At 42.3% G+C, this 288,358-nt stretch overlaps 6 protein-coding genes, 1 long non-coding RNA gene and 1 pseudogene across 10 annotated transcripts; 2 read left to right on the top strand and 6 right to left on the bottom strand.

Moving 5' to 3' along the window:
• Positions 1-23,445: 23,445 nt before the first annotated feature.
• LOC139419630 (uncharacterized) lies at positions 23,446-24,926 on the bottom strand. Of its 2 annotated transcripts, XR_011635421.1 has the most exons (4): positions 24,635-24,926; positions 24,322-24,411; positions 24,118-24,199; positions 23,446-23,722 (listed from the first exon to the last, which is right to left on the bottom strand). It is a non-coding gene; the product is annotated as an uncharacterized lncRNA (long non-coding RNA). The 2 variants fall into 2 exon arrangements; XR_011635420.1 differs by having other exon boundaries at positions 23,446-24,199.
• A 41,086-nt stretch (positions 24,927-66,012) lies between these two features.
• LOC139418725 (forkhead box protein O1-A-like) lies at positions 66,013-163,616 on the bottom strand. The gene is made up of 4 exons (XM_071168379.1): positions 162,664-163,616; positions 80,568-80,759; positions 71,708-73,128; positions 66,013-71,554 (listed from the first exon to the last, which is right to left on the bottom strand). The coding sequence occupies exons 1-3, from the start codon at positions 163,252-163,254 to the stop codon at positions 71,728-71,730; spliced, it is 2,184 nt and encodes a 727-aa protein (XP_071024480.1). The 5' UTR covers positions 163,255-163,616; the 3' UTR covers positions 66,013-71,554; positions 71,708-71,727.
• A 10,885-nt stretch (positions 163,617-174,501) lies between these two features.
• On the bottom strand, positions 174,502-181,867 carry LOC139418724 (mitochondrial ribosomal protein S31). The gene is made up of 6 exons (XM_071168378.1): positions 181,670-181,867; positions 178,160-179,098; positions 177,851-178,003; positions 177,431-177,580; positions 176,849-177,063; positions 174,502-176,516 (listed from the first exon to the last, which is right to left on the bottom strand). Exons 1-6 carry the CDS (start codon positions 181,786-181,788, stop codon positions 176,281-176,283), a joined length of 1,812 nt encoding a protein of 603 aa, XP_071024479.1. The 5' UTR covers positions 181,789-181,867; the 3' UTR covers positions 174,502-176,280.
• A 3,755-nt stretch (positions 181,868-185,622) lies between these two features.
• LOC139419629 (solute carrier family 25 member 15b) lies at positions 185,623-196,237 on the top strand. 2 transcript variants are annotated; one of them, XM_071169612.1, is made up of 8 exons: positions 185,623-185,704; positions 187,288-187,416; positions 188,856-188,967; positions 191,121-191,267; positions 191,383-191,520; positions 193,676-193,851; positions 194,139-194,297; positions 194,601-196,237. In XM_071169612.1, the coding sequence occupies exons 2-8, from the start codon at positions 187,362-187,364 to the stop codon at positions 194,720-194,722; spliced, it is 909 nt and encodes a 302-aa protein (XP_071025713.1). In that variant the 5' UTR covers positions 185,623-185,704; positions 187,288-187,361; the 3' UTR covers positions 194,723-196,237. The 2 variants fall into 2 exon arrangements, with proteins under 2 accessions (XP_071025713.1, XP_071025712.1); XM_071169611.1 differs by lacking the exon at positions 185,623-185,704 and adding an exon at positions 186,334-186,455.
• A 4,048-nt stretch (positions 196,238-200,285) lies between these two features.
• Positions 200,286-203,160, bottom strand: LOC139418723 (transmembrane 4 L six family member 21a). The gene is made up of 6 exons (XM_071168377.1): positions 203,088-203,160; positions 202,718-202,970; positions 202,016-202,081; positions 201,456-201,589; positions 201,107-201,293; positions 200,286-200,795 (listed from the first exon to the last, which is right to left on the bottom strand). Exons 2-6 carry the CDS (start codon positions 202,892-202,894, stop codon positions 200,787-200,789), a joined length of 573 nt encoding a protein of 190 aa, XP_071024478.1. The 5' UTR covers positions 202,895-202,970; positions 203,088-203,160; the 3' UTR covers positions 200,286-200,786.
• Positions 203,161-224,446: 21,286 nt separating this feature from the next.
• LOC139419776 (mannose-P-dolichol utilization defect 1 protein-like) lies at positions 224,447-227,339 on the top strand (annotated as a pseudogene).
• An 8,504-nt stretch (positions 227,340-235,843) lies between these two features.
• LOC139419628 (transcription factor Sox-19a-like) lies at positions 235,844-244,596 on the bottom strand. Of its 2 annotated transcripts, XM_071169610.1 has the most exons (3): positions 244,510-244,596; positions 237,261-237,843; positions 235,844-236,995 (listed from the first exon to the last, which is right to left on the bottom strand). In XM_071169610.1, exons 2-3 carry the CDS (start codon positions 237,839-237,841, stop codon positions 236,683-236,685), a joined length of 894 nt encoding a protein of 297 aa, XP_071025711.1. In that variant the 5' UTR covers positions 237,842-237,843; positions 244,510-244,596; the 3' UTR covers positions 235,844-236,682. The 2 variants fall into 2 exon arrangements, with proteins under 2 accessions (XP_071025711.1, XP_071025710.1); XM_071169609.1 differs by lacking the exon at positions 244,510-244,596 and having other exon boundaries at positions 237,261-238,133.
• Positions 244,597-252,517: 7,921 nt separating this feature from the next.
• On the bottom strand, positions 252,518-287,908 carry LOC139418722 (eukaryotic initiation factor 4A-I). The gene is made up of 11 exons (XM_071168376.1): positions 287,775-287,908; positions 278,267-278,324; positions 277,878-278,010; positions 277,114-277,253; positions 276,266-276,434; positions 273,280-273,389; positions 264,647-264,790; positions 261,408-261,545; positions 257,768-257,857; positions 257,316-257,395; positions 252,518-253,588 (listed from the first exon to the last, which is right to left on the bottom strand). The coding sequence occupies exons 1-11, from the start codon at positions 287,795-287,797 to the stop codon at positions 253,444-253,446; spliced, it is 1,230 nt and encodes a 409-aa protein (XP_071024477.1). The 5' UTR covers positions 287,798-287,908; the 3' UTR covers positions 252,518-253,443.
• Between the last annotated feature and the right edge of the window lie 450 nt (positions 287,909-288,358).

Here is a 288,358-nt window from a genome sequence, read left to right as displayed (position 1 = left end):
AACCCAGCCTAAAACCCCAAACAGCAAGCAATGCAGGTGTAGAAGCACGGTGGCTAGGAAAAACTCCCTAGAAAGGCCAAAACCTAGGAAGAAACCTAGAGGCTATGTGGCTATGTGGGGTGGCCAGTCCTCTTCTGGCTGTGCCGGGTGGAGATTATAACAGAACATGGCCAAGATGTTCAAATGTTCATAAATGACCAGCATGGTCGAATAATAATAAGGCAGAACAGTTTAAACTGGAGCAGCAGCACGGTCAGGTGGACTGGGGACAGCAAGGAGTCATCATGTCAGGTATTCCTGGGGCATGGTCCTAGGGCTCAGGTCCTCCGAGAGAGAGAAAAAAAGAGAGAATTAGAGAGAGCATATGTGGGATGGCCAGTCCTCTTCTGGCTGTGCCGGGTGGAGATTGTAACAGAACATGGCCAAGATGTTCAAATGTTCATAAATGACCAGCATGGTCGAATAATAATAAGGCAGAACAGTTGAAACTGGAGCAGCAGCATGGCCAGGTGGACTGGGGACAGCAAGGAGTCATCATTTCAGGTAGTCCTGGGGCATGGTCCTAGGGCTCAGGTCCTCCGAGAGAGAGAAAGAGAGAAGGAGAGAATTAGAGAACGCACACTTAGATTCACACAGGACACCGAATAGGACAGGAGAAGTACTCCAGATATAACAAACTGACCCTAGCCCCCCGACACATAAACTACTGCAGCATAAATACTGGAGGCTGAGACAGGAGGGGTCAGGAGACACTGTGGCCCCATCCGAGGACACCCCCGGACAGGGCCAAACAGGAAGGATATAACCCCACCCACTTTGCCAAAGCACAGCCCCCACACCACTAAAGGGATATCTTCAACCACCAACTTACCATCCTGAGACAAGGCTGAGTATAGCCCACAAAGACCTCTGCCATGGCACAACCCAAGTGGGTTGATTCACTGATGTGGTCATCCTGTCTGGGTTGGCACCCCCCCGGTGCCAACCCAGACAGGATGACCACATCAGTGAATCAACCCACTCAGGTGACGCACCCCCTCCAGGGACGGCATGAGAGAGCCCCAGTAAGCCAGTGACTCAGCCCCTGTAATAGGGTTAGAGGCAGAGAATCCCAGTGGAAAGAGGGGAACCGGCCAGGCAGAGACAGCAAGGGCGGTTCGTTGCTCCAGAGCCTTTCCGTTCACTCTCCCACTCCTGGGCCAGACTACACTCAATCATATGACCCACTGAAGAGATGAGTCTTCAGTAGAGACTTAAAGGTTGAGACCGAGTTTGCGTCTCTGACATGGGTAGGCAGACCGTTCCATAAAAATGGAGCTCTATAGGAGAAAGCCCTGCCTCCAGCTGTTTGCTTAGAAATTCTAGGGACAATTAGGAGGCCTGCGTCTTGTGACCGTAGCGTACGTGTAGGTATGTACGGCAGGACCAAATCAGAGAGATAGGTAGGAGCAAGCCCATGTAATGCTTTGTAGGTTAGCAGTAAAACCTTGAAATCAGCCCTTGCTTTGACAGGAAGCCAGTGTAGAGAGGCTAGCACTGGAGTAATATGATCACATTTTTTGGTTCTAGTCAGGATTCTAGCAGCCGTATTTAGTGTAACAGGGTTATATTGGTGATTCCCCTTGCCACTTTATTGTTAAGCCAATGGGTTTTTGGTTTGAGTTTGTTTTGCCTTCACCTACTCAACATGGCATCTTATTGGCTGGTTTGCGCAGCTTGCTTACGAGGGGGGATGTTCCAGTTAGAATCGTCCCAGTGAACAAGCACCAAACCAGCGGTAAGTTGTTGGTTGCAAAGCACTGTACATCAAAAGTGATTTTTATACTCTCAAGTGATGATTTAAATGTACAATTTATATAAAATTGTTTGTAAATGTTATTCGAACATCACACATAAGATGCAGCGGTTTTTGGAGAATATTTGTTGTGCATTTTGTTGTAGAGAATTCCCGCCAGTATTAGCTAGCAACTTACTGTGTCTGGTGGGGGGGTTCATATATTTTGTACAGTGCATGAGTGCAGAGTTGGATGGTGAGACGTGCATTGCATGACGTGCAATTTTGTGTCGTTCTTATCAGGTACATTGTTAAATATATTATATTGTATATTGTAATTGTATTATTTTGGTAACTATCCCAGTGAACAAGCACCAAACCAGCGTGCGTGAGTGCAGAGTTGGATGGTGAGACGTGCATTGCATGACGTGCAATTTTGTGTCGTTCTTATCAGAATAAAGCTACATGACTGGTGCTACATGTTGGAGTTCCGTGTCGATGACTGATTGTACACAACGCAAGACGAGTACTGTTACAGTGGTGCCGTGACCGTTCTTCTGGATCGGATCATCCTTCGCTGGATTTCCATCTCAGAACTTCGCCGTGGTTGCCGTTGAAGAATCAGATAAGTCGTTGCTGGTGCAGTTTATGGCGATATCGCATTTCGCCACAAGAGGGCGCCACTAGAACGTTTTATTATCGAAATTGATGAACTTTTGTGTTACTTGTTTAATTGCAATTCTAATGTATATCTGATATAAGTAGGGTGAGTTTTACCAGTGTACTAGATATAGGTTAGATTTTGACGTGAGGTTTAAAATATATATTTATACATGTTTTGCTATTTACATTTTTATTAGGGTGTTGATTTCCCATTGTTAAAATGGAAGGTGTTGTGAGAGGTAGGGGTTTCCTGTCATTTAATCTGTCACCATCTGTTGGTAGGGGTTCAGCCAAAATTCCAGTTACTTCTACATCTATGCCCAAACTGGAGGGTTTTGATGATAGGTTACCCATGGACACGCCCAAGGATGTGTATGAAAGAGTTTTGCCAAATACAGGGAGTGGGGAGGTCTCCATGGATTTGATAGCAGACATAGTACAGCAGATTGGTCATTCCATTGGGGATAACACTGCCTCCTGTTTGGAGTCAAAGGCAATTGTTGGGCATGTTGGGGACAATGTTATGGGGAGTGTATGCAGCTCGAGGGGTATGGATGTGTCAGGCCTGAACCTGGTATTGAAGTCTGATATCAGGGAACCGGTGTACTTTCGGGGGGATGGCTCTGAAAAGTGCACAGTGCATGAGTGGGAGGATATGGTAATGGTTTACATGCGTAAGAGGGGCGTGTCTGTGATGGACCAAGCAGTTGAGGTTATGGGCAGGCTTATGGGAAGGGCCCGCGATGTTGTTAAAGTTGGCATACGCAGCAATCCCTCCATTGATTTATCTAAAGGCCCGAGTCCCATCGTTGACATACTGGAACAACATTTTAGTGACACTGTTTTTTCAAGCATGCCCCTTGCTGACTTTTATGCCACATTACCTCTGACTGATGAACAACCATTTGAATATTGGCTCAGACTGAACAGGGCTATGGAGGTTGCTGAAGATTGTCTAAAGAGACAAGGAAAAAGTGTTGAAGACCCATCTCGTGAGCTCACAGTCATGTTTATCAGACATTGCCCTAATGCTGAACTGTCGCTTATCTTTAAGTGCAAGCCATTACAGCAGTGGACTGCTGCAGATGTTCATGAGAGGCTGGATGAATACAGGAGGGAGCGGAGGTACTCTCACTTATCTAAGTTGACCCCAGCCATCGCAACAATGAAGCAGGAAGTTGGTGCTGTCATGCCGATCACCATGCCTGCTGTGAGAACCCACATGGAAGTACCCAATACGTTGCCTGACCCAGCCCAGACTATTCAGGGCTCAGCTGAGCCGATGGAACGTATCCTTGCAATGCTGGAGTGTGTGCTGGAGCAGAGGCCACAACAGTCTGACCATAAGTTCCAAAAGGGGAATAGGAGCAAAGTGAAGTCTAATGGGCCATGTAACGTGTGCGGGGATGCTGGACATGATACTTACTTTCACTGCAGGGCCAATCACCTCTGCTTTCTTTGTCATGTAGCTGGCCACGCACGCTCTCAGTGCCCCAAGGCCGCAGCTCTGAGCACAGCTGGTGGAGTCCCTACAGTAATCACTGCTCAGCTTCCGGAAAACTAGTAGGCCTGCATGTAGAAGGGGAGAGTGTTGGGCCTTTTGTAGAGTCCCCATCAGTGAGAGCTGTTGATTTGGAGTCTGTATATAAAAGTGTTTGTGACGAAATGGAGACTGAGAAGAGTATCATAATGCAGAACACACAGAGACTTACCCCGTATGATGATTTATTCTATGCCAAGGTGTTAATAGGAGGAGAAGTAGAAGTGAGAGCTATGCTTGACAGTGGATCCATGGCTTGTACCTTGAGCTCTAGGGTCTTACCTGAACTGTTGCATGCAGGAGTGTTGAAAAGTCCATCATTGAGTCCTACAGAGGTAGTCTTGGTTGGTTGTGGTGGGTTGAAGACGAGGCCTTTGGGAGTATGTGAGCTGGAGATGGAGGTGTACGGATGTAGAGTTGCTGTGCCTACACTGGTGGTGGAAGGCCAGAGTGAAGACCTCATCTTGGGCAGCAATCTCCTAAAGCACTTGATTCGACACCTGAAGACGGATGGAGATCTCTGGAAGAGGGTTTATACTCCTGTGTGTGACGGGGGTGAGGAGAGCAAGCTAATCGATATGATGGCTAATGTGGAGAGATGGAGAGACAGTGAAGTACCTGACAAAGTTGGAACTGTGAGACTAAAAGGGGCTGTGACTCTAGAGCCTATGCAGGAGCACTTAGTCTGGGGCAGACTACGAAACACTCAGAATCTATCTGCTGTCAGTGCTGTTGTCATTGAGCCCAGCAGTTCAAGGTCACCACCAAGGTCAATACTGGTAGGGAGGACAGTAGCTCTATTGCGGAGGGATGGGTGGCTCCCTGTTAGAATGATAAACCCTTCTCAGAAGACAGTGACATTGAGACGAAACGCCACTTTAGCCGATGTCTTTCCTTGCATGGCTCTAGAGGACTTTGACTGTTCGTGTGTGAATGATGATTCATCAGCAGCTTTCCAGCAGCAAGTGCAGAGAACGGCTGATATACTCACTGACTGCCAAGATGACTTGACACTGACTGACGGTTCCAGCCAACTTCACGATACTGACGGACCTGACAGTTCAAGCGATCCTGAGGTCTTACGTGACTTAGGTTTGACTGATATTGATGTCTCCTCCTGTCAAGCGTCTCCTGCTGGTAAGAAGAAACTCATCCAGCTCATAGCTGAGTACCAGTCTATTTTTTCCAGGCACAAGTTGGATTGTGGAAAAGCTTCCGGATGTCTTCACCGCATTCAACTGAGTGATGAGAAACCCTTTCGGATGCCTTACCGACGCCTTTCACCAAATAATTATGAGAAGCTCAAACAAGCATTGAATGAGATGGAAGAACGTGATATCATAAGGAAGTCAAGTAGTGAGTTCGCCTCTCCCCTTGTCCTTGTATGGAAGAAGTCTGGAGACCTGAGACTCTGTACTGATTTTCGTTTGTTCAATGCTTGCACCATCAAAGACGCCCACCCACTCCCTCACCAGGCTGACGCGCTGGCTGCGTTAGGTGGAAATGCCTTTTTCTCGACAATGGACCTTACCTCTGGCTACTACAATGTGGAAGTGCATGAGGATGACCGGAGATTCACAGCTTTTACGTCGCCATTTGGATTGTACGAATACAATCGAATGCCACAGGGGTTATGTAATAGTCCGGCAACCTTTATGAGGATGATGCTAAACATCTTTGGGGATCAGAACTTTCTTAGCCTGCTGTGTTACCTTGACGATGTCTTGGTCTATGCGCCCACTGAAGATCTGGCTATACAGCGCCTGGAAATGGTTTTTGATCGTCTCAAGGCTCACAACCTGAAGTTGGCGCCAAAAAAGTGTAACTTTCTGCAGAGGTCTATGAAGTTTCTGGGGCATATCATTAGTGCGGATGGTGTAGCTACAGACCCTGAGAAGGTGAGGGCCATTACAGGAGTAACAGAAGCTGATCTGATGAAAGATGGCACTGACATTCCATCTCAGAAGAAATTGAGGTCATTCCTTGGGATGGTGGTGTATTATCAACAGTTCATTGAAGGTTGCTCGACCATTGCAAAGCCTCTCTTTGGATTGACTACTGGACACAAGGCTCCACGCTGGAAAAAGAAGCGAAGCTCACCTGTCAGGAAGTTGACGGCTGCCGACTGGACAACAGAATGCAGACAGGCCTTATTCCAGCTAAAGCAAGCCTTACTGGACCAGGTTTTGTTGGCCCACCCCAACTTCGAAAAACCCTTTCTACTCTCGGTGGATGCATCCAGCAATGGCTTAGGTGCTGTGCTATCTCAGGTGCAGGAACCGGGAACGAGACCTATAGCCTATAGCCCTATAGACCTATAGGCTATAGACCTATAGCCTTCGCGAGCAAGTCCCTCAGTTATGCACAGTCGAGTTATCCTGCGCACAGGCTCGAGTTCTTTGCCATGAAATGGGCTATCTGTGACAAGTTCCACCACTGGCTACGGGGACAGCAGTTCACGGTATGGACGGATAATAATCCCTTGACATACATTCTGACCAAAGCAAAGCTTGATGCTTGTGAACAGAGATGGGTCGCCAAGCTGGCACCGTACGAGTTTGACATCAAGTACATCCCTGGAAAAATAAATGTTGTTGCAGATGCTTTGAGCAGAGAGCCCTTCGTACGACCCAGTGCACTCCATCGCCTGACAAGGGTTCCGTACGAGACCTTACTAGCTGAAGCCGACGCTGTGCGCACAGACAGAGTGCAAGATGTGTTTCGCTGGTCCAGCCACCCCTTTGACAAAGCCTTTGACTCCAACGAAGTGGTCATTAGCTGTCAGGCTACTGTTGACCCCACCATCTGGTGCTTCAAGACATGAAGTTGCAGCTGTTCTTCATTCACACAGGTGCTGGGTGGGGGAAGTGGGCTCACATGCACTGCTGTTGCCACAGCTACCACAGGCTGTTATGCCATCAGAGCAGACCGATGTCGATGTTCTGCCACACAACCTACTGATGAGTAAGCAGCGTGATGACAACGTGATCAGCAAAGTCATCTTCTTTGTGGAGAGGGGGAGAAGACCATCCCGGAGAGAGCGTGCCCATGAGAGTGTTGAGGTTTTGTGTCTTCTCAGAAGTTGGGACAAGTTGACCATGAAGATGGGTGTACTGTATCGTGTTTCGAAGAATGTGGTTACAAAGAGGAAAATGTATCTGTATGTGGTTCCAGCCTCCATGAAAGCAATGGTGTTGAAGGGTGTCCATGATGAAGCTGGCCACCAGGGCCAACAGAGAACAGTCTACCTGACAAGACAGAGGTTCTTCTGGCATGGCCTGGAGAGGGAGATAAAAGCTTATGTGAAGTGCTGCAGGAGATGCGTGGTGAGCAAGACTCCTGATCTGGAAGCAAGAGCTCCTCTTGAGAGCATAATAACAACTGAGCCTCTTGAACTAGTGTGCATAGACTTCTGGTCTGCAGAAGATTCTTCAAACAAATCCTTGGATGTGCTCGTTGTTACTGACCACTTTACCAAATTGGCTCATGCCTTCTTGTGTCCGAACCAGTCTGCTAAGTCAGTAGCTCATCAGTTGTGGAACAACTATTTCTGTGTCTACGGGATGCCTCGACGTATACACTCAGACCAGGGAGCCAACTTTGAGAGCGCTTTAATAGCCGAACTGTTGAGTGTTGCAGGCGTTCAGAAGTCTCACACCACGCCGTACCATCCGATGGGGAACGGGTCCTGCGAAAGGATGAATAGGACTTTGGGAAATATGATCCGGGCCCTGCCAACGAGAGCAAAGCACAGATGGCCTCAGGCGCTGAAGTCCCTCACGTTTGCATACAATTGTACAATCCACGAGACCACAGGCTTTGTTTGGGAGGACGCCAAGACTGCCTGTTGACATAGTCTTTGGCTCTGTCATAGAGAACCCAGAAGTTGTCGACTATGACCAGTTTGTTCAGTCTTTGAGGAGAGATCTGAAAGAAGCCATGAATGCAGCACAGGCATCTGCAGCGAAGCAGTTGAAGAGGCATGCTGACCTTTATGACAGAAGAGTCAGAGGAGCACCAGTGGAGATTGGGGATCGAGTATTGCTGGCTAACAAGGGGGAGCGGGGAAAGCGGAAGCTCGCTGACCGTTGGGAGGATACTGTCTACCTTGTCACTGGATTGAATGCTGACAGTCACACTTTTAAGATTCAGAACAGCTCCACTGGACGGGAGAAGACGGTACATCGCAACCTGATAATGCCAGTCAACTTTCTTCCTCTTCCCCATGCTGCTGTTGAGGAGGGAACAGACATGTCTGGATTAACAGAGTCTGAGGACATGAATGACAGCCTTGTGGCCTCAGCTGCCATGGACACTGCAGTGGATGATGGTGCTGAGTACAGAACCAGAGTGTGGGTGTCAGAGTTGTCTTCTGAAGGAACAGGTGACACAAGCCTGGAGGGTGATGTGCGATCCTTGGATGCTCAGGATATTCTACCTTTGGATTCCGTGGATGATATACTGCAGCTGGAAGGTCTGCCTCGATCAGAGAGTCTTCAAGAATCTGACCGAGACTGTAACAGTGTAGTGAGTGAGCTAATTGACCAGTCTGCTTACGATATCCGTACTGACCTACCAAACACGGACCATTCCTTACCTGATCAGTTACGTACTGACTGTGTTGACGGACACACTATTGCAACAGTACACAACACTGTTACCCCTTATGCAGTTGAAGGTAGTCGGGGTCATATTAGGTCAAGGGCAGGAAGGCTATTTAAACCAGTGTCAAGACTGATTGAGATTATGAATCAGCAGAAAGTTAGCTCTTGAAGGTTAAATATGTGAATAGAGGGTCAATGGTATTGACATCTTTTATATGTTTTGCTTTTACATCATTGTGACCATGATTAGAGGTTGCAGGATGGTAATGTGACGGATATGATAAAGTCTCTTATGGTGGTTTATTTTATTACTTGGATGTTTTTAAAGTCACCGAGTGTACTTAACATGTGACAGGCATGTTTACCTATGAGGGCTAAGGGGTTTGATCAACTGCTTTTCACTCTAATTCTCAAGGAGAATAGTCTAATGACTGGAATATTTAGTGACTGATTTAAAGCAGGGTCTGCATCCTTGATATACACAGCTTTACCTTTTAGTTTTCTCTATTAGGTAGTATATATATTTTTTTTCTCTGGATTATTCTGTACATATGTTGAGTGTCTCTCTGTATCTGGTATGTTTGCACAGTGCTGTTTTGTATTTTGTTATTTTTCTTGGCAAGTGGAATTCAGTAGGGGGGAGTGTAACAGGGTTATATTGGTGATTCCCCTTGCCACTTTATTGTTAAGCCAATGGGTTTTTGGTTTGAGTTTGTTTTGCCTTCACCTACTCAACATGGCATCTTATTGGCTGGTTTGCGTAGCTTGCTTACGAGGGGGGATGTTCCAGTTAGAATCGTCCCAGTGAACAAGCACCAAACCAGCGGTAAGTTGTTGGTTGCAAAGCACTGTACATCAAAAGTGATTTTTATACTCTCAAGTGATGATTTAAATGTACAATTTATATAAAATTGTTTGTAAATGTTATTCGAACATCACACATAAGATGCAGCGGTTTTTGGAGAATATTTGTTGTGCATTTTGTTGTAGAGAATTCCCGCCAGTATTAGCTAGCAACTTACTGTGTCTGGTGGGGGGGTTCATATATTTTGTACAGTGCATGAGTGCAGAGTTGGATGGTGAGACGTGCATTGCATGACGTGCAATTTTGTGTCGTTCTTATCAGGTACATTGTTAAATATATTATATTGTATATTGTAATTGTATTATTTTGGTAACTATCCCAGTGAACAAGCACCAAACCAGCGTGCGTGAGTGCAGAGTTGGATGGTGAGACGTGCATTGCATGACGTGCAATTTTGTGTCGTTCTTATCAGAATAAAGCTACATGACTGGTGCTACATGTTGGAGTTCCGTGTCGATGACTGATTGTACACAACGCAAGACGAGTACTGTTACATTAGCACTAACTGAAGTTTATTTAGTGCTTTATCCGGGTAGCCGGAAAGTAGAGCATTGCAGTAGTCTAACCTAGAAGTGACAAAAGCATGGATTAATTTTTCTGCATCATTTTTGGACAGAAAGTTTCTGATTTTTGCAATAATACGTAGATGGAAAAAAGCTGTCCTTGAAATGGTCTTGATATGTTCTTCAAAAGAGAGATCAGGGTCCAGAGTAACGCCGAGGTCCTTCACAGTTTTATTTGAGACGACTGTACAACCATTAAGATTAATTGTCAGATTCAACAGAAGATCTCTTTGTTTCTTGGGACCTAGAACAAGCATCTCTGTTTTGTCCGAGTTTAAAAGTAGAAAGTTTGCAGCCATCCACTTCCTTATGTCTGAAACACATTCTTCAAGCAAGGGCAATTTTGGGGCTTCACCCATGTTTCATTGAAATGTACAGCTGTGTGTCATCCGCATAGCAGTGAAAGTTAACATTATGTTTTCGAATAACATCCCCAAGAGGTAAAATATATAGTGAAAACAATAGTGGTCCTAAAACGGAACCTTGAGGAACACCGAAATTGACAGTTGATTTGTCAGAGGACAAACCATTCACAGAGACAAACTGATATCTTTCCGACAGATAAGATCTAAACCAGGCCAGAACTTGTCCGTGTAGACCAATTTGGGTTTCCAATCTCTCCAAAAGAATGTGGTGATCGATGGTATCAAAAGCAGCACTAAGGTCTAGGAGCACGAGGACAGATGCAGAGCCTCGGTCCGATGCCATTAAAATGTCATTTACCACCTTCACAAGTGCCGTCTCAGTGCTATGATGGGGTCTAAAACCAGACTGAAGCATTTCGTATACATTGTTTGTCTTCGGGAAGGCAGTGAGTTACAGCCTTTTCTAAAAATGTTGAGAGGAATGGAAGATTCGATATAGGTCGATAGTTTTTTAAATATTTTCTGGGTCAAGGTTTGGCTTTTTCAAGAGAGGCTTTATTACTGCCACTTTTAGTGAGTTTGGTACACATCCGGTGGATAGAGAGCCGTTTATTATGTTCAACATAGGAGGGCCAAGCACAGGAAGCAGCTCTTTCAGTAGTTTAGTTGGAATAGGGTCCAGTATGCAGCTTGAAGGTTTAGAGGCCATGATTATTTTCATCATTGTGTCAAGAGATATAGTACTAAAACACTTGAGCGTCTCTCTTGATCCTAGGTCCTGGCAGAGGTGTGCAGACTCAGGACAACTGAGCTTTGAAGGAATACGCAGATTTAAGGAGGAGTCCGTAATTTGCTTTCTAATAATCATAATCTTTTCCTCAAAGAAGTTCATGAATTTATCACTGCTAAAGTGAAAGTCATCCTCTCTTGGGGAATGCTGCTTTTTAGTTAGCTTTGCGACAGTATCAAAAAGGAATTTCGGATTGTTCTTATTTTCCTCAATTAAGTTAGAAAAATAGGATGATCGAGCAGCAGTAAGGGCTCTTCGGTACTGCACAGTACTGTCTTTCCAAGCTAGTCGGAAGACTTCCAGTTTGGTGTGGCGCCATTTCCGTTCCAATTTTCTGGAAGCTTGCTTCAGAGCTCGGGTATTTTTTGTGTACCAGGGAGCTAGTTTCTTATGAGAAATGTTTTTCGTTTTTAGGGGTGCAACTGCATCTAGGGTATTGCGCAAGGTTAAATTGAGTTCCTCAGTTAGGTGTTTAACTGATTTTTGTCCTCTGGCGTCCTTGGGTAGACAGAGGGAATCTGGAAGGACATCAAGGAATCTTTGTGTTGTCTGTGAATTTATAGCACGACTTTTGAATAAATATAAATATGGTTCCCAATTAGAGACAATGATAAACAGCTGCCTCTAATTGAGAACCAATCTAGGCAACCATAGACATACATAAACACCTAGATAGTAAACGACCCCATAAACCTACAAAACCCATAGACAGTACAAAAACACATACATCACCCATGTCACACCCTGACCTAACCAAAACAATAAAGAAAACAAAGAATAAGGTCAGGGCGTGACACTCAGGCCTAGATTATGGTAACTTTTGTGTCAGTGGAGGCTGCTGAGGGGAGGATGGCTCATGATAATGGCTGGAATAGAGTCAATGGAATTGTATCAAACACATTAAAGACGTTGTTTCCATATGGCTGATACCACTCTATTGCCTCCATTCCAGCCATTATTATGAGCCGTCCTCCCCTCAGCAGCCTCCACTGCTTTGTATACGTCTCAGTCAAAAATCTCTCCATCGTCTACAGTTAGTTTAAAATGCTGCATCTCAGCTTTTAAAAGGCACCAGAAAATGTAACCATATCACACCTACAGTTGAAGTCAAAAGTTAACATACACCTTAGCCAAATACATTTAAACTCAGTTTGTCACAATTCCTGACATTTAATCCTAGTAAAAAAATCCCTGTTTTAGGTCAGTTAGGATTGCCACTTTATTTTAAGAATGTGAAATGTCAGAATAATAGTAGAAAGAATGATTTATTTCAGCTTTTAATTATTCCGTCACATTCCCAGTGGGTCAGAAGTTTACATACACTGAATTAGTATTTGGTAGCATTGCCTTTAAATTGTTTAACTTGGGTCAAACATTTGGGTGAATTTTGGCCCATTCCAACTGACAGAGCTGGTGTAACTGAGTCAGGTTTGTAGGCCTCCTTGCTCGCACACGCTTTTTCAGTTCTGGTCACAAATTTTCTACAGGATTGAGGTAAGGGATTTGTGATGGCCACTCCAATACCTTGACTTTGTTGTGCTTAAGCCATTTTGCCACAACTTTGGAAGTATGCTTGGGGTCATTGTCCATTTGGAAGACCCATTTGCGACCAAGCTTTAACTTCCTGACTGATGTCTTGAGATGTTGCTTCAATATATGCACATAATTTTCCTTCCTCATGATGCCATCTATTTTGTGAAGTGCACCAGTCCCTCCTGCAACAAAGCATCTCCGCAACATGATGCTGCCACCCCCGTGCTTCACGGTTGGGATGGTGTTCTTCAGCTTGCAAGCCTAGACCTTTTCCTCCAAACATAACGATGGTCATTATGGCCAAACAGTTATATTTTTGTTTCATCAGACCAGAGGACATTTCTCCAAAAAGTACAATTTTTGTCCCCATGTGCAGTTGCAAACCGTAGTCTAACTTTCTGATGACGGTTTTGGAGCAGTGGCTTCTTCCTTGCTGAACGGCCTTTCAGGTTATGTTGATATAAGACTCGTTATACTGTGAATATAGATACTTTTGTTCCTGTTTCCTCCAGCATCTTCACAAGGTCCTTTGCCGTTGTTCTGGGATTGATTTGCACTTTTCGCACCAAAGTACTCTAATCTCTAGGAGATAGAGCGGTATGATGGCTACGTGGTCCCATGGTGTTTATACTTGCATACTATTGTTTGTACAGATGAACGTGGTACCTTCAGGACTTTGGAAACTGCTCTCAAGGATGAACCAGACTTGTGGAGGTCTACAAAAAAAATTCTGAGGTCTTGGCTGATTTATTTTGAGTTTCCCATGATGTCAAGCAAAGAGGCTCTGAGTTTGAAGGTAGGCCTTGAAATACACCCACAGGTACACCTCCAATTGAAGCTTCTAAAGCAATGACATCATTTTCTGTCATTTTCCAAGCTGTGTAAAGGCACAGTCACTTTAGTGTATGTAAACTTCTGACCCATTGGAATTGTGATACAGTGAATTATAAGTGAAATAAACAGTTGTTGGAAAAATGACTTGTGTCATGAACAAAGTAGATTTCCTAACCGACTTGCCAAAACTATAGTTTGTTAACAAGAAATTTGTGGAGTGGTTGAAAAACGAGTTTTAATGACTAAAACCTAAGTGTATGTAAACTTCCGATTTCAACTGTATTTTTGCTTCTCTACACTGACTACCAGTCACTTTTAGAATAGATTTTAACATTTTATTAGTCACGTTTAAGGCTAGTCTAGCCCCATCCTATATCTCGGATGTTATTTCTCCCTATGAGCCATGACGCAGCCTGAGATCCTCTGGCAGGACACTGTTGACTATTCCAAAGTCTTGGTTGAAAACAAAAGGAAATATAAGATGAAAAATTGTCAGAGGAGATCAGGTTTGCAGATTCTGTGCCTCTTTTTAAATCCCCGCTGAAGACACACTTTTATAAAGATGCTTATAATATACAGTATGATTTCTATGTATGATTTTAATTTGCTATCTCTATTCATTCTCTTTCCTCCTGTCTTTGTTTCTTTGTTAGTAATTCTATTTTACTTTATGCTGTGAAGCACTTTTTTACTTGTATTGAAAAGTGCAATACAAACACAATTATTATTATTACTATTATTATTATTATTATTATAGCATAGTATGCCAGCTTTTTAAGGCAAGAGCAATGAAAAGAAAGTCTGTAAATGTAATATTTCACATAGTCTTCTATGAAAAGAAAATATTCACTTTAGGAGTTACTGTAGGCTAAATTTAATCCTATTTTTAATGTCTTCTTTCTAGATGGGAGATGGAGAGGAGGGGACTGTGATGGGAGACAAACACCACTGTGGCTTTGAGCTGCATGTTGTCCCCTCTTTTAGGAGTTTTGGTCGTTGACCTGTCAGGTACTTGATCAAAGGGCCAGTCAAGAACTTTGAGAGGAGGAGGAGGTTTCGATCACCCCCTTCAATACAACTTCTCACTTTATATGCATTTTATCACATTGAATTAGATTGGTGATGCATGTCACTGCCACGTTATCCTTGTAAGCCTTATGGTGTTTTATGGATGTAAATCACACTTTCTTCATCGTGCCACTGACTGAACCCCCAAGTCTCTGGAAGCAACAAAGACATTGGGTGCTGGCACACCCAAATGTATGATCACATGAAAGAACGCTCACATTGGTCGAAAAGCACTGCCAGAGAAAATGCAAAGAACAAGCTGGTCTTTCTGCCACGGGCTTTGTGTTATTTTTAGATCATGCATAAGAAGACCAACTTCTGATTTGCATTAAAATACACCATAATACTTTTGACAAGACATGAGCAATTAGCCACAGTTCACACCTTGCCTGCCATATATAAGGCTGCATTTACACAGGCAACCTACTGTAAAGATAGCCTGCAGAGTTCTGTCCTACTATCCAGGTCTGTACCCAAACAATTTGAACTTCTACTTTTAAAAATCGACCTCTCTAAAAACAAGTCCCTCACCATTGCCGCCTGCTATAGACCACCTTCTGGCCCCAGCTGTGCTCTGGACACCATATGTTAACTGATTGCCCCCCCATCTATCTTCAGAGCTCGTGCTGCTAGGCGACCTAAACTGGAACATGCTTAACACCCCAGCCATCCTACAATCTTAGCTTGATGCCCTCAATCTCACACAAATTATCAATGAACCTACCAGGTACCACCCCAAAGCCGTAAACATGGGCACCCTCATAGATATCATCCTAACCAACTTGCCCTCCAAATACACCTCTGCTGTCTTCAACCAGGATCTCAGCGATCACTGCCTCATTGCCTGCATCCGTAATGGGTCAGCGGTCAAACGACCTCCACTCATCACTGTCAAACGCTCCCTGAAACACTTCAGCGAGCAGGCCTTTCTAATCGACCTGGCCAGGTATCCTGGAAGGATATTGATCTCATCCCGTCAGTAGAGGATGCCTGGTAAAAAAAATCAAATTAAATGCCTTCCTCACCATGTCACACCCTGACCATAGTTTGCTTTGTATGTTTCTATGTTTTGGTTGGTCAGGGTGTGATCTGAGTGGGCATTCTATGTTGTGTGTCTAGTTTGTCTGTTTCTGTGTTTGGCCTGATATGGTTCTCAATCAAAGGCAGGTGTTAGTCATTGTCTCTGATTGGGAACCATATTTAGGTAGCCGGTTTGGTGTTGGGTTTTGTGGGTGGTTGTTTCCTGTCTTTGTGTTTGTTGCACCAGATAGGGCTGTTTTGGTTTTTCCACCTTTATTGTTTTGTATTATGTATATTATTTCTTATTAAAAAACATGAACTTCAACCACGTTGCATTTTGGTCCGCCTCTCCTTCCCAGGAGGAATCCCGTGACACACCATCTTAAATAAGCATGCCCCATTCAAGAAATGTAGAATCAGGAACAGATATAGCCCTTGGTTCTCTCCAGACCTGACTGCCCTTAACCAACACAAAAACATCCTATGGTGTTCTGCATTAGCATCGAACAGCCCCCGTGATATGCAACTTTTCAGGGAAGCTAGAAACCAATATACACAGGCAGTGAGAAAAGCCAAGGCTAGCTTTTCAAGCAGAAATTTGCTTCCTGCAATACAACCTCAAAAAAGTTCTGGGACACAGTAAAGTCCATGGAGAATAAGAACACCTCCCAGCTGCCCACTGCACTGAAGATAGGAAACACTGTCACCACCGATAAATCCACTATAATTGAGAATTTCAATAAGCATTTTTCTACAGCTGGCCATGCTTTCCACCTGGCTACCCCTACCCCGGTCAACAGCACTGCACCCCCCACAACAACTCGCCCAAGCCTTCCCCATTTCTCCTTTTTCCAAATCCAGTCAGCTTATGTTCTGAAAGAGCTGCAAAATCTGGACCCCTACAAATCAGCCGGGCTAGACAGTCTGGACCCTTTCTTTCTAAAAAGATTTGCAATAATTGTTGCCACTCCTATTAATAGCCTGTTCAACCTCTCTTTCGTGTCATCTGAGATTCCCAAAGATTGGAAAGCAGCTGCGTTCATCCCCCTCTTCAAAGGGGGAGATACTCTTGACCCAAACTGCTACAGACCTATATCTATCCTACCCTGCCTTTCTAAGGTCTTCGAAAGCCAAGTCAACAAACAGATTACCGACCATTTCGAATCCCACCATACCTTCTCCGCTATGCAATCTGGTTTCAGAGCTGGTCATGGGTGCACCTCAGCCACGCTCAAGGTCCTAAACGGTATCTTAACTGCCATCGATAAGAAACAATACTGTGCAGCCAGATTCATTGACCTGGCCAAGGCTTTCGACTCTGTCAATCACCACATCCTCATCGGCAGACTCGATAGCCTTGGTTTCTTGAATGATTGCCTCGCCTGGTTCACCAACTACTTCTCAGACAGAGTTCAGTGTGTCAAATCGGAGGGCCTGTTGCCCGGGCCTCTGGCAGTCTCTATGGGTGTGCCACAGGGTTCAATTCTTGGGCCGATTCTCTTCTCTGTATACATCAATGATGTCGCTCTTGCTGCTGGTGATTCTCTGATCCACCTCTATGCAGACGACACCATTCTGTATACTTCTGGCCCTTCTTTGGACACTGTGTTAACAACCCTCCAGACGAGCTTCAACTCTCCTTCCGTGGCCTCAATTTGCTCTTAAATACAAGTAAAACTAAATGCATGCTCTTCAACCGATCGCTGCCAGCACCTTCCCGCCCGTCCAACATCACTACTCTGGACGGTTCTGACTTAGAATATCTGGACAACTTCAAATACCTAGGGGTCTGGTTAGACTGTAAACTCTCCTTCCAGACTCACATCAAACATCTCCAATCGAAAGTTAAATCTAGAATTGGCTTCCTATTTCGCAACAAAGCATCCTTCATTCATGCTGCCAAACATACCCTTGTAAAACTGACCATCCTACCGATCCTCGACTTCGGCGATGTCATTTACAAAATAGCCTCCAATACCCTACTCAATAAATTGGATGCAGTCTATCACAGTGCCATCCGTTTTGTCACCAAAGCCCCATATACTACCCACCACTGCGACCTGTACGCTCTCGTTGGCTGGCCCTCGCTTCATACTCATTGCCAAACACACTGGCTCCAGGTCATCTACAAGACCCTGCTAGGTAAAGTCCCCCCCTTACCTCAGCTCGCTGGTCACCATAACAGCACCCACCTGTAGAACTTGCTCCAGCAGGTATATCTCTCTGGTCACCCCCAAAACCAATTCTTCCTTTGGCCAACTCTCCTTTAAGTTCACTGCTACCAATGATTGGAACAAACTACAAACATCTCTGAAACTTGAAACACTTATCTCCCTCACTAGCTTTAAGCAGCAGCTGTCAGAGCAGCTCACAGATTACTGCACCTGTATATAGCCCATCTATAATTTAGCCCAAACAACTACCTCTCCCCCTGCTGTATTTATTTATTTATTTTGCTCCTTTGCACCCCATTATTTCTATCTCTACCTTGCACATTCTTCCACTGCAAATCTACCATTCCAGTGTTTTACTTGCTATATTGTATTTACTTCGCCACCATGGCCTTTTTTTTGGCTTTACCTCCCTTATCTCACCTCATTTGCTCATATTATATATAGACTTATTTTTCTACTGTATTATTGACTGTATGTTTGTTTTTACTCCATTTGTAACTGCTTTGCTTTATCTTTGCCAGGTCGCAATTGTAAATGAGAACTTGTTCTCAACTTGCCTACCTGGTTAAATAAAGGGGAAATAAAATGTAAATAAAAACCCAATTCTGATATTTCTTTCACAAATTGGCATTTGCCCAATCAGATCAGCTCTAAAAAATATCTTATGTGAAAAGTCACAACACAAGTAAAATCTTTCTAAAATAGTGTGTAGATTTCACCTGTCTTGTGCTTGTCTCCACACCCCACCAGGTGTCTCCCATTTTCCCCATTATCCCCTGTATATTTATACCTGCGTTTTCTGTCTGTTGCCAGTTTTCTGTCTGTTTCCAGTTCGTCTTGTCTTATCAAGTCATCCCAGTGTGGTTTCCTTCGCTTTAGTTTGTGGTCTACTCCTCCCGGTTCCGACCTGTTTTTTGCCTGCCCTGACCCTGAGCCTGCCTGCCGTTCTACACCTGCCTGACTCTTATTAGGATTACTGATCTCTGCCTGTCCTGGACCTGCCATTTGTCTACCCCATCTCTGAGACTCGAACCATCTGCCTTCTGCATCTACATATATTTCCAAAATGTCAAAATTGTTCTTAGTATTTTAATTATGTTAAATGCTGCTAAACTGAAGAAAAAAAATAATGAGATCTACAATCTATCTAGCAGGAGATTCTGAAAAAGAGGCTCAATTTGCGTCAAGACCTTGATCTTAGATCAAATTTAGCTCCTCCATAATCACATTTGAAGATGTCTCAATCTATTGCTCTAATGGGGCACAGACACAGTGACTGAGAGAAGAGAACACTGTTACGCTGTGTCTCTTAGGCTCATTTTAGAGTTCAAAATCCTAATAGTTGCATCTGAGACAGTTAGGCAGACCTGGTTTAAGTATGGGGATGTACTGTCTATAGTCTATCCAGCTGTCACAGAGTCAAAGACGTAGATGAAAACCAAAAGACACTGCAGAGCAGGCAATAGGATAAATCCATTTGACTATAGATCTCAACGTAGCAGAACAAGAGAGAAATGCAACATGACCTTTGCATTATGAGCAGGCCCTAGGGTGCCTGGACTGCGCTACCGTACCTCCTTGTCCGTCCAAATAAAATATAGAATTATTGATAATTTATGTGACCGAGACGCACGCGGACAGAAAGATGCATCAATCTCGGATAAAGCATCAGAGCGAGCTAAACAGCGCCCCTCTGCCTCCGTATGTATAGACCATGTATCTGATGCTGTCTAGACAAACAGAGTGTGACATGTCATACTTTTTCTGTCCAGAATGTATCAGATACATGGGCTACTAAAGTAAGACAGAGAGGTGTTGTTTTTCTCACTAGTTTCAGCAGAGAGGAAGAGGCAAACTCTCACACAAATCTGTCCTGAATAACCCTTTGCGTTCACTAGCATGCGGTGCGCGGTGAGTCACCGCTTCCCATTCATTTTCAACGGAAGGAAAGCGGTGAGAAGCGGATTGGCTGGGGGACCGTTGGGCGGTGCGAACGTGGCATGGGAGGCCGTGAAAAAGTTCAGCATTTCCCAACTTTATGCAAATCACCAGCGGGGTCCGCTGGGCATTGACCAATCATATCGAGTGGTTCCCATGACGAATTTGAAGCTATGCGACCAAACGCTGAAGACTTTCTTCATCAAAGATGGCAGACGAAAATACTAGGATGGAAGCAAATGTAAGTAATTAAAACATCATAACGAATCATGTAAAAAATGTACAGTTGAGAGGAATATGCAGGCTAGCTAACATTAGCCGACTAGCTAGCTAGCTTTATGCGCGTAATGACATCAGTTTGAAATTGTCATTTGTGTTTAATGTTTTAGGGACTCCTGAGAAAACCAGGCTGTCATCTTGTGGAATTAAATAATCTAGCTTGCTAAAGCATTTACTGCAAATTGAATGTACAATTTTGTAAGCTTGCCTTGCTGATATTTGCCATGCAATGCAGCTGAAGTAACGTAGATAACTAGATAACTATCTTCTTGCTTATTGTTTTGTATGAGGATACAAAATTACTGTATGCTTATGGATGTGTAGCTAGCTATGTAACCAATCTGTGTATGGACCCTAAAACATTTGGTATAAATATTCGTTCAGAACCTAGCTATGAATCTCAGCTATCATAGCCGGTTGTATAGACTTAAAAACCTTCTGAATGGCATCAACGAAGATTGTGGATTGAGTAGAATATAATATAACTTTATTGTGCCAAGGATTCAAGTGGTATATGCATGTAGTTATTACCAAACATGAGATCCCCCCCATTGTAGCCTGTACATTGGATATATTCACAGATCATGTACTCTACCTTGGCAAATAAAGGTGTGGTTCAGGTATGAATCTCTGTGAGGCATTCTTTTTCAGTCATGTCCAATACCAGGAGAATCCAACTCTAGTTTTTGAATGATGCTGTGTCTGCATGTATGTATTACAAGTATACACTTCAACAGTGTTTACCAATCCTGATCCTGGGACATCAATGGTTACACATTGTAACTATGCAAAAGACTAATAACATGATTTAACTAGTTAAAGGCTGATTTGTAATTCATTTATATATAGAAACATAACTTAAAAAACAACACCCTACACTTCCTATGTGTCATGTAAATACTCTAAAACAGGTTCATTTCAACCAGAAGAGAATGTGAAAAGTGTTATTGAAATAAGTTATTTATCCAAGTGTTATAAATACATAATACATGCATAAAAAATATTATAATTGTAATATTATACTATAAATACAAGTTCAGTCTGTACGTGAATGCACAGCATGTGATTAATAAATTACAGTGCTACTAAACTGAATATTCTCTCAGTTCATCACAATTACATAATAGTGTCTTCTATCCAGCCTTGGGCCCCCAGTTGGCCCGAAGGCTTTCTTAAGAGCAGGTGAGGTGGTGATGACGGGACTGGGGGCTGGCATCCTCTCTCACATCAAAACACAGCTAAAGACGAGACATATGGAGAGAGAGAGAGAGCATGATTAAGCCTTGTGTTTTTTTTTTATTCTAGCACTGTCAGTCATCATAATCATCAGTGAAATGCAAAACTGACCTTGGATCATTAACTCTGGGACTACTACATCTCTATCTGTATTTCAAAGTAAAGCATATTTTAAATAATACTTCCTGTTGACCCAACCAAGTGACCTCTCACGTCTGATCATGTTGTGCACTCTATGGAGCCAGTTCAGATGCGGGAGGGGTTCACCGGCATAGCTGATATACAGTGAGGAAATATCACATTTACATAAGTATTCAGACCCTTTATTAAATACTCTGTTGAAGCACCTTTGGCAGCGATTACAGCCTTGAGTCTTGGGTATGACACTACAAGCTTGGCACACCTGTATTTGGGCAGTTTCTCCCATTCTTCTCTGCATTCTCCTCTCATGCTCTGTCAAATTGGATGGGGAGAGTTGTTGCACAGTTTTTTTCAGGTCTCTCCAGAGATGATCAGTCGGGTTCAAGTCCGGGCTCTGGCTGGACCACTCAAGCACATTCAGAGACTTGTCCCGAAGCCAATCCTGCGTTGTCTTGGCTGTGTGCTTAGGGTCGTTGTCCTGTTGGAAGGTGAACCTTTGCCCCAGTCTGAGGTCCTGAGTGCGCTGGAGCAGGTTTTCATCAAGGATCTCTCTGTACTTTGCTCCTTTCATATTTCCCTTGATCCTGTCTAGTCTCCCAGTTCCTGTCGCTGAAAAACATCCCCACAGCATGATGCTGCCACCACCATGCTTCACCATAGAGATGGTGCCAGGTTTGGGATTCAGGCAAAATAGTTTAATTTTGATTTAATTATAACCAGATAATATTGTTTCTCATGATCTGGGAGTCTTTAGATGCCTTTTGGCAAACTGTCACGTGCCTTTTACTGAGGAGTGGCTGGACACTCTACCATAAAGGCCTGATTGGTGGAGTGCTGCAGAGATGGTTGTCCTTCTGGAAGGTTCTCCCATCTCCACAAAGAAGCTTTTTCAGAGTGACCATTGGGTTCTTGGTCACCCCCCTGAGCAAGGCCCTTCTCTCCCGACTGTTCAGTTTGGTCGGGTGGCCAGCTTTAGGAATAGTCTTGGTGGTTCCAAACTTCTTCCATTTATGAATGATGGAGGCCACTGTGTTCTTGGGGACCTTCAATGTTGCAGAAATGTTTTGGTACACTTCCCCAGAGATGTGCCTGGACACAATCCTGTCTGTGTGCTCTATGAACAATTCCATCGACCTCATGGCTTGGTTTTTGCTCTGACATGCACTGTCAAATGTGAGACTTTATATCGACAGGTGTGTGTCTTCCAAATCATGTCCAATCAATTGAATTTATCACAGGTAGACTCCAATCAAATTGTAGAAAGGATGACCAATGGAAACAGGATGTACCTGAGCTCAATTTCGAATCGCATAGCAAAAGGTCTGAATACTTATGTAAATAAAGTATTTGTTTTATATTTTTAATACATTTGCAAAAATGTCAAAAATCCTATTTGCGCTTTGTCAATATGGGTATGTGTAGATTGCTGAGTTTTAAAAAAAGTAATCCATTTTAGATTAAGGCTGTAACGTAACAAAATGTTGAAAAAGTCAAGGGGTTTGAATACTTTCCGAATGCACTGTAACCTATAGGATTGAGGGAAAGGGATGAAGTGAAGGAGAGAGACTTATTTAGAAAATAAAGTAGTTAAGAGTGTTCAAGTGTTCAAGAGTGTTCAACAGGAGTCTGTGTGTGTGTCCTCACCTGGTGTCCACACTAACTGACTGCAGAGTACTTTATTCTGAAAAACATGCAGACACGAGGACAAACAATATAGTGTAGGTAAGTAAATAGAAATAACGAAGTGTCTTACTATTCTCTATGGTTGGTCCTCTTTATTCTTTGGTGGAAGGAGCCACAGTTATACACCGGAGCCTGCTTACTGCACAACACAATCCTTCAATCAGATTGATACACAAGTGTGTAGGTGTGGGTTATAAGTTGTTTAATTGTTCTACATTTTTTCAATATGGGTGACTCTTAAAATAACCTGTTTTGTTTTTGTACAGACATCACTCTTACCTAAACAGCACCCTCACCTGAGAAGTATAAATCAAAGGGAGAGAAACTGGGGATTGAATAACGGCATTTGACATGGCTAAGTAAATGGAAGAATACTTTTATTGCTTTTAATACTTTTATTAAAAGAGCCTTTAGTTGTGCATAGTGTATTCCATGGCAACAAGGGGTTGCCAGGAAACAGCGCCCTCTTCGAAGTAGGAGGTAAAGAAGATCTCCTGCACATGGATTGCCTCCCATCCCGCATTGTTGGCCCCACCATCTGTGCAATATCCTGCAGAGCAGCAGACCTCTCCTCTGGTACACGGTGGAGAGCTGCAGGTTCCCGCCGGGTCTTCGTGTCCATCCTCATGTAGTTATGCAGGGCACAGGTAGCCTTCACACACACACGACTGAAATCCCCCATGAGATAGCCCTGGTCACACTTGCGACAATGCACTCAACCGTGCAGTGTCCTACATGGTAACTGTAGGCAATTGTTTTGTAAGAATCTCCAATTGCAAGGTATGTGTAGGAATATGGAAGATAATGTAATTGTTAGACTTTTACATCACCGGGTAATTGTGGATTACTAATGTATGAGATGTCTTATAACAAATCATGATAGCATTGGAGAGATTGATGCATGTGAACAATTGTAGCATGTGACAACAGCAGGATCGTGTCAAGGATAGCATCACAAATGAATACATAAATACTAGTTGAAGCTTGATGATGAGTTTATCAATTGAATCAGCTGTGTAGTGCTAAGGCAAAACCAAAAATGTGCACCCCTTTGAGACCCAGGACTGAGAACCACTGCTCTTAATTGGGACCTCTTCATCTGCAGACAGGTTCACACTGCTCTCTGTATCTGAAGACAGAAAACATCACAAGAAACAGGCTTCATTATACTCATTAGACAGCACTGAATATTATGTTGCTATTATCTCTGTCCTCAGTTTCTTTATAGGGACTGAAACTACACAAAAGTACCTGCCCTATCCAGAATAGCCTGCTCTCTCCCTTCTTTGACAGATGGAGCTGCTATCCTTTCACCCTCTTCCATGGCTGTTTGCTGGCTACCTACAAATGCATTTGGAGTTTGTTTAATTTACAATGATAAATACATCAAGATAGCTAGCTAATATGAAGTTAGGTATTTAATTGACTTGGCTAGCTATCGATACAGTATGTAAAGTTGGTTAGCTAGCTACGTTAGCAGCTCATTTGAGTTAGCCTGCACTGTAGCTAGCTAGCTAATAATACATATTTTTGTTTTTTACATTTTCGATAAGTATTTACTTACTTGAATATGTTCTCCCAGCCATGTGGACAATTGGAGACAGGGCATCAAAGTTTTTGGTCACCAGAGTGGTTTAGAGCGTATTACTATTTACCTGTGGATACATTCGTTTAATAAACAGACCTTCATACAAACTTGCTATGCTGAATTCTTGACACACAATCGAATGTGCTGTTATATGCTGCTAGCACACCTACAAGCGAGCCACTCTGGGTGGCTGGGGCAGCATGCAGTAATTTACTGCATAATAGTGTACACGAGCCGTAAACCCAATGCGTTTTAATGGGCATAATATGTCGACCTAAGCTTGTCGCCAGCATTCCTGCCATGGGACAATGATTAGCATTGTTAGTGTGGAGACATGAGCATCTCATTATATACAGATCTCTGTTTTCAGCCACTTGCAAATTAAACGGGTGCACAGTGCACGGTTCGGATGCTGGCTTCCCCTAAAGTAAATTGATGTTTCTCCAAAATGTTACAATTACTCTTTTCTAAATAAAATTATTCAAAATACTTTACCAGAGAGCTGTACTTAGCCACAGAGGATCATTGTTTAAAAAAATAAAAACATGTAAAAATCATTATTTAAAAAAAATAGCTGTGGATTGTTTCAAAAAGTGCTTAGGCCTACATTTCTATTTGGGAAGCCAGCAATTTGTGTCACGCTCGTCGTTGGAATGAGGTGAGGACCAAAGCGCAGCGTTGTAAGTGTTTGTCATATATTTATTAAACCGAGACCACTAAACAAAATAACAAAGGCGAACCGAAACAGTTCTGAAAGGTGACATACACATAACAGAAAATAATCACCCACAAAACACAAGTGGGAAAAGGCTACCTAAGTATGTTTCTCAATCAGAGACAACTAACGACACCTGCCTCTGATTGAGAACCATACCATACCAGGCCAAACGCAAAACACAACATAGAAAAAGGAACATAGACAACCCACCCAACTCACGCCCTGACCTGACCATGCTAAAACAAAGACCTAACAAAAGAACTAAGGTCAGAACGTGACAATTTGGGCAACGTGCATAGCTGTAGGCATAACTGATTATTGAGTTAAGGCTGTCAGTGAAAAGCATCTCAAATGTGTGAAGATAATGTGTCTTGAGTATAATTTAAAATGTTGAGACAAGAAGAAGGGGAGTGGTGTGTGGCAAAGATAAGGGCATCTCTCTCCGGAATCCATGCACTCAGCTCTCCAGAATGTGCTCTGCTGTCTCCTGCCAATTCTTGCACATTTATTGTGCGAATTGTTTTCCCTTTGATTGTTTATTTTTGATAAATTCCCCATTGCATATGTAACTAGTACGCCTAGTAAATGCACCATTAATCCCTGTCATTTGGTTATATACAGTTCTCTTAATGCATGTATTACTCATTTACCGTTCTCATTCTTGGAGTGGAAACGTTGTTTGCAGAGTTCACAACCTGCTACACTTATGAGAAATACATTTTGGTTTATTTCATAACCAGTGTTCCCTGAAAGGAATGTCGGCACTGAACAATTGTCAGGTCTGCTGAGTGCAAACTTGAATGTTGTGAAGATTCTGTTCAACTTCTGGCGCATGTTAATTGTGAACACCAAGGCTGTACCTGATTTAAGTTACAGTTATAACAGTGACCAAGTAGGCTGCTGTGGCTATTTGATCATAGTGTAGGCATATCAGAGTGGCCTACATCAAAAACAATGAAGAAAATGCATCCCATAACATTTTAACATGGAAATAGCTGTTCTATCATTCAGCCTACAGTAGCAGCCAATGTGTGGTGTTCAGTGTAGGCTTACATTTCGTGAGACTTGACATTAACCTGTTTATCCAATTGTCCTTCAGGGAAGGTGACTGAAAATGTGTTGTTTGATGCAAAAAAACACTTAACAAAATAAAGTTCATTATTATTCCCATACCATTATTACAGAGAATCAGAGGAATTATGCTTCCCTCTGCTCATTGGCTACTTCGCTTATTCAAGCCTGTTTCAATATACAACACTGCCTCTTTAAGACAGAAAAAAAGCTATTTACCTGACTCACTTTTCAAAAATGGTAAGAAATGCACACATTTTGTGCTCTTTTAGGAAGCAACCACTCCCCCATTGCTAACTAGAAATTAGCTATAACTGGGGGCCTCCCGAGTGGCGTGGTGATCTAAGCCGGCCTCGACCGGGAGACCCATGGGGCGGTGCACAATTGGCCCATCGGATATCCTTGTCCCATCGTGCACTAGCGACTCCTGTGACGGGCTGGGCACGCTGACACAGTTGCCAGGTTTACGGTGTTTCCTGTGACACATTGGTGCGGCTGGCTTCCGGGTTAAGTGGGCATTGTGTCAAAAGCAGTGCGGCTTGGTTGGGTTGTGTTTTGGAGGTTACACGGCTCTCGACCTTTGCCTCTCCTGAGTCCGTACGGGAGTTGCAGCGATGAGACAAGATTGTAACTAAGAAATTAGCTATAACTGGGTTAATAACTAATTTATTAGCAAAGAATGTGAACATGTGCACACGTGGCTACTTGCAGTTCTCACCTTGATCTCAAAACAAGCGCATCTACTCCCAACCACTCATGCTGTAAACACAGTCCATTTCAAAGGAATGGCACAGATCCATACATGGCAACGGTCTATTTGCATATATGGATACTGCAGCTCTGATTGGTTATGCCGCACTGGTCTGTAGAGTACAGGCTGAGCCTGTCAGTGCAATAGAAGCCTGCAAGAAAATCTCTTGCATACTTTGTTTTGCATACTTTGCATACTTGCATAGTTCGTTTTGTTTTGGCATGTTGCATTGAAAGTGGCTAACATTGGCAATTCCTACAGTAGAGGGAAACGTTGATAGTGTTAACTAGAAAGTTACATCTCGGGCTTCTCTGTGACAGTCCAGGGGAGATGAGCACCCGGGCACGCTCGCAGCTTAGAGGGAACATTGTTCATAACCATCATTTAGGCGTTTTGTAAATGTTTTCATTGTCTTTTGTTTGGAGGGCTCCATGTGAGCAATGAGCATGTGTGTAGTTTCTCTGTCCTGATAATGTTGAGGGAGCGCGTGCACCTGAGCACACCAACCTGCTGAGTTGATACAATGTTGCACTTCACTAGCAATAGCTGAAATCGAGACAGATAGAAAGGGAGACAGACAAGCAGAGTAGATAGATTCTTGCGATTGAAAGAACTAGAATTTTCATCAAGATATTTTAGACTGTTTTTATTTGTCGGCTTTAGGTCTATGTATTTAACTTAGTTGATGATATAAGTTATAGGCATACCGCTGCAGTGGCCTATATGGTATTTCTGAGTTCCATGCGCTAATTTCTTTAGCCGCCAATGGTGTATCAGTATGTCCATATGGAAAAGGCTGGTGCTCTTGCATTAGTGGAATTTTTACTTTTATAATTTTAACCAGGTGACAATACTTTTTAGAAACAAAAAAGTTATTATTGAAATTAAACTTTCAGAAACATGTGCATATAAAAATAATCCTAAATGGCACGTAGATAGGTAGAAATTGTAGAATCAATTGTAAGCTTCCCCAAACTTGAAACTCCTGAGCTGCCTATGGTCTTTATTATAACACCCATTAACAGAATTTGTGACAAAAAATGTGTGAAATAAACGGGCCGCCTATAGAAATCAAATGCCCATCCAATTGATTTGTTTTCGTGCCGGCCCTTACCTACAGTGCCTCGTGTGGCTCAGTTGGTAGAGCATGGTGCTTACAATGCCAAGGGTAATTTGATTCCCACTGTGACTTTATGCACGCATGCCTATAAATCGCTATGGATAAAAGTGTCTGCTAAATGGTATATTATTATTGTTATTTCAGCATGACAAGAATCAGAGCACGGCGTCTGCCTGTAGATCATATCACAAAGTGCTATGCTCTTACTCTTAGAGGAAGAAGATGAAGTCATGAAGTGTTGTCACTGGTTTCGTGGTAATTCATTAACACCAGTAACAGTTGGAGAATGACAGGGCCTGTTTTTGAGTTATGCTGTTCTATGTCAGTACGTACTGTGTCTCTATTTTTCCCCTCTGGGTTATTTCCTCATTTTCAACTCCAGTGGTGTTGATTTTCAGAAGATATTTTTGGCAGCCAGATCGTGTCAGTTAATGGTGCCAGAGTGCCACATAATAATCTGATCACCTTCGAAAGCAGATAAACAAAAAAGTGAGCGAAAGTAAGAGGAAAATGTACAGGTATGAATATGGTATGTCTTAAAACTATTTACAGTATCTTTCTCCAATCCTGTTGTGCTGTAATATCAGTTTGATTTACAGGACCAGTCAAAAGTTTGGAACACCTAATCAATCCAGGGTATTTTCATTTTTACTATTTTCTACATTGTAGAATAGTAGTGAAGACATCAAAACTATAAAATAACACATATGGAATCATGTAGTAACCAAAAACATGTTAAACAAATCAAAATATATTTTAGATTTTAGATTCTTCAAAGTAGCAACCGTTTGCCTTGATGACTACTTTGCACACTCTTGGCATTTTCTCAACCAGCTTCATGAGGTAGTCACTTGGAATTAATTTCAATTAACAGGTGTGCCTAGATAAAAATGTATTAGTGGAATTTCTTTCCTTATTAATGAGTTTGAGACAATCAGTTGTTTTGTGACAAGGTAGAGGTATACAGCCCTATTTGGTAAAAGACCAGTCCATATTATGGCAAGAACAGCTCTAATAAGCAAAGAAAAACGACAGTCCATCATTACTTTATGACATGAAGGTCAGTCATTCCAAAAAATATATACAACTTTGAAAGTTTCTTCAAGTGCAATCGCAAAAACCATCAAGCGCTATGATGAAACTGGCTCTCATGAGGACCGCCACAGGAAAGGAAGACAAATCAAATCAAAATCAAATCAAAGTTTATTTGTCACGTGAAATGCTTACTTACAGGCTCTAACCAATAGTGCGGGAAAAAAAGGTATGTGTGTGTGTGTGCGTGTGTGCATGCGTGCGTGTGTGTGTGTGTGTGTGTAGGTAAGTAAAGAAATAAAACAACAGTAAAAAGACATTTAAAAATAAGATTAGCAAGGCTGTATACGGTTAGTCAGGCTTATTGAGGTAGTATGTACATGTAAGTATGGTTAAAGTGACTATGCATATATGATGAACAGAGAGTAGTAGTAGTGTAAAAAGGGGTTGGCGGGTGGTGGGACACAATGCAGATAGCCTGGTTAGCCAATGTGCGGGAGCACTGGGTGGTCGGGCCAATTGAGGTAGTATGTGCATGAACGTATAGTTAAAGTGACTATGCATATAAGATAAACAGAGAGTAGCAGCAGCGTAAAAGAGGGGCTGGGGGGGGGCACACAATGCAAATTGTCCGGGTAACCATTTGGTTACCTGTTCTGGAGTCTTATGGCTTGGGGGTAAAAACTTGAGAAGCCTTTTTGTCCTAAACGTGGCACTCCGGTACCGCTTGCCATGGGGTAGTAGAGAGAACAGCCTATGACTGGGGTGGCTGGGGTCTTTGACAATTTGTAGGGCCTTCCTCTGGCACAGCCTGGTGTAGAGGTCCTGGATGGCAGGCAGCTTTGCCCCAGTGATGTACTGGGCCCTACGCACTACCCTCTGAAGTGCCTTGCAGTCGGAGGAGGTGTGATGATGTAGGGGTGCTTTGCTGGTGACACTGTCAGTGATTAATTTGGTATTCAAGGCACACTTAACCAGCATGGCTACCAAAGCATTCTGCAGCAATACACCATCCCATTTGGTTTGTGCTTACTGATACTATCATTTGTTTTTCAATTGGATAATAACCCAATACACCTCCAGGTTGTGTAAGGGCTATTTGACCAAGAAGGAGAGGGATGGAGAGTTGCATCAGATGACCTGGCCTCCACAATCCCCCGACCTCAACCCAATTGAGATGGTTTGAGATGAGTTGGACCGCAGAGGGAAGGAAAAGCATCCAACAAGTGCTCCGCATATGTGGAAATTCCTTCAAGACTGTTGGAAAAGCATTCCAGGTGAAGCTGGTTGAGAGAATGCCAAGAGTGTGCAAAGCTGGCAAAGGGTGGCTACTTTGAAGACTCGAAAATCGAAAATATATTTTGATTTGTTTAACTCTTTTTTTGGTTGCTACATGATTCCATATGTGTTATTTCAAAGTTGTGATGTCTTCACTATTATTCTACAATGTAGAAAATAGTCAAAATAAAGAAAGACCCTTGAATGAGTTGGTCTGTCCAAACGTTTGACTGGTACTGTATATGTTTGGTTCAATGGAAAACATATAAATAGGTTAATAGTTCATGCATATTTATAACAGGTGTTATAAATCAGTTATCATATTTCATCCTTGTTAAAGCTTAACTGGAACTGATTTGCTCTCATTAATTCCTTCTAGTCTGTGTATATCACATCTATGCACTTTGTTGTTGTGTGTGTGCTGTATTTTGCATGTGATTTGTGGCTAGAAAGGGTACATGGGTGTTTTTTTTGCTCACACAATGAGCCCTCGGAGACAGAGCTGATGGTGGGGAGAGAGAAATTATCTGATAAGTGAGATTTGATAGGGAGAATCATTGGACCCAATGTGATTAGGCGGGTCAGTAATTAAATAAAGACGATTGTGTAAGGATTTGCCCGTGCGTCATGGACTTGGCTCCATGTCCTGGTAAGACCTAGACAGAACCCATCAGCATATCTTGCGAGTACAAGCATAGAGAGTAGCCTGATGAGCATTAGAGTAAAGACTGATTACTACTGTACCTAGAAATGATAACTTCCTCTCTATAAGAATTAGAATATTATTAATATGTACAAGACAGGATACAGAACCATGCATTCTTCACAGCCATCACCGTGAAGATGTCTTCCTAAACAAAGTCATAACATAATAATAATAATATATGTAAATAAGCAGATGCTTGTCATGCGTGCATAATTCTTTTCATGTGAGTGGCGCCGTGAATCGAACCCACAATCCTAACATTGCACGCACCATGCTCTACCAACTGTCTTGAGGTATCAAAAGGAAGATGTCCATAGACAGGCCTTAATAACTTGATGTTGAATTGAAGGAGGCATGGAATTATTATTTTCAAATGGTGAGTTAAATACACAGTTCAAAGAGAACATTTGAATTTCACTTAATTTACTGATGTGTTTTGTTCAAAGCCACTACAAATGCTCCCTTGTCTTCCGACCAAGGCATAGCGTGGTTCACATTAGTGTTTCAAGACACACCCTGAAATATCCAAAGACGTACCATGAAATGTCCTAACACAAAAGCTTTGTAGTCAAATCCGTTTTCCGATTCCAAACCCACCAGTGGTGTGCGTTTCCAAAGAGCTCTATTTTCATGTCTTCTGACCATAGCACAGCCCGGAGTTTGATAAACTTGGATAGGAACTGGTGCTATTGTCAGACGACATAAAAATAGAGCTCTTTGGAAACGCACACCACTGGTGGGTTTGGCATTGAAAAACAGAAGCATACAGTACGCAGAAAAGTACCTCATACCTATGGTCAAATATGGTGGTGAATCTTTGATGTGCTTCCACTGTTCCTGGACCCATTGATAAGGTTCAACAATGTGAACTTCACTAAGTACCAGGACATTTTAGCCAAAAACCTGGTTGCCTCTGCCAGGAGGCTGAAACTTGGCCGCAAGTGGATCTTCCAGCAAGACAATAACCCCAAGCACAAATCAAAATCCACAAAGAAATGGTTAATTGACCACAACATCAACATTTTGCAATAGTCATCTCAGTCTCCCGACTTGAACCCCAATGAAAACCTGTAGTTTGAATTGAGGAGGGCAGTCCATAAGTGTAGACAAAGGATATCAAGGATCTGGAAAGATTATGTACGGAAGAATGGTCTAAGATCCATCCCATTTTCTTATGTAATTCTCAGTGTCATTATCCTCGCAAGGGGAGGGTACTAGAGTATTGAAACATGGGGTGCCAATAATATTGATCCCCATCTTTCTGAGATTTAAAAAAGTACTTGTTAAACAAAATATCTTTCTCTGAGCAATTGTATTAGTATAAAATAATATAATTTCCAGAATTTATTTGGAGCATACATAGCTCAGTTTTTTTATTATTAATTTTATACAGTCTTTTTTGCTCTTCTTTATCAAGGGTGCCAATAACTATTGACCTGACTGTATATGAAAAGACACAATCACATTCTGAGCTTTCAAGAAAACACTTAGGCCTTGGCTACATCCCATATGGCACACATGTATTTCCTACATAGTGCACTACTTTTGACCAGAGCCCTATGGGGTTCTGGTCACCACATAGGGAATAGGGTAACATTTGGGAGACACCCCTACAGTACAGTTCAGTCCGCTTGTCCCCCAAATGGTAGCTCATTGAGACCTATGAGAGCTCTTTTGTTACATAAAATAGCAGTGATTACTCCCTTTCTTCTCCTCCCTGCTCTCAACAATGGCCTCTACATTCCCCCTCCATTTCTCATCCTGGAGCCTTTAATAGCCAGCACCAATTACCAGACACTCCATCAGCTCTCCTGTCACAAGGTCAGGATGGGTCTGATAAGATCTCATGACACAGTCCTGAACATATGTTACAAATCATGTTAACCCTTCTTCTAAGAATGAATAATAAGGCCATTCTAAGAATCTCACACATCACAAACTACACTGAACAAAAATATAAATGCAACATGCAACAATTTCAAAGATTTTACTGATTTACAGTTCATAGACGAAAATCTGTCAATTTAAATAAATCCATCAGGCCCTAATCTATGGATTTCACATGACTGGGCAGGGGGCACAGCCATGGGTGGGCCCAGCCAATCAGAATTAGTTTATCTAGACAAAAGGGATTTATTAAAGGAAATACAGAAATACACCTCAGCACCCCCCCCTAAGACGATCCCACAGGTTGAGAGGCCGGATGAAGTGGCCTTTGGCTGACGTGGTTACACATGGTCTGCGGTTGTGAGGCCGGTTGGATGTACTGCCAAATTTGTACTGCCAAATACTCTAAAACAAAAATAAAAAACATTTTCCATGAAGTAACTTAAACTACATTAACATAGTTTTTTTCAAGTAACAGATAAGGGACTTTTGTTCCCCCTCTCAGAAACAATCAGAAATTATTAAATTACAACCAGAGCGAGACAGGGCTACGCAGAAAGATTCATGGTAGAGAAATTAACATTTAATTATCTTGCAACGGCTCTGTTGGACATTCCTGCAGTCAACATGCCAATTGCACGCTCCCTCAAAACTTGAGACGTCTGTGGCATTGTATTGTGTGACAAAACTGCACATTTTAGAGTAGCCTTTTATTGTCCCCAGCACAGCATGCACCTGTGTGATGATATTGCTGTTTAATGAGCTTCTTGATATGCCACACCTGTCAGGTGGATGGATTATCTTGGCAAAGGAGAAATGCTCACTAACAGGGATGTAAGCAAATTTGTGCCCAAAAAATTGAGAGGAGCTTTTTTTTGCATTTGTCAAATTTCTGAGATCTTTTATTTCAGCTCATGAAAAATGGGAACAACACATTACATGTTGCGATTATAGTTTGTTCATTATACTTTACACTTTATCCATGGATCAGTGATCTCTTCTCATCATACTGTGCATGGTATACAGGGACCTGCCGAACCAGCCTGCCGAACTAGTCTCTCCCCTTCCCTGCCAACCGCAAGCACCCTCATGGGATATATGGGTGTGAGGCTGTCAGCTCCCTGTCCCATGGCCTTAGCAGTAGCAGCACCAAGCCTGCCTGGGCTTGTCTGGATGAGGATGGATCCCCTTAGCAGTGATGAAAGACCTTCCTCTGGGCTTTTCAACCCGCACTTGAACAGCATCTTTAAACACCTTTACTGAAGACTCACAGCTGGTGCCAGAGCCCCAACTCCCCAGTCTGGGTGTGCATCCCAAATGGCACACTATTCCCTTTGTAGTGCACTTCTTAGGACCAGGGCCCATATGGCCCTGGTCAAAAGTAGAGCACTATATAGGGAATAGGGTGCCATTTGGGACTCAACTTGTGTGTGCCTTACATAGTTACTGTACTGTGTCTGTCGGTACTGTAGCCAAGTTCTCCAGTGTCATACTAACTGACTGACTGACCCTCCTCCCAATTATAATTGTTATCAATATTATCATTATGTTGTTATTCTTATTTACTTACCTTTTAAGAACCCCACAGGTGCTCTGACACTCCCGGCCCACTTTGCTAGATACCATGGGAGTCATCACTGATGCTCACAGCTTGCCGATGTATAATTTAACCAAGGTTTTTGTCTGCTCTGTTCTCCTTCCTCTAGCTTTTCTTTACATCAGCAGACAATTAATACATGCTCCATTAGTTTCTCAGTTGTGTAAAAAAAAAAAAAAAAAAATTAAACAGTATTGTCGATTTTCAAAACAGAATCCACAAGATGGTACTTGCCTACAGAGCAACAAGAAAAACTGCCCTTCCCTACCTTCAGGATATGCTCAGACCCTACACCCCAACCTCAGTACTGTGTTCCGCCACCTCTGGTCCGTTGGCCCTCCCACCACTACGAGAGGGCAGCTCCCACTAAGCCCAGTCAAAGCTCTTGTCTCTCCTGGAACCCCAATGGTTGAACCAGCTTTTGCCTGAAGCAAGGACAGCAGAGTCCCTGCCCATCTTCCAAAAACATCTGAAACCCTACCTCTTCAAAGAGTGTCTTAAATAATCCCACAGCACCCCCAAAGAAAATATATTAAGTTAACATGTAACGGTTGTCGTTGGTGGAAGAAGGAGAGGACCAAGGTGCAGGGTGGTGTGCGTTCATGATCTTTTAATTACACTGAACACTAGCACAAAAAGGAACACCTGAAACAGTCCTGTCTGGTGCAGCGACAGAAAACAACTACCCACAAACACAGGTGGGAACAGGCTACCTAAGTACGGTGATCAATCAGAGACAACGATTGACAGCTGCCTCTGATTGGGAACCATACCAGGCCAAACACATAGAAGCACAAAACATAGAACACAACATAGAATGCCCACCCCAACTCACACCCTGACCAAACTAAAGCAGAAACATAAAAAAGGAAGGTCAGGACGTGACATCACACTTGACTTTTTCAGCACCTACTAGCACTGAATTTGCTGATAGCTACTTCATTGAGGAAGAATATACTTACCATGTCTGAGATATGCGCTTGTCCCTCCTAGCTCTCTTAGGATGAATGCACTTACTGTAAGTCGCTCTGGATAAGAGCATCTGCTACGACTAAAATGTAAATGTAAACATTTAAGACAGAACTCTGTGGCCTTTTGCAAAACAGTACATGTGTTTTCAAAATGAATTTGCTTTCACAAAACCAATACTTTCATCAAAACTATACTGTCAAAAGAGCAAATACTTTAATCAAAAGAACACAACTGCCTGCAAAAAAATGAACGCAGTCATATCTCGAGTCCAAGTAGATCAATACATTTTCTTTGAAGTCACTAAATCATGATTATCAAAATGTAAATACTACTATCCAAAGGTGCAGAATTATTAAAAATGACTCTCCTTATATGCATATTGTTGTCGTTCATATATGCAATATCAAATATTATTCCTGATAAAAAATACAATAGAAAAAAATGAATTTTGTGTCGGATTCATACAATGGTATCATCAAAATGTAATTCCATGTATTCAAAAGGCTGGTTTGCTCATAGTTTTGTAGACTTTCCTTTGGTGCAAAAAAACACAATGGAAAATAAGGTGAATACAATGAAGGTGCACAACTGATATGAATGTATAGGCCTCAAACTACACCAAAGCAAAGCTCTATAATGGAAGGTCACAATGTCAAAGATGATGACTTAGAAGCAACCCAACTCATGATAACAATTAGACAGTCCCCACTGCCTAGAATGGATTGCCGGAAACAGAGAACACAATTGATCTTCAGATGAAAACAATGTGTTGATATTCTGTGAACACAGCAGTGAATTGTGTTTACACTGATGCCATTTGCCTTTAACGTTTTGTAGAAGATATGTAAGTCAGGTACTAAGGCAAGAAAATGATCAGAAGTTCTCTAAAATGTATTTGAGCATTTGATCATTGCTGTTCTGCTGTAGATATGTCTAAACACAGATCCAAAAAGTTATTGTACGCAATTGAGAAAAACTGTAATTTATGCTCATTCAGGGCTTAAAAGCAACATAAAATATTATCCATAGTATACATGACAATATTTATATCAGCAAAGTATCGGAAATATTATGTTTCTAATACACACAATACTGTAGGTCTTATGTGGTCGCTACATGGGTATTTCTCTGAGTTTGCACACTATTCAATGTCCTAAAGCAATAACCCACTCAAACTATCCTCTGGTATTTTTTTCAGTAGTCCACTGTTGATACAGTCCCAAAATGTTTTCCAAAATGCATCATGTGACGCAAAGCGCACTTTACATGTTGAGTTTATATTTATGTTCAGTATACATTTTTACATTTTTACTTCTGTTGTTGAGGCCACATCCTCAGGGCTCTGGTGTTCTCTACCAGATGAAGCCCTGGGCGGTGGTCGTCACTAGCTGGCACATCAAATTCATAAACCCTGCCTATTTCTACAATTATCTTCTTAAAATCGGATTTTAAACCTAACCTTAGCCACACTTCTAACCTTATGCCTAAACCCTAACCTTAAATGAAGGTAAAAAAAAAAAAAGCCAAATAAATATTTCATAAATGTTTATGACATACCCAATTTTGACTGTTTATGACGACCATTTCCATGGTTGCACCCCATGATGACCAAGAGTATAACATTTATGTCCCTTTGATGAATTCTTCATGAGCCAATCGGAGACTGGAGTGACAAAATTGAAAGGCAGTATATCTCATTGTATCATATCCACTGGGTACACCACACTATTTCGACATGGATAATTGTATGAGTTTTGGTTGAGACAATGATATTACAACCCATATTTTCCTCTCAAAAAGACAGCCAAAAGTTAGTTGAATTTCCATTGTGGTATTACTATGGTTTTAAACATCTAAAAGCACAACCAAATACCAATGGAAAAACAATGTCAGATTTTTGGTTTATTTATACAACAGAATAAGTTGTTATCGTTGTGCTTCATCGAATATCAGAACCTGGATTGCAGTTGAGATTACATTAAAAGTACATGCTGCAAGTGATGAATACCGTTTAAGATTCTGTGCAGATTATTACAGAAATGGTGAAGATCTCCACAGACCTGTGACGACCTATATGATTACATAGGAATAAATGTATAGTTACAGTAACCGCAAAATATGACCATGGATGCGTTACACATTTACAGTGCCTTGCAAAATGATTCACCACCTTGGCGTTTTTCCATTTTGTTGTATTACAACCTGTAATTCAAATGGATTGTTTATTTGGATTTCATGTAATGGACACACACAAAATAGTTAAAATTGGTGAAGTGAAATGAAAAAAAGTACTTGTTTCAAAAATTATTAAAAATAAAAAACATAAAAGTGGTGCATATGCATATCTATTCACCTGTTTTACTATGAAGCCCCTAAATAAGATCTGGTGCAACCAATTACCTCCAGAAATAATTAGTTAAATAATTAGTTAAATAAAGGCCACCTGTGTGCAATCTAAGTGTCACATGATCTGTCACATGATCTCAGTATTCTTCATGACCTGTTCTGAAATGCCCCAGAATCTGCTGCACCACTAAGCAAGGGGCACCACCAAGCAAGTGACACTGTGAAGAACAAGGAGCTCTCCAAACAGGTCAGGGACAAAGTTGTGGGGAAGTACAAATCAGGGTTGGGTTATAAAAAAATATCCAAAACTTTGAACATCCCACGGAGCACCATTAAACCCATTATTAAAACATTTAAATAATATGGCATCACAACAAACCTGTCAAGAGAGGACCGCCCACCAAAACTCACAGACCAGGCAAGGAGGGCATTAATCAGAGAGGCAAAAGAGAGACCAAAGATAACCCTGAAGGAGCTGCCAAGCTCCGCAGCAGAGATTGGAGTGTCTGTCCATAGGACCACTTTAAGCCATACACTCCACAGAGTTGGGCTTTATAGAAGAGTGGCCAGAACAAACACATTCATTACTATGGGACACAGCATGGTAGCAACACAACATGGCAGCAGCACAACAGCACCTCTCACTCAAACCCTTGTCTTTTTGTTGTCTTATGTTCCACCTACCCCAAATGTTCCAAGAATATTCCTATTATGTTACTGTATGTATCACAAGTATTTTTTAGATTTCATTATCAACAAATGCAACAAAATTACAGTGATTGTAAAATGCACAAAAATCAACAGTGTAATTTTTGGATTCAGGTGAACTGTTGTGTCCTTGCCTTTAGTCTAATAATTTTCCCATAATCTCCAAACTGTTCCTTTTTAATTGGTACCATGGTTATGCATATGCTTTCCATATTTATTCTGTGAGAAAATAACATATCTAAAGATTAGTGATGTTACGGTTCAAATGGGAGCTCCGAGGCATGAGTCGAAATTGCTAAGTAGCTAAGTAGCTAACGATGCGTGTATCACTTTATCAGAAGTACGTAATCAATGATGTACAAAGCTTCATTTGATCACATGCTTTTACAAAACCTCTTCAGGACACCGTACTTACAAATATAGTTTGGAGTTTGTACAAATAGTTTAATCTGATCGGTAGCTTAGCAGGTATAGTACAAGATGGCACCGGAGGGTAGGGCTGCCGTCTTATCGGCTCTTAACCAACCATGCTATTTTGTTTGTTTTTTCCCGTTGTTTGTTTTGTACATAATGTTGCTGCTACCATCTCTTGCTACCGAAAAGAGTTTCTGGACATCAGAACTGGGATATCTCCCCTCAAATTGGACGAGGAGTTCTTCTTCAATGAGTCGGATACGAGGGATATACTACGGACACCCGACCAGGCCCAGATCCCCGTAATTCGTTAGAAAAGGAAGATCAGTATGCCTTGTGAGGATCAGGTGACGAGTGGCTAATCTGCCCTTGCCTTCTGTTCTGCTAGCTAACGTTCAATTACTGGAAAATAAATGGGACGAACTAAAAGCACGTATATCCTACCAACGGGACATAAAAAACTGTAATATCTTATGTTTCACAGAGTCATGGCTGAACGACAACATTAAGAACATACAGCTGGTGGGTTATATACTCTATCGGCAGGACAGAACAGCAGCCTCTGGTAAGACACGGCGCGGGCTCCTATGCATATTTGTAAACAACAGCTGGTGCACGATATCTAAGGAAGTCTCAGGGTTTTGCTCGACTGAGGTAGAGTATCTCATGATAAGTTGTAGACCACACTATCTACCTGGAGAGTTTTCATCTGTATTTTCCGTAGCTGTCTACCACCACAGACCGATGCTGGCACTAAGACTGCACTAAATGTCTTAAGGTCTTAAGGTCTTAAGCAAACAGGAAAACACTCATCCAAAGGCAGGGCTCCTAGTAGCTGGGGACTTTAATGCAGGGGAAACTTAAATCAGTTTTACCTAATTTCTATCAACATGTTAAATGTGCAACCAGAGGGAAAAAAATTCTAGATCACCTTTACTCCACACACAGAGACACATACAAAGCTCTCCCTCGCCCTCCATTTGGCAAATCTGACCATAAATCTATCCTCCTGATTCCTGCTTACAAGCAAAAATTCAAGCAGGAAGCACCAGTGGCTCGGCCTATAAAAAAGTGATCAGATGAAGCAGATGCTAAAATACAGGACTGTTTTGCTAGCACAGACTGGAATATGTTTCGGGATTCTTCTGATGGCATTGAGGAGTACACCACATCAACCATTGTCTTCCAAAAAGGGTTCTTCAGATTAAAACGGTTCTTGGTAAAAACCCTATCCCTCCGCAAAGAACCCTTTTGGAACCCTTTTTCCTAATAGTGTACAGGCCAATTCCCACGAGGGTAAGGGGTTAAATAATCAATTCAAACATTACATGCACTTTAAATAATGTTTGATTTTATTTAGTCTTATTCTTTAATTTACATTTTGGGTTGAAATGGAGACGTAAATCCAACATATCAATTATTAATTTGTAGACAAACTGGATTGAAAACCTACTAGGTCAGTGGTACAAATGGAACTATCCAAGTTGAATTTACATCTTCTTCAAATGCTTATATTTGTTTACTTTGACACTTAAAAATAATTCATAATCATATAAGGGCTCATTTCAGTCTGTATCTGTCATGCTATCCCTGGTGCTCGAATGAGCCAGGCTCCCAAGCATTACGCACTCCTGCCACCATCAGTACGCACACCTGCCTTCCCCCTCCAGGGTTTTATGCCTCAGCCGGCTCATCAGATTCCCACGTTCCAGCAGGATCATCAGGCTGTCACGCCTCAACCGGGTCGCCAGCCTCCCATACAAATGGAACTATCCAAGTTGAAGTTACATCTTCTTCAAATGCTTATATTTGTTTACTATGACACCTAAACATAATTCAGAATCATATAAGGGCTCATTTCAATCTGTATCTGTCATGCCTGCTCTTGCTCCCCCTCCCTGGCACTCAAAGGGTCCAGGCTCCCCAGCATTATGCACTCTTGCCACCATCAGTACGCACACCTGCCCTCCCCCATCACGTGGGTCAGCGACTATTGGACTCACCTGGACTCAATCACCTGTATCATTACCTCCCCTATATCTGTCTGTTCCCAAGCTCTGTTCCCTGCTTCAAGATAAATGTCTGTTTGTCTTTGCATACCCGGTTCTGATGCTGTCGCTGTCCTGTTTGATGTCTGTTCCCTATTAAATGTTCTACTCCCGTATCTGCTCAAACCTCTCCAACACCTGTCTTTACAGTATCACTGAATTTCAAAGTGATTGAAATTTAAAGGCAATGTTCCCGCATTAGCGGAGCCTGCATTCACAGTAAATGCTGCGTATGTCGGCTCAATCGGAAATTACCTTTACATTTCAATTGCACAATCTGCAACGCTTCAGCGATACAGATTGAATCAAGACCTAAATATCATTAAATCAACCAGAGCTTGGAAACCCTACCCACTGGGCACACTACGACATTTCAATGTGGACATTTTTGTAATAGAGACGTTGATCAATGAGATTTCAACCTTTATTCACCCACTCAAAGACAACCAGAAGTTTGTTGAATTCCCAATGTGTTATCACTGTCGTGACTATCATTAATCTGATGACTGTTATTTATCAAATCAAACTAATTATGTTTAATTATTACTCATTTAAATTAATCGTGTAACAATTAACTCATTAGGAATTTGGGGGCACCACGGGAAAAGTTAATCTCAAACCCTAAAGATATACAGATATCTCTTACATCAATAACAGGCAATTATTAATTATTACCTCATCAGTCTCATTCTGAAAGTCGCATAATCCTTGGATCCGCAAGAACCCTGGCCCTTTTGAATATTCAGTACTACACAAATTGATTTAATCATTTATTTACTAACTAAATAATAACACAGAATATCCATACACACTTACATGAGATAAAAGTCCCTAGTGGACTGACACGACATGACGGCTTGTTATACAATGGAAAAAGGGTGGGGAAAATAAATTGAGGGAGAGACAAAGTGAGTAAATTTATCGTACATACATTTGGAAACTACACTCACAGTAACCAGAATACTTAGCACCCTAACCACCGCTCATTTGGATTAGAAAAACAATATATATTTACACATAGATGTCTTTCTCTGTCGTATCTCTGTTGAAACCAATCGATCTGTCTATGGGTAGTGGCTCGATGTAAGGCTCTGGTTGTCCAGAATTCTGTTTTTTGAATTTTTAACAAATTAATACAAACTGAAAAGCTGAAGTCAAGTCAATAAGTATTCAACCCCTTTGTTATTGCAAGCCTAAATAAGTTCAAGAGTAAAACTCTGCATAACAAGTCACATAATAAGTTGCATGGACTCACTTTGTGTGCAATAATAGTGTTTAAAATGATTTTTGAATGACTACCTCATCTCTGTACTCCACACATACAATTATCTGTAAGGTCCATCAGTCAAGCAGTGAATTTCAAACACAGATTCAACCACAAAGACAATGGAGGTTTTCCAATACCTCGCAAATAAGGGCATCTATTGGTAGATGGGTACAAATAAAAAAAATCTGACATTGAATATCCCTTTAAGCATGGTGAAGTTAATAAGTACACTTTGTATGGTGTATCAATACACCCAGTCACTACTAAGATAAAGGTGTCCTTCCTAATTCAGTTGCCAGAGAGGAAGGCCAATTGTGACTTTAAAACTGTTACAGAGTTTAATGGCTGTAATAGGAAAAAAACTGAGGATGGATCAACAACATTATAGTTAATCCACAATACAAACATAAATGACAGAGTGAAAAGAAGGAAATCTGTACAGAATATTCCAAAACATGCAACAAGGCACAAAAGTAATAGTGCAAAAACTGTGGCAAAGCAATTCACTTTTTGTCCTGAATACAAATTGTTTTGTTTGGTGCAAATCGAATACAACACATTACTGAGTACCACTATCCATATTTTCAAGTATAGTGGTGGCTGCATCATGTTATTGGTATGTGTGTAATCATTAAGGACTGGGGAGTTTTTCACAATAAAAAATAAACAGAGTGGAGCTAAGCACAGTCAAAATCCTAGAGGTAAACCTGAATCAGTCTGATTTCCACCAGATACTGGGTGATGAATTCACCTTTCAGCAGAAGAATAACCTAACACACAAGGCCAAATCTACACTGCAGTTGCTTACCAAGAAGGCAGTGAATGCTCTGGAGTGGCCAAGTTGAACTTTTGATGTAAACCAACTTGAAAATCCATGGCAAGACCTGAAAATGGTTGTCTAGCAATGATCAACAATCAGTTTGAGCTTGAAGAATTTTGAAAAGAATAATGGGCAAATGTTGCACAATCTAGGTGTCGAGAACACAAACTACTGAGACAAAAGGGCGCTGTTTCGCTCGCTCGGATGCTTTATCTGAGATTGATGCATCTTTCTGTCCGCACGCGTCTCGGTTAAATAAATTATCAATATTTAGATATTTTATTTGGACAGGTAAGGATGTGCGGTAGGGCACCCCAGGACCCCTAAGGCCCACCCATAATGCCCCTGGGCTACTCTACTGTGATGTCAGACTATTAGACGTTGTGTGTAAAACTTGACTATGAAACAGTACTGTTTGTCTCTCACTGCCAGACCTACACCAGATCTCCAGACCATCACGAATAGAGCTCCTAATTAATGGTTAATTGCTGTGACAGTTTTAGGAGCTGGGAATATTTAATTGTGTAGAGCCCCCAAACTTTGGACTTCGAAGCCAGCTCCACTGCAGTTCCTCATTGTTCTCCTCAAATCAGGGGCTGATTTAGACTTGGGACACCAGTAGGGTAAGATTTGAATACCACTGGTGTTGAGAAACATCAAACTCACAGGCACAACAAATGACAGGTGGACTGCAACTCTTACTGCTAAAGATAGTTGAATGTTGCATATCGACGGAACAGTAAATGGTGCACCAGATGCCCGGAGGGAAGAAGCCACTGCAACTCTTACTGCCAACACACATTTCACTGGGTTTAAATTCCCACACTCAGAGGGAGAGGAGAAGAAAAAAGCCTATTTTATTTTTTGTGATGTGTGGGTGTCTACTGATTAATAATAATAGCTAATCATGCTGACTACGCCAAATGTATTTGTGGGGTAATATTGATATATTATTCTATACTGTAATCCCCAATGTTACATGTTCATGCCTATTGCTGCATGAGTGCTGAAAGTTCCATTTCGACTGAACACAGTCTTTTCTGTTCTCTACAAAAATAAATGAAATGACCATAACAACACCCATGGTACCCCTCATGTTGTTACCAGGAAAGCCGGGTACAACATATCTTGCATTAGTACAGGTCCAGGGTAGGGTTTGGCCGGGGTAGACTGTAAGCTGACTTGCCAAAGTTAAATAAAGGTTCAGTAAATAAATAATAAATAAAAATATTTGATTGACATACAACAATACAACACTGTAACCAGGTTATGTACTCTTTATCCTCACATGAGCAACAATACAGTCACTCAAGTCTTTTAAGTGTGTCATTTCCTTCAAAAGGATCCTGTCTGCTTGACTGATTGAGTTTCCTCAACCCCATCCTTAAATCAACTTCCCTTTGTCAGCGCCGGGTTACCGTGACAATGGAACAGACATTCCTAAAACATGTACAGCGTTCTTTCTGTTGTCATTGAATAATTGGTTGGCTCCCCTTTGGAATGTGAATCCGCAAGACGATTTACTAAGTATATTTTGGCTGATTCACAAGTCAAGTGACGTCTTAAGGTGCGGTGGTGACATAAGCCATCCGCAGTCCAAATGTTTACAACCTGACTCAAACAACCATATCATGACAGTTCATATACAATCCAAACAAAGCAAAGACCATACCTCCCTTGCAGCATTATCATTCTGACTCAATACACTGTAATATAATATTATATATTATTGTACAAAAGACTGTGTCCATTTGTTTTCTTCTTCATACACTTTATATCTATCAATCGTCTGTGTACACGTGCATGTAAATCAACCACCTTATCCTGGTCATCCTAAGAGCATAGCTGAAGCTGGAGGCTGGTGGTGGGTTGAGGATGGGTCTGGGCTGTGGCCATGCCTGTGCACACTGCTCTCCCCATTAAAGTCTAGCTCCAGCAGCCGTGGTCTAATTCCCTGGCCCTGTGCTGGGGCCACACCAGGATATTAGCCGTGGCTCCCATCCTGCTGTGAGACTCCCTCCCCAGCCCCCTGTAGCACGCTGCCAGGCCCCATGCGGCACCTCCTCCTGTGGAGGAGAGAGTTGTCTGTTGACAGTTGTCTGTCCTTATGATCTAAACCTGATGTCTGGAGCCTTATCTCAACAATGTCAACAATCAACACTGGGGTGCATTAAAGCTCAAATCTGGGATTCAAAATACAACAAAACGGCAGCCCGGCATCGCCACTTGACCATTACACAGATGACCAGATCCTAGATTGTAGCTTTAACCAGAGCCCTGGATGGTGACGGTCGGTCAGCTGGCTGGAAATGTAAAGAGAGGGTTTGTTATGACCCCTTTCACTCAATTAGGAGGAGCAGGGTAGAGAGGAGGACAGAGAGGAGACACAGGGGGAGAGGAGGCACAGGAGGGGGTAGGAGGAACAGGGAGAGAAGAGAGGAGGAGATAAGGAGGCACAGGAGGAGATAAGGAGGCACAGGGGGAAGAGGAGGCAGGAAGAGGGTGGTAGGAGCAGGAGGGGGTATAGAAATAACATGGAAGAGAGGAGGAGGTAGGGAGAGAGGAGTACAGCAGGGGGGTCTAGTCTGCCTGTCAATAATATTTAACATATTTAACCTTCGTCAGAGATAATGGCTGAGCAGCAAGCAGCGACGCTCGTCTGATCTGTCTCCTGCTGTGACTGCTTTTGTCGCTGCCTTTCACAAATACAGACTAAGAGAAGAGTTTAGCTAAAATATAGTCAGGACTCCCTCTCTCCACTATGCGGAGGGAAAAGGTCTGTAACCAGAGTGACTGACTGGATGTCCATAAAACGTTAACACTATGGCCAACCGGACTCCCTCACAAGATCATGGTTCGGTAGCATGAATGGTAAATGTGACCACCTCCATCTCCCATCATCACAACAAATTGAAGTGGTGGTGGTGTTGGTGCACAGTGGGGTGGGGAGAGAGGGTGTGCACGTGCATGTGCATCCATGCTTGTGTGCGCATCCATGCTTGCATGGGTGACCAACCTCTACTCCCACTCCACACTCTCCCCTGCCGCAGGTGGCCACCTCTCCCCATCAACCAATCAGAGGTCTGGATCCACTCTGCGGCACACCCGTCTCTTTGAACAACAACCAATTAAGGTGTTTTATTGTCATCCGCCTCCCCGCTGCTAAATGGCTCTCAGTACACTTGACTGACCAATCTCACCGGAATTAATTGAGTGTGAAACGGGCAGCATCTGGTAATCTGACGATTAGAGAGGGAGGGAGAGAAAGACAGTGGGGAAGTGAGAGAGGGAGGTAGAGAGAAAGAGGGAGAGAGAGAAATAGAGATTGAAGGAAGGGGAGGGAAGGGGCTGATGGGGAGATGAGAGATAGAGTGGAGGGAAGGAGGTGATAGAATGGTAAGTAATGGAGAGTAGAGTGTAGCTTTAATACCAAGGCTTTCTCATTTTTACTCTTTTAAAACACAGTAATTATCTATTGTTTGATCATTTATTTTTCTTTCATTGTTGGAGATGGATAGATCAATGTTTCTTGTTATTTGCTCACCTCTTGAGTCCATTAGTGTTTTAAAGTAAATTGCACATAGAGCTTATTAAATTATGTTTGTAATCGGATGGTAAAAGGCATCCTACCTTCAAGATCTTTGTGCTTTTCCAAACTTGGAAGGAAAGGTTTCTCTTTTGTGTGATAGAAACCTTATGTTATCTTTGTTCAGTTTAGCCAAATGAATAGTGTGAGATACAGCGTTTCTCTTTACATAGCACAGTTTGTATATAACTAAAAGCACCCTATTCTGTCCTTTCAATGCTGCGCTTGAAATAAGTAATTATAAGTCATTAAAATAGTTTGAAATAAAGCTACGTTTTTATGGGCAAGATATTTCCCAAATTCTGAAATCCTCCCTGGTCTTTGTGGTTGAATCTGTGTTTGAAAATCACTGCTTGAATGAAGGACCTTACAGATCATTTGTATGTGTGGGGTACGGTAGGTAGTCATTCAAAAATCATGTTAAACACTATTATTGCACACAGAGTGAGTCCATGCAACTTGTTAAGCACATTTTTACTCTTTATTTACTCTTATTTAGGCTTGCCATGACAAAGGGGTTGAATACATATTGACGCAAGACATTAGAGCTTTCAATTTTAAATTAATCAAAATACATAATTCCACTTTGACATTATGGGGTATTGTGTGTAGGCCACTGCCAAACAAATCCACATTGAACCCATTTTAAATTCAGACTGTAACACAACAAAATGTGGAAAAAGTCAAGTGGGTGTGAATACTTTCTGAAGGCTGTACTTTATTTTTCTCATAGAAATAACACAATTCTCCATGCACAATTTCCAAATTTATAAGAGCTACTAATACGAGCTAGGTAAATTAGTAAGCCATTTGGGTAAAGGGATTGTAAATGTAAATTACAACTATTTTACATCTATTTTACCTTACAATCGCTGGAGATACAGTTGAATGATGATGTAAATATATCACTAGCCACTTTAAACAATGCTACCTTATATAATGTTACTTACCCTACATTATTCATCTCATATGCATACGTATATACTGTACTCTATATCATCGACTGCATCCTTATGTAATACATGTATCACTAGCCACTTTAACTATGCCACTTTGTTTACATACTCACCTCATGTATATACTGTACTCGATACCATCTACTGTATCCTGCCTATGCTGCTCTGTACCATCACTCATTCATATATCCTTATGTACATATTCTTTATCCCCTTACACTGTGTATAAGACAGTAGTTTTGGAATTGTTAGTTAGATTACTTGTTGGTTATTACTGCATTGTCGGAACTAGAAGCACAAGCATTTCGCTACACTCGCATTAACATCTGCTAACCATGTGTATGTGACAAATAAAATTTGATTTGATTTGATTTGAAGTCGGAAGTTTAAATAGACCTCAGCCAAATACATTCAAACACAGTTTTTCACAATTCCTGACATTTAAACCAGGTAGAAAATCCCTATCTTAGGTCAGTTAGGATCACCACTTTATTTTAAGTATGTGAAATGTCAGAATAATAGGAGAGAGAATGATTTATTTCAGCTTTAATTTCTTTCGTAACATTCCCAGTGGGCCAGACGTTTACATACACTTAATTAGGATTTGGTAGCATTGCCTTTAAATTGTTTAACCTGGGTCAAACGTTTTGGGTAGCCTTCCACAAGCTTCCCACAATAAGTTGGGTGAATTTTGTCCCATTCCTCCTCCTGACAGAGTTGATGTAACTGAGTCAGATTTGTAGGCACCCTTGCTCGCACATGCTTTTTCAGTTCTGCCCACAAATGTTCTATAGGATTGAGGTCAGGGCTTTGTGATGGCCACTCCAATACCTTGACTTTGTTGTCCTTAAGCCATTTTGCCACAACTTTGGAAGTATGCTTGGGGTCATTGTCCACTTGGAAGACCCATTTGCGACCAAGCTTTAACTTCCTGACTGATTTTCCTGCCTCATGATGCCATCTATTTTGTGAAGTGCACCAGTCCCTCCTGCAGCAAAACACCCCCACAACATGATGCTGCCACCCCCGTGCTTTACGGTTGGGATGGTATTCTTTGGCTTGCAAGCCTCCCCTTTTTCCTCCAAACATAACAGTTCTATTTTTGTTTCATCAGACCAGAGGACAGTTCTCCAAAAAGTACGATCTTTGTCCCCATGTGCAGTTGCAAACCATAGTCTGGCTTTCTGATGGTGGTTTTGGAGCAGTGGCTTCTTCCTTGCTGAGCAGCCTTTCAGGTGATGTCAATATAGGATTCGTTTTACAGTGGATATAGATACTTTTGTACCTGTTTCCTCCAGCATCTTCATACGGTCCTTTGCTGTTGTTCTGGGATTGATTTGCACTTTTTGCACCAAAGTACGTTCATCTCCAGGAGACAGAATGCGTCTCCTTCCTGGGCGGTATGATGCCTGCGTGGTCCCATGGTGTTTATACTTGCGTACTATTGTTTATACAGATGAACGTGGTACCTTCAGGTGTTTGGAAATTGCTCCCAATGATGAACCAGACTTGTGGAGGTCTACAATTTATTTCTGTGGTCTTGGCTGATTTCTTTTGATTTTCCCATGATGTCAAGCAAAGAGGCACTGAGTTTGAAGGTAGGCCTTGAAATACATCCACAGGTACACCTCCAATTGACTCAAATGATGTCAACTAGCCTATCAGAAGCTTCTAAAGCCATGACATCATTTTCTGGAATTGTCCAAGCTGTTTAAAGGCACAGTCAACTTAGTATATGTACACTTCTGACCCACTGGAATTGTGATACAGTGAATTATAAGTGAAATAATCTGTCTGTAAACAATTGTTGGAAAAATGACTTGTGTCATGCACAAAGTAGATGTCCTAACCGACTTGCCAAAACTATAGTTTGTTAACATGACATTTTCTGGAGTGGTTGAAAAACGAGTTTTAATGACTCCAACCTAAGTGTATGTAAACTTCCGACTTCAGCTGTAAATGTCAAATCAGTCATAAGGCAGAAAACTGAAGCATATCAACATATCACCTTTTCCACAGTGAAGTTTATGACATGCTGGCTGTTATAGTGTGGACACTATATAAATAATTACATTGAATATGTATTGTACTTACCTGCAGTATAGTATGATTGCTATTCATGTGTGCATGGTTATTATTGACATTGACCGTGACTTTTCCCCTTGGATGATATCATCACCCCGCGTCGAATCTGTACAATGCAACTCTCTCACATGTTGAGTTGCCTGTATCGTTTGGCTGTATTTGTACCATTTGTACATCACTGTACACTCTTTATTTCTTAGGTTGAAAGTAAAGGAAAGTAATATTAAAATGCGTGTGGGCATTCCTTGTCAAGTTACTACACTGGCCTTATACACTGCCTGGAAAATGTACATGGCCCCCATCCAAATCTTCACATTTATGAGTCTCGCAAACTACTTTTTCCATCGAGTTTTTATGCAGAGTAAAGTCATATCGTATAAACAAATGTAATCACGAACAACTGTGATGGAAACAGGAAGTTTCGATGTAATTTTATAAATGCTGAGAGATCATTTGTTTGTTCGACATGGAGCAAATGCCGTTAATGCGCAGATATTGATATAATAGGCCGCCACAGTGGATGCGTCATAATACCAATACAACTGTACTTACTTGTATGTATGATGGCGCCGACAGAGATGGTCGCCTCGCTTCGCGTTCTTAGGAAACTATGCAGTATTTACATTACGGCCAGGAATACGAATTTCCCGAAGCGGATCCTCTGTTTGGACCACCACCCAGGACAATGGATCGGATCCCAGCAGGCGACCCAAAACAATGGTGCCGAAGAAGGGGCAGACAGAGCTGTCTTCTGGTCAGGCTCCATAGACGGGCACATCGCCCACCGCTCCCGAGTGTACTACTTGCCAATGTCCAGTCTCTTGACAACAAGGTAGATGAAATTCAAGCAAGGGTTGCCTTCCAGAGAGACATCAGAGATTGTAACATTCTCTGTTTCACGGAAACATGGCTCAATCGGGATATGTTATCAGACACCTTTTCTTCATGCATCGAGCCGACAAAACAAACATCTCTCTGGTATGAAGAAGGGCGGGGGTGTATGCCTTATGATTAACAAGTCATGGTGTGATCATAACAACATATAGGAACTCAAGTTGTAATGAGGTCTGTGTGTAGCTGGTGTAGTCAGGAGCAGGACAGCAGATATGAGTAAATAAACGTACTTTACTCAACATATACAAATGCAATACAAAAAAGAGAGCCTGCATAAACGGACCTTACTACATACAAACAATTACTCACAAACAGACATGGGGGAACAGAGGGTTAAATAATGAACAAGTAATTGGGGAATTGAAACCAGGTGTGTAAGACAAAGACAAAACAAATGGAAAATGAAAAGTGGATCGGCGATGGCTGGATGGCCGGTGACGTCGACCGCCGAACGCCGCCCGAACAAGGAGAGGGACCGACGTCGGCGGAAGTCGTGACACAAGTCCTTCTGTTCACCTGACCTAGAATTCCTTACAATGAATGCCGACCGCATTATCTACCAAGAGAATTCTCTTCAATTATAATCACAGCCGTGTATATCCCCCACCAAGCAGACACCTCGACAGCCCTGAAAGAACTTCTTGGACTCTATGTAAACTGGGAACCATATATCCTGAAGCTGCATTTATTGTACTCGCTAAATTTTATCAGCATATCGAATGCGTGACGCGGGCTGGCAGCAATCTGAATCATTGCTGCTCTAACTTCCGCGACGCATACAAAGCCCTCCCTCGCCCTCCTTTCGGCAAATCTGACCACAATTCCATTTTGTTGCTCCCAGCCTATAGACAGAAACTAAAACAGGAAACGGCCATGCTCAGGTCTGTTCAACGCTGGTCCGACCAACTGGATTCCACGCTTCAAGATTGCTTCGATCACGTGGACTGGGATATGTTCCGAATAGCCTCAGACAATAATACTGATGTATACGCTGATTCGGTGAGCGAGTTTATTAGCAAGTGCATTGATGATGTTGTACCCACGGTGACTATTAAAACCTTCCCCAACTAGAAACCGTGGATTGATGGCAGCATTTGCATAAAACTGAAAGCGCGAACCACTGCTTTTAATCATGGCAAGGCGACCGCCACCAAAACCTGCGGGCTCTCCTTCACCGCAGCCAACGTGAGTAAAACATTTAAACGCGTTAACCCTCACAACGCTGCCGGCCCAGACGGCATCCCTAGCTGCGTCCTCAGAGCATGCGCAGACCGCAGGCTGGTGTGTTTGCGGACATATTCAATCAATCCCTATTCCAGTCTGCTGTTCCCAAATGCTTTAAGAGGGCCACCATTGTTCCTGTTCCCAAGAAAGCTAAGGTAACTGAGCTAAATGACTATCGCCCTGTAGCACTCACTTCCGTCATCATTAAGTGGTTTGACACCCTAGACCCACTCCAATTTGCTTACCGCCCCAATAGGTCCACAGACGTTGCAATCGCAATCACACTGCACACTGCTCTAACCCATCTGGACAAGAGGAATACCTATGAAAGAATGTTGTTCATCGATTACAGCTCAGCATTTAACACCATAGTACCCTCCAAACTCGTCATTAAGCTCGAGACCCTGGGTCTCGACCCCGCCTTGTGCAAATGGGTCCTGGATTTTCTGACGGACCACCCACAGATGGTGAGGGTAGGAAACAACTTCTCCACCCCGCTGATCCTCAACACTGGGGCCCCACAAGGGTGCATTCACAGCTCTCTCATGCACTCCCTGTTCACCCATGACTGCGGGGCCACGCACGCCTCCAACTCAATCATCAAGTTTGCAGACGACACTACAGCGGTAGGATTGATTACCAACAACGACGAGACGGCCTACAGGGAGGAGGTGAGGGTCCTCGGAGTGTGGTGTCCGGAAAATAACCTCACACAACGTCAACATAACAAAGGAGATGACCGTGGACTTCAGGAAACAGCAGAGGGAGCACCACCCTATCCACATTGACAGGACAGTAGTGGAGAAGGTGGAAAGTCTGGTACGGCAACTGCTCCGCCCAAAACCGTAAGGCTCTCCAGAGGGTAGTGAAGTCTGCACAACGCACCACCGGGGGCAAACTACCTGCCCTCCAGAGGACACCTACACCACCCAATGTCACAGGAAGGCCAGAAAGATCATCAAGGTCAACAACCACCCACTCCACTGCCTGTTCACCCCGTTATCATCCAGAAGGCGAGGTCAGCACAGATGCATTAAAGCTGGGAACAAGAGACTGAAAAACAGCTTCTATCTCAAGGCCATCAGACTGTTAAACAGCCATCACTAACATTGAGCGGCTGCTGCCAACATACTGACTCAATCTCTAGCCACTTTAATAATTACAAATTGGATGTAATAAATGTATCACTAGTCACTTTAAACAATGGCACTTTATATAATGTTTACATACCCTACATTCCTCATCTCATATGTATATACTGTACTCTATTGCATCTACTGCATCTTACCTATGCCGCACGGCCATCGCTCATCCATATATGTACATTTTCTTATTCATTATTTTACACTTGTGTGTATAAGATAGTTGTTGTGAAATTGTTAGATTACTTGTTAGATATTACTGCACGGTCGGAACTAGGAGCACAAGTATTTGGCCTCACTCGCATTAACATCTGCTAACCATGTGTATGTGACAAATACAATTTGATTTTATTTGACAAAAAACTGTATTGTATGTAAAACATGGAAATGATTCCAATAGCTTTTCCACGATTCATTTTTCTTATCATGAATTTTAAAAACACTTGAAATTAAGTATGTGTTTGGTGTAGGCTTACCTTGACAATACGTTTTGTTAACTGTGTAATTCCCTCTCGAACAATGTGAGTTTTATCAATATAATTGCCTTCGAAATACTAATTAGCAACAGAGAACACCTCAGCAAGACTACAAATTCCTGTAGGATGCTCCTGCACATTATCTCTAGCTAACACTGTCAACTACATTCACCAGCGCGAGCAGACCTGTGCCCCAATCCGTGATGAATCCATGTGTTATATTGAAATTAATTGAATAAGCTGTTGAACGTCTTCCGTCCTCTTTCTCGGTTTTAGCTAGACTCTGACGACACTTTAGCTAGCTAGTTATCGGAGCAGTAGATAAAACAATACTTTTGTATTACTTTGCCTAGATCATTGTTTGTATATTATGTCGACTTTGTTGTCTATTTCAGACCTTACGGAAATGTTCAAGGATAAGCATATGAGCATTACAGGGGGAGAAGACCACTATAAATCCGGCCATGTGGGTAAGTGCAGCTATAATGAGGGATAAAGTTGATCCTGTGTCAGTGAGTGTAGCTATTAAGTCAAGGTTGAGCATCTTAGCAGTACAATGTGTTCTATACAGCTGTCAACATTCTACAAGGAAAAAGCCACTTAATCAATGATATAATCATTAAACAGAATACCCCGGATACCAGACTTCTATGAGTGATATTTCAGTTCTAGAATCTTGTCATTGATGAGAATTAATCAAAAAAATGTATTGACATTCAGAATTGACTTTGTTTAGATATCCAGACTGTATTGTAGTTTCATGACCAGAGACAAATCTTCAAAGACACAGTATTTATTTATTTGGAGGGGTACATGCATTCATACAGTCTTGATTTATGGGTTCCTTCCCACTATATGATTGTTATGTCAAGTGATAAAATCCAAAGTTATCGATTAAAAGTTTATGGAAAATATGTACTTGTCCTCATGTGTAAATTACGGTTTATTAAATATTCTATAGCTGTAATATCATCAATCAAATCAAACTTAATTTACACCACTGGTCAAAAGTTTTAGAACACCTACTCAGGGTTTTTCTTTATTTGTACTACTTTCTACATTGTAAAATAATTGTGAAGACATCAAAACTATGAAATGGAATCATATAGTAACCAAAAAAGTGTTAAACAAATCCAAATATATTTGATATTTGAGATTCTTCAAATAGCCACCCTTTGCCTTGAAGACAGCTTTGCACACTCTTGGCATTCTCTCAACCAGCTTCATGAGGTAGTCACCTGGAATGCATTTCAATTAACAGGTGTGCCTTCATAAAAGTTCAAGTGTGTAATTTCTTTCCTTCTAAATGCGTTTGAGCCAAACATTTGTGTTGTGATAAGGTAGGGGGGTATACAGAAGACAGCCCTATTTGGTAAAATACCAAGTCCATATTATGGCAAAAACCGCTCAAATAAGCAAAGAGAAACAACAGTCCATCATTACTTTAAGACATGAAGGTCAGTCAATAAGGAAAATTTGAAGAACTTTCTTCAAGTTCTGTCAAAAAAACGACCAAGCACTATGATGAAACTAGCTCTCATGAGGACCGCCACAGGAATGGAAGACCTAGAGTTACCTCTGCTGCATAGCATAAGTTCATTAGAGTTACCACCCAGAAATTGCAGCCCAAATAAATGCTTCACAGAGGTCAAGTAACAGACACATCTCAACATCAACTGTTCAGAGCAGACTGTGTGAATCAGGAAAGATTGCAGCAAAGAAACCACTACTATAGGACAACAATAAAAATAAGACATTTGCTTGGGCCAAGAAACACGAGCAATGGACATTAGACCGGTGGAAATGTGTCCTTTGTAGATGTTTGGTTCCAACTGTCGTGTCTTTGTGAGATGCAGAGTAGGTGAACGGTGATCTCAGCATGTGTGGTTCCCACTGTGAAGCATAAGGATGAGGTGTGGGGGTGCTTTGCTGGTGACACTGTCTGTGATTGATTTTGAATTCGAGGCACACTTAACCAGCATGGCTACCACAGCATTCTGCAGCGATATGCCATCCCATCTGGTTTGCACTTAGTGGGACTATCATTTGTTTTTCAACAGGACAATGACCCAACACACTGTGAAAGGGCTATTTGTATTTATTTATTTTTAATTCACCTTTATTTAACCAGGTAGGCTAGCTAAGAACAAGTTCTTATTTACAACTGTGACCTGGCCAAGATAAAGCAAAGCAGTTTGACACATACAACAACACAGAGTTACACATGGAATAAACAAACATACTGTAGATGGTGTTCTGAAAGAGCTGCAAAATCTGGACCCCTACAAATCAGCCGGGCTAGCTAATCTTGACCCTCTCTTTCTAAAATGATCTGCCAGACTGTTCAAACTCTTTTTCGTATCGTCTGAGATTCCCAAAGATTGGAAAGCTGTCGAGGTCATCCCCCTCTTCAAAGGGGGAGACACTCTAGACCCAAACTGCTACAGACCTATATCTATCCTACCCTGCCTTTCTAAGGTTTTCGAAAGCCAAGTTAACAAACAGATTACCAACCATTTCGAATCCCACCGTACCTTCTCCGCTATGCAATTTGGTTTCAGAGCTGTTCATGGGTGCACCTCAGGCACACTCAAGGTCCTAAACGATATCATAACCGCCATTGATAAGAGACATTACTGTGCAGCCGTATTCATCGACCTGGCCAAGGCTTTCGACTCTGTCAATCACCACATTCTTATCGGCAGACTCAACAGCCTTGGTTTCTCAAATGATTGCCTCGCCTGGTTCACCAACTACTTCTCTGATAGAGTTCAGTGTGTCAAATCGGAGAGCCTGTTGTCCGGACCTCTGTCAGTCTCTATGGGGGTGCCACAGGATTCAATTCCCGTGCCGACTCTCTTCTCTGTATACGTCAATGATGTCGCTCTTGCTGCTGGTGATTCTCTGATCCACCTCTACGCAGACGACACCATTCTGTATACTTCTGGCCCTTCATTGGACACTGTGTTAAAAACCTCCAGACGAGCTTCAATGCCATGCAACTCTCCTTCCGTGGCCTCCAACTGCTCTTAAATGCAAGTAAAACTAAATGCATGCTATTCAACCGATCGCTGCCCGCTCCTGTCCACCTGTCCAGCATCACTACTCTGGATGGTTCTGGCATAGAATATGTGGACAACTACAACTACCTAGGTGTCTGGTTAGACTGTAAACTCTCCTTCCAGACTCACATTAAGCATCTCCAATCCAAAATTAAATCTAGAATCGGCTTCATATTTCACAACAAAGCAGGGTACACGGCTAGCACGGAAGCCCGAGAGGCAGCCCCAATAAAAATATTTGGGGGGGCACATGAGGAGATTGGCTGAGTCAGGTAGGAGACCTGATCCAACTCCTCGTGCTTACCATGGGGAGCGTGTAACTGGTCAGGCACCGTGTTATGCAGAGATGCGCATGGTGTCTCCAGTACGCTATTCTAGCCCTGTGCACTCTATTCCAGTTCCTCGCATTTTCCGGGCTAGAATGGGCATCCAGCCAGGACGTATTGAGCCAGCTCTATGTTCTGGATCTCCAATGCGTCTCCACGGTCCAGTGTATCCTGTACCTCCTCCCCACACTCGCCCTGAGGTGCGTGTCACCAGTGCCAACACCAGGCACCAGGCTTCCAGTGCGCCTCCAGGTTCCAGTACGCCCTGTTCCTGCTCCTTGCACTCTCCCTGAGGTGCGTGCCTCCAGCCCGGTACCACCAGTTCCGGCCACAGGCTTCCAGTGCGCCTCCAGGTTCCAGTATGCCCTGTTCCTGCTCCTCGCACTCACCCTGAGGTGCGTGTTGCCAGCCCGGTACCACCAGTGCTGGCACCACACACCAGGCCTATAGTGCACGTCGGCAGTCCAGTACGCCCTTTTCCTGCTCCTCGCACTCGCCCTGAGGTGTGTGTCCCCATCCCGATACCACCAGTGCCGGCACCACGCACCAGGCCAACAGTGCGCCTCGGCAGTTCAGAGCGTCCGGCGACAGTACCCAGTCCAGAGCGTCCAGCGACAGTACCCAGTCCAGAGCGTCCAGCGACAGTACCCAGTCCAGAGTGTCCAGCAACAGTACCCAGTCCAGAGCGTCCGGCGACAGTACCCAGTCCAGAGCGTCTGGCGACAGTACCCAGTCCAGAGCGTCCGGCGACAGTTCACAGACCGGAACCTCCAACGACGGGCCACAGTCCGGAACCTCCAACGATCAATCAGCAAAATGTATTTTTAAAGTCCTTTTTACATCAGCAGATGTAACAAAGTGCTACAGTGGTTGTTTCTTTAAAAGTTGCGTCATACTGCAGCACACCTTGCGGGCTGCTGCAGCATTCTGTAGCACATTATCTAATTACATTTTTTCTGTTAATGCAAGTTAGTGCTAGTTTGACCACCAGAGGGCATCTTTGAGAAGCATTTGATAGTTTTCCATATTGGCATTACCAGAGAATTAAAAAAAAAATTGTAATAACATAGTATATGGGATTGATTTTTAAGAAATTTAACTTCATTAATTTGATTAATATTATGATGTTTCTATTCCAATTTTTTGGAATGGGGAATGGAAAATATGGCACTGTAGGGAGTAGCCTACAGGATTGGAGGATTCTAAATTGTTTGCCTTCTTTAGACAACTTTGTTCCAATATTTCTGTAAATCTGTGATATTTATTCCCATAGTAATTCGTTATGGTTCCATAACTAAATCAACATCTGCATTTTGAAATAATATTTGTATCATTATTTTATTAAGAGAGAAGAGTAGACAAGAGACCGCAACAGAAAATACTGAGACAGCAACAGATGAGGGCAGATGAGACAGCAATAGACGACACAGAGAAAACCATGGGAGAAGCAGAGCAGGGTTGAGCACACAGTAGACTGTATCACCTAAAGCTGCTCTATGGATTCTAATTACTGCACAGTGTATGTGATAGAGAGAGAGAGAGGATGTTTGGGTACTCTGTTTTTTTTTAAATCAGTTTGGCCCATGGACAGATCAGAGTAATTTTTTGAAGTTGTGGTATGTAGGTGGTTTGGAGATTTTGAGTGGTATGGAGGTTTTGCCAATACACTGTAGACGGGCACAACTTTCACTGGGGATGGGTGGGTCATGTCCACCCCACATGGTGAATTTGAATTTTTGTCCCCACAGAGCTGGCTGTGTGAAGGAAAAGCTTCTGAAAGGTTGGCTGGACCAGCACAGGAGAGTTGTGAATAGTTCAGTCTGTATGTGTTTCACTCTTTCACTGAATTGTAAAAACAAGCAGAGCAGAAACTGACTCCTCTTTAGTTTACTGATGTATCTGGCAAGGTAACTGCTGTTTAACTTAACAGAAAAAAAACTAAACTAGTGTTTATTCACAGTCCTGAGCTAGTATTGTAACTGACATGTACAGTAACATTAGCTAATGTGTCATTCCCTCTCCACTGAGGTGAAAGAATTAGCTATGCTAGCTATTACCACAGCAAGGTCAGATCTAGCCTCTAGCTAGCTAACTTTCAGATATAAGGTGACTATTATTACTATCTAACAGCTGTTGTTTATATGGAAATGTGTTGTGTCCTTTGTTCTGTCCAGTTTCAACAGAAGCAAATTAACTTAGTTAGGTTTTGCCAGTTGATGTACCACTTGAGAGAAAGTTGGCCAAAATTTGGCTAAAGTTAGCTATTCTTTTTGCCTCAACCACACTAGACCTGAATCAAAATATGAAACCATTGGACAAAAGATTAAAGACCGATATTCAGATGTTTTTATAAGTCAGTATGGCATGTAACGTTACTGATATGACAGTTTTCCTAGCTAAATCCCACATTTTTACACTGACACGGTAATAAACAGCTCTAATGTTACAGGCTTCACTGTTATGTTGCACAGTAGAGGTCTGCGAGGGACTGATTTCTTCATACCTCTCCTGCCCACACCTGCAGCTTTTCATACCACACCCCGCTTTCTGTCAGACTCCCACCCACTACTTCAAGAACTGGTCCCAAACTAAACCGCAGTGTTATTTTAGGTGTATGTTATTTAGCAAGTATGGCTACTGAGCAGCAATAATTATGACAGTGACACTTGCAACGTTTTGCATAGGCCTATAGGATGTAGCCTAACTTTTAGGAGGATGATTTGTAGGCAGAGACAAATAAAAGGGTAATCAATACTTATTGAAAATGAAAAGGGGCAACACTTGCATACCATAGTAGCCTAGCCAATGTACATAGTTGTGCCTTTTCAATTATGATTATATTTTTAAATTGCACTTCGACTCACGTTGGTTGTGCGCCCTCCTTTTCTTTCTATTATCAATATTTATTTACAGACACTAGTAAACTACAGTCTAATCATATTTAAGTTAATTTCATATTTAAGTTAACTGCCATGTGTTTATCCGCCCATGTAGGCAGCGTACTCTGTTTCAATGAGACCCCACATACTAGGTGCACTTGAACTCTCACGCCCAACTAGACGAGGTAGGCTGCTGAATTTGAAGCAGCGAATTCTGAGTGTGTGAATAATGCGAAAAGGAATATGTGCTTTTAATACAATAGGTAGACTAACGCATACAGAGCAGAAAGAGGACCGTTTCCAAATAATCTGTGGAACAACAAAAATATTTTCATCAATATTTTCAGGTCGTCTGTCTCACCACCCGCTCCTGCCCGCTGAATGAAAATGCAGCAGGGAATGCAACCCTCTAGTGCAGTCAGTACACAACACTATGCTCATCATTTCTTAGCAGGATCAGATGGTGTTAGGGGTCCCAGTGGGGTCAGACCGCCAGGGAAGACCGGTCTACGGAGCTCAGGTGAATTTGACAGTATAATAACAATATCAGTGAATGATACAAGGTTCCATCTTGAATTGATGGGTAGACCTACAGTAGCTACAGGACAGCAGCTTAAGCTTAAAGTTAGAGTCTGGGATCTGGGAATAATGGTTATTTCAATTATTGAACCATTGATTCTACTCTTGGTTAATATCAAGGTAATTCTTTATCATGCCTCCTCTTAGGAGCATCACATGGTGACAAGAGTCTCAGCAGGGTCAAGCAGCCAGGGAAGGCTAGTCTGTGATGGAGTTGAGGTGAATCTTTACAGATACAACACTTTAATCTCTCTGTGTAGCAAACACGGGACAAGCCAGATGCTATTTTAAGGCAGTCTGACATACCTCTAAAGTTGATTTCCCAACTGGATCAAGGCTTTTCCCAATGACACAAAACATGCAAAACAAAAATGTGAGGAAGATCTGGTAGAAGCTATTGATGATGATGAATGGATATAGGTATGTTTGAATGACCAGTCATGTTCATATAATCTCAGACATAAATTACTGCAGTTTAATACCATCCATAGAATGTACTATATGCCAGTGAAACTGAATAACAGTGTACATGCACTCAGAAATGTAATTCTTCTGCAGGAGGTGTAAAACACAAAAGGGGACATATTTGCAGATGTTATGGTCTTGTGAAGGCTGGCTGAAGGCTGGCTGAAAGAGTATGTACTTTTATCTCAGCATGTCTACAGATTATCCCTTCTCCCTGTTTTTGTTTGCTTGAAATGTTGATACTAGAGACAGTTATCTGAAGAAACTGTGTAACCAATCATTCATAGTGGCTAAGAAATGCATTGCCCTTAATTGGAAGGTTGGTTATCCTTCCACAATGTCAAGTTATGTATCACTAGATTTGATTTATTACAAGATTAAGGGTATACTGGGCAACTTTCATAAGGTCTGGATGCCTTGTAGGGAATACAGTACGACTAAAGGTGTCTGTATTGAAAACCTTCCCAAGTCAGGGGAGATAACCTTTTAGGCAATCCCTCGCTGCTGGGTTGCTCTGACCTGGCCCCGGGGGTCTGACGTACTGTGGGTTGTCACTCTGGCCTTGACCTAACACACCTGAAACTATTAATGAATGTTTCACTAAGATCCTAAAGCTGAGTGGGGTGTGTTGGGTTGGGGCACTGCAGGGTGGTGGACCCCTAAGAACAGGATGACCCAGCTATATTGTGTGCAAGTAAAAATAGCTCTACAGTACTCTCAGGCCAATGTGTCACACCCTGATCTGTTTCACCTGTCTTTGTGCTTGTCTCCACCCCCCTCCAGTTGTCACCCATCTTCCTCATTATTCCCAGTGTATTTATACCTGTGTTCTCTGTTTGTCTGTTGCCAGTTTGTCTTGTCTTGTCTTGTCTTACCAGCGTGTTCCCATCTCCCTGCTTGCTCAAGTTCTGTTCCCTAGTTTCCCCTGTTCTGACCATTCTGCCTGCCCTGACCCCGAGCCTGCCTGACATTCTGTACATACCTGACTCTGACCCGTTTACGAACCTCCCCACTGGGCAGCGGGTCACCCCCGTAGTCTCCCAGCCTACCCCAGTGTACTCATCGTCTCTGGGGCAGATGAGAGGTTTTTTTGGACGCTACCCTGGCATCCGAGCTGGGCATCCCCACTCAGCCCCTTTCCATTCCCTTGGACGTTAGAGTCCTGGGCGGGCGCTCTATAGGCCGGGTCACTCACAATACCACTCCCATTGAATACGTCCGTAACACCCCCACCCACCCCCCTGCCACTGGGCTCTCACCTTTCGAGTGTTCCCTGGGGTATCAGCCCCCTCTCTTCCCAGAGCAAGAGGTCGGCATACCCTCGGCCCAGATGTTTGTCCGCCACTGTCGCCGTACCTGGAAGAGAGCCCAGTCGGCTCTTCTCAAGACCACCTCCAGGCATCGATGACAAGTGGACCGCCACCGGACCCCGGTTCCCCGGTATCGTCTCGTGCAGACGGTATGGCTGCCCTTCCGGGTGGAGTCCTGCAAACTTTCCCCCCACTTTATCGGGCCCTTTCTCCATCTCCAAGATCATTAGCCCCTCTGCTGTTCATCTTCTGTTGCCCCGTATTCATCCCACTTTCATGTCTCACAGCCCTTTGTCTCCTGTCTCCTGTTTTTATTTAGACTGTTTTCTACATTGTAGAATAATAGTGAAGACATCAAACTATGAAATAACACATATAGAATCATGTAGTCACCAAAAAAGTGTCAAACATATCAAAATATATTTTATATTTGAGATTCTTCAAAGTAGCCACCCTTTGCTTTGATGACAGCTTTGCACACTATTTGAGCTGTATGACAGGTGGGAACTGGGAAGGAAATTGTGTTGGGAGAGAGTTGAGTTATTGACTAGAATGGTGGGGGTCGGGTGTGCAGGCAGCTTGGGCTGGCTGGTCGGTCTGGCTAAAATTTGATATAGAGGATGTCTTAATAAAGATAATCAAAAGACTGTGTATTTTTTCAAGTTGTTCAAGTTGTTAGACTATTGGTTAAAGCTGCAACACATTTATTATTGAATTACCTTTGTTCTAGTTCAGTCTTGTTAATCACTTAAACATATTTAATATTGATCTCTTACCTAACTTGATGACCCTCACAGGCATTTTTGCTTACATTGTGTTCTAAATAGAGACGGCATGTTGGATTGTGTAAAAATGCAGGAAATTCTCTTTAGATGCCCAAGAAATTCTGGGGAAGGAGCCCAAGACCCCCCCCCCCCCCCCCCCCATCAGGTTATGTGGTGCCCCTGGCTGTTGATTTACGTGTTCCAGAGTAGAGAGACCCACAGTAGTTACTGTAATTGAGTACTGGAAGTGTCTGCTGTGGCAGGTGGGAAGGTGCAAGTTACCTCAAAGTACACCAAATTCATGCATTTAGCTGTTGAAATCCCTTATTATTTTGTGAACCCCCCTTTGGGCTAAGCTACCAATGTCTTCAAATCCTAGAAACACCCCTGACAAGAACTGATCAATTCAAATACAGCATTATATTAGAACAACATTACCGTTGGTTCCTTATTGTGATAATTCCATAAATTCAACACACAATGCAGGTCTGGAATGTGTAAACTGAAACACTTTCCCCGTAACAGCCCTAACCCAATCCCTCAAAATGAACTTGAAGAAAGGCAGATACACTGCCCCAGCTAGTGAACCCATCTTCCCTGTGCTGTGTCCTCGCGTGCGCTCTGGAGATAGCGCTCTGGCCCTGTCCTCTTCTCTCCCGCTGGGGAGAACATATGGGCGGCGTGTGTGCTTAGTAGTGATGCGTGTCTATCCTGCACGAGCAGGTCACATTCCTCTAGAGCCAATTCTCTTCTGACGCCCCTGTCAATTTGTCTGTCTGAGACTGGGGGGGGGGCAGGGGCCTGAGAGCCCTCCACATATAGTGCCGGAGAGGAAGTCTGCCGTTTTACAGGCTCATAATCAACTGTGCTATTTTGTTTGTTTTTTCGCATTGTTTGTACCTCATTTTGTACATAATGTTGCTGCTACTGTCTCTTATGGCCCAGTACATCCCTGGGGCCAAGCTTCCTGACATCCAGGACCTATATACTAGGCGGTGTGAGAGGAAGGCCGAGTGCCAAGTCTAGGACCAAAAGTCTCCTTATAAGACTGCAGAACAACTAAAATAATCAAATGGCCACCTGGACTATTTACCCCCCCCCCCCCCTGGACTATCCTATACCCCCATTCACTCGGTACCGGTACCCCCTGTATATAAAGCCTTGTTATTGTTATGTAAATGTATTTTCACTTTTTGATTGATTGGATTTTTTTTCTTTAGTGTATTTAGTAAATATTTTAGTAACTCTTTCTTGAGCTGCATTTTTGCTTAAGGGCTTTTAAGTAAGCATTTCACATTAAGGTCTACTACACCTGTTGTATTCAGCCTATGTGACAAATACAATTTTATTTGAGAAACAGAAGGCCAGCATCCCGGAGTCGCCTCTTCACCGTTGAGATTGGTGTTTTACGGGTACTATTTAATGAAGCTGCCAGTTGAGGACTTGTGAGGCTTCTGTTTCTCAAACTAGACACTCTAATGTACTTGTCCTCTTACTCAGTTGTGCACCGGGGCCTCCCACTCCTCTTTCTATTCTGGTTAGAGCCAGTTTGCGCTGTTCTGTGATGGAGTACACAGCATTGTACGAGATCTTCAGTTTCTTGGCAATTTCTCAAATGGAATAGCCTTCATTTCTCAGAACAAGAATAGACTGACGAGTTTCAGAAGAAAGTTCTTTGTTTCTGGCAATTTGAGCCTGTAATCGAACCCACAAATGCTGATGCTCCAGATACTCAACTAGTCTAAAGAAGGCCCGTTTTATTGCTTCTTTAATCAGGACAACAGTTTTCAGCTGTGCTAACATAATTGGAAAAGTGTTTTCTAATGATCAATTAACCTGATGGTTGCTGATAATGGGCCTCTGTTCGCCTATGTAGATATTCCATCAAAAAATCTGCCATTTCCAGCTACAATAGTCATTTACAACATTAGCAATGTCTACACTGTATTTCGGGTCAATTTGATGTTATTTTACTGGAAAAAAAACTTGCTTTTCTTTCAAAAACAAATACATTTCTAAGTGACCCCAAACTTTTGAACGGTAGTGTATATGACATATTATAAGCCTTATAAGACATTATAAAGGCTCATATGTTTACAAAAAATGATAGAGCATTATACTTGCAGGCTCTTCCTACTGAGTGAATGGCACTAGGAGGACCCCACACAGGTGCTTCCTGTAATATTAAAGATATATTAAATAGTTTTATAAAGGTTGAAGACGGTCAGAGATTGATGTGTGCTGATCAACGTTTCATATAGTCCAATTTGGGGTGTTACTTTGGCTTTGGGTTTGAGTTTGGCTGAGGAATTAAATATCTTCTCTCCACATCCTGATCTGATGATTAACCCAAGACTGAAGAGAGTCATGAGAAGGTCAATGCAGTGCAGACCTGGTTTCAAATACTATTGGAAATAATTTAAAATACTTTAGCTGTGTTTGATTGAGCTTGCCTGACAAAATGGAATCAATAGAATTATAGTGTCCCAAAAGTGTAAAACCATCTTTAGTCTGCATTCCAGGCAGGCTAAAGCAAACGCTCAAAGTATTTGAAAGATCGAAACATTTCAAATCGTATTTGAACCCAGGTCCGCTGAGGTTTAGATCTGAGAACACATTCTGCATGGATTTCCAACAAGAGCCTGTAGAATCTAAATGAATTTAGCACCATTATAACTACATTATGTGTGTATAACATTGTGCCAATAACTGGAGAAGAATGTAGTGTACTCTAGATTAAGGATGTGAAGGGGTTGGGTGTCTGGTGAAAAGGTGAAAAGTACAGTGAGTAGGAAAAAGCAGCTTGCTATAGGGGTTACAAAGAGAGAGTGTCCACCAATTAATTATACAATGAATAGACAGCCACAAATATTTTCAGTGAGATCATTTATATATACATACGGCTTCAACCAACATCTGCAAAAAGATTTTTTTCACAAAATCTTACTTGTTGCATTTTATTTGTAAATATGGCGCAGATAGAATAGTGTCAGGCACTTGCTCCTCGAGGTTCCAAGAAAGCACCATGGTGTAGCTGGCTGGTCTGAGTTGTCACTTCTCCCCTTTAAGATATGACTACTTATTAAAGGGGAGGGTGGTTGGATGTTTTTTTAACACCAAGGCAAAAGAATAGCAGGCAACATTTACATACATGTCAGGATAAACATTAACCAATAACAATTTAAATGTAATGAACACTCACCAGAAACAACTACAGTCAACACTAACTCATCAACATTGATTTTAAGATCAGCATCAACATTGCACAATAACCATTGACTTTAAGATTTGCCTGTGTCAAAATACAGTGCTTTCGGAAAGTATTCAGACCTCTAAACTTTTTCTACATTTTGTTACGTTACAGCCTTATTCTAAAATGGATTAAATAGTTCTTTCCCCCCTCATCAATCTATACACAATACCCCATAACTACAAAGCAAAAACAGTTTTTTTATATGGAAATCATATTTACATAAGTATTCCCTTTACTCAGAATTTGGTTGAAGCACATTTGGCAGCAATTACAGAGTCTTCTTGGGTATGACGCTACAAGCTTTGCTCCGTTCATCTTTCCCTCGATCCTGACTAGTCTCCCAGTCCCTGCCGATGAAAAACATCCCGACAGCATGATGCTGCCACCACCATGCTTCACCTTAGGGATGGTGCTAGGTTTCCTCCAGACATGACACTTGGCATTCAGGCCAAAGAGTTCAATCCAGGTTTCTTCAGACCAGATAATTTTGTTTTTCATGGTCTGAGAGTCCTTTAGGTGCCTTTTAACAAACTCCAAGTGGGCTGTCATGCGCCTTTTACTGAGAAGTGGCTTCCGTCTGGCCATGCTACCATGAAGGCCTGATTGGTGGAGTGCTGCAGAGATGGTTGTCCTTCTGGAAGGCTCTCCCATCTCCACAGAGGAACTCTGGAGCTCTGTCAGAGTGACCATCGGGTTCTTGGTCACCTCCCTGACCAAGGCCCTCCTCCCCTGATTGCTCAGTTTGGGCGGGCGGCCAGCTCTAGGAAAAGTTGGGTGGTTCCAAACTTCTTCCATTTAAGAATGATGGAGGCCACTGTGTTCTTGGGGTCCTTCAATGCTGCAGAAATGTTTTGGTACCCTTCCCCAGATCTGTGCCTCGACACAATGCTGTCTTGGAGCCCTACGGACAATTTCTTCGACATCATGGCTTGGTTTTTGCTGTGACATGCACTGTCAACTGTGGGACCTTATATAGACAGGTGTGTGCCTTTCCAAATCATGTCCAATCAATTGAATTTACCACAGGTGGACACCAATTAAGTTGTAGAAACATCTCAAAGATGGCCAATGGAAACAGGATGCACCTGAGCTCAATTTCGAGTTTCATAGCAAAGGGTCTGAATAAGGATGTAAATAAGGTATTTCTGTTTTTTATTTGTAATACATTTGCAACAATTTCTAAAAACCCGTTTTCGCTTTGTCATTATGGGGTGTAGATTGATGAAGAAAAAAAGTAATTTAATCAATTTTAGAATAAGGCTGTAACGTAACAAAATGTGGAAAAAGTCAAGTGGTCTGAATACTTTCCGAATGCACTGTATAATCATATAAGCAGTTAACAATTATAGATATAGTTTCCAATCAGAACTCAGAAGGTCAAGTCTCTATACTTCAAACAAACAAGAGCTATTTTACAATATATATTCTGGGGTCCGGAATTATTGGATCCCTTGATAAAGATGCACAAAAAAGACTGTATAAAATAAATAGTACAAATACTGAGCTATAGTGTATAATAAAAAATGTTATGTAAAAGAAAGGGGTGAAAATGATTGGATCCCATGTTTTCAATACTCCAGCACCCTCCCCTTGCAAGTATAATGACACTGAGCCTTTAAAAAAAATAGATGTATAATGAGATTGGTGAACACATTGGGAAGGACATTCCGCCATACAAAATCTTTCCAGATCCTTGATATCCTTTGTCTGCGCTTATGAACTGCCCTCTTCAATTCAAACTACAGGTTTTCAATTGGGTTCTCAAGTCCAGAGACTGAGATGGCCATTGCAAAAATATAATTTTTGTGTCCAATTAACCATTTCTTTGTGGATGTTGATGTGTGCTTGGTGATATTGTCTTGCTAGATGATCCACTTGCAAAGAAATTTCAGCTTCCTAGGAGAGGCAACAAGGTTTTTGTCCTGGTACTTGGTAAATTTCTGATGCCGTTGACCTTAACAAGGGCCGCTGGACCAGTGGAAGGAAAATAGTCTGATAACGTCAAAGATCCATCACTATATTTTACAGTAGAGTCAAGGTATTTTCTGCATTTGCACTGTTCTTTCGAAGGCCAAACCCACCATTGGTGTGTGTGGCCAAAGAGCTCTATTCTCATGTCACTGCCTGGAGTTTGCTAAACGGCATTGGTACTTGGATTGGAACCGGTGCTATGGTCATATGGCACGAAAATAGAGCTCTTTGGCCACCCACACAAGCATTGTGTTTGGCCTTCGAAAGAACAATGCATATGCAGAAAATACCTCATCCATAAAAACAAAATTGGAGCATACTTTATTGAGCATACTTTATTCAAAGAAACGTATCTTTATTAAGAGATCCAATAATTCCGGACCCCACTGTAGATCATTTGTAATTCATAAACAAATCTCATTGTACTTTTATGGCAAATCTCAGACAAATATCAAAATACATTTGACTTTCCGTACATAAATTAAGAAATGTAACAGGCCCAAACACTTGTTTATGTTTGAGGATAAGCAGTTTTCTGTGAAATCTTTACAGTCAAAACTAATTATACAAAACACTTGAGCAACTACAAAACTTTAGAAGTGCAACATTGTAAACGTAAATTGGTCTGACTTTTATTCACGTTCTTTTGTGTATGTTGTTTACGAAGTCAATTTCAAAATGTCTACTTTCAGTTATTCGTTTTTTTATACAAACAGCAGCTAAGTAACAATGTCAGTTTCCAAAAACAAAAAGAGCACTTAAATCATTGCATAATCTATTAGCTGAATACTTCATTTTTTGTTGAGTATCTAAATCAAATAAAATAGTAACAAAAAGATAATAATAATAATAAAAAGATTTTATACGATATAATTTTCTCAAGAATGATGATCTGAAAACTGGAACTAACATAGTGTCGGTCCCAAATGGCACCATATTCCCTATGTAGTGTACTACTTTGGAACAGAACCCCATGTGCACTATATAGGGAATACAGTACCATTTGGGATGCAGACAGTCTCTCACAATAGGGTCTCTGTAGGTACTGCATACCCTATCTTAAATGTTTCATTAATTTCAAATAATCTACATATTAATTTCTTATTATTCTTATTATTTACAGTGAGGTCACATGCTGAAAGTAGGTAAGGGGTATTGTTTTGAGAGAAAAAAATGGAATCAACAAAAAGTGAAAGAAGAAATATATTATATCACTCAGTACACAGCTGGTAAGGTTTGTGAATGGTCCATTGTAACATCAATAACATATCCATCCATACTGTATATCAAGAAAAAAGTTATGGATCATATTTTACATACCCAATCCCCATGTACTGTGACAGAATGGTGAGAGGTAAAATAAGTTGAGGTATGAGTGTGTGAGTGTGCGTTAACTCATCTTAAATTGCATTAATTAAACATGTTTAGTAAACAGCCAAGTGGGGGAGAGGCTGGTAAAGAGGGGAATCCATTTAGACCTCAAACTCAAATTAGATATTAATCTGGGGAACACAAGAAAGCATCTTGTGGGGCTGATATACAGTAGATCCTGTGCCTGGAGTTTGAGACAGCTGATTTAGGTTAAGTCCCAAATGGCAACCTATAGGTGCAGACTCTACCAGGTTACTCCAGCACTACACAGATTCTCACAGGTCACTCAGGGAATTATTATAAACTACAATGCAAAGTCTAGTAACAAATAAAGCCTTGACTTTCCAAAACTTACTTACATAAATCTGAGACTATAAAAGGTGCAGTGAATCAGCACACTGACTCTAAAACATCAGGTTATTTAGGTTACACGTTTTGGTGTGTGACAAAAAAAAGGAGGAAGAGAGGGAGGGTTGCTAGGGAGGAAAAAAGCTCAAATCCTGTGTTCTGCTGTTGAGCACTGTTATGTGAGATAAACTAGAGTCCATTATCAGCCTCTCAAATTATCACTGCCCTCCTAATGCATACAGTGCCCTCACACCCACAGACAGAGAAAGAGAGGAAGAGGGGGCGAGAGCGAGAGATGAAGAGAGGAATTGAGAGTAATAAGGCACAAAGAGAGGTGAGTTAGAAAAGGGTAGGAGAGTGGGAGGGAAACGGTGGGAGTGAGAAAAGGGAGTCAGGGATGCGAGCTGAATGAAGGCCTGGGAGAGTGTGATCGTCACAATCAGATAGATGATGATTAGAGAAAAGTAGATGGAATTAGGAATCGTAACTCGAAAGAGACGTGAAGGGCAAGAGAAGGGAAGAGTGATGAACAGATGAGGAAAGAATAGCCTGAGATGTTAGATAAGTAACCACTTGCTGCACTTCTCTGATTTGTCCTGTCACTAAAATACATATATCTATTATCACTGAACTAGTCTGATTTGTCCTATCACTGTGACTTTGGCTATCCCTATGCTGGCCTGGTTCCTGGGTAGATGGTTCAACATAGCATATTGGTCATTTGAAAGGTAATGAGAGGCAATGAAAAATGAATTTTAAATGCACACAGAGAAAGGTGTAAGAATAATAAAAATGTAAGAATATTCATTTTCACAAATATACACACAGTATACATTACATATGTTTGAAGTATTGTAGCATATTTTACATCCCTAATATTTTATTCATACATAATATGCCAAATGCTTTTTGACAACCTTGTTGAAAAGCACCCTGAAGGGCGGGACTGATCCCACTTGAATGTAGAGTAGAACAGACTCCATTCCAGTTGTTTTGAAGAGCTAAAACTAGCCCTGATCTTGTGTGATTTTGACACTGAACATAAAAAAGAAATACACTTGCAAAAACATAATGTGAGAGCCCAAATACGATAATAACACAATAAAAACAAAATATATTTCACAACAAAACATAGCTTTTTGTAAATTAGGCTCCAGCTTCTTCCAGGTTCTGTTGAAGTGAATGACATTGTGGCGAGTCTGGCGCTGCTGTATTTACAAAGCCAACTTCAGACGAGACGTTCCCTCCAAACAAGCACAGTCTCAGCCAGCCCCGATTCACTCTCTAAGCCCTTCCCCTTGGCCCTTACCCTTCGATCTTCGCAAAATGCATTATTTCTTCCACCTTACAGATCTGCAATGGATAGTGAGAGAATTGGGATGGGCTGATGATAGTGCTGTGGAGAGGGGCAATGGTTTCCTTAGACCTTTCCATTCTCTTAACGAAGGCCAGTGTCGAAGGGTGAAAAATCTGAAAAACCACGCATGTAAAACCATTAATAACGGCATTATCCATGGGTTTCAGGATTTCAAAACATTTACCACACATGGTTTGAGACACTCACCCACAGAATACTATATTATATTTACACTTTCAAATTATACTGTATCTTTATACACTCACCTGTCTGAGAGGTGTGTGTCCTAGCCAGACACCCAGCTGTGTGTGGTGGTCTTCACCCCAACCCCCTGACTGAACCCCTGAGAGGTTACCATGGGGTCAAAGTTGAAGTCCAGCGAGTCTCCGTCCATCAGCGTGTCATGAAGAACAGACTCCATGTCACACTCGAACCTCTCTATGGACATGTCGTCTAGATCACTAGGCAGCCTCTCCTGATGATGGTTGTGATATTGGTGGTGATGGTGAGCCTGGGGATGACCAGAGCTGTGGCCGTGGCCTGGACCTGGCCTCACATAACCATTAGCACTGCTGCCGTAGCTGGGTGGAGGAGCTCCGCTGTGGTGGGGACTGTGGTTTTGGTGGCCTGAGGCTGGGTGACCACCACCACGTGGCTGCTGCTGTAGCTGGTGGATGTGTGTCCTGAGGCTAGCAAGACGGGCTGGGCCCCCGGCGTGGTTCAGGCTGGTCAGGGGAATCAGGCCACAGCTGTTCATGGAGGGCCCAGAGGGGGGAGGGCCCTGGCTGTGGAGGGGCCGCGGGTGAGGGTGAGGATGTGACTGAGGGTGCTGTGGGTGTTGCTGAGGTGGGGGACTCATTATCTTCACCCCCCCGTGCCCCCCTACCTGCACCTGGCTGCTGTAGTTGGGAAGCATCCGCCCTCCTCTTCCTCTCCCAGACTGGGACACTACAGTCTCCATGGAGGGCATGGCCTCCCCACCACAACAAGGGTCGGCTACGTCAGAGGTCAACAGCTCCTTGAGTAGCCCAGCAGGGCAGTTGTAATGGCTCAGGAAGGGTGCGAAGGACCCTGGCGACTTGCTCTCTTGCAGCGTCTGCATGGGGATGGGAGAGAGATGTGGGCTATTCATCCCTGGCCCGGCCTGGCCGTAGTGGCACTTCCTATAGTCCTGCTGTTGGGGCTGGGGGTGAGGGGTCATGGAGGGGGAGCTATAAGGGCTGTTCTGAAGCTTGGAGGAGGGAGAGGACCGGGAGGAGTCAGGCCCAGACCCAGGACCACCGCCTACCCCCAGCTGGGTTTGATTCTTGGGGGACAGCAGGTTGAGGTTGTCAAGGAGGCTATCCATCACGTTCTCTGTTCCGTGGTGACCGTGGTGATGACCACCCATGGAGTCGACCAGGCCCACCTCTGATAGGCTAGGCAGGGTGGCCATGGAGGTCATCTTAGGCCCCACCCCTCCGGGGTAGCCCATGTGGATGTCGGCCTCTGATAGGTCGACCTCCTGTTCCAAGAAGGGAGAACGACGGCCAGAGAGGGTGGAGGCGTCGGAGCTGGTGCGCGTCCGGAAGGTGGTCCAGGCCTCGAAGTCGTCGTTGCTGTGGCTATGGGAGTTGGGGCTGCCGAGCCACTTGGAGTACTGGAAGCCTCCCGGGCTGTCTGCACCACCATCCACCTGGAGAGCCACCTGGCGAGAGGAGAATCACAGAGGTGAGCTCAGGTAGACAAAGGTACACGGGTGGACAGGCCCCTGACACAAGGCTAAAAGAAAAACTCAGCACATTAGGTAGAGAATGCTTTAGTTCCAGCACCTTCAGATTCAGCAGCATACCACCCTGCATCCCACTGCTGGCTTGCTTCTGAAGCTAAGCAGGGTTGGTCCTGGCTGGTCCCTGGATGGGAGACCAGATGATGCTGGAAGTGGTGTTGGAGGGCCAGTAGGAGGCACTCTTTCTTATGGTCTAAAAAATATTCCAATACCCCAGGGCAGTGATTGGGGACACTGCTCTTTGTAGGGTGCTGTCTTTCGGATGGGACGTTAAATGGGTGTCCTGACTCTCTGAGGTCATTAAAGATCCCACGGCACTTATCGTAAGAGTAGTTAACCCCGGTGTCCTGGCTAAATTCCCAATCTGGCCCTCAAACCATCATGGCCACCTAATCATCCCCAGCTTACAATTGGCTCATTCATCCCCCTCCTCTCCCCTGTAACTATTCCCCAGGTCGTTGCTGTAAATGAGAATGTGTTCTCAGTCAACTTACCTGGTAAAATAAAATAAATTCATCAGATTAACCTACACTGAGTATACCAAACATTAGGAACACCTTCCTAATATTGAGTTGCAACCTCCCCTCCATCTATGTCTCAAGGCTTAAAAATCCTTCTTTAACCTGTCTCCTTCCCTTCATCTACACTGATTGAAATTGATTTAACATGTGACATCAATAAGGGATCATAGCTTTCACCTGGATTCACCTGGTCAGTCTGTCATGGAACCCATGTTGGGTTGTAGAGATGACCAAAACATGGGTTCATTTAACCATCAATTGGGTTATATTCACTTTGATGCTGGGTTGATCCAGAAGATGGGTATTTTGTAATGTAATCCATTGGTTATTTTCAGGAGGTGTGTCTTATTAGGGTAGTGGCTTTCAGATAGTTATTTTCGCCACCTAAATTAATGTAATTTTTGTTCATCATTTTAAGTTGGTACACTGCAAATTTATTTTAATGAAATATGTTTGCACATGGCATATTCTAATATAATATTAATAGCATAAGTATTTACATATTGTAAATCTAAGGGTGCTGGTGTCGCTATATACATAAAAGACAAGCTTTCGGGGACCATGCTTAAGGCCTACCTGCAGGATTTCAGGTCTAGCCACATGTCATAGAAACATTGAAGGTTCTGAATGATGTTCACTGTGTCATGGATAGGAAGCAGCATTGTGTATCTGTATTCATAGACCTGTTAAAGACATTTGAAACTGTGGACCATACTATCCTGGTGCAGAAATGGAAGTGTATTGGGATTACTGTGTCATGCTCTGGAGTGGTTTGTGAACTACCTGTCAAATCGAACCCAGTGTGTTAAGCAGATGATTGTAAGTCGGACACCATAGAGTTGTGATCGGATGTGCCTCAAGGATCACCTTTAGATACCCTGTTGTTTATAATATATATATACATATACAATATGTCTCCCAACAACATTGGGAGACATATTGAGACAGCTGATGCACATTTCGTATGTGGATGACACTGTGCTCTATTCAATTGGCAGCAGCTTGACTTTTGAAAAAGCTCAAACAGCTTTTAACATCATTCAACAGAATCTGTACGATTTGAAGCTAGTTCTGAATTCCTCTAAAGTAAAATGCATGTCCCAAGTGGCGCAGTGGTGGGTCAGCGCTTGAGTCGTCACTACAGCCTCGAGAGACCCATGAGGCGGCGCACAATTGGCTCAATGTTGCCCGGGTTATTGGTGGGTTTGGCTGGCCGTAATATCCTTGTCCCATCGCGCTCTAGCGACTCGTTGTGGAGGGCTGGGTGCCCGCAAGCTGACTTTGGTTGCCAGCAGGACGGTGTTTCCTCCGACACATTGAAGCAGCGCGGGTTGGCAGCGTCCTGTTTTGGGGGATGCATGGCTCTCGACCTTCGCCTCTCCAGAGTCCGTAGGGGAGTTGCAGCGATGGGACAAGATTATAACTACCAATTGGTGAGTAAAAGCGGTAAAAGTACAAAAAATATATAACAATAATAATTGTAAAAAAATCAATACAGTACCAATCAAAAGTTTGGACAAACCTACTCATTCAAGGGTTTTTCTTTATTTTTACTATTTTCTACATTATAGAATAGTGAAGACATCAAAACTATGAAATAACATATGGAATCATGTAGTAACACAAAAATATATATATATATACAGTGCCTTGCGAAAGTATTCGGCCCCCTTGAACTTTGCGACCTTTTGCCACATTTCAGGCTTCAAACATAAAGATATAAAACTGTATTTTTTTGTGAAGAATCAACAACAAGTGGGACACAATCATGAAGTGGAACGACATTTGTTGGATATTTCAAACTTTTTTAACAAATCAAAAACTGAAAAATTGGGCGTGCAAAATTATTCAGCCCCCTTAAGTTAATACTTTGTAGCGCCACCTTTTGCTGCGATTACAGCTGTAAGTCGCTTGGGGTATGTCTCTATCAGTTTTGCACATCGAGACACTGACATTTTTGCAAAACAGCTCGAGCTCAGTGAGGTTGGATGGAGAGCATTTGTTAACAGCAGTTTTCAGTTCTTTCCACAGATTCTCGATTGGATTCAGGTCTGGACTTTGACTTGGCCATTCTAACACCTGGATATGTTTATTTTTGAACCATTCCATTGTAGATTTTGCTTTATGTTTTGGATCATTGTCTTGTTGGAAGACAAATCTCCGTCCCAGTCTCAGGTCTTTTGCAGACTCCATCAGGTTTTCTTCCAGAATGGTCCTGTATTTGGCTCCATCCATCTTCCCATCAATTTTAACCATCTTCCCTGTCCCTGCTGAAGAAAAGCAGGCCCAAACCATGATGCTGCCACCACCATGTTTGACAGTGGGGATGGTGTGTTCAGCTGTGTTGCTTTTACGCCAAACATAACGTTTTGCATTGTTGCCAAAAAGTTCAATTTTGGTTTCATCTGACCAGAGCACCTTCTTCCACATGTTTGGTGTGTCTCCCAGGTGGCTTGTGGCAAACTTTAAACAACACTTTTTATGGATATCTTTAAGAAATGGCTTTCTTCTTGCCACTCTTCCATAAAGGCCAGATTTGTGCAATATACGACTGATTGTTGTCCTAAGGGTCAAATAGCCCTTACACAGCCTGGAGGTGTGTTGGGTCATTGTCCTGTAGAAAAACAAATGATAGTCCCACTAAGCGCAAACCAGATGGGATGGCGTATCGCTTCAGAAGGCTGTGATGTCCATGCTGGTTAAGTGTCCCTTGAATTCTAAATAAATCACAGACAGTGTCACCAGCAAAGCACCCCCACACTATCACACCTCCTCCTCCATGCTTCCCATGGGAACCACACATGCCGAGATCATCCGTTCACCTACTCTGCGTCTCACAAAGACACAGCGGTTGGAAACAAAAATCTGAAATTTAAGACAAAAAGACAGATTTCCACCAGTCCAATGTCCATTGCTTGTGTTTCTTGGACCAAGCAAGTCTCTTCTTATTATTGGTTTCCTTTAGTTGGGGTTTCTTTGCAGCAATTTGACCATCAAGGCCTGATTCACGGAGTCTCCTCTGAACAGTTGATGTTGAGATGTGTCTGTTAACTTTAACTCCGTGAATCACTTATTTGGGCTGCAATTTCTGATGCTGGTAACTCTAATTAATTTATCCTCTGCAGAAGAAGTAACTCTGGGTCTCCCTTTCCTTTGGCGGTCATCATGAGACAGTTTCGTCATAGCGCTTGATAGTTTTTGCGACTGCACTTGAAGAAACTTTGAAAGTTCTTGAAATTTTGCAAAATGATTGACCTTTCGTTTCTTAAAGTAATGATGGACTGTCGTTTATCTATGCTTATTTTAGCTGTTCTTGCCATAATATGGGACTTGGTCTTTCACCAAATAAGGCCATCTTCTGTATACCACCTTGTCACAACACAACTGATTGGCTCAATTAAGAAGGAAATAAATTCCACAAATTAACTTTTAACAAGGCACGCCTGTTGAAATGCATTCCAGGTGACTACCTCATGAAGCTGGTTGAGAGAATTCCAAGATTGTGCAAAGTTGTCATCAATGCAAAGGGTGGCTACTTTGAAGAATCTCAAATATAAAATAAATGTTGATTTGTTTAACACTTTTTTGGTTACTACATGATTCCATATGTGTTATGTCATAGTTTCGATGTCTTCACTATTATTCTACAATGTAGAACGTAGTAAAAATAAAGAAAACCCCTTGAATGAGTAGGTGTGTCCAAACTTTTGACTGGTGCTGTGTATATAAAATGCATGGCATTTTCCAACACTAAACACTCTGAAAACCATGTACAGTGGGGCAAAAAAAGTATTTAGTCAGCCACCAATTGTGCAAATTCTCCCACTTAAAAAGATGAGAGAGGCCTGTAATTTTCATCATAGGTACACTTCAACTATGACAGACAAAATGAGGGAAAAAATCCAATGTAGGATTTTTAATGAATTTATTTGCAAATTATGGTGGAAAATAAGTATTTGGTCAATAATAAAAGTATATCTCAATACTTTGTTATATACCGTTTGTTGGCAATGACAGAGGTCAAACGTTTTCTGTAAGTCTTCACAAGGTTTTCACACACTGTTGCTGGTATTTTGGCCCATTCCTCCATGCAGATCTCCTCTAGAGCAGTGATGTTTTGGGGCTGTTGCCCGGCAACACGGACTTTCAACTCCCTCCAAAGATGTTCTATGGGGTTGAGATCTGGAGACTGGCTAGGCCACTCCAGGACCTTGAAATGCTTCCTACGAAGCCACTCCTTCGTTGCCCGGGCGGTGTGTTTGGGATCATTGTCATGCTGAAAGACCCAGCCACGTTTCATCTTCAATGTCCTTGCTGATGGAAGGAGGTTTTCACTCAAAATCTCACGATACATGGCCCCATTCATTCTTTCCTTTACACGGATCAGTCGTCCTGGTCCCTTTGCAGAAAAACAGCCCCAAAGCATGATGTTTCCACCCCCATGCTTCACAGTAGGTATGGTGTTCTTTGGATGCAACTCAGCATTCTTTGTCCTCCAAACATGACGAGTTGAGTTTTTACCAAAAAGTTATATTTTGGTTTCATCTGACCATATGACATTCTCCCAATCTTCTAATGGATCATCCAAATGCTCTCTAGCAAACTTCAGACGGGCCTGGACATGTACTGGCTTAAGCAGGGGGACACGTCTGGCACTGCAGGATTTGAGTCCCTGGCATCGTAGTGTGTTACTGATGGTAGGCTTTGTTACTTTGGTCCCAGCTCTCTACAGGTCATTCACTAGGTCCCCCCGTGTGGTTCTGGGAGTTTTAATCACCATTCTTGTGATCATTTTGACCCCACGGGGTGAGATCTTGCGTGGAGCCCCAGATCGAGGGAGATTATCAGTGGTCTTGTATGTCTTCCATTTCCTAATAATTGCTCCCACAGTTGATTTCTTCAAACCAAGCTGCTTACCTATTGCATTTTCAGTCTTCCCAGCCTGGTGCAGGTCTACAATTTTGTTTCTGGTGTCCTTTGACAGCTCTTTGGTCTTGACCATAGTGGAGTTTGGAGTGTGACTGTTTGAGGTTGTGGACAGGTGTCTTTTATACTGATAACAAGTTCAAACAGGTGCCATTAATACTGGTAACAAGTGGAGGACAGAGGAGCCTCTTAAAGAAGAAGTTACAGGTCTGTGAGAGCCAGAAATCTTGCTTGTTTGTAGGTGACCAAATACTCATTTTCCACCATAATTTGCAAATAAATGTGTTAAAAATGTGATTTTCTAGATTTTTTCTCTCTCATTTTGTCTGTCATAGTTGAAGTGTACCTATGATGAAAATTACAGGCCTCTCTCATCTTTTTAAGTGGGAGAACTTGACTAAATACTTTTTTGCCCCACTGTAATTACTACCTTGGAAGGACATTCTATATTGCAAGTCTAAACTCACAAATATCTGTGAGTTTGGGTGGATGAGAAGTTGAGCTTCACCACCCATGTAGAGAACCTTGTTAGGAAACTCAAGCTGTATTGGTTTTTATTACTGGCACAAAGCTTGTTTTTTATTTTCCGCTAGAAAATGGTTGATTCGTTGCACTTCTCTCTCTGTGTGTTGGACTATGGTGATACTATTTATGTGCAAGCCTCACGCTCTACACTGAAGGCTCTTGACTCTGTGTAACATGCAATACTTTGTTTTGTCAGAGGTCAGAGGTGTCTTACTCACCATTGTGATCGCTACAGTGCTGTCTGGTGGACATCACTAGCAACATGCAGGCTCAAACTCTGGTACATTCTTATTTACAAGGCCATTTTAGGAAAACTGCCATTTTATCTACAGATATCCTCTCTTCTAGCTCAAAATGAAAACACATACAACCTCAGCTCTCAACCTTGTTTCATGCTAAGAGTCCCGAAAATTTAGAGCCGAGCATGGAATAAGGTCCTTTCATTACTCAGCCCTCAGTCTTGGAATTCCAATCCAAGCCAGCCTAAAACTCCAGGACCTAGTGTCGTGGGAGGACTTCAAAGGATAAATAGATTAACAGATTGTTGAGAAATTAACTTTTTCCTAGTTGCCACCTGATGTCAGTTGTTTGCATTGCCTTACGTAAAGAAGCATGTTGTTTTACTTCACACACACCACACACACGCCTGCACGCGTACGCACACACACACACACACACTGTTTGTTTACTGCTGTATTTGTGCTGTTGCCAGTGTCTTCTGTCTGTGTTGTCCGTTTTGTCTTTTAGTTTTTTTTGTCCCAGCCCACATCACCACAGGAGGCCTTTTGTCTCTTGCCAGGCCATCACTGTAAATAACAATTTATTCTTGACTTGCCTGGTTGTATTTGACTTGCCTGGTTAAATAAAGGTGAAATGAAATCAATAAAAATAAAGGTTCAATTAAATAAAAGTTCTAAATATCCCAACATTTGAATATGCATAGGCTTCAAGGAACTCATACAGTTGTGTACGCCTCATTAAAGCTACAAAACCGTCAGTGTTCAAGCTTAACATGTGATAACAATACAACAGTAGAGATGAACCGGAATGACGTTAACTCTCACATGTAGCCAAAAATAACTATCTGAAAGCCACACCCTTACTAAGCCACGCCTCCAATCTACTGATCTGACCCGCTGGGTCATATATCAATAACTCAATAACCCAATAACGCATTATCAATAATCCAACCTTGCTCTTTTTAAAGAAAACAACCCATCTAAGTGACCCAATGCCTGCAACCCAGCAGTTGGGTTATCCATACAACCCAGCATTTTGTTTTTGGTGTGGTCTATGTTATTCACTCTTCCATATTGACAAACAAACACTGTAGAGGTTCTAAAAATGAAGCTAATAATAGACCATCTCCATTCTACTCCTTCCTACCTTCTTCTTTGCAGCCCGTCCTCTGCTCTTGGTGAACTTGCTGTTGTTGTCCATGGAGGCAGCTCTACGTCGGGGGGACTTCCCGCTCTTCCCTCCCTCGGGGTTTAGCATCCACCAGGAGCTCTTCCCTGTCCCCTCGTTCTGCACACGAACAAAACGACTGTGGAGGGACAGGTTGTGGCGGATGGAGTTCTGGAGGAGAGAGTTTTGATTTAACATCCTAATAGACATTTGCAAATAACACCATTCAGGCTTTCTGTGTCTTTAAACGTTTTAGGATATACTGTAAATTGCTTAAAGGAGTTGCTCAAATAATGTATGACCTCTGATTCCCCAATGATGGTGCAAATTTGTTTTCCTCAACAGTGTTCTTCCATTACAGAATCCATATCTACCTGACCTAATCTCCCCCCTAAGACGGTTGACGGTGTGATGTGTCAGTGTGTGTTTGAGGGGGCACTTTAACCAGAAACACCACAGTCCCAGCTGCTCAATAGGAGCTACAAAGAGGAGACATTACCTATTGGGCTTGAAGGGGAAAACTCATCTGTGAGTTTTGTCATACGAGGAGGAGGAGGAGGTGCAGAGTGAAATCAAAATAAACAGACCAGACAGATAGACGAACAGTACCATGCTCTGCGCTGTATGTACACACACACACACACACACACACACACACACACACACACACACACACACACACACACACACACACACACCCTCCCTAATGATATTTTGACTAGCCAGCTTTTTCCACTCACTCCCAGACAAGACCGCTGGGCCCCCTCTCTGGTGGGGGAGGGAAGGAGAGAGGGGGAGAGAGGGGCATGTGGGCAGAAGGATCAGGATGTGGTGGTATCATTCAAACATTTCTGTAAATATTTGGCGGTCGACCGATTATGATTTTTCAATGCCGATACCAATTATTAGAGGACCAAAAAAAAGCTGATACAGATTTTTTAACAATTTTACTTGTAATAATGACAATTACTACAATACTGAATGAACACTTATTTTAACTTAATATAATACATCAATAAAATTGATTTAGCCTCAAATAAATAATGAAACATGTTCAATTTGGTTTAAATAATGCAAAAACAAAGTGTTTGAGGAGAAAGTAAAAGTGCAATATGTGCCATGTAAGAAAGCTAAAGTTTAAGTTCCTTGCTTAGAACATGAGAACATATGAAAGCTGGTGGTTTCTTTTAACATGAGTCTTCAATATTCCCAGGTAAGAAGTTTTAGGTTGTAATTATTATAGGAATTATAGGACTATTTCTCTCTATACGATTTGTTTTTCATATACCTTTGACTATTGGATGTTCTTATAGGCACTTTAGTATTGCCAGTGTAACAGTATAGCTTCCATCCCTCTCCTCGCCGCTACCTAGGCTCGAACCAGGAACACATCGACAACAGCCACCCTCGAAGCAGCGTTACCCATGCAGAGCAAGGGGAACAACTACTCCAAGTTTTAGAGCGAGTGACGTTTGAAACGCTATTAGCGCGCAACCTGCTAACTAGCTAGCCATTTCACATCGGTTACACCAGCCTAATCTCGGGAGTTGATAGGCTTGAAGTTATAAACAGCGCAATGCTTGAAGCATTGCGAAGAGCTGCTGGCAACGAAAGTGCTGTTTGAATGAATGCTTACGAGCCAGCTGGTGCCTACCACTGCTCAGTCAGACTGCTCTTTCAAATCATAGACTTAATTATAACATAATAACACACAGAAATACGAGCCTTAGTTTCCGGATTCGACCATATTAATGACCTATCTTGAAAACAAGACGTTTATTCTTTCAGTGAAATACGGAACCGTTCCGTATTTTATCTAACCGGTTGGCATCCATCAGTCTAAATATTCCTGTTACATTGCACAACCTTCAATGTTATGTCATAGTTGCGTAAAATTCTGGCAAATTAGTTTGCAATGAGTCAGGCTGCCCAAACTGTTGCATATACCCTGACTATGCGTGTAATGAACACAAGAGAAGTGACATTTTCACCTGGTTAATATTGCCTGCTAACCTGGATTTCTTTTAGCTAAATATGCAGGTTTAAAAATATATACTTCTGTGTACTGATTTTAAGAAAGGCATTGATGTTTATGGTTAGGTACACGTTGGAGCAACGAAATATATGCAAATTCTACCGAACTGTTTCGGCTGGGAAGCACGTGGACGCATTTAGGATATCCAACAGCTGGAATTTTTATTCATCTGTAATTTAGGGTTAGGAATGTTGTGCGGAGACTACCTAAGGCATTTAAACAGGAACAAACATTTCAGTAACAGCTACAAAAAACTGATTGGATTAGTTTAGAATTTTTTTTGTGTATTATAAGATTAATCTATCAATCAATGCACAAACATAGATATTGAAACAAACAATTCAAAAAAATCTATCTGCAATAGAGCATGCTGGGAAATATGATAATGATGGGCTGAAGTAATGTGTATGAGTTTCACCTGTATTAGGCTAAAACTAGGCCCTCAAAATAAGTCGTAATGAAATATGGATAGTATTGTGTTAAATAACATTTTTGCTTAGGATCTTACTTGGTGAATTCCATAGGACCAAAAACGGATGAATGCCACAACCAAAAGGCAAGGCACTCTGGGAAATATTTGAATTAGTCTTTACACTAAGCAGTGTGTTAAATTAACACTGTTCTGGTGTCTATGTGGGTCCAAAGACTCAACACTTTCAGTGTTAATTTAACAATCTGTGTTAATTCAGTTGTTGTTTTTTTACCCGGGATAATTTGCTGTGTATATATTGAGTCTTCCTGTGTTAAAGAGCACTGATTTGTCTTTCTCAGTATAGTTTCTATTCTATAACTACTACATCACCTTCAGAGGTGGTAGAAGGTAATATAAGAAGCACCTCTTTCTGTCTATGAAGGGATGGCTAGTTGAGGTGACTTGAGGACAAATGGATAGTATGGAGATTCAGGGTCTACCAAGTCAAATACCATGCCTTAAACCTTCCCTTATACCCAAACACAAAAAAAGCACAGATCATAATTTCCGAGACGTATGTATTTGTCACTTAGCTTTACTGTACTTTATGAATGCCCAGAACCATTACTCCTAGTATTCAGGATCTACTACAGCATTTCCCAAACTTGGTCCTTGGGACCCCTGTGGGGGGGGGGGCATGTTTTGTTTTTCCCCTAACACTACACAGCTGATTCAAATAATCAACTAATCATCAATCTTTGATCATTTGAATCAGCTGTGTAGTGCTAGGGCAAAAACCAAAACATGCACCCATTGGGGTCCCGATGGCCGAGTTTGGGAAGCCCTGGTCTACCATGTCAAATACCAAACCTTGAAATGTAAAACATATGTCCCTCTAGCTCTGGGGTTACAGGACAGGGCTCTGCGCAGTGGGCCTTTAATACACTTTAAGTATGGTTTGGGACCTGAGATGTTTTGATACCATAATCAGTAAAGGATCCCTGTAGCCCTACACCCTGACTATAACCTTGTTTACAATCTACAAAGATGTGCAGGTCTTTCAGGTGTGCACTCTGAGCCAGAGATTAAGGTGCTAGTTGCTAGCGTTGCAGTGTGATTTAAAAAGAAACAAAATAGAGAGGAGTGTTTTCTTCAACATTTCAGTCCCAACACACACTGCACACAAACAACCAATGGTTGTAATCCTCTTCACAATAGCTCTTAATAACACGTTTCCTGTAGGGCTCCACCCTGTTTCACCTGTACAATCCTTTACCGCCCATCTATCAACTCCCCCTCACACACACGGGCACACACACACACACACACACACACATAAACACACACACCTACAAACACACACACCCTAACCACATACACCATCAAACAGAGAGAAAATATAAGCGAGAGATAAAGTACAAAGGTAGGGAAAAAATGTTTTTAAAAGGTATTCTTTCGTTTTTAAAGGAGGGCCGGGCTGTTTTACAAGAGACTCCCAGAGAAATAGTTTCAAGAGATCAGTAAAATGAAATAGTTCCCCACCCAAACCATTCCTCTTTCAAGAAAATTTACTGCGGCTCTTTAATTATTTGTTATTCTTATCTCTTACTTGTTCTTTTTTTCTCGTTGGTATTTTCTTAAAACTGCATTGTTGGTTAATTAAGGTCTTGTAAGAAAGCATTTCACTGTAAGGTCTACAAATGTTGTATTTGGCGCATGTGACAAACACAATTTGATTTGATTATTTGACAGTCGGATAAATTATAATTCACAACCACATAGCTATATGTACTGTATAATCTCACCACCCAGAACCAAATTTCGCGGTGCATGTTTTCCAGTCACAAGAGACCCAACTTGGCTAGACCAGTGGGTTCTGTGAGGCAAGATCTGATTAGCCTGCATCTACTCGAAGGGGGTTTGAGTAACACTTTCTCTTCATGACTCACATCCACTCTGTGTGTGTGTGTGTGGGTCAAATCAAAGTTCATTGGTCGCGTACACAGATTTGCAGATGTTATTGCTATAATGCTCCAACAGTGCAGTAATATAGGGTGGCAGGGTAGCCTAGTGGTTAGAGCGTTGGACTAGTAACCGGAAGGTTGCAAGTTCAAACCCCCGAGCTGACAAGGTCCAAACCAGTTAGCTGTTTAACTGTCTGATGGCCTGGCAGTGATACAGGATGCTCTAAATGGTGCGTTTGTGAGTGTCTTAGGGGCAAAGCCACATTTCTTCAGCCTCCTGAGGTTGCTGTCTGTGTGAAGGGAACATTTCACGTTGTCAGTGATGTGCACGCCGAAGAGTTTCTGACCATCTCCACTGCGACCCCATCGATGTGGATAGGGCTGTGATCTGTCTGCTGTCTCCTGTAGTCCACAATCAACTCCTTCGTTTTGTTAATGTTGAGGGAGAGGTTATTTTCCTGGCACCACTCCGTCAGGGTTTTCAACTCCTCCCTGTAGGCTGTCTCGTCATTGTCGTTAATCAGGCCTACGACTGTTGTGTCATCAGCAAACTTGATGATTGAGTTGGAGACGTGCATGGCCAAGCAGTCATGGGTGAACAGGGAGTACAGGAGGGGGCTGAGCACGCACACCTGTGGGGCCCCCGTATTGAGGATCAGCGTGGCGGTGTTGTTGCCTACCTTCACCACTTGGGGGTCGGCCCGTAAGGACGTCCAGTACCCAGTTGCACAGGGAGGAGTTTATTGGCAGCTCGGCAGCTCAATGTTGTTTTCCTCGAAGCAGGCAAAGAAGATATTTAGCTCGTCCAGGAGTGAGGCGTCGGTGTCCAGGAGTGAGGCGTCGGTGTCCGCATTGTGGCTGGTTTTTCCTTTGTAATCTGTGATTTTCCCTGCCACATATGTGTCTGAGCCATTGAATTGTGACTCCACTTTGTCCCTGTAGTGTCGTGTGTGTACTTGTTCTTATATCCTTGTAAGGTACTTGAAATCCCCAAATGTCCCCACAAGGATAGAAAACAAGGAAAATTCTCCCTATTGAGTACAAAGGCTATTTTAAGCTCAGGGGTTAGGTTTTGTGTGTGTGTGTGTGTGTGTGTGCGTGCGTGTGCGTGTGCGTGTGAATGGGTTGAGTTGAAGAAAGTAAGTATTGGAATAAGAGCTTAATTAAAGAGGTTCATCAATACAGTGGTTGTAGAGAATGGGAACCATGGTAACTAAGCCATGAAGACTGAAGAGTCTCACCTGTTGAAACCTATGTGTCTTATGGGGGGAGGCGTTTACCAGGAGGCTTAAATGAACACACACACACACATTTGTTTTACTTTCCTTGTGGGGACCAAACAATTGATTCCCATTCAAAATCTTTAAAAAAAACAACCTAACCTTAACCCCAAATCACTGGCCCTAACTCCTAACCCTAACTGTAACCTTAATTGTAACCCTAAGCCTAAAATAGTATTTTTTTCTTGTGGGGACCGGTAAAATGTCCCCACTTGTTTGAATATTCCTTATTCAAAAACCAAATACACACTATGTGACCACCTTACTTTTTGTTTTGTTTTAGTTAACAGCAGAAAAAAATGCTGGCTTAAAATCAACGCAATTTGCCTTATTTAGTAAACCAGCACTGGCTAAATATTAGACAGAACACATGCTGGGTTATTTTGACCCAGCAACTGGGTCTTTTTTTATGTAATCAATATGTTATTTTTCCCCACCCGTGAGAGTAAATGTCATTCTTGTTCATCATGTTAATTTGGTACACTGCCAATGTCATTAAATATTTTTTTTTACATGACATATTCTAAAATAATATTAATAACATTAATATTTACATATTGTATAAAAGTGGTAACTATCCCAACTTTGGGATTTTCATAGGCTGTAAGAAACTCCTACAGTTGTGTAAGCCTCATTAAAGCTACAAAAACGGCCAGTTTTCAACCTTAACATGTGATAACCATACAACAGAACAGATGAACCGGAATGACTTTACTCTCACGGATGTCCAAAAATGACTATCTCAAAGCCACGCCCCTACTAAGCCACGCCTCCAATATACTGCTCTGTCCTGCTGGGTCATATCTCAATAACCCAGCGTCAATAACCCAGCATCAACAACCGAACCTTGTTCTTTTTAAAGAAAATAACCCAACTCAGTGACCTAACGCTTACAATCCAGCAGTTCAGTCATCAAACAACAGTTTTTTTTTCGGGTAAGGGGCAACAACAGCACATACTAGGAAGAAAGACTGGAGGGGGAAGAATAAAAGAAAGCTATAATTCACTACCTGTTATCATTTATGTAATGGAGAAAAATAGAAAGTCTTTAGGAAATGAACACGATTCTCCTAGCTACCCACAGAAGAGAAGAGGCTACCACGGGGCAGCAGGTAGCCTAGTGGTTAGAGCGTTGGGCCAGTAACCGAAACAGTTGCTGGATCAAATCCCCGAGCTGACAAGGTCAAAATCTGTTGTTCTACCCCTGAACAAGGTAGTTCCCCGGTAGGCCGTCATTGTAAACTGACGTGCCTAGTTAAATAAAGGTTAAAAAATACAGACAACATAGAGAGACATATGGGTATAAAGACAGAGGACAGAAGCTAAGGAACATAACAGCGAAATGAAAAGAAAGTCCCTGATGAATTAGCTCTATTTTGGCAACCCACTGGACACAAATGTCTGTCTAGTTTTGACTAACGTGTAATCAATAAACATTTATTGGATTTAGTTTAAAAGTTGGGTGAAAAAAATACAAACATTCCCAAAATTCCTTTTACGTTGATTACTTTTTTGTTGTTGAAATGACATGGAAACAACGTTGATTCAAGCAGTTTGTGCCCAGTGGGAAAGACATGGGCAGATTGACACAACCCCTCGCTTTGTAGCCTGGATCCAGTTCTGTTTGTGCTTGTCTTGTCTTGTCGACTCCTATAGGAACCAGGCTACTCTTTCTGTCCCTCTGTAGTCAGTCTGTCCCTCTCCTACCTAAACACACAGCCTGTACCATTATAGAAGACAACAAGGTCAAATTACAAGGACTGACAGACCGATTAGACACACAGTCTGTCTGCCTCTGACGCACGCACACACGCGCGCACATACACACACACATACATACACACACACAGACTGTCTAGCCAAAATCTTCCCAGCACGCTATAGTATCAACTTACTGTTGTGATGCAGCAGGACACAGGGAACAGAGAGAAAGACCAAAACAAGACAGGCGACAGAAAACAAAACACCCACCCACCAACCACCCAGGGAATTTCCCAAAACAACCATGTGGACTGAGGCTGAGCTAGGCTGAGACACCCCTCTGTACATCAACCCAGATGTACCAGACCACAGGATTCTGCATGGATACAAACACACACACACACCCATGCACGCATGCACAGATACTGACTCTTAGAATGAACAACAATAGAATGATTATCCAAATGAGGCACAAGAATATCCATTTTGGTTTACGATTAACAACAGTGAAATTCTTCCATGTTTACTCACTCACAACATGATTCATAATACAACAATGAGCTGGGTGTCTCCTGAATTGCTCACATTCAGTTCAATCTATACTACACAACCTTTCTTCTCAATTCTTATTGCAACTTTCCATGGATATATGGAACTACGACTCAAATCCCAGTGCCAGGCACAGATTTTTTTGTTTTTTTGTTTTAAACCTTAAACAAAACCTTAAAGGGTAAGTTCACCAAAATTAAAATTTGGGTAGTTATAATGTATTTATTGAGGTCCTAAAAATGTATTGTCTCATTTTATAATTTCATGTCTGTTGAATGATGAGCAAAACCTGAAATTCCTACCGTGTTTTGGTTTTTCTTTATGGACAGTCATTTTCAGCAACCTACAGTACCTTCGGAAAGTATTCAAAACCCTTGACATTTTCCACATTTTGTTACGTTACAGCCTTATTCGAATATTGATTATACCCCATAATCACAAAGCAAAAACAGGTAGTTTGAATTTTTTATCATTTATTACAAATAAAAAAACTGAAATATCACATTTACATAAGTATTCAGACCCTTTACTCAGGAGTTTGATAAAGCACTAATGGCAGTGATTACAGCATTGAGATGCTACAAGCTTGCACACCTGTATTTGGGGAGTTTCTCCCATTCTTCTCAGCAGATCCTCTCAAGCTCTCAGGTTGGATGGGGAGCGTTGCTGCACAGCTATTTTCAGGTCTCTCCAGAGATGTTTGATCGGGTTCAAGTCCGGGCTCTGGCTGGGGCACTCAAGGACATTCAGAGTCCCGAAGCCAATCCTGCTTTGTCTTGGCTGTGTGCTTAGGGTCGTTGTCCTGTTGGAAGGTGAACCTTCGCCCCGGTCTGAGGTCCTGAGCGCTCTGGGGCAGGTTTTCATCAAGGATCTCTCTGTACTTTTCTCCGTTCATCTTTGCCTCGATCCTGACTAGTCTCCCAGTCCCTGCCGATGAAAAACATCCCCACAGAATGATGCTGCCACCACCATGCTTCACCATAGGGATGGTGCCAGGTGTGATGTGACGCCAAAGACTTCAATCGTGCTTTCATCAGACCAGAGAATCTTGTTTCTCATGGTCTGAGAGTCTTTAGGTGCCTTTTGGCAACATCCAAGCGGGCTGTCATGTGCCTTTTACTGAGGAGTGGCTTCTGTATGGCCACTCTACCATAAAGGCCTGATTGGTGGATTGTTGCAGAGATGGCTGTCCTTATAGAAGGTTCTCCCATCTCCACAGAGGAACTCTGGAGTTCTGTCAGAGTGACCATCAGGTTCTTAGTCACCATCTTGACCAAGGCCCTTCTGCCCCGATTGCTCAGTTTGGCCGAGCGGCCAGCTCTAGGAAGAGCCTTGGTGGTTCCAAACATCTTCCATTAAATAATGATTGAGGCCACTGTGTTCTTGAGGACCTTCAATGCTGCATACATTTTTTGGTACCCTTCCGCAGATCTGTGCCTCAACCCAATCCTGTCTTGGAGCTCTACGGACAATTCCTTCAACCTCATAGCTTGGATTTTGCTCTGACATGCAATGTGAACTGTGGGACCTTGTTTTTTATTTATCCTTTATTTAACTAGGCAAGTCAGCTAAGAACAAATTCATATTTACAATGACGGCCTACCCAGGCCAAACCCTAACCCGGACAAAGCTGGGCCAATTGTGCACCTCCCTATGGGACTTCCAATTACAGCTGGTTGTGATACAGCCTGGAATCGAATCAGGGTCTGTAGTGACGCCTCTAGCACCTAGATGCAGTTCCTTAGACCACTGCGCTACTCGGGAGCCCCCTTATATAGACAGGTGTGTGCCTTTCCAAATCATTCCAATCAATTGGATTTACCACAGGTGGACTCCAATCAAGTTGTAGAAACATCTCAAGGATGATCAATGGGAACAGGATGAACCTGAGCTCAATTTCAAGTCTCATAGCAAAGGGGCTGAATACTTATGTAAATTAGGTATTTCAGTTTATTTATTTTTTTACAAAAATGTCTAAAAACCTTTTTTTGCTTTGTCATTATGGGGTATTGTGTGTAGTTTGATGAGGGGGGAAATGATTTAATCAATTTTAGAATAAGGCTGTAACGTAACAAAATGTGGAACATGTCAAGGGCTCTAAATACTTTTCCGAATTTACTGTATATCCATCGTTTTTTGTCAAAATTGCTCAGACTCTGTAGATTTGGTTGGGGATCATTGATGGACAATGATATTTAAATCTTGTCTCAGATTTTGTAAGAAGATTTAAGGCAAGACTGAGACTAGACCCCTCAGGAGCACTCAACACCTCTTGGAAAGCCATTCTGGTGTGTCTTTTGCTTAAACATTTGTGTAATTATCCCGCAGAAAAAATAACTATCCCAGGATTTTCAGAAGACTGATGTGGGCTTTCCTCTAACTTTTCATCTAGGGTTTACTCCTCTTATATTTATTTGAATCCTAACAAACTTCTCAGTCCCTGCTGGTGCAAGCATACCCATAACATGATGCTGTCACCCCTAAAAAATAATTACAAAAAATCCAATTCAATCCTGTTTAGATTAAATTTTATGGCAGGGAAATACAAAAAAGGTAAAAGGGGGTGTAGACTTTCTATAAGTACTGTATATCCCCAAAACAGTGCCCAAGAGGTAAACTCCTCTGTAAGAGAGGGCTGTTTCAGGCCCCTACGAAGGCTGTCACCCTCACCATTATAAATAAACATAATTGTCCCAATGATCTGCCACTATAGCGTTGAGGGTGGTTGCCCAATGAGCAAAGAGCATGACACCCTTGCCCGAGCTCTCGTTCAATCCAAGTACATGTGCAACGTGCGTACTGGACAACGACAGAGACATCTTTCTGGGGAAGGCGACAGTCGAAAAGAAATAGGCTCCAAGGTGCGACAACGAGAAGTCGGCCAAGGATGGGGTTAGGTACATTAACCTGAAAAACCTTGGGGCAGATTGTGAGCATGAACAGTGGTTGGTAGAGCGCAGTCGAGACACAATCACTTTAGGGATGCCAAGGGTAGTAGTAAAGAAAAACACTGATGAATATTACATCTCCACTCTTCTCAGCGGCTAGTAGCTGCTGTGAAAGGATCTTAAGCACAATAGACACATCGCAGGATGAGTTAAAGGCTTAGAGACTGGGCGTAAGCGATGTGCCTCCCCTAGAAATGACATATTCGTTTGGGATAAACTGTATTACTGTCGGGGCCTTGGCAGGCCCGAGAAAGAGGCTAGAGGACCTGACAACATTTTCAGGAGCATAGCACCCTGGAAAACAGAGGAACGATCTGTTTAGTCATACCACTTTTTCAAGAAAACGCATCAACTGTAAAACAGAGAGCATGACTCATGGGGCTGGCACTAATATTCCCTCAAAAAAAATTGGGCATAGCAAATTTCATGTCTGCTGAGTGCTAATTTGAATATTGTGAAACTTCCGGCGCGTGTTTACTGTGAACACTGAGACTACTGTGGCTATTTGATTATAATGTAGGCCTACCAGATTGGCCTAACATCAAAAACAATCTAGAAAAATGCATCCCATGACATTTTAACATGGAAATAACTGTTCTATCTTCAGCCTACAGTAGCAGCAAATGTGTGGTGTTCAATGTAGGCCTACATTCCATGAGACTTTTGAAAAAAAAACATGCAGGGCTTGACATTAACCTGTTCATCCACTTGGCCTTCAAACAAGGTGATTGAAAATGTTGTGTTGTTTGATGCAAAAAAAACAACATTATGTATAATGATTTTTTATTCCCATACCATTATCACTGAGAATCAGAAAAATTATGCTACCCTCTGCCTATTGGCTACTTAGCTTATTCAAGACTTGTTGCAAAATACAACACTGCCCCTTTAAGCTCTTACCGGACATGCTTTTCAAAAATACTAGAAATGCACACATTCTGTGCACTTGTAGGAAGCAACCACTCCCCCATTGTTGACTAGAAATTAGCTATAACTGAATTAGCTATAACTCACTAACTGGCAAAGAATATGATCAAAACAAGCGCATCTACTCACGACAACTCATGCTGTCCAGTTCAAAGTGAATGGCACAGATCCATATATGGCAATGGATATTTGCATTTAGGCCTACTGCAGCTCTGATTGGTTATGGTGCCCCGGTCTGTGTAGAGTAGTGCATGGTCAATCTGACGTCTGCATTGGATGTACAGCATTTACGGTGGCTTTAGCAGAAGTCAGGGCATTCAAACTTCTTGTGCTTCGCCGAGCAGCGGGCCTCTGGAGGCCTGGCCTCTGGAGGCTTCGCAATTGTGTCACACCATTCATACGGCGCCTCCGACCACATTTTCGGATCAAGCATAAATTGGCTTTGAGTCGTGCATGTCAATGCAATAGAATCCTACTCCAATGCGCTCTGCCTGCAAGAAAATCTCTTAGCTTTGCATAGTTCATTTTGTTTCAGTATGTTACATTGAAAGTGCCTACAGTGGTTGCTCCACTAAAAGTTTTGTGATTATGCTGCGGGACTTAAGAGGTAATTTGTGGTTTAGTATGGTACCCTGCATCACTACTTCATTGCTCCAGACCACTTCATTGCTCCAGACCATTAGAGCACTAATTATGCTTTGGGTCCTACTGTGTCTCTAACTGACAATGAATGGGTGCCATAAACCTAGATAGAAACTGATAATTATGCACGACTTCAGTATTACTTACTAAAACTGTTGTTACACTAAGGTTTTTATTATTTTATTTTGTTAGGATTATTTTTGTTCTTACTGTAGTACTGTAGCCCACTCCTGACCGGTCATAGAGCCACTAGCAATGGTCTAAGATACTGCATAGCAGTCAAGCTGTGTTGCTACAGATGCTGCTTCAATACCCGTAGACTGGGACACCCATGAGATGACTGTAGGTTTTTGGTATCGCTCCCTCTAAAAACAGAAACAAATCATTCTAAATAACAAACTGGTTTTATTTACAAATTAGTAACAATGTCTCACCCCATGTTCAAGAATGGCCTTTTTGCCACTAATTTTACGTTATTTGGAGAAAAAAAATCAGCTCCAAAATATTTATATTTTTTAAACAAAGAGATGATTATTATTATTATTAATTTAGAATAAAAGCCCCTTGGATATTCTTACAGATATATTATTAACCCTGTTATTAGCAGGACAATCTATATTGGTCATGGCTCCCGAGTGACGCACAATGGTTTCGTTTTGCTACAGTGCCTTGCAGTTCTCCAGCTTAATCCACTGAAACAGAGGTGGGCGCGTGAGGTTCAAGGAACGAGGGCACAGGATGGGCCGCAGAGCCACGCACAGAAGACGGACCTAGCCCATGCGGAACAGATCAACACTTTAAGGGGCATTGCACTAATAATGGAGCTGACTAGGGGAAACGTTCCCTCTGTTCTTAGTGCCAGTCTGCACGTTCAAACTAAAACAATGTAATTAATAATGGCGTGAAAAATGCCCCGTAGATATGAATTCGGAGGGCAGATATTATTAAATATTAAACCATTAGATCTCTCGCTAAAGGCGTCACTAAAAAGTTATACTTAAATCAGAACTGGATTTAACGAAAAATGACATGAAAAGCACACATTTGTAAATCCCAAACTCTAAAGTAATTGGAAAGGGTGAGCAAATGATTTGTGACATTATGGTTACAATAAAGAATGTAAACAAGATGTGTTTTTATTTAAAGTAGTGATGGACAGCTGGTGGCATTCTGAAAACAGGTTTTCAAACACTTGTAGCAGATTAGCAGGACAATAGAATCTTTACAGCCCGGCTACTATAGGTGTGAACATCCCCCTACCTGCAAAAAAAGACATTGCGACCAAAGAGAACATACCAAATGGAGATGGTTTTCATCAAGCCAGCTTCTTTCTATGGTTCTACCCATTCCAAGAGTAGGACTGTAACCACGAGAGGACTTGAAAATGAGTCGGAGCTGAGAGAATCACCAAAACGAAAGGTTTTTATATTTGTATATATATAACCTATCAATGTGTAGTAGGCATACTGTGTAATAAAATCGATAATTAAATAAAATAAATGTAAATGATTGTGTACTAAAAACGTGAATGTTGTTTTGCAGAGCATACAAACATGCCGACAACCCTCAGTGGAGATCAGTGGACAAAGGGCTGGACAATGGGCCGCACCGAAAAAACACATTGCTACCAAGAAAGTGTTTCGTTTTGCTACAGTGACTTGCGAAAGTATTCGGCCCCCTTGAACTTTGCGACCTTTTGCCACATTTCAGGCTTCAAACATAGAGATATAAAACTGTATTTTTTTGTGAAGAATCAACAACAAGTGGGACACAATCATGAAGTGGAACGACATTTATTGGATATTTCAAACTTTTTTAACAAACCAAAAACTGAAAAATTGGGCGTGCAAAATTATTCAGCCCCTTTACTTTCAGTGCAGCAAACTCTCTCCAGAAGTTCAGTGAGGATCTCTGAATGATCCAATGTTGACCTAAATGACTAATGATGATAAATACAATCCACCTGTGTGTAATCAAGTCTCCGTATAAATGCACCTGCACTGTGATAGTCTCAGAGGTCCGTTAAAAGCGAAGAGAGCATCATGAAGAACAAGGAACACACCAGGCAGGCCCAATTTTTCAGTTTTTGATTTGTTAAAAAAGTTTGAAATATCCAATAAATGTCGTTCCACTTCATGATTGTGTCCCACTTGTTGTTGATTCTTCACAAAAAAATACAGTTTTATATCTTTATGTTTGAAGCCTGAAATGTGGCAAAAGGTCGCAAAGTTCAAGGGGGCCGAATACTTTCGCAAGGCACTGTAGATTCTTAAAATGTGCACGCAGCATTTGTGTGTTGAAGTCACTTTTAATTCTTAATTGATCTACCGTTTCTATCATAGGCCACTGTAATCGATGGGGGCTCAGGGCGGTACCATTCATCTGATGAAGGTGCACATGGATCAGATTCAAACTTTGAAGACCGAGATCGAATCATTGAAGGCAGACCAGCAGAAAAATAAACATTATCGCGGGGCAGAGATACGGGCGACAGCTGATGCATTGGTCCAGGCGGCATTGGCAGAAAGACAGGCGAAGAATGACGCGTTGAAGAGAGTAAGGAACGAGATGGAGTCACAATCCATGCAAGGCACACCTCTGAGCTCTGGAACTCCACCTCCGACAGGCAGAGTCAATATACCTGGTGGGTTCATCAGGTCGTCGGTTCACCCTGACATTTCCATTCCTCTTCTGACAACAGAACTTGACCAACTGCTCATCAGGCACAGCAAGGGCCGTCCGGACCGTTCTGCTGTTCTGCTGTAGCCTAATAAACAAATGCAGGTGGCTTATACCTTCAAAATGCTTTAAATGCATTATTATCCAAATGTAAAAGCATATATTGTACAGTACTCTATTTCTTCATCAGCATCTTTATGCTTTCGTTAATAAAATAATGATAAAAATACTTTTTCAAAATGCCAATGTTTATTTAGTTATGGCTGCATAACGAATTACTATGGGAATAAATTACAAAAATATTGGAACAAAGCTGTCTAATGCTTACTGGAAAATACTCTTTCAAACACACACGGTCACGTTGTACAGCGCCATTATGGCTATTAGCAGGGTATATTTTGGCCTTTATGGGCGACACACAATTGGCCAAGCGTTTCTCCCCCTCTAAAAACAGAAATAAATGTTTTTAGAGGGATGTTTTAATGTTTTATTTTGTTTTTGGTATTCAGATTACAACCGCTCACTTTCGTTTTCATTATGGGCTATTAGCAGGACAATATACCTTTTACCAACACCTCTCTGTATTTTGATACTTTGTGGATGGGGCTCCCAAATGGATTGGGGCTCCCGCAGTGCAAAATACAGTGGGGCAAAAAAGTATTTAGTCAACCACCAATTGGGCAAATTCTCCCACTTAAAAAGATGAGAGGCCTGTAATTTTCATCATAGGTACACTTCAACTATGACAGACAAAATGAGGGAAAAAAATCCAGAAAATCACATTGTAGGATTTTTAATGAATTTATTTGCAAATTATGGTGGAAAATAAGTATTTGGTCAATAACAAAAGTTTATCTCAATATTTTGTTATATATATCCTTTGTTGGCAATGACAGAGGTCAAACGTTTTCTGTAAGTCTTCACAAGGTTTTCACACACTGTTGCTGGTATTTTGGCCCATTCCTCCATGCAGATCTCCTCTAGAGCAGTGATGTTTTGGGGCTGTTGCTGGGCAACACGGACTTTCAACTCTCTCCAAAGATTTTCTATGGGGTTGAGATCTGGAGACTGGCTAGGCCACTCCAGGACCTTGAAATGCTTCTTACGAAGCCACTCCTTCGTTGCCCGGGCGGTGTGTTTGGGATCATTGTCATGCTGAAAGACCCAGCCACGTTTCATCTTAAATGTCCTTGCTGATGAAAGGAGGTTTTCACTCAAAATCTCACGATACATGGCCCCATTCATTCTTTCCTTTACACGGATCAGTCGTCCTGGTCCCTTTGCAGAAAAACAGCCCCAAAGCATGATGCTTCACAGTAGGTATGGTGTTCTTTGGATGCAACTCAGCATTCTTTGTCCTCCAAACACAACGAGTTGAGTTTTTACCAAAAAGTTATATTTTGGTTTCATCTGACCATTTGACATTCTCCCAATCTTCTTCTGGATCATCCAAATGCTCTCTAGCAAACTTCAGACGGGCATGGACATGTACTGGCTTAAGCAGGGGGACACATCTGGCACTGCAGGATTTGAGTCCTTGGCGGCGTAGTGTGTTACTGATGGTAGGCTTTGTTACTTTGGTCCCAGCTCTCTGCAGGTCATTTTTGCTCACTGTTCTTGTGATCATTTTGACCCCACGGGGTGAGATCTTGTGTGGAGCCCCAGATCGAAGGAGATTATCAGTGGTCTTGTATGTCTTCCATTTCCTAATAATTGCTCCCACAGTTGATTTCTTCAAACCAAGCTGCTTACCTATTGCAGATTCAGTCTTCCCAGCCTGGTGCAGGTCTACAATTTTGTTTCTGGTGTCCTTTGACAGCTCTTTGGTCTTGGCCATAGTGGAGTTTGGAGTGTGACTGTTTGAGGTTGTGGACAGGTGTCTTTTATACTGATAACTTGTTCAAACAGGTGCCATTAATAATACAGGTAACGAGTGGAGGACAGAGGAGCCTCTTAAAGAAGAAGTTACAGGTCTGTGAGAGCCAGAAATCTTGGTTGTTTGTAGGTGACCAAATACTTATTTTCCACCATAATTTGCAAATAAATGCATATAAAAAAAAAACATTTTGTCTGTCATAGTTGAAGTGTACATATGATGAAAATTACAGGCCTCTCTCATCTTTTTAAGTGGGAGAACTTGCACAATTGGTGGCTGACTAAAAACTTTTTGCCGGGACACCCATGAGGCGGCTTTTGGTTTTAATTTAGAATCCTCCAATCCCCTATATGTAATTATTGGTGGAGAGTCACTCCATATTTTTCAATATACTGTAGGCGACATGAGTCCCACTAGTGTTGAGTTATGTGCTCTTAAAAGTGGTGTAGGTCTTATTTATTTAAATAGCATATTGAAGATAGAAGCAATAGGATTTTAAGCAATAGCCTACAACTATTTTAGCACCATTTCGTGCTGCTCTGAGACAAGCATGGGGACTGGTCTTGATAAATCAATTTTATTTTTATTTTCACTGAATCTCAGTTTGGTTATTGGTTAAACTACAATTATACAATTAGGGTGTAGAAATGTTATGTTCTTAGTGTAACCTTTATTTAACTAGGCAAATCAGTTAAGAACAAATTCTTATTTACAAGGACAGCCTACTCCTTCCTCCCCATTGGGGAATTGAACCCCAGTCTCCCGCATGCCTGCACGACACAGGGATTCTTTAGCTAAATAGCCCAGTACTGTAGCCTACTCCCGACCGTCACGTTTTACAACAACATATTTTCCGTTCCATCCTAACGGAAACCCAGAGGGTTTTTTGTTTTTCTTGGAATATAAACACCATAATATTAATCAAATTAATTAACCAACAATTTTTAAATCAGTCCCATATACTATGTTCTAACAAAAATTTGTTTTTAATTCTCTAGTACAGCCACTATTGAAGGCTATCAAATGCTTCTCAAAGATGTCCTCTGGTGCTCAAACTAGCACTAACTAGCATTAAATGGTACCAGTGGTTGACACTTAAATAACGTGCCATAGAATTCTGCAGCACCATGCAAGCTGTGCACCATACGCTGCAACTTTTAAAGGACGAACCACTGTAATATTGCATTAATTTGAGCACAATTGCTACAGCAGAGTGAAACGTTGACATTGTTAACTAAAGGGGAAAACTATGGAAAGTTGAGGGATGTTCAATCTCGTGCGTCTCTGCATGGGCTGATATTTAATCTGCGTGGCAGTCCGAAGGGGAGCTGCGAGCCCGTGAGCAGCATAGAGCTGGCTGGCACTATTTTCCAAGAGTCACGGGCCTGTCTTTCTTTTTCTTAATTTTTTTCCCTTCTCTCACTGGCTATGCCCAAAGGGCTATAGCATCCGGGTGAGGGTAGAGAATTGCTTAGTATGCCAGGGTACAAAATCTGCATGATGATAGCAGCCAGGACTGGTCGTGAGCAGGGTGTAACTGCCAACTGGAAAGTCACTGGTCATCAAGGGGCTTGAAGATGAGGGGGAAGTCCTCTTCCCGTGCTCCGTGTAGACGGAAAAGGGAGGATGGGCAGCATAGAAGGAAAAGCATATGGCATCACCCTATTTCATGGGTGTGTCAGCTCTCCCACGCCAAATGGCATGGTCACCGTTTTGAGGGTGGGGTCTTCCAGGTCCCTCACAGGGTCATAGCTTCTACCAGGCTGCAGCAAGTCAGTCCAGATACATGCGGGAAGCGGTCTCTCTCGGGGTTTCGGCACTACGTAAGACGTCAGGCAATGTAGCCAAAGGGAGAAGGAAATGACTGCAGCGTAGTATTCCTGATCCTGGGCAGTAGGACAGCTAGCTGACTGGTATGCCTTGGACCTGCTCAATGGAGGGTTGTCAAAAGCAAAGATATATCCTCAGCCGCTCAATCCCGTAAGATGGGGAGGCAGAGCGGGTAGTGGTCTGGTTGCGTGAACCAACATTTTTGTGGGCTCGGGAGTACCAGACAGCTGTCTGGGGCTTCCCTAAGACCCAGAAAGTGAAGTAATAAATTACTATACTGATTGATCGCTAGCTCAATGGAGAGTATTCTCCATAACAGAGCCAAGTCATCTTTGCCATATAGAGGGGAAAAAAAGCTCCCTCAGAGCCCCGTAGAATGGGGAAGCGAATATGGCAGCGCCCTCCAGTGGGAAAACTGGAGCGATGCATCTCAGAGCTGGCTTGACGGTGATTGTCTGTGCAATGACAGTTATAGGCAAAAAGGCCATAGGCAAGGGGGAAATGGCCACAGTGGATGGTGAGAGACAGATTGTCGTCCTGCTCCGTGTGTCTGTGAGACCGGAGGGAGAGATGATATGCTGACTTCTGCCCCTGGCTGAAAACCTAAGAAGGCGTCAGGGGGAGAGCCTGAGGGTGGCACTCTGGGGGAACAAAAAATACTCCATTATCTCATGTGAGCATGGACATTAGGTGAGCTGCTGCACAGAGAACAGGATTTTGATCTAACGGAGCTCTGCTTTCCCGCTGCTGCGAAACACGGAGAGGGAAAGGAGTGGCAAACATTAAACCCAAAAGAGGGAGAGTAGCGCAGGGAGCCATGGGCTTTGCACTATATCCTCTTCAGCCACCAGGGCTGTGCCCCCTTAGGGGAGTTAGAAGAGCAGAACCCTGATGCGGCTGCAGCGTAGGACTGCTTAACTACACTTTTGATCTGTAAGGCTGGGGCGAGATGCAGGGGCCGGCAGAAGTTGAAGGCTTCGTCTTCTTTCTTGAGCATGTTACACTTCTGCTGCATGGTGGCGACAGTGGGCCCGAACAAATTCTTGGGTGTCACTGAGGCATCCAGGAGGTCCACCTTTTCTTTGTCTATAAAGCTGGACAGGCTTAACCAAAGTGCCTTTTCTCCCACCACCTCAAGGCTCATGGTATGACCACAGCCTTGAATGGCATTACGGGAAGTGCAGAGCAGTGGTGTGAAGTACTTAAATAAAAATACTTTAAAGTACAACTTATGTTGTTTTTGGGATATCTGTACTTTACTATTTATATTTTGGACAACTTTTACTTCACTACATTCCTAAGAAAATAAAGAACATTTTACTCCATACATTTTCCATGACACCCAAAAGTACTCGTTACATTTTGAAGATTCACGCACTTATCAAGAAAACATCCCTGGTCTACCCTATTACCTCTGATCATTTGTAAATTATGTCTTGAGTGTTGGAGTGCACCTGGCTATCCATAAATAAATAAAAAACTGAAAACTGTGACTTCTGGTTTGCTTAATATAAGTAATTTTAAATTATACTTAAATATATTTTTGCAATTACATTTATATTTTGATTCTTAAAACTTCTTGACTCTACTTGAGACGCATATGTCTCAAGTAGGCACCTGGAAATGCAAATGCGCTACGCTAAATGCTAAATGTACTCGTTAAAACTCAAACCTTGATCAAAATTCACAAGCAGGGTATTGAATTAAAGCTACACTCGTTGTGAACCTAGCCAACAAGTCAGATTTTTAAAATGCTTTTCGGCGAAAGCATGAGAAGCTATTATCTGATAGCATGCACCACCTGAAAATGCCTGAATGCGACGTAAACAAAGACTCTGCTTATCCGACGCAGCACAAAACGCAGAAATAAAATATAAAACATTCATTACCTTTGACGAGCTTCTTTCTTGGCACTCCTATATGCCCCATAAACATCACTATTGGGTATTTTTTTCGTTTAAATCGGTCCATATATACCCAAAATAGCTTTCTATGGAAGCTGTGTCATTCAGAAAAAAACATCGTTTTTAAACGCTGTGTAATTTTTTAAAATTAAAAAAGTCGACGATAAACTTTCACAAAACACTTCGAAATCCTTTTGTAATCCAACTTTAGGTATTAGTAAACGTTTATAATCTATCAAAATGATTACAGGGCGATGTATATTCAATAGCTCCTCGTTTGCAAATCAATGGCTGCCAATGTCCACATTAACAACATCCGGGTGGAGACTGGAAGAAACGGAAGCCAGATAGATGGATTTTCCAACAAAAAATTCAATTGAAAATGACGACAATGGCGACATCGTGTGGAATTTGTATGAATTGCATGCAGGTCGATATTACATTTTGTCCTCTTTTAACAACCCATGGAAGTGACTTATGGAAATTATTTTTAGCTTTCAGAGAGCAGTTTTTCATTGCGTTTTTCAATGAAACACACGATCTGTTATAGTCACAGCCGTGATTTAACCAGTTTTAGAAACTTCAGAGTGTTTTCTATCCACACATACTAATCATATGCATATACTATATTCCTGGCATGAGTAGCAGGATGCTGAAAAGTTGCGCGATTTTTAACAGAATGTTCGAAAAAGGAGGGGGTAGAAGTAAGAGTTAAGTATATCTAAAACCAAATACTTTTAGACTTTTACTCAAGTAGTAGTTTACTGGGTGACTTTCACTTTTACTTGAGTCATTTTCTACTAAGGTAGCATTACTTTTATTCGGGTATGACAATTGGATACATTTTCCACCAATGGTGCAGAGGGTTAGGTCTGTTATCATATTTGTACTTTGTATTTGTAATTATTATGGATGACTATTATTATGGATGACCACTGCCAAGGCATCAGCTACTCTTCCTGGGGTCTGGCAAAATTAAGTCAGTTAATCAATTTTAAAAACATTACTATACATTTCATAACAGATTTCACAACACACTAAGTGTGTGCCCTCAGGCCCCTACTCCACTACCACATATCTCCAACATAAAATCCATATGCACGTGTGTGTATAGTGCTTATGTTATCGTGTGTGTGTATGCATATGTCTGTGTCTATGTTTGTGTTGCTTCCATAAGGTGTATTTTAATCTGATTTTTAAAATCTTTTAAAGATTCTACTGCTTGCATCAGTTACCTAATTTGGAATAGAGTTCCATGAAGTCATGACTCTATGTAGTACTGTGCGCCTCCCATAGTCTGTTCTGGACTTGGGAACTGTGAAGAGACCTCTGATGGCATGTTCTTGTAGGGTATGCATGGGTGTCTGAGCTGTGTGCTAGTCATTTCAACATTTCAATACTTCTCACAAATCCAAGTATTGATGAAGTCAATCTCTTCTTGACTTTGGTATGTATATTATAAATGTTAGCTCTCTGTGTACATCCAAGGGCCAGCCGTTCTGCCCTGTTCTGAGCCAATTGCAATTTCCCTCTTTGTGGCATGTGACCACACGACTGAACAGTAGTCCAGGTGCAACAAAACTAGAGCCTGTAGGACCTGCCTTGTAGATAGTGATGTTAAGAAGGTAGAGCAGCGCTTTATTATGGACAGATTTAGCTACTGTCGTATCAGTATGTTTTGATCATGACAGTTTACAATCCAGGGTCACCCCAAGCAGTTTAGTCACCTCAACTTGCTCAATTTCCACATGATTTATTACAAGATTTAGTTGAGGTTTAGGGGTTAGTGAATGATTTTTCCCAAATACAATGCTTTAAGTTTTTTTTAAATATATTTAGAACTAACTTATTTCTTGCTACGCATTCTGAAACTAACTGCGGCTCTTTGTTTAGTGTTGCAGTCATTTCAGTCTATCACAACACAGGGCGAGACCCAGATGCGGACACAGGAGGCAGATGGTTTGAGGCTCAAGGGGCAGGCAAGAGGCAGGTCGAGGACAGGCAGAAGTTCATTAACCAGGTCAGAGTCTAAAAGGTACAGGGCAGCAGGCAGGCTCGAGGTCAGGGCAGGCAGAATGGTGAGGCAGGCGGGCTCAGTGTCAGGGCAGGCAAAAAGTCAGAACTGGGAGGACTAGAAAAACAGAGACTAGGAAAAAGCAGCACGGAACAACACGCTGGTTGACTTGACAAGGCAAGATGAACTGGCACAGACAAACAGAGAACACAGGTACAGTATAAATACACGGGGGATAATGGGCTGTCATTAGTAAAGATTTTTAAAAGTAAAAGGCCTAGACAGCTGCCCTGGGTAATTCCTGATTCTACCTGGATTATGTTGGAGAGGCTTCCATTAAAGAACACCCTCTGTGTTCTGTCAGACAAGTACCTCTTTATCAACAATATAGCAGGGGGTGTAAAGCCATAACACATAAGTCTTTCCAGCAGCAGATCATGATCAATAATGTCAAAATCCGCACAGCAGTGTAACAAATCAGCCCCCACAATCTTTTTATCATCAATTTCTCACAGCCAATCATCAGTCATTTGTGTAAGTGCTGTGCTTGTTGAATTTCCTTCCCTATAAGCGCGCTGAAAGTCTGTTGTCAATTTGTTTACTGTAAAATAGCATTGTATCTGGTCAAACACCATTTTTCCCAAAACTTTACTTTGGATTGGTGACAAGCTGATTGGTTGGGAATTTGAGCCAGTAAAGGGAGCTTTACTATTCTTAGGAAGCGGAATGACTTTTGCTTCCCACCAGGGCTGAGGGCACAAACGTTCTAGTAGGTTTAAATTGAAAACATGGCAAATAGGAGTGGCAATATCGTCTACTATTAAGATGTCAGACTCCAGTGGCTTGTCAATGTTGATAGACGACAATAATTTTTCACCTCTTCCACATTCACTTTATGGAATTCAAAATTACAACGCTTGTCTTTCATAATTTGGTCAGATATACTTGGATGTGTAGTGTCAGCGTTTGTTATTGGCATGTCATGCCTAAGTTTGCTAAACTTGCCAATTAAAAAATAATTTAAGTAGTTGGCAATATCAGTCGGTTTAGTGATGAATGAGACATCTGATTCAATGAATGGAGCTGAATTTGCCTTTTTTCCCAAAATGTCATTGAAGGTGCTCCAAAGCTTTTTACTATCATTCTTTATGTCATTTACTTTTGTTTCATAGTGTAGTTTCTTCTTCTTTTTATTCAGTTTAGTCAAATGATTTCTCAATTTGCAGTACGTTTGCCAATCGGTTGTGCAGCCAGACTTATTTGCCATTCCTTTTGCCTCATCTCCCTGAATCATAAAATATTTCAATTCATCATCAATCCACAGGGATTTAGCAGTTTTAACAGTCATTTTCTTGATGGGTGCGTGCTTATTAGTAACTGGGATGAGCAATTTCATAAATGTGTCAAGTGCAGTGTCTGTTTGCTCCTCATTACACAACACGGACCAACAAATATTGTTTACATCAGCAACATGGGAATTACTACAAAACTTATTGTATGATCCGATGGATCTGGATACTGTTTTCAAGCACATTTCTGCAGCATTCATAAAAATGTGATCAAAACATGTTGATGACTTCATTCCTGTGCTGTTTGTAACTACCCTGGTAGATTGACTGATAACCTGAACCTGAAGCTGTTTTTTGAGTGGGCAGCTTGATGAAAGCCAGTCAATATTTAAGTCACCCTGAAAATATACCTCTCTGTTGATATCACATTACAATATCAAGCATTTCACATGTTATCCAAATACTGACTGTTAGCACTTGGTGGTCTATAGCAGCAGATAGTCAAAATATGAAAGTCATCTGTTACTAGCAAGTTATTCATTTCATGAACCTTGTGTCTTAAGCTACATGTTAACATGGGCTATTTTGAGCACTTTTCTGCGATGATTTCTTGTTTTCAATGCTTTACTTGGAAGCTTAGCAGAAGTAGATATTCTCATGTTATTTATGTTAGTGCAGGGTGAGCTGCAAGCAGGGGAATTCCTACTAGGACCCACCGCCTCAGTGCGAACAACATAAATCTGGTCAATAGGCACATAACTGCTGCATACAATAGCTGTACGATCAGCAGAGGCATTCATGGCAGTTAGAGGGACATAAATTAGGTTACTTACATTGTGTCTACCAACGCTACTGGTATAATGTACATTTTCTAAAGCATTATGACAACTCAGCGACACAATGGTAGGATTTTAATGAGCTGGACTTGGGCCATTGAGTCATTGCCTCAACGCAGCCTTATAATGTTGTGTAAGGATCCAGGAACACAAATGATTTGGGTGGATCCCATCCTCCTTATTTCCAAAAGGTATCGAAATTGTCAACAAAAGCTACACCCATTGTGCGGCAATAATCACGTAGCCAGTTGTGAAGAGAAAGAATCCTGCTAAAGCGTTCAATGCCACAATTCAGAGAGGGCACAGGGACAGATATGATGGGTCTTTTATTAGTGTCTAGCAGAGGGTCAATCAGCTCTTTAAATCCAGTCACATTTCTTACCATGGAGCTGCCCAAAATCATGGTTGGCGAGAAGGATGAGGAAATCTGCCCACTCACAGGCTTCACAGGATTCAGAGAACCCTTTAAGGACGGGCGAGGGGCAGGATAACATGAGCCCGCAGCTCCCGGAGTAGGCACAGCGGCCGCAGATACAGGTACCCTCTGCGACGAAGGTGCAGGAAGATCAGTCTGCAGGGCGGTAAAACTGTTTGTATCCGCTCCGGGCCTCTCATTGGGAGTGTAGACAGCGTTGCTGGAGGCTGCTGTTTTCGGCTTCCACGGCTTGTGACATGTGACCATCATTGATTGCCATGCTCCTCTTGCTGTACTCCTTCAACTCTGCCATCAGATGGGGGAGGAGAGGCAGGAGATGGCTCCCCTGGCGAACAAACTCCGGGCAACACCAGTTAGACGGATAACAACAAACAACAAGGCAGAGATGCTTCCAACAAGCGTGAACGCCTTCCAGCCACCAGCGTAGAAAAGGTAAATATTCCACACTGTGTTTTCCCCAGTTTCTTACGTAGGCTGGCGACCTGCGTGATCAAGGAAGCCACCTCAAGCCTATAATCCTCGGCAAGCAAATAATTGCCGCATTGGAACTCGGAGTGATCCAGTTTGTCCCGATATCAAAGCAGAGTAGATACAGCTCTTACAGCACTTGAGCTGTTCATTTACTTCTCCAGACAAAGAGGGCTCCATTGTAAACAAACTTCGTTAGCTTGATGGTTAGCAGCTTAGGGGCCCTGTCAAGCAGACTTCAACCTGTCAGTTCAGCGGGATTCCGGGACAAGAAATAGCGTTCCTAGCTGTTAAAAGCTAGGACTCGGTCTTGGGCCCCCTTGGCTGCACTTTTTTTTTGCCCTAGAACTACACTACACAGCTGATTAAAATAATCTAAGCTTGATGATGAGTTGGATATTTGAATCAACTGTGTAGTACTATGGCAAAAAACTAAATGTGCACCCAAGGGGTCCCCAGGATCGAATTTGGGAAACCTTGCCTTAAAGGGCCTTTAGCACTGACGAGAGATGGCCAGTCGCCTGCCGACATGGAGGAGCCTAAACTGCTCTCGGGGCCATCAGATCTGCAAGCCTGAGAGGGCGGGAGAATGGGTTCATCAGCTCCCATCGCCTGAGCTATCTAAAGGATATCGGTGAGGTTTACCCCATCATCGTCCTCATCATCCCCTAGCTCGCCTTCTCCTGGCACTACATCATCAGAAAGTGAGGGGAGGTAGTCGAGGATCAGGGTAGCGGAGCCTCGTTTTCGCTGTTGGCTCAGAGGTGAGAGGGACTATTGAGATGATTGCTCATTTAATCTTCCTCTTAAGACCCGACCCAGTCAGCGATTTGCAGTGCTCATTGGACTAAGGCTTGTTGAGCGCCTCTTGAGCGTGTTCCTTTCACAAGTAATTGATGCATTGAGGGTGGAAATCCTTACCCGCAATCATGGATCCGCAAGCGCAAGAATGTGGTGGTTCGAGTGCTGGGCTCATCCTGGGATGCAATAGCAGTGGTCACTGTGAGGAACAAGGCTTGCTAGGAGGACAAAACAACGCCTGTTGTAAGAACAACGTGTAGACGGCATAGGCTAGCTAGATAGAAGCCTTGCGGCTGATGGATAGCGAAATGAAATGTAGCTCATGTAAACAGCGTTATAAGCTAGCTGGTTAGGAGCCTTGCGGCTGGTGGCTAGCCTAAAGTAGCTTGTGGAAACAGTGTTATAAGCTAGCTAGTTAGTAGCCTTGAGGCTAATAGCTACCAACAATGAGCTCAGTAGAACGCTATAGCCACGAGGCTAGTGGGGCGTTAGCTAGCTAGCAACTACCTCATGGTGAAGGTGTGCTGTAGCTAGCTTAGTGCTGGCTGAAGGAAACCGTGTGGTGGCAGAGTTAGCCTTCAGGTAGTGAAAGGAGCTGTGAGGCTGAGACGGTCGGTTCAAACAAACGGGTGAATGTTTATTTATATTTTTTATTTCACCTTTATTTAACCAGGTAGGCTAGTTGAGAACAAGTTCTCATTTACAACTGCGACCTGGCCAAGATAAAGCATAGCCGTGTGAACGGATAACAACACAGAGTTACACATGGAGTAAACGATAAACAAGTCAATAACACAGTAGAAAAAAGAGAGTCTATATACATTGTGTGCAAAAGGCATGAGGAGGTAGGCAAATAATTACAATTTAGCAGATTAACACTGGAGTGATAAATGATCAGATGGTCATGTGCAGGTAGAGATACTGGTGTGCAGAAGAGCAGAAAAGTAAATAAATAAAAACAGCATGGGGGTGAGGTAGGTGAATTGGGTGGGCTATTTACCGATGGACTATGTACAGCTGCAGCGATCGGATAGCTGCTCAGAAAGCAGATGTTTAAAGTTGGTGAGGGAGATAAAAGTCTCCAACTTCAGCGATTTTTGCAATTCGTTCCAGTTACAGACAGCAGAGAACTGGAAGGAAAGGTGGCCAAATGAGGTGTTGGCTTTAGGGATAATCAGTGAGATACACCTGCTGGAGCGCGTGCTACGGGTGGGTGTTGCCATCGTGACCAGTGAACTGAGATAAGGCGGAGCTTTACCTAGCATGGACTTGTAGATGACCTGGAGCCAGTGGGTCAGGCGACGAATATGTAGCGAGGGCCAGCCGACTAGAGCATACAGGTCGCAGTAGTGGGTGGTATGAGGTGCTTTAGTAACAAAACGGATGGCACTGTAATAAACTGCATCCAGTTTGCTGAGTAGAGTATTGGAAGCTATTTTGTAGATGATATCGCCGAAGTTGAGGATCGGTAGGATAGTCAGTTTTACTAGGGTAAGTTTGGCGGCGTGAGTGAAGGAGGCATTGTTGCGAAATAGAAAGCCGATTCTAGATTTGATTTTAGATTGGAGATGTTTGATATGAGTCTGGAAGGAGAGTTTACAGTCTAGCCAGACACCTAGGTACTTATAGATGTCCACGTATATTCTAGGTCGGAACCATCCAGGGTGGTGATGCTAGTCGGGCATGCGGGTGCAGGCAGCGAACGGTTGAAAAGCATGCATTTGGTTTTACTAGCGTTTAAGAGCAGTTGGAGGCCACTGAAGGAGTGTTGTATGGCATTGAAGCTCGTTTGGAGGTTAGATAGCACAGTGTCCAAGGAAGAGCCAGAAGTATACAGAATGGTGTCGTCTGCGTAGAGGTGGATCAGGGAATCGCCCGCAGCAAGAGCAACATCATTGATAAATACAGAGAAAAGAGTCGGCCCGAAAATTGAACCCTGTGGCACCCCCATAGAGACTGCCAGAGGACCGGACAACATGCCCTCCGATTTGACACACTGAACTCTGTCTGCAAAGTAGTTGGTGAACCAGGCAAGGCAGTCATTAGAAAAACCGAGGCTACTGAGTCTGCCGATAAGAATATGATGATTGACAGAGTCGAAAGGCTTGGCCAGGTCGATGAAGACGGCTGCACAGTACTGTCTTTTATCGATGGCGGTTATGATATCGTTTAGTACCTTGAGCGTGGCTGAGGTGCACCCGTGACCGGCTAGGAAACCAGATTGCACAGCGGAGAAGGTACGGTGGGATTCGAGATGGTCAGTGTTCTGTTTGTTGACATGGCTTTCGAAGACCTTAGATAGGCAGGGCAAGATGGATATAGGTCTGTAACAGTTTGGGTCCAGGGTGTCTGGACAGCTTTCCAATCCTTGGGGATCTCAGACGATATGAAAGGGAGTTTGAACAGGCTGGTAATAGGGGTTGCGACAATGGCGGCGGATAGTTTCAGAAATAGAGGGTCCAGATTGTCAAGCCCAGCTGATTTGTATGGGTCCACGTTTTGCAGCTCTTTCAGAACAATGTAGATTAAGCTAGACGAGAGGTGAGCTAGCAATGCTACCGTGTTGTAGGTAGAGTATGCTAATGAGGATAGCTTGCTTCTTCGTGAGCTAGCCAAGTTGACTTGATTCTAAAATAGCTACCAACTGAGACTGAGTAGTAGAAAAGCAATTTCTACACTAAGCAAAAACCTTGCGGTATTTACTCACTTCTAACAGGGTCTGAAGACCTACGCTCTGCAGTGATGTCCTTCACAGTTCACTTGTGAGCAGTTAAGCAGGAAATCAGGGATCCTGTCGCTCTTCAAGAGGAAGAGAGGTGAGAATAACAATAGGGAGGGAGAGTGGCTCCTTCGTAGGAGCATCGATAAATCTCAGAGCTATTTCCCAAAACCATTGTTAGTAAAGTTGCACCTGAAAACGCTCATGATTTACCGACTGACTCAGACTACTCGTAGAAAATTAATGACGTATGTCGCACAGCCAAAGTTGAGTGGGGATGAACGGATTGGTTTCAGTCAGTTCAGTTAGTCATCCTAATGAGCCATCAGCCCTCCCCAGCTAGCTTATGCTTATGGCTAGAAATACAATTTGAAACTTGTTTGCCGAAGTTGGGACTTGGGAGTTTTCAGAATCATTCGGTTTTTATCAGACTACAAAACAATAAATGTGCTTTAGCTGTCACCCTGGCCTGATATTAGCTACACTATTCTAGCTACGTCCCTTTAAGTTACTGCAGGACAGCAGTGCTGGGCAATCAGGACTCGGGAGCGAAGAATTCACCCCGTGTTGTTGTGTTGCCGGGTTGCAGCGCAAACTCTCCCCATTGAGCAGTAAACTGTATCACGTGACATCCAGATGGTTACTACCAATATTATTATTTATTAATATAATATTATTTATTACAAGTTATTTCTCGTGTAGGCTGCTATTCTACTCTAAATATAATCAAGTGGGATGGAATAATTTGTCCATGCACATTAGCTACCACCAGCGACATATGATCCAGCTGCCCGGTGAAGCAAGTGCAACTGCTACCCAGTGGGAAGCAACTTCATATATACAGTCATTGGAAGCAACAATGGAAGCACATAGAATTAGGAATCAAAATACTAGAATGGACATGAACCTTCCTATGATGGGATAAAGGTCAGCCATTTTGGTCAGGGAGTTGGTCAACCATGGTTTGCCAGTGCTGTGATAAGATGTTGTTGCCAGTGCTGTGAAAAGACAAATAATGAATATGAAGAATTGATCTGCACTGTATGTTTGTTAGATAGCTAGCCAGACAGTTTTAGAGAAATGATTCCATTAATTTTCAAATTAACTGGCAATATGCCAACACGTTGATGATAGGACTCAGACAAGTTATAAATGCAACAAGTACTGATCTTGTATCATATAATAGTACTCACAGCTTTCCAAAAAAGCAGAAATGCAGACATTTATGGTCTGTTTACATCAGTTTAGGCTATTTATACAGAACATTTGTATAAAACCCATATAATTAAATTACAATATTTTATATTTATATTTACAATGAAATCTATTACCTAATTTATAAAATATCCCATGCTTTTTATTTTCCTGCATAAGTAAAAATCTGGATTATGCCTCTAATACCATTCATTCCAATTAGACAATATGGCTGCCATTTTCACCCCATTCTGGAACGTTGCTGGTTTATGACATAGACTTTAGTAATTTAAAAGTGTCTCAATGGGGAAGCACTTCGATCCAACACCATTGCACTGGTCATTCACACCAGCTTGTCATTACTTTAGCTAATTGGTATGTCAAGGTGAAATCCAGATTCCAGTAGGTGACCAAATACTACAAGTAATTTTTCCCTTCGCCTCTAGAAATAAACATCACTTCTATTACAAGTTGTATCTAGTGCCATGCTGCTGATGTTGCTAGCTGCGTGACATACGTCATCAATCTGGAGAAGGGTGCAATTCGGCGCATTCCTGCATGTGGGCATTCCTGCATCTTCATGAACCCCTCTTTATACTTATATTAGTACATTTTTAAGCTAGGACAGGTAGGAGGTGGGGAACTCCAGTACATTAGGTGCCATTAATGGAAAATACATTTGGATGCCAGCCGCCAATAAGCCCCACAGAAGAAGGGGCGGGGGTAACAACGGTAGCTAGCTAGCTAGCTAGCCGTGCACCGGTACACAGTGTCCTTCACCCCCGCCTGTCGGGCACTGTTTTCCTGCTGTTCTATTAAAGGTGTTCAGGACACTGTCTATCAGCAAAAAACTATGATAATACTTTTGTTTGCCTTTTGACCCATGTTCAATAGTGTCACACGCATGAAGATGTGCTCAAGAGTGGGGGGAGTTGACTACAAATACGAATTATCTAGAATGCCATTGTATGCTTTAGCGTTAAGATTTCCCTTCACTGGAACTAAGGGGCCTAGCCCGAACCATGAAAAACAGCCCGCGACCATTATTCCTCCTCCACAAAACTTTACAGTTGCCACTATGCATTGGGGTAGGAAGCGCTCTCCTGGCATCTGCCAAACCCAAATTCGTCCGTCGGACTGCCAGATGGTGAAGCGTGATCACTCCAAAGAACGCATTTCCACTGCTCCAGAGTCCAATGGCGGTACACCACTCCAGCTGACGCTTGGCATTACGCATGGTGATCTTAGGCTTGTGTGCGGCTGCTTGGCCATGGAAACTGATTTCATGAAGCTCCCGAAGAACACTTCTTGTGCTGATGTTGCTTCCAGATGCAGTTTGGAACTTGGTAGTGAGTGTTGCAACCAAAAACAGACATTTGTTAAGCACTGGGCTTCAGCACTCGGCAGTCCCGTTTTGTGAGCTTGTGTGGCCTACCACTTTGCGGCTGAGCCGTTGTTGCTTCTAGACATTTCCACTTATGGCCCTTATATAGTTGATCGGGGCAGCTCTAGCGGGGCAGACATTTTACGAACTGACTTGTTGGAAAGGTGGAATCCTATGACGGTGCCACATTGAAAGTCACTGAGCTCTTCAGTAAGGCCATTCCACTGCCAATATTTGTCTATGGAGATTACATGTCTGTGTGCTCGATTCAGCAACAGGTGTGGCTGAAATATCCGAATCCACTAATTTGAAGGGGTGTCCACTGTCCACATACGTTTGCATATAGAGTGTATGTTTATATTTGGAGCTACATCCATGGTAACAAGTATTAAATGACAATGGTGGTCATGTCAACTAGTTAAAAAATGTGTGGCAAGCTACAGAGAAGCATATAAGATCTAATCTTAAATGGCATTCATACTCTCCAATATGGCGTAATAAAGAATTCTCAGCGTGTAAGAAAAAGCGTTTATATCAGATTCTTAGTCTAAGAAGTGTATCTATACTTTCAAAGACATGTTCTATGTGAATGGACTCCTCAGTTTCCAGGAAATCTGCCACTGTTTAAATGTCCCAGGTTCATCATTTTGTCTTTAGCTTTAAATCCGCCCATCCATGCGAGTCTTTGTAGTCCCCTGGGGAGCAGAATTAACAATACAGCCATTGGTCAAACTTCGAACGGACAGTCACCCCTCAAAAGGAGTTGTACTGTACCTATAGATAAAATAATGTCATTAGATCCAATAGTGAGGTGGCTTTGTGATGACTCTGATTTGCACTTGTCAGAGCGCCAACAGAGAGTGTGGTTGGCAGGAACCACAGCTGCTAAGAAAAAGATTGTGTAAAGGTGGATTCCACCTCATCAGTTACCATTGCAATAATGGCAATAATGGCTGCTCACATTTACCTCTCCACGGCCAGGATACACAGGGCCAAGGTGTCCACTCTGGACACATGGAAAAAAGCAGCAGCGCACATTTCTGAACTCTTAACCAACGGGCCTTTACATCCATGAATGTGTATTAATAATTTGTAACTATTTCTGAGGCTATATGATGTATTGTTCAGTAGATTTACTATGTAGTATTAATTTATTTGCTTTTATCATATATATATATTTTCTTATATATCTATAAATCTATTGTATACATATATATATATATATATATATATATATAAAAAACATAACTTGTTTGCAAGCTTTATATTCTCAAAACATCTTTGCAACAACATCATTGCCCGCCGTGCTTGAAAATGAAGTCACAGCATCTAAACTACATCAAATATTAGCAACAATCAAGTTGAACAAAGAAGAGATATTACTCCCTAACCAAGCAAAGAAGCTCCTCTGTGATTGTCCCTGAAACATCCCATCCAGTCAGACAGGAAGTTAGCCCCTAACTTTCATGTGTGCCACTTCAGGCAGGAAGACTTGTCAAAGGGTTGAGGGTGGAAGAGGGGAAAGCAAAGGGATAAGTGAGGAGAAAGGGAAAAAAGAGGAACAAGCTAGCAGGGTCAGCATCCGACCACTTAATCCAGCAGGGTCATGACTGTCAGTTCTCCTGCAAAGACTGCTGCCCCCTAAGGCACATTCAAATCAAATTCAAATCAAATTTATTTATATAGCCCTTCGTACATCAGCTGATATCTCAAAGTGCTGTACAGAAACCCAGCCTAAAACCCCAAACAGCAAGCAATGCAGGTGTAGAAGCACATTCACACAGCAAAGGAGGTATTCACACAGCTAAATCAATAGTGTATATTTAACTCTGAAAGTAATATGTACACTATTGTGAACATGTGAGTCCCACTGTACTGGTGTTAAAATAACACTTTCAAAATTGTTCAATATTTAACTCTGTTGCAGTGTTCCCCATTGTAATCTGATCAGCACACACTGTCACCACTGGCTCCGCCTCTTGAGTGGGGGCCGGATAGCTGGCCCGAGGAGATGCCTTGCATTCGGGCACCGCCCCCAGAAGGGGGAGAGAGCGGGCCATCGACGGAACGAGGAAGAGCTAGACTAGCAGTAGAATTTGAATGGGTTAAACTGATGCAAGAGTTGGGGATAGAGGATGCATCTGTCATTAGTAATGGTTCACAGTAACATGTCAAACTAACCCTTTACAGAAATAGCTCGCCATAAGGTTAGAATGTGACTCAGCGCTAAAGCTGACCTGGTCCCGAAAAGAGTATATAAGGAGAGTGCCTTCATTAAGAGGGCATGATAGTGCTACTTGACTTATCACCGACAGACAGCTCGTGATACTTCAACTATCATCAACCTAAAAGGTAATATCTGACTTTCATACTCTAGAACAATTGTATCTCTTGACTTCTGATTTCTGAACAAGACATACTGAGACAAATACCCTCCACACTCCTCGTGCTGAATAAATCAACCTCCTAACCAAGGTGGATGAATAGCAACAGTGGTGTTATAATGGGTTTTTGTCTCGAACCGTTCTCTTCACTAATCAGTAAATCATAGTACAAACTTCTAGTAGGAGACACAGATACTAAGTGATTGGATAAGCCTCTGGAGAAATTGTGAGTGAAAGAACATACTCTTTGGGGACCAACCTGGTCAACCTGCGCTAAGGTAATTAACCGCTTGTTGTAATACATATATAAGGCATTAATAGTAGTAAGTGTTTTGATGATTGTTGATGTTATAAATTAAGGACAAAGAAGAAACTGTAATAATGTGTACAACTGTGTGACTTGCAAACATTGAATAAAAAGTAGAAACTAGACCCAAAACCCTAGGGGAGAGAACGCCTCTGACACTCCCATTCTAGGGGAACAAGTCTAGTTTCTACACTAAAGACAATATGATGGTTTGGACAGAATAATCATTTTATTGTAACAGGTATCCTCTATATTAATACTCAAGTAGTATTAGTTGACGGGCATACACTATAAATCGTAACTAAGGTACAGCTTGCGTGAGTCTAGATATAAGAGCATGTATATGGAAAGCAAAAGCAAAGCAAGAGGTACTCTAAGTCTGATTGATATTATCTAAGATCCCGAAACCAACGTAACGGCACCACATAAGGCTAATCTCCGAATAAAAGGGCAAGATACATAACCAGGCCAGTCCGGCGGGCCTGTGAGTCACCTGTTAGCCGGGTGACATAAGAACTTGAGTGAGACGACTTGTATCACTCTCGACGGGGGTACCTTAACGGTCCTATAGCAAAATCCCCTACCGCGACAAATCTTAAAGGGTTCAAAGAAACTCGATTGTGGTGTTTGCAAAGCTCTACTGTAAAGTAATACACAACACCTACAGTGTAAAACATAACACTTGATTTAGAGTAAACTTGACTCAATTTGCTTAGTACGGACTCTGTTACACTTTTCAGTGTAATAAATTAAAAACTGTAGTTTTACAGTAAATCATTTTTGGGTGTTGTTTGGTGTAAAGTATAACTTGCATATTTCTCAGTGATCCTTTTCTTTTTGAGTAAATTGTAGAGTTAACACCCATGACTGTATTCGTTAGTGACAAAAACATTGCTGTTGAATTCTTTCCTGTAAAGCTGTAATATGCAACTTTTCAGACAACCATACCAAATGCACATAGAAATAAATGTAAGTTATAGATCTGTAATTCTCAATGAAAGCAAGTCTAAAAAACTGGGGATATATCTATGCTCCCGATGCTTCCCGATAGGTTTTTGCGTCTTTTACTTAAGGTTTTGTACACCAGCTTCAAACAGCTGAAAAAACTATATTTGTGTTTACGGAAACATATATTTCACAGCGGTTTATTGGTACAATAATTCTCCACACTATTCACTGAATGGACAAATCATTAGAAACACCTTCCTAATATTGAGTTGCACCCCCCCAGGAGCATCCAAATTCTTTTGATCAACCTTGAGATGCCACTACATGTTGATTGCAGTCCACCTATGGCCAATTGTTCGGGCATGATTTAGAAATAAACACACCTGTCTATATATACAGTTGAAGTTAGAAGTTTACATACACCTTAGCCAAATACATTTAAACTCAGTTTCACAATTCCTGACATTTAATCCAAGTAGAAATTCCCTGTCTTAGGTCAGTTAGGATCACCATTTTATTTTAAGAATGTGAAATGTCAGAATAATAGTAGAAAGAATGATTCATTTCAGATTTTATATCTTTCATCACATTCCCAGTGGGTCAGAAGTTTACATACACTCAATTAGTATTTGGTAGCATTGCCTTTAAATTGTTTAACTTGGGTCAAACGTTTCGGGTAGCATTCCACAAGCAGTTGGGTGAATTTTGGCCCATTCCTCCTGACAGAGCTGGTGTAACTGATTCAGGTTTGTAGGCCTCCTTGCTCGCACACGCTTTTTCAGTTCTGCCCACAAATTTGATAGGATTGAGGTCAGGGCTTTGTGATGGCCACTCCAATACCTTGACTTTGTTGTCCTTAAGCCATTTTGCCACAACTTTGGAAGTATGCTTGGGGTCATTGTCCATTTGGAAGACCCATTTGCGACCAAGCTTTAACTTCCTGACTGATGTCTGGAGATGTTGCTTCAATACAGCCAAATAATTTTCCTACCACGTGAAGCCATCTATTTTGTGAAGTGCACCACCCCCAAAACATGATGCTGCTAAACCCGTGCTTCACGGTTGGGATGGTGTTCTTCGGCTTGCAAGCCTCCCCCTTTTTCCTCCAAAGATGATGATGGTCATTATGCTAAACAGTTCAATTTTTGTTTCATCAGACTAGAGGGCATTTCTACAAAAAGTACGATCTTTGTCCCCATGTGCAGTTGCAAACCATAGTCTGGCTTTTTTATGGCGGTTTTGGAGCAGTGGCTTCTTCCTGCTGAGCGGACTATCAGGTTACTGTGGATATAAATACTTTTGTACCTGTTTCCTCCAGCATCTTCACAAGGTCCTTTGCTGTTGTTCTGGGATTGATTTGCATTTTCGCACCAAAGTATCTCTAGGAGACAGAACGCGCCTCCTTCCTGAGCGGTATGACAGCTGCGTGGTCCCATTGTGTTTATACTTGCATACCATTGTTTGTACAGATGAACATGGTACCTTCAGGCATTTGGAAATTGCTCCCAAGGATGAACCAGACTTGTGGAGGTCTACAAAGAGGCACTGATTTTGAAGGTAGGCCTTGAAATACATCCAAAGGGACACCTCCAATCGCCTCAAATTATGTCAATTAGCCTATCAGAAGCCTCTAAAGCCATGACATAATTTTCTGGAATTTCCAAGCTGTTTAAAGGCACAGTCATTTTAGTGTATGTAAACTTCTGACCCACTGGAATTGTGATACAGTGAATTATAAGTGAAATAATCTGTCTGTAAACAATTGTTGGAAAAATTCCTTCTGTCATGCACAAAGTAGATGTCCTAACCGACTTGCCAAAACTATAGTTTGTTAACAAGAAATTTGTGGAGTGGTTGAAAAACGAGTTTTAATGACTCCAACCTAAGTGTATGTAAACTTCCGACTTCAACTGTATATATTTTATATTTAACTAGGCAAGTCAGTTAAGAACAAATTAAATTATTTACAATGAAGGCCTAGGAACAGTGGGTTAACTGCCTTGTTCAGGGGCAGAACAACAGATTTGTACCTTGTCTGCTCTGGGATTCAATCTAGAAACTGCTCAGTTACTGGTCCAACATGCTAACCACTAGGCTACCTGCCGCCCCTACGAGCGGGAGATAAGGTCCAACAGTTGACAGTGCATGTGAGAGCAGAAACTATACCATGACGTCCAAGGAACTGTCAATAGGTCTCTGAGATAGAATTGTGATGAGGCATATACTGTATCTGGGGGAAAGGTATAAAACCATTTCTAGAGTGTTGAAAGTTTCCAAGAGCACAGTGGTCTCCATCATTTGGAAATGGAAAAAACTACCTAGAGCTGTCCGTCCGACCAAACATAGGAACCAGAAAAAAAGGACCTTGGTCAGGGAGGTGACCAAGAATCCAATGACCACTTTGACAGAACTACAGAGTTCCTTGGCTGAGATGGGAGAACCTGCCAGAAGGATAACAGTCTTTACAGCATTTCACCAATCTGGGCTTTATGGGAGAGTGGCCAGATGGAAGCCACTCTTGAGAAAAAGACACATGACAGCACCCCTGGGATTTGCAAAAAGGCACGTGAAAGACTTTGAGTGCATAAGACAAATGTTTCTGTGGTCTGATGAGGCAAAAATGTAACTCTTTGGCCTGAATGCAAAGAAAACCAGGTACAGCTCACCACCCATATAACACCATCCCTATCGTGAAGCATGGTGGTGGCAGCATCATGCTATGGGGATGCTTTTCAACAGCAGGGACTGGGAGACTGGTAAGGATAGAGGGAACAATGAATGGAGCCAAATACAGACATGAGAACCTGCTTCAGAGTGCAAATGACCTTAGACTGGGGCGAAGATTTACAGTCCAACAGGACAATGACCCAAACATAGACAAAGCAACGCTGGAATGGCTTCAGAACAAGAATGTGAAAGTCCTTGAGTAGCCCAGCCAAAGCCCAAAATAGAATCCCATTGAAAATCTTCGGAAAGACTTGAAGATTGCTGTTCATTGCCGCTCCCCATCTAACTTAACATAGCTTGAGAAATCTGAAAGGAGTAATGGAAGAACATCCCCAAATCCAGATGCTGAAATAGTTTATGTTATGTTCAGTCTGTTATATCTGCTGTATTTCTCCTGTCTTATCCGCTGTCCTGTGTGAATTCAAGTATGCTCCCTCTAATTCTCTCTCTCCCTCTCCCTCCCCTACCCTCCCGGAAGACCTGAGCCCTGGGACCTTGCCTCAGGACTACCTGGCCTGATGACTCCTTGCGGTCCCCAGTCCACCTGGTCGTGCTGCTGCTCCAGTTCCAACTGTTCTGCCTGCGGCTATGGAACCCTAACATGTTCACCGGACGCGCTACCTTGTCCCGGATCTGCTGTTTTCGACTCTCTCTCTCTACCGCACCTGCTGTCTCTACCTCTGAATGCTCGGCTATGAAAACTGACATTTACTCCTGAGCTGCTGACCTGTTGCACCCTCTACAACCACTGGGATTATTATTATTATTTGACCCTGCTTGTCATCTATGAACGTTGGAACATCTTGGCCATGTACGGTCTGTAATCTTAATCTGGCACAGCCAGAAGAGGATGGCCACCCCTCAGAGCCCGGTTCCGATCTAGGTTTCTTCCTAGGTTCCTTCCTTTTTAGTTAGTTTTTCCTAGCCACCGTGCTTGTACATCTGCATTGCTTGCTGTTTGGGGTTTTAGTCTGGGTTTCTATATAGCACTTTGTGACATCAGGTGATGTAAAAAAGGGCTTTATAAATACATTTGATTGATTGATTCATACAGACATACCCATACTCAAAGCTGTAATCGCCCCCAAAGGTGCTTATACAAAGTATTGACTCAGGGGTATGAACACCTAAGTAATTTAGATATTTCTGTATTTCATTTTTAATACATTTGCAAAAATACCTACTAAAATGTTTTCACTTCGTCGTTATGAGGTGTTGTGTGTAGATGGGTGAGAAAAACAATTGAATTGATTCTGAATTCAGGTTGTCACAACAACATTTGGAATAATTCAAGGGGTATGAAAACTTTCGAGAGGCACTGTAGGTAGAAAAGCCCAGATCTAGGGTGAAGACAGGGGGCTGGAGGCATGTGTGTGTGTTAGAGAGAGAGTGTGTAAGGGAGAGGGAGAGGGAGGTTGCAGGGTTCGAGGCACGGACAGGGAGGGAGAGAGGCGGAGGGAGGGACGGAGGGAGGGAGGGAGGGAGAGGGGAATGGTTTGCCGGTGAGAGGGCCGGGGTCCATGAGTTCAGAGTGAGCTGAGAACAGAGCAGAGCAGAGCTCCTCGGCGGGCGCTGACAGACAACAAACAGGCTTGAACAGGAGAAGGAGGAGAGGGGGGATGGAGGAGGAGCGGTGAGGGGAGGCCTCAGACGTGACTTGCTAGTTCGACTGGCTCGGGCCGTCTGGCGTCTGCGTGACTCACTGAAACACTAAAATTGAACCCCCTTTCTGAGCCTGACTCCTACTTGCGTGTGTGTGTATGTGTGTGTGCGTGTGCTCTGCTCTGCTCTGCTCCACGGCTAGCTGTGGGCTGGGGCTCCATTAAGAAAAGACTCCCAGAGCTGAAGCACGTCCGGGCAGGCCTACTGTAGTGCTGGGCAGCCTGCCCGGCCCAGTCAGCACCACAACACGAGAGAAAAAGAGAGAGTGAGTGAGTGAGTGAGAGAGAGAGGGGGGGGGGGGGGGGAAGTAAGACAAGAGAAAGAATGAGAGAGGACCACAGGAGTAGGGTTTGTAGTAAACAAACAGGATGAAACTGCACAACATGAAACACTACGACTAGTGTAATACTAGTGTATTATTGTTACTACATTATACTGTATAGATGAGGGTCTTGTCACACCGACTGTGTCTGTGTTTACTTGTGCTAGAACTTCCTTCAACACCCTGGCCTGGTGCCTACCAAGTGAGTACTGTATCTTTTGCACTCTCTCTTCCTTCCTCTCTCTCTCTCTTTTTCTCTCTCTTTCTCTCCCTCTTTCACTCATACACACAGTAAAACATGAAACACAGGACGTGAGTCATTTGAAAAGGCCTGAGAATTGAGAGAGAGAGTTGGCAGTTTTATCTTCTAATCATCCAAATCACAGAGAAAAACCCAAACACAATGTTATCTGGTCTTTGCCTGTGTGCATGAATGCATGTGTGTTACATTGTGCAGGTGCGTGCGTGCATGTGTTACTTAGTGTGTGTGTGTGTGTGTGTGTGTGTGTGTGTGTGTGTGTGTGTGTGTGTGTGTGTGTGTGTGTGTGTGTGTGTGTGTGTGTGTGTGTGTGTGTGTGTGTGTGTGTGTGTGTGTATGACTACTGACTAAGTATGGGTCCATGGTGAATGTGGCAGCCGTTGGGGATCCAAGGAGTGATCGCCATTCCTCTTGGGGGATAATCCCTAAACTGAGACAGGTCTCGCCTCACTCCACAGGACACAGCAGAGGAGGCCTTCACAACATCATTGACTCTGGGCTGGGGTTGTCCCGTCCTCTTCAGACACAGTACCCTGAAATGTCAACCCTCCGCCAAAAAATACCCTGTGAGTCATTTGAGGCAACCCATGTTCAAAACAAAACTAGAGCCAACGTCACAGGCTGATAGGTAGATATGGGAGATTAGCTCAATGATAGTGTGAACTCCAATCCTTTAGATCTGTTTTCACCTACGGACAGAACCTTCTGGTCTTTTCTGAGTGTGAGAGGATCTGTTCTTCTGTATCTACAGTGCCTTCAACAAGTATTCACACTCTTTACTTTATCCACATTTTGTTGCGTTTCAGTCTGAATTTAAAATGGATTCAATTTAGATTTTTTTGTCACTGGCCTACACATAATACCCCATAATGTCAAAGTGGAATGATGCTTTTCAAAGTGTTTTCTTGAGTTAATAAGTATTCAACCCCTTTGTTATGGCAAGCCTAAATAAGTTCAGGAGTCAAACAGTGAATTTCAAACACAGATTCAACCACAAAGACCAGGGATGTTTTCCAATGCCTCGCTATTGGTAGATGAGTAAAAAAAAAAAAAAAGCAGACATTGAATATCCCCTTTGAGCATGGTGAAGTTATTAATAACACTTTTGAAGGTGTATCAATACACCCAGTAACTAGAACGATACAGACGTTCTTTCTAACTCTGAGAAGAAGGAAACTGCTCAGGGATTTCACCATGAGGCCAATGGTGTCTTTAAAACAGTTACAGAGTTTAATGGCTGTGATAGGAGAAAACTAAGGATGGATAAACAACATTGTAGATACTCCACAATACTAACCTAATTGATAGAGGGAAAAGAAGGAAGCCTGTACAGAATAAAAATATTACAGAACATGCATCCTGTTTGCAACAAGGCACTACAGTGATTCTGCAAAAATGTGGCAAAGCAATGCACTTTTTGTCCTGAATACAAAAGTATTATGTTTGGGGCAAATCCAATACAACACATTACTGAGTACCAATATCCATATGTTCAAGCATAGCGGTGGATGTATCATGTTATGGGTATGCTTGTCATTGGACTGGGGAAGTGGGGAGTTAAGCACAGACAAAATCAGGCAAAATCCTAGAGAAAAACCTGGTTCAGTCTGCTTTCCACCAGACAGTGGGGAGATGAATTCACCTTTCAGCAGGAAAATAACCTAAAAGACAAGGCCAAATCTACACTGGAGTTGCTTACCATGAAGACAGTGAATGTTCCTGAGAGGCCGAGTTACCATTTTATTTAAATCTGCTTCAAAATCTATGTCAAGACTTGAAAATGATGAATGATCAACAACCAATTTGACAGACCTTGAAGAACTTTGAAAAGAATAATGGGCAAATGTTGCACAATCCAGATGGGGAAAGCTCTTCAGAAAGACTCACAGCTGTAATCACTGACAAAGGCATATTGATTCAGGGGGTTGAAAACTTATCTAATCAAGAGACATTAGCATAGACAAAAAAAAGACAATTAAATCAATTTTAATCCTACTTTGTAACACAACAAAATTGGAAACATTTCAACAGGTGTGAACACATTCTGAAGGCACTGTATCTGTATCTATGCACTCTTAGAAAAACAGGTTCCAAAAGGGTTCTTTGTGTTCTTCAAAGAACCATGGTCTTAGCGACAACAAACCTAGATATGGGGGGAGGTTTTAGTGGGTGGAATATATAGAACAATTGGAGGTTTACAAAGTTGCAGCTACTGTAAGTGTAACAGTGCAAATTATTATAGTATGGTCACTTAATCATCATGGTGCTTTTTATGGTAAGTTGACAAACATTGGTTGTGGTAAGTATAATTAAAACGTGGGTATCATTATGGTAAGTGGGGAAATGAGTATAGCAAGTTATAATTGTAATGGCTTAGCAGATCATAAAAACGAAGATACATTTTTACATGGCTAAAAGAAAAATAATATCATATCTATTGTTTACAGGAAACTCATTCTACAAATATAGATGAGGTTGGGTGGGAAAAGGACTGGGAGGGAGAAATATATTTTTGTCATGGGCAAATAAATTCAAAAGGGATGATTCTACTAATTCATAAAAATGTTGATCCGATTGTGCAAACAGATTCGCAACAAAGTTGGATTATTTTAAATATGCTATTGGACCAAAAACACATCTGGATAATTAAATCTATATGGGCCAAAGAATGATGAACCACACTTTTTCGAAAATATATATAATCATCTATTGAGCTCACAAGCAACAAAATAATCTATTATTATGGTGGGAGATTATAATACCGTTTTAGTACCTCAATGGATCGTAAAGGAAATAATTCTACAAACTATCACCCTCAAGCACTTAGGGAGATCACACAGATCATGGATACAATAGAAAAAGTGGATATATGGAGGTTGAAAACCCCTGACCTAGTGAGATATACATGGAGGAGGCTTAATCAAACTAGCCGTCTTGATTACTTCCTGGTCTCGTTCTTGCTGGCATCAAAAGTTTAAAAAAATATTAACAGGAGACCGAATGCGATCGGACTACCATCTAATTGGCCTTCATATAACTCTTACAGAATTTCCACGTGGATGGGATATTGGAAATGTAATCAAAGTCTATTGGACGACAATTTGTTCTTAACTAAGACAAAAAATGTATAACATACTACTGGTCAAAAGTTTTAAAACAACTACTTATTCAAGGGTTTTTCTTTACTTTGACTATTTTCTACATTGTAGAATAATAGTGAAGACATCAAAACTACGAAAGAACACATATGGAATCATGAAGTAACAGAAAAAGTGTTAAACAGTTTCTTCAAATAGCCACCCTTTGCCTTGATGACAGCTTTGCAGTAGCAAAAACCATCAAGCGCTATGATGAAACTGGCTTTCATGAGGACCGCCACAGGAATGGAAGGCCCAGTTACCTCTGATGCAGAGCATAAGTTCATTAGAGTTACCAGCCTTAGAAATTGCAGCCCACGTGAATGCTTCACAGAGTTCAAGTAAAAGACACATCTCAACATCAACTGTTCAGAGGAGACCGTGTGAATCAGGCCATCATGGTCAAATTTCTGCAAAGAAACCCCTACTAAAAGGACACCAATAAGAAGAAGAGACTTGCTTGGGCCAAGAAACATGGGAAATGGACATTAGACCGGTGGAAATGTATCCTTTGGTCAGGAGTCCAAACTGGAGATTGTTGGTTCCAACCTCCGTGTCTATGTGAAACAGTGTAGGTGAAGGGATGATCTCCACATGTGTGGTTCCCACCGTAAAGCATGAAGGAGGTGGTGTTATGGTGTGGGGGTGCTTTGCTGGTGACACTGTCTGTGATTTATTTAGAATTCAAGGCACACTTAACCAGCATGGCTACCACAGCATTCTGCAGCGATATGCCATCTCACCTGGTTTTGGCTTAGTGGGAATATCATTTGTTTTTTAACAGGACAATGACCCAACCCACCTCCAGGCTGTGTAAGGGCTATTTTACCAAGAAGGAGAGTGATGGAGTACTGCATCAGATGACCTGGCGTCCACAATCCCCATATCCAGGCATTTATATATAAATTCTAGTCGTACTTTATCAAAAGCCTTTTCAAAATCTGCTAAGAAGACCATGCCTTGTATCTTTGATTTTTCATAATGTTCAACTGTTTCAAGTAATTGTCATATATTATCTCCAATATATCGTCCATGTAAAAAAACTCTGTCTGATCAGGATGAACAATATCTGGTAAAACCTTTTATTCTATGTTCTATGCATTTTGACAGGATTTTCACATCACAACATTGAAATGTTAGAGGCCTCGAGTTTTTTAAATGGACTGGATCTTTATACTTACAACATGGGTCCTATTTTAGTAGTAATGAAATCAGACCTTGTTGAGAACCTGAAAGTCTACCATTTGTATAACAGTAATCAAAACATGCTATTAATGGATCTTTGAGTATATAAAAAGAAGGTATGATATACAGTGGGGCAAAAAAGTATTTAGTCAGCCACCAATTGTGCAAGTTTTCCCACTTAAAAAGATGAGAGAGGCCTGTAATTTTCATCATAGGTACACTTCAACTATGACAGACAAAATGAGAAAAAAAATCCAGAAATCACATTGTAGGATTTTTTATGAATTTATTTGCAAATTGTGGTGGAAAATAAGTATTTGGTCATTAACAAAAGTTTATCTCAATACTTTGTTATATACCCTTTGTTGGCAATGACAGAGGTCAAACGTGGGGGGGGGGGGGGGGGGGGGTTAATTGTAATGTTGCAGGTTAGCTAACCATTCTCCAGGAGAGGTACAGGGTGTGCCGACTTTTGTTTCAGCCCTGCTCAAACACACCACATTGTAAAAAATCAGCTGCTAAACAGGACCTTAATAAGCTGACTCTGATGTGTTTGAGCAGGGTTGGACCAAAAGCCTGCACACCCAGAAGCTCTCCAGATAGAGGGTTGATGGACATGTGTTTTATGCAGTAGCCTATCAGTGCAGTATTTTACTTTGTAGGGGGTTAATTGCCTTGCTCAAGGCCACAACAGGAGGAGATATAATACATGGGATCAGAGACCAGCAGCTTTCCATTGTCAATACCAGTGATAATAATGAATGTTGTTTTGTGAGGTGGTTCCTTGCATCATACAACATACATTTCAGTCACCTTTTAGGCCCATGGTGTTACAGGCCATTTTTTTTGGGGGGGGGGGGGACATGAACTGAACTGTTCTCCAACAAAAACAACAACAGCATCATGTCTATGAGCAAGAGACATTGAAAATACGTCTTCCTGGTTGCAAAGACGTTAAAAAGATGTTGAAAGGTCGGCTTTTGCTCACTGGGGATATCTTAACAAAACTGAACAACAAGTTGATGGTCGCAGCTGGTTGGCTGCAGTAAGATTAGTGAGGCGTGAGGAGGATCACAGTAACGGTCACAGGTCAAGTCAACAAACAACAAGACCCAGAGACTGCCAGGTGCACCCTGGGTGAGAGAACAACCAATCCACAGAGACTGAATTGACTGACAGCCAATCCATGGAGAGAATACTAACTGAAAGACGCATCACAACCACACTAACTGCAGCTGCCAAAGCATCCCCAGGAGATTCAATCATTCAAGGAGACAAATCAACACATCAACAAACATCACATTGTATTGTCACATTGACTATAAGATTTAGCATGGCAAAACAGGAAAAATAAATCTCGGAACATTTCTGCTATTTAACCCTTTACAGCAGGAGCATTCTAATTTCAAATAATAGTTATGATGGTTTAAAGCCTTAATAACACTGCCGTCCAATCACCAATTTCATTTCAGGAAATTGCTATTTACACATGACAACATGAGCTAAAAATACAGTACCAGTCAAAAAGGTTTGGACACACCTACTCATTCAAGGGTTTTTCTTAATTTGTACTATTTTCTACATGAAATAATAAAAGTGAAGACATCAAAACTATGAAATAACACATGGAATCATCTAGAAACCAAAAATAGTGTTAAACAAATCAAAATATATTTCAAATTTGAGATTCTTCAAAGCAGCCACCCTTTGCCTTTATGACAGCTTTGCACACCCTTGGCATTCTCTCAACCAGCTTCACCTGGAATGCTTTTCCAACAGTCTTGAAGGAGTTCCCACATATGCTGAGCACTTGTTGGCTGCTTTTCCTCGACTCTGCGGTTCAACTCATCCCAAACCACCTCAATTGGGCTCCAGAGTGGTGCAGCGGTCTAAGGCACTGCATCTCAGTGAAAGAGGTGTCACTACAGTCCCTGGTTTGAATCCAGGCTGCATCACATCCGGCTGTGATTGGGAGTCCATTAGGTTTGGCCGGGAGTAGGCCGTCATTGTAAATAAGAATGTGTTCTTAACTGACTTGCCTACTTAAACAAAGGTTAAATAAATAAATAAAAAATAATTGGGTTGAGGTCGGGTGATTGTGGAAGCTAGGTCATCAAATGTAGCACTCCATCACTCTCCTTCTTGGTCAAATAGCCCTTACACAGTCTGGAGGTGTGTTGGGTTATTATCCTATTAAAAAAACAAATGATAGTATCACTAAGCGCAAACCAAATTGGATGGTGTATTGCTGCAGAATGCTGTGGTAGCCATGCTGGTTAAGTGTGCCTGGAATTCTAAGTAGATCACAGACAGTGTCACCAGCAAAGCACCCCCACACAATCACACCTCCTCCTCAATGCTTCATGGTGGGAAACACAAATGTGGAGATCATCCGTTCACCTACTCTGCGTCTCACAAACACACGGCAGTTGGAAACAAAAATCTCAAATTTGGACTCATCAGACCAAAGGACAGATTTCCAACAGTCTATTGTCCATTGCTCATGTTTCTTGGCCGAAGCAAGTCTCTTCTTATTATGGGTGTCCTTTAGTAGTGGTTTCTTTGCAGCAATTCGACCATGAAGGCCTGATTCACGCAGTCTCATCTGAACAGTTGATGTTGAGATGTGTCTGTTATTTGAACTCTGTGAAGCATTTATTTGGGCTGCAATCTGAGGTCCAGTTAACTCTAATGAATGTATCCTCTTCAGCAGAGAACTCTGGGTCTTCCTTTCCTGTGGCTGTGGCGGTTCTCATGAGAGCCAGTTTCATGGAACTGCACTTGAAGAAACTTTCAAAGTTCTTTACATTTTCCAGATTGGCTGACCTTCATGTCTTAAAGTAAGATTGGACTGTCGTTTCTCTTTGATTATTTGAGCTGTTCTTGCCATAATATGGACTTGGTCTTTTACCAAATAAGGCCATCTTCTGTATACAATCAATCAATCAATCAAATGTATTTATAAATCCCTTTTTACATCAGCTGATGTCACAAAGTGCTATACAGAAACCCATAAACCCATAAAATCCCAAACAACAAGCATATATACCACCCTACCATGTCACAACAGATTGGCTCAAACACATTAAGATAATAATTCCACAAATAAACTTTTGACAAGTCACACCTATTAATTGAAATGCATTCCATAAAGCTGGTTGAGAAAATGCCAAGAGTATGCAAAACTGTCATCAAGGAAAATGGTGGCTACTTTGAAGAATCTCAAATATAAAATATATTTTGATTTGTTTAACACTTTGGTTACTACATGATTCCATATGTGTTATTTCATAGTTTTGGATATCTTCACTATTATTCTACAATGCAGAAAATAGTTTTTTTTAAATAGAATTTTAAAAACTGGAATGAGTAGGTGTGTCCAAACTTTTGACTGGTACTGTAGATACAATTGGTTTAGGGTTTTATGGGCAGTAACTTATTTTTTACTTCAATGAACAGTAACGAAGCAAATCCTCCTAGATCACGTGTCTAACACAAGGCCCGCGCGCCGAATCAGGACTGTGACACATTTCTATCCGGACGCTCAATGATTTGGGTTGTCAGTTCATTTTGGCCCGCTTCCATACAGCCCGCCATGTGCTGCACTACAAGTCACAGCAAGCACTGCCAACGTGCTGCACGCAAAACAGCAGTGCATTGCCACACACCCACCCATACTCGAGCCAGCCAGTGTGCTGTATCATATCATCACTAATGGCACTGACTGAATCTTCTACCGGACCGAAAGTTTCAAGGTGTTGTAGGCTAAATGTCCATGTCTCTGAGTGCACCATACAGCAATGTTGTATTCAACCGCACCGGTGATCCATGAAGTGCAAAAAATTTTTTTTTTAAAATAACATGTTTTACGTTTAAATGTTACAACAAACCAGCTGCGTTTTTGTTATTTGGAGTTATTAAATATTTTTGGATTAGGATCGTATCATATTCCGCACATTTACAAGCATAACAGCAAAGGCTAGACAAATAGTATTTATCTCTTGTTTTAATATGTTAAAACGCTACATACTATGTACATAAGTGGACATTATAAAGGCCATATTTTTTCTAATAAAACAATGGCCAGTTTGGGTCGCAGTTGTGTGCACAATTTTTTTGGGGTACAAACAAACATAATAGGCTATGTCTGGCCCACAAATTCGTTGTTCTTTCAATGTGGCACTTGCGCTGATTGAGTTTGACACCCCTGTCCTAGGTGACTGTAAAGAGATTCGAAATGGAAACCAATTGGATCAGTTGAGGTAAGAAAGTTGTTAAATTGACATTGGCAATGTTGTATCAGTAATGTCACTTGAAAGACAATTTTTTTTTTTTTTTAAAGTCTGCATTTGCAGCGCTGAAAAATGTTGGTTGCAACGCTACTTGAAGAGGCAGAAGCCTGCGTTAGCTATTGCTCTAGCTAGCTATCCTCTCCCTCCGTTTCTGAATGAATGTGTGCCTATTTCTTTCTAGCTGGCAAAATAAGCGAGCTACATTTTCTTTGTGTCCTGCCATATGTCGTTAACATAACTACGTTTATCGCAGTAAATATCCTAAGCCTAGACAGTGATAGTTGCAAGAAAAAACAAGGGAGAGGAGAGAATTAACCTCCTGTTTCATTTGCTGCTGGCTTGCTAATGTTCACTCAAATACGTTATGTAGCACTTTATTGGATCACTCCAATATGGTATCCTTCTGTGCGGCAGGATACATTCCGAGTAAGGATTTTCAGATTAGTTCCGTGTACCTTGTACCAGGTAGTGCTGCGGCTGACCTCCTTAAATAGCTGCCACTGCACTACTTCCACCTCTTCCTTTTCTCGGCTCATTCCAAAGAGGATTTGCTTGTTAAGAGCTCTATGTTAGCGTGTATAAACGCAGAATTATACCCGCTGCTATTCAATAGCTTGGCTTGTGCCATCTCGTTTGGTGTTTGTCTTTGTTTTAATTACTTGTGACAGTTCACCAACCTGGGCGGTACTCGGTTTGGTCGACCAGTATTGCGGCGCTGAGGGGTTATCCTAGTTGTCTGTGTAACTTGTCTGTCCACCGTAACCCTCTTGGTTTAAGCTAGTTCAACGAGAGGTGACCATTGCAGGACTAAAGCACAAAGTTATAAGCACACTTTCCCATAATTCCAGCCAACCTGAACCCCAACGTATTAAGCAAGAAAATAAACTACAGCCGACCCACACGTATAAAGCAAGAAATAAGATTGTCTCATACACTAGGCCGATACTGCAGGTCCGAAATTTTTTTCTCACTATTATACAGTATTGCGCAGTGTTTACTATAGACATAGTATGTTTCATTGTTGGCTTAATTTTTTTCCACAAGGAAAAGCTACATACAGCCTTACACATCTCTCCTTCAGATAGTGTATGACACAAAGGCTAATACTGTAGGTCCGTAGTGATCTTTATCATACAGTATTGTGCAGTGTATACTATAGACACAATCATATTGCACTGTAGGCTTCATTTTCCAGTATTAGGCTGGGTATATGCTAGCCCCACCATAGTGAAATTACACTTTTTCACACAGTGGGTAGCTGGGTTGTGATAGTTTTCTGTTATACTCCTTTACAGTACAGACACTAACTATCCTAGTTTCCCTTAGAAACTCCCATAACAGCTCGATTACACTGCTGGTCTTACACAGTGTGTAGCTGGAGTTTGGAATTTTTTTCTGTTACACTGCAGGATATACACAACCCTTCTCTTCTTTCCACAGAAAGAAACTACCATATCCAGTATTGTTTCGCCTTGAGAAATGCAAGGTGTCCCTGCCCACAGGCAGCAGACTGCGTTTTAAGAAGGGTCGCAGCAGTCATCCTGATTTGCTTGGCGCTGGCATTTGCAGCTTCTCACAGGCCCAAAGGCCAAACTCGGAGAGGCAAGTGTGGTCCCCATGGGTACTAAATACAGTGATGGAAGGTTCCGAACTCCAATTCTGATGCCGGCCATCACTATAGTTCTGGCTCCTCTAATGTCTCAGGGTCTTCTACTGTCCTGGTTGACTGAATGTTTCCTAATGAGTTCAGATGAAAGGAGTGTTGTCCTCCATCCTAACCCCTCATTCTGGCCAAGGGTTCTGTCTGACAGACATGTTAACCAGCCATTACAGTCCAGGCTTCCCCCAGTGTGTTGTGCCCAGCTAGGGCAATGGACACTTACTTTTCACAGACACAGGCAATATGAAAGCTTTATCAGTTTTTAATTTACTATGGTGAGAGAGTTCTGGACCAGGACCTATCCAAACAGACTCTCGCATTGCACTGTGAACACTAACTGCAGCATTTTGTCTGGAATCCCGACCTTTGCCTTTTGCTGTGGTGACGCATTCTACTGGAGTAACTGCCTTACCTGGACGATTGGCTAGTCTGCGCCTCATCCTGGGAGCAGGACCCTCTCAAACCACATTTAAAGTCTGGGCCTCACCTGACCCCTTCACAGTGAGTGATTTGTCTTGGATGTCAACAGACTCGATTCTCATGAGGGCACATCTCCCTCAGGTGAGAGTCATACAAATTCTATCCTACCTCAACATAATCCGTCTCAGACGAGCCGTGTCAATGTTCAAGTGCCAACAGCTACTTGGCCTACTGACGGTGGCTTCACTGCTGATTCTGCTGGGCATTCTCCACCTTCAACTCCCACGGCCAGCAGTCAAAACAACACAGACACCGTCAGCTGTTGGTGACGAGTACATGTGTGTACCACATCGGAGTGGCTATGGCACTCCTTCCAGTTAAAGGGAGTGAGCCTAAGCAGAGTTCAATGCAGAGAGCTGGCGCGCACCGACTCCTCTTTGACAGGTTGGGGTGAAGTGTTCAGTTGCATGGAGGCCAGTGACCCCTAGTTTTTCTCCAAGTGTGCTGTGACCAGTCAGAGCCTTGGACACTTATGTTACGCAGACACAGGCAATACGTCCGTCTGATCTAATATTCGTTTGCTATGGTGAGAGAGTTCTGGGCCAGAGCCTATCGATACAATGACTCTCACATTGGATTGTGGACACTATTACTACAGCAAATCAGCTGGCCAGACGGCCTCTGTCATCTGCTGTAATAGCGCATTCTACTAGAGGAGTAGCTAAATCGTGGGGGAGTTCCCCTCAATGACATTTGCGCCTCGGCCAATTGAGCATGATCTAGGTAATATCGAGTCAATGTTGACCCCGCCAATGAAGTCGGTATAGCTTTGCTGGGTGTTGCCTCCACTTCCCTGAGTGGGGACGGAGGGACACAGCAACTGTGACGGCCCTAAACTCAATACTACAGGACTTTGCTCTCCGTCTGGCCCAGACCGAGTTTACAGATTCATCTGGTATTGTGATAGCATATTGGAGCGATCCAATAGTAATTCATAATGAAGGTTTCGTATGTAACGACCGTTATGTGAGCTATTGAATCACTCCAATCCGCTATTGAATCACTCCAAGGCCACGCTAACATTTGGCTGATGGAGCAGAAAGAGTGAAACTTAAATGTACTGGAAGTCTACTCTAGAAATCGTTGGCTTTGTTACAGGAATGATAGAAAGGACAATAGGACATAGTTTGTTTGTGTAGCACCTGAATGTGAAGGCAAGCGGTTATGCATCGTAGGGGACCGAAATTGTTTTAGGTTGTGGCAGTCCTGGTAGTGTGAACCATTGCGGACATAGCCACCAGTAAAGGTAACTATCAAACATGTCTACACTGACAACCGTCTAGGGAATAGGGTACTATTTGGAACGCAGCATTAAAAGATTATAAACTATTGTTCCTCCTGTGAAGGATGAATCCGGCGTTGGCCTACACTGAGCTGACAGAGGAGCTGGGTGGTGTGAGAGGTCTGGCTGTCAGACAGAGATCCCGAGGAAGGCAACCCACTAGCAGATGGGTCAGTATGTCCAAACATGATGCAATTATTAAAGATTATACTCCACATTAATGTTGAATAGAATAGACTTGTGAAACCAGATTGACCACTGTGCTCACACTGGTATCACTTCACTTCACTTGCAGTGAAACAGTTTGTGAGCTTGTAAGATCATGCTGGTATAGGGAGATTATAGAAACAGCATGCTTGATGCCATGCCAACTGATGCCTCCCCCAATGGGACTTTCCTGATTAAATAAAGGTTCAATAAATAAAAGTAAAAAACGCTAAAATGTGATAAATCACTAATTGACTTCTGAAAATGGGGTTTGCAAAGATGGGTGTACTAGAGGTTGACCGGTTAATCGGAATGTCCGATTAATTAGGGCCGATTTCAAGTTTTCATAACAATCGGAAATCGGTAATTTTGGGCGCCGATTTGCCGATTTTATTTATTTAAAAAAAATATATACCTTTTATTTAACTAGGCAAGTCGGTTAAGAACACATTCTTATTTTTAATGACGGCCTAGGAACGGTGGGTTAACTGCCTTGTTCAGGGGCAGAACGACAGATTTTCACCTTGTCAGCTCGGGGGATCCAATCTTGCAACCGTACAGTTAACTAGTCCAACGCAATAACGACCTGCCTCTCTCTCGTTGCACTCCACAAGGAGACTGCCTGTTACGCGAATGCAGTAAGCCAAGGTAAGTTGCTAGCTAGCATTAAACTTATCTTATAAAAAACAATCAATCATAATCACTAGTTAACTACACATGGTTGATGATATTACTAGATATTATCTAGCGTGTCCTGCGTTGCATATAATCTGACTGAGCATACAAGTATCTAAGTATCTGACTGAGCGGTGATAGGCAGAAGCAGGCGCGTAAACATGAATTCAAACAGCACTTTCGTGCGTTTTGCCAGCAGCCCTTCGTTGTGCGTCAAGCATTGCGCTGTTTATGACTTCAAGCCTATCAACTCCCGAGATTAGGCTGGTGTAACCGAAGTGAAATGGCTAGCTAGTTAGCGAGCACTAATAGCGTTTCAAACGTCACTCGCTCTGAGCCTTCTGGTAGCTGTTCCCCTTGCTCTGCATGGGTAACGCTGCTTCGATGGTGGCTGTTGTCGTTGTGTTGCTGGTTCGAGCCCAGGGAGGAGCGAGGAGAGGGACGGAAGCTATACTGTTACACTGGCAATACTGAAGTGCCTATAAGAACATCCAATAGTCAAAGGTTAATGAAATACAAATGGTATAGAGGAAAATAGTCCTATAATTCCTACAACCTAATACTTCTTACCTGGGAATACTGAAGACTCATGTTAAAAGGAACCACCCGCTTTCATATGTTCTCATGTTCTGAGCAAAGAACTGAAACGTTAGCTTTCTTACATAGCACATATTGCACTTTTACTTTCTTCTCCAACACTTTGTTTTTGCATTATTTAAACCAAATTGAACATGTTTCATTATTTACTTGAGGGTAATTTGATTTTATGTATGTATTATATTAAGTTACAATAAGTGTTCATTCCGTATTGTTGTAATTGTCATTATTACAAATAAATAAATACAAATCGACCGATTAATCGGTATCGGCTTTTTGGCCCTCCAATAATCGGTATCAGCGTTGAAAAGTCATAATCGGTCAACCTCTAGTGTGTACTGTAGGCTTTGTGGAAACAACAGGTTCAGATAGGGATGCAGTCTAATGGTGGACTCTAGTTTCATTAGAAAACAAACATAAGGGTTTCTTATCTGTCTCCACAATCTTTGCTGAAATTTCTGAGGCCCTGATGATATCCCTCTCTACCCGGGGGAATGGAATGGGGTTCACATGGCTGAGATTTGGTAAAGAGGTTAGAGGACTGGAGTCTTGTGGAGATAAGAGAACAAATAGAGAGAGAGAAAGAGAGGACACAGTCAGAGCTTACATAGATAAGTTCACAATGTCAGGCTGAATGGGCTAACCACATCCTGATGTGCTATTCCTGTACGTAGTACCTCTCTTTTCTCTATCTCGCTTTGTATTGCTCTCTGTTTTCACCCCCTCTTTTTTCTCTCTCTATGCACACATTAGATAACCCAGGAGCAAACTGAAAATGACTCAAACAGAGGGTTGAGCAGAAAAGCAAAGAGAAACAGAGAAAGAGAGGGCAGGCTTGGTTTGTGTTAAGGGACTGTAAAGAGGCCAGCAGTGAGGCGTGTGCACGGTGGGTGCTGATGAAAAGCACTCTTCTTGCACAATCTGGAGAGAGAAAGAGCTGAATGTCACCTCCAATAGTCCCAAATGACACCCTATTCCCTATATAGTGCACTACTTTTAACCAGAGCCCTACCGGCCCTGGTCAAAAGTAGTGCACTACAAAGGGAATAGGGTGCCATTTGGGACGCAGATTCAATGGTCCTAGTATAATGCAGCCTGCTCCTCTCCTCTGTGAACACTAAGCAACATGATGCCCGTGTCCCAAATGGCACCGTATTCCCTATACAGTGCACAACAAGTGCACTAAGTAGTGAATAGGGTCAGTGCCATTTGGGATGCCTCCTCTCCTCAGTGAACACTAAGCAACATGATGAGTGACCTATTTCTGCAAGGCCTGCAAATTGGCTTGGTGAAAACAGCCAGGGAGGAGAATCATAGTCTCACAGAGAAAGAGCATAGTCAGGTTGAAAACAGCAAGGCTTTATCGGGCACCATTAGTACAGTCACTTCCCATAATGAACCTAAAGTCTTGTTTTACTAGCCTAGAGATTCTAAAGGCTGATATAAGCTTTAGTCCGTTGATCTATTCACGGGCATGAGCATGGGGTGGAGTCCGTTTTTTTTTTTTTTGAGCAGCACACACCTTTAAGTAACATGATACCCTCACCGATCCGTGTTTCATAGACTCCCATTCACAAGGGGGCGATACAATAGTTTTTTTTTTTATTTAGTGGTGAAAGCAAGGAAGAGTCGGCTTCCCTTACTAGTAGTAGCTAGCTGGCTTTAGCCTGGCTAAAAGCATAGCAAACTAGCTAGCCTTTTTCGCTTCCCACATATCCATGTGAAATAATCAAATTTATAGTTAAATATAATATGCCCTGGCTAATATTCTTATACTTTCCATTGTAACCTACATTATCCCAATTTAATTTGCTGCTTCAACGTATTCACTCCCATATCAGCTAAAAATAGAATATCATAATTTTTGTCACAGATTTTTTTTTTTACATGGCTACAGCTGTTTTGACATTGTAAAGTAGCCTAGAATCACATAGTAATCACTTCTAAACAAAATACATTTTGGGGGATTCTAATAAGGCTACAATTAGGGCCCAAATGAATTCAGTTTTCTCTATTTAGTTTTTCCCTGTTTGAACAGTCGCTGAAATTATATTTGGTTATCAATGCAAAATAGGCTACTTTGACGTATAGCCTACATAGATCAGATCAAGGAACCAAGCGAGTTGGTAGTGAAATACAGCTTCATTGCCTACACAACAATGCCCCCACAGAGTGTAGTACAAGATACGACATTGCAACACTGCACTTCACTTAAGAGTAAATGCTGCTGCTCATACCGATACTGAACAAAAATATAAAACGCAACACGCAACAATTTCAAATATTTTACTGAGTTACAGATCATATAAGGCAATCGGTCATTTGAAATAAATACATTTGGCCCGAATCTATGGATTTCACATGACCAGGCAGGGGCACAGCCATGGGTGGGCCTGGGGGGGCATAGGCCCACCCAGTGGGGAGCCAGGCCCATCCAAACAGAATTAGTTTTCCCCCACAAAAGTTCTTTATTACAGACAGAAATAATCCTCAACAACCCCCCGTAGTGGGTTAAATTTCCAGGACCACCCATACGTAAAATGTATGCACGCATGACTGTAAGTCACGTTGGATAAAAGCGACTGCTAAATGGCATATCTTATTATAATATTATTAGGTCTATTTGCACAATAATAAGGCTTCAGCCTTAGTTCCACAAACTGAAGCTAATGCCTAGACAGAGATAGTCAGACTTGTAAAAGTTCTAGTCTGAAGCTAAGGCATATATTCTAGGCAGAGATATTCCAATCTATAATCTCTGACTGGGCCTAATTTAGAAAATGAATGACTCACATTCGTGTGTCTACTTCCAGAGTAAAAATGCCAAATAGTTTTAACAGGATTGATCTTTAATCTCAGTCACTTTTGATTATTTGTTTTTTTTTCTTCACACCACGTCATACTCTTTGTCACCCTTCCCTGCCTCTCTCTTTTCCTTTCTCTCTGTCTCTCTCTTTTTCTGTCTATGTTCTCCCTCCCTTTTTCTCTCTCCCTCTTTCTCTGTGATTTATATAATAGACGTTAGAAGACCAGATTTTGTGTGTGTGTGTGTGTGTGTGTGTGTTGGACATGGGTACATGACTAAGTGTGTGTGTGCTGTGATAGCCTGCAATACTCTGTGTGCCAGAGCAGTGTTATGCCAGACAAAGAAAGAAAGAAAGAGAGCCAAAGAGAGAGAGAAAAAGAGAGCAAGAGACTTTAGCTTCCCATTGGGCTTGTTTGTGGGCAGGTCAGTCAGTGCACTCCACTCCCTTCTCCATCATATCCGCTCAGGAAGTGCTGGTAGGTGCTGATATGGCCCTTCTGACTGCCAAACACAGGAGACAGTGGCCTCCTAAAGGGCACAATGGACAGACTGGGCGGTGTGTGTGTGTGTGTGTGTGTGTGTGTGTGTGTGTGTGTGTGTGTGTGTGTGTGTGTGTGTGTGTGTGTGTGTGTGTGTGTGTGTGTGTGCGCGCGTTGCGTGTACCAGTGAAGTTGGAGGGAAACGTCTAAAAGTCTGAGTCAGGAAGAAGGGACCTCTACTGCCCTTTGAAGATGGCAGCCATATTTAATGGTCTTAGAGAATGCCTGGTTCTACATCCAACACAGGCTCTTAAAACCAAACCTCTCCAGAGAGAAACGTGCAAGTGGCCATCTCAACATCTGCAGATGTCTATATGATGTCCAACATCTTATTATTATGACACATCTCAGTTGGCAGTGCTGATGCCCACTTCAAGTTTGAAGAGTCGTGGGAATTTGAACTGAGAACAGTGAAGAATGTGTGAGGAGAGTTGGGAGAGGTAGGAAGCAGGAAAACTCAGAACTTCCCTGCATTTTTATTTCCGCTTGCCTTTGTTTCACCTCAAATGCACCCGGCAGACAGGCACACTGGCTGAGTTCAATGTGAGTTTCTATAGTGTGTTTTTGCCTTGTCTAAAACAATGTCTAACTTCAACATATTGCTACCAACACATGCAGTACCAGTAAAAAGTTTGGACACAGCTACTCATTCAAGGGTTTTTCTTAATTTGAACTATTTTCTACATTGTAGAATAATAGTGAAAACATCAAAACTATGAAATAACACATTTGGAATCATGTAGTCACCAAAAAAGTGTTAAATCCAAATGTATTTTGTATTTGAGTATCTTCAAAGTAGCCACCCTTAGCCTTGACGACAGCTTTGCCTTGTTAATTTGTGGAATTTCTTTCCTTCTTAATGTGTTTGAGCCAATCAGTTGTGTTGTGACAAGGAAGGGGTGGTATACAGAAGATAGCCCTATTTGGTAAAAGAACAAGTCAATATTATGGCAAGAACAGATCAACTAAGATAAGAGAAACCACAGTCCATCATTACTTTAAGACATGAAGGTCAGTCAATGCAGAACACTTTAAGAACTTTGAAAGTTTCTTCAAGTGCAGTCGCAAAAACCATCAAGCACTATGATAAAACTGGCTCTCATGAGGATCACCACAGGAAAGGAAGACCCAGGGTTACCTCTTCTGCAGAGGATAAGTTCATTAGAGTTACCAGCCTCAGAAATTGCAGCATAAATAAATGCTTCAGAGTTCAAGTAACAGACACATCTCAACATCAACTGTACAGAGGAGTCTGCGTGAATCAGGCCTTCATGGTCAAATTGCTGCAAAGAAACCCCTACTAAAGGACACCAATAAGAAGAAGAGACTTGCTTGGGCCAAGAAACATGAGCAATGGACATTAGACCGGTGGAAATCTGTCCTTTGGTCTGATGAGTCCCGATATGATATTTTTGGTTCCAACTGCCGTGTGTTTGTGAGACGCAGAGTAGCTGAACGGACAATCTACGCATGTGTGGTACCCACCGTGAAGCATGGAGGTGTGATGGTGTGGGGGTGCTTTGCTGGTGGCACTGTCAGTGATTTATTTAGAATTCAAGCCACACTTAACCAGCATGGACACCACAGCATTTTGCCACACCATTGTGCTTCGTGAGACTATAATTTGTTTTCAACAGCACAAGCGGAAATAAAAATGCAGGGAAGTTCTCAGTTTTCCTGCTTCCAACCTCTCCCTCCGGGTGAGGAGGATTGGCAATCTTCAATGTTCTCTGTTCAAATTCCCACAACTCTTTAAACTTGTGACTGTTACTGTATGTGCATGTTATGTGTGTTTTGGAGTGTCTGTGTGTATGTGTACAACTCTGATTGTGCATACAGACAGTGCAAAAATAAAAGTAAATACAAGGGTCAACTCAGATGGTCTGTGTTGCCATTTTGTTAGTTATTTAGCAGTCTTGTTTATTGGGGATATAAGCTGTTCAGGAGTCTGTTGGTGCCAGCATTTTTGTTATATATATATTTTTTTACCTCTTTTTTTCCCCAATTTTGTGATATCCAAGTGGTAGTTAGTTTTGTCCCATCTCTGCAACTCCCATACGGACTCGGGAGATGTGACGGTCAAGAGCCTCCCCCGAAACACGACCCCGCCAAACCGCACTGCTTCTTGAGACACTGCTTGCTTAACCCGGAAGCCAGCCGCACCAATGTGTCAGAGGAAACACCATACAGCTGGCAATTGATGTTAGCATGCATGCGCCCGGCCTGCCACAAAGAGTCGCTAGAGCGCAATGGGACAGGGACATCCCGGCCGGCCAAACCCTCACCTAACCCAAACGACACTGGGCCAATTGTTGCTTTGCCTCATGGGTCTCCCGGTCGCTGCCGGATACGACACAGCCTGGGATCGAACCCGGGTCTGTAGTGACATCTCTAGCAAGCCGATGCAGTGGTTGGTGTCAGACTTGATGCACCGGGACCGCTTACCATGCGGAAGCAGAGAGAATAGTCTATGGCTTGGGTGGCTGGAGTCTTTAAAGATTTTCTGGCCCTTTTTTCCTTTCACACCGCCTGATATAGAGGTCCTGGATCGCAGGTAGCTCGGCCCCAGTGATATACTATGCTGTCCGCGCCACCCTTTGCAGCGCCATGTGATCAAAGGTGTTGCGGTTGCCATACGAAGCAGTGATGCCGCCAGTCAAGATGCTCTCAATGGTGCAGCTGTAGAACTTTTTGAAGATTTGAGTGCCCATGCCAAAATGTTCAACCTCCTGAGGGGGAAGAGTCACTGTTGCGCCTTCTTTATAAGTGTGTGTGTGGACCATTTTAAGTCCTTAGTGATTTGGAACTTGAGGAACTTAAAGCTCTCGACCTGCTCGACTGCAGCCCTGTTTTTCTGGGCATGGTCTAATTGGTCTACAAAAAAACATATCAAAGTTTAGCTATTTTTAATGAACCAGAAAATCTCTAGTTTATTTCTGGTTTCTTATCAAAATTAGCTAGCTAAATCATTGATCCTGCTTTGTAGTATAGTCCTCTGTATATTCCACTCACACAACTTCAGGCCAAAACACCATTCAACATGCACTTTGAGTATAAAAATATATACATATGAATATATGAAGTAGTCATTTTTTTATTCGTAATTTATTTTATCTGCACCTGCGCACGATGATATTAATCAAAACTAATGAATACACGGTCACATTTCTATTTGTTTTACACTGTAAACATTTTAATTTAATTGGTTTGTTGAGCACATGAACCCAAATGTGCTTCCTTCTAGACTAGAGCAACAAATAGGGATGTTTTAATCTCCTGGAAACCCTGAGAATAGGGTCCAGAAAATATAGTACAGAGATAATAATGACCTTGTGTACTAGGGGGTTTCTATCTAGGACTGTTGTTGTTATGCACGTGAGTGAGGACCCAAAAGCGGTTTAACAAAAACAGAGTCCTTTAATGTCAAAACACAGATGTATATAATGGCAAAATAGACAACCCGCAGAGAGGGCGATAAATGAATCATAAAGTCCTTCTGATATTTACAGAAGAGTCGAGGAGGAAACCTGGCGGCAACGGAGGAAATCATCGATCAGCGAACGGTCCAGCACGTCCCGAGAGGGAACCCAACTCCTTTCCTCAGGACCGTACCCCTCCCAATCCACTAGGTACTGATGACCACGGCCCCGAGGACGCATGTCCAAAATCTTACGGACCCTGTAGATAGGTGCGCCCTCGACAAGGATGGGGGGGGGTGGAAGACGAGCGGGGGCGCGAAGAACGGGCTTAACACAGGAGACATGGAAGACCGTGTGGACGCAACGAAGATATCGCGGAAGAAGAAGTCGCACTGCGACAGGATTAATGATCTGAGAAATACGGAATGGACCAATGAACCGCGGGGTCAACTTGCGAGAAGCTGTCTTAAGGGGAAGGTTCTGAGTGGAGAGCCAAACTCTCTGACCGCGACAATATCTAGGACTCTTAGTTCTACGCTTATTAGCGGCTCTCACAGTCTGCGCCCTATAACGGCAAAGTGCAGACCTGACCCTCTTCCAGGTGCGCTCGCAACGTTGGACAAAAGCCTGAGCGGAGGGGACGCTGGACTCGGCGAACTGAGACGAGAACAGCGGAGGCTGGTACCCGAGGCTGCTCTGAAAAGGAGATAGCCCGGTCGCAGACGAAGGAAGCGAGTTGTGGGCGTATTCTGCCCAGGGGAGCTGTTCTGACCAAGACGCAGGGTTACGAAAAGAAAGACTACGTAAGATGCGACCAATAGTCTGATTGGCCCGTTCTGCTTGACCGTTAGACTGGGGGTGAAAGCCGGAAGAGAGACTGACGGAAGCCCCAATCAAACGGCAAAACTCCCTCCAAAATTGAGACGTGAATTGCGGACCCCTGTCCGAAACGACGTCTGACGGAAGGCCATGAATTCTGAAAACATTCTCGATGATGATTTGTGCCGTCTCTTTAGCAGAAGGGAGCTTAGCGAGGGGAATAAAATGAGCCGCCTTAGAGAACCTATCGACAACCGTAAGAATAACAGTCTTCCCCGCTGACGAAGGCAGTCCGGTGATAAAATCTAAGGCGATGTGAGACCACGGTCGAGAGGGAATGGGAAGCGGTCTGACACGGCCGGCAGGAGGGGAGTTACCGGACTTAGTCTGCGCGCAGACCGAACAAGCAGCCACGAAACGACGCGTGTCATGCTCCCGAGTGGACCACCAAAAACGCTGGCGAATGGAAGCAAGCGTACCTCGAACGCCGGGGTGGCCGGCTAACTTGGCAGAGTGAGCCCACTGAAGAACGGCCAGATGAGTAGGAACGGGAACGAAAAGAAGGTTCCTAGGACAAGCGCGCGGCGACGGAGTGTGAGTGAGTGCTTGCTTTACCTGCCTCTCAATTCCCCAGACAGTCAACCCGACAACACGCCCCTCAGGGAGAATCCCCTCGGGGTCAGTGGAGGCTACTGAAGAACTGAAGAGACGAGATAAAGCATCAGGCTTGGTGTTCTTAGAGCCCGGACGATAAGAAATTACGAACTCGAAACAAGCGAAAAACAGCGCCCAACGAGCCTGACGCGCATTAAGTCATTTGGCAGAACGGATGTACTCAAGGTTCCTATGGTCAGTCCAAACAACAAAAGGAACGGTCGCCCCCTCCAACCACTGTCGCCATTCGCCTAGGGCTAAGCGGATGGTGAGCAGTTCGCGGTTTCCCACATCATAGTTACGTTCCGACGGCGACAGGCGATGAGAAAAATACGCGCAAGGGTGGACCTTGTCGTCAGAGAGGGAGCGCTGAGAAAGAATGGCTCCCACGCCCACCTCTGACGCGTCAACCTCGACAACGAACTGTCTAGAGACGTCAGGTGTAACAAGGATAGGAGCGGATGTAAAACGATTCTTGAGGAGATCAAAAGCTCCCTGGGCGGAAACGGACCACTTAAAGCACGTCTTGACAGAAGTAAGGGCTGTGAGAGGAGCTGCCACCTGACCGAAATTACGGATGAAACGACGATAGAAATTCGCGAAGCCGAGAAAGCGCTGCAGCTCGACGCGTGACTTAGGAACGGGCCAATCAATGACAGCTTGGACCTTAGCGGGATCCATCTTAATGCCTTCAGCGGAAATAACAGAACCGAGAAATGTGACGGAGGAGGCATTAAAAGTGCACTTCTCAGCCTTCACAAAAAGACAATTCTCTAAAAGGCGCTGGAGGACACGTCGAACGTGCTGAACATGAATCTGGAGTGACGGTGAAAAAATCAGGATATCGTCAAGGTAAACGAAAACAAAGATGTTCAGCATGTCTCTCAGGACGTCATTGACTAATGCCTGAAAGACAGCTGGAGCGTTAGCGAGGCCGAAAGGAAGAACCCGGTATTCAAAGTGCCCTAACGGAGTGTTAAACGCCGTTTTCCACTCGTCCCCCTCCCTGATGCGCACAAGATGGTAAGCGTTACGAAGGTCCAACTTAGTGAAAAACCTGGCTCCCTGCAGGATCTCGAAGGCTGAAGACATAAGAGGGAGCGGATAACGATTCTTCACTGTTATGTCATTCAGCCCTCGATAATCTATGCAGGGGCGCAGGGACCCGTCCTTCTTCTTAACAAAAAAAAAACCCGCTCCGGCGGGAGAGGAGGAGGGGACTATGGTACCGGCGTCAAGAGCTACAGACAAATAATCTTCGAGAGCCTTACGTTCGGGAGCCGACAGAGAGTATAGTCTACCCCGGGGGGGAGTGGTTCCCGGAAGGAGATCAATACTACAATCATATGACCGGTGCGGAGGAAGAGAGGTGGCCCTGGACCGACTGAACACCGTGCGCAGATCGTGATATTCCTCCGGCACCCCCGTCAAATCACCAGGCTCCTCCTGTGAAGAAGAGACAGAGGAAACAGGAGGGATAGCAGACATTAAACATTTCACATGACAAGAGACGTTCCAGGAGAGGATAGAATTACTAGACCAATTAATAGAAGGATTATGACAAACTAGCCAGGGATGGCCCAAAACAACAGGTGTAAAAGGTGAACGAAAAATTTTAAAAGAAAGGGTTTCGCTATGATTACCAGAGACAGTGAGGGTTAAAGGTAGCGTCTCACGCTGAATCCTGGGGAGAGAACTACCATCCAAAGCGAACAAGGCCGTGGGCTCCCTTAACTGTCTGAGAGGAATGTCATGTTCCCGAGCCCAGGTCTCGTCCATAAAACAGCCCTCCGCCCCAGAGTCTATCAAGGCACTGCAGGAAGCTGACGAACCGGTCCAGCGTAGATGGACCGACAAGGTAGTGCAGGATCTTGAAGGAGAGACCAGAGTAGTAGCGCTCACCAGTAGCCCTCCGCTTACTGATGAGCTCTGGCTTTTACTGGACATGAAGTGACAAAATGACCAGCGGAACCGCAATAGAGACAGAGGCGGTTGGTGATTCTCCGTTCCCTCTCCTTAGTCGAGATGCGGATACCCCCCAGCTGCATAGGCTCAGCACCCGAGCCGGCAGAGGAAGATGGTAGTGATGCGGAGAGGAGCTCGGTGACGAAGATCAACCCGTCGCTCTATGCGAATAGCGAGTTCAATCAAGGAATCCACGCTGGAAGGAACCTCCCGGGAGAGAATCTCATCCTTTACCTCCGCGCGGAGACCCTCCAGAAAACGAGCGAGCAAAGCCGGCTCGTTCCAGTCACTGGAGGCAGCAAGAGTGCGAAACTCAATAGAGTAATCTGTTATGGATCGATTACCTTGACATAGGGAAGACAGGACCCTGGAAGCTTCCTCCCCAAAAACAGAACGATCAAAAACCCGTATCATCTCCTCCTTAAAGTCCTGATACTGGTTAGTACACTCAGCCCTCGCCTCCCAGATTGCCGTGCCCCACTCACGAGCCCGTCCAGTAAGGAGAGATATGACGTAGGCGATACGATCTGTGCTCCTGGAGTAAGTGTTGGGCTGGAGAGAAAACACAATATCACACTGGGTGAGGAACGAGCGGCATTCAGTGGGCTCCCCAGAGTAACACGGCGGGTTATTGATTCTGGGCTCCGGAGATTCGAAAGCCCTGGAAGTGGCCGGTGGATCGAGGCGGAGATGGTGAATCTGTTCTGTGAGGTCGGAGACTTGGGCGGCCAGGGTCTCAACGGCATGTCGAGCAGCAGACAATTCCTGCTCGTGTCTGCCTAGCATCGCTCCCTGGATCTCGACGGCTGAGTGGAGAGGATCCGAAGTCGCTGGGTCCATTCTTGGTCAGATTCTTCTGTTATGCACGTGAGTGAGGACCCAAAAGCGGTTTAACAAAAACAGAGTCCTTTAATGTCAAAACACAGATGTATATAATGGCAAAATAGACAACCCGCAGAGAGGGCGATAAATGAATCATAAAGTCCTTCTGATATTTACAGAAGAGTCCCCCTTCTAGCAGCAGAGGAGAATAGCTGGGTTAGAGTCCCCTTCTTAGCAGCAGATGAGAATAGCTGGGTTAGCGGCGACAGACTGCTGGTCTCTCTGGGTAGGCGCGGGTCGTAGAGGACAGAGGTACCTGATCACACGTAGCATCAGATGAACAGGCAGATTCCGACAGGACGGGACAAGGGTGAAGCAAACGAGACGATAGTTTGGTTCTGGCATGAGAAACTCAAACGAGAATCTGACAAAGACAGCAGCAGGAACAGAGAGAGAAATAGAGACCTAATCAGAGGGAAAAAAGGAACAGGTGGGAAAAGGGTGAACAAGGTAGTTTAGAGAAGATGAGGAACAGCTGGGAGAAGGAGAGGAAGAGAAGGTAACCTAATACGACCAGCAGAGGGAGACGAAGTGAAGAGAAAGAACAGGAACAAGACATAATATGACAATACATGACAGTTGTGGTCAACTGTGTTGACATCTATATATAGCATTGAGCTGTGATAAACTGGGTTAATCAAGATGTAGCCTACATTGATTCACAAGACAGGTGAATGAGGGAGGCGAGGGAGATGAAGTGAAATAACGTTTTTGGTGACAATCAGCTTTGAAATCAGCATATTTTGTTATATGCTAGGTTAGTGAATTGATGTTGCTTCAGCTGTAAGCGAGACATTGTTTTGCGAACAGTAATGAACAGTTAAAAATGTCTACATGCCGTGTTCCATTATTCAAGTGCGTTAATTTCAGTGCAGCCTGAGTGGGTAGCTAACAATGCAGCCCAGAAAGATCTAGCAATGAATGAGGAAGGGCAGCAGGCATTTTGCTCTTCGCGCTACAAAGGGGCTGCGCTGATAGACAGACTTGATTATCTCAATCACGAGACACATTTGACAGAAGTACCGAACGTAACAAAAATCTAGTACTGAAACGTAATATAGTTTGTATCGAAAAAGCACAGAAGTTTTGGTATACCGTGCAACACTACTTTCTATATGGACAGCAGTGATGTAGTGGAGGGTAAAGGCATGTAAACACCTTTGAGTGAGTGAGTGAGTGTGTGTGTGAGTTAGTCTGCCTGCTTGCATTCCTGCCTGTATCTATGTGTGTGAGGCTGATGTCTAAAGAGGCTGTACAGCAGTAATACAGTGCTGGGTCTATAGTCTATGAGGCAGGCTATGTGAGGCTGTGGAATGTGTGGCACGCGGGGCCGTTGCATTGTACTCTAGTTCCAGCCAGCAAGCGACAGGATAATCACCTCCCTATCAACTCCATATATTCGGGGCCTTGGGGGGCCTCTAGGCCACCACTAACAATACAACACACATCGCAGCACTGCAAGTAATTATGAGGAACAGGGATTCATCGGGCTGGCTGGGGGCCCACAGCTCAGTCCATTAATCTGTCTGGGGTTTCAGTGGGCTGTGAGAGGGCAGACAGACTGGAGCAACATGGGGTGGTTTCTATAGCAGACATTATGATGGTGGTCTTGACTGAGTAGTAGAACGGATGAACTAGTTGGATGCAACTATTGTTTTTGTTGTTTCTCTATAACTGCAGTACCAGTCAAAAGCTTGAACACACCTACCCATTCCAGGGTTTTTATTTTTTTATTTTTTTAAAACTATTTTCTACATTGCAGAATAATAGTGAAGACATCAAAACTATGAAATAACACATATGGAATCATGTAGTAACCAAAAAAGTGTTTAACAAATCAAAATGTATTTTATATTTGAGTATCTTCAAAGTAGCCACCCTCTGCCTTGATGACAGCTTTGCATTCTCTCAACCAGCTTCACCTGAACCAACTATTTCAAATTTGGACTCCACAGACCACAGATTTCCACCGGTCTAATGTCCATTGCTCGTGTTTCTTGGCCCAAACAAGTATCTTCTTCTTATTGGCCTTTAGTAGTGGTTTCTAGTAGTGGTTTTCTTCAATTCAACCATGAAGGCCTGATTCACAGTCTCCACTGAACAGTTGATGTTGAGATGTGTCTGTTACTTGAACTCTCTGAGGTGCAATTTGAGGTGCAGTTAAGTGCCGATTTCTGAGGCTGGTAACTCTAATGAACTTACCCTTTGCAGCAGCGGTAACTCTGGGTCTTCCATTCCTGTGGCGGTCCTCATGAGAGCCAGTTTCATCATAGCGCATGATGGTTTTTGCAACTGCACTTGAAGAAACTTTCAAAGTTCTTGACATTTTCCGTATTGACTGACCTTCATGCCTTAATAAAGTAATGATGGACTGTGGTTTTTCTTTGCTTATTTGATCTGTTCTTGCCATAATATGGACCAAATAGGGCTATCTTCTGTAAACCACCCCTACCTTGTCACAACAACTGATTGGCTCAAACGCATTAAGAAGGAAATAAATTCCACAAATTAACTTTTAACAAGGCACACCTGTTAATTCAAATGTATTCCAGGTGACTACCTCATGAAGGGGTGGTTGAGAATGCCAAGAGTGTGCAAAGCTGTCATCAAGGCAAAGGGTGGCTACTTTGAAGAATCTCAAATATGAAATATAGTTTGATATGTTTAACACTTTTTTTACTACATGATTCCATATGTGTTATTTCATAGTGTTGATGTCTTCACTATTATTCTACAATGTAGAAAATAGGGTATGAATACTTATGTAAATTTATATTTCAGTTATTTCTAAAAACCTGTTTTTGCTTTGTCATCATGTGGTATTGTGTGTATATTGATAAGGGAACATAGCCTAACAAAATGGGGAAAAAGTTAAGGGGTCTGAATAGTTTCCAGAGGCACTGACTCTATTCACATGCACACACACACGCTCACATACAGTACAATTTGAATTGATGCTGTATATCATACATCCTGATAGCTTACCTTACCCCTATACTGCAATCACTCCTGTATCCCTGCACATTGTAAATATGGTATTGGAACTGACCCTATATTAGGGTTGGGTGGTATCCAGATTTTCATATCATCCTTCTCTCACCCCATGATTTATGTTAATACTGGTTTAGTACACAAGTGGGTGCCAAAAAGAAAGAAAAAAAAAGCCCATTGGGCATTTATTACCAAAATGATAACAAAATGTGCACAAGTAATAGCGAATTTGTATGTAGGCTAAATATGCTAACGAGCACAAATGAAAATAAACAAATTGCAAAGACAGGCAATCCAGCTCATAAAGTTATATATATATATAGGTAGGAGCTACCAAATGTCATTTTTGAATCAGTTTGGACATTTACAAGCAAATGTGAATGAGATACGTGCAAATGAACAAAGTTTTGACGCATGCAGTACTGTCTCTCCAGCAGCATGTCTACATCCTGTGTCTGTGTGGAGTCTGTAGTCGCTAGGGCAAAAGGCCTGCCTGCTCTGCTCAGAGAAGAGGGGGGAAGAGCAGAGGGGGTGAGAACGGAGAGGAGAAAAAACGCAAGGAAATCAAGATAACAGTGGCAGCTGTACAAATAACTCATCCAAAGGGCTTTGCCTTCTCAAACACAACAGTAAGCTAACACAACATGATGCCCTGTCACCTTATTAATTCAGCCACTTACTTAGATAACATGACCCCTAGAATAACTTGCTAACACAAAATGCATGTTTTTCACGCAGGAAAAAAAGATGAACGCTTTGTGTTTTGTAAACAGAGACCTAAAATGCTTCTTATTGTAATTTCTGCTCAGCATCAGACACATGTTGTGCTTCAGTTGCACTTCTAAACTCGGATGAGAATTCCCGAATGGCCATTCTATCAGCAGACAGCGCTCCGACTGATATGTAGCTTCTTTTCTCAGATACTTTCTTGGTTTACCGATTTTTCTCAGGTAAATTGCAAGATTAACTTTAAGCAAAACATTAGGAAATGTAGCTGGCTACATTATTTCTATGGCAGGCCTAACCATTATACATATGATAGCCATGCATCGTGTTTGCACAAAATACCTTGCTTTTTTTATTTATCTCATTCACTTCTGTGGCTACCCCTGTCAATACACAGCTGGGACCACCTTACAAACAAACACATGACTGGCCACACTGTTCTGGGGAACTAAGTAAGCTTCATAATGTAAAATAATGTGACAGGTGAAATAAGAACACGAATCTGCTTTATCTCCTAATGCACTGGTTCTCAATCCTGGTCCTGGGGACCCAAAGGGGTGCACATTTTTGTTTGCCCTAGCACTACACAGCTGATCAAAATGGCTTTGATGATTTGAATCAGGTGTGCAGTGCTAGGGCAAAAACAAAAACAAAAACGTGCACCCCTTTGGGTCCACAGGACCAGGATTGAGAACCACTGTCCTAACGCATTGCACCAGTTGACTGCAGGTGTTTACTTAAAAAATAGCCACAAATATAAACATGTATTGGAAAACTTCAAAGAAATAGTTAACAGTATTGAAGGTATTGAAAAACCATCCCGTGGCTATTTCCAAATACCCCGGTATACCGTATATACGGTATACCACCCAAGCCAACCCTGTATATAGCTTCTTACTTTCTCATGTTCTTATTTTATTGTTTTTATTCTACCTTACATTATTTTTAGTACTAGATTGGTATGGTTTACTACCTTGTTGGGTTTAGAGCTTGCAATTATGGCATTTCCCTGTACGTGTGCACGTGACATTAAAACTTGAAGTTAGCTGGCTAACTCATTGATCCTGCTTTGTAGTATACCCCTGTGGTGTTGTAATGATGACATTTTAGTAATTTAGCAGACAATCTTATCCAGAGCGACTTACAGTAGTGAGTGCATACATTTTCGTACATGTATTAAAAACGAATTTCAGACATGGTCTTCAGGGATCTCTAAGGAACCCAACCCCCACCCCCAAAAATACAAAATAAACATTAACAGGAAGTTAGTCTCACACACACACACAGTTACAGAGCTGCTACACGTGTGGCTGGCGATGGCTCAGATCACAGCTCATTGAGAAAAACACTGAGTTCCAGGAAGATGCCGTTCATGGCGTGGTGCACTCACTCTTTCTCTCTCTCCCCCTCCCCTCCCTTCCTCCCTTTGGCGCCTAGCCCCAGCCTCCAGGGCCTCCAGGCTAACCCAGGGGAGAGAGAGATTCCCCAGCGGGCAGGCTGGCGGGTAGGCAAGCGGCGAGACAGGGCTGGCTGCTCTGGCAGGGCAAACGGCTGGAACGCCCAGCTGGCACACACAGACACACAAACACTGATGGGTAATAAATAAGCATAGCGTGGGGAACACAGGAAGCTCCACCCACCTCTAGTAACTTCCGCCCTCCCCCAACCACACACACACACACAAAGTGGAGAGCAGCATCCACCCCTAACACCTTCCACCTCCGATAGGGTGGAGTTCAGAATCCACCCTCTACCCATTAGAGTGGTGGGGAGTGGTGTTATCACAAAGAGTAAAATAACACCCTCCTCCCTGGTGATACTATCACCATTATCATCATTATTATTACTATCAGCATCGCTGGAGGTGGCATTTGGGAATCATTTACCCCACCCTATATTGTTTCCGTATTACGGTAGTATGAATACTGTACATACCAGATATATAGATCTGATCTATGACATTTTTATAGATATGATCAACTGTTGACAAGGTGACAGACAATATAGGGAGAGCACAGGGAGGGACAGTTGTGGAGAATAGAGAAAACACCTCACTTTACACACACACACACACACACACAATTACCCTGAGCCAGGAACTATCCTGTCTTGTGCTCCCTCCCTCCGGGAGAAGGGGCGAAAGCTGTGGTGGGAGAGGAGGCGAAAAAGCTACATTGTTGGGGGCTGCAGCAAGGCAAATTGGTGCTGTGACATCGTCGTGGCAATGGCAAGATGTTTTCTAGCAACTTCTAGAACAAATCTAGGAAACAATAGCGATTCTCACTGAAAAATAGCGGCTCGTGCCTTTACACACTGGGCGACAGCCAGCGGTGACCAGCACGAAATAAGCATTCGTTATTGACATGCCAAAAGTGAATTTCTATAACACCATAAGCATGCATAAAAATGTATTTACATGCTACAGAAATTATTAACCCCCCAAAAAACGATTAGAAAACAATGATTTTTATTGCTAAACATGACTTGGTAAACTGAAAAGTTTTTGCCAGCTAGCTAGAGTTGGCAAGTTTGCTGGTCCTTCTGTTGGATGTACGTGCTGATGATGTATCAGCACGTACATCCTTGCTACGTTTTCTGTTATTGGTCAACAACGGCAGCACCACTTCAGAAATAGAATAGCACCGCCGACAGCGCCGCCTGGATAGAATTTTGCCCCCTCACTAAGGCTTCATTGAAAATGAATGGGCCACACCACACGCCGCGCACTGTCTGTTAGCGACTTAACTCCTCTCTCCCTCCTTGCCTCCCTCTCTCCCTCCTCCCACTCTCCTTAACTCTCCCTCCCCTCTGCTTCCCTTCTGCCTCCCTACCTACTCCCTCCCTCTCTATCTCACCATCTCCCTCCCTCCTCTTGCTACCCCTACCTCCCTACCCTTCCCTCTTCCCCCCCTCCCACCCTGCCTGGCCCTTATGTTTTTCAGGACGGAGGAGATACGAACACACGGCAGGCCGGTGCTATTTTCCAGCCAGTCAGCAGGATGTGCATCATAGTTCATTGTGGGGGACGAACCAAGGCACCGACCGAGCTGCTGCTGTTTTTACAGGAAGGGGTAAAAATAACCAATCGCCAAAGGTTCCACCATCCGGGACTTAGGGCTGGGGCCGGGGGTTGGGCCAGCATAACATGACATGAAAAACTCCTGTTATGTTTGTTTGCTTGTTTGTTTTTAGATTAAAGGAAAACAGCCATTTGCACACAACAAGCAAGGATGCTCTTTGAGGTTGTGTTCCCGGATCTTTTGTCAAAGTGCTGTATTTATTTTGTTATTAACAGGTTATAATCACCTGAAATCAAATTTTCAACCACTAAATGTATGCCATGCCTATGCGGTATTTGTCATAACAGTATTCTTGTGTTTTATTGTTGGTTGACAACATAGTAGTAGTACCAAAGACATGACCTCAGTTCATGCCAGCAGACTGACTTACCCACACAAACGCCCAAGCTGCAGCTCTCCCTGTGTCTCCAATGAGTGGGCCTTTACTGCAGGACAGGGCTCAAACAGGAGACTTTGTGGTCATGAATGGTTAAGGCACTTGATTCCAATCCTTAGAGTTCATGGTGACTACATGCAATGTCGCACAACCGACCCTTCACACTCCCAACTCCGTCACCCCATGGCCAACAACACGCATGCACGCACAAACACTCCCTCACCCCGCCACCCACGAATGTTCCACAGCTAAACTGAGTCACATGATGCAATGGCTTGTACTGACTTTTGGTCACATAGCAGCTTACACACTACAGACAGACAGATGGACGCATTCATAAACATACAGGCATGATGTGCTTATATACAGTGCCTTCAGAAAGTATTCCGACCCGTTTACTTATTGTGTTACAGCCGGAATTCAAAATAGATTAAATGTAAAAACAAATATTTAAAAAATATTAACCATCTACACACAATATCCCATATCCCATTTAGAAATTATAGCACATTTTTTGAATCCGAAATACAGTATTCACAACCGAGTCAATATGTTAGAATATTTTCTGGTAAGTCACTACCAGCTTTGCACACCTGGATAGTGCAACTTTTTAGTTTTTATTCTTCAAGCTCTGTCAAATTGGTTGTTGATCATTGCTAGACAACCATTTTCATGTCTTGCCACAGATTTTCAAGTAGATTTAAGTCAAAACTGTAACTCGGCCTTGATAAGCAACTTCAGTGTAGATTTGGCCTTGTGTTTTAGGTTATTGTCCTGCTGAAAGGTGAATTTATCTCACAGTGTCTGGTGGAAATCAGACAACCATGTTTTCCTCTGTGCTTAGCTTCATTCCGTTTTTTGTGTGTTTTTTTTTACCCATAACATGATGCAGTCACCACTATGCTTGAAAATATTGATAGTGGTACTCAGTAATGTGTGTATTGGATTTGCCCCAAACATAACACTTTGTATTCGTGGAAAAAAATGAATTGCTTCACCACATTATTTGCAGAATCACTGTAGTGCCTTGTTGCAAACAGGATGCATGTTCTGGAATATTTTTTATTCTGTACAGGCTTCCTTCTTTTCACTCTATCAATTAGGTTAGTATTGTGGAGTAACTACAATGTTGTTTATCCATCCTTAGTTTTCCCCTATCAAAGCCATTGAACTCAGTAACTGTTTTAAATTCACCCTTGCCCTCATGATGAAATCCCTGTGATTTCCTTCCTCTCCTCAACTGAGTTAAGAAGGACAGCCGTATCTTTGGGTGTATTGATACACCATACAATCACTACAAAGTGTAATGAATAACTTCAACATGCTGAAAGGGATATTCAGTGTTCTTTTTTTCTTCATTTTTTTGTCCTTCATCCCTTCTACCAATAGAAGCCCTTCTTTGCGAGTCATTTGGAAAACCTCCCTGGTCTTTGTGGTTGAAATTCACTGCTCGACTGAGAGACCTGACAGATAATTGTATGTGTGGGATACAGAGATGAGGTAGTCATTAAAAAATCACGTTAAACACTATTATTGCACACAGGGTCAGTCCATGCTACTCATGTGACTTGTTAAGCACATTTTTACTCCTGAATATATTTAGACTTGCCATAACAAAAGGGGTTGAATACTTACTAATTTCAGCTTTTAATTTTAATTCATTTGTAAACATTCCACTTTCACATTAGTCAAGGGGTGTGAATACTTTCTGAAGGCACAGTATATTACATTTGTTTTAGGCCTATTTGATGACTTTATTATTTAATTCCAAGTCAACATCTATATAGAGCTGCTGCATGTGCTGTCTGACACAAATCACTATTTTAGTAGCTCTTCAAAGTAAATAAGGCATACTTTTATAACTGCTGAAAACCAATTATCAATCTTAGATCAAGTATAGATACCTCACGAAGCAACTGCTCTCTATACCTCTCAATCACACTGTCTTCTGTCTCTTCTCTCCGTCTCAGACCGGACAAGGAGTCTCGCAATGGATTATGGCCAATTTAGTTAATTAACACGTTTTCTGTGCTAAACTATGTAGAATATTGGCCTGTTGGAAAATACAACTCCCTACTACAAATCGCACAGTTCAGGCTTGATCTGATTTATCTTTAGAGAAACTGCACATTGCCCTCACAGAAAACCCCCTGAACAAAATGGAATTCAAATAATTGAACCGATGTCAGTTAAATCGCTCTGCACTAGCCATTTGGGACAAGCTGTTGAGTCCGCACAGGAAACTAGAGGACATGGACGACGCAGGGATATGAGCACACAACTCTGGAATTCAAGGATGTTTGATGCCCCCTCCCCCCTACATTGATTGAGGTGTTTGTGTTGCCTCCTGTTATTGTTAAGACTGAGGACTCAGAAAAAGAAGAACATTTAATTGAGTAAAAATAAGCTCTGTCGCTACTAAGCAGCGCCAAGCGCCCCTAACCCACGACTCACCCCCATGTTCAAAAAGAAGAAAGGCTATAGATGAATAACTTCAGACAGGTTTAGAATGAAAAGGAGGAAAGGGCTGTCTTGTAGCTAGGGCAGTAATTCATAAAGCGGCCATGCAGTGACCAAGTTGTTTTGTTTCACACAATGGAAACTGATTTGTTCACCCCCGTCAGTCACGCATAGCTCTGCAGGCATTTCCTGACTCACTATTGGTGTTTCATCTCACAGAAGTGACATTAAACTCCTAAACACTTAGGCTGCTAGGCATATACTGCAAAAAGTAGATTGAACACAGCACAAGTAAAGCGCAAAATGGTGTGGGAGATGGGTTAGCCTTAATTTCTGAGTCCATGTTTCATGTCTGTCTGTCTAGCTGTGTGTGTCTGTCTGGGGCAACCTGTCATTTCTGTCTGTCTAAATGTGTCTGCATCTCCTCTTCTGTTTGTAATTCCATCTGTATCTGGTCTAAGTAGACGGCTCTCCCTATCCTATCATCACCACTGAGCTGACTAACTACCTACGCACGGCAGCAGACTTTGGCCCAGGGCATTCCAATTCCAGTAAATGTTTTTTGTTTGCGTAATGTCTCTTATAAGACGAGTCACCCCATCTGAACTCACACATCCATACTCACACTTAGCCTACCCACGGCGGTGCCTCGGTCGGTGCTGCAAAAGATAGCATCGGAAAAAGTGTTTTGACTGATAAAGAATATTACCGGCCGTACGAGAATATGTATATATTTTTGACAAAATACAGTATGTGGGCCTTTTTATTTAACAAGCACAAACAAGCTGTTAAGGATTATAGATCAGCACTCCTAGTCCTACTCTGAAATGCTTGATACACGCCAGCCTGCTCTAAGCTCACAGTGCTGTAGTAAACGAGAGAACGTTCTGTGCCAGCATTACGATAGCTCTTATTGAACTGGCCTAGTGCCAGACCACCTCCACAGAGGCTTATGTTACTTAAGGTATTTCTACAACCGTCTAGTCTAGTGTCTGCTGCTCACCAAATCAGCCGGTGGAGGAATAGAGCTGAGTAAAGCTTTCTCTGATTGACTGGATGTCTGTCTGTAAGGCACCACAACAAACTCAAAGCCTGGTAGAATTGACAACAGTGCGTTTAGGTGCCAACAACCTGTATGCCAAATCTTTCCATGACCAACTCTGAACACACTCACTGTTTGTTGTGCTCCTCTTGTCCTAGAATATCATAAGGCGCACCGACTGATAGTGTTTTTGTTTTGTTTTAGATACGCCTGCAGCGGGGCTCGCTCTCTCTAGTATTCCAACAGATGTCCTATAACTTGTTTGTTTCGAGAGAAGAAGTCAGTAAAATTAGTGACAGAAGGGAGGACAAAGCACGTGGTGCATCACTGGAGAGGGAGGGAGAATCTCTCCCCTCACTCCTCTGGACTTCAAAGGTTACTGGGGTACCTAGGTTCATCCAGCCATATCAAGGCTGACTGATAAACATTTGCACAGCCACCAGAAGCAGTGTCCTTTGCTACATACACAGTGCTGTTGAAGAATATGGACAAGGACACAGAGTACACCACTACTTATATAAACAAGGGTGTGTATGTGTGTGTTAAGAGTTTCAAAGGAACAAAATGTTCAAGATTGACACACAAACAAACCATAGCATCATGGACACTGCCTATAGGCCTAGTTAAGCTGGGTCAAAAAGGAATCTGTAAGAAAACATTGCATTTAACCTGGTTTAGAAGGACAGTCAATACAATGCGCTGAAATGATCATTATAGGCAGTGTAAATTATTTTGGGACATTTCTTTAGCAAGTCTATATGACGAAGACAAACCATTCTTCAGTCCTTTAATACTAGTATAGTGTAGCTACAGGTCCTCTGATTAAACAGATATATTGCTCCCTCACTGTTCTCCTTACAGGCCTGTCTGCCCACTCCTCCTAGCTTTCGTTCTTTGCCAACACGTCTTGAACAGAAACTAAACACGACCAGCATTAATTCAATTGGGTTGTGGTAAAACTCGGAATACACATACAGCCAGGAGTGCAGTGCCACCCGAAATGGGCACGGTGCCTATAAAGTCACCGAGCGGGTTTGCCAGTCGCATTCCTTTCACTCCAGTGACAGACTCTCTCTCTCTCTCTCTCTCCCCCGCCAACCTCACACTTAGAGCCGTCACTCACCCTAGTCAGGGGCTGTATGTAGCCTATCAAGCGTCTCAGAGTGCTGGTTTAGGATGAGTTTACCTTTAAGATCACAATGGATAAGTTGATATGGACAGGGGGTTTGCCAGTCGCATTCCTTACACTACAGTGACCGACACACAGACAGACACATACACACAATTCAGGTGGAACGGAAGTTGTTACACATTCAGTTATTTGTCAATATATACATCTAAAACCAATGAACCAGCACAACATGGGGCTCCCGAGAGGTGCGGTGGTCTAAAGCACTGCATCTCAGTCATAGAGGCGTCACTACAGACCCTGGTTCAATCCCGGGCTGTATCACAACCGGCCGTGATCAAAAGTCCCATAGGACGGCACACAATTGGCCCAGCGTCGTCCGGGTTAGGGGAGGGTTTGGCCGGGGTAGGCCGTCATTGTAAAATAAGAATTTGTTCTTAACTGACTTGCCTAGTTAAATAAAGGTTCAATCAAATAAATTATGACATGACTTTGATACAGAGATTTAAATCACACTTCCCCTAGGTGGTTTTTTGTACTTGATCTCTGGAACCTGCTGCTCTCCTCTCTCCTTTTTCCCTTTCTCTCCTCCTGTCTTTCTTTCCCAGGGGCCTGCTGAGAGACACTTAACTGTTTCACAGTCAATGATTTACACTCGGGAGTGGAGACAGACCGCCAAAGCTTTGCTGGGCTGAGCCCATCATAACTGTACGCTGGACTGAAAAGAAGACAATAATACGATAGTCTTCCTATACTAGAGGGGAACTTCAAAGTGAACCACAACAGCAGTAGCACGAAATAAGTGAGCAGCAGGTTAGCTTTCCTGAATCAATAACAATTCTACTCTCTCTCTCTTCCTTCTCTTTCTCTCTGTCTGTCTGTCTTGCTTTTTGTTCCTTCTCTCTCGCTTTCTCTCTTTGTCTCGCTGCTTCATTGGGAAGGGCTAGTGAGCAAGCATTTCGCAGTAAAGTGTATTCTAGCGCATTTGACAAATCAAATTTGATCTCTGATACATATGCCCACAGCTACAGCTTAAAAGTGGATCCACAGAAACATCCCATGACCTCATGGAATGTTGACACGACGCTGTCTCAAGGGGAACGTGGGCAGACGTTTTGTGGCAGCACGCATAGGCAGACCATGACTGTTACGTCTTGGAACACACCTCTGGAGTACCTCTCTCACAGGTAAATACAGGTAACTCTCCACATCTATTTTTATCCTGAAGAATGGAGGGGCCCCTGACGTCCATTAGAGTAACATAACAACCGCAAGACTGCTATGCTAAAACTTCAGCTATGTAGTGGGTTGAATGAGCGACACTAGTGATGCACCGATATTACATTTTTGGCCGATACCCAAGATTTACCTTGCCAAAAAAAACAATACCGATAACCGATATTTAACATTTTAGCGGCCTTTTAAGCATTCTAGTACAGTTAAATAGTTAACACACACAGACGCGGCAGTCTAAGGAACTGCATCTCAGTGCAAGAGGCGTCACTACAGTCCCTGGTTCTAATCCAGACCGTATCACATCCGGCCGTGATTGGGAGTCCCATAGGGCGGCGCACAATTGGTCCAGTGTCATACGGGTTTGGTCGGGGTAGGCCGTCATTGTAAATAGGAATTTGTTCTTGACTGACTTGCCTAGTTAAATAAAGGTTACACACACACACACACACACACACACACACACACTGACCAAAAAGTTATTTTGTTGGCATTTACGTATGTCCCCAATACCAGTAAAACATAATCAAAACCTATTTCTTTCACTAACTTGCTGTGCTGTTGCGTTGTTAATTTGTTCAGTAATTTCATTCTCAACCAGGATGTCTATGGAACGCCATTTGGGTCTTTGCGTGTCAAATAAGCGTGTTGACCAATTAGGACCTGAATATGACTGCATGTCACAATTTAACGCGTTCATACATTTTTTACGTAGTTATTACACATTGATTACACTATCACTCATATTTCATATGTCACAACGATTCATCGATACGTATGCTATGATGCTGGTAAAGTTGTCTCGCACACCTACAGTTCTGGTCATAAAAAAAGCTAGCTAGCTTATGGATGCAAACAATGTTCCCCAAAAACATAGAAAAACGACAATGTTTCAGTAGCTATAGTTAGCTAGCTAACTATATAGCTAGGTGTCATCTAAAATAACCCTAATTTATAAGACAGTTCTTATTTGATTAATGGTGGTCAGACCCATCTATGTGAAGCTAGCCACAATAAGGATTAGCCACAATAGTGGACTTTGTGGTTAGCCTTCAAAATAAAGTATGGCATAATTCTACTATTTGTATTTATTTGCATCACTGTCAATAACATACTTTTGCAAATTCCACTATTGTGCCTAATCTTTATTGTGGCTAGCCAGATGAAGCTAGCTGGCTGATTATAACGTCAGCTTTGGGCAACAGGGTTAAGTAGCTGGCTAGTTATTTATTTTCATGAACTGAAGTTCAATTTCAATAGGCGAACAACAAGTGGCAACCTAACTAATACTTAATCACAAGGATTCCTAAATCATTGCTAAGAATAATAAAAATGACTGCAGTTTCTACTGGTCAATGTTTTCAGGTTGGTTGTATTGGTGCTAGCTAGGTTCCAAGCTAAAGCTAGCTACCCCAGAAGTTGTGGTCAAACAAATTGCTTTATTATCAACGTGGCCGGTGTTTGCAGACTTTTTTGTACAGCTTTGACAGTGCTACTGTATCTTTTTTTGACACGCAAAGACCCAAATGGTGTTCCATAGTATGCATGTCGTGAAGCTAATAGCAGTGACGCTATCACTATGCAACTTCGGTCGGGCAACATCTGAAAAATAGCGCACTTGGCAGTGTGTACCGGTGCTCGACCAGTCGGCGAAAGCGAACATCACCCAAGACAGAACAGTTAAATGTCAAGGGCAATGAATTCCATTATCTTGGCTTTAATGGCTTTCGCCTTTGAGTTGTCTCGCTGAAATGTTCTTACTCTTTCAAATGACTGCTCAATCCACACAGCAGACATTGTGGGCTAGGTTAGGAATGCTGTGTTGCACGTGTAGGGCAGAATTTTACGTGCCGTCATTACGTTTGACATTGGTTTTGCACATCAGTGTTAAACTAGACATCATCCGATACCGATGTTGGCATTTTTAGCTAATATTGACCGATTCCAATATGTTCACTGATATATCGTGCATCCCTAAGCGACACGGTTATAAAGGCACAGTTACAATTACACAGTTATCTGTGCCTGTGAGAAGGCCCCTATTCATATCCTTAGATACAACATTAAACAAACCATTTATAAATGCCTTATTTTAAATTGTATTACCATAGCTAAGTCTTTTTAGATGATTTGTGAAGCATCTGTGTAGTACTTATGAATAGTTTATGAATGCTCTATAAAGCATTTATGATAAGCAAGATGGTCCACCTTTAATTGAGAGATGTGCTCTTCACTGGAAGAGATCATCACTCTGTGTAGACAGAATTAACACTCCAGCTTTGAGAAACAAGTCAACTTCTCTGAATTTGTCAGAGGGATAAATGCTCTCCGTCACTGCAACGGATTTCCATCATATGGATTCTGGAGATGACGTTTTTGAGGTCAGTGTAGATCTGCATTTAAAATCTACCAGGTAGGCAAGTTGAGAACAAGTTCGCATGATTGTTGCTAACACTCCGATGTTCAGACAAAGGGAATGAAATAGTCTATAATGCGCACCACAGCAGCGCTCAACTCAGACAGAGGTGTGTAGTCTACTGTAGCTACTGGCAAAGTAATTCAAAGCCTATATCACTCAGGTGCAACTTTCCAGTGCTAATATTTTTTTGCCATGTAAGGTTGTTATTAAAACAAAAACAGACAACCCCATAGTAGAGTAGTTTACCTCTTTACCTAGTCGGCTTGTTGTGTGTTCAGTGTGAGAGAAGCATTCCTCAAGGTGCTTTCAAGTTGCGAGAGCCATAGGTAGGGAAACATGTGTTATGACAAGCAGTCAATGCGCAATTCTTAATGCAATCACCGGGAAAACACTTAAAATCAGTTTTGGCTAATGTATTTTGAAAACAGTTTTAGCTTTTTGGTAAAAAAAAAAAAAAAAAGAGGGTGATCCAAGTTCTCCATTGCTACCACTATATTTAAACCAGAGTTTCAAGCATAGTGTACTTTTTGGTGAACGTCGATAACCAGATTGCATAATTTGGCTCCCTGATTTGCGTCAATCAAATCAGGGACCCCCTTTTCCCCTCAGAAGAGCCTCACTTCATTAGGGCATGGACTTCACATGGTGTCGATAGCATTCTACAGGGATGTTGACTCCAATGCGTCGCACAGTTGTGTCAAGTTGGGTGGATGTCCTTTGGGTGGTGGACCATTCTTGATACACACGGGAAACTGTTGAGAGTGAAAAACCCAGCAGTGTTGCAGTTCTTGACACAAACTGGTGCCCCTGGCACCTACTACCAAACCCGTTCAAAGGCACTTAAAAATACTTAACCTGTCTTCTCCCTTTCATCTACACTGATTTAAGTGGTTTCAACAAGTGACATCAATAAGGGATCATAGCTTTCACCTGGGCAGTGTATGTCCTGGAAAAAGGTTTTCTTTATATTTTGTGTACTCAGTGTACTTTGCAATAGAAACCCAAAATATATATTTGAGTGAATAATAATTAATAATGATGCATTTACATTTATAATACAAAATAATGTAATAAGGATGTAATAACAAATCAGGATGTTCTGTCCAATAGAGTAAATGCATCAGTTGGGCTACAGATGATAATGCTTATTGCTAATAGCAAATCTGATAACATAGGGAGGACCACGGACCCACTAAGAAAGTGGACTGGAATTGGTCAAGTAGGCCAACAAAAGTATCATCTTTGTTACATGAGGGAAAGTAAACTTTGCCCCAGACAATCGATCTAAGATACACATGTTTAAGTCACTGCCCCGTGATCTCCAAATACCCCCATCTATCCGTGATTCTGCACTGCGGGACATTGTGGCACGTAGTGAATTAATGACCTGGGACACAATTTAATTGACTTGACACAGGGTAGCCTATAATTCAGGGACAATTCATAACGTGATGGCTGTAAAATAGGCCTACATAATGTCATATTAGATATTAAGCGCGAATGGATGATTATTGCTTGCTTACCTTCCAACCTGCAGAGCTATTACTGTCTCCTTTATCCTTAAAATATGGCACGCTCTTCACCATCCAGTCATAGATCTGAGACAAGGTGAGTCGCTTCTCGGGTGAGCTCTCTATCGCCTTGGTGATGAGGTCCGCGTAGGACATATTCCCCCACGCGTTCCGACGCGACGAGCTGCTTTTCCTCTGCGCAGCGGCGGCAGCAGCGGCCACCGAATTTGACCCGACGGGGGACGAGAGCGGGGGCACCTGTTGCTGGTGTGGCAGCAGAGTACCCGGGTGTTTCTGTAACTGCTGTGGATGATGTTGCTGCTGTTGCTGGTGTATGCATTTCTCCTGGCATTGAAAATCATTGCACAAAACGATCCGTTTCTCATCCTCCTGGTAGTCCTCTGACTCCTCTAACAAACGGAGGTTACTAATGTATTCGACAGGCTCCTGCTTGACTGCAGGCGCCGGTGAAGATGTGTTCGAGCTGGCGGGTTCGATGAACTCCGGTCGAGGCAGAGGCCAGGTGCATGACCGGGGGCGGGAGAGCGGCTCAAAATCCGGGTCAATATCAACCAACTGTTGCGGCGGTGGTAATTCTGCCATCTCGAAAAGCAAACGGGCAAATAGCGCAACTGTCACATAAAGACACTCAATGAATCGACCAGTCCAGGCACCAAATGTAAAAGTGTAGAAACCGTCGTCACTTCTTCGCGAACTCCCAGATAGAAGGCACTGGTTGATAACGGCCGGTGGTTTTACGATGAAGTAATACAAACAAAATGTTTAGCTCCTTTATCTAAAACTGCGCGGTTACAGTTAAAGTGTATCCGTGTTCTGTTCGTAGCATGTATATCACGCTTGTCGATGTCTACTGTCAGTGTCAATCACGGTTACACTAAATTACCTTTTGTAAATCCTACGAAGTAAACTGGTAACAGACATTGGGTAACACCCACTAGGTCCTTGAGTGACAGTGAGTGGCCACCAATGATAACCCTTAGGCCTGTGTCTATAAAGTAAACAGGACATGGCTTTTACATTGCCTAATGCATGCTTCTGATCTTATTCTATCGAGAACAATATTTCCCATCCTGAAAACAGGGGCCAGGGCAGTGAGTTTAAACGTTTAAACATGGAAAATATTGAAGGAAGTGCAAGCGGTTAGAACAATGTGTTTTTGAGTTATATCTATTTTTTTGCCCATGTCTTAGGGGAAAGTTGTCTGGGGTGTCAATGTTATTGGACTGCTTTATAAAATGTTGGACAAGTCTTGGATTTATAAAAGTATATACAAAGTCTAAGGGAACGTGTAGTATTTTCTGACAGAAAAAAAACTACATTTAGTAAGATTTAGATATATCCATACTGGTTATCCTTAAGCAAACACATTTTTGAAGGGAAATAAGTGGGCAGAATTCATATTTTTTGGTTGTTATTCAATAAAAACAGAAACTTTATAAAGGGTCCCCCTGAAGAATAGTGTGTTAAACCATTTCATACATTTTTACTTTGGCATTTTGGTACTTGGCTCTTAAAACCTAAAAAATAGGAATCTTATTTTAATTAAATAAATAAAATATCGAAACAAAATGGTATTGCACATCTCACTATTAATATCCTCTTTTTAGTTTCGCACTCCCTACCCAAATCACCCTAAAGTATCTCAAAATGGATTGTGTAATTCAATAAAGTTACTTATAGATGATTTGGATATGATTCTGGAAAAAGCTAATATAGGTACCATTGTCTTGCTTTGGATTGCCCTGGGGGTATTTTGCCCCACTGAAGGCCGGACATTTTTCCCCAAACATACACTTTAAAATGTTACTATTTCATTAAAAACTTATTCAAATGTCTCTCTCTAACCAAGTGGATTATTTCTCTTTAGGCTCCCCTAATGTTATGTAAAAAAGTTTATAGATCTAACTTCATTAGATTATATATAAAACTTTTTTCTAAATGACAAAATATTAGAAGAATGTACCTCAAATGGTTTGTTGGAGTAACTTATAAAGTTGAGACCGATGACATTTTTAGTTGAGCAAAACTATTGGTATCCAGGGAAAGTTTGAAGAAAGTGACAGAAATAACTTTGTCACTTTGTGAGAATTACAGGATGGCATTTAATCACTCTTCTTTTAGGGTGCTGCTATAGGCCAGCAAGTACAAAATGTCAGTATCTGGAGAATGTGTGTGTGATGTTAGATAAGGTCTCTAATGCGAACAGAGACATTTTCTTGGTGACCTAAACAATGACTGGTTATCATCTAGTTGTCCTCTCAAGAGGAAGCTTCTTACTGTGACTAATGCCTGTAACATGACCCAGGTTATCACTCAACCAACTAGTGTATACCAATAGTGTTGGACTGGTGACATCCACTTGTATTGACCATATATTCACCAATACTGCAGAACTTTGCACCATAGCAATATCAGTTCCCATTGGCTGTAGTGACCATAACATTGTGGCAATGACAAGGAACCCCAAAGGCAGGGCCTAAAGTTATTTATAAGAGATCGTACAAAATGTTCTCTCATGACTCTTTTGTTGAAGATGTAAAAAAAATGTATGTTGGTCTGATTTGTATGAGGAGAATACAGTTGGGAGTAATTGTAAAATTATTCTTGCCCATTGTTGACAAACATGCACCTCACTAACTGTGCCAACTGTTAGAGCCCCCTGTATCGATGATGAATAAAGAAATGATGCAACAAAAAAGTGTCAAACAAGTCAGGCTGCTCAGCTGATTGGTTGACATACTTTCAATAGAGAAATGTTGTGACTGAACCTAACAAAAAAAATATTTTATTACAAAAACAAGATAAATTACATAAAACAACAATGGGAAAGAGTTAAGTATATATTATGGGCAAAAAAACAATTCATCTCCATTTATTGAAGTTTATGGGTCATTTATAACAAAACCTTTTGATATAGCCAATCATTTCAATGACCATTTCACTGGTAAAGTGGCCAAACTGACAAGTGAAATGACACATTGAACCATCATATTTGTGTATTGAAGATCTAATAATGAAAGAGGAAGGATCGCCATTTTGAATTTGGTCAAGTTTGTGCGAAATGGGTGGAAAAAGGTATCCATCAATAATGGTAAGCCACCAGGTATAGACAATCTATATGGGAAACTATTGAGAATGGTAGCAGACTGTATTGCCACCCCTATTTGCAATGTCTTTAACCCAAACCTAAAGGAGCGTGTCCACAGGCGTTGAAGGAAGGTAAATAAATTCCACTACCTAAAAATAGTAAAGCACTCATTGCTGGCTCTAACAGCCACCCAATCAGTTTGTTGCCTGTTCTTAGTAAACTGAAGGAGATAGTGTTTGAACAAATACAATGCTGTTTTTTAAGGAACAAATCAACTACAGACTTTCAGCATGCATATAGGGAAGGGCACTTAACTTGTACTAAACAGACGCAGATAACTGATGATTGACTCAAATAAATGGATAATAAGATAGTTGGATCTGTATTGTTAAATTTCAGTGCAACCTTTTATTGATAATTTGTTATTTGAAAAAAACTCACTTGTTATGGCTTTACTGTGACTGTTAGCCATCACATGGTTGGATAATTACTTATCAAATATAATAGACTATTCTTCAATAGAAGCTTATAACAGATGTGTACAGTGCGGTATCCCTCAGGGAAGTTGTCTTGGGACATTACTCTTTATTTTTACAAATAATTCGCTACTTGTCTTACAAGAAGCTCAAATGACGATGTATGCTGATTGCACACTCTATACATCAGCACCTAAAGCCAGTGAGCTCACCAAGACTTAAAAATGAGTAAGACCGTGTCAGAATGGGTAATAAAAAATAAACTGGTCTTAAATACATTTAAAACCAAAAGCACTGTATTTGGTTCAAAGCATTTTCTTTGACCTAAACCTCAACTGGAGTTGTGCATATAAGGTGTGACCATTGAACAAGTTGAGGAAGCTAAACACTAATGGTCAATTATCATAGTCAAATCATATTGAAAAAGTTGTGAAGATCGGGAGAGGTATGTCTGTTATAAAAATCTGTTGTGCATTTAACACAAAGATCAACTGTACTTGTTGTTGAGGCTTTGCTCTCGTCCCATTTTGATTACTGTTTGATTACTGTAATATGATCAGGTGCAGCAAAGAAATACCTAGCAAAGCTGCAGCTGGCTCAAAACAAAGCAGCACACCTTGCCCTTATCTGCACACAAAGAACTAACATCAACAGCATGATAGTCTTTCATGGTTTAGAAGAGAAGTAGTACATTTTTCTCATCTTTTTAAATGTCTAACCACTTTTATAATCTATTGCATACACTTCAGACACACAGTACCAGTCAAAAGTTTGGACACCTACTCATTCAAGGGTTTCTTTATTTTTACTATTTTGTACATTGTAGAATAATAGTGAAGTCTTCAAAACTATGAAATAACATATATGGAATCATGTAGTAACCAAAAGTGTAAAACAAATCAATATATCTTATATTTGAGATTCTTCAAGGTAGCCACCCTTTGCACACTCTTGGCATTCTCTCAACCAGCTTCATGAGGTAGTCACCTGGAATACATTTAAATTAACGGGTGTGCCTTGTTAAAGTACATTTGTGGAATGTCTTTCCTTCTTAAAGCATTTGAGCCAATCAGTTGCGTTGTAACAAGATAGTGGTGGTATACAGAAGTCCATATTTTGGCAAGAACAGCTCAAATAAGTTAAGAGAGAGAAAGAGAGAGAGAGAAACAGCAGTCCATCATTACTTTAAGTCATGAAGGTCAGTCAATCCAGAAAATTAAGAACTTTGAAAGTTTCTTCAAGTGCTATCGCAAAAACCATCAAGCGATATGATGAAACTGGCTCTCATGAGGACCGCCACAGGAAAAGAAAACCCTGAGTTACCTCTGCTGCAGAGGATAAGTTCATTAGAGCTACCAGCCTCAGAATAAAATGTAACAAAATAAAATGTCAACTGCTCAGAGGAGACTGCATGAAATCAGGCCTTCATGGTCAAATTGCTGCAAAGACACCACTACTAAAGGACACCAATAATAATAATAATAATAATAATAAGAGACTCCCTAGTTTCCTGAAATTAGTCACATATGAATAGTGTGTAAATATTATTTTTGTTGTCTCTTGGTGTCTTTCCTTTGAATTTAATGTATATCAAATGTTGTTCTTGTCTATTACTGTTCTGTACATTTTATGTGGACCCCAGGAAAAGTAGCTGCTGCATGTGCAGTAAGTAATGGGGATCCTCAAACTAAACCCTGGGGGGGGGGGGGGGGATTTAACCCCAAGCCACCCTAAATACTATTCAATATTGTTACTTTATCCTTTTTACAAAGGTAAAAAAAGATATATGTTAAAATTGTAGATGTAATAAACAGTTAAAACATTGGTTGAAATTGTGTTTGTTACACAATATTGCACTTCGATATGATTGCACTAGACACTGATATTATTCCAATGACAGGTCACTAATGACCGAAACCACCTTGTTAGTTGCTCTGCATGCAAATCTCTAAAAATAATTGTGTTTAGGTTAGGTTAATGGTACGGTTTTGCATATTCACATTGTATCACATGCATGAACCCCCACACACTGTAAGTCACACCTGTCGCCAAAGAACAGTCAGTGATTATTCCTTTCATAGTTGTCTGGTGGCAAGGTGTCTTCTGCAAGACAGCGAGAGGGAGGACAGGTGAATAAAAACACAAAAGGATAGGAATACAGGTAGCCTGGTCCCAGATCGGTTGTTAAGCAAGGGAGTTGGCAAGAGCACAATGGTTTGGCATGACAATGAGTTTGCATGATAGCATAAACAGACTGCCACAGGCTAGAATGCAGGTGACTGACTCAGAGAATTCAGAAGTATAAAATCTTTCATTAGGGCCTAACATTACCACTGCTGAGCAATTACCTGAGCACACTGTCTGACCACATAACCCTGCCTAGACTCAGTTGTCGTCCCAAATGACACCCTATTCCCTAATTACTGCACTACTTTTGACCAGGGCCCACAGAAATCTCGTCAAAAGTAGGGCACTATGTAGGGAATACGTATCAGTCATTTGGGACTCAATACCTTCAAGTGGTACCTGTATATCCCTGTCACCTCTACTGCCCTCACACAGGCAATTACACCATTGGCTAAAATAGTAACCTTGTGCTTGACATGTGTACCTGTATTTGTGTCTGGTCCTTAAACTTCTGCACACAGTATTTGTCTGTCATCGTAAATCAAGCACGAGAATAAGCTGGAACGTGTGCTCTAGTGATTGAGCAGCAGGTGACAGAAAGCAGAGCAGTCACTTCAGGTTACAATAGTGCCACCTTGTGGGAAATTCCCAGATTACATTGTTGAACCTACTATGTAGTGACGGTTTACTCATAACCTGCAGTTATTGAGTCTCTTATGCCCTAGAAATAAGCGACACAAGTGGTCGCTTAAGGTGGGGAGGAACTCAGTCGAGGTCTCAATTTACTGTTGAGAGTTAGAATAGTACATTTGGTTCTGCGTCAGCAAGTTTTTCAATTGTTATGTCAGTCACTAAGAGTCACTCAATTAGCCCATATCAGCTAACATGTTTTAGATAGGTAATTAGTCTAGCCAGCTATTTAAACTTGTCGTAATCATGGCCGAATTACCGACGGGGAAGGAAGGGCACTTGCCCTGACCTCGAGGGGACCCCCATTGATTTTGTTAGTCACTAACATGGCATAAATCATGGCACAATGTGGAGAATTTAAGGAAATTAACTCTAAAATTGCAACATTTTCTCTCCGCCCCATGGAAAAATGTGTAGAATTCCAGAAAAAAAATATTAAAACAGCATACAAAAATCCTGCGCCCCGTGGCAGTATGTGTAGAATTACAGGAAATTAACTTCAAAACTAGAAACGTTTCTCTGCAGAGCTTGGACAAAAGTAACACGGGGCGAAAGAAACAATCCCATTTTCTCAGATAACACAAGGTGGAATGATATAGTGAAGTTAACACGTTCCTACTGTGGGGGACGACCTCACTGCAAAAAACCTGCCAAGTCTGACCATGTTTCGCCGAGTAAACAAAAAGTTGTTTTGATCAATGTAAGTAAAAAAAAATAATTTAAAACACACCCAGAAGTGTTTTTCAGTTGTAGAATTGTCTTTAGTTTAAGGTTCCATACATGTTATTTTCTTAACCCCTCTAGTGGCTAAATGACAGCACAGGTTTCAAGTACCATGCTAGCTAGCATTGGGTGTTCGCCTGGGAGAAGTTACAATAGAGACGAGTGGTACGAAAGTAACAATGTAAACTTGGAATAAAATTAAATAAACGTTTAAGCAGAGGCCATTGTGTCTCTAGTTCATGTGGCTTTTATAATTTTACTTAGCAAAATATCAACAATGACATGACATTAGAATTATGCCTTAATCAATTGACTTGATGGATCAGCTTCCAACATATATATATATACACACAGTGCATTGCGAAAGTATTCGGCCCCCTTGAACTTTGCGACCTTTTGCCACATTTCAGGCTTCAAACATGAAGATATAAAACTGTATTTTTTGTGAAGAATCAACAACAAGTGGGACACAATCATGAAGTGGAACGACATTTATTGGATATTTCAAACTTTTTTAACAAATCAAAAACTGAAAAATTGGGCGTGCAAAATTATTCAGCCCCCTTAAGTTAATACTTTGTAGCGCCCCCTTTTGCTGCGATTACAGCTGTAAGTCGCTTGGGGTATGTCTCTATCAGTTTTGCACATAGAGAGACTGACATTTTTTCCCATTCCTCCTTGCAAAACAGCTCGAGCTCAGTGAGGTTGGATGGAGAGCATTTGTGAACAGCAGTTTTCAGTTCTTTCCACAGATTCTCGATTGGATTCAGGTCTGGACTTTGACTTGGCCATTCTAACACCTGGAAATGTTTATTTTTGAACCATTCCATTGTAGATTTTGCTTTATGTTTTGGATCATTGTCTTGTTGGAAGACAAATCTCCGTCCCAGTCTCAGGTCTTTTGCAGACTCCATCAGGTTTTCTTCCAGAATGGGCCTGTATTTGGCTCCATCCATCTTCCCATCTTCCCTGTCCCTGCTGAAGAAAAGCAGGCCCAAACCATGATGCTGCCACCACCATGTTTGACAGTGGGGATGGTGTGTTCATGATGATGAGCTGTGTTGCTTTTACGCCAAACATAACGTCTTGCATTGTTGCCAAAAAGTTACATTTTGGTTTCATCTGACCAGAGCACCTTCTTCCACATGTTTGGTGTGTCTCCCAGGTGGCTTGTGGCAAACTTTAAACAACACTTTTTATGGATATCTTTAAGAAATGGCTTTCTTGCCACTCTTCCATAAAGGCCAGATTTGTGCAATATACGACTGATTGTTGTCCTATGGACAGAGTCTCCCACCTCAACTGTAGATCTCTGCAGTTCATCCAGAGTGATCATGGGCCTCTTGGCTGCATCTCTGATCAGTCTTCTCCTTGTATGAGCTGAAAGTTTAGACGGACGGCCAGGTCTTGGTAGATTTGCAGTGGTCTGATACTCCTTCCATTTCAATATTATCGCTTGCACAGTGCTCCTTGGGATGTTTAAAGCTTGGGAAATCTTTTTGTATCCAAATCCGGCTTTAAACTTCTTCACAACAGTATCTCGGACCTGCCTGGTGTGTTCCTTGTTCTTCATGATGCTCTCTGCGCTTTTAACGGACCTCTGAGACTATCACAGTGCAGGTGCATTTATACGGAGACTTGATTACACACAGGTGGATTGTATTTATCATCATTAGTCATTTAGGTCAACATTGGATCATTCAGAGATCCTCACTGAACTTCTGGAGAGAGTTTGCTGCACTGAAAGTAAAGGGGCTGAATAATTTTGCACGCCCAATTTTTCAGTTTTTGATTTGTTAAAAAAGTTTGAAATATCCAATAAATGTCGTTCCACTTCATGATTGTGTCCCACTTGTTGTTGATTCTTCACAAAAAAATACAGTTTTATATCTTTATGTTTGAAGCCTGAAATGTGGCAAAAGGTCGCAAAGTTCAAGGGGGCCGAATACTTTCGCAAGGCACTGTATATATATATATTTTAATCGACAGGTTAGTGGTTAAAAAATATATCTTCATGATTCTGAGGGCTAGTTAACTTATGTCAAGCCATGGAAATGTGATAAGCATGATGAGTTTGCCATTTGTGAAGAGAATAAAGACATGTATTCTATCAAGACACAAGGAGTGCACATGACAAGGACCGCTGGAGCCCACCTGATTGGTAGGGCTAAGCATGAATAGTAATTAAAAATGGAGAAATACATTACTACATTCCCATTAAAGGGAGGAGAAAAATGTGATACATTTTAGTCCGGTTAATATTGTAGGCAAAATATTGTGGTTTCGCAACATTGTGATGTTGACACAGCTCATTTTATTAAAATGTTTAACCTATAGCGTGAATTATTCAAATAGACACAAACATGAAATTATGGCTAATGGTGCAGCATTTGTTTAAAGTAACAAGCAATACAAACCGGAAACACTGAGATAAGAGACATTGTGCACTTCTCACCAGCTGTTACTCCTGTTCCAAGGCTGTGTTATTCCCACCCTGCCGGCAGGTACAAAAGTAATATTGCGGTAGTTCTGTCAATCTATTTAATTTCAACTCATTTCCCTTAACCCTGAAATTACAGTTGGTAATGGTAGAGGACATATATAAGCTGTTGGGTCATAAAATATGGTGTCTCCACTATCGATCTCGGAGTAATTTTTAAACCCTTTTTCTCCCAACTCCCCAACAGGCTCGGGAGAGGCGAAGGTCGAAATATGCGTCCTCCAAAACATGACCCGCCAAGCCACGCTTCTTAACACCGGAAGCCAACTGCACCAGTGTGTGGGTGGAAACATCGTTCAACTGACGACTGAGGTCAGCCTGCAGGCACCCGGCACGCCACAAGGAGTCACTAGAGAGCAGTGAACCAAGTCAATTCATATATATATATATTTTTTTAAAGATATTCTCACATAGGTTGTAGCTTAGACCTTAGACCCTATTTCACATCTAAGATTGTGTTGAGACAACATGCTCTTGAATACAGGGTGGGTGTCATGTTTTGGCTGATAAAATGTACTAAAATGGGAATACAATTTAAATGTAAACTTTCAAATGGTATCACAAAGCTGGTTGTAGGTTCACACAGAATGTTGACTTGAATGGGAATATCTGTTTAAAATTATACTGACAATCCTCCCTAGGAAACCTATTGAAATATAGATAACAGACCAAACATGACCATTGAAGTTGACATTCAACAGTGCGTGATAATCTTTGTGGTAGCAATTAGAAGTTACTAATCACTATCACAAAGAATTTAGCTGGTGTACCTGGACTGAAAGGATAGGTCCATTCTATGAATTATATTTCTATGAGTTTAATGACACCCTGTATTCATGAACAAGTTGACTCAACCAATGGCGGGCACAAAACTTCAGATGTGAAATAGGGTCTAAGCTACAACATATGTGAATATGAGAAGAAAACAAATCTGAGTATGCATTTTTAGTTAATCGACATTAAAAAAAGTTTACATTTTAGACATTTTGTAAAAATAAAACACGGTCTTCAATAAAATAATTTGACAACACTTGATAATCTTATAAATTATATTAAACTCAACCTTTTATATTTTCCAATAATGAAGACAAGCACTTATGTCCTGAATGTTTTTTTGGCATTCAGGTTCAAAAAGCCACATTCTGACCACTTCTTCCATAGATGTTTTCCTATGTGAAGTTTTATTTAAATCAAAAGTGATGCTGTCAAAAAAGTGATTCAATTCTAATGAAATTACCCAATTTGAAGTAAGTTTACATTCTGAATTGAAATTGACCCCAAAGCTGGTAAATAACATTACACCCTAAGAATAGCAATGCAACATTTGTTTGCAGTCTTTTAGAAGTCAAATAGACATCTTACAAATTATTCAGCCTCCTAAGGTAATATAATATTATTTGTATAATTTGTATATATAATTATAACATTTGGGGATGAATTTACTTTAGAACGCAAAGCAACTCCCTTTCATTGAATCATGTGCCAAGTGCTATCATTCTTCCAATTGTGTCACACAATGGAACTGCTAAGTGTTTTCAGAACAAGACCGTAATTAGTAGGTATTTGCTTTCATTGTTTTTTTCACCCTCCTAACCCCCCTTTCCTGTAAAAACTTTTTACGGGTGAACATAATGTCGCAATGACTGAGTAAATATATACGACTAAAAGCAATTTGGCATCGGGAAACTTAGAAGTCCTGTATAAATTTAGGATGTACAATTTTTTTTTACCATAGCCCATAGAGGCCCTGGTCAAATGTAGTGCACTATATATATATATATATATATATATATATATATATATATATATATATATATATATATATATATATATATATATATATATAGGGACACGGTTGCCATTTGGGACACATTAACACTGATTTCACTGCTGACCTGAGACCTGTGGAAAAACAACATCCATCGTGATTACAGGATAGGAAACTAACGCTGTGAAATTGTTTATAGGAACATTTCACACAACAATTGTAAAGGAGAATGTTTTTATTCTCTTAACCTTAAGGCCTTTCTATTAAAAACATTCTACAAAACACTCTCCCTCTATCCTGTTTGGCTTACAGTGAGGTTACTAAGGCCAAAACCGATCAAGCCCTTTTTTAAATAATTTCTTATTGACCGGGTAATAATGTTTTCCGAGAATTTCACAGGAACACAAAAACACTTAAGAGTCTCACCTGTCTTAAAAGAAATCCTAGCAGCAAATAAGACTTTGAAAACAGTGTTTATTTCAATAACATCTCAATAACAATAGCTATTTTGAAGCTAAATCTTGCAGTGCCGAGTTCAATGTGTCAATTAAATGTATGTAATAGTTACTCTTTAAATTGCACACAGAGTGCACAGCACGAGGACAGATCCATCTGAAGCACACAACGCGTTTGCTATATACACTGCTCAAAAAAATAAAGGGAACACCTAAACAACACAATGTAACTCCAAGTCAATCACACTTCTGGAAATCAAACTGTCCACTTAGGAAGCGCTACCATGAGACAGGCCAGTACATCAGGAGACATGGAGTAGGCCGTAGGAGGGCAACAACCCAGCAGCAGGACCGCTACCTCCACCTTTGTGCAAGGAGGAGCAGGAAGAACACTGCCAGAGCCCTACAAAATGACCTCCAGCAGGCCACAAATGTGCATGTGTCTGCTCAAACGGTCAGAAACAGACTCCATGAGTGTGGTATGAGGGCCTGACGTCCACAGGTGGGGGTTGTGCTTACAGCCCAACACCATGCAGGACGTTTGGCATTTGCCAGAGAACACCAAGATTGGCAAATTCGCCACTGGCACCCTGTGCTCTTCACAGATGAAAGCAGGTTCACACTGAGCACACGTGACAGAGTGTGGAGATGCCGTGGAGAACGTTCTGCTGCCTGCAACATCCTCCAGCATGACCGGTTTGGCAGTGGGTCAGCCATGGTGTGGGGTGGCATTTCTTTGGGGGGCCGCACAGCCCTCCATGTGCTCGCCAGAGGTAGCCTGACTGCCATTAGGTTCCGAGATGAGATCCTCAGACCCCTTGTGAGACCATATGCTGATGCGGTTGGCCCTGGGTTCCTCCTAATGCAAGACAATGCTAGACCTCATGTGGCTGGAGAGTGTCAGCAGTTCCTGCAAGAGGAAGGCATTGATGCTATGGACTGGCCCGCCCGTTCCCCAGACCTGAATCCAATTGAGCACATCTGGGACATGTCTCACTCCATACACCAACAACACGTTGCGCCACAGACTGTCCAGGAGTTGGCGGATGCTTTAGTCCAGGTCTGGGAGGAGATCCCTCAGGAGACCATCCCCCACCTCATCAGGAGCATGCCCAGGTATTGTAGGGAGGTCATACAGGCACGTGGAGGCCACACACACTACTGAGCCTCATTTTGACTTGTTTTAAGGACATTGCATCAAAGTTGGATCAGCCTGTAGTGTGGTTTTCTACTTTAATTTTTCCAAATCCAGACCTCCATGGGTTGATAAATTTGATTTCCATTGATAATTTGTGTGATTTTGTTATCAGCACATTCAACTATGTAAAGAAAAAAGTATTTAATAAGAATATTTAATTAATTCAGATCTTGGATATCTAGGATGTTATTTTAGTGTTCCCTTTATTTTTTGAGCAGTGTACTTCTCTTTGATCAGACACCAACAGTGGAATTGTCAAGGTAGAGAAACGGCACGGTGTGTATAGTTAAAGAGAGTCTATGAACAACCAAAGCAATACATGGTGTATCCGATTAAGGGCTATGCCAGGGTCTCTGTTAACCATCTCCATTGGTTCTCTCATGGGAAAATACCATCCAATCTCTTGAGTGACAGTTTTCAGGAGGGGAGTGTCTGTCATTATTGTTTTAGTATACTGATCACCCTAGCCCTGAGACAGGGCTGTCATGCCATAGGAGTCTACAACCCTTAAATCCCACGTAAGCATTTGTGTGATCATAAATTACTTAAAGATTGTGTTTCTCTTAAATTTTGCCAACACAGTTCAGTTGAGGTAAACCTCTGCCTCCTTGAGGACCTCCTCTTTCTGCTGAAAGTAGTCCCTGAACCAGGCTATATGTTCTCTCTTTTGCTGTATTGTGTAGTAGGGATTTTTAGCCAGGCCCGAGACCACCAGCTCCATGAAGTGTCTGACAGGTCCCTGGCGTGGGAAGCCTTCCTCCAGGTGTTTCTCCAGGAACACGTGCTCATGGAAGGGCACCTGGGCCTCCGCCTCAAGACCTGAGACACAGGTGGGAGAAAAGGGGTTTGGGGTCAGAGAAGAAAAACAAAACACTTGTCGAATCATGCCCAAACTGTCTTTTTCTCGGTCTCTCCTTCAGTCAAATTGATCACATTCATAAAGCCTTTCTTTATATCAACAGTTGTCTGTGCTTTAAAGTATATATTTTTTTACAATTTTTTTATAAACATAACCTTTATTTAATTAGGCAAGTCAGTTAAGAACAAATTCTTATTTACAATGACGACCTACACCGGCCAGTAACCCGGCCTAGACTCCAAAGAGTGCGCAAAAGTGCAGTGGCGAGGAAAAACTCCCATCAGGAACTCACCAGCCTCATTGTTAATTGGATACTGCCACAGCCTGCCCTCTTTGGTCCACTGGATCATCTCCTCAAAGCCATTACGAGGCATTTGATTGGTTGACAGGGCCACTTGATTGGCTAACTCCATGTCCCATAGGGTCGGAACAGCTATATCTGTGTCTGCCTCCGGTTCAGTGCTCGGGGTGAAGATGTTCAGCCTTTTCCCTGAAAATAGACTTCTCCTGACAACCACAGGGTCAAAGGGCAAGGGTCAAGTTCAATCAAGCACTATTAAATAACGTCTAGACAAAGACTACCCACACTAAAATACTTCCTGGATGTGCCAGAATATTATTGGAATAGTTTGACTAATTTATTTAGGGTTATTGTACAATTTAAAAAACGCAGAATACAGAGGATAACACATGAAAGCATTACACAAGGCTCTGATGAAGGCGATTACGACGAAACGTAAGCCTGCCTCATCAATAAATAATAATCTATATGCAGAAACAGAGCGCTACTTGTTCTTTGAGACATTTAATTATGAATGAAGACATTTTTACTTCAGCACTATAGTCCTAGCTATGTCCAGGGCATTATCCTTACCTCCTCCGTAATCCACCATCCAACTCTGCAGTGATGCCTCTATCATGGGTGTAGCCCCTCCCATCTTCATCAAAGCGGATCTGATTGGCCGGCCGGGCGTTCTGCCTGCCGTTGGGCTTCTTCCCCACCTTCATGTCAGCAATGATAACCCTGAAACAATGATATCTTCATTAGATTGCATATCTGCTTGTTTCACAGCTGTTAGATTACACTATGGACCTCTACAGCCAGGGAATAAGACTCAAATTATAGTTAAACTTTACTTCTATAGTAAACGTATCTAGAGCAACCTGCAATCAGTGCATTCAACTAAAGCAAGTAAAACAACCACATAATCACAATCCTTGCAAGTTAAAACCTTCAGAAATAGCTGCCAGGTGCTAAATCAGTGCTAGTAAGAGTAAATGAGAAGACACTTGCCCAATGTTGTTGACGTCCCCGTTCTTCTGTGCCTCTCCGATAGCTTCATGTTGCCTCAGCTTCTTCAGCAGCTCTGACTCAGCCTGGCTTTGGTTAGGTAAAGTAGCTGCAGCAGCAGAGGCAGCAGCAACCAGCTCAGGGCTCAGTGTCTCACTGCACACAAACAAAAGGGTGAATTTGGTAGAAGGGTGAGACTAGATATATGGCCACCTATTGTGAAAACAGGTGTATCAATAGAAGCAGTTGGATCTCAGCGGAAGATAGAAAAAAAACAGAATTACGAGTCGACCACGGCACAAGTCTCCTCACCTTGGGGCAGGTGCTGGTACGTCAGCCATGCCAGTGGCCTCCTGGAACATACTGGTGGTGCTCTCCATAGCTGCTAACATGGGCCTGGCAGCAGTCTCAGAGGTCCTCTGCACCTTTAAGGCCTTAAACTTCCTTTTGTTGGTCACCTCGACCTTCATGGCCCCCAAGAGGTCCAGCAGACTCTCCTTCCCACTCTTCACAGGCTGAATTTCATCCTTGGGGGGGGCTTCTGTCTGTTGTTCCTCCTTATTGACCTCTAACATCTGCTCCTCTACAACTTTGTCTCCCAATTTCTTTACATCTACAACCTCTTCTGTTTTAACCTGGATCTCAACAATTGTTTCACCCTCCTTTACTACCGCCATTGTTACTTCTAGCTTTTGTTTAACCTCCTCTGTTTTACTGGCTAACATGATTTCTTTAATTTCCTCACTCTCCTTTACATCCTCCAGCTTTACTTCTGGAATGGGCAAAAGTGCTGTTTTAGTCTGGATTTCTTCCATTTTCTCACTATCCAGCTTAACTGGAATTTCCTCTATTTTGCTCTCCTTTACAGCCTCCATTCTTACCTCGAGAATTGGCTCAACCTCTGTTTTAATCTGGATTATTTCTTTGATTTTCTCACTCGCCTTTGCTGCCTCCACCTTTGATTCTAGTTTTTTCTCAACCTCTTCTGTTTGTATAAGAATTTCTTCAATTTTGACACTCTCTGTTACTCCCTCCATTTTCACCCCTACTCTCTGCTCGCTCTGTTCTGCTACCATTTTTACATAATCTTGTAGCTCTATGACCTTCTCTCCAACCATTTTTACTGCTACCTTCTGCTCACCATCCTTCAATGCACTATTTTCTTCCTTGGGAGGGAGTGGCCCCTCTTTCTTTTCACAGTGGATGACAGAGCTTGTGCCAAATGCATTGAAGACCCCTCCATTCGTAGCTCTGGGTGAGGGAGAGAGACCGTGTAAGCACAAGAAACATTAAAGCTAAATACTCTAACTTGCAAGACAGTGGCCCTCAAAGACATTGTGCTGCACTAGTACTGAAACAATGTAGACTTACGATAGTTTGCTACATGGCTGCAAAGTGAGAATAGATTAGATCTTTATTGTAGATAAAGAAGAGATGTTCCAGGGCCGGCCCGCTCATTAGGCAGGATTATGCGGCAGATTTGCGAAGGTGGCATTTTCAGAGGTAAACTGGCCAAGACCACCAACAACACATAAAATCTCACATAATTCTTCCCAAAAACAATTACAGTTCTCTCAACAATCGCAGTGCCCACTTAGTCAAAGGCAGGGACGCAAAATATTGATCTTGTCCATTCCAAGCGGGCCTCTCCGGGGGGCTGTTGGAGAGACGCATCGCTGCTGTGCTCCAACATTCCGTCAAAACATTTTACATACATCCTGTAGCAGATCTAGCAAATTATAGAAAAGTTATGGCCTTTTCAGCAGCCTACAGGCTGGAGATCAAATGTATGACAATGTAATGAGACAGAAACTTTTTACATCCTGCAAGCTTCTCAGATTAGCACATTTTTTATTTGATTGGCACACAATCAAATTAAAAATGTGCTGACATGTTAACAAACATATCCTAAAAACAGGACAGGTTAAAGTAAAATATACCATATGGAATGGACAATCAGGCTACTCACAACTGATGTCCAGGAGTTCCATCCCGTGGGTTAAATTGTCATGATCAGTGGTTTCAAGTTGCTATCAGTAAATGTTTTACATGCTGATCACTTCTGCATTTCCCGCTGTGTAAACACTTAGCAAATAGGCTCAGGATAACTCCTCCTGATAAAGTTGTGTATCTGATATTCTGAGCTTAAATAGCCACAACAATTAGGACTAATAAAGCCAATGGTCATTCATAAAATTCCATTGCGGGCAGACATGGCAGGCTACATCCCAGTAAACAGACTGACGACATCGTCGTTTTTTTAGTCCTGTCCGGATCAGCAGTCTTTTTTTTGTAGGGGGGGGTTACAAAACGATAGATATACCACATAGATGGGAATTCCTAAAATTACATTTCAGGCAACGCTGTAGGCCAGGGATGGGCAACTCCAGTCCTCTGGGGCCTGATTGGTGTCGCACTTTTGCCCCAGCTAACACACCTGACTCCAATAATCAACTAATCATAAACTTCAGTTTAGAATGCAATTAGTTTCGTCAGCTGTGTTGACTAGGGATGGGCAAAAAGTGACACCACGCCATCCCTGAGGACTGGAGTTGCCCATCCCTTGCCTACAGCGTTGCCTGAAATTGAATTTGCTCATCCCTGCTGTAGGCTATAACTCAGTAAGCACGGACTGCCGCTGATGCCTTTGCCGCTGATGCCTTTTTTGTTTCAATCCAGACCGGCCTTGATTTCAACATCCACGGACGTTGGTTTTTGGTTCAGACTTTGTCCGGTCTGAACCAGCCTTGATTTGGCCCAAACATAGACTTCTATAAATTACATCTTTTAAATTTCATTCAGAACCTAAATTGAACCTAACTTCAACATGTGGAAAATTATATATTTTTGGTATCATTTTGCTTACTGGGCCTATTCTTGTAGGGTGGCAATTTTTTTGTATAGGGTGGCAGAACAACCAGGACCAGCCCAGTGTTGGTCATTGCCATAGTAGGCATAGTTTGTTATAGTGATGTTACCTTTGATACCAGAGCTCATTCATCACTAAGCAGCTAACTTCAAAGCAGTGTGCCAAAAGCAAAGTTTCACTTTATCAGAAATGTCATCAATGAGGTCAGAAGCTTTGTTTGATCACATGCTTTTTCAAAACATATGTTACAAAATGCGAGATTGCACTGATGGTTTGGGTGCTTTCTTCGATTCCAAGCTGCTTTCAAACACCACCCATACAGTTCGGGTTTTGTACATCAAGTTCCACCTGACCTGTCACTTAACAGGTAGTCTAGGGAACATTGAGGGACGTGAGGGTATGAGGTCAAATCCCATTTAAGACACACCATCTTGATAATTATTTTGTGAAACCACACTTTCTGCACTGTTCAAATAATTTGTTTTATTTAGTATAGTAGAAGCTCCTGTCTTTAAGCATAAATAATGCAATAGATTCCGTTTTTGAAAAATAGTCCAATTGAAGGCAAAAAAAGGGAAGCATGATGTAAAACGCAAACCTAATATTGCAACGGATTATAGTTAACGTTAGGTTAACAAAATCAACGCTTGACGAAATAAGTGGAGGGGGAAGAAAAAAAACACCATCTCATAACCCTATTTGTTGACCAGCAGATGTCACTAATGTCCATTGTGAACAGATAATAAAGAGCCGAGTAATGAACAGTTTCTCCGCACAATTTGCCGGGAAAAAAGCGCCGAAGCCTTCAGAAAGCCTCAGTTTTCCATCACTAGTGTGTAGCCTAGTTAGCTTAATGGCTCTCTAAGGTTGTTTAGCTAGCTAACGTTAGCTACTGTAGCTTGATTGTGCAGTTGTCATCAGACAACCTTGTAGAGGGTGATATGAGAACTTACCTGCAAATGGGGAGTGAAACTATTTCACATTTCGACGACCTTAAACATGCCTCGCGGATGTACACATGTAATGCACGATTTCTAACCGGACTGACGGACAATAGTAGTATTCTATACATGATTGCTCTTCACAAACGCCTACAATGTCGTCCATACACGTTTCCTCCTTGTGCGACGATCAAACTGTCCGTAGTGAAACAAATGTTTAAATAATGTTTCCGCTCGACATTAACCACATGGGAGGGGAATGGGGGTGTCTAAGGGCTGTGTTAGCTTCTTTGGTGAGTGGTTCCAGTCATGAAGAAGTCGAGAATGCAAAGACGTGCGGTCTTTCTTACCGAATTCTGATGTGCACTTCGAACATATTAGAATAACTGTCCACATGTACTTTTCCTCAGCCAACAAGACGTGTAACAATCAGCAAAATCACTAGTCCATGTCAATCTACTGTAGTATAACAGTTTAGGCTACCTATTATATTGGTCAACTTGTAAAGAAATAGCCTAGCTCCGTTTTGAACGGTCATCCAACTCGGGAACTCGAGCCTCTTTCTGGAGCTCCGACTTTCTGACCTGAAGATCACTGACGTCATTATTTGACCTGTATATTTTCGTGTTCCCAGTTGTCTTGAAAGTACCACAAGAAGCTGCAGTAGCAGCACTTGCTCTGTCTGACAGATTTTCCCTTAAGGGCTCTGTATGCTTATGATAAATAAGATACATCATGAATATACTGTACACATAAAGCAATTTAATTCGACTAAAGTATGCAATTTAACCGATAAGCATGACCAGTCAAATGTATTTCCATAAATGAATAGGCTAAAAAGCATTATTTCGCAATGGGATTTTTTCTTCTCCTGGCCAATTTTATTTATCTGCTTTTCAACAAAAAAAATATCGGACTAAAGCCTAACGGCAACTACATTGTTTATAAATACTGAAATTAAATATCAGTTTGGGTGTCAGGCGTGTCCTTATAGAATTTTGCAGTTGAGGAGCGTGTAAATGTGTTAGTCATCTTCAATAGCCTCCCTTTGACGAGGAAACACAAGCGTATCCTACCTGAAGTGTTTTGATATCTGCCACACCCCATGTCGGAGGAGAAAAGCATGCACACATTTACTTATCATTGTATCTATAAAATGTATTACGCAACGAACTTAATTTGTTTTGATCACTTTACACATTTATTTTGAGATCTACCCCCTGTAAAAGTAATTTGCTTGATGCGCGTGAGTGGAAGACGCGTGAGGAGCTTCTAATTTAATGCAAGCGCATTTTCGTCCACGTTAACTCTCCTCCGTTACCGTTGCCATTTTAAAAAGTAGGCAAGAGAGGGTGGAGGAGAGATGATGCAGGAGTTGAGAAAATCTCATTTAAAAAATCCCAATGACCTTTGCAGTTTTTGGACGGAGGAGTGGCGATGACGCTGAGCGTAAGATTGGCGCTGTTAAGATCTGAGATTTGTCTCCTGTGTATACACATTCGTTCGAGGTGTACATACATACGTCTCCTGAATACAACGCATTTTCGTCCACGTTAACTCTCCCCCGTTACCGTTGCCATTTTAAAAAGTAGGCAAGAGAGGGTGGAGGAGAGATGATGCAGGAGTTGAGAAAATCTCATTTAAAAAATCCCAATGACCTTTGCAGTTTTTGGACGGAGGAGTGGCGATGACGCTGAGCGTAAGATTGGCGCTGTTAAGATCTGAGATTTGTCTCCTGTGTATACACATTCGTTCGAGGTGTACATACATACGTCTCCTGAATACAACGCATTTTCGTCCACGTTAACTCTCCCCCGTTACCGTTGCCATTTTAAAAAGTAGGCAAGAGAGGGTGGAGGAGAGATGATGCAGGAGTTGAGAAAATCTCATTTAAAAAATCCCAATGACCTTTGCAGTTTTTGGACGGAGGAGTGGCGATGACGCTGAGCGTAAGATTGGCGCTGTTAAGATCTGAGATTTGTCTCCTGTGTATACACATTCGTTCGAGGTGTACATACATACGTCTCCTGAATACAAACCAAGTAATATGACTTATAGGTCTGTATGCTCTCTTGAGAACCTTGATGATCTTGAAATGGCGTCATACCGCAGTGGTGAGCGCTCTGAGGTTGAGCAGGATGAAGGATGAAGTGGGCCTACCTGCAGCGACAGGTGTAATGGAGACTTCTAAAGTTTGCCTTGAGAATCCTACCAGAGATGGAAAGAGTGGATTCCTGCATTGTGGCCGACCCATATATTGTGTTGGGCTGGGTAAAGGACAAACTAGGAATGATTACATCTGTGAAAGTTTCTAGGAGTGGAATTGTTTAGATTTATTTGTGTATCCGCCTCCCAGAGGAAGCGGCCGCTTCGAATCACGCAGCTTGGAGCTCAACCTGTGGTGTGCTTTGTTTTCTGTAGCAGGGCGCCTCAAAAATGGGTGATCAGGGGGGTAGCGTGGAAGTGGATCAAATTAAAGGAAAATTCCTAGTGTTTGTGACGCCTGCCGTTTGATGAGACAATGGCGAGACAGAATACCCTGTCTGTCTTGTTGAGCTTTGACACAGAGTTTCTTCCTAATAAGGTAAGTTTAGGTTATAATTGCTATTCTGTGAGGGCCTATATTCTGAACCCGCTTCAGTGCTTTAGGTGCCAAGGATTTGGACATGTTGCAGCAGTGTGTAGAAGGGAGATCCTACCATGTGAGAAATGTGTAGGGGGAATAGTCAGAGGGAGTGTACAGTTGGGATAGAGAAAGCACTGTGTGTCAACGATGGGGGTGCCCATATAAGCTGGGTATCCAAAGTGCCCTGTGTGAGAGAGACCGGTTGAGATTGCCAGAGTTCGAGAGGGGCAGACAGTTTCCTATTTTGAGGCAGTGAAGAAAGTAGAGGATAGCCAAGGGTGAGTGAGTCGACTGGGAGCCCCCAAGTGAGTAGGCCTGAAGAGAGAGAGCTAGAGAGGATGCATTTTAGTAAGGTTGGATTGATTGCGTTTACAGCCATGGTAATCAACTGCACTGCACTGATAGAGTGGAAATCACAGAGATAGATGTGGTAGTTGCTGCAGCAGAGAAAAATGTGTGTGTGAGAGATTTTAGTCTAGAAGATCTACAGGAAGTTTTGAGAGAAGGGGTTCCATCCTCCCAGGTCGACGGTCTGGTGTAGGATAATTTAGGGCCAAGTAGTGGGATGGGGTGGTGGATTTTTGGGCATAGTGTATAGGTGCAGGGGTAGTGCAATTTCAGTTTATCCCATTCCCTTTAACCTTTATTTTTTGGTTTTGTCATAATGTGGAATGCACATTTCGAACTGAGAAAGGCAGTAATACAGCAAAAAGTGTCTGGTCTGGCGGAAATTCACAATAATAAGAAGAAATTCCATTGGACAATGAATGGAGGAAGGTATAACGCCCCACCCAGCATGCTGCATCACGCAATCCCTTCTCAAGGTCAGGGTATGAGTCGAAACCTGCTTATTTTTCAGTGGAGTGTATTCACGAATGCCAAGGGAAGCCAGGCTTCCCAAAAGAGGTAGAAAAATATATATATTTAATCTCTGTGTGTTTTCATAATTTTCCTTCAATTCTCAAGAGGCTGAATGTATCTCACCCGAGAAAGTTTCAGAGCGAGTGAAACAGCACCCCTCTGTAAGTGTAGTCTATCTTATGCTGTCTGGTTAAAAAGAGTATGACATTGTTGCTTTTGAATGCAGGGGAAGTCTGCGAGCATTTGGCCTCCCTTGATTAAAAAAAAAGTCTAAAATAATAGCCAATCAGCGTTGCGCTAAACTGAGTGAGCTCAACTGTGAATGGTCCTGGTGCACCAAAAATAAGTGTCAAGGGAAGCCAATTTGGATTTGGCTTCACTCCTATCACATCACATTGAGAGCATAGAAACAACTTGAATTGTTACAAGGTAGCCTAGAACAAGGTGTTACAAGGTAGCCTAGAACAACAAAAAATAAAAGCGTTCACTGTATGACAGAGTCAGACTGCTTCGTCAACATAAAAAAGAAGAGGATTAAATTGGTGTTTCTCCCCAATAGGGTGAGTCAATATGTTTTTTTCTACTTGCACACACACATACACGGAAATCAGAACCATGGACAGCCACATCATATTTAGCTTACATTGTTTGGACTAAATTGTTTTTGATATCTTTTGTCATTGTATTAGATTGGTGAAATAGTGCTAGAATAGAGGATGCAGCTCCTGTTTTCTTTGTGACTTGCGGTAACTCTCCTGGTTCTAAATAAATAGTTATTTAGTAGTCAGAAAATGTCAGAAACATTAACTTGATTGACCATGCTGTATGTCATGTAACTGTTTTTTACATTCAATATATTTTGTGGACTTTACCTGACAGAGGTTGCTTTTCGGTGGCTGCAATGTCAAACAAGCCCAATGTCCATGCTAAAACGGGTTATAGCCATGAGTCCTCTATGTATATCTATCTAAAAAAAAAAAAAGACACAGCTCCCATAAATAGTTTTTTTCAAAGTTGCCGAAATGCGAAATCCACGTATATCAGTGTATTCATAACAACCATTACGAAACTTCTATTCTATCAAATAAACCTCACGTAGCAAATGATCAATTACATTTTTTGTTGACCAAATTCGACACATTGACCTCCATACAAAAAATGACTCACTCCGTGGCCTTATTTTCGTGGACAGATTTTGGGCGGAGTAAAACTATATCTCGCTTCGCCTCTTCCTCTCTGTCGAAACGCACGTTTGAATGAGATGGCCTTGGATGCTGTGTCTCTAGCAACCTTTTCTACGTAGCATCAAAGGTACGTCCGAATGAGAGAGTAGTGTTCTATATGAAGCTAAATAAATGTAGAGAACTCGAATGAACCCTGCCGTTAGCAGTATAGGTAGCTAGCTAGCTTACATCCACACATCATCGCTGTAATATGTAGCTACTGCTAAAAGCTAGCTACCGTTTGTCCTTACATTCGATGCATTGCCAGCTGTTAATGTTGTAGCTTGCTTAGCCGGACACCCGAGTAATTTTAAGCATTCTTGTTCAGATCGCAAACTAACTTTTGATATACCAACACGATTGCCGCAATGCACTGTACAACATGAGTGAATATATGGCTTATGGTGACAGACTCGGCGCACTCGAGAGCGGTTTTCACAGTTAATACTGTATTAATGTATATACACAATCTATGTGCTGAGCGTGACAGTCGCCTTCTATGGCTCCTTGAACTTTCGCACCAGTTTCTGCTTCGAATGAAGAGTTATCACAGACTAGCAAATTGAGACTTGCATTGGAATTGTGAATGGACAGCTAATTGTGAGTGATTCACTCTATTAGAGTTACATGTGAACAATAGAGGAACTGTGATTTACTGCCTCACTTGTCGTGGGAAAAACAACTACCATGGTGAAATGGAGTGACATTTTTGTCAATGTTTATTAAGGTGCGATCTATACTGTAGTTTTAATAATAATTTGTTCTTAACTGACTAGCCTAGTTATTTATCGTCTTTCTACTGTACCCACTAATCTTATTTCCCTGATTTTTATGGTGAGTGATAACTGGTTTAACATGTAATAGTAGCTTCGTCGTTTTTTTTGTACAGTGAGTATTTACTGTATATGGTTGTTTCACAGATTGGCATTGCAGTAGGCGCTGTACCATAATAAAGGAGGAACCCTTCTACAGGTAGTTCCAGATCTCCATCTCAATGGCCCCACACCCAGTGGTGCAGGCCATCATTGACCTCTCAGCTGGAGCTATAGGTAAAGTAACAGTTGCAAAGCACAGTTTCAGGGGGCCCAAATTATTATTTTGTGCAGTTTCATAGCTAATCTCATGCTATTTTTAAAATGTTGCTATGGGGCTGATAGAAAATGTAGCTGTTTTAGAGCTCTTGCGATTCTTGTAACTAGCTGGAACTCCATAAGACACGATAAAAGGCATTTCATTTATACAATTATTGTCCAACAAGTGTTTAATGGCCTTGATTGTTTAATTCTAATATGAAATTATTCAAACTTAATATCCATTATTGCCTGTTTTCTTGAATGTTAAACACTTGTTTGCAGCACAGCAGTGTCTAGTTCGGGGTGCTGGTTTGGCACAAACAACTAGTATTCAAACATTATTTGATATGAAAAAAAACGAGTTTTCGTAGGAAAACTAGCCTAGTTTAAAAAAGGAAGTAAGAGAACCACACACTAGAAAAGACCGATGACGTGACTTTTGTTCTATTTATTTACATTTTTATTTTGCAGTGCAGCAGTGATAAACGCATGCAAAATAAGAAATAAACTAAAGTCAACATTTGTCGCCTGTCTTTTTAAAAGGGAAAATCTGCAGTTACTATTCATTTTTACTTAAATGTATATTTACCCATTTGATTCTTGAAGAATATAACTTATAAATGCCGCATGAGCATAGTTCAACTGTTGTACCCCATCAGAACCCCAGAAATAAACATGTTTTACTCCACTATTTGTAAACAGATTTTAAATGTAAACACACACTGTATATAGCCTCAACATGATTTAAAAAATATAATTTTGACATCATGGATGGTCAGTCCTTGCATCCATAGCCCTGTTTATGAATTTGATACTGGTTACATACAGCCTCGTCCCTCAGCTTTGTCGGGAAGTATGCTTTGTTATTGTTTCTACTGCGGCTTGCCCCTTTTTAAGTGTTTGGTTTTTGAATACTTATCACAATAATAAGGTTGCAAATCCTTATTACTTACACTTATTGCACACCAGTGGTCTGGATGGCCAAGATGGAGATGAAATATCTCAACATTTGACTATTTGTGTAACTACATCTGAGTAAATGTTCTTGAGAGCTTGACCTAACTATTGTAATGTAATAGCAGTAGCAATGCTAAAAGGTGTCCATTGTTCAGAGTCCTCACCTGATCTAGCAGGACACTGACTGCTGACTATTGCCTTCCCCCAGCCGGGCCCTTTGTTTCCAATGGCTGTGATCACTGTCACTATCACAAAGCCCACTCTACAGATCCTTATCAGTGTAAAATGTGGGGGTAAGCGCTGAATCAGCTCTGAACTTTAGATACACTAAAGAAGTAGGATTCCTTGTAACTTTGCATGATCATAAGGTTCAGGTTTTGTGTCCCAGATCTAATTGTTGTCAACTCCTATCGTCATAAAGTGAAATGGCTCCTTTTAACTGTCCCCACTCCACCCAGGAGGTACAGCGTGTGTGCTGAGCGGTCAGCCCCTGGACACAGCCAAGGTGAAGATGCAGACCTTTCCCTCCTTGTACCGAGGCTTTGTCCACTGCTTCTCCTCCACATACAAGTATGTAGCTTTTTTGTGTGTTTAAATAAATAAAAATTACCCCCTTTTACAGCCTTATTCTAAAATGGATTTTAAAAAATTAAGTCCTCATCAATCTACACGCAATGACAGCAAAAACAGTTAAAAAATAAAATAAAAATCTTAAACAGATACCTTATTTACATAAGTATTCATACCCTATGCTATGAGACTCCAAATTGAGCTCAGCTGTATCCTGTTCCCATTGATCATCCTTGATGATTCTTTAATTTGATTGGAGTCCATCTGTTGTAAATTCAATTGATTGGACGTGATTTGGAAAGGTCTATGTAAGGTCACACAATTGACGGTGCATGTCAGAGCAAAAACCAAGCCATGAGGTTCAAGGAGTTGTCCATAGAGCTCTGAGACAGGATTGTGTCGAGGCACAGATCTGGAATAAGGTACCAAAACGTTTCTGCAGCATTGGAGGTTCCCAAGAACACATTGGTCTCCATCATTCTTAAATGGAAGAAGTTTGGAACCACCAAGACTCTTCCTAGCGCTGGCCACCCGGCCAAACTGAGCAATCGGGGGAGAAGGGCCTTGGTCAGGGAGGTGACCAAGAACCCGATGGTCATTCTGACAGAGCTCCCGAGTTCCTCTGTGGAGATGGGAGAACCTTCCAGACGGACAACCATCTCTGCAGCACTTCACCAATCAGGCCTTTATGGTAGAGTGGCCAGACAATACTCAGTACTTTGTTGAAGCACTTTGGCAGCGATTACAGCCTAGAGTCTTCTTGGGTGTGACGCTAAAAGCTTCGCACATCTGTATTTGGGGAGTTTCTCCCTTCTCTGCAGATCCTCTCAAGCCCTGTCAGGTGGGATGGGAAGCGTCGCTGCACAGCTATTTTAAGGGCTCTCCAAAGATGTTTGATCGTGTTCAAGAGTGGCCCAGACAAGGACATTCAGAGACTTGTCCCCAAGCCACTCCTCTTGGCTGTGTGCTTAGTGTTGATGTCCTGTTGGAAGGTGAGGTCCTGAGCGCTCTGGAGTAGGTTTTCATCAAGGATCGCGCTGTACTTTGCTTCATTAATCTTTCCTTCGATCCTGACTAGTCTCCCAGTCCCTGCCTCTGAAAAGCAGTCTCACAGCATAATGCTGTCACCACCATGCTTCACCATAAGGATGGCGCCAGGTTTCTTCCAGATGTGACTCTTGGCATTCAGGCCAAAGAGTTCAATCTTGGTTTCATCAGACCAGAGAATCTTGTTTCTCATGGACAGTCCTTTAGGTGCCTTTTGGCAAACTCCAATTGGGCTGTTGTGCCTTTTGCTGAGAAGTGGCTTCTGTCTGGCCTCTCTAACATAAAGGCGAGATTGGTGTCCTTCAGTAAGGTTTTCCTATCTCCACAGAGGAACTCTGGAGCTCTGTCAAAATGACCATCGGGTTCTTGGTCACCTCCCTGACCAAGGCCCTTCTCCAGCAGCCAGCTCTAAGAAGTGTCTTGGGTGTTCCAAAGTTCTTCCATTTAAGAATGATGGAGGCCACTGTGTTCTTGGGACCTTCAATGCTGCATACTTTTTTTTGGTACCCTTCCCCAGATCTGTGCCTCGACACAATCCTGTCTCGGAGCTCTACGGACAATTCCTTCGACCTCATGGCTTGGTTTTTGCTCTGACATGCACTGTCAACTGTGGGACCTTATATCGACAGGTGTCCCTTTCTAAATTCTGTCCTATCAATTGAGTTTACCACAGGTGGACTCCAATCAAGCTGTAGAAATATCTCAAGGATGACCAATAGAAACAGGATGCACCTGAACTCAATTTCGAGTCTCATAGCAAAGAGTCTGAATACTTATGTAAATAAGGTAGGTCTGTTATTTTGAATAAGTTTGCAAAAAAGGTATAACCTGTTTTTGCTTTCTTATTATAGAGTATTGTGTGTAGATTGATGGGGGGGGGAAATACCCTTATCTATTTTAGGGTAAGGCTGTAATGTAACAACGTGGAAAAAGTCAAGGGGTCTGAATACTTTCCGAATGCACTGATATAATGTATTTTGACTAATATGGATGACATCAAGTATTTTGTCTGCCTGTGGTTGTTTTTATAGTGTTGTAAACAATATATTGTAAATTGTTCTAATCTGGTGGAGTGGCATTTTAATAAACTACTCTAAACTGTACAGACAGGTGGGTCTCCGAGGGCTCTACCAGGGTACCAGCCCAGCCCTGATGGCTAACATCGCTGAGAATTCTGTCCTCTTCATGAGCTACGGATTCTGCCAGGAGGTGGTTCGCACAATGGCGGGACTGGGAACGGAGGCTCCACTCAGGTAAGGAAAGATACTAGGATGTGTAGGCCTAATTGAATGCTCGCTCTCTTTCAGTAGTAGGCATATCATCTCCTACTGTATGTTCTCTCTTTCTCTATATGTCTCTGTCTTTCAGTGACATGCAAAAAGCATGTGCTGGGTCGGTTGCATCCATCTTCTCCTCTCTGGTCCTGTGCCCCACTGAGCTGGTCAAGTGTCGTCTTCAAGCCATGTACGAGATGGAAGCGTCTGGCAAGATCGCAAAGGGCCAAAAGTGAGTGTTTAAAGGCCCAGTGCAGTCAACATTTGTCCTGTGTTTTGTATCATATTGTATAACAGCTGATGAAACTAACACTGTAAATGTGTTATTTCCTGATTAGTTACTGGTTGAAAATACAATCTACACGGGACCTTCTAATCAGCAGATTTTGCATGAGTGGAGCTTCGACAGGCGGTAAATGAGTTAATGTTAGAGGTCGGCCGATTTTTTTTTATTTTTTAAATTAGGGCCAATTTCAAGTTTTCATAACAATCGGTAATTGTCATTTTTGGATGGCGATTATGGCCGTTTACATTGCATTCCTCGAGGAGACTGCGTGGCAGGCTGACCACCTGTTACGCGAGTGCAGCAAGGAGCCAAGGTAATCTTAACATAATCACTAGTTAACTACACATGGTTGATGATATTACTAGGTTAACTAGCTTGTCCTGTGTTGCATACAAATTAACAGGCACCGCATTGATTATCATTGAATCACAGCCTACTTCGCCAAACGGGGGATGTTTTAACAAAAGTGCATTCACGAAAAAGCACAATCGTTGCACGAATGTACCTAACCATAAACATCAATGCCTTTCTTAAAATCAATACACAGAAGTATTTTTTAAAAACCTGCATATTTAGTAAAAATAAATGTATGTTAGAAGACAATATTAACTAGGGAAATTGTGTCACTTCTCTTGCGTTCATTGCACGCAGAGTCAGGGTATGTGCAACAGTTTGGGCCGCCTTGCTCGTTGCAAACTAATTTGCCAGAATTGTACATAATTATGACAACATTGAAGGTTGTGCAATGTAACAGCAATATTTAGACTTAGGGATGCCAACCGTTCGATAAAATACGTAACGGTTCCGTATTTCACTGAAAGAATAAAGGTCTTTGTTTTCAAAATGACAGTTTCCGGATTGACCATATTAATGACCTACGGCTCGTATTTCTGTGTTTATTATATTACAATTAAGTCTATGATTTGATAGAGCAGTCTGAGCGGTGAAAGGCAGCAGCAGGCTCGTAAGCATTCATTCAAACTTTACTGCGTTTGCCAGCAGCTCTTAGCAACGCTTTAATCACAGCGCTGTTTATGGCTTCAAGCCTATCAACTTTGAGATTAGGCTGGCAATACTAAAGTGCCTATAAGAACATCCAAGAGTCAAAAGTATATGAAATACAAATAGTATAGAGAGAAATGGTCAATGTGTCATAACTACAACCTAAAACTTCTTAACTAGGAATATTGAAGAACTGGGAATATTGAACCACCAGCTTTCATATGTTCTGAGCAAAGAACTTGAATGTTAGCTTTTTTACATGGCACATATTGCACTTTACTTTCTTCTCCAACACTGTGTTTTTGCATTATTTAAACCAAATTGAGCATGTTTCATTATTTATTTGAGACTAAATAGATTTGATAAAATAAGTATTCATTGTTCATTCAGTATTGTTGTAATTGTCATCATTACATATATATATATATACCTCTCTGCCAATGGGCGAGATCGTTTTGCATCGCCTAGTGCTCTAGGAGGGCAGGGTTTGCACATTTTAGACCTTTCCATTGGTCCTAAAGTGAGATCTCCACACACCCGGTGCAGCGAGCAATGCAAAGCAAACTCGCTCAGTAACAGCAAGTTTTCCCCTCCCCGCTCAGACCACTCCAAGGCAGTCCTAGCAAAAATCTTGCTTTACTTTTTTTTTTTTTTTTACCATATTAATGGAAAACTATTACAGTAAGTTACTTAATTGTTACCCAGAAATTAATATAAAAACGTCTGCTTTGGGCCTTTTTTAAAGGATATTTGCATAATTACTTAAATTTTTCACTTAAGTTTTGCTACTTTAAAACTTTTTTTTGTTTTCCTGTTTTGTTTAGAGGGCTTCCAAGGTAGTATAAACTATTCTTACAAAATGACCATGTTTTGATTTTCATATTACCTCCTTATAAAATAGCTGTTCTACCTCTGAACTGGAGGAGTGGTCCGGTATGGCTGAGTTTGTAAAAGTGTAGCACTAATAGTACCAAGGTTGTTGGTTCAATTCCCGCAGAGATCCCATACAAATTTTAAGTATGCACTCATTGTTTTGTAAGTCGCTTTCCATAACATTTTCTCTCTCTCTGCCTCTCTTTCTCACTTTCTCTGCCTGCAGCACGGTGTGGTCAGTGGTGAAGTCAGTGATGAAGCAAAATGGTCCTACAGGGTTTTTCACAGGCCTGACCACAACCATCGCCAGAGAGGTGCCCGGCTACTTCTGCTTCTTCGGGGCCTACGAGCTCTGCCGAACCACCTTTGCTGACAACATGAAGTGCAGCAAGGATGACATAGGTACTGTAGTGTTACTTAACTATTAAGGGATGGCAAGTAGCCTAGATGTTAGAGTCCTGGGCCTTCCGAGGGGATGGGATAAAGGAGAAGGCTTTTAAAGATGAATTGTGTAGCAATATACTTGATTGGGATTCCTTTTGGGATTATGTCGGAATTGGCCAATGTAAAGCTTTTGCGCCAAACTCTCTTTCCAGAACATTCAACCTAATTTGGTTAGCTTGTTAGAAAAAAACACATTATGCTTATGGCTGTGTTCCTGATGACTTGTGGCTATGTGTATGTTACAGGAGTGGCCCCTATTGTGTTCAGTGGGGGTTTCGGGGGTGCATGCCTGTGGCTGGTGGTCTACCCCTTTGACTGTGTCAAGTCTCGCATCCAGGTCATGTCAATGATAGGGCGCCAGGAAGGTTTCTTCAAGACCATGATGACTATCATGAGGACGGAAGGTAGGCACTGTGTGGGATGTTTTATGGTTTTGGGCAACATTTTTAAACAGGAATGTCTTTACAATTCATATCTTCAAACATCATAGATAATTGACCCCCCCCCCCCAAAAAAAATAGTTTGAGATACAGATGTATAATTTGTTCTCGCTGCATGTGATGTGCTTGTGGGCGATCGACCAAGCCAACATTCTGACTTTGTAAAAATCCGCTCTGTGCTTCAAGCAAGATGCATCACTCCTCTTACACGCTTTGTTGAGGACAGTAGGAAATATTATCCTTTCATTTCTTTCCCTTTTTGTTTAGGTGTAAGGGCGCTCTATTCTGGTTTGACTCCCACCATGATCCGCACGTTCCCCGCCAACGGAGCCCTGTTCCTGGGGTACGAGGCCAGCCGTAAGTTCATGATGAAACAGTTTGACAGCTGACCTGGTCCTCCTCCGACAACGATGTCCCCCATCTCTTTTTTTGCCTTGTCATTTGTACTGGTTAACCCTACTACGTTGTGTCGTTAACCTCCTACAACACATCGAACTGGTTGAAATGACCTGATTTCAATGAGTTCTGGTTGTAAGTGGGTTGAGCTTTGCCCGCTGGGTTGGGCTCGGAACCCACACTCCTCAGAGAAGCATTGTGGCTAATATTATGTTTTTAGATACTTGACTTAAATGTGAATAAACAATGAGTGTACAAAATATTAGGAACCTAATATTGAGTTGCATCCCCTTTTGCCCTTAACAGCCTCAATTCGTTAGGGAATGGACTCTACAAGGTGTTAAAAGCGTTCCACAGGGATGCTGGCCCATGTTGACTCCAATGCTTCCCAAAGATGTGTCAATTGGCTGGATGTTCTTTGGGTGGTGGACCATTCTTGATACACACAGGAAACTGTTGACATGAAAAACCCAGCAGCATTGCAGTTCCTGACACACTTCAACCGGTGCGCCTGGCACCTACTATAGTACCATTCCCCGTTCAAAGGCACTTAAATCTTCTCTGAATGGCATACATACACAATCCATGTCTCTTGTCTCAAGGCTTAAAAATCCTTCTTTAACCTGTCTCCTCCCCTTTGTCTACACTGATTGAAGTAGATTTAACAGGTGACATCGATAAGGGATCATAGACTGACTGGGTGAATCCAGTTGAAAACGATGTCATGGACCTAATTCTTTGTGCACTCGGTGTAAGGTTGATATACAGGATGCACTCCCAGACCTGATTTGAAACGGGGATCAAGGTCTGGAAGTGTATTTAGTGTTTTAATTTTTTACAGTATTAATAAAAGACATGTTATTTTATAAAGCCCTTTTTAAATTAGCATTTGTCTGTGGCACGTCAGAGCAGAATCTCAGAATAGTCATAATCTATTTCTTAATCTGCGAGAGGGGTATACTACAAAGCAGAATAAAGGAGTTCGACAGTTAACTTGGTTATATATTCATAATTTAAAAATATATATATATTTTAAAGAAATAAGATTGAAGTGTGCATGGTCTAATTGACTCCACAAACAAAAACACATACAGTGGGGAGAACAAGTATTTGATACACTGCCGATTTTGCAGGTTTTCCTACTTACAAAGCATGTAGAGGTCTGTAACTTGTATCATAGCTATTCTTCAAATGTGAGAGACGGAATCTAAAACAAAAATCCAGGAAATCACATTGTATGATTTTTAAATAAATAATTTGCATTTTATTGCATGACATAAGTATTTGATCACCTACCAACCAGTAAGAATTCCGGCTCTCACAGACCTGTTAGTTTTTCTTTAAGAAGCCCTCCTGTTCTCCACTCATTATCTGTATTATCTGCACCTGTTTGAACTCATTACCTGTATAAAAGACACCTGTCCACACACTCAATCAAACAGACTCCAACCTCTCCACAATGGCCAAGGCCAGACAGCTGTGTAAGGACATCAGGGATAAAATTGTAGACCTGCACAAGTCTGGGATGGGCTACAGGACAATAGGCAAGCAGATTGGTGAGAAGGCATCAACTGTTGGCGCAATTACTAGAAAGTGGAAGAAGTTCAAGATGACGGTCAATCACCCTCGGTCTGGGGCTCCATGCAAGATCTCACCTCGTGGGGCATCAATGATCATGAGGAAGGTAAGGGATCAGCCCAGAACTACATGGCAGGACCTGGCAATGACCTGAAGAGAGCTGGGACCACAGTCTCAAAGAAAATCATTAGTAACACTCTACGCCGTCATGGATTAAAATCCTGCAGTGCACACAAGGTCCCCCTGCTCAAGCCAGCGCATGTCCAGGCCCGTCTGAAGTTTGCCAATGACCATCTGGATGATCCAGAGGAGGAATGGGAGAAGGTCATGTGGTCTGATGAGACAAAAAATAGAGCTTTTTGGTCTAAACTCCACTCGCCGTGTTTGGAGGAAGAAGAAGGATGAGTACAACCCAAAGAACACCATCCCAACAGTGAAGCATGGAGGTGGAAATATCATTCTTTGGGGATGCTTTTCTGCAAAGGGGACAGGACGACTGCACCGTATTGAGGGGAGGATGGATGGGGCCATGTATCGCGAGATCTTGGCCAACAACCTCCTTCCCTCAGTAAGAGCTTTGAAGATGGGTCGTGGCTGGGTCTTCCAGCATGACAATGACCCGAAACACACAGCCAGGGCAACTAAGGAGTGGCTCCGTAAGAAGCATCTCAAGGTCCTGGAGTGGCCTAGCCAGTCTCCAGACCTGAACCCAATAGAAAATCTTTGGAGGGAGCTGAAATTCCGTATTGCCCAGCGACAGCCCCGAAACCTGAAGGATCTGGAGAAGGTCTGTATGGAGGAGTGGGCCAAAATCCCTGCTGCAGTGTGTGTAAACCTGGTCAAGAACTACAGGAAACGTATGATCTCTGTAATTGCAAACAAAGGTTTCTGTACCATTAAGTTCTGCTTTTCTGATGTATCAAATACTTATGTCATGCAATACAATGCAAATTAATTACTTAAATCATACAATGTGATTTTCTGGATTTTTGTTTTAGATTCCGTCTCTCACAGTTGAAGTGTACCTATGATAAAAATGACAGACCTCTACACGCTTTGTAAGTAGGAAACACTGACGATTTTGCAGGTTATCAAATACTTGTTCTCCCCACTGTATCTTAAGTTTAGCTTTCTTAAAGAACCAGAAAATGATCCGTTATTTCTCTGTTTATCAAAGTTAGCTGGCTAATGCATTGATCCTGCTTTGTAGTATACCCCTGAGTTGTTACTGCTCTTTTGTGGTCTTGTCTGTCTACTGCAGAAGGGCAATGCATCTACACAGCCAACCATTATTTTCCTCCTATTCTCAACACTCCACCGGAGTGGACCTGACCCGAGGGGTATACTACAAAGCGGGCTCAATGAATTAGCCAGCTAACTTTGATAAACAACCAGAAATAACTATTGATGTTCTGATTCATTAAGAAATATGTGTTTTTTGGTTGTTGAGTCAATTAGACCATGCCATTTCAAGTTATTTCAGAATATTTAGGCAGGGTAACTCATTGATCCTTTGTTGTATACCCCTCTGGCTTACTTGTCATAGTGCTGGTACACGATTGAGAAAGACACTGTAATAGTACTGTATTTTCCAGCCATTTCAAGAAAACAGCACTCGTTTTTCAAATTCATTTCAATACTGCAGCCGGATTGCCTTTTTGCCAAGTTCCCTGAAATGTAACTCCATTATTCAAATGTTCAGTGTTTTTCTGTCCTTTTTTTAGTCATTAATATTGGTAACGCTTAATATTCAGTTGCTCTTATACCTGTGTAATAATGCTGAAATGTATTAATAGTAACAACATTGTGCTAACATGTTATACGTCAGTAACTGCGTTCTAATTGATTTGAGCAGTTTTGTAATTACATAGGGGAGGAATTGGGGGTGAAGTGTTACTTTGTTATTGTTGTTCGTCTATTAACCACTATTCTTCACCTTGTTTGTCATGTACTGTAATGTTATATTGTGATGTGCCAAACCATGAAATTCTCAGTTTCAAGCAACACTGACTAAGCATCATATCCAAACTGCCAATTGCAATGATCTGCCGGAGGTATCATTCCATTGTCAAATATTCCTTAAACAAGCCTTTAAACTTTAGACATTTTAAATATGCAATATTTATTTCAAATAAAGATGCATATTATTTTATTCATGTTCAGGAAATTATCAGGAACGAGTAGCCTATTATACTATCCTACTGTAAAGAGTACAATAATACTGTATAGAGTAAAGAATACTAACTGTATATGTTGGGGGAAAATAGTTTTTGTATTGTAATTACATGACTTGCATTAAAAGTGTCACTGCAGGACAAAGATGTGGGACATCTCATGTGCTGCGTTCAGTACTTCACACCCCTTGACCTTTTCCACATTTTGTTGTTACAGCCTAAATTAGAAATGTAGATTTTTGATGTCACTGGCCTATACTCAAATGTCATAGTGGAATTATGTTTTTCAAAATGTTGACAAATTAATGAAAAGCTGAAATGTCTTGAGTCAATAAGTATTCAACCCCTTTTATGTCAAGCCTAAATAAGTTCAGGAGTACACATGTTCTTAACACGTAAGTTGTATGGTGTGTTTTTAAAATGATTTTTGAGTACCTCATCTGTACCCCAAGTACCCCAAAGTTATTAATTGCATGGTGTAGCAATACATCCAGTCACTATAAAGATACAGGCATCCTTCCTAGTTGCCAGAGAGGAAGGAAACTGGTCAGGGATTTCACCATAAGGCTAATGCTTTAGGGTGTTTGCTACCTCGATCTGCGCAAACGAATCTCAGACCTGCGTGAGTAGTGGGTCCAAAATCCGAGACCAGAGTACCATGTATTCTGACGTGGCAGTGTGAGTCGCGTGGACTTTTTTGCCTGTGGTAAACAAGCTAGCTCGCTGATGTCATGTAAACTGTTATTCTTAGGTTTTGTGGAATCAAATATATTCTGTGGAATTATAACAAAAGCTCCAGGTAACCAAACCAGGGTACCGAATTTCAGATGTGATAATGCCCTAACAGTTAGAGTTTAATGGCTGTAATAGGAAAATACTAACCTAATTGACAGAGTGAAAAGAAGGAAGCCTAAAAAATATTCCAAAACTTGCATCCTGTTTGCAAAAAATATGACAAAGAAATTAACTTTATGTCCTGAATGTTCGGGGCAAATACAGCACAACACACCACGGAGTACCACTCTTCATACTCTATATTGTTTTCAGCAATAGTAGCAGTACTTATTCAATTTATGAGAAGGTGTTATAGCAGGTCGCACGCATGGGTCCACATATCGACATGCCCGAAGTTCCTCCACTGAAGGTTCTTCCACTGAAGACCACCTAGCATAGCGGCTTGCCGCTCAAGAAACGCTAGTGGACTGATGAGCGATTGCCGACTTTCGGCATGCCAATGATCTGCCACCGGAGGCCCGACCGCGGCAAGCCACTGACGACGTGCCACCCAAAAAATACTGGCGGATCGACAGGTCATTGTTAGCTGGGGATCAACAACCAACTTAACAGATCTAGAATAATTTTGAAATAATAATGTAATTAATAATTGTACAATTCAGGTGTGCAAAGCTCTTAGAGACTTTCCCAGATGTAATTGCTGCAAAAGGTAATTTTATCATGTTTTTAACTCAGTGGGTTAAATACTTATCTAATCAACATATATTAGTGTTTTATTTTTCATTCATGTTTTACAAATGTTAGAATTTGTATTCCACTTGGACTAAAAATGGTAATTAAATACATTTTAATCCCACTTTGTAACACAACATTTGGACAAAGATGTGTGAATACTTTCTGAAGGCACCGTATAATGCATTAATTCATGCCTCTTGTAATGGAGAATAGACCATCATTAACCATTACTTAGTAATGGACTCAATTAGTAGAAATCATACATTTGTCTCTCTTATTTTCAACAAAGTGTCCTATGTATAAATACAATGGAGAAGAGAGCACAAATAGAATGTAAGAATAAAAAAGATTTCATTTTATTTCAGAAAATGTGTACAATGCATGTATATAATGAACACAGAGAATTGATATTGTATATTATATGCTGCACCACTGAATAGCAATTGCATGTCACTGAAGAGTTTACTGGGAAAATTCTGAAATGATACCAATCCATGTATCGGACAAGGCGTTATTTTTTGTTAAAAACACATTTAAACACATTATACATTTGCATCTAACTATACTGACAAATGGTAATTTGGTATACGGTTGATAATGCGGCTGTCTTACCTGCCTTAGTTGAATTCACTAACTGTAAGTCACTCTAAAGAAGAGGGTCTGCTAAATGGCTAAAATGCTAATTTAGAAGGGATATCACATTGCAAATATTAAAATAAGGGAGAATGTTGTGCATCACATTGCAAACATATTGAAGCCAATGTCTCTCTTGGTCCACTTAGAGGCGCCAGTCAACCCATCATGGATGGAGAGTAGAGTAAGAGTCTTCCTTCCATTAAATAACCTGCTTGGGACAAGATTAACAATTTAATAATGTAACTTTCCCCACAGGGAGACAAATTTAATAAGGAAACTTTCCCCACAGTGAAGGACTATTCAGCTCTCTAGAAGACAATCCTATAAGAGTTAATTGGTCTCCTTTTCCTATAGCGTATAACTAACTTTTCAGCAGTGTAGGCTTTAGCTGATACATGTTAAGGATTTACATCACATCAATAACATTACATTTAAAAATGTACTTAATTGAAGAAAATGTTTCTATTAAATCCAATGATAACTGTCTCACAGGTGTAAGGGACCCCTCCCCTTCCATACCCCTTTGTTGGTGCAGGTTCCACAGAGGCATCCAAAGAGCCCGTTGATCATTTGGGTGCAACAGAGGACCAGCTGCAGAGAGCTTGTCACCAGCAGGATGGCAAACAGCCCAATGTTAAACTCCACCACGTTTTTAGGCGCTGTGCACAATCCCCACAGATCACGGTTGTTCAGGTAACTGTTTTCTCTGATGGGGAAAGCCGGAGAGGGTTGTAATTAATTCTAAGCGTGGTGGTGGTGGTGGGGGTGGTGGTGGGGGTGGGTGGGTGGGGGTGTGTGTGTGTGCGTGCGTGCATGTGCGCTTGTGTAAGTTAATGAGTGTGTGTTTGTGATCTATGAAGACACTAACCTGTCTTTGAAGGGAGTTGTCCAGAGCAGCAGCACTCTACAGTAGGGCCCATTAATCAGGCCAAGCATTGCCACTATGAAACTGTAGAGGGCGCCAGCAACCCCGACCGCAGCAAAGGCAATGGAGAGGAACATCTGTAGAAACAAGATTAGTTAAGTTTTAATATATTGGTCTTTCAGCATTATTACAGGTTCTTAAATAAAGTTATAATTAAAAAACACAGAATTACAATAACAAATAATACATGTTAATTTCAAAGTGCTTAAAATTATCTTATTTAGTATTCCTGTTTTCTTTGCATCCTATCACGTATGATTCCTTCCTTCCTTTCTTTCTTTCTCTCTTGCTCTGTCTCTCTATCTACCTTACTCTCTCTGTATCTGTCTATCTCTCTGTCTATCTGTATCTCTGCATCTGTAGCTCTGATCCTTTTGTAATCTTTCGAAAGTAATCTTTCAATTCCCTGCTCTTCTTTTTAGAGTTTTCTGGTCTTTTAGAGTTCAACAGTTATCATTCTTATAGACTTCTCCAGTGTTTTCTTGTCTGTAAAGAGGACTTACCCCGCAGCGGTTGGCACAGCATCCCTGCTGTCCAGTAACATGGATGTACAATGCTGGGACCAACACCTGGAAAGGGAATGGGCAAGGAAATCAGTACCATGCATGTAACCTCAAGGACTTTTATCCTGGTTAAGTAAAGACTACATTTTTAAAAATCAACATTTGACAATAACAACTATTTGCATTTGAACAAGGCAATACAAGTGGTTGAATGTGAGAGAATGGTTGAATGTTTTTATTTTTGTGTGTGAATTATTTTGTTGCTCTTGTTCTTGAATGAATGAGGCAGTAGTAGGAAGGTCCAGCAAATGTGCACTTTGATAAGGGCTGTGGTAAGCTTCTTGGCAAATAAAGCAGCATGATTCACCAGATTACTTACATATCACACTGTAGTTTGTCCCTAACCATGTAAAAATCTAAAAACTAGTAGAAAACACTCAAACATGTAAACCATATTTGAATCACTGGCCCCCTTGGATAACTTAACTGTGTCAACTCATGGGTGACTCCCCATTATACATATACTTGTGAATCATGTGGAACCTAACAAGGGTTTCATCAATACACAAAACAAAGTCCATATGACATTTCTCTGACATTCTCATATGAATGGTTATGGGGGATTTCCCAATGGCTTGCACTTTAAAAAATATTGCATAATTAAATTAAACACCATTCATTATTTAAGAAGAAAGAACTTACCATTAGTCCCCCTCCAACCAGTCCTCCCATGTACTTCACCTCTTCTGTGATGTATCCGTCTTTGGCGTAACTGGTCTCCCAACCCGGGAAGAACAGTATGATGTTACAGATGATTGAGATGACTGCCAGTGGGTATAGCGTCACCCCAATACACCGGGAGCATTTACCTGTACACATCCTATCTGCCACGTACGGTTTGACTTGTCTAAGAACTGTGCAGCCAATAGGTTTGAGACCCTTGGACGATGAGAGCCTTGAACATTCCAAAAGAAAAACAGGGTTATTTCAGTTAGGTATAAAGTTGTAAAACAAACTCTTAGAATTCCACAAAGGGTATTTTCTGATGAAAACAATCGTCTTGTCCACTCACCTTTTTTTCTCTCTACCTGGTGATGTACGGGGGAATGGAATACATACTAGGTGGGAGGAGTGGTTTTGTGTGGGTGTAATAGTGTACTGTGAGTCATAGTAAAGCAAAGGCTATAATTGGACACCTATTCTTCACCCAACATGGCTGGGGGACTTTGAATGGCGTCATTTATGTCAAATCGATTATGGTGTTATGATTAACACTAGAGGTTGGCATGGTTTTCTTTGGTGATAAACACCAAACCATAGTCAGAATAGGGTACCTGAGAAATAACCTACGAAGCCTCCAGACTACAGTTATTTGTGTGTTTAGTATGCCCCCATTGTCACAATATTCTCTAATGAATAAGAGAGGGTAATTGTTTTTGTGTTGTTCTGCTTCTTTCAAATCTTCCAAGCTACACGGAATGTGTTCCGCCAGTGTGTGTTTGTATTGTCTATCTGAGTTTCTGTAAAAAAAAACACTCCTTGTGAACTTTGGACCGGTAGTGCATGATGCTGTAGATGGGAGGGATACAACAAGTCTTTGACATCAGCAGTAAAACATTAACAAGTGACTGGTTAAACATTAATACGAGACTGCACACTAGCCACGGTGAGCTAGGATAAAGGAATGTCATTCACCACTTACAAACATTAGCCGTTTTGAATTGAGTAACTGTAACTTCCCAATTGAGATGTTAATTGGAAACATTTGTGTGCACCGCTAACCAAAGATTTCTCAGTTACATACTCAGTAATATGATTTAGTCTGTCATTATAGGATGATGAGCAATGAGCATCCTTTTGATTACAAAAAAAAAGGATCTGACAAAAACCAGGAGGCCGACATGTAAGCTTGAATAAAAAATAAGTGATACTAGCAAAAGCAGTGTGTAGGTTTCTCTTTTCTTCGAAGATTACCATGAGTTAAAACCTGTGAGTAGTAATTAAGGGAGCTCTTTGGTGTTAGCGCAGGTGACAATTCTAGGGAGAGAAAGTTTTTGTAATGTTACCCGCAATGTTCCCCAGATGTTTGAGTGTCCAGTTTTCTGTTAGTTAGGGGAACCATCTAAGTATGTTAGCAAAAACCTCCTGAGAACCTATTTAGAATGTTTTGGCATTAGAGTTAGGAGAACATTCCCTAAATGTCAAACAGAACTTACCCAGAACGTGGTTGCCATGTTCTCAGAATATCCAATATTAATGTTCTAGACACGTTTCATTGGAACATTGCAAAAACATTCATGTGTCCAGTTTTCTGAGGGTTAGGACAATATTCCATCAATGTCGTACCAAATATTTACAGAACATGGTTGCCATGTTCTCAGAATATAAGATATTAATGTTCTAGACATGTTTCATGGGAATGTTGTAAGAACAATTCCTGTCTCCAATTACCTTTAAAGTAGCTGTCCAGTGGTTTCAGATTTCTATGATATATGACCTATAATTACTTTGAAAATGAGTGAGATAGTTTTCCTTCCGACATTTTAAAATGAAGTATGTTAAAATGCAACTGTTCTGTGTTGGAATGGTGTGGGTGTACCCCAACAACAGATGGTGTGGGCATATACCGGTCATTACAAATATTCAAGCAAGTAGAGCTCTGATTGGCCAGCTCATCCTGCTCTAGACCGCTGATTGGCCATGACATCATATTCTATGAGGAAATACAGTGCCTTGCGAAAGTATTCGGCCCCCTTGAACTTTGCAACCTTTTGCCACATTTCAGGCTTCAAACATAAAGATATAAAACTGTATTTTTTTGTGAAGAATCAACAACAAGTGGGACACAATCATGAAGTGGAACGACATTTATTGGATATTTCAAACTTTTTTAACAAATCAAAAACTGAAAAATTGGGCGTGCAAAATTATTCAGCCCCCTTAAGTTAATACTTTGTAGCGCCACCTTTTGCTGCGATTACAGCTGTAAGTCGCTTGGGGTATGTCTCTATCAGTTTTGCACATCGAGAGACTGAAATGTTTTCCCATTCCTCCTTGCAAAACAGCTCGAGCTCAGTGAGGTTGGATGGAGAGCATTTGTGAACAGCAGTTTTCAGTTCTTTCCACAGATTCTCGATTGGATTCAGGTCTGGACTTTGACTTGGCCATTCTAACACCTGGATATGTTTATTTTTGAACCATTCCATTGTAGATTTTGCTTTATGTTTTGGATCATTGTCTTGTTGGAAGACAAATCTCCGTCCCAGTCTCAGGTCTTTTGCAGACTCCATCAGGTTTTCTTCCAGAATGGTCCTGTATTTGGCTCCATCCATCTTCCCAACAATTTTAACCATCTTCCCTGTCCCTGCTGAAGAAAAGCAGGCCAAATCCATGATGCTGCCACCACCATGTTTGACAGTGGGGATGGTGTGTTCAGGGTGATGAGCTGTGTTGCTTTTACGCCAAACATAACGTTTTGCATTGTTGCCAAAAAGTTCAATTTTGGTTTCATCTGACCAGAGCACCTTCTTCCACATGTTTGGTGTGTCTCCCAGGTGGCTTGTGGCAAACTTTAAACAACACTTTTTATGGATATCTTTAAGAAATGGCTTTCTTCTTGCCACTCTTCCATAAAGGCCAGATTTGTGCAATATACGACTGATTGTTGTCCTATGGAGCTGTAGATCTTTGCAGTTCATCCAGAGTGATCATGGGCCTCTTGGCTGCATCTCTGATCAGTCTTCTCCTTGTATGAGCTGAAAGTTTAGAGGGACAGCCAGGTCTTGGTAGATTTGCAGTGGTCTGATACTCCTGCCATTTCAATATTATCGCTTGCACAGTGCTCCTTGGGATGTTTAAAGCTTGGGAAATATTTTTGTATCCAAATCCGGCTTTAAACTTCTTCACAACAGTATCTCGGACCTGCCTGGTGTGTTCCTTGTTCTTCATGATGCTCTCTGCGCTTTTAACGGAGTCTTATGTTTGTCTGTTACGTTCCCTGAGTTTTCCCCGCATTCCCAGCAGAAGGCGCTCGTCGATTCAGGCGCAGCTGGGAATTTTATTGATAGTCAAAAGTTTAGGGATCCCCATCGTTCCCGTGGATGTGACCTTCCCCGTTAAAGCCTTAGATATTCGACCATTAGGGTCAGGGTTGATTAGGGAGGTCACCACGCCTTTGGGCATGGTGATGCAGGGGGGTCATACGGAGATAATTAGTCTCTTCCTCATTGACTCTCCTACATTTCCCATGCTGCTGGGCCTACCCTGGTTAGCTTGTCATAACCCCACCGTTTCTTGGCCACAGAGGGCTCTCACGGGATGGTCGCGAGAGTACTCAGGTAGGTGTTTAGGGGTTTCCGTTGGTGCTACTATGGTGGAAAGTCCAGACCAGGTCACCACCGTGCGCATTCCCCATGAATATGCCGATTTGGCTCTTGCCTTCTCCAAAAAGAAGGCGACTCAATTACCACCTCATCGACGGGGTGATTGTGCGATAGATCTCCTGGTAGACGCTGCACTTCCCAGGAGTCACATGCATCCCCTCTCACAGGCGGAGACGGAGGCTATGGAAACATATGTCTCCGAATCTGCATCGGGGGTACATTCGGTCCTCCACTTCACCCTCCTCCTCAAGGTTCTTTTTTGCGAAGAAGAAGGAGGGAGGTCTGCGCCAGTGTATAGACTATCGGGTCTGGATCAGATCACTGTGAGGTATAGTTACCCGCTACCGCTCATAACCACAGCGATAGAGTCAATGCACGGGACGTGCTTCTTCACCAAACTAGATCTTAGGAACGCTTACAACCTGGTGCATATCCGAGAGGGAGACAAGTGGAAGACGGCTTTCAGTACTACCTCTGGGCACTATGAGTACCTCGTCATGGGTTGATAAATGCGCCATTAGTCTTCCAAGCCTTTGTAGACAAAATTTTCAGGGACCTGCACGGGCAGGGTGTAGTGGTGTATATTAATGACATTTTGATATACTCCACTACACGCACTGAGCATGTGTCCTTGGTGCACAGAGTGCTTGGTCGCCTGTTGGAGCATGACCTGTACGTCAAGGCTGAGAAATGCCTGTTCTTCCAACAGTCCGTCTCCTTCCTAGGGTATCGCATATCCACTTCAGGGGTGGAGATGGAGAGTGAGCGCATTGCGTGCGTAATTGGCAGACTCCCACCACGGTAAAGGAGGTGCAGCGGTTCTTAGGGTTTACCAACTACTACCGGAGGTTTATCCGGGGTTTTGGTCAGGTGGCGGCTCCCATTACCTCACTGCTGAAGGGTGTCCCGGTGCACTTGCAGTGGTCAGCTGAGGCGGACAGGGCTTTTAGTCACCCGAGGGCTCTCTTTACCTCGGCTCCCGTGCTGGCCCATCCGGATCCCTCTTTGACGTTCATAGTGGAGGTGGACCGTCCAAGGCTGGGATAGGAGCGGTGCTCTCTCAGCGCTCAGGTACGTCACCGAAGCTCCGCCCCTGTGCCTTCTTCTCGAAGAAGCTCAGCCCGGCGGAGTGAAACTATGATGTGGGGGACCGGAAGCTGTTGGCTGTCGTCAAAGCCTTGAAGGCGTGGAGACATTGGCTTGAGGGGGCTAAACACCCTTTTCTCTTCTGGACTGACCACCGCAATCTGGAGTACATCCGGGCGGCGAGGAGACTGAACCCTCGCCAGGCAAGGTGGGCCATGTTTTTCACTCGTTTTGTGATTACCCTCTCTTACAGACCAGGCTCTCAGAACGTTAAGGCAGACGCATTGTCCCGGCTGTATGACACGAGGGAGAGGCCCATGGATCCCACTCCCATACTCCCCGCCTCTTGCCTGGTGGCGCTGGTAGTGTGGGAGCTGGACGCGGACATTCAGCAGGCATTACGTGCAGAGCCCGCTCCCCTCCAGTGTCCAGCTGGGCATCTGTACGTTCCGTCTGCTGTCCGCGACCGGCTGATCTATTGAGCCCACACATCACCCTCCTCTGGTCATCCTGGGATCGGTCGGACGGTGCGCTCTCTTAGTGGGAAGTACTGGTGGCCCACTTTGACTAAGGATGTGAGGGTTTATGTTTCCTCCTGCTCGGTGTGCGCTCAGTGTAAGGCTCCTAGGCACCTGCCCAGAGGTAAGTTACAACCCTTACCCATTTCACATCGGCCGTGGTCACACCTGTCGGTAGATTTCCTGACTTCCTCCTTCAAAGGGTAACACCACGATCCTGGTCGTTGTGGATCGTTTTTCTAAGTCCTGTCATCTCCTCCCTTTGCCCGGTCTCCCTACGGCCCTACAGACTGAGGAGGCCCTGTTTACACACGTATTCCGGCACTATGGGGTGCCTGAGGATATAGCTGCCCATGTCCACCTTCAGCGCCCGTGCTGCTCCAAAAAGTTGGCGCAGACTGTCACCGCAGTGAGGCCCCGGAGGACCGGGTTTGGCTCTCGTCCCGAAACCTACCCCTCCGCCTCGCAAGCCTTTCCGACCTGCACATTTCTCAGTAGTTGGTATTCAGACGAACCTTATTCAGTCGCATAACGTGCTCTGCAGGTGTAGCTACTGTACCATGCACGCTATATATTTAATTCAACCACTGAAAACCCTCCCACTTGCTGGCCAACAAATGTTTTCGAGGAGTTTTTATTCAATAGGGTTTTAAGTACATTTACACTATATGTATATAGAAAAGTCTGTGGACCCACCTTCAAATTAGTGGATTTGGCTATTTCAGCCACACCCGTTGCTGACAGGTGCATTAGATCGAGCACACAGGCATGCAATCTCCAAAGAAAAACATTGGCAGTAGAATGGCCTTACTGAAGTCAATTCGTCAATTCGTCAAATTTCTTCCCTGCTAGAGCTGCCCCGGTCAACCGAAAGTGCTGCTATTGTGAAGTGGAAACATCTAGGAGCAACAACGGCTCAGCAGGGAAGTGGAAGACCACACAAGCTCACAGAACGGGACCACCGAGTGTTGAAGCGCGTTACGCGTAAAAATCATCTGTCCTCGGATGAAACACTCACTACCGAGTTCCAAACTGCCTCTGGAAACAATGCCAGCACAAGAACTGTTCGTCAGGAGCTCTATGAAATGGGTTTCTATGGCCGAGCAGCCTCACAAGCCTAAGATCACCATGCGCAATGCCAAGTGTCGGCTGGAGTGGTATAAAGCTAGCCGCCATTGGACTCCGGAGCAGTGGAAACACGTTCTCTAGAGTGATGAATCACGCTTCGCCATCTGGCATTCCGACGGACTAATCTGGTTTTGGGGGATACCAGGAGAACGCTACCTGCCCGAATGCATAGTGCCAACTGTTAAGGATTGGTGGAGGAAGAATAATGGTCTGGGGCTGTTTTTCATGGTTCAGCTAGGTCCCTTAGTTTCAGCGTGACAATGCCCATGTGCACAAAGCGAGGTCCATACAGAAATGGTTTGTTGAGATCAGTGTTGAAGAACTTCTCTGGCCTGCACAGAGCCCTGACCTCAAACCCATCGAACACCTTGGGGATGAATTAGAACATCGACCGCGAGCCAGGCCTGATCGCCCCAACATCAGTGCCCGACCTCACGAATGCTCTTGTGGCTGAATGGAAGCAAGTCCCCGCAGCAATGTTCCAACATCTAGTGGACAGCCTTCTCAGAAGAGTGGAGGCTGTTATAGCAGCCTCCAGTCTCATATCAGTGCCCATGATTTTGGAATGAGATGTTCGACAAGCAGGTATCCACATACTTTTGGTCATGTCGTGTATCTTAAGCCATCCCTTTAAATACGGTGTACCTTTTAGTTTGAGTTTTGTTGACAGACTCACTAGAATATAATGAGAGAACGGGTTCAGAATATTATGGACAAATGAAAGAAGAAATCTAAACATATGCATATACGTCTTCATTTCAGCACCAATTGGTAGATTGAAAAATACTCTGATCTTGTAGAGTATTTAGTGATATGAAAGTATCATACATGTATAAAATCAGATTTGGAAAGCCTTTACAAACAAAATATATTGATGAATCAAAAATACAGTGGTTTGACTTATCCTGGAACTTGCCATATTCAGGTCTTCAACCATGGTAATGTTGGAAGATTAGTGTACTTATAATTTATAAAAGGGAGAATAGTGTAATTCAGCCACTATACCCTCGTCTATTGCCTGCACTTGCCTGCACTAACCATCTGGTTCAAACTGTTACGGCTACGTTTTCCGCTCTATAACAATGTAATTTATGTATTATTATCAACTGTTACTAATGATCCTCACCAACAACCACATGGCCGTGATGAGATTTAAAGAGGAAGCAAATGAGGTTAAACAAAACAATGTAATTCAATTGAATGATAATGTAGGCGTTACCAACTGAAGGGACCTAACAGTAAATTGGAGCATTGGCCTGTATCCAAAAGGTTGCTAGTTTGAATCTCAGAGTCAACTATGCCCTTGAGCAAGGCACTTAATCCTAATTGCTCCAGGGTCGCTGTCAATTATGGCTTATCCCTGGCCGTTACCCCACTCTCTGAGGGTGTTTTAGGGGAGGGGGATATGCAAAAACATATTTCCATTTCACACCACACACTTGTACAGGTTAAACACTTGTACATATGTGAAATGGGACAAATATAAACATCCCCTATTTGATGTGTTGTTATCAGGCCTACTGATGGTCAATACTGATAGTGGCTAATATTTAACACAATAGAAAAAGGAAACAGAGAAATTCGGGGTAGACTATGATTAAGACATTCGAGAGTGCCCATCACTGGAAGCAGTGGCAACCAGTCATTCAGAGCAAGTGGGGCAAATTAATACTAATTTGTTTGCTAACAATATAACAAAAACATTTCATTGAGTTAATAAAGCTACATACAAACATGGTCTCTTTTTTGCTTTCTTGAGTAAGGCAGCTCCAAAATGCAGGTGTTTCAGCCTAGCTCAGTGCTTTCTGTGGTGGTGGTGGGGCAAGCCAGCAGAAAATACAGAGCGTTGCGCCTGATTGGCTCAGTTTTCTGTCACTCATGGGACAGTACATCACCCACAAGCCTAAGGTTAGAGCTCGAAAATGTTTGCCCCTTGGGTTCTGCCATAGAGTTATATTAGAAGTCCAAGCATGCTCAAGGTCATCGGCCACAGAATGACATCAAATCACAGCTTTGATTGGACTTTCAAAGTCTTAGCTAGCAGTCATTATCATAAATCAAGTCGACAATCTACTGGCAAATCCTTTCTAATCCATGTCATATGAAGATAAATAATGAAGCGAAATTATAGATAAAATGTATCGGTGCTCATCAGCCATTGGACATAAACATTACACAACAAGTTGGAAATCGCAAATTTAACAATGAGTCATTTGGAAGGAATCAGTGGCTAACTGCAAGCAGTGCAAAGCAATCAGTAACAGTAGCCTCCTATTCAATGCAGCTGTGTGTTTTTTCCCACCATAAATGCAGAGAATGCCAGACTTTGATGACAAAGTTTGATGACAAAACCGTCATGCCAACTTCATGTTTAAGTGAGCACAGCACAAGCCAAGGTGAGTCCAAAAATGTCTTGTATGCTGCTGCATAAATGATCTAATATGCAAGGGAGATATGTATACCGTAGCTAAGAAAGTAATACTAAGTGTATGTTGTGTAGTAAGACATTGTTGTTAGTAGCCCATGTGCCTCACCCTAATAATTTGGTCTATTTTCACCTCTTAATTTCGAGGCTGAATTAATTGTTTCACTGCCAGATAAGGCTCCTCTGATAGCCAGGTGCAGCGGTGGTAAGGATTCACTCCATTGTGCTGGAAAGAAAGCTCTGCCTTTGGGACAGCTTTATGTAGGCCCTAACAGTTTGTGGGCTTGCTCGTACCTATCTTTCCGATTTGGTCCTGCAGTACATACCTACACGTACGCTACGGTCACAAGATGCAGGCCTCCTTACTGTCCCTAGAATTTCTAAACCTCAACCTTTAAGTCTTTATTGAAGACTCATCTCTTCAGTAGGTCCTATGATTGAGTGTAGTCTGGCCCAGGAGTGTGAAGGTGAACGGAAAGGCACTGGAGCAACGAACTGCCCTTGCTGTCTCTGCCTGGCCGGTTCCCCTCTCTCACTGGGATTCTCTGCCTCTAACCCTATTACAGGTGCTGAGTCACTAGCTTACTGGTGCTCTTCCATGCCGTCCCTAGGAGGGGTGCGTCACTTGAGAGGGTTGAGTCACTGACTTGATCTTCCTGTCTGGGTTGGCGCTCCCCCTCGGGTTGTGCCGTGGTGGAGATCTTTGTGGGCTATACTCGGCCTTGTCTCAGGATGGTAAGTTGGTGGTTGAACATATCCCTCTAGTGGTGTGGGGGCTGTGCTTTGGCAAAGTGGGTGGGGTTATATCCTGCCTGTTTGGCCCTGTCCGGGGGTATCGTCGGACGGGGCCACAGTGTCTCCCGACCATCGACCTGCTAGCAGACTGTGTCTATTCCCTGACGGTGGCTAAAACCAAGGTTCTAGAGAGGAGTACATCCAGGAGGCTTATCAACAGGGTTTTATCTGTCCATCCACCTCCCCTGCATCAGCAGGCTTCTTCTTCATGGCCAATAAGGAGGGTGGTCTACGTCCATGTATCAACAACAGAGGTCTTAACTCCTTCACCACCAAGTACCGCTACCTTCTACCGTTGGTACTGGCCTTCATTGACAGCTCTGTGGGGCCTGGTGTTTTACTAAACTGAATCTGCGGAGTGCCTACAATCTGATCTGCATCCGTGAGGGGGATGAATAGAAGACAGCCTTCAGCACAATGTCTGGGCATTACGAGTACTTGGTGATGCCTAATGGATTAGCCAATGCTCCGTCAGTGTTCCAGGCATTCGTGAACGAGGTGTTCTGGGACATGCTTGGGTGTCGGGTGGTCGTGTATATCGTATACATCCTGATCTACTCGGCCACCTTGGAGGATCATATCGCCCATGTCCAGGTAGGCCCGGGACTCCTGTAGATTCACAACTTATCATGTGAAATGGGTGATGGACATCCACATATTAATACATACCATACGAAACGGAACACATCATACTAAATGGAGTGTCTCGGATTTACGTACAGAATAATATGAAATGCTCTGAGACCAGTATGGTCCTACTCCTGACCAAAAGACTGTGACTTGTCTGATAATCAATCAATGTGATTTTGTTTCACTAAATCTCGGTCTGTATGTTTGGTTAATTGATCTCTGGCTAGACAAGCAGATGTGGTAGCTTATTTATTAGTTTGCTAATCTATCACTGGTAAGAAACATTTAACATGGGAAATGTAGCCTAAATCAAGTGTATTATTTATCTATTGACTCACCGAGTAGCCTCATATAGTCTTATATAGGGCCTAGGATATTTTTCCTATACATGACAAAATACAGATATAACATTTCCCCCGCTTCTCTGCGCTATCTTGTATTGCTGCCCATATGAGAGCTTCGGTAAAGAATGTGTGATCAACAAACAGTATGAGAGTAGATATGGATATTTTTTTTACTAAACAGAGTTGGTCCCCGTTAAGATACCTTGATGTTTAAACAATTTCCTCTCTTCATCTCCCCGTTATTCATGAGCTGATTCGCTAACTGTATAACACAGAAGGTTGGTGGCACCTTAATTGGGGAGGATGGGCTCATAGTAATGGTTGCAATGGAATAAATTGAATGGTATCGCACTCAAACGCATGGTTTCCATGTGTTTGATACCATTCCATTCACTTCATTAATATGATCGGTCCTCCCCTTAGCAGCCTCCTGTGCTGTATAGGCCTAATCAAAAAATAGATTTTGCCAAATAGGAAATATTCTGTCATTTGTTATAGGTTATCTAGCAAGCTTAGCAACTTTAATCATATGACCTACTCATTCAAGGATTTGACTTTATTTGTACTATTTTCTACATTGTAGAATAATAGTGAAGACATCAAAACTATGAAATAACACATATGGAGTCATGTTGTAACCAAAAAATGTTATTCAAATCAAAATATATTTTATATTTGAGATTCTTCAAATGGCCACCCTTTGCCTTGATGACAGCTTTGCACGCTCTTGGCATTCTCTCAACCAGCTTCATGAGGTAGTCACCTGGAATGTATTTGAAATGACAGGTGTGCCTTCTTCAAATGTTATTTGTGGAATTTCTTTCCTTCTTAATGCATTTGAGCCAATCAATTGTGTTGTGACAAGGTGGTGTAGGGGGGTGGGGGGTTATACAAAGGCAGTAAATGTCTTTGCTAGGTAAAGCTCCACCTTATCTCAGCTCACTGGCCACCATAGCAACACTCACCTGTAGCACGCGCTCCAGCAGGTATATTTCACTTGGTCATCCCCAAAGCAAACACCTACTTTGGCCTCCTTCCTTCAAGTTCTCTGCTGCCTATGACTGGAACGAATTGCAAAAATCACTGAAGTTGGAGACTTATATCTCTCTCACTTACTTTAAGCGTCAGCTGTCAGAGCAGCTTACCGATCGCTGAAGCTGTGTAAATAGCCATCTGTAAATAGCCCATCCAACCAACTACCTACCTCAAATCCATATGTGTTTTTCTGCTCTTTTGCACACCAGTATTTCTACTTGCACATCCTCACCTGCACATATATCACTCCAGTGTAAATTGCTCAATTGTAATTACTTTGCCACTATTGGCCTATTTATTGCCTTAACTCCTTACCTCATTTGCACACACGGTATACATATTTTTCTATTGTGTTATTGGCTGTACGTCTGTTTATCCCATGTGTAACTCTGTGTTGTTGTTTTTGTCGCACTGCTTTGCTTTATCTTGGCCAGGTCGCAGTTGTAAATGAGAAAAATATTTGGTAAAAGACCAAGTCCACATTATGGCAAGAACAGCTCAAACAAGCAAAGAGAAACACCAGTCCATCGTTACTTTAAGACATGAAGGTCAGTCAATATGAATAATTTCAAGAACTTTGAAAGTTTCTTCAAGTGCAGTCGTAAAAACCACCAAGCTCTATGATGGAACTGGCTCTCATGAGGACCGCCACAGGAATTGAAGATCCAGAGTTAACTCTGCTGCAGAGGATTACCAGCCTCAGAAATTGCAGCCCAAAGAAATGCTTCACAGAGTTCAAGCAACAGACACATCTCAACATCTTTTCAGAGGAGACTGTGTGAATCAGGCCTTCATGGTCGAATTACTGCAAAGAAACTGCTACTAAAGGACACCAATGAAAGAAGAGTCTTGCTTCGGCCAAGAAACACGAGCAATGAGCAATGGACATTAGACTGGTGGAAATTTGTCCTTTGTTCTGGAGTCCAAATTGGAGATTTCTGGTTCCAACCGCTGTGTCATTGTGAGACGCGTTGTAGGTGAACGGATGATCTCCGCATGTGTATATTTCCCACCGTAAAACATGGAGGAGGATGGGTTATGGTGTGGGGTGCTTTGCTAGTGACACTGTCTGTGATTTATTTAGAATTCAAGACACACTTCTGCAGCAATACGCCATTCCATCTGGTTTGTGCTTAGTGGGACTATCATTTGTTTTTCAAAAGGACAATGACCCAACACACCTCCAGGCTGTGTAAGGGCTATTTGACCAAGTAGGAGAGTGATGAAGTGCTGCATCAGATGACCTGGCCTCCACTATTCCCTGACCTCAACCAAATTGAGATGGTTTGGGATGAGTTGGACTGCAGAATGCAGGAAAAGCATCCAGCAAGTGCTCAGCATATGTGGGAACTCCTTCAAGATTGTTAGAAAAGCATTCCAGGTGCAGCTGGTTGAGAGAATGCCAAGAGTGTGCAAAGCTGTCATCAAGGCAAAGTTTGGCTATTTGAATAATCTCAAAAATGAAATGTATTTAGATTTGTTTAACACTTTTGTGGTTACTACATGATTCCATATGTGTTATTTCATAGTTTTGATGTCTTCACTATTATTCTACAATGTAGAAAATAGTAAAAATAAAGAAAAACCCTAGAATGAGTAAGTGTCCTATAACTTTTGACCGGTAGTGTATATATATTTATTGTTTTGTACCCATTGCCTAATTTATGAAGGTCAATAACCATGTATTTATTTTGTTTGCGAGTTATTTGCTTTCCCCATGGGGATGGATGACAAATCCATTTTACATGCTTGTTATATTCTTTAAGAGTCTATTGATGCGCCCGTGCAGCATAATAAAATAAATCCCCATCAAAATCAGTCAGTTTTAGAAAGAGATATCAGTTTTAGATAGATATCAGTTTTAGATAGAGACATCAGTTTTAGATAGAGATATCAGTTTTTTGCATGGGCTGCGTCTAAATCCGCAGTATCCGCCTATAACTGTCGGCCTTCCGCATCCACAGTCAGACCATGAGACATCCCGAAAATCGGTCTTCTCACCAAAATGCCTGTAGCGTCTGAAGTCAGCAACGCTTGTTAAAATAGTACTATAAACTACCCAGCTATCAATTCTAGGGAGAGAGAACATTTTTGTAATGTTTCCCGTAATGTTCCTCTAATGAGTATCCAGTTTTCTGTTAGTTAAGGCAACATTCTATTTTACAATGTTGGCAAAAACCTTCTGAGAACCTTTTTAGCATGTTTTGGCATTAGAGTTGGGGGAACATTCCCTTAATGTCAAACAGAACATACCCAGAATGTGGTTATCATGTTCTCCGAAAATACAATATTAATGTTCTAGACTCATTTCATGAGACATTGCAAGAACACTCATATGTCCATTTTTCTGAGGGTTAGGAGAATATTCCATCAACGTCACACAAAACATACATAGAACATGGTTGCCATGTTCTCATAATATTAAGATATTAATGTTCAAGAATGTTGGAACGTTGCAGGAACATTCCTGTGTCCAACGATGTTTAAAAACACAGGACATTCTGTCATGATCCCCTGGAGATTTTTGTCTAGTTGTCTATTTTTTTGGACGTCGCCTGATGATCTCAAAGAAACCTTCTCAGCCCAAAAAACGAGTTTCATTACATATTGCCCCTTGTTACTGTTGCAGAGCCCATCAAGGCCCTGATTGGTGAACCACTGATCCTTTCACAGGTCTTCGTCTGTTGGCAAGGTCAGAGACACCCACACACGAAAACAGTGCTTTCAACTTACATATTTGACATATGATTACATTGTGCATGTTCATTTATACATTTTTTTTTTTTAACATGAGCCCAATTCAGACTCAGGAAATGTATGTCTACCTATGCATGCCTTTCCTATGCACTTCTCAATTAAGGGCACAAGGCGAGACCCAGATGCAGACACATGAGGCAGATGGTTGTAGTCTTAGATGTTTATTAATCCAAAAAGGGGTAGGCAAGAGAATGGTCGTGTACAGGCAAAAGGTCAAAACCAGTTCAGAGTCCAGTAGGTACCGAAGGGCAGGCAGGCTCGAGGTCAGTGCAGGCAGAATGGTCAGGCAGGTGGGAATGGAGTCCAGAAAACAAAGAGAAGAGAAGAGAAAAAGAAAAGCAAAGAGAAGAGAAAAAGGAGTGGTTAACTTGACAAACATACAAGATGAACTGGCACAGAGAGACAGGAAACACAGGGATAAATAACCTGGGGAAAATAAGCGACGCCTGGAGGAGGTGGAGAAAATCACAAGAACGGGTGAGACAGATCAGGGTGTGACATCTCAGTAGTTGGTATTCAGACTTACCTTACGCAGGTTCCCTTGCGAGCGCTGTATAAATTTAATTAATTAATTAATTCAACTAATTCAACCAAGTTCCTGGCCAACAGATTTTCTCTGTAGTTTTCATTCAGTACATTTTTCTAAACCCACTCTTTAAATTTGGTGGACATTTAAAATACATTTTCTTGAAAGACTCATAAATAATAAATACATAATAATAATATATTACGGATCAATAAAAGAAAGCCATGTAAATACATATACTCTTAGTGTACAAAACATTAGGAAACATCTTTCCATGACATACTGTAGAGACTGACCAGGTGAATCCAGGTGGAAGCTGTGATTCCTTATTGATGTCACCTATTAAAAGGGGAGGAGACAGGTTAAAGAAGGATTTTTAAGACTTGAGACAATTGAAACATAGATTGTAAACTCAGCAAAAAAAATGCACCTGTGGAACAGTCGTTAAGACACTAACAGCTTACAGACAGTAGGCAATTAAGGTCACAGTTATGAAAACTTAGGACACTAAAGAGGCCTTTCTACTGACTCTGAACGTGCCTTAGGCATGCTGCAAGGAGGCATGAGGGCTGCAGATGTGGCAAGGGCAATACATTGCAATGTCCGTACTGTGAGACGCCTAAGACAGCGCGACAGGCAGACAGGATGGACAGCTGATCATCCTCGCAGTGGCAGATCACATGTAACAACACCTGCACAGGATCGGTACATCCGAACATCACACCTGCGGGACAGGTACAGGATTGCAACAACAACTGCCCGAGTTACACCAGGAACCAACAATCCCTCCATCAGTGCTCAGACTGTCCACAATAGGCTGAGAGAGGCTGGACTGATGGCTTGTAAGGCAGGTCCTCACCAGACATCACCGGCAACAAAGTTGCCTAAGGGCACAAATCCACCGTCGCTGGACCAGACAGGATTGGCAAGAAATGCTCTTCAGTGACGAGTCATAGTTTTTTCTCATCAGGGTTATGGTCGGATTCGCGTTTATTGTCGAAGGAATGAGCATTACACAGAGGCCTGTTCTGGAGCGGGATCGATTTGGAGGTGGAGGGTCCGTCATGGACTGGGGCGGTGTGTCACAGCATCCTTGGACTGAGCTTGCTGTCATTGCAGACAATCTCAAAGCTGTGTGTTACAGGGAAGACATCCTCCTCCCTCATGTGGTACCCTTCCTGCAGGCTCATCCTGACATGACCCTCCACCATGACAATGCCGCCAGCCATACTGCTCATTCTGTGCGTGATTTCCTGCAGGACAGGAATGTCAGTGTTCTGCCATGTCCAGCGAAGAGCCCGGATCTCAATCCCATTGAGCACATCTGGAACCTGTTGGATCGGAGGGTGAGGGCTAGGGCCATTCCCCCTAGAAATATTCCGGGAACCTGCCAGTGCCTTGGTGGAAGAGTGGGTTAACACCTCACAGCAAGAACTGGCAAATCTGGTGCAGTCCATGAGGAGGAGAAGCACTGCAGTACTTAATGCAGCTGGTGGCCACACCAGATACTGACTGTTACTTTTGATTTTGACCCCCACCCCCTTTGTTCAGGGACACATTATTCAATTTCTGTTCGTCACATGTCTGTAGAACGTGTTCAGTTTAAGTCTCAGTTGTGGAATCTTGTTATGTTCATACTAATATTTACACATGTTAAGTTTGCTGAAAATAAACGCAGTTGACAGTGAGAGGGTGTTTCTTTTTTTGCTGAGTTTATATGTGTGCCATTCAGAGGGTGAATTGGCAAGACAAAATATTTAAGTGCCAGGCGCACCGGTTTGAGTATGTCTAGAACTGCAACGCTGCTGGGTTTTTTCATGCTCCACAGTTTCCTGTGTGTATCAAAAATGGTCCACCACCCAAAGGACATCCCGCCAACTTGACACAATTGTGCGACGCATTGGAGTCGACAAGGGCCAGCATGCCTGTGGAACGCTTCCGACACCTTGTAGATTCCATGCCCCAACAAATTGAGGATGTTCTGAGGGCAAAAGGCGATGCAACTCAATATTAGAAAGGTGTTTGTAATGTTTTGTACACTCAGTGTATGTTTGTCTCTTTTTCAGCACCAATTACTAAATAAAAAAATACTCATCTTGTATATACTTAGGGTTAGGAAAGTATTTATGAATAATAAAACAAAAAAAATGATTTGGAGAGCCTTTACACACAAAATATATTGGTAAAACTTGCCATTTTCAATTATTCAATTGATTAAATATTGGAAGGTGGGAAAAGTGTACAATAGGGGTTGAACAGTAGTCTATATATTAGTCTATAAATCTAACCTAATAATCATCACTAATCATGGAACTGTGATGACAACGGTCCAGTCGTTGTGAACCGTACACCAGGCTCCAGGTTTAAACTGCTACAAATGATCTGCGTTCCATAATGATTCAAATAGGCTACATGTCCCAAATTATTCCAATACTTGTAATATGTTTTTCCTAATATGATCCGATATTTCTAGTGATCCTCAGGAACAACCATATGAACATGACAGAGGAAAGAAAGATAGACTAATGATGTAATTGAATGATTTAAAATGTAAAGAAACTAACATTAAAGTGACAGTTATAAGCATATGTGGGTATAACTGATGGTGGCTGCCGATAGTGGCTAATATTTAACATGATACAAATTGTAAAATCACAGTGAAAAGCCGGGGTATATAATTAAAACATTCTAGAAATCCTAAATCAACTCGGCAGGTTTAGCACCACACTGTCATTTGCGCTTGGCTACTATAGCTTGGGTCTCCAGATTTTATTCCTGCAAGTTGTAAGGCCAGCATTTCATAAACTTCACTGTGGAAAAGGTGATATGTTGATATGCTTCAGTTGGCTGTCTCTAGTGCAGTGTGACTGGTTTCATGTCTCCAGCGATCATAAGGTAAAAATAGATCTAAAACAACTGTCATTTATATTTACAGTCCCCTTATCCAAACAGCTTAGCTCTTATCAATTTGTAAATTACCATGCATTTAGAATTGTGTTATTTCTATATGAAAGAATAAAGTAGATTTCTCAAACTTATTAATCATTTCATCGCGTGTAAAGGTGGAATTATGAAGGAATTAAGTCAAGGTCAGAATATGTCTGTAAACACACCTCTGCCACACCTTCATTTTTTAAATCTACACCTCAAGGGACCGTTTGACACGAGTTAAGCGTGCATAAATGGAATGCAATTCTCTTTTTATACACTTTTCTCTGAGTATTCTGACCTTGAACTTAAGCATGAGAATAGCATGCTATTCTCCAACTTTTCATTTGGGGTGGAGATCAAATAAATAAATGAGGGTGTGGCTACAGGTACACTTTGTTCTGACCTTGACTTAATTCCCTCAAAATTCCACTACCTTTACGTGCAAGGAAACCATGAATAAGGTTTAGCTAACCTACTGTTTCCTAGTGGAAAAAGCATCTACTTTATTTTTACAGATAAAAATAACACCATTCACTGCCATTTACAACTTGATAAGAGCTATTGATAAGAGTTAAGTAAATGAGTAATACATTTGGATAAGGGAATTGTAAATATAAATTACACATGTTTTAGATCTGTTTTACCTTAACGCTGGAGACAAATGTGAAACCAGTCATATGGCAGCAAACTGAAGCATATCAACTTTGCCGCAGTTGTAACATCGACACATGGGAGTCAGGAAGCAATACGTCTGGACATGAAAACTGAACCAATGCTGCCTGAAGAGTGATGTGAGGGAGTGCTAGATAAAGGGGGAGTAATCAGGGTAGTGATGGATTCCAGGTGTGCCTCATGAAGGGGCGCAGGTGTGCATAAAGAGGGTTGCCAGGTGTGCGTAATGATGGGTTGCCCCCACCCCCGACACGCAACTCGAGCCGCAGGACGAAGCCGTCGAGGAGCGGGCCGGATGGCGAAGGTGTAATTCTCGGATGATGTTGGGATCTAGAATGTCGTACACCGGAACCCAGCACCACTCCTCTGGACCATACCCCTCCCAGTCTACCAGGTACTGGAGCCGACTCACACGACATCCAGGAGTGATCTGACGGCATAGGCGGGGCTCCCCTCAGTGTGTTCAAGGGAGGCGGAGGGGTGTTGGGGGATGGCATCAGCCAGGGGACCGGGAACCACCGGCCTGAGAAGGGAAACATGAAAAGATGGTGAGATCGTATAGTTAGTGGGGAGTTGTAATCTACCTCGTTGACCCTCTGGAGTACCTTGAACAGCCCCACAAACCGGGGACTCAGCTTCTTACAGGGCAGGCAGAGTGGGAGGTTCCTGGTAGAGAGCCAGATGTGATTGCCAGGATGGAACATGGGAGCCTCACTGCGGTGGCAATCCACCTGCTCTTTCTGACGGCGGGTGGTGCGCTGGAGTCTCAGGTGGGCATCGTTCCATACCTCTTCTGCACGTCTAAACCACTCGTCCACCGTAGGAGTGTTGGTCTGGCTTGGATTCCTCAGAGCCAGGGCCGGTTGATAACCCAGAACACACTGGAAGGGAGTCAGCTCGGTGGAGTGTCGCAATGAATTCTGGGCATATTCAGCCCAAGGAAAGAATCGGGCACGCTCCCCCTGCCGGTCCTGGCAGTGACACCTCAGGAACCTCCCTAGCTCCTGGGTCATCCTCTCCACCTGCCCGTTAGATTGAGAATGGTACCCGGAGGTGAGGCTGACCATGACCCCCTGCTTCTTCATGAAAGCCTTCAGTCACGTGATGTGAATTGCGAGCCACGATCGGAGACGATATCCCCCGGAAGCCCATAGTGCTGGAAGACCTGCTGGAACAGTGCCTCAGCAACCTGGAGAGCGGTAGGGAGACCAGACAGAAGGATGAAACGCCATGATTTTGAGAATATGTCCACAACCACCAAAATGGTGGTGAAACCATCAGAGGGGAAATCAGTGACGAAATCAATGGACAGTTGAGACCAGGGACGCTGAGCCACGGGAAGTGGAAAGAGTTTACCTGCTGGAGCATGCCGGGGAGATTTAGTACATACTGAACATGAGTTGGCAAGTTGTGCAACGTCCTGCGCCAAAGTGGGACACCGGTATTTCTAAGAAAGTGATTGAGCAGTGATACCTGGATGTCCAGCAGCGAGGGATGTGTGTGCCCAGGTCAGCAACCAATCTCTGATCCCCTTGGTGACGTAGATGCACTCCGGAGGGCAGGTGGCAGTAGCGGCTTCCCTCTCCAGAGCCTGGCGGATGTCCACATCTACGTCCCAAAACACGGGCCAAAGATACGGAAGGACTGATTGATGGGCTGGTGGACACTCACAGGACCCTCCACCGACGTGGAACCACAGGGTGTGGGAAAGCAGGTCTTCCGACATCCTGGTCCCCGGGCGGTAATCCTCCTCTCTGACCAGGAGATGGTGGGTGGCTGAGGATGACTTTGTGTATGGGTGCGATGATGAAGAAGGGAAGGCTTTCCTGGTGCTTGTGTCCCACTGTGAGGGTGAGTGGTGCTGTGACATGAGTAAATGTGCTGGATCCCAATGGTTGCATATCCAGAGCTTGGACAGGAAAAAGAGAGGAGAGTTTGTAAGAAGTTGTGTTCAGGGAGGAGTCAGGAGCCTGGTTGATGAAGTTCCCAGCGGCACCGGAGTCCAGTAGAGATATAGAGACAGATGAGGGAAAGCCAGCCAGTGAAATTGAACCCAGAAAGTGTTTGGTGGAAAGAGATGTTGGAATACCCTAAGGACGGAAGGCCACAGGGCCGCCGCTCTGCTCTAGAGGACCCCAGGTTTGGACGCACCGGGCACCGCTGAAGCTGGTGTCCCTCCTGGCTGCAATAGGGACAGAGCCCCAGCTCTCTCCGGCGACGCTGCAGAGAGGTGCGTGGCCCCCACCTCCATGGGTTCTGCCACAGGACAGTCATAGGAGCGAGGCAAGTGGCGAGGTGGACACCGACGCTCCCAAAGAAGGTTATACGCATGGATGGCCATCAAGATGAGAGGATAGGTTGTCATCTTTGACATGCCAACTCCATCTGGATCTCCTCGCGCAGTCCACTGCGGAATAGAGTGCGGAACGCCGGCTCATTATATCTGCTGGAGGCTGCCACAGTCCGAAAGGTAGGGCGTACTCCACATCAGTCTGGGCACCCTGCTGGTGTTCAAAAAGTTGCTCATCTCCCTCTCTGCTCTCTGGAGGATGGCCCTGAACAGAGCCATGAACTGCTCATAGGAACCCAACTCATCCGCTCCTCTCTCCCAGACGGACGTAACCCACTCCAATGCCTGTCCGGTCAGCTGGGAAATGACCATGGCAATCTTGGTGGGGGCTGCCGTCTGGTAGGAGAAATAGAGGGAGCACTAAAGTAGGAAGCCACTGCATTTCGAAGGAGTACCGTCATAAGTCGGGCATCGCTGACCTGGGCGGACGGCTGGGGGACTGGCTCACTTTGACGACCGAAGGTAAGAGGCCCTCCGTCAGAGGTATGGAGAACCTCGCTGGTGGAGTCGAGGCGGTGGAGAACGTGGAGGACCTCCTTCATGGTTGTATCCAGTAGAGCCAGCTGGTTGCAGTGTTGGTGTAGTAGATGATCCTGTTTCTCGAACGTCTGGAAGATGGTGTATTCTTCCATAATTTCTGATGCATTATTATGTAACCAGACGCAAGGAGTCAGGATGCAGGTGCAGATGGTGAGTTAAATAATAACGAACATGGAGAGTTGCAAATCAAGAGAAATGTCTGGACATGAAAACTGAACCAATACTGCCTGTGGAGTGATGTTAGGGAGTTCCTAGATTAAAGGGAAGTAACCAGGGTAGTGGCGCAGGCATGATGGGGCGCAGGCATGCGTAATGAGGGTTGCCAGGTAAGCGGGAGTAGACGTGACAGCAGTAAAGTTTAGGAAATGCTGTGGCATTATGCTGAATTTTTATTCAGACCTTTTAATAAGTTACCCATACTGCCGAAATTATTGTTTAGATACGCTATTGTTTTGATACATTGGCAGAGCCACGTATCAACCGGAGGGATGGTATGGTAGAGATAATTAGATAACACTTTGTAGCATACGGAATAACTAACTTTTTAAAATGTTTTATTGTTCACGTTGTGTTATTTGTGCACAGAATAATAGTAGACAGAAAGCAGGCTTAGAAAAACGCACATGAGTACAGGTAAAAGATTGACCTATTGTGTTAATAATTATAAGAATAACCCCCGATAAAGATGGGTTATCCCCATTTGAGAAAGTATTTGGAAGACCATATAGAATGCCAGAATTAGGAAGGCCGGAACACGGTGTTGTAGAGACAGAAAATACTAGCAGAACACATGAGGAAACTGTTCAGTAACCACACCCGTATGTCTGAGATTTTATGCCCAACAGGAGAACTACAGAAGGAGATTACACACAAGATTCTGCCAGGAGACTGGGTCTGGGTCCAATCACTAAAGAAATAGAACTGGAAGCAGTCACAGTGGGAGGGGCCATACCATGCTCCTGGTGACAGCCTTTGCGGTGAGAATAGCTGAAAGTGCTACCTGGGTTCATATAACACATTGCGGGAGGGTAAGACACACTGACACTGTCGAAAAATCACAGAGTTAGGAGAAGAACCGAATACCAACAAGGTTCGGAGGTTACCTCTCTAACGAAGATTCGTTAGAAGTGAAAGTGTGGGTTGGTCTCTAGCTGGTGATGTATTTTCCGGGAAGGGGTGGGGCATACAGGAGTACTGGTCGGTCTGAGCTGTCTGGTTGTGGGAGCCATATTCTTAATACACCACAACCCACCTGAGAAAGCAGGGGGTAACTTGACCCATAGTGTAGAAGATGAGGATGTTGTAATAACAAAATACAAAAGGTAACTTAATCTGGGTAAAAGGGAAGTGAGAGTAGAGCTAGGGAAGGATGTCTCAGTTGAGTTCTATGTAGACCAAATGGGGTCTCTGACCCCTTGGCAGTCTAGAACTATGAGCGTTTATGGAAGATATCTGTGCAGGTCCCCGTGTAGTTCATGGAAACAGGTCATAGCTCACACAGAGAGAGAGAGGGCTATATAAATCCACATACCCAGTATGGAAGAAGATGGAGTATAGTGAAGGTGAGGTGTTTTTTTACTATTATCAAGGGAAGCAAGGGAAGTATTAGCAAGGGAAGTATTGCATAAAGGTACGAATTACCATTAAAAACATAAAGAGGATCTCGGGTTATGCTCCTTCATCCCTCTTCCCTAGAGCACAGCTCCCTTCAGTTGTGGAATGTACTTTAGGCCAGGAGTGAATCAGGGATCAACTGGTGGTCTGTCCTACTGCAGGTCTATGCCATCACAGGTCCTGTACTCTTTTGCATCACCAACAACTTCCCCCTCGAGTATGAACAATCAATTGACAAACCATTGTATCTTTATTTGCTCCACGTCTGTCTGTTTGTTGCACAGAGCATGGGCAGAGACTACTCATGTCGATCCAGAGTTTGGCCATGAGCTTCCTCATCTAACACTACAGTAGTAACACCCTCAAACGTATGACCACTCCCCTCTGTATACATGTGTGCTTCTAATGTGCATGAGTCCCTGCCTACAGATAAAAAAATTTGACACAAGCATTCGATCAGATAAAGTTTGGTAATTCACCACCCCATTTGTAAAAGGAACAATATGTCAGCCATGGGAGTACAACATAAATAGTTAATGCCTAACAGTTTATTTTAGGCTACATTTCACAGGAATAATGTGTTTATGTTCTGTACAGTGGCTGTGTCCTAACTGTCCTTGTTTCCTGCAGGTGTGTTGTTAATCTTGGCCTACAGTGGTGTGATGTTGCTCCTGACCTCTGCGCTGACCTTTTCTCTGGTCCATAAACATTTAATCTCTGCAACGCAGGCCTCCAGCACGCTGGCTGTTGTTGCTAGCCGGGTATGATACCATACAACGCTTTTATTGTCCATTTGCATGGAAATATAATCAGCTGGAAGGCTTCTGGCATTTGTGGTACAGTCAGCAGAGGGTGTACTGTAGGAGCTGGCCTATGGGATAAGAATGCATGTGCAAAGTTTAGCAGGAGAAGAAGTACAACATTTGATTAGTTTGCTGCAAAGGAAGGCAAGGCTTTTTGGTCTTTGTCAATGGTGAGAAAACAAGCAAGGTAACTGCTTATGTTAGGTCATAATAAACATGTGTCTGTAGATGTTTACACACTGACTGCTAAGAGGAAGCTAACTGCATGTGTTGGGCTATAATAAGTTGCCTATATTGACTTGTACAGACTGGCTGCTGAGTGTTTGTTATGTTGGGTGTGTTTGGCCAGGTGATCAAGACAGGAACTACTGCCATGGCAACAAGGGCCAGCTGTCACCTCTGTCTGTGTTCCTGGTCTCCACTGGATCACTGGCTGTAATATTCACCTCTCTACGGGTAACACACACACACACACACACACACACACACACACACACACACACACTTAGAAAAAGGTGAAAGCAGTGTTTCTCTGTTTGTATTACTCTTATTAAAATAATATCATCACATCCCTTTCAAATCCTCTTTGTATTTGACCCTGTTCTCTCATTTTACTCATGCGTCTCTGTTCCCTTCTCACTCTCTTCCTCATCATTTTCCTCCCTTATCCCCCTCATCTCTCTCTCCTCCCCTGGTCCTATCCCTCTCTGAAGGAGACTGGAGACTAGATCTCTGTCTCCACTCTGACCCATGTGCCTGTCACTGCTGCAGACCTGGCGCCAGAATAAAGTGAAATCGGTGAGGGGGCAGTTGAAATCGGGCACAATTTGGGGGGATTCTTGCATTGGAATGACTTTGAATTCCGTTTATCACGCTACACCCCAATAAACAAAGTTCAAATGCTGAGACTACGAGAACATTGATTGGGTGCTTTTGAGGTGACAGGTAGGCTACAGATTTCGCTGCAATCTCCACTGCGCTGTATCAGCACAACGGTCGGTGACCTACCTACACACTAAAGCGAGGCCGTTTTGGTAATGAATATAATGGACGGATAGGGTAATCGGGTAGGGTAATTCACCTATTACAAACAACCTATGTGAATGCAGCCGTGCTTTACCAAAATAATGCAAACAAGGTGCTGAAAGTCGTAGCCTAGTTATTCATGCATGCACATGCAAACAAAAATACTGAATAGCCTTATTTGGCTTAGAATACAGACACAACTGCGAATGAATGAATGCAAACAAAACGGTGGTACCAAGTAGGCCTAGCAAACAAAATATCAGATTATGTCATGCATTTATCAATCTATATTTAGGATAGTTACATTAACAGTAAATACATGCAGTAAACAAAGGGTGAATGGAGATACAGATAAGTAAACTACAGCCTTGCAGCCTTGCCAAACAAATAGGCCCACTTCGAACATGGAAAACCATGCCGCTCATGAGTACAGCAACACGTTGTGATATGGCACAATACACTCCTGTGGCTCAAATTCAACCCACGTAAATTCAACCCATCAATTAAGCAATGCCAGCCAAACATAAACATGTTTCCAATACGTGCAGTTCAATTTACAACTACGAAAACCAATAGGCTACCAAGAACTACAATAGAATGTGGCTATTCATATGCTGAAACATACCGCTATACCCAGGTGCGTCATTTGGGTTCTTGCGTTGGAATTCTGCAGTAATTCCAGCCACTCTCTTGCTAGCCTAATGACAATAACGCTTTTTACAGCTAGCTAAGAAGCTACCTAAACTCTGTAGTGGTAGGGCGTGAGGCAGAATTGAGTGAAGCAACTTCAATGGTAAACGTGACCCCCGATTTTATTAATCAAATATTATAGGCGGAGGCGTATCATGTTATTCCCTTAGCCTACCCAAGTGACTTCCCATAGCCCCTTTACGCACACTGTGGCGCGCTCTGTCCATTGTGCTGACACAGCACATCGGAGATACAGGTTTTGCGCCAACCTGTCATTCAATCATTTGAACTTATTTGCTATTTTCATATAGATACATACAATTAAAACTGAGGGTGCTAAGCCCCCCCTTGTGGAGCTGGGTCCGCACAGCTGCCTGCTCCTGGTGTTGCAAGACTGGCAGCACTAAAGACAAAACTGAGTAATAGTCAACCACAACTCAATCCAAGGACCTACTGTTATAGTAAATGGTACCAAATATTCAATGTTACTTCAATCATTCCTTCGTGTGCGCATGCTTGTTTTGAGGTGCTTTTATGGCAAAGTTTAGACCATAACATTTCAGGTCACAAAATATAATACTCTATATGAACCGTATTTGTTCTGTCAGTGAATGCATTGTTGCTACGAGACAAATGTACTGCGATTCTCATTCATGCCTCTAGAGAGAGACAAAGCACAATGTTCATGTCATCTTGAGGAAAGCTTCAGCAGAAGTATAATCTTCCAATAAAAATAACACAAATATTGCCATTTTTGCTTTCCATTGGCTCATATATGGGGATTGGGTTGTTGACCTTTCTTGTTATTAAAACTGTTGAATTGATTATCGTACTTGTCATGTTTTTCCAACTTCTATGAAGATGTTAACCCACTCAACCCTAACACTTCTCCAAGTTTATACCATCATTGTAAAGCCCTAGTTATTTTCTAGCTTTGACAAGTCATTTCTGAAGATTATAATTTAATGTGATTAATTCATGTCTGTCCCTCCATTTTTAAGGTCAAACCTATTACGTGAACTAAACTCTAATTTTAATATGGTGAAACTATTCCTTTAAAAAATAAAATAATCTGAATGTAATGGTCAAATCAGTGTAAAAGCAGTTGAGCTGGTTTTACTCTTTTTGGCCAATTTCTGTTTTCTGGTGGAAAACTGAGCTCGTTGAGCATAACACGTCAACCCTGTTACCCATAGATAGGTTTTTAACCATTTTAAAAACATTGAAGCAAGTATTCAATTGCCCCTCCCTGTTGAACACAAGTTTCCATTTCCTCTGTCACAAGGTGATTAATAAATATATATTTTTATGGCTGTTTTTAAGATGAGAACCTCAATCATGTTACTTTATTGGCACTTACTATAGTAATTTTGTTTATTTAAGCCCTTGAGATGGGAAACCATGTTTTTATGAATTGGAACATGTGCTCTTTATGACAATGTTAAAATTAGGTCAAATTAAAAGTTTATTTTGACCAAGTTACTCTAACCAAACTGTACTCTGTTACTGGACTGACCCTACAGCAATCAGGTATTTGGCATCATGGCCAGCTTTACAGTTGAATGCGCTAACATCCTAGGTCCAGTGACGAGGAGGAGTAGTAAGGATCGGAGGACCAATGCGCAGCGTGGTACGTGTTCATGCTCTTTATTAAACCAAGCAAACACTGAAACAAAACAATAAACGACACTTGAAATAACTAACCGAAACAGTTCCGTGTGGAACACACAGACACAGAAAATAAACACCCACAAAACACAAGTGGGAAAAGGCTACCTAAGTATGATTCTCAATCAGAGACAACTAACGACACCTGCATCTGATTGAGAACCATACCAGGCAAAAGCAAACACAACATAGAAAACGGAACATAGACAAACCCCCCCAACTCACGCCTTGACCATACTAAGACAGAGACATAACAAAGGAAAGAAGGTCAGAACGTGACAGTATCCCCCCCCCCCAAAGGTGCGGACTCCGGCCGCAAAACCTGAACCTATAGGGGAGGGTCTGGGTGGGTGTTTGTCCGCGGTGGCGGCTCTGGCGCGGGACCTGGACCCCAGTCCACTATAGTCTTTGTCCGCCTCCTCAACCGCCTCCGTGGCCTCTCGGCAGCGCCGGAGTGAAGGACGACTCCGGCAGCACCGGAGTGACGGGCGATTCCGGCAGCTCCTGGCTGACGGACGGCTCTGGCAGCTCCTGACTGACGAGCGGCTCTGGCAGCTCATGACTGACGAGCGGCTCTGGCAGCTCCGGACAGACGGGCGACTCTGGCAGCTCCGGACAGACGGGCGACTCTGGCAGCTCCGGACAGACGGGCGACTCTGGCAGCTCCGGACAGACGGGCGACTCTGGCAGCTCCGGACAGACGGGCGACTCTGGCAGCTCCGGACAGACGGGCGACTCTGGCAGCTCCGGACAGACGGGCGACTCAGGCAGCTCCGGACAGACGGGCGACTCTGGCAGCTCCGGACAGACGGGCGACTCTGGCAGCTCAGGACAGACGGGCGACTCTGGCAGCTCAGGACAGACGGGCGACTCTGGCAGCTCAGGACAGACGGGCGACTCTGGCAGCTCAGGACAGGCGGGAGCACCTGCAGGAAGGAGATGGAGAGACAGCATGGTGAGGGGGGCTGCCACCGGAGGCCTGGTGTGTGGAGGAGGCACCGGATAGACCGGACCGTGGAGGCGCACTGGAGGTCTCGAGCACCGAGCCTGCACAACCCTACCTGGCTGGCTACTCCCCGTAGCCAGGCCAGTGCGGCGAGGTGCAATAGACCGCACTGGGCTGTGCTGGCGAACCGGGGACACCTTGCGTAGGGCTGGTGCCATGTACCCCGGCCCGAGGAGACGCACTGGAGACCAGATGCGCTGAGCTGGCTTCATGGCACCTGGCTTGATGCCCACTCTAGCCCGGCCGATATGAGGCACTGCGATGTAACACACTGGCTATGCCTGTGCCTGCCCGGTCCACCTCTCTCCACGGTAAGCATGGGGAGTTGGCTCAGGTCTCCTACCTGACATAGCCACACTCCCTGTGTGCCTCCCCCCAATACATTTTTTGGGCTGCCTCTCATCCCTGTTGCGCTGCCGTGCTAGCTCCTCATAATGCCGCCTCTCGGCTTTCGCTGCCTCTAGCTCTGCCTTGGGGCGGCGATATTCCCCAGCCTGTGCCCAGGGTCCCTTGCCGTCTAATATCTCCTCCCAAGTCCAATCCTCCAGGTATCGCTGACTCTCGTCACCACGCTGCTTGGTCCTTTCTTGGTGGGTGATTCTGTATCTGCACTAGACAGAACTGTTTCGGTTGCATTCGTTCACTTTGTTGTTTTTGTTCAGTGTTCATTTACTTTATTAAAAAGATGGACACTTACCACGCTGCGCATTGGTCCTCACCTTCTTCCACCACCAATGGCCGATACAAGCTGTTTTTTTTTTTATTATCTGAATATCAAATAATTTCTGGGCAACAATCTTACTGTGATTGTTTTCAATTACAATGCTAAAAAAGAAACAAATAGCCACTTAGCAAAGAGCAGACCAAGCAATACTTTTGCTGGGACTATCTGAGTGGGGAGGGGGAAAACTGAAAAACAGCTGTTTTTGGCAGCGGGTTGGAACTCTCCTTCTTATTGGTCTAACTGATTTACCGCATGGGTATGTCACCACAGAAGGCCAAAACTCCCTCCACCAAAACAGGCAGAAATTTCAGGCAGTCTTTTCAAACAGCTCTCACACTAAAAGGGCATTATCATCATTTTCACAGTATTATTCCAACCTCATAGTGTGGAAATATATATAAATCATGTTTTTGACTGCACTAGGCCTTTAATGAGAAAGGTAGTGTCACTGTGTGGGTGCAAACATGTAATGATCTTATTTGTTTGTGTGGAAGGCTGTGGCAATTGTTGTTTTTTTTCCACCTGGGGAGGTCATCTTGGGAGGTCTTCATTTGAAGTTAAGCTTCATATCTAGACTGGCTCATATCTGCTGGAACTCTTGAGGCCCAATGTGTTGTCCTGTCCTTATCTACCTGTACAAGCTCATGTGTCTCCAATCTCTCTGACGCATGAATGCGTCAGTGAGTTTCTATGCCCTTTGCGCTGCTTTTTGATGTGCTGTGTACAGACTCACCCTTCACAGCTCTGATCTAAGGATCTTTGTGTCCATGTCCCTGCGGCCAATACTTGTCCACGTTTTTGTTCAGTTAGGGTTTCCAAAAGAAGATTTTATTTTCAGTACTGTAACGCGTTAGAATTCAATTAAGAGACAATTCCATGAAAATGTGTATATAAAAGAACATCTAAGCACAGACAGCCTTTCTAAGGAATCAGTTGAGTGCTGTGAAAGTTTTTGGAGGGATCAACTCAACAAAACAAAAAAAGGATCTGTTTGCGTGCCTGAACAAAACGTGGGTTTACCGGTGCATTCATTTGAGGAACACCTGTGCTAACTCCCCGCCATGTTTCTTGGGCGGGAATTGTGAGTTGTTGACCTCGATGTGTTGGCTTTGTGTGGTGTGGCACGTCATGGGGAGACTGAGAACTGGATAGACCAGTCCAGCCCAACCTTAGGGTGGTCCCTCTCTCTGTGAGAACTAAAGTGTGGTGGTGGTGGGAGGGGAGCAATGACTTTACACTGGAAACACACCTTACAATGCTTATAGAATGGGGGTAGAAGATAATTGTCAGAGTGATTCATTTGAACAAAATCAGCCCAGTTTTGGGGGTAAGAGATTGTGAACAGTACATCGTTTCAGCTGGTTATTCCAAACCAAAATCTTAACCATCATAAATTTAGTCAACACGACAGTCACCAGCTTTCTCTGCAACCATTTACGTAACAGGAATTGATTTACTACTGCTTCGACACATCTCATCAGTTGCCAGTTGATTGCCAAATTACGTGTAATTTAGCTATTTTGTGGAGTGCTTGAGTGTTTTCACCTTGTTCTGTAGAAAATGGAGATGACTGTTTGCTTTGACCAGCTAATGACTTCTGAGGCAAAGGATTACTATGTGGGAGCCAGACACAACATCTTTCCCTATCTCCACCATCACGCATGGCCCTGGCCACACACACACACACACACACACAAACGGCTGCCCATGCCAGCTTGTCACCCGTGACAGAGCACAGCCCTGATCTTTGGTGACTGTTCACAGTTGTGGTAAAATATGCTGCAGATCCAGCCCCCTCTTGTGACATAGCACTGAAGCGTGGCAGCCATTCTACTAACGCAAGAAGACGCCCACTCAAAGCATTCACCTGCTCTCTGCCTGCCTGCCACCAAAACATTGTTCATTATGACTTGGGTAAAACTACCTTGTCTGCCCGATGCACATGGAAGTGGCTCTTGCTTTTGCAAGTTTTATTCATTCCCTCACTCTAACCCAAAGAAAATGTAAAAAAAAAACAATTGAACAAGTATTTGAAACTAAATGGGTCGTTCCACCAAGTAGGTGCCTTTTGAGTAATGTAACTTGGCGGGGGAAAAAGCACTTTTATTTCACCTAATTTGGACATACTATCATAAATTGCACATGTTCAACTTAATAAAAAAAAAAGTTTTCCCATCTCAAGAAGTGAAATTAAAAAAGTACTATAATAAGTGTCTATTAAGAACCAAATATATTAACAGGGTTGATAACTTCATCTTAAATCAGCCATGAATCCCCTTGTGACAGGGGGAATGGAAGCTTGTCGTAATGCAACAGGGAGGGGCAATTGAATGCAAGCTTCACCAAAAAAAAACACCTTGTTAAAACATTTCTAGCCTGTCTATGGGTAACAGGGTTGACGTGTTACGCTCGACCCACTCAGTTTTCCACCACAAAAAAAAAGCATAAAAAAGAGTAGAACTGTTTAACACTTATTAGCTCCTTTTGTAAAATAAATGAAAAGGAATATTTAACATTATTAAAATTAGATGTTCAGTTCATGTAACAGGGTTGACCTTTAAAATGAATCACTGATCACATTAAACAAATAATCATCAGAAATGACTAGGTCAAAGCCACAGGATAACTAGGGCTTTACATTGATGGTGAAAAGTTGGAGAAATGTTGGTGTTAAGGTGGGTTAAAATCCTCCTAGAAATCAGAGGATGCACAGAGGGACATGTCTAAATACAGAATTTTGGCACTTTAGCAAGTCTTTATTATATTAAAAAAATCACATATTGAATTTTTCCATGTGGTTTATATTAAAAGGCAAGGTAGCCTAGTGGTTAGAGAATTGGACTAGTAACCGGAAGGTTGCAAGTTCAAAGCCCCAAGCTGACAAGGTACAAATCTGTCATTCTGCCCCTGAACAGGCAGTTAACCCACTGTTCCTAGGCTGTCATTGAAAATAAGAATTTGTTCTTAACTGACTTGCCAAGGTAAATAACAGGCTTTTAAAATTCAATATTTTTTGCACAATTTCTACTTTGCACTAATTTGAAAGAACAGACCAAATGTGAAGAAAAAAATTGAGAGCAGATATGAATGCCTTCTGTCTAGATCTTAACCGTATACATTGTGTTTTAACATCATCTGTTTGCGAGACTCACAGATCAATGTTTAACTTTCAATTGCATATTATAACATTTTTGTATTGTGCTGTCTAGGCCTACATAATTTTACATCTACAAACGAATCTTGGGTTGGTAGATTTAGAGGTGTTTTGCTTTGATGGAAGAGGACAAGAGTGTCTTTGGAATGGCATAGTCATTTAACTGGAGGGGGTAGTTTGGTGACAGGGGTATCCCTTGGTAACAACAACCTGTGGAAGACTGCTCGTTGCTAAGAGATTTCTTCAGAAAAGTGGACCCCCCCTTCCTCCAAGAGTATAGATTACATGCAGAATCGCACTCCATTAGTTGACATGTTCCTAGTTGCCCCAATTAAGACAATATTTTTCAAATAAACTAACTTTGTCTTCAGTTAAGGAAATGGTTTTGTCACAAAAGTGTGTTGATGTCCGTTAATATGAATCCATGTCCTACCCTACGACATTCCCTAGCCTAGTTCGACTAGTCAGTCAGTGATGTGATGGCAGACCTTATTTCCATGAGAATGGTGAGGGGCAGGGAAAGGGTTAAGCCTGGACTGTGGGATAAGGAAGAAGGGGCACTCAATGCAACGCTAATTTTCTGCCCCATGGGGCACCCAGAGAAAAGAGGACAAAGCCAGCCATAAGACACGCTGAGAACCACGGTTTACTGTGTGCACCTGCATGCTCTAAAGCAGCGAGGGAACAATGAGATTTACCGAAACGGGTAATTATGCTCGGGAGTTGGATGGCTTTCCACTCTCCTTTTCTGTTGGGAAAGAGAAGCGGGCAAAGGCCTGGTGAAAGTTTAGACTATCTCCATGTTAAATCATATAGGCCTTGAGTTCATTCTACGGTTGCATTGGAAGACTTCAGTTATGTTTTATGTAAATGGTGTTAGTTTTAGGAATTTATCATAGGCACATTATGTGACAGTAGAAAATAGAAAAATAATAACACTTTATTACTTTTTTTTTTTTTTTACATCGTTCTTGTCAAGTGACTTGAAATAACAATACCCTTACTATAAGGGTATTAATAAAACATGAATTCAATACATTTCACAATGGTAAATAAGGCCTAAACCTCAGAAAAGCAGCATCGATTTAAACTAAACAATAACAAAAATCCTCAAATATCGGTTCAGTTTTGTGTTTCAAAAAGTTGTGAAATAAAAACCAACTGCTATTTAACTTTTATATAAATTACAGGGCGTGTAGACCCATTTAGAGGTAAATTCATTTTCTGAACGGATACAGAAATGGCAGTTGTCTGAGAGAAACATTTGAGATTGTCAATGTCGAAGCCATTTTGTTCAGAATTCACAAAAACAAAATGTCATACTTCCACTTCAACTTTTCGAGTTCCCATTGCAGTCATTAATACTCTTTTAGATGGTGGGTTTAGAGAAATAGCAGAATGGGACAATATCTGGGGTTTGGAATCACTCATAACCATCAAGGCATTCCAACTGGAATGTACACTGAAACCACTCAACCAATCAACGACCAATGATGACGACATCGTCATCTTGTCACAAAATATTGTCTGTGTCAGTGAGGGATCTCATCTTTGTATTAAAATGAATATTATTTTCTTTCTTCAGTCCCTGCACATTTACTGACCCCATTGGGCTGCCACCAGTCAATGCCAGCATATCAAGTCAGATCACGTTGTTTCCCAACATCCATCTTACTGGACTTCCACAATAACAGTGTCAGACCCTGTAGGTCAGATGTGGATACGGGACCAACAAGAGTTAGGAGGGGAGTCGACAGCACTTCAACCAACATGATACACGGTTGATTGAATCAGTATAATGTCTCAGTTCAGAGGTGTGCGAGTTGGTGAGTGAGTTCAGCTTAGAGGTGTGTGAGAGGGAATTCAAAGGTGGGTGAGTGGAGCTGACCCTCCCAGGTAATGCTGCTGGATGTTTGCTGCAGAGACGGAGTACCCTCTCTGGGCCTCTGAGGCATCTCCCCCAGGCATGTACATGCTGATCATGTCCCTGAGATGGTCTCCCTGGACCTGGATACCACGCTGGGTCTGGTGCTGCTGGTGGGCCTGGTGGTGGTGCTGCTGGAGGGGGCTGTGGGGCCCGGTGGGGGATGGGGACATGCTGTGGCCATCAGACTGCTGCTTCACCATGGACATCACTGGGCTGACCTGCTGGGGGCTGCTGTTGTAGGACATGGGGCTGAGGGAGAGAGATTAGAGATTGGGTTACTGATCAATTGAGACAAACTAATGAGAGTAACTATTTGACTTCAAAAAGTCACAAAAAGGTCACTGACCAAAAATAAATGGACAAGATGGAAATAGACTATTAGCGCCAATAAAACCACCTGGCCATGGGTTTTGTATATCCAAAACCAGTTTAGGCCTATAACTGCCAGGTACATTGGAAAGAAAATATATTGACAGCCATTAAAATCATAGAAAAAGTAACAATCTAGACTCACCTGTATGCGTTGGCACCATTCATGTAGGCTTGGGCCTGGGCCATGCTGGATTGATACTGAAGTGCTGACAGGTCATAGCGGTGAAGCTGCTGGCTGTAGCCGAGCGCCTCGCTCTGCATCGCCGCAGTGTAGCCCCCTGTGTGGCCCCAGCCATATGCGTCCATTCTGGGGTTTCCAACTTGTCCCTGAGCCGCGGACGCACTCAGCAGGTTACCGGCCGACATCTGATACTGGGCGGCTAGAGTATTGTTCTTCGGCATCGGTTTGGTTTTACGACGGGGTTTGTATTTGTAGTCCGGATAATCCTTCATGTGCACCGCGCGGAGGCGTTTAGCCTCGTCAATGAAGGGCCTTTTCTCGGCGTCTGTTAGAGATTTCCACGCGACACCCAGCCGTTTGGATATCTCAGAATTGTGCATTTTGGGATTTTCCTGAGCCATTTTCCGTCGTTCACCGCGAGACCAGACCATGAAGGCATTCATGGGCCGCTTGACTTTGTCCATTGGGTCAGGTTGGATTGTCGGTAATTTGGAACCTGTGTGGCCGCCCTCGTGCCCCCCTACTCCGTTCGCAGGTGGCATTCCTGCTCCAGGATGATGTGAAGGAACAGAGGACTTGAGTTGGTGCTCTATAATGTTATACATATTTACCATAAACGAAATATACAAAGTTTGAACAGAGCTTTAAAATTACACCGGCTGTGTAAATGTCAACCAAGCATCCCAAGCAGAAGTTGAAAACAATAATGATAAAACAAATTGTCAGAGATGGAAACAAAATCGGCGCAAAAACATCCTGCTACCAACTCACGACTTCAGATGCTGGCCTTTAAACTACAATGAGAAGAGAGATACTGCTGTAGAGTTCCTTCTTGAAATAACTCCCTATCCCACTGGTAGCTGGTGATTATAAAACTTCTTCACAAGCAAATCTGCTCCTAACTTCCCTCCCTCCAGCCCACTCATTTACATCACTATAGAAGGGGTGCGGTGAATTTGGAATGCACTTGAGTGAATATGAAGAGAAGCGGAATCGCTGTGGGAGGGAGGGAGGCAGCCCCCCCCCGCCCCTCTTCTCTCTCTGCAACGCAAACTTCAAACTTTACTTTGTTAAATTTATTATATAGTTCTTGTTAATTTAAGATAAAGAATATTTTTGTTTCAGGCTTCTCCATAACATTGGCCAACACATGTTTAAGACAAGGGAGGGAGAAGGCAGGGAACCCCTCACCCAATTCTCTCTCCAATACAAACTTAAAAAACGAGTTTACATTTTCAGATTCATCATTCTTATTTACTTAAGGTATATAATTATTTTATTTCAGATCTTTCTCTATAATATTGGCCACCACATTAATGACACTTGTTGACAGTAATCAAAATAAGTTTAGGCTTTTCATATCAATGTAATGTCAGAATGACATCTGTAGCATATTTGAATGACCTAATAACATATTACAATGTACAATCCATTGGATTCCATTGTCAAAAGCCTGGCAGGCTTATGTTTTCAGAGAGAAAGTATGTCAACAAAACAAGACCCATTTCACAGTATATACCCCATGCATGGTCCATGCCTCCTCTATCCAGTAGCAGCTCCCTGCGGTTCTAAAATGAGACTAGGTGTGATATTACTAGTAGCTACCCATTACACCTTTTTCTAGTTTCTATGGTCACCACTTTACACCTCCACTGGGGGCTAGGTGTTTGCCCATAGCCATCAATCAGTAAATAGCTCATTCATTATGCTTTGCAGGATTAAGAGTCAGTGCTTGAATTGAGCTGGTGCCCACAGGTGTACCGGCACCTCTTATAGAATACAGGCAATAAAATATGATGACTACTGACACCTACTTATAAAGACTACTGGGCCGGCACCCAAAATGAGTACTAGCTGGCACCTACTATTTCAGTCCACTTCAAGCACTGAGTAGTGTGATACAAGTTGAATGTTCGAGTGATATAATCAAATGGGATAATGACAAATATAACAAAAACTATAAACTGGTGAATTACCTTGGTATCCAGTTTATAATAGCAATAAGGCACCTCAGAGGTTTGTGGTATATGGCCAATATACCACAACTCCACTTTGTGTCGTGCCTAGGAACAGCCTAGCCGTGGTATATTGGCCATATACCACAACCCCCAGAGGTGCCTTATTGCTTAAATAGACCGCAATGTGCACAATAATACCAGTCCCCCTTAGCATCAGGGAGATTTGGTTGGTTGAGAGATCGATCTGTTAATTTGGACTGAAAGTCCACAATAATATATACATTATCCAATCTTATTTGGATTAGCTAGTTCCAATGGCCACAATAACACAGCCATTAACCAATTTATTTGGACTGGTTCCAATGACCAAGATAATATAGCCATTATGCAACTTATTTGTACTTGGAGTATGCCTCTCCCATTGTGCCAGGGTCATTCTTTTTGTGAGTAGAAGATAAGGGAAATAGAGGAAATACATGTATGTTTCCTGGTGTTGTGGTGGTGACAATCAATTCAACATTAAAGTGGGCAAATAAAAGACAGACAAGACAGAGGGGGTGAGATTTGAAAGCCTCTAGCATTATATACATAGGAAAAAAACAGAGATTGGCAATGACAGATTTGAGGCAAATGAAAATGAAGTGGAGAGGTTGAGGAGAAGAAAGAGGATAGAAAGAGAGGGAGGCCAAGAAACAGAGAGTAGCACAAACAAAAGGTTGGTGATGGGGGGTTGGTGGTTAGAAGAGAAAGTCCTCAGAGACAAGCAGATTGAAAGTCGTTCTATTCATCGCTCTCTCCTCCGGCTCTTCTCATGTAAATGGGCCCTGCGGTCTCCCAGCTATCCGTCACAGGGCAGGGGAACCCAGGCAGGGCCCTTTACGAGCCTCCCGCACACACAATTGCTCTACCAACAATTGGGGTGCCAATGGGGGGTTGGGGGGTCACGGTTGGGAGGCCAATCTTGGTGAGAGAAATAGTGAAGGATGGATACCGGAGAGAGGGGCGGGGTGGGGGGTGGAATTGGAGGAATGACCACCTACACTGAGCCAGAGAAGTATACATTGGTTTAGGTTGGTTGCATTTAATAACATAAGGAAAAGTGATGAAATGATAACAGGAACCGTGTGTGAGAATGACAAGAGGCTGTTCGATGCCAATTCTCAACTGTAAAAGTTTAAAGGGCAAGAATTTATTTCTTAATAAGAAATAGGACGCTGACATGCTGTTACCTTCTAATAACTCTGATTCATGTAGATTTGTTCAATTGACACGCTGAGAGATCTTTAAAGGGGGCTGTAGCCTATAGACCTACAACATTTCTAAAGAGCACTTAGGCCTATTCCGGACAAACATAAAGACACACAGCAGAGATAATACAAATTGTAGAAATATACTAGAAAATAATTTCAGAAAAACATGGACTTATTCACCAGATCCACTTTATGACTGTCAGTAACTCCATTAGTAACTAGTCCAGTAAAACAATGTACATTTGTAAAAATTCTAACTCACGAATACCTTCCTGGTGTTGTGGTGGTGACAATCAATTCAACATTAAAGTGGGCAAATAAAATACTGACAAGACAGAGGGGGTGAGATTTGAAAGCCTCTAGCATTATATACATAAGAAAAAAACAGAGATTGGCAATGACAGATTTGAGGCAAAGGACTCTTGAGACAAAGCTGTTGTTCAAAGTCTTTCTGACCTATCTACCACCTTGGGTCCATCTCTCTTTTTTTGTGGGTGCATAAAACGTGATTTATAATGTTTTAAAATCTAAATGCCTGAAGGATAGGCACTGCTGAGTGAAGCAGCAACACTGGATGGAAGGCACCCAAAATTGGACAGTATTTTGAATCCATCTGGTGGCAGACACAGGTATTTATTTATTCTTAGTTTAACTAGGCAAGTCTTAAGAAAACATTCTTATTTTCAATGACGGCCTAGGAACAGTGGATTAACTGCCTTGTTCAGGGGGCAGAACAGCAGATTTGTACTTTGTCAGCTCATGGATTTGATCTTGCAATCTTTCAATTACAAGTCCAACGCTCTAACCACTAGGCTACCTGCCTCCCATTGAAAACCCCATTGTCATAATACATTTGTTTTTCCTCTGTGTAATGTCAAACAAGCAGTAACATTCTACATTCTATCCCTGAAATGGTACTGGTCAAGCATACTGCTTGCGCATTTCAATGAACCAAATGTGATTAAGTGCACTCTGTGGTGATCAAATCAGTTCCAACTGCAAATATCCAAAGAAGCTGAACATTTTTATTAAATCAAAGACATCCCCACTTACATCGAGCAGAATACAATGTAGAAATTATTTTTTACATTGTTTCTGTAAAATTGATTTCAGCTAGACTACATTTGTATGATAATTGCTGTTGTTTCATTATGTTTCAGCTAGTCTACAACGTCAATATTGTTAACTATGTTTGAGCAGAAATCTTAAAATGCTTGCAGGCAGACTAATTCTGAAATTTTGCCAAATTATTGTCAAAAGAGCTGATCTGATTGGTCAAAATACCAATTTGGTGGAAAAAGATCCGAATTTGGCTGCCTGTGTAAATGCAGCCAACATTTGCCTAGTCCTAGAGACAATCTGAGAATGCATCTGAATACAAAATATATGGGTTTATACAAGACAAGAATGCAATTATTTCATGGCCCCACTATTTATGCAATAAATCCCCCCTGCATGACCATTCGGATGTTCCAAAAAACAGGATCATTACATCTCTTAATATGGGTCATATTGAGGGAGATCGATTAAGCTGAACTGCAGTGCACAGGTCTATAACCAGTGACGTAAATGGGTAAAAGCAGTGAGGGAGGAGCACCCTTTTCAAATTGAAGAGTAATCTGCACCGCTCGGTCATGTTGTCAACAAGGCAGCATGATGCATCGTTTAGAAACATACAACATCTCTTTTCCACAAAACACACTATATATACAAATGTATGTGGACACCCCTTCAAATGAGTGGATTTAGTTATTTCAGCTACACCCGTTACTGACAGGTGTATAAAATCGGCATGCAATGTCCATAGACAAATATTGACAGTAGAATAGCCTAGCAGCCGCACACAAGCCTAAGATCACCATACGCAATGCCAAGCGTCGGCTGGAGTGGTGTAAATCTCACCGCCATTGGACTCTTCGAGCAGTAGAGACGCATTTTCTGGAGTGATGAATCACTCCATCAGGTAGCCCGACGGGCGAATCTGGGTTTGGTGGATGCCAAGACAACGCTACCTACCCCAATGCATAGTGCCAACTGTGTAGTTTGGTGGAGGAGGAATAATGGTCTGAGGCTGTTTTTCATGGTTCGGGTTAAGCCCCTTAGTTCCAGTGAAGGGAAATCTTAACGCTACAGCATACAAGGACATTCTAGATTATTCTGTGCTTCCAACTTTGTGGCAACAGTTTGGGAAAGGCCCTTTCCTTTCCTGTTTCAGCATGACAATGCCCTTTGCCCAAAACGAGGTCCACACAGAAATGTTTTTTCGAGATCGGTGTGGAAGAACTTGACTGGAGAGCCCTGACCTCAACCCCATCGAACACCTTTGGAACGCCAACTGCAAGCCAGGCCTAATCACCCAACATCAGTACCTGACCTCACTAATGCTCTTGTGGCTGAATGGAAGCAAGTCCACACAGCAATGTTCCAACACCTAGTGGACAGCCTTCCCAGAAGAGTGGTTGTTATAGCAGCAAAGGGGGGGCCAACTCCCTATTAATGCCATGACTTTGGAATGAGATGTTCGACGAGAAGGTGTCCACAAACTTTTGGTCATATAGGGTCATGTAGGGTATATGTTCGAATTTTGACATCCGGTTCCGTTGGCATGCATTGAAACGTGTGGCCTTATCGTGGCTTGCTTTTGCAAATTACCATGAATTAATGGACTTATTTCCTAAAATGTATTATTTCCTAATACTAAACAAAATATTAAGGTGTTGGACATTCATTGTGTGACAAGAAATAACTATCAGGTCTATTATGCTCCAGCAGCTAGAATTTGTCTGTCCACAATTCAACTGTGGGAACATGGAGGCTCTCAACACCAGACAACAGAAAGAGCTGTCCGCTACTATACCAGAGATTGTTCATGAGGAGATTACCTCTGCCCTTGACCTACCACTAAAAATGTTAAATGAATCATTGGCAGTGCTCACTGCTGAAGTGGATAACTTTTTTAACTAAAGCAGAAAGTCTGGACATGGCAGCCAATGCAACAGAGGTGCTACTCCGTGACCTGGAAACAGCGCAACCTAAATTGGAAGGGATAATCATACTCCTTAAAAGAGAAAACAGAATAAAACGAAAATGATTTCCTTAAATTCAATGTGCGGGTCACAGGACATGAAACTGGTGTGGAAGCAGGCAACCCAACTTCCTTCATGAGACTGCGGTAAAGTCAGCTTTATATTAAAGATGCGGACTTTGCTCATCAATACCTCTTTAACAGAATATGTCAGGATGAAATAAATGTAATATTCTGAATCACCTGACGATAGTGAACAAGCTACACCCCTTTTCTCGGTTCCGTTCTGTTTTCAGTCTATTACAGTCATTTCTATGGCAGGGACCATCTTAAAATTGCAGTGGAACCTAGAAAAACAATCACATGACATAGAACTCTCAAGTCAACTGTAATATAGTGATTTACGATAGTGATTTACGATAGTGATTTACGATAGTGATTTTCAATCAATTAAAGTGTACTTCCTTAAAACTTTAATAGCTTCGAACCCATAATACCTTCATGAATATACCATTTTTTCTATACATTTTCTATAATTGTATGTCTAAAATACTTCCTATACTTCAATAGCTTTCACCCAATACTGACTAACTATTGGTCCAGGGACCTCTTCCCTCCAATCCACAGCAATTACTTTTTGGCTTTGTGACGGTCTATTTAAAAAAAAATGTTAACTGTTTTTACATGACAAACACTTTCCTAAAACTTGAAATTACTTCCATCCCATATGACTTCTATGAATTAAAAAAAGAGGCCAGCTTTCGCTCCGCTGGCCATTATAGAGCAGCGTGTCACCATTTGGCTACACTAAGAGTCATATTAACTGCTGTTTTCCCCCGCTTCATTGAATTTCTTCACTTTGAATATAATCAATTTGTCATTCGGGTTGAGCCACATGGTCAAGTAGACCCTTTTCCAACTTACAGACTGGCCATCAGTCGACCTATCTAGTCATCAATGTGCTACGCAATACTTACCAGGAGAAGAGAGAGCCAAGGAATAGCGCTACTATCTGGCATCCTTCAGCTGGGGTGGGCATCCTTTTCCTACTGCTGGTCTCTGTCCAGCACTCTGAGACACCTGAGAGCAACACAAGAGGGATTACTTGGCTGGGAATCGGATGGTAGCACCCTCAGCCAATGTATGAAAGCATGAGCTTTGCTGGTTTGAGTGTGTGTTCGTGATACTTGTTACTGTTCTATATCTATAGTATCTATATCCACAGTAATATGAGTCCTATATCGACATAACCTGAAAGGCCGATCAACAAGGAAGAAGCCACTGCTCCAAAACCGCCATAAAAAAGCCAGACTACGGTTTGCCAGACTAACTGCACATGGGGACAAAAATCGTACTTTTTGGAGAAATGTCCTCTGGCCTGATGAAACAAAAATATAACTGTTTGGACATAATGACCATCGTTATGTTTGGAAGAAAAAGGGGGAGGCTTGCAAGCCGAAGAACACCATCCAAACCATGAAGTACGGGGGTGGCAGCATCATGTTGTGGGGGTGCTTTGCTGCAGGAGGGACTGGTGCACTTCACAAAGTAGATGGCATCATGAGGTAGGAAAATGATGTGGGTATATTGAAGCAACATCTCAAGACATCAGTCAGGAAGTTAAAGCTTGGTCGCAAAGGGTCTTCCAAATGGACAATGACTCCAAGCATACTTCCAAAGTTGTGGCAAAATAGCTTAAGGACAACAAAGTCAAGGTATTGGAGTGACCATCACAAAGGCCTGACCTCAATCCTATAGAAAATTTGTGGGCAGAACTGAAAAAGGGTGTGCGAGCAAGGAGGCCTACAAACCTGACTCAGTTACACCAGCTCTGTCAGGAGGAATGGGCCAAAATTCACCCAACTTATTGTGGGAAGCTTGTGGAAGGATACTCGGAATGTTTGACAAGTTAAACAATTTAAAGGCAATGCTACCAAATACTAATTGAGTGTATGTACACTTCTGACCCACTGGGAATGTGATGAAAGAAATAAAAGCTGAAATAAATCATTCTCTCTACTATTATTCTGACATTTCACATTCTTAAAATAAAGTGGTAATCCTAACTGACCTAAGACAGGGAATTCTTACTAGGATTAAATGTCAGGAATTGTGAAAAAAATATTTTAAATGTATTTGGCTAAGGTGAATGTAAACTTTCGACTTCAACTGTATGTGTGAGTATGGATGTATGTGTGTTGCGAGCAGAAGTCCCTTTCATTACCATGCCATCCCTTGTTTACTCCCTTCGACCTGCACCGGCGTCAGAGTGCCCCCATGTGCTGACAACCACCTATGTTCCTCCTGGCCAGAGCCGAGGATTTGTTCGAGCCGCCTTCATCTAATAGACCACTTGTCTACTCCCTTCGGCCTGCACTCTTTTCGAATCTAGTCACCATGAGGGGTATTGTTATCACCAGAATGATGCATTCTATGTGCCGTGCCTGTGTGCCTCTCACGGTTAGTTTCTCATAGCTTAAAGCCCCTCTCCTTGTAAACTCTAGAGGGTAAGGCCCTATCTAGTGGACCTCTTTTGTAAGATGGCCCTCCGACCTGCAACTGTCTTTTACATTTATATACAGTATGTGTTCCCCTTCTTATAATGTATATTATTGCCCCTTTTACTATCATCCTGGGCTAAGATCTCCTTAAGAGGGTCATAGTTACTACCACCATTTACCCGCGCTTAATTTAATTTCTTCACTTGACATTCAGAGCACTGGGCAGAAATCACATCGCGTCAACACCCACCTCGGGCCTTCGCGATGCTTTGATTTAATTAAACAGTCAGATTCCCCTGGTCTGCACCAGTTCTGAGTCAGTTGCTCGGTGCCGGCTATGGCGACCTGCCGGAGACACATGCGCGAACTGGGCAGGCAAGCGCCGTAGCTGGGGAGATCCACGAGAAGGGCCTGGCACTCGTCCAGAGTAGCCGCCGCCAACCGCTGGACTAAACCCCCACCAGTCCGCCATCGCCAGATGAACCTCCGCAAGGCAGCCCCTTGCGAGACCATGCACGAGAGTCCGCGAGATGGGCCACACGACAAATATCCGACGGTTGCGAGAGAAGGGCAACATTGCGACTTCTCCCAAGCTCGAGCCCAGCCCTGCTTCGCACCCCAGCCCGACCGACCCAGCCTTTAAATCTGACTTGCCGACTTCCCTTACATACCTTGTTCTAAAATGCCAGAGGCTGTTCATCTTGTAGAGATGCTATGGATATGGGTACGGTCCAGGGAGAGATTTACACCCTACCCTCTCTTCTGGAATTTCAAGGGCCAGCGAGAGCTCACCGGACACTACTGGAACGTAACGCTTTCCAGGGCTTTTTATGTTCAAAATACTTCCTATATGTAACAGTATAACTTTAGACCGTCCCCTCGCCAATACCCGGGTGCGAACCAGGGACCCTCTGCACACATCAACAACAGTCACTCACGAAGCATCGTTAACCATTGCTCCACAAAAGCCACGGCCCTTGCAGAGCAAGGGGAACCACTACTTCAAGGTCTCAGAGCAAGTGACGTTACCAATTGAAACGTTATTTAGCGCGCACCGCTAACTAAGCTAGCCGTTTCACATCCGTTACATATACTTCAATAGATATAACCCAATATGACTTGCATGAATACAACCAACTGTTATTGGTCCAGGGACCTCTTCCATCCAATCCACAGAAATACATTTTTGCAGGGTATTAGAATTGGGGTGACATAAAAAAAAAAAAAAATGGATAAACACTCCAAACAACGTACCTGACCGCTCGGAGGCATCTGCATGGTCCTAAAGCACACCGTTAACCCAATAATGAAACTGGGGGGATGACAAAAATGCATATTTCAGAATGTGGGGAAGGACATGTTCCCCCATCCCCAGTGAAAGTTGCGCCCCTGCATTCCTGCCTTTTTGACTTAGTCTATTTTTATCAATGTTAATCGGTTTTACATTACAAATACTTCCTAAAAAACCTCAATTACTTTCATAACATACAGTGGGGCAAAAAAGTATTTAGTCAGCCACCAATTGTGCAAGTTCTCCTGACTGACCGTCAGTCGACCTTCTAGGAAGGGCATTCAGGATGAATGTCGGGCTGTATCACAGCCTAGTACGACAACTGCACCGCCCTCAACCGCAAGGCTCTCCAGAGGGTGGTGCGGTCTGCACAACGCATCACTGGGGGCAAACTACCTGCCCTCCAGGACACCTACAGCACCCGATGTCACAGGAAGTCCATCATCAGAACTATGAAACAACACATATGGAATCATGTAGTAACCAAAAAACAAATCTAAATATATTTTATATTTGAGATTATTCAAAGTAGCCACCGTTTGGGGTGATGACATCTTTGCACACTCTTGGCATTCTCTCAACCAGTTTCATGAGGTAGTCACCTGGAATGCATTTCAATCAACAGGTGTGCCGTGTTAAAACTTACATTTGTGGAATTCCTTTCCTTTTACAGTGCCTTGCGAAAGTATTGCGAACTTTTGCCACATTTCAGGCTTCAAACATAAAGATATAAAACTGTATTTTTTTGTGAAGAATCAACAACAAGTGGGACACAATCATGAAGTGGAATGACATTTATTGGATATTTCAAACTTTTTTAACAAATCAAAAACTAAAAAATTGGGCGTGAAAAATTATTCAGCCCCTTTACTTTCAGTGCAGCAAACTCTCTCCAGAAGTTCAGTGAGGATCTCTGAATGATCCAATGTTGACCTAAATGACCAATGATGATAAATACAATCCACCTGTGTGTAATCAAGTCTCCGTATAAATGCACCTGCACTGTGATTGTCTCAGAGGTCCGTTAAAAGCGCAGAGAGCATCATGAAGAACAAGGAACACACCAGGCAGGCCCGAGATACTGTTGTGAAGAAGTTTAAAGCCGGATTTGGATACAAAAAGATTTCCCAAGCTTTAAACATCCCAAGGAGCACTGTGCAAGCGATAATATTGAAATGGAAGGAGTATCAGACCACTGCAAATCTACCAAGACCTGGCCGTCCCTCTAAACTTTCAGCTCATACAAGGAGAAGACTGATCAGAGATGCAGCCAAGAGGCCCATGATCACTCTGGATGAACTGCAGAGATCTACAGCTGAGGTGGGAGACTCTGTCCATAGGACAACAATCAGTCAGTCGTATATTGCACAAATCTGGCCTTTATGGAAGAGTGGCAAGAAGAAAGCCATTTCTTAAAGATATCCATAAAAAGTGTCGTTTAAAGTTTGCCACAAGCCACCTGGGAGACACACCAAACATGTGGAAGAAGGTGCTCTGGTCAGATTAAACCAACATTGAACTTTTTGGCAACAATGCAAAACGTTATGTTTGGCGTAAAAGCAACACAGCTGAACACACCATCCCCACTGTCAAACATGGTGGTGGCAGCATCATGGTTTGGGCCTGCTTTTCTTCAGCAGGGACAGGGAAGATGGTTAAAATTGTTGGGAAGATGGATGGAGCCAAATACAGGACCATTCTGGAAGAAAACCTGATGGAGTCTGCAAAAGACCTGAGACTGGGACGGAGATTTGTCTTCCAACAAGACAATGATCCAAAACATAAAGCAAAATCTACAATGGAATGGTTCAAAAATAAACATATCCAGGTGTTAGAATGGCCAAGTCAAAGTCCAGACCTGAATCCAATCGAGAATCTGTGGAAAGAACTGAAAACTGCTGTTCACAAATGCTCTCCATCCAACCTCACTGAGCTCGAGCTGTTTTGCAAGGAGGAATGGGAAAACATTTCAGTCTCTCGATGTGCAAAACTGATAGAGACATACCCCAAGCGACTTACAGCTGTAATCGCAGCAAAAGGTGGCGCTACAAAGTATTAACTTAAGGGGGCTGAATAATTTTGCACGCCCAATTTTTCAGTTTTTGATTTGTTAAAAAAGTTTGAAATATCCAATAAATGTCGTTCCACTTCATGATTGTGTCCCACTTGTTGTTGATTCTTCACAAAAAAATACAGTTTTATATCTTTATGTTTGAAGCCTGAAATGTGGCAAATGGTCGCAAAGTTCAAGGGGGCCGAATACTTTCGCAAGGCACTGTAAATACGTTTGAGATAATCAGTCAGGCGGGTATACAGAAGATAGGCCTATTTGGTAAAAGACCCAATCCATATTATGGCAAGAACAGCTCAAATAAGAAAAGAGAAACAAAAGTCCATCATAACTTTAAGACATGAAAGTCAGTCAATGCGGAACATTTTAAGAACATTGAAAGTTTCTTCAAGTGCAGTCACAAAAACAATCAAGCGCTATGATGAAACTGGCTCTCATGAGAACCGCCACAGGAAAGGAAGACCCAGAGTTACCTCTGCTGCAGAGGATAAGTTCATTAGAGTTACCAGCCTCAAATAAATGCTTCACAGAGTTCAAGTAACAGACACATCTCAACATCAACTGTTCAGAGGAGCCTGCGGGAACTAGGCCTTCATAGTCAAATTGCTGCAAAGAAATCACTACTAAAGGACACCAATAAGAAGAGACTTGCTTGGGCCAAGAAACACGAGCAATGGGCATTAGACCGGTGGAAATCTGTACTTTGGTGAGACGAGTTCAAATATGAGATTTTTAGATCCAACCACCGTGTCTTTGTGAGACGCAGAATAGGTGAACGGATGATCTCCGCATGTGTGGTTCCCACCGTGAAGCATGGAGGAGGTGGTGTGATTGTGTGGTGGTACTTTGCTGGGGACACTGTCTGATTTATTTAGAATTCAAGGCACAATTAACCAACATGGCTGCCACAATATTCTGCAGCGATATGCCATCCCATCTGGTTTGCACTTAGTGGGACTATCATTTGTTTTTCAACAGGACAATGACCCAAAACACCTCCAGGCTGTGTAAGGGATATTTGACCAAGAAGGAGAGTGATGGAGTGCTGCATCAGATGACCTGGCTTCCACAATCACCTGACCTCAACCCAATTGAGATGGTTTGGGATGAGTTGGACCGCAGAGTGAAGGAAAAGCAGCCAACAAGTGCTCAGCATATGTGGGAATTCCTTCAAGATTTTTGGAAAAGCATTCCAAGTAAAGCTGGTTGAGAGAATTCCAAGTGTGCAACGCTGCTATCAAGTCAAAGAGTGGTTACTACATGATTCCACATGTATTATTTCATAGTTTTGATGTCTTCACTATTATTCTACAATGTAGAAAATAGTAAAAATAAAGAAAAACCCTTGAATGAGTAGATGTCCACATTTTTTGACTGGTACTATATAAGAACATTTTTGAGCTTTGCCGATATGAGTGTGTGTAGGATACTTGTTACCGCTCCATCCCTTCACACCTTACCTTGTGTTCGTCTCTGTTTGGGTGGCTGTGTGTTGTGAGCGGAAGAGAAGGCACTTTCATTACCAGGCCATCCCTTGTTTACCTCATTCGGCCTGCACAATTGTCAGATGATATATATTGAAATGGAAGGAGTATCAGACCACTCTGACGACCGCCAAAGTGGTCTCCCAATCGTGGTAGGGGTTTTCGTTGTCAGGAGTACCAAGGAATGTCAAACACATTTGACCTGATGTAGCCCCGGGTGGTTTAAGCACCCTCGTCACTCAAAGCCTTTTCCTCGAGCAGATCTATGGAGTACAGCAGGACTCTCTGGCTTACCAGCTTTGCGAAGGCTGCCCTTTGGGACTGCTATACTTCCATGTGTCGCAGCACTTGGTTGTTACGAGTGGGCCACATGGCCCTGGTCCCTACCGGGACTCCCGGAAACTTTTCTAGGATTTCTGGGGCAGTATGGAGATGGTGCGTTATCTTTTTAGATCTAGCCAACTCAAGAGTGTCAAAGGCGAATTCGTATGGCACTGTAACATTGACCACCAAAGCTGCAGCTTTTTTCATGAGTCTGGTTTCCTCAGTTTCCCATTCTGTGAAAATAAACTTATCTCCTTGATAATGTTTCATCCGTTGCTTTCGGCTTCTACTAATATGTCACATACCTTGTTGTGCCTATTTATGCAGGCTCCTTGGATCGACGGGCATCGACCCAGGATGTGTGAACAAGATTCGTAGGGGTCTGGACAGCGCCTGCAATGAGGAATCCCTCTCTGGCCTTCCTCTTGCAAGCATCTCCGGGGTGGGATATATGTTGGCCCGTCAACTTAAGCCCTTCGATGTACTGGCCTTGCTTGAATCCCACTGAGGATTAGCCAGCCAAGAATTGCTGGTCTTGCCATTACCAAAGGCCTGCGTCCCTATACGTTGAGTTACCAGGCTGATCCATTTCCGCATTTCCTCTCGCCTCCAATCGTACGGTATTGGGCACCGCGGCGTCACTAAGCCGGTTAAGTTGTCTTCGAGGGAGGGCCTCCCTGTGTCACTCCCACCGGCTCTCAGCCATGTTCCCTTGAATACCGATTCCTCAACCGTGCTGCCAGTTATCCTCCGGGTGCACTCATCAGAAGAGTGACACAGCCAGTGGATCCTTCTGGCCTGGATCGATGGAATTTGGCAGACCAATATTATTTTTATTTGTCAAACGGCAGCCAAGCATCGATGATCATGTCACCAGAATAAGACTCTCGATATTGGAGAGGAGCATCAAACTCATCACATTGCACTTTCACCACCCTGTGAAGTTCATCGTCATATATTTCATATGTAGCCTAATAAACTGCACACTTTCCCAATGAGTCGTTGTGGGAGGACAACACGTCATCGCGTGGCACCCAAGTTTACTTCAATATGATGATTATTTGGTAGACACTAAAAGATCCCACCTTGTCTAGCGTATTTTGTTGTCTGCATTTGGAAAGTTAACCGGAGAATGTTCTGTTTCCATCAGGCCTGTCATGACATTTTTTCTGCAACATGTACTTTACTCGCATAATAAGGTTGGATGAAAACCTGGTTAGTGTCGACAAAAAAAATGAATCACTGGACAAGTTAATGGAAACATAGCTATTGATTATATTAACATGATGAATAACTGGCAAAACAAACACATTATTTATTTGGTAACTTTATTGAAGTCACCCCCCTTCCCCAATTTGTAAAATGAAACCAAACTAATGAATAAAAAAAGGTGTGGAAAATAAATAAAATGTTTATACTGGAATTTTATTCCATGTAGTCCATCAAATGTCTTTGCACTCAAAGCAAAAACCCCAATAGCCCCCTCTGTACACCTTCAGTTTCTCCCCCAAAATGCCAACCTTTGTGAAATGTAAATTATACACTTTAGAATTAAATATGGGTAGTTTTATATATTCAATCAAAATATCTACCAACAGCTTGTGTCTTACCACTCATTAACAGTGTTAAAATGAATAGCTCTACTTTCAAGGAGGCACATGGAGGATTTTTTAAAACATTTTTATAAACAATGTCATCCTTTGTTTGTTTAAAAACTCTCCTGCAGAAAATCTACTGCATATCAGCAATGGAGAGTGATAGAATATAACAACTTCAATGCAAATAACAAAGACTGCAACTGCATAGTGCAATCCCCATTCCCAAAAGAAGTTACCATTTCCTATTGAAATGGAGTCCCAAGTGTCCTTGTATACAACATAAGGACATGAAGTCTGCTGCTAATGCAAACATACTGATCCTCGTCTGTGGCCAAGTAAACATACAATTCTAGGTTTTTATAATGCAAGGCTAGCAGGAGAGGTGGTCTCTTTCCTTTAAGCCATAGAGAACCAAATGAGTGGGGCTGAGCTGAGGGACCGCAGAGGGCATGGAAAAGGAGGGGAAACCGGGGGTTCCCCTACCCCATTTAAGAGCGCAAAATTGGGATACACAGGAGAGGCTTGGATAGGTGGGAATATAGGTGGGTGATAGATAGGAAATGGGAGATTTTAGAGAACAGTGAGATGATAGTGGTATGTAGACCACCAGCAGGCAGGGCGCCAGGGGCAGGGGGCTCTACTCTAGATCAGGTCAGCCACATTCATGGGCATCTCTTCTACTGTGGTGTTGTAGAACGTCTCAATGTCCCGGAGAGTGCGCTTGTCCTCCTCTGTCACCATGTTGATGGCAACACCCTTTCTGCCAAAACGGCCTCCTCTCCCGATCCTGGCACACAACATTTAAAGACAAGGTTAATATGAACGCTGCCGATCTGCATTTAGAATTAAAACAGTAGTGAAATAAACATGAAATGAAACAAACCAGGAGGAATGTGAGCAGATCAATATAGATAACTCTGGAAATGTAAAAAAAAATAAACAAGAATTCCTGATTCATTCGCTTTATAACTAGGGTGGCAACAAATTCTACAGGTGGAATTCAAACCTGAGTTAAGCACACAAAAATTATACATGATTCCCTTTTAATGCACTTCTTTCTCTCTATGCATATTCTGACCTTTAATTTAAGCATGAGAATAGCATGCTATTCACACGCTATTCATTCTGGGGTGGAGACCCAAAAACTTAAGTTGTGGCAAAGGCGTCTTTATACGCCGTATTCTGACATCTACCTCATTCCCTCATAATTCCACTACCTTTACGCACGATGAATAACGTAGAGCAACTTGTCGGTTCCAAGTAGAACATCTTTCTTTTATCCAACAGAAATAACACCATTCTCCATGCACTATTGATTAGAGCTAGGTAAATTAGTAAGCCGTTTGGATAAGGGGATTGTAAATAAATCAAAATAAATGTGAAACCAGTCAAAGGGTAGCAAACTGAAGCATATCAACATATCACCTTTCCCACAGTGAAGTTCATGAAATGCTGGCCTTATAACTTGGGGTGAAATTTGGAGACCCGAGGTATAGGCTTCTGTAGCCATGCACAAATGGCAGTATAACGCCAAACCTACAGAGTTTATTTATGATTTCTAGAATGTTTTAATTAGAGTGAGCTCCAAAAGTATTGGGACAGTGACACATTGTTGTTTTGACTCTGTACTTCAGCACTTTGGAATTGAAATGATACAAGGAAGTTAAAGTGCAGACTATCAGCCTTACTTTGAGGGAATTTTCATCCATATCGGGTGAATCGTTTAGAAATTACAGCAATTCTTGTACATAGTCCCTCTATTTTAAGGAACCAAAAGTATTGGGAAAAATTCACTTGTGCCTTGATTACTTCTGGAAGTTCGTTTTGCACAAAGTTTGTTTTGCATTTCTGGCATTGTTCACTAGCCAACATCAACTTATTTTTGTTCTAACGTATTGTACAACTTTCTCACCTTCCAATATTTCATGGATTGAACAATCAGAGTATCAAGATCAAAGTATTTTTTAAATCTACCAATTGGTGCTGAAAAGGAGACGAATTTGTGTATTTACATGGCTTTCTTTCATTGATCCCTAATATTCTGAAGCGTTAGTGAGTGTCGAGAAAAAAAAAAAAAAAAGAAAAAAAAAAAGTACAGCAAATTTAAAAGGATGGATTTAGATAAATGTACTGACAACTTTATTGACAATCGTTTCAGCGGTTGAATTAAATTTATTCAGCATTTATTCAGCATGCGCAAGGGGGTAGACAAGTTTTTTTCTTCTGGTTAGGCCATCGTGATATCTGGCCTCCTCGAGACATTTGTGGGCCTTAATTATTTAATCAAACAGCATGCTTAAAGCATCAGACAAGTTCAGTAGATATAGTTGATTTTATTAAAGCACAAAGTGTGTGTCTATAGATGGAAAAGTACACGTTTAAAAATGTCAACCAATCGATTGGTCGAAAGAAGAGACTACTTTTGGTCAAGCAATATTTTTTGGGGTCGGGGACAACCCTAATCCATACACCCAGTCACTACAAAGAAACAGGCGTCCTTCCTGACTCACTTGTCAGAGGAGGAAGGAAATCACTCAGGGATTTCACCAGGAGGACAATGGTGATGTTAAAACCGTTACAGAGTTTAATGGCTGTGAAAGGAGAAAACTGCAGATGAATCAAAAACATTGCAAGAGCTTTGCACACCTGGATTGTACAATATTTGCACATTATTCTTCAATTCTTCAACATCTCTCAAGTTGGTTTTTGCTAGACAACCATTTTCAAATCTTGCCATAGATTTTTAAGCCGATTTTTAAGTCAAAACTGTAACTAGGCCACTCCGGAACATTCAATGTCATCTTGCTAAGCAACTCCAGTGTAGATTTGGCCTTGTGTTTTAGGTTAATGTCCTGCTAAAAGTTCCCAGTGTGTTGGAAAGCAGCCTGAACCAGGTTTTCCTCAAGGTGCCCTTCTTTGCGATGCATTGAAAAACGGGGGTGTGAAAAAAGGGGTGTGAATAGCTTACGTTCCGAAGGCACTGTAAATGTAATGCGGGTATACCTGACAGTGGCTACTGATAGTGGGCTAATATTTAACACAATACAAATGCAGTGAAAAGTCTGGGTATAATTAAAACATTCTAGAAATCATGAATCTTCTCCGTTGGTTTGTTGCTATACTGTAATTTGCGCACGGCTGCAGAGGCCTATAGCTTGGGTCTCCAAATGCTATCCCAAGGCCAGAATTTCATATAAACTTCATTGTGGACATTGCTGCCATATGACTGGTTTCACATTTGTCTCCATCGTTAAGGTAAAATAGATCTAAAACAATACTAATTTATATTTACAAATGCCTTATTTAAACGTCTTACTCATTTACCTAGTTCTTATCAATAGCTCTTATCAATTTTCCTTTATCAATTACAATGCAGGGAGAATGGTGTTCTCTATATATAAAAAAAATTCCCCATGGAACTGACAGGTTTCATCGTCCGTAAAGGTGGTGGAATTATGTTGGAATTAAGTCACGGTGAGAATACAGTATCTGTAGACGCAGATCCGCCAAACCATTTTTTTGATATTCAGCCCAAACAAAAAGCGGGTGAATAGCATGCTATTCTCATGTTTAAGTTTAAGGTCAGAATACACATAGATAGAAAAGTGCATAAAAAGGGAATTCCGTTAAATTTACACACGCTTAAACTCGGGTCGGAATTCCCCACTAAGGGATTTCAATGGGGCTTTCTCCATTCTGATTGCTTAATATTGTTAAATCAAACTAAATACTCAGCATTTTAATCAATTTCTGCACTCCTTTGAGATCATTTCCACACTGCTACATAGGGCTGCACGATATGTGCCCAAAAAATCTCATATTTACCAAAACATTGTAATTGCGATTTAGATCAAAACACTTGGGTGAACTGTTGGAATCAAGGCAATAGAATGATTATTCAAATTCTATAGTAACAATATAATAGTGAGCACTTTGAATACACTGTTGTTTGACATGACAACGAATGAAAAAGCCCAGGGAGGAATTATTGTGACAGGATAGGAACCAAAGTGTTGGTCAGTGTTACCTAGGGGACCCTATAATCTAGCTACATTAAATGTTTTCTCTTAGCTACATCATATAGCTAACATTTTCATGCTTCGCCTATTCCTCTTTGATTTAGAAGATACTGTTGCACAAAAACAATGATGACTTAGGCCTACACCAGCACTGGTATCAGGCTGTATTAGCTAACTGGTGATTAGCATTAGCAGCTAAAACTATACAATTTTAGCAACAACTTGCTAAAAAAAGACACTAGCTGTTTGCACACCGCAAGACACACAACGCTTGTGGATTTATATTAAGAAGCAAAGTGGAAATGAGCATCGTTGTCATCAACATCTTGTCGCAAGTGCTGTATTAACTATGCAGACTGAGCGCAAGTGGTCGTAGCATATCACATTTAGCGGAGTAGCATATCACATTTAACAAACCAAACATTCAGGCCTCTGCATCATTACCAGTATATAGTAAAATACACTATACCACGCATCCCTAAGGGTCCCTCCTACCTGTGAATGTAGTTCTCACGGTTGGTCGGCAGGTCATAGTTGATAACCAGAGACACCTGCTGAACATCAATTCCTCGGGCCTGAAAGGAGAAACATGATCAGCACTCCTGCAATGCCTGACCTCTAGCTGCCATTGCTTTATTACCCTGAACACTGGTGCAGGCTAGCATAGTCCTGTGTGGATCAGTTGGTAAGAAAGTGTGGTGATAGCAATGCCAAAGGTTATGGGTTCAGATCCAACAGTGATCACATACTAAAAATGTATACATGTTGCCACTTGATTCAAACTTTGTCATCACTGTCATCACTCTCATTAAGAGTAGGCTAATTAAATAAATCATATAGAGCCCACTTACACATTCAATTAAGATATTAACATAATTTTACATCCAACATATGAAAAGATTCAGGGCACAGCGTGCTCTACCAAGGTAGTCCTGAACTCAACTCACCAGCAGATCTGTGGTGATGAGAACACGGCTGGAGCCAGAGCGGAACTCCCTCATGATCAGGTCCCTCTCCTTCTGGTCCATGTCACCGTGCTGGGGAGGAAGGACGACACTACATTTAGCAGACACTCTTATACCGAGCCACTTATAGTCAGACAAGATAGTTAGCCTGGATCTGACATCACCTTAGTGAATGAACGCCACAAGCATTTCATGAATCTCGATACCGTACCAAGATCAAACAGTTACAAAAATCATAAAAAAGACACAACAAATGCTGATCTATGGGAATCATACAACTGCTGATCTATGGGAATCATACAAATGCTGATCTATGGGAATCATACAACTGCTGATCTATGGGAATCATACAAATGCTGATCTATGGGAATCATACAACTGCTGATCTATGGGAATAATACAAATGCTGATCTATGGAAAATATACAACTGCTGTTCTATGGGAATCATACAAATGCTGATCTATAGGAATCATACAAATGCTGATCTATGGAAAATATACAAATGCTGATCTATGGGAATCATACAAATAATGATCTATGGGAATCATACAAATGCTGATCTAACCAGATCAACGGGATGATTTCTGCACAAATAGAGGCACTAAGAAGTACAGGAGGAACTTTGTGACAAAGATAGGAACTATACTGTGGAGATCGAAGGCTGTGGCTTCTGTAGATATTGCAAACTAATGTGTTTAATGTAAACGATGACATCTCAATAGGATAAATTACAGACACTTCAACCCTGTGCCCGTATTAAGTGTTCAACTCAATGACGAGTTTGTGCCGATAGCATGTACCAACCCGTTGCTCACGGCAGAGTCGGTTTGGGATGAATATGGCTTTGTCTCTCTCCCCCTGGCAGATAAGACTCAGTGCCACTCAAAAGACAGGGGGTGGAACTAACCACTTTTAAAAAATCAACGGCACTCTCCCAGACACAGATTGAGCTAGTCCGAGAGATCATGCTTTTAATCCAGGACTAGGTATAAATCGGCACCTGGAAACCCAGCTCATAAACTGTTATCAGTTTTCAGAAAGTATTCACACCCATTGACTTTTTCCACATTTTATTGTGTTACTGCCTAAATTTAAAATGTATAACATTTAGATTTCTTTGTCACTGGCCTACACACAACACTCTAATAATATAAAATTGGAATTAAGTTTTTCCAATTTTCTTTTTTACAAATAAATTCAAAATGAAAAGCTGATATGTCTTGAGTCAAAAAGCATTTAACCCCTTTGTTATGGCAAGCCTAAATAAGTCCAGGAGTATCAAATCAAATGGATTTATAAGGCCATTTTCACAACCACATGTTACAAAGTGCTGATACAGAAACCCAGCCTAAAACCGCAGAGAGCCAGCAATGCAAAGGTTTGAATATTTGCTTAACAAGTTACATAATACAGAGACTTCAGAAAGTATTCATACCCCTTCACTTGTTCTACATTTTGTTGTGTTACAGCCTGAAAATGATTGTCGAGCAATGATCAACAAGCAATTTGACATAGCTTGAAGAGTAAAAAAAATAACATTAAAATAAATAAATGGGAGACTTACCCAGAAAGACTCACAGCTGTAATTGCTGACAAAGGAGATTCTAACATGTACTGACATAGGGGATTGAACACTTATCTAATCAAGATATATTAGGGTTTTATTTAGTTCGTCTTTTTTTATATACAAATTGTTAGAATTTTTCTTACACTTTGAGTATTTTATGTAGATCGTTGACAAAAAAATAACAATTCAATCAATTTGAATCCCACTTTGTAACACAACAAAATGTGGAAAAAGTCAAGGGGTGTGAAAACTTTCTGAAGGCCCTGTATGCCTTTGTTCATCATCATCCTCCACATACCTGAGTGGTATATGACAACATATTATTACTAAAACATCAACGCACATAACACTAACCATTATCAACCCATACAGTGGGGCAAAAAAGTATTTAGTCAGCCACCAATTGTGCAAGTTCTCCCACTTAAAAATATGAGAGGCCTGTAATTTTGATCATAGGTACACTTCAACTATGACAGACAAAATGAGAAGAAAAAAAAATCCAAAAAAATCACATTGTAGGATTTTTAATGAATTTATTTGCAAATTATGGTGGAAAATAAGTATTTGGTCAATAACAAAAGTTTATCTCAATACTTTGTTATAAACCCTTTGTTGGCAATGATAGAGGTCAAACATTTTCTGTAAGTCTTCACAAGGTTTTCACACACTGTTGCTGGTATTTTGTCCCATTCCTCCATGCAGATCTCCTCTAGAGCAGTGATGTTTTGTGGCTGTTGCTGGCCAACACGGACTTTCAACTCCCTCCAAAGATTTTCTATGGGGTTGAGATCTGGAGACTGGCTAGGCTACTGCAGGACCTTGAAATGCTTCTTACGAAGCCACTCCTTCGTTGCCCGTTTGGGATCATTGTCATGCTGAAAGACCCAGCCACGTTTCATCTTCAATGCCCTTGCTGATGGAAGGAGGTTTTCACTCAAAATCTCACGATACATGGCCCCATTCATTCTTTTCTTTACACGGATCAGTCGTCCTGGTCCCTTTGCAGAAAAACAGCGCCAAAGCATGATGTTTCCACCCCCATGCTTCACAGTAGGTATGGTGTTCTTTGGATGCAACTCAGCATTCTTTGTCCTCCAAACACAACGAGTTGAGTTTTTACCAAAAAGTTATATTTTGGTTTCATCTGACCATATGACATTCTCCCAATCTTCTTCTGGATCATCCAAATGCTCTCTAGCAAACTTCAGACAGGCCTGGACATGTACTGGCTTAAGCAGGGGGACACGTCTGGCACTGCAGGATTTGAGTCCCTGGCGTAGTGTGTTGCTGATGGTAGGCTTTGTTACTTTGGTCCCAGCTCTCTGCAGGTCATTCACTAGATCCCCCCCCCGTGTGGTTCTGGGATTTTTGCTCACCGTTCTTGTGATCATTTTGACCCCACGGGGTGAGATCTTGCGTGGAGCCCCAGATTGAGGGAGATTATCAGTGGTCTTGTATGTCTTCCATTTCCTAATAATTGCTCCCACAGTTGATTTCTTCAAACCAAGCTGTTTACCTATTGCAGATTCAGTCTTCCCAGCCTGGTGCAGGTCTACAATTTTGTTTCTGGTGTCCTTTGACAGCTCTTTGGTCTTGGCCATAATGGAGTTTGGAGTGTGACTGTTTGAGGTTGTGGACAGGTGTCTTTTATACTGATAACAAGTTCAAACAGGTGCCATTAATACAGGTAACGAGTGGAGGACAGAGGAGCCTCTTAAAGAAGAAGTTACAGGTCTGTGAGAGCCAGAAATCTTGCTTGTAAGATGCTTGCAAATACTTATTTTTCACCATAATTTGCAAATAAATTTATTAAAAATCCTACAATGTGATTTTCTGTTGTTTTTTTCCTAATTGTGTCTGTCATAATTGAAATGTACCTATGATGAAAATTATAGGCCTCTCTCATATTTTTAAGTGGGAGAACTTGCACAATTCATGGCTGACTAAATACTTTTTTGCCCCACTGTATGTCCATCACCAAACACATACCTGGGTGTTAGGTATGACAACACTGTGGGACATGGACACAGAGCTGGAGGTGCAGGAGCTCTTACCAGGGCAGAGACAGTAAAGTCCCTGGCATGCATCTTCTCAGTCAGCCAGTCCACCTTCCTGCGGGTGTTGATGAAGATCACAGCCTGGGTTATGGTCAGGGTCTCGTACAGATCACACAGGGTGTCCAGCTTCCACTCCTAACAATGGAAAGGGGGTTGAATTGAGACTGAAGACATGGGAGTAACGTTACTTTATAGCTAAGTAGTGGAGAGGGAGAGATCCCAGCCACGGTGGAGAGCAGTCTGCTTTCTTTGCCAAAGAACTCCGTTCCTCTAACAGCATGGGAGATGGAGGGAACTCGGGACCCCAAAAACATTTAAAAGGGTGCTTATAAGGATATAGCTACACATTATTAGTATCACTGTAGAAAGATTTTTTCATACAAAATCAACCATCTTGATAATCAAATAATCAAGTACTACAAGTTTAACGAAGGAGAGGCGATCTCTAAACTCATCACTAGCTATGTTTTCATGAACCTTTCCAGTGATGGTCAACATTTAGAATGCTTGCACAGAAAATACATGCGACAATTGCCTGCTACGGTGCGTTTCCATTAAAATATCTTGTATCGATAAACTCAGCTGGATGTAATGACGTCACACTTTCGCAAAAACCCTACAGTGTCAAAAAAAAATGAAGTGATTAAAGTGTTACCATTAAATTGCGCATTAATGCATTGCCGACAGCCTGTATGCCCTCACACCAGCATACATAGAATGCAATAATTGACTAATATTTGCCATATTCTAATAATTCTCATGTGTTATACATATAGCCACGGTTCGTGGCATGGTGACACTTGCACTCCTGTAGCGGTGAAACTTGCCAGCCAACCAGAAAAGAAAAGCGAAGCAATTTCGGCATTCTTTAAAGTCAGTCAATGTCCTGAAAAAAAACGTTTTTATAGTTCTAAAAAATAATTTTGCAAGCAGTATAATTTAGAACTAAATGTTGAGCTTTATAGTTACATGATGACACCACGTGCCCCACAAATCTGCCGTTTCCATTACAGATGTCGCAAAGATTTTAGCTTTTGTCTAATAGACCTGGGTCATTGGAAACCTGCTTACTGATTAGTATTCTACAGTTGAAGTCGGAAGTTTACATACACTAAGGTTGGAGTCATTAAAACTCGTTTTGCAACCACTCTGCACATTTAATGTTAACAAACAATCGTTTTGGCAAGTCGGTTAGGACATCTACTTTGTGCATGACACAAGTAATTTTTCCAACAATTGCTTACATACAGATTATTTTACTTATAATTCACTATCACAATTCCAGTGGGTCAGAAGTTTACATACACTAAGTTGACTGTGCCTTTAAACAGCTTGGGAAATTCCAGAAAATGGTGTCATGGCTTTAGAAGCTTCTGATAGGCTAATTTACATTATTTGAGTCAATTGGAGGTGTACCTGTGGATGTATTTCAAGGCCTACATTCAAATGCCTCTTTGCTTGACGTCATGGGAAAATCAAAAGAAATCAGCCAAGACCTCAGAAAAATAATTGTAGACCTCCACAAGTCAGGTTCATCCTTGAGAGCAATTTCCAAAACGCCTGAAGGTACCACATTCATCTGTACAAATAATAGTACGCAAGTATAAACACCATGGGACCACGCAGCCGTCATAACGCTCAGGAAGGAGACGCATTCTGTCTCCTAGAGATGAATGTACTTTGGTGCTAAAAGTGCAAATCAATTAACAGCAAAGGACCTTGTGAAGATGATAGAGGAAACAGGTACAAAAGTGTCTATAGCCACAGTAAAAACGAGTCCTATATCGACATAACCTGAAAGGCCACTCAGCAAGGAAGAAGCCACTTCTCCAAAACTGCCATAAAAAAGCCAGACGACACTTTGCAACTGCACATGGGACAAAGATTGTACTTTTTGGAGTAATGTCCTCTGGTCTGATGAAACAAAAATATAACTATTTGGCCATAATGACCATCATAATGTTTGGAGGAAAAAAGGGGAGGCTTGCAAGCCGAAGAACACCATCCCAACCGTGAAGCACGGGGGTGGCAGCATCATGTTGTGGGGGTGCTTTGCTGCAGGAGGGACTGGTTGCAAAAATCGATAGTTACATACAGTATCAAAACTGGAGTTCTAACCAGTTTTAGGAGGGCGTGTCATATTTTTATGGTTCCCCCCGTTGCCCCTCCTTCTCCCGACAGTAGGGCCTGCTCTGCTCCTTCTCCCGACAAGTGAAAGTGCATTTCCCAGCTGATAATCACCCCGAAACAAAAATAAGTTTTGCTTACTGTCTCAATACCTTTGGAGCCCATTATAATGCCATTATTGCTTTTGTTCTGATTTTAACAAGGCCACTTGGCACTTATGTTTAGGTTACAGATGTTTTCATCATTAGACGGCTCGTGGTTGGGGTATTTTCAAAAATGTTGTTGAACACTTTTCTTTGTTTGTTTTTGAATTTTACCCTTTCTTCTCCCCAATTTCGTGGTATCCAATTGTTTAGTAGCTACTATCTTGTCTCATCGCTACAACTCCTGTACGGGCTCGGGAGAGACGAAGGTTGAAAGTCATGCGTCCTCCAATACACAACCCAACCAAGCCGCACTGCTTCTTAACGCAACACTTTAATGAATTTGTTTGTTTGTTTTGTTTTTACATATAGCCTACAGTAACAAACTAATGAAAACACTATTGTGTTATTTTAAATTAAATACAAATCGTATTTCAATGCTATCCAAGGCCTTCGTAAACACAATAAAAAAAATGAATATTTTTGAGATAGCATATAATACATTTATTAATTACACTGTTAGAATGTTGCAGTCTGGTGTTAAATAGGGAGCCAATTTGATTTGAGCACTTATTTCCATAACTGATCAAAATTTGTTTTCTCACGGCTCTCTCTTGTCCCTCTGAAGCAGACGTATGGTGAGCAATATGTTTGAAACCTCGATGGGCAATAAATTGCATATCGTATCTTGAGATCCCAGGCAATTCCGAGCCCAAAGAGTTACTGTGTTGTATTGACAAAATGTGTCTACTTCATGACCTGTGTTCTTCTTTTAGATACATTTTTTAAAAATGTTAAAATCAACTGTTTTACTTACATATAGGATGCTCCATGAGTTGATTTATTATTATTTATTACTAGTAGAGCAAAGAGCCTCACGAAACTCTTGTATCACAAGCATATATAAAGAGCCTAATATTTTATCTATATATACTTTTCTAGAACAAGCAACTAGAACAGCAATACCTCTTTCTCCACGTTAATGTAGAACTGGCGAATACCCTCCAGGGTGAGCTCCTCCTTCTTCACAAGGATACGGATTGGGTCACGCATGAACTTCTTGGTGACTTCCAGCACATCCTGAGGCATGGTGGCAGACAGGAGCACCACCTGGAAAATAGGATTGAGAAAAGGTATTAGCTAGGCTCTATAGAACAAAATACCTGACAGAGGAAAGTCTCTCTCTCTCTCAGAAATAAATATTCTATATTCGCCAAGATGATGCTTAATTCTGTTGCGACATTTGTCAGCAAAACAATCTTAATTAAAAGTCCTGAATTTCCAGAGAGGCAGAAGGAAGAGCATGAAATCAAATCAAATATATTGGTCGCATTCACAGATTTGCAGATGTTATCACAAGTACAGCATAATGCTTATGTTTCTAGCTCCAACACTGCAGTAATCTATATATCAGGAATCAAGGTAAGACCCAAGCGCAGTCTGTGTGAAGTAACAATGTTTATTGTAACAACAGGGGTAGGCAAACGACAGGTCAAGGAAGGCAGGGGTCGATAATCCAGAGTAGAGGCCAAGGTACAGGACGGCAGGCAGGCTCAGGTCAGACAGAGGTCGGTAATCCAGAGGCGGAGCAAAGGAACAGTACGGCAGGCAGGGTCAGGGACAGGCAGAGTGGTTAGGCGGGCGGGTACAGGGTCAAGAATGGCAAGGGTCAAAAACCAGGAGGATGAGAAAAGGAGAGACTGGGGAAAAACAGGAGCAGAGATAAACGCTAGTTGACTTGAACAAACAAGACGAACTGGCACATACAGACAGAAAATATAGGTATAAATACCAAGAGGCTAAGTGGGGAAGATGGGCAACACCTGGAGGGGATGGAGACAAGCACAAGGACAGGTGAAACAGATCAGGACGTGACAGTACCCCCCCTACCCCCCTAGGGACGCCACCTGGCGTTCCACCTGGGCGGATACCTGGTTGACTGGGGGTGCCGGCGGTGAAAGTCGGCAATGAGGGCCCGGGTCCAGGATGTCTTTAGCGGGAACCGAGCACCTCTCCTCCGGGCCATAACCCTCCCAGTCAACCAGGTACTGGAAATCCCTGCCCCAAACCCTCAGGAGGCGTCTCACCGTGTACGCTGGCTGGCCACCAATGACACGGGGGGAAGGGATGGGCCTAGAAACAGAAGACAAGGGGCAGTCAGACATGGTTTTTGACTCTAGACACAGAAAGGGTAGGAAAAATACGGAGAGTAAGGGGCAACAGAGGATGAACAGCAGAGGGGCCAATGATCTTGGAGCGGGGGGGAAAGGCCTCGGCTTCCGGGGGTGTAGTCGCGGCACTATAGCGGCATGCCAGCGCCTCAGGCTTGACCTTCTTGGATACCGGTCGGTGCTGCGGAATCGAAGTGGCCCGGGCCTTACTGAACCCCTCCCGGAGGTCCTGGTACTCTGCGAAGCTGGCGGAGAGGTCGGGGCAATTTCCAAGCCCCCAGGAACACTTCCCGCGGCAGGCAGAGCTGACTTCAGGCAATGAGTGTGGCAGGACAAGCTCCAGCCCACAATGGCACCAGTAGCCCAGTCAATGGAGGAATTGTGTCGCTGGAGCCAAGAGAATCCCAATACCACGGTACCCTGCGGAGACTCAACCATAAATTGGTATACATGTACGGATATAAAAGTACGGATAATCCTGATTTGGACAATATAGATTAATGAGCCAAATCTCGTTTTCGTCCACTTTCATATTCAAAAGGATCCACCTTCCTTGCGAAACATTCCTGACTATTTGCACATTCAGATCGTAATATTTGTTCATTAATATCATCACACCTTTTGAGTTCCTTTGTCCATGACAGAAAATGATTTCACCACCCCATTCCTTTTTCCACGCAACTTCATCTAAGGATGTAGAGTGAGTTTCCTGTAAACAGTACATGTTATATTCCTTTTCTTTTAGAAATGTAAAGACTGATCTTTTTTTAATAATCTGCTAAACCATTACAATTATTACTGGCTATACTTATTTCACCCCTTACCATAACTAGATACTATTCTCAGTCTAAATTGACAATAATTAGTGCTTGTAAAGTTACTGCCATCAGAGCTATTACGACGGTCAAAACTAGAGCTTTCAAATGTCTGATTTCAAGAAATAGGTTCTAGCAATATTTGTTTTATTCCCTTGCATGTTTGCCTGTGAGCCAATGCCACAGATGTTAGAAAATTGAGACAAGATATTATGTGTGTAGTAAATCTGAGTATGTTGATGTGTATGATATTGGATGTAATTTAGTGAGAGTGTGTACAATGTCTGTATAAGAATAAGACTATAATGTGTGATGTCCAAATAAATAATAACTTCTTGATGGTAGCGGGGTGAACAGGCCGTGGCTCGGGTGGCTGAGATCTTTGATGAGATTCTTGGTCTTCCTGTGACACACGGTAGATGTCATTGAGTGCAGGCAGTGTAGTTGCCGTACCAGGTAGTGATACAGCCCAGCAGAACGCTCTCGATGGTGCATCTTTAAAAGTTTGTGATGGTCTTAGGGGCCAAGCCAAATTTCTTCAGCCTCCTGAGGTAGTACAGGGGGGTACTGGGCTCACACCCCTGTGGGGCCCGTGTGTTGAGGATCAGCCTGACAAAGGTGTTGTTGCCTACCTTCACCACTTGGGGTCGGCCCGTCAGCAAGTCTAGGACCCAGTTGCACAGGGAGGGGTTCAGACCGAGGGCCCTGAGATTAGTGATGAGCTTGGAGGGCATTATGGTGTTGAACACTAAGCTGTAGTTGATTAAAAGCATTCTTACATATGTATTCCTCTTGTCCAGGGCAGTGTGCAGTGCAATGGCAATTGTGTCATCCGTGGATCTGTTGGTGCAATATGCAAATTGTAGTGGATCTAGGGTGTCGGGTAAAGTGGAGGTGATATGATCCTTAAATGCACTTCATGATGACAGAAGTGAGTGCTACACTCACTTCTGTTCAGTTCAGTAGCCTTTGCTTTCTTGTTGGGATGTAACCGTACACGTATTCGTATCGAACCGTTCGGTACGGACACCTCGGGTCGGTCTGCACTGAACCTGAATGATTACATTAAAAAAAGATGTACAAAATAAAAAAAACTCTAGGAATAGGCTATGACTACACTGCGGTGTATGCCTTGAGTAAATCTGAGCTGAAGTAAACATGGTCTATTCCGTTAAAACAACTAAAGCCTATTGCACACGATGTAATGAGAATTCAAATCTTAATTGGCGAATTCCAAACGGTACTTTAGAGAGGCGCAGCCGGGAACTAGTTCTGTGCAATGACTAGTGTTGGGGGTCGATAAACCATGAGGATTTTCCCTCATCGTTTAAATCTCCAGTTTGAAAAACATTTTGGCTTCCCAGTAGATTACAACGGCGATGGACAGATAGAGTATGTCGCCACTGCTCAACGAGAATAGCCTATGCAGCTGCCAACACCTCAAACACGTTGACACATTTACGCCAACACCACCCCAGTATTCATACCGACGGAGCAGGACGGAAACGCAAAGAAAACAACCTTAGCTCCCGTCTGCATTCAAGCAGCCCTTCACAGCAAATTCTGACCGGGCCAAAGACATTTGAGAGCGATAAGTATGTTTATATCCGCAGATATGTTCACATTCTTGTTCATTGAGAACAACATTGTGTTTCGAGCCACGTTACGAACTTCGCCCTCTCACACCCATTTCAGCAAATAGGTAATACAAGCTCTACAGTGCCTTCAGAAAGTATTCACACCCTTAGACTTTTTCCACTTTTGTTGTGTTAAAGTGGGATTCAAATGGATTTGATTGCAATTTTCTTGTCAATGATCTAAACAAAATACTGTCAAAGTGGAAGAAAAATTGTAAAGTAAAACAATATTTTGATTAGATAAGTATTCAACCGCCTGAGTCAATACATGTTAGAATCACCTTTGGCAGCGATTACATCTGTAGGTCTTTCTGGGTAACTCTCTTAAGAGCTTTGCAAACCTGGATTGTACAATATTTGCCTTTAATACTTTTTGTGTTCTTAAAGTTCTGTTAAATCATGCCAAAATGTAAGCAAATTTTAGTCAAACTGTAACTAGGCCACTCAGGAACATTTAATGTTGTCTTGGTAAGTAACTTGTGTATATTTGGCCTTGCATTTTAGGTTATTGTCCTGCTGAAAGGTGGATCTGGTATTTGGTATTTTATTAGGATCCCCATTAGCTGTTGCAAAAGCAGCAGCTACTCTTCCTGGGGTCCACACAAAACATGAAACATAATACAGAATGACATAATACAGAACATCAATAGACAATAACTACTCAAAGACAGAACTACATAACAAAAAGGCACATGTAGCCTACATATCAATGCATACACACAAACTATCTAGATCAAATAGGGGAGAGGAGTTGTGCCGCGAGTTGTTGCTTTATCTGTTTTTTGAAACCATGTATGCTGTTTATTCTGTTTATTTTTTATTATAATACTGTACGCTTTCTTGAAATTGTTCTGGATTTGGGGACTGTGAAAAGACCCCTGGTGGCATGTCTGGTGGGATTAGTGTGTGTGTCAGAGCTGTGTGTACGTTAACTATGCAAACAATTTAGGATTTTCAACACATTGTTTCTTATAAAAAGAAGAAGTGACGCAGTCAGTCTCTCCTCAACACTTAGCCAAGAGAGACTGGCATGCATAGTATTTATGTCATTTTCCTTACAGCCCTCGACCACACGATTGGACAATAATCAAGATTAGACAAAACCAGAGCCTGCAGAACATGCTTTTTGGAGTGTGGTGTCAAAAAAGCAGAGCATCTCTTTATTACGGCTAGACCTCTCCCCATCTTTACAACCATTGAATCTATATGTTTTGATCATGACGGTTTACAATGTAAAGTAACACCAAGTAATTTAGTCTCCTCAACTTGTTCAACAGCCACACCATTCATTACCAGTCAGCTGAGGTCTAGAACTTAAGGAATGATTTGTACCAAAGACAATGCTCTCAGTTATAGAGGTGTTCAGGACCAGTTTATTACTGGCCACCCATTCCAAAACAGACTGCAACTCTTTGTTAAGGGTTTCAGTGACTTCATTAGTTGTGGTTGCTGATGCGTATATGGTTGAATCATCAGCATACATGGACACACATGCTTTGTTTAATGCCAGTGCCAGGTCATTCGTAAAAATAGAAAAGAGTAGAGGGCCTAGAGAGTTGCACTGCTGTACACCACACTTTACATGTTTGGCATTACAGAAGCTTCCATTAAAGAAAACCCTTTGAGTTCTATTAGATAGATTGCCATATCATGGATTCAGAGCTGAGGTTGAAAAGCCATAACACATATGTTTTTTCAACAACAGGTTATGGTCAATAATATCAAAGGCTGCACTGAAATCTAACAGTACAGCTCCCACAATCTTCTTATTATACATTTCTTTCAACCCATCATCCATCATTTGTGTCAGTACAGTACATGTTGAGTGCCCTTCTCTATAAGCATACCGAAAGTCTGTTGTTAATTTGTTTACAGAGAAATAGCATTGTATTTGGTCAAACACTATTTTCTCCAACAGTTTGCTAAGAGCTGGCAGCAAGCTTATAGGTCTGCTGTTAGAACCAGTAAAGGCCGCTTTACCACTCTTGGGTAGCGGAATGACTTTGGCTTCCCTCCAGGCCTGAGGACAAAGACTTTCCTCTAGGCTCAGATTAAAAATATGACAGATAGGAGTGGCTATAGAGTCAGCTACAATCCTCAGTAGCTTTCCATCTAAGTTGTCAATGCCAGGAGGTTTGCCATTATTGATCGATAACAATACTTTTTCCACCTCTCCCACACTAACTTTACAAAATTCAAACTGGCAATGCTATTCTTTCATTATTTTTTTTATTTTTTTTTATGCATGCATACAATTGCTCACCGTTCATTGTTCACATTTCCTGCATGAGTTTGCCCACTTTGCCAATGAAATAATCATTAAAATAATTGGCAACATCCAATGGTTTTGTGACGAATAAGCCATCTGATTCGATGAAAGATGGAGTTGAATTTGTCTTTCTGCCCATAATTTCTTTCTGCCCGTACTCCAAAGTTTTTTTCATTGATCTTGGCTTCATAATACAGTTTCTTCTTCTTTTTGTTGCGTTTAGTCACATAATTTATCAATTTACAGTAAGTATGCCAGTCAGATATGCAGCCAGACATATTAGCCACCCCCCCCCCCATTTCTTTCAACCATACAGATTGGTCTCCCAGTGTCTGGTGAAAAGCAGACTGAACCAGGTTTACCTCTAAGAATATGCCTGTGCTTAGCTCCATTCCTTTTCTCTTTACCCCTCCCCCCCACCCAAAATAAACTCTAGTCCTTGCCGATTACAAGCATACCCATAACACGATGCAGCCACCCCCATGCTTAAAAATATAAAGAGTGGTAACTCAGTGATGTATTGGATTTGCCCCAAACATTATGCACAAAAAGTTAATTTCTTTGCCAGTTCTTTTGCAGCATTACTTTAGTGCCTTGTTGCAAACATGATGCATGTTTTGGAATATTTTTCTTCTGTACAGGCTTCCTCCTTCTCACTCTAATTTATGTTAGTATTGTGGAGTAACTATAAATGTTGATCCATCCTCAGTTTTCTATCACAGACATTTAACTCCCCATTGGCCTCATGGTAAAATCCCTGGGCAGTTTCCTTACACTCCATCAACAGGATCCCTGTAGATCTTTGTAGCAACAGGGCATATTAATAAACCATCCTAAGTGTAATTAATAACTTCACCATGCTCAAAGGGATATTCAATGTCTACCCATCTACCAATAGGTGCCATTCTTTGCGAGGTATTGGAAAACCAGCCTGGTCTTTGTCGTTGAATCTGCGCTTAAAAGTCTATGTTCGACAGAGGGTGTCACAACTTCCGCTGATGTCGGCTCCTCCCCTTGTTCGGGCGGCGTTCGGCGGTCGACGTCACCGGCTTTCTAGCCATCGCCGCTCCATTTTTCATGTATCCATTTGTTTTGTCTTGTTCCCTGCACACCTGGTTTTCATTCCCCAATCAATCTACATGTATTTATTCCGCTGTTCCCCCTCGTGTCTTTGCGTAAGATTGTTTTTGTGATTCGTGTTTTTGTACGCACTAGGCTTGCGTGCGTTTTCCTTCGTGTTATTTCACGAAGCCTGTTTGTATACATTTGACGGTTGTGACTGTTTTTGCACGTTTTACACTTTGCCTTGTCGGCTGGAGGTTTTTGGACGCAGCTGCGTCCGTCGGTATATTCTCTCCTGCCGAAATAAAGTGTGCGCCTGTTCACAATTCTCTGCTCTCCTGCACCTGACTTCAGCACAAGTACGCACACGCCTGACAGAGGGACCTTACAGATGATTGTATGTGTGGGGTACAGAGATGGGTAGTCATTACAAAATTATGTTATACACCATTATTGCACACAGAGTTAGTCCATGCAACTATCTGACTTGTTAAGCACAAAAGTCAAGAGGTGTGAATACTTTCTGAAGGCATAAGCAATGAGCAAGCTAAAGCCGAAGTTGTCAATGAGTTGGCCACTACAAGCTTACTACAGATGGATAGACCCGCAAGGCTACAGAAGGCTACTTAACAGTGACAAGCCCATCACATTAGCCTGGATTGGGAAATGAGAAATAGCGTACTTGAAGCATAGATTCCGATTGGTCAGACCAACATTGAACAGCACTTACCACAGGTGCTTCATGCATAAGTTCCTGTCTATAGGTGGGGAAGTGCAGGATGGAGGTGTGATCTGATTTGCCAAAGGGAGGGCGGAGGAAGGCCTTGTTCTCTCCACGTGTAGCACAGGAGATGTGCTGGTAGAATTTTGGAAACATTTACCTCAGATTTCCTTTATTAAAGTCAACAGCTACGATAAATGCGGCCTCGGGATATGCGGTTTCTAGTTTGCACAAAGTCCGGTGTAGTTCCTTGAGAGCCATTGCTTGGGGGAATATACATGACAGTGACAACCAAATAAAATTCTCTCTGAAGGTAATGCGGTTGGAATTTAATGGTCAGGTATACCAGATCGGGAGAACAAAAGGCCTTGAGTTGGTGTACATTACCACAATCACACCATGAGTTGTTAAATCATGAGACATGCCCCTCCACCTTTGTTTTTACCAAATGGTTATTTCTTCCTGTCCTCGCAATGAACAGCGAACCCCGCTGGCTGTATGGAGACAATAAATAAATCCATACAGCCATGATTCTGTAAAACTGAGTATGTTACAGTCCCTTATGTCTCGCCCTGAGCTCGTTAGCAAGTAATATACTCTGAAGCAATGGATGATTTTCTCGCCGACTGAGCCTGATTAGAACCCCACTTCTCCCTCTCCTCCAATGTCAACGGTTTGGTGTAACACCAAGGATGAATGGGGCTGCCTCGGGAAAGATCCAGGTCAGAGAAGTGGCCACCGATCGAATGTCCAAGTTATTTTCGGCTGTAGGAAATAATACTACAAACATTCTGTGCAAATAATATAAGAAATATAAGAAATAACAGGGTGACCGTGTCTGTCGGCGCAATTTTGTCATGATCATAGCTTTCTAACGGACTGTTTGACAGTCTGTGCCCTTACTTGTGCGTGTGGTCCTCTTACCTGTGTGCTGGTGCCGAGCTTCTGGAAAATCTCATAGATCTGGTCCTTGAAACCCCGGCTCAACATCTCATCAGCCTCGTCCAGGACAAACATCTTGATGTACTTAGCAGCTGTAGGGGGAAGATGAGCACTTAGTTCAGACAACTTGAACACAAAATAGTCCAATCCCAATACTCCATTCAGTAAACAAATAATTTAATAAAACATACTGATGTAAAAAACAACTTGAGAAAAGTATGACAAACAGTTATGTTATCTCCAGGGGTTAGAACCAAGATTATTTTCCAATCGTTTCGTTCTGGACAGAACAATTATTTTGTTCGTTCCGTTCCACTGTTCCAACCAGTAAAATAAAGATCTGAACCGGTTCGAACCAAAAAAAAGTATTTTTATATCGTTCCTTTCAGTTCCTTTTTAAACTTGTGAAATATAATTTTTTTAAAACATTTAGTTTGCCATTACATTACCTTACCAATCAGTGGGGATAGAGCAGCTTAATTGCTATGGAGCAGGCAAGCTATTTACATGCATTAGACAGATGAGTGTAGGGTGTGAGATGTGCCAGAAATGTTGTGGGTGGGGAGAGAGCGAGAGAGGGTGGAGGAAGAGGCTTGAAGTGCTGTGGATGTTGTTGTTGTGACAAGCATTTATACAATTATACCAACGCAGGAGCAGCTTCTATGAAGGAATTTTGAATGTCTTTGAACTTCAGAGTTGGCTTAACGTTGGACCAGCTAGCTAGCAAGCAAGCATGTGTGTGCAGAGCAGCACCAGAATTTTAATTTAAAACAAGTCTTACCTTTTTGTAGTTTATAAATCCAATGTGAAACATGAAAACGATAGTATCCTTAACTAGCATTGAATAGGTTAATCTATTCTCAAATTAAAAATCTCTCACCTCGTTTCTGAATCACGCTTGAAACGTCAATAGGCTACGAGACTATGCTTTGGAGGGGGAGGGGCAGGTTGTCTACACGTTGTCTACACACACATTGGAAAAGATTTTCAGCTGGCGGGCAGGCAGGCAGACACGGGAATACATTTCTGAGTGGCAAAGTGTGGGCTTTGCATAGGCACTTTGTTGCGTTTTTTTGTGGGACTGAAAAAAATGCCTGAGAACGTAAAAGAACATTATTTAAAAAAAACTAGAGTCAATTGATGCAACCGTGCTTCACAACTGTAAAACTTAATATGTCCCCAATAACGAAAGTGGAGATTCCCACGAACACGACAGTCTCTGTTGTTTGGGTCAATGATATCCACAAGCTTTACGGCAGTTGTCTGAACTCTGTCGCGGATGTCCTCATTTCAAAGAGGTCTTCTCAAAAAACTGACTGTCCAGACCGAACCGTTGGAGCTACAAACTAATATGCCACCAATATCAAAAGGGGACTCTCACAAACAAGAAGGTGTCGGTTGTTCTGCTCTACGCCAGTACCGGGCTGTAAAAATGGCAAAAAGTGCATTAGGGGGTAAAATGTGCCAAAAGGTAAAAAAACACTTCAAAACCGTGTTTTTATTATTTATTTTTTTACTTTGTGTTTTGCCATTTATGAATGGCTCCCTTTTTCAAAGCGTTTCTATGGGTTATAGCAGTAAAGTCTAAATTCAATGTTTCATCAAATATATATTTTCTATACGTACAGAGGTCCTAAAATTCCAAATCAAATGGCTAAATTATAAATTTTATGATTATCTTAAAACAATTTCATATGTTAGCATAGTAGATATTGCGATCTAAGGGCTTAGACCTACAGGGTTAACCAGTACCCATGCTTTTAAAATAACCGTTCTGTTCCGGAACAGTATAAATCACTTTCGTTTGCTGTTCAGATTCTGTTCTTCTGGAAAAAAATCTAATTCCAATCTCTTGTTATCCTTTTGCGACTAGCAATCCCGGATCCGGGAGTGTAATCATAGCCTCAAACGAATTAGCATAACGCAGCGGACATAAATACCCCTAGAAACTTTTCCTATTCATGAAAATCGCAAATGAAATATATTGAAACACAAGCTTAGCCTTTTGTTAATCACACTGTCATCTCAGATTTCCAAAATATGCGTTACAGCCAACGCTAGACAAGCATTTGTGTAAGTTTATCATGACATAATGCTATGCTAGGCTCTGCTGGCAGCAGGCAACATTTTCACGAAAATAAGAAAAGCAATCAAATTAAATCATTTACCTTTGAAGAACTTAGGATGTTTTCACTCAGGAGACTCCCAGTTAGATAGCAAATGTTCCTTTTTTCAAATAGCTCCCGTTTGTTCATCATGCTTGGCTGAGAAATCGACCGGAAAATGCTACCACTACAACGCCAAACTTTTTTCCAAATTAGCTCCATAATATCGACAGAAACACGGCAAACGTTGTTTAGGATCAATCCTCAAGGTGTTTTTAACATATATATTCAATAATATATCCGTCGAGGCAATTGGTTTCTCATAAGAAGCGATTGGAAAAATGGCTACCTCAGTATTTTACGCAAGATTTTCTGCGGGAGACACCATGTGACCACTTGCTAAATATGGTCCCTTACGGCTATTCTTCAACGGAAATGCGTAAAAAGACGTCACAATGCTGTAGACACCTGGGGAATAAGTAGAAAACGTAAGCTCATACGTAGCTCATTCACAGCAATATAAGGAGTCATTGGCATGAGGCGGTTTCAAAAAATGCGGCACTTCCTGATTGGATTTTTATCTGGGTTTCGCCTGTAACATCAGTTCTGTTGCACTCACAGACAATATCTTTGCAGTTTTGGAAACGTCAGAGTGTTTTCTATCCAAAGCTGTCAATTATATGCATAGTCGAGCATCTTTTCATGACAAAATATCTTGTTTAAAACGGGAACGTTTTTCATCCAAAAATTTAAATATCGCCCCCTAGTCGCAAGAAGATATCTATACAAATCTGGTTACAAAAAAAAGATAATTAATGCAGAATAACACAAAAGTAAACAAAGACCCTGAGGTCATTACTCACAGAGGAACTTGCGGTTCAACATGTCAAACACGCGTCCTGGCGTTCCAACCACTATGTTCGGAGCCTCAGCCTGGAGCTTTGTCACCTCGTTACGGACGTTTGTGCCGCCAATACAGGCATGGCAGGAGGCTCCCATGTAGTCACCCAGGGCCAGGATCACCTTCTGGATCTATTGAAGAGGAGAGGGAGTCAATACAATTTATTAAAACCCTTTTTCAAATCTGCAGTTGTCACAAAGTGCTTTTAGAGTAACACAGCCTAGACCCCAGAGAGCAAGCAGAAGCACAGTGGCAAGAGAAAGCTCCCCCTCTGGCACACATTTTACTACATTTACATGCACACAATACTCACGAAGACCCACATTACAATTCTATTCCATATGTTCTTAATCGAGGTAATTCCATGGTCAAGATACTTTTAGCTTTTTCATACAAATTTGTATTACTTTGACAAGCAACAATCTTCATAAGGAATCAGATTTTTGCAACTCAGTTATGAGTTTGTGCCCTTAGCGTGAACCAGCACCGAGTCGGCTGGGATGAATATGGCATTGTCCGTTTCCCCTTGTCAGATATAACACTCAGTGCCACTCAAAGACACTTTCTTTCCCAGAGACAGAGATGGTACAATATAGTACATGGTTTGATTCACACTATGGAGCAGAGCCGAGCCACGCTTTACCGTGCTGGTCTGGTCCACCATAGTTGCTAGAACCGTACTGGAAAGGACCATGTCATATTAAAATACCAGAGGCACCATGGTACACCATGGTGCGACTGTGTAAAGGGTGCAGGAGTTGCATTCACAGTTAACTGTTTTTAGGCCAATTTAATGTTTGTGCAACCTGCCTGCTGAGCCAGCTCTCGGGTGGGAGCGAGGACCAAGGCCTGGGTGCCCTTCAGCTCGATATCAATCTGCTGGAGGATGGAGATGGCAAACGTGGCAGTCTTCCCTGTGCCTGACTGGGCCTGCGCAATGACATCATAACCTGGTGGGAAATGAAAATTAATTTGTTCACACCGTAGCAAAACATTTTGTAACAGAAAACAAAAACAAGTGTTTCTTATTGGACAAATTCAGGTAGGTCCCTACCCGTTTCATCCCATTTGGTTCCTAGTTGCTAAGACCAAGGATACGCTTTAAAGGCATTTGGGTCACTCTGTTTTGAAGCTTAGGAAATGTGTCCGCTTAATCATTAACTTGCATGAAAATAATAAAAAATGAAAGGCAAGATTGAGAAGGTCTCCAAACCTGACCGGTAGGATACTCTTGAATAAATCAAAGCCAGTATAGTATGATCTCTCAAGAAAACCTTATGTTTGACACAGGAATTAAGAGGATTAAGTAATTAAATAAAGGTTAAATGTTTTTTTAAATACAATTTTTAAGTAAGTAAGTATAGATGCTCATGCAACTTCAGTCAGCGACAATTTAGGCTAGATCATCTTGAAGCAAGAAGCAATGTTCAAGAATCAACACATTAATAGGCATTTTGGAACCTTAGCTTATACCCATCTTGAAAAAGGTCTGACTGAAACGTGAACAAAATAAACAACATGCAGAGATTATATCCTGTGTGTGTGAGTTTATACTTTAGGAAGCTTGTACTTACCCTTGATACAAGGGAGGATGGCCCTCTGCTGAATGGCAGACGGTTTCTCAAAACCATAGGCATAGATTCCTCTCAGGAGAGTCTCACGCAGGGCCATCTCATCGAAGCTGTCCACGATCTCATTCCAGTTACTCTGTGGAGAGAAAAAAATGATTGTAGAGCACGGTCAGTATAAATAGCACCCCAGTACTGTACTTCTTATACACAAACCCCAGTACTGTTTTTTTAGCCAGCGGAGACAAAAAAACAAGTCTGAGATACATGCATCTTTTCTTCCATTCCATTAGACAACATGCCATTCGATATTTAACAATGCAACATGTCCTTTATCCAACATTTAACAAAGTGTAGCTTGACACACACACACACACACACACACAAACACTTACCTCAATGATGCCATCTGGCTCCATGCCCTCTGGGCCATTGTCTCTGTTGGAGAGGTCTCTGTAGGAAAACGTTAAATGTTGATACTTTAGGATACATATCATGTTGCATACATTTGCTAAATATAATGATATCTTGGGAAAAAAAAAACATTTCTGACCAAAAATCTATAAGGGGTCTGCCAGAATGTGATTGGCTCATTACAATGATTGCATTGAGGCAGCCATGTTCAATAAAGTTGCTGACAAACAGCAATGCAAAAGCTGGGGCACACACCTAACTTGCGTGATACATTCTGAGGACGAGATGAAGCAAGAAGCTCCACTCCCATCAATCTGTCAATGTGAAAATACAGCGATACGCAGACCAATTGGGGATTTTATTTTTTATGGAGGTCTATGAGTGTCAGATATGGTCAACAATATTTTTTATTGCTAATTTGCTAAGTGAGGCTTATTTGATCTAATATAAGTTTCGTAATGTTTAGTTTGTTATGAATGTACTGATATAAGTGGACGCACATGGTATCTCCGCAACTTTGAGAAAAAATATTTTATATAGTAGTTGTCTGTTGTGCACAAGCGTTATCTGCCCTCTCATTGGCTAGAATGTTCATGCCTGATCTCGCCTCCTTCCGCCTGACTTTCCGCCAACGACTCCCATTGTTAGGGCACAGATAAGACGGATCTTGTCATTACATAAAGCAGGGGTGCGTGCACAATCAGAATTCAAAGAGGTCCAGTGATTCACAACAGGTCCAAACCATTAAAATGTCTAACGTGCGCTATGTTTTGGGGGCATATGTAGTTCTTGTATATGTATAGCTAATAAACAAAGTACTACATTTCAATAACAATTCAACAATATTTATTGCACATTTTCAATGTAGACACTTTAAACAGGTAAAATAAATATGCAGCGTAATCATAAATAAAAGTAGGCCTATCACAAATGTTTTCACTTCAAGCAAAACAAGGCCGCATCTTCACAAAAACATTTTTTTTAAAGTGCCTGTTTCTGAAAAAAGTGCTTTGATTTTTGAACAAATAAGAAGCCACAGGTTTAATATGTATCTTTACAACTCTCTCCCACCTCTCTTCTTTAGTGAGAGAAATAGGCTTTTGCTTGTCCTGCCAGTCATTTGAACCTTGGCTGGAATGGAGTCAGTGCCATTGTCATGCACATACTGTATGTAGGTGCTCATTGGTGAGCCTAGAACGGTACTTATTGTTAATGATGTTCATAGTGGAGATAGAAGACTCACAACTGTATGTGGTGCCAAACATGGTCAAGGTGTGTAGTGCTACTTTGGTTAGACCAGGGAGAACAGTCTCAGACATTGCCTGCAGCCAGAAAGCGTCATGATCAGTTAGTTGAAAGTGCTCTCTTAGTGCAACATTTGCTTGCAGATCAATCAGTTCCATCTGTAGAGATCCAACATGTGCCCACTTGAAGGTCTGTGTCACCTCCTTTGAAAATCCCCTGACATCTGTGATGATGAATGGATTCTCACTTAGAAGGAAATGCTATCGAAGGCTAAAGCTGTCAAAGCGATTGCTGAAGTTTCCAATCAGCTTTATCTATGAAGTCAACATGAGGAGAAGCATCTCTCTCACCCTGAATCTGTTTCTGCACTTTTGAGAAGTGTGCATAGTCTTCTTGAAGATCTTCATTGAACAATTCCAGTTCCCTCTGGAAGGAGAGGACAGATGTCATCAAATCACAAACTGAATTGTTCTTGCCCTGTAGTTTCACATTGAGCTCATTAAAGTGTGACGTGGTGTTTACCAAAAAAGCAACAATATCCATTTTGCTCGTCTTGCAAAAAAAGTGAAAACTGTGTTGCCTTCTGACTCTTGAGCTGTACTAGGAAAGCTGTTATTTCCTTTCGAATGGACCAAAAGCGTTTCAACACCCTGCCTTTACTGAGCCATCTTACGTTGTTGTGCAGCAGTAGGTCTTTGTATTTGCCTCAACTTCTTTCATGAATTCTCTCAGCAGGCGATGCTGATGAGATGGGGATGCCCTGAGGAAGTTAATGAGTTTCATCATTGTATTCATCACTTCAGCATACTCTTCCGACAGATTGCTGTGAGGTCAGGGTTTTCGTCTTTCGGCCGTGCCACAGCTCCCCTCTCTCTTCCTATCATGGTAGGGGCCCCATCTGAGGTGATAGAGAATACTTGTTTTAGATCTATTCCCCTCTTTCTCTGCATGTCCTTTATGGCCATGGATATGTCCTTTCCTCTTGTATGTGTCTCGAGTGGTGTTACACCTAACAGGTCTTCGCAGAATTTTGTCTTCTCTGTGTGGTAAAATCTAACATACATCAGAAGCTGGGCCTTATCACTCACATCAGTAGATTCATCAACAGCTAATGCTCTGCGTGGTGCACTCCGAATAGCTTCATCATGCTGTGTTAATACATCCTCTGCTTGTATTTCACTCTTTCTTGCTGTTGTTGTACACGACATTGGGATTTTCTTGATTTTTTCACACAGCTCGTAAAGTTTCAGCAACAGCATTCGTGCACTCCGTCGTCACTCCCCCGTCAGTAAAACGGATTTTGGTGTTGACCCAAAATCCAAGCTATTTTTAGTTAACATTCACTTGCACGTTGTTGGGCAGTGAATGCTTGGGAGAGGACTCTGGTGGACCGATCATACTGGGCTTTGAGTTTGTTTATTTTGCGTACCCTCAACTCAGACTGCTGTGGATATTTTTGCTCAAAAGATCGTGCATTGTCTCGTAGTGGCGCTTCACGTTGGCACTTTTTATTAGAGCCACAGTCGCTGAACATATCAGGCAGAGTTGTTGGACACTCGCTGCGGGAAGGATAAAGGCATATTTGTCTGTCCACTCCTCTTTGAAAGCTCCATTTTCTGTATCGATTTTCCTGACTTTTGCGTACGCCATTCTATCATTTCTCCTCTCGCTTCCGCCTTTGCTTCTCTTGCGGTCTCTCAACATCTGACAACATCAGTCTCCTAACATCAGTCTCCACTGTGAAGAGTCATTGTAAACATTTGCTTTGATTGGCTGAGTTTCGTGAAGTGATTTAAGTAACGCACGCGATTGGACAAGTATGGGGCACTGTCTGGGACCTTCCAAGCTGTGCTGTATGTCTACATTGAAAAAAAGGGTTGCTTCATCAGTATTTAATTTAACAATTATTTATGAGAAATGTGTCGAGGTCCAGATAGAACCTACAACTATCAGAAAATGTGCATGACCTTTTTTTTGTATTTCCCCACCAGAAGTGTGTTTCCATCAGATACAAGGCGTTGCGTGATGACGCAAAATAAGGGCTATAAATACATAGGCCTACCGGCAGGCTGGAAAAGGAGGCTTGTCTATCTGCATTTACCCCATTGGAAACATCCTTATTATTATTATTATTATTCGCAAAAAAATTGTAAAGTATTCTCATTGTAAATATTCTAACTTTTTAACCATAAATGGTAGAGACATGGGGTTTGGATTATTGTTTTTCTAACCTAATGTTATATTGAGTGGGCATATTTTTTATAAACCTTGAATGAATTTAACATTTTATGGGTGAACACAATACAAAGTATGCCACTGTCCTTCTAAGACACCAATGTCCCTTTAAGAGCTCCGTTGGCCCGAAAGGCCAATATACAGATCTCTCCGTGACTGTTCGGGTCGAGTCCGTTTTTTGATTGGGTGAAGTCCGTTTTTTGATTGGGTGGAGTCCGTTTTTTTGGGGGGGAGCAACGCGCAACTTTTGGTAACATACCCTAGCCGGTCCATGTTTCCTACTCTTATTCACAGGGGGGGGGCGATAGCTTTGTTATTTTTTGGTCTTCTCATTTGTGGTGAGAGTCATCTTCCCTTGTCAGTAGTAGTTAGCTGGCTTTAGCCTTTTCAGCTTCCCACATCTCAGATTTATAATTAAATAATATGACCTGGCAAATATTCGTATAGTTGTCAGTGTAACCTACAACATGATCCTAGTTTGATATGCTACTTGTATGTATTCACTCCCATATTAGCTAAAAGTAGAATGTCATGTTTTGGTCAGAGAGGGAGAAAAAGCACATGGCAACAGCAGTTTTTACTGTTAGTAAAAACTAGTTATTAGTTCAGAGACTTGTCCAGAACCCACTCTCTGCGTTGTCTTGGTTGTATGCTTAGGGTCATTCTCCTGTTGGAAGGTGAACCCCAGTCTGAGGTCCTGCGTGCTCCGGAGCAGGTTTTCATCAAGGATCTCTCTGTAACGCTTAGCATTCAGCCCAAAGAGTTCAATCTTGGTTTCATCAAACCAGAGATTCTTGTTTCTCATGGTCTAAGAGTCTTTAGGTGCCTTTTGGCAAACTTCAAGCGGACTGTCATGTGCCTTTTACTAAGGAGTGACTTCTGTCTAGCCACTCTACTATTAAGGCCTGATTGGTGGAGTACTGCAGAGATGGTTGTCCTTCTGGAAGGTTCTCCCATCTCCACAGAGGAACTATAGAGCTCTGTCAGAGTGACCATCGGGTTCTTGGTCACCTCCCTGACCAAGGCCCTTCTACCCCGATTGCTCAGTTTGGCCGGGTGGCCAGCTCTAGGAAGAGTCTTGGTGGTTCCAAACTTCTTCCATTTAAGAATTATGGAGGCCACTGTGTTCTTGGGGCCCTTCAATGCTGCAGAAATGTTTTGGTACCCTTCCCCAGATCTGTGACTTGACATAATCATGTCTCGGAGCTCTACGGACAATTTCTTCGACCTCATGGCTTGGCTTTTAGATCTGACATGCACTGTCAACTGTGGGACCTGACATAGACAGGTGTGTGCCTTTCCAAATCATGACCAATAAATAGAATTTACCACAGGTGGACTCCAATCGAGTTGTAGAAACATCTCAAGAATGATCAATGGGGCCTCCCGGGTGGCGCAGTGGTTAAGGGCGCTGTACTGCAGCGCCAGCTGTGCCATCAGAGTCCCTGGGTTTGCGCCCAGGCTCTGTCGTAACCGGCCGCGACCGGGAGGTCCGTGGGGTGACGCACAATTGGCCTAGCGTCGTCCGGGTTAGGGAGGGCTTGGTCGGTAGGGATGTCCTTGTCTCATCGTGCACCAGCGACTCCTGTGGCGGACCGGGCGCAGTGCGCGCTAGCCAAGGTTGCCAGGTGCACGGTGTAGCCTCCGACACATTGGTGCTGGCTTCCGGGTTGGATGCGCGCTGTGTTAAGAAGCAGTGCGGCTGGTTGGGTTGTGTATCGGAGGACGCATGACTTTCAACCTTCGTCTCTCCCGAGCCCGTACGGGAGTTGTAGCGATGAGACTACAACAATTGGATACCACGAAATTGGGGAGAAAAAGGGGTAAAAAATATATATATATATTTAAATGAATAATCAATGGAAACAGAATGCACCGGCCTCAATTTTGAGCATCATAGCAAAGGGTCTGAATACTTAAATAAGGCATTTCAATTTTTATTTAATTAAAAATGTGCAAAAAAATCTAAAAACCTGTTTTCACTTTGTCATTTTGAGGTATTGTGTATAAATTGATGAGGAAATATTATGTAATTCATTTTTGAATAAAAGTTAAGGATTCTCTGGTCTGAAGAAACCAAGATTGTACTCTTTGGCCTGAAAGCCAAGTGTCACATCTGGAGGAAATCTGGCACCATCACTATGGTGATGGCAGCATCATGCTGTGGGGATGTTTTTGAGCGGCAGGGACTGGGAGACTAGTCAGGATCAAGGGAACAACGAACGGAGCGAAGTACAGAGACAGGACCTCAGACTGGAGCAAAGGTTCACCAACAACCTTAAGCACACAGCCAAGGCAATGCGGGAATGGCTTCGGGACAAGTCTCTGAATATCCTTGAGTGGCCCAGCCAGAGCCCGGACTTGAACACGATCAAACATCTCTGGAGAGACCTGAAAATAGCTGTGCAGCAACGCTCCCCATCCAACCTGACAGAGCTTGAGAGGATCTGCAGAGAAGAATGGGAGAAACTTCCCAAATACAGGTGTGCCAAGCTTGTAGCATCATGCCCAAGAAGACTCAAGGCTGTAATCGATGCCATTGGCGGTTCAACAAAGTACTGAGTAAAGGTTCTGAATACTTATGTAAAATTTGATATCAGTTTTTTTAAATAAATTGGCTAAAATTTCTTAACCTGTTTTAATTTTGTCATTATGGGGTATGTGTAGATTGATGAGGGAAAAATTCCGTAACAAGTCATATATATATATATATATATATATATATATATATATATATATATATATATATATATATATACATATATGTATATGTATATATACAGTGGGGCAAAAAAGTATTTAGTCAGCCACCAATTGTGCAAGTTCTCCCACTTAAAAATATGAGAGGCCTGTAATTTTCATCATAGGTAGTACACTTCAACTATGACAGACAAAATGAGAAAAAAAATCCAGAAAATCACACTGTAGGATTTTTAATCTATTTATTTGCAAATTATGGTGGAAAATAAGTATTTGGTCAATAACAAAACTTTATCTCAATAATTTGTTATATACCATTTGTTGGCAATGACAGAGGTCAAACGTATTGCAGATTCAGTCTTCCCAGCCTGGTGCAGGTCTACAATTTTGTTTCTGGTGTCCTTTGACAGCTCTTTGGTCTTGGCCATAGTGGAGTTTGGAGTGTGACTGTTTGAGGTTGTGGACAGGTGTCTTTTATACTGATAACAAGTTCAAACAGGTGCCATTAATACAGGTAACGAGTGGAGGACAGAGGAGCCTCTTAAAGAAGAAGTTACAGGTCTGTGAGAGCCAGAAATCTTGCTTGTTTGTAGGTGACCAAATACTTATTTTCCACCATAATTTGCAAATAAATTCATAAAAAATCCTACAATGTGATTTTCTGGATTTTTTTTCTCATTTTGTCTGTCATAGTTGAAGTGTAAATATGATGAATATTACAGGCCTCTCTCATCTTTTTAAGTGGGAGAACTTGCACAATGGTGGCTGACTAAATAATTTGTTCCCCACTGTACATACATATACATAGATACATATAATTGTTACAGCTCAACTAAAACAATCTCAGTCGACCAACAGCCAAACTACCAATCGATGACCATTCGACTAATTGGGGTAAGCCCCAGCGGCATCATATGAGATGTGAATAGGCAACATTTCATTCCTTAGTCAGAGTATATTTTATCTCGCTTTCAGCTCAAATAATGGCACCACCGATTTCAAGAAATTTTGCCTTGTTTTTTACGCGGTTGTGTCATAATTCTTTGCATACTTTCCGATGAAGCGTGCAACGATGCAAACTTCAAATTAGGGACAAACGGAGTATGCATTCGAGAACTGCCCTCCATGCTCCGTTTCACCCATTTTGATTTGGACTCATTCTCCAACCCTCCAGTGCTCCAATTTGCATGCTTGTAGCACAGTAACATGCATTTTGAGAAACACCCAATGTATGATGTAAGACCACACAGCTCACGTTATGTGCGCGAGTGTTGCAAAATAAATGTACACATGCATGTTATTCAATCATTGCTTATAAATTGCTCCGCGCATCAACGAGCATCCGCGTTGCCAGGCACTACAATTGAAACTTGGTTCTATTTGTGATGCTTCATGCGCTGCAAGTCCTGCCCCTCTCATCTCCTTATTGATTTTTAGGAGCATGTAACCACATGGGTGATTGAAATATTTACTGAGGTCCACACTCAAGTCCAGTTGGGTGGTAATGCACATTAAAGTTCGTTGCCAACCGTCATATGAAGTCCAAAGAAGACTGAAGGAGGAGAGATTACTAGAAACTAACTTGGTTTACCCTTTTATCTGTGGATTAATTGTCGGAGTAGAGGACCTGGTGCATTTCAGGTAAAATAACATGCCAATGTTTATATCCCAGGACAAATGAGCTAGCAACAGCAAACTAGCTAAATTGCCATGAATGTTTAATGCTTTTCGACCTGTCTCCAAATTAATATAGTTTGTTCGGAGTTCGTTTTGATATTTCAACCTGTGTCCTGATCGCGTCTGGTGTGGACAAACTCAACATGCGCACGCACGCCCCATCTAGACAGCATGTTAGAAGTAGTTTTCACATACAAACTTTATGTCTAAACTCAATCAAATATGCTTCCAAAAAATAGCATGGTCGCTGTTGTAGAACGTTTATTTGCACCAGCATCCATCATGAAAATCTGAAAAGACGCGTCCATGTAAATAGGATTATTAGGGAAATCGTTCTTGCAAAGCATGTAAACGTTTTAATCGAAATATTATATTAATCCGACTATCCACAATAATCTCACGGTGTGCATGTAACCGTACAGTGACAGAACCATAACCCCTGAAATGTACCTACACATGGTTATTCTAACAACAATTGTGAAAGGAAACGTTTCCACCGCAATTCGTCACATGATACATTTTGCAGACACAAAAATATTGGTCGTCTGTTGACATTTATAACATTGTACCAACACTTCCTGTTTCCATCACACTTTTTATGACTTTACTCACATAAAAACGGTGGATGGAAACGTGTTTTCTGATACATTTGATCACGTCTTCCCAATGCAGACGATTTAAACACGCCAATACAAATACAGTTTATTGTGTTCAGACAGAGGTTTTGAAGAGAACAGCACGAGTGGTCATTGTGGATAACAAAATTGGTGGGGGTTCGCTGGCTATGCGCTAACGTCAGTGGAAATTAAAACCCCGTGATTAAACGCCTAGCCTACTACTAGTAGCTAGCTAGCAAAACGGCACTACACATTCAGCAGGGATAACCATACTAATTTAGCTGGAATTAGACAAAATACTAGCAACGGTCAATCAAATGCCCTATCCGATAGCAAATCCTTCCATTTTGTACAAGCTCGTACACATAACGTTAACATTTGGGGTAGCTAAGAAATGTAACGGTAACGTTAGCCAGCTAACGCTAGACACTAAATTATCTCGCAAATTAGCTCGAGTTCTGGGATTGTTAGACAACGTCCGTTAGCTAATGTAGCTAAACATGACTAAAGACACTCACTGGGGCAGAACATAATTTGTGCACGATTGCGGGGCTCGCTGGTGGTGAGACAGGCCACCATTTCCCCGCAACCTCTGTCTGGTGTTCGCCTGCCAAATTATAGCTAACGTTAGCTAACTATTTTAGTGAACCGATTAGCAGTTCGCCTTCAAAGTCAGTCAATTCGTGAGCTGACCAGCAAATCAGTGTTTACAATTCATGGCACAATATTCGCTAACTAGCTAGTTAACACGTTATAACGTGATAAAATGTGCAAACGGCTTGGCGTTAGAGACATGGCTAGCAACTCCAACCAGACTACCAGAAGCTAGTTTACAGTTGCTAACGTTGCACTAAAACGACAGCACAAGGAAATCGCTAACGCAAAACTAGATAAAATTGCATGCTGCATTTTATAACGGGGGGGGGGGGGGGGGATCACGGAATTGCTGGACTGACAGTGTTATCATATCAACGTATAACTGGTTATAATAAAAAAAATTAGCTGGGCTCTTTACCTCTCTTCATAATCTGCCGACATTGTCACAAAGGGCGAATACGCCGCAAAAAAATGTTTTAGGTACCACAACGTGATCTGGAAAGTACAGTTTTGATTGCAGAAGGGGACTATCGTTCAATGTTGGCCACACCCATTGTGATATTTTATTGGGTATGTAAGACGTCATTAAACTTGTGGTCTACGCCTTTTTCAACATAATAGGAGTGAAAGGATGCGTCTTTTCGTTCCTCACCTGCAACAACACCATTGAAGAAACGTAAGGAAAAATGAATTCATCGAAGTTCTTAATTATGACGCAGTAGACATCATTTTGGCTCCGGTGAATGACAAAATACAGTGCTGCCAGTACTGAACCTGGTAAATTATATTCAGATGCTGAAAACAGTAATGTTCTGGCTAGATTTTTTTTTCAGAATAATAAAATAAATATTTTAAAGCCACACCATGAGAGAGATGTGCATACTATCAAAGAGTGGGTCACCAATAAAACCGAAAATGTGTCAGAAAGATCCGTGAATACGATTCATTATTTTGAATTCTACTCAAAATAGAGAGTGGAAAAACGGAAAACAACTTGTTTTC

This window comes from Oncorhynchus clarkii, chromosome 10, assembly GCF_045791955.1.
Source record: "Oncorhynchus clarkii lewisi isolate Uvic-CL-2024 chromosome 10, UVic_Ocla_1.0, whole genome shotgun sequence".
Classification (NCBI taxonomy): Eukaryota; Metazoa; Chordata; class Actinopteri; order Salmoniformes; family Salmonidae; genus Oncorhynchus; species Oncorhynchus clarkii.
The sequence above is the reverse complement of the archived record's forward strand: the minus strand, read 5'-3'. Positions and strand labels throughout refer to the sequence as shown.

Bases quoted from the DNA above. Each gene is read 5' to 3' on its own strand.
- LOC139418725 (XM_071168379.1), bottom strand. From the start codon at position 163,254: ATGGCAGAATTACCACCGCCGCAACAGTTGGTTGATATTGACCCGGAT. The intron at 80,760-162,663 runs GTAAGCAAGCAA...TCTCTCCTCCAG, and splicing joins ATAGCTCTGCAGGTTGGAAG to AACTCCATCCGCCACAACCT. The intron at 73,129-80,567 runs GTAGGAAGGAGT...TCCTCTCGCCAG, and splicing joins GACGGGCTGCAAAGAAGAAG to GTGGCTCTCCAGGTGGATGG.
- LOC139418724 (XM_071168378.1), bottom strand. From the start codon at position 181,788: ATGTATAGAATACTACTATTGTCCGTCAGTCCGGTTAGAAATCGTGCA. The intron at 178,004-178,159 runs GTGAGGAGACTT...GTTTGTGTGCAG, and splicing joins GTACCAGCACCTGCCCCAAG to TGAGACACTGAGCCCTGAGC. The intron at 177,064-177,430 runs GTAAGGATAATG...TGTGGTTGTCAG, and splicing joins GATGGTGGATTACGGAGGAG to GAGAAGTCTATTTTCAGGGA.
- LOC139419629 (XM_071169612.1), top strand. From the start codon at position 187,362: ATGGCCCCACACCCAGTGGTGCAGGCCATCATTGACCTCTCAGCTGGA. The intron at 188,968-191,120 runs GTATGTAGCTTT...TAAACTGTACAG, and splicing joins TGCTTCTCCTCCACATACAA to ACAGGTGGGTCTCCGAGGGC. The intron at 191,268-191,382 runs GTAAGGAAAGAT...TCTGTCTTTCAG, and splicing joins GGAACGGAGGCTCCACTCAG to TGACATGCAAAAAGCATGTG.
- LOC139418723 (XM_071168377.1), bottom strand. From the start codon at position 202,894: ATGTGTACAGGTAAATGCTCCCGGTGTATTGGGGTGACGCTATACCCA. The intron at 202,082-202,717 runs GTAAGTTCTTTC...TTCCCTTTCCAG, and splicing joins TGGTTGGAGGGGGACTAATG to GTGTTGGTCCCAGCATTGTA. The intron at 201,590-202,015 runs GTAAGTCCTCTT...TTGTTTCTACAG, and splicing joins GCTGTGCCAACCGCTGCGGG to ATGTTCCTCTCCATTGCCTT.
- LOC139419628 (XM_071169609.1), bottom strand. From the start codon at position 237,913: ATGGTAAATATGTATAACATTATAGAGCACCAACTCAAGTCCTCTGTT. The intron at 236,996-237,260 runs GTGAGTCTAGAT...TCTCTCCCTCAG, and splicing joins AATGGTGCCAACGCATACAG to CCCCATGTCCTACAACAGCA.
- LOC139418722 (XM_071168376.1), bottom strand. From the start codon at position 287,797: ATGTCGGCAGATTATGAAGAGAG. The intron at 278,325-287,774 runs GTAAAGAGCCCA...GTTTTCCTACAG, and splicing joins TCGGCAGATTATGAAGAGAG to AGACCTCTCCAACAGAGACA. The intron at 276,435-277,113 runs GCAGGTTGCACA...CCTCTTCAATAG, and splicing joins CCCGAGAGCTGGCTCAGCAG to ATCCAGAAGGTGATCCTGGC.